Source organism: Onthophagus taurus, chromosome 3 (genome assembly GCF_036711975.1).
Source record: "Onthophagus taurus isolate NC chromosome 3, IU_Otau_3.0, whole genome shotgun sequence".
Taxonomy (NCBI): Eukaryota; Metazoa; Arthropoda; class Insecta; order Coleoptera; family Scarabaeidae; genus Onthophagus; species Onthophagus taurus.
Genome location: NC_091968.1, coordinates 5,632,295 through 5,916,169, shown reverse-complemented (window position 1 = coordinate 5,916,169; position 283,875 = coordinate 5,632,295). Strand labels below are relative to the sequence as shown.

At 33.9% G+C, this 283,875-nt stretch overlaps 19 protein-coding genes, 2 long non-coding RNA genes and 2 other non-coding genes across 30 annotated transcripts; 11 read left to right on the top strand and 12 right to left on the bottom strand.

Moving 5' to 3' along the window:
• Positions 1–4,086: 4,086 nt before the first annotated feature.
• On the top strand, positions 4,087–10,986 carry LOC111416792 (polycystin-2-like). Its single transcript, XM_023048892.2, has 11 exons — positions 4,087–4,345; positions 4,418–4,534; positions 4,593–5,001; positions 5,058–5,282; positions 9,363–9,591; positions 9,652–9,882; positions 9,937–10,179; positions 10,230–10,441; positions 10,500–10,633; positions 10,683–10,770; positions 10,831–10,986. The coding sequence occupies exons 1-11, from the start codon at positions 4,288–4,290 to the stop codon at positions 10,937–10,939; spliced, it is 2,055 nt and encodes a 684-aa protein (XP_022904660.1). The 5' UTR covers positions 4,087–4,287; the 3' UTR covers positions 10,940–10,986.
• Positions 10,987–18,861: 7,875 nt separating this feature from the next.
• On the bottom strand, positions 18,862–25,863 carry LOC111416812 (polycystin-2-like protein 2). Its single transcript, XM_023048915.2, has 9 exons — positions 25,642–25,863; positions 25,151–25,586; positions 20,486–20,863; positions 20,211–20,436; positions 19,928–20,158; positions 19,633–19,875; positions 19,370–19,581; positions 19,122–19,319; positions 18,862–19,064 (listed from the first exon to the last, which is right to left on the bottom strand). The coding sequence occupies exons 1-9, from the start codon at positions 25,853–25,855 to the stop codon at positions 18,935–18,937; spliced, it is 2,268 nt and encodes a 755-aa protein (XP_022904683.2). The 5' UTR covers positions 25,856–25,863; the 3' UTR covers positions 18,862–18,934.
• Positions 25,864–26,330: 467 nt separating this feature from the next.
• On the top strand, positions 26,331–28,301 carry LOC111416804 (keratin, type I cytoskeletal 10-like). The gene is made up of 4 exons (XM_023048906.2): positions 26,331–26,434; positions 26,500–26,560; positions 26,687–26,890; positions 27,903–28,301. The coding sequence occupies exons 1-4, from the start codon at positions 26,426–26,428 to the stop codon at positions 28,112–28,114; spliced, it is 486 nt and encodes a 161-aa protein (XP_022904674.1). The 5' UTR covers positions 26,331–26,425; the 3' UTR covers positions 28,115–28,301.
• A 4,896-nt stretch (positions 28,302–33,197) lies between these two features.
• LOC111416802 (mpv17-like protein) lies at positions 33,198–34,475 on the top strand. Its single transcript, XM_023048905.2, has 5 exons — positions 33,198–33,332; positions 33,413–33,676; positions 33,736–33,824; positions 33,891–34,003; positions 34,065–34,475. Exons 2-5 carry the CDS (start codon positions 33,548–33,550, stop codon positions 34,301–34,303), a joined length of 570 nt encoding a protein of 189 aa, XP_022904673.1. The 5' UTR covers positions 33,198–33,332; positions 33,413–33,547; the 3' UTR covers positions 34,304–34,475.
• Positions 34,476–34,696: 221 nt separating this feature from the next.
• Positions 34,697–42,892, top strand: LOC111416800 (uncharacterized). Its single transcript, XM_023048903.2, has 6 exons — positions 34,697–34,845; positions 34,931–34,983; positions 40,881–41,873; positions 42,181–42,399; positions 42,452–42,635; positions 42,701–42,892. Exons 1-6 carry the CDS (start codon positions 34,839–34,841, stop codon positions 42,871–42,873), a joined length of 1,629 nt encoding a protein of 542 aa, XP_022904671.2. The 5' UTR covers positions 34,697–34,838; the 3' UTR covers positions 42,874–42,892.
• Positions 42,893–51,805: 8,913 nt separating this feature from the next.
• Positions 51,806–58,920, top strand: LOC111416801 (uncharacterized). Its single transcript, XM_023048904.2, has 5 exons — positions 51,806–51,972; positions 52,073–52,141; positions 52,203–52,269; positions 57,259–58,479; positions 58,544–58,920. The coding sequence occupies exons 3-5, from the start codon at positions 52,213–52,215 to the stop codon at positions 58,883–58,885; spliced, it is 1,620 nt and encodes a 539-aa protein (XP_022904672.2). The 5' UTR covers positions 51,806–51,972; positions 52,073–52,141; positions 52,203–52,212; the 3' UTR covers positions 58,886–58,920.
• A 10,650-nt stretch (positions 58,921–69,570) lies between these two features.
• Positions 69,571–69,653, top strand: TRNAL-CAG (transfer RNA leucine (anticodon CAG)). Its single transcript has one exon. It is a non-coding gene; the product is annotated as a tRNA-Leu (tRNA).
• A 168-nt stretch (positions 69,654–69,821) lies between these two features.
• Positions 69,822–71,805, top strand: LOC111416793 (fatty-acid amide hydrolase 2-B-like). Its single transcript, XM_071195198.1, has 5 exons — positions 69,822–70,135; positions 70,179–70,616; positions 70,665–71,084; positions 71,132–71,569; positions 71,624–71,805. The coding sequence occupies exons 1-5, from the start codon at positions 69,959–69,961 to the stop codon at positions 71,735–71,737; spliced, it is 1,587 nt and encodes a 528-aa protein (XP_071051299.1). The 5' UTR covers positions 69,822–69,958; the 3' UTR covers positions 71,738–71,805.
• Positions 71,806–81,511: 9,706 nt separating this feature from the next.
• LOC111416811 (uncharacterized) lies at positions 81,512–104,980 on the top strand. 3 transcript variants are annotated; one of them, XM_071195347.1, is made up of 8 exons: positions 81,512–81,665; positions 81,726–81,768; positions 81,829–82,180; positions 82,241–82,384; positions 82,549–83,240; positions 91,631–93,102; positions 93,235–93,330; positions 104,855–104,980. In XM_071195347.1, exons 1-7 carry the CDS (start codon positions 81,649–81,651, stop codon positions 93,242–93,244), a joined length of 2,730 nt encoding a protein of 909 aa, XP_071051448.1. In that variant the 5' UTR covers positions 81,512–81,648; the 3' UTR covers positions 93,245–93,330; positions 104,855–104,980. The 3 variants fall into 3 exon arrangements, with proteins under 3 accessions (XP_071051448.1, XP_071051450.1, XP_071051449.1); XM_071195349.1 differs by lacking the exon at positions 82,241–82,384 and having other exon boundaries at positions 82,630–83,240; XM_071195348.1 differs by lacking the exon at positions 82,241–82,384.
• Positions 104,971–106,852, bottom strand: LOC111420218 (cathepsin L-like peptidase). Its single transcript, XM_023053162.2, has 3 exons — positions 106,766–106,852; positions 106,550–106,652; positions 104,971–106,139 (listed from the first exon to the last, which is right to left on the bottom strand). Exons 2-3 carry the CDS (start codon positions 106,640–106,642, stop codon positions 105,210–105,212), a joined length of 1,023 nt encoding a protein of 340 aa, XP_022908930.1. The 5' UTR covers positions 106,643–106,652; positions 106,766–106,852; the 3' UTR covers positions 104,971–105,209.
• A 315-nt stretch (positions 106,853–107,167) lies between these two features.
• Positions 107,168–120,415, top strand: LOC111420221 (NADH dehydrogenase (ubiquinone) B15 subunit). The gene is made up of 2 exons (XM_023053168.2): positions 107,168–107,396; positions 120,088–120,415. The coding sequence occupies exons 1-2, from the start codon at positions 107,253–107,255 to the stop codon at positions 120,298–120,300; spliced, it is 357 nt and encodes a 118-aa protein (XP_022908936.1). The 5' UTR covers positions 107,168–107,252; the 3' UTR covers positions 120,301–120,415.
• LOC111420217 (cathepsin L-like peptidase) lies at positions 107,980–114,085 on the bottom strand. The gene is made up of 4 exons (XM_023053161.2): positions 113,994–114,085; positions 113,259–113,796; positions 108,418–108,658; positions 107,980–108,368 (listed from the first exon to the last, which is right to left on the bottom strand). Coding segments are annotated over exons 1-4 (1,113 nt in total). The 5' UTR covers positions 113,996–114,085; the 3' UTR covers positions 107,980–108,036.
• Positions 120,416–120,593: 178 nt separating the features above from the next.
• LOC111420219 (trafficking protein particle complex subunit 31) lies at positions 120,594–127,973 on the bottom strand. 2 transcript variants are annotated; one of them, XM_023053165.2, is made up of 5 exons: positions 127,888–127,973; positions 127,545–127,807; positions 127,365–127,491; positions 127,130–127,312; positions 120,594–120,787 (listed from the first exon to the last, which is right to left on the bottom strand). In XM_023053165.2, exons 2-5 carry the CDS (start codon positions 127,697–127,699, stop codon positions 120,689–120,691), a joined length of 564 nt encoding a protein of 187 aa, XP_022908933.1. In that variant the 5' UTR covers positions 127,700–127,807; positions 127,888–127,973; the 3' UTR covers positions 120,594–120,688. The 2 variants fall into 2 exon arrangements, with proteins under 2 accessions (XP_022908933.1, XP_022908934.1); XM_023053166.2 differs by having other exon boundaries at positions 127,883–127,948.
• A 607-nt stretch (positions 127,974–128,580) lies between these two features.
• On the bottom strand, positions 128,581–129,333 carry LOC139429316 (uncharacterized). The gene has a single exon (XM_071194987.1). It carries the CDS (start codon positions 129,331–129,333, stop codon positions 128,581–128,583), a length of 753 nt encoding a protein of 250 aa, XP_071051088.1.
• Positions 129,334–130,378: 1,045 nt separating this feature from the next.
• LOC139429546 (uncharacterized) lies at positions 130,379–133,544 on the top strand. Its single transcript, XR_011640100.1, has 4 exons — positions 130,379–132,258; positions 132,317–132,501; positions 132,565–132,937; positions 132,996–133,544. It is a non-coding gene; the product is annotated as an uncharacterized lncRNA (long non-coding RNA).
• A 1,712-nt stretch (positions 133,545–135,256) lies between these two features.
• On the bottom strand, positions 135,257–226,404 carry LOC111417243 (javelin-like). Of its 3 annotated transcripts, none has more exons than XM_071195151.1 (5): positions 225,922–226,404; positions 153,907–154,956; positions 148,193–148,291; positions 147,361–148,134; positions 135,257–136,402 (listed from the first exon to the last, which is right to left on the bottom strand). In XM_071195151.1, the coding sequence occupies exons 1-5, from the start codon at positions 225,973–225,975 to the stop codon at positions 136,040–136,042; spliced, it is 2,340 nt and encodes a 779-aa protein (XP_071051252.1). In that variant the 5' UTR covers positions 225,976–226,404; the 3' UTR covers positions 135,257–136,039. The 3 variants fall into 3 exon arrangements, 2 of the variants coding, with proteins under 2 accessions (XP_071051252.1, XP_071051253.1); XM_071195152.1 differs by lacking the exon at positions 225,922–226,404 and adding an exon at positions 155,839–156,171; XR_011640061.1 differs by having other exon boundaries at positions 136,311–136,402; positions 147,116–148,134.
• LOC139429402 (uncharacterized) lies at positions 166,900–168,607 on the bottom strand. 2 transcript variants are annotated; one of them, XR_011640044.1, is made up of 3 exons: positions 168,330–168,607; positions 167,801–168,284; positions 166,900–167,747 (listed from the first exon to the last, which is right to left on the bottom strand). It is a non-coding gene; the product is annotated as an uncharacterized lncRNA (long non-coding RNA). The 2 variants fall into 2 exon arrangements; XR_011640043.1 differs by having other exon boundaries at positions 167,801–168,273.
• A 4,975-nt stretch (positions 226,405–231,379) lies between the features above and the next one.
• On the bottom strand, positions 231,380–237,619 carry LOC111417245 (nucleoside diphosphate kinase homolog 5-like). The gene is made up of 3 exons (XM_023049468.2): positions 237,410–237,619; positions 237,035–237,358; positions 231,380–232,039 (listed from the first exon to the last, which is right to left on the bottom strand). The coding sequence occupies exons 1-3, from the start codon at positions 237,533–237,535 to the stop codon at positions 231,527–231,529; spliced, it is 963 nt and encodes a 320-aa protein (XP_022905236.1). The 5' UTR covers positions 237,536–237,619; the 3' UTR covers positions 231,380–231,526.
• On the bottom strand, positions 232,094–232,165 carry TRNAE-UUC (transfer RNA glutamic acid (anticodon UUC)). The gene has a single exon. It is a non-coding gene; the product is annotated as a tRNA-Glu (tRNA).
• A 26-nt stretch (positions 237,620–237,645) lies between the features above and the next one.
• Positions 237,646–247,512, bottom strand: LOC111418414 (putative leucine-rich repeat-containing protein DDB_G0290503). 2 transcript variants are annotated; one of them, XM_023050958.2, is made up of 3 exons: positions 247,393–247,512; positions 239,187–239,523; positions 237,646–239,140 (listed from the first exon to the last, which is right to left on the bottom strand). In XM_023050958.2, the coding sequence occupies exons 2-3, from the start codon at positions 239,511–239,513 to the stop codon at positions 237,710–237,712; spliced, it is 1,758 nt and encodes a 585-aa protein (XP_022906726.2). In that variant the 5' UTR covers positions 239,514–239,523; positions 247,393–247,512; the 3' UTR covers positions 237,646–237,709. The 2 variants fall into 2 exon arrangements, with proteins under 2 accessions (XP_022906726.2, XP_022906725.2); XM_023050957.2 differs by lacking the exons at positions 237,646–239,140; positions 239,187–239,523 and adding exons at positions 244,475–246,939; positions 246,996–247,324 and having other exon boundaries at positions 247,393–247,504.
• A 6,496-nt stretch (positions 247,513–254,008) lies between these two features.
• On the top strand, positions 254,009–266,782 carry LOC111418419 (uncharacterized). Its single transcript, XM_023050962.2, has 3 exons — positions 254,009–254,838; positions 254,897–255,708; positions 263,338–266,782. The coding sequence occupies exons 1-3, from the start codon at positions 254,010–254,012 to the stop codon at positions 266,689–266,691; spliced, it is 4,995 nt and encodes a 1,664-aa protein (XP_022906730.2). The 5' UTR covers position 254,009; the 3' UTR covers positions 266,692–266,782.
• A 5,669-nt stretch (positions 266,783–272,451) lies between these two features.
• LOC111418417 (exocyst complex component Sec3) lies at positions 272,452–283,018 on the bottom strand. Its single transcript, XM_023050961.2, has 7 exons — positions 282,131–283,018; positions 281,712–282,068; positions 281,368–281,661; positions 273,512–273,705; positions 273,105–273,460; positions 272,906–273,051; positions 272,452–272,855 (listed from the first exon to the last, which is right to left on the bottom strand). The coding sequence occupies exons 1-7, from the start codon at positions 282,959–282,961 to the stop codon at positions 272,508–272,510; spliced, it is 2,526 nt and encodes an 841-aa protein (XP_022906729.2). The 5' UTR covers positions 282,962–283,018; the 3' UTR covers positions 272,452–272,507.
• Positions 273,713–281,361, bottom strand: LOC139429261 (uncharacterized). The gene is made up of 2 exons (XM_071194828.1): positions 281,132–281,361; positions 273,713–280,263 (listed from the first exon to the last, which is right to left on the bottom strand). Exon 2 carries the CDS (start codon positions 276,356–276,358, stop codon positions 275,489–275,491), a length of 870 nt encoding a protein of 289 aa, XP_071050929.1. The 5' UTR covers positions 276,359–280,263; positions 281,132–281,361; the 3' UTR covers positions 273,713–275,488.
• Positions 283,019–283,875: the final 857 nt, after the last annotated feature.

Genomic DNA, 283,875 nt, shown 5'->3' with positions numbered 1-283,875 from the left:
GTTATATCCTAGACGTCTTCATCATAGATTAAATAAATATATATACTTATATAGATGGCGTGTTCTCCACCTTTAGATTTAACGCTGTTTTTAGTTGTGACCCGCGATACCAATGGCGCTAGTGAACATGCGCGGGAATTTTTAAAAATCTTTCAAATTTGATTTCCTTGATTTTTGAAAACTTCATGATAAAATTAAACAGAAACAATTTTCGCTTATAGCGAATTTGTTTCTGCAAAATTTCAACATACACAGTTATCAAAAAACAATTATATAGTGTAACAGGTATTATAATGTTAATAATAAAACAAAATTTGATAAAATAAATTACATACAAGTAAAACAACAAAATAAAAAAACATATAAAATGAAGTAAAAAAAGTATGTAATAAAAAACTATAATTAAATTACAAAATTATTTTATAAATAAGCACAATTCACTTGGTTGTTTGGAAAAAGACACATATCAACCCCTGATTTTATTTCTTTTAGTTACTCACTTCATTAATCAATCTTAACATTAACAATACTTTCCTTTTCAATCTTCTTGTCACTCACTTGTCACTATTCGTTATAAATAAACTACAAGCCTGCTATAAACAGTTTTTAGATTATTTCTTAGACAACTAAAAATCAAAAATGTGATCATTAATTCAATCGGTAAAGAAGCTGTTCTTGTGTTGTATGCTATCAGCGCCAAAGGTATCACGGGTCACAACTAAATTTATTATTGATGCATGCTTATACGGAATTAACACAGCATGGTCTTCATATTATTTTTGAAGTTTTATGTTTTTAGACATATTAATGTCTATCATATAACCTCTAAAAACATAGACAGTTACTGGACAGTTACCAGGCGTGGCAAATAGTGTGACGTGGAGTGCGGGCAACCAACTATGCAACCAACCCGTAGTGGACTACAAAAATATAATGAATGTAGCAGTCCTATTAGATTCTACTGTCCTTGACAAAAACCTATATAATTTATGCCGTCGTGTTGACGTCTGTTGTGATTTGCTTCTTAAATATGAAGTAAATGATCCATTTTTGAAGTAAATTGTTACTGGAGACGAGACATGGGTTGTCTATAACAATGTTTAATGCAAAAGATAGTGGAGTAAAAAAGAATTCGTGGTGTATTTACAAAGGAATCGTTTTTTTAGCTCCTAACTGACACAACAAACAATTCTAATATGATGAGCAAAAAATCTCTTTAGCAATCATTTTTTAGGTTAATTTAGAACATTTTTTATCCGAAACATTTCTTCCCGCCATTTTTTCATTTTAATTTATAATCAATTTTAATTTTAGAAATGTCAATTTTGAGTTTTTTTCTTTTAGGTTGGCAATTTTAATCGATGGACAAATAATCTTTCTAGCAATCAATTTTTAGGTTAATTTAGAACATTTTTTTATCCGAAACATTTTTTCCATCACTTTTCGTTTTTGATTTATAACCAATTTTAATCCTAGAAACGTCAATTTTGAGTTTCTCTCTTTTAGGCTGGCAATTTTACTCGATAGGCAAAAAAATTTTCAGTAATCATTTTTTAGATTAATTTAAAACATTTTTTATCCGAAACATTTCTTCTCATCATTTTTAATTTATGATTTATAACCTATTTCAATGCTAAAATTGTCAATTTTAAGTTGTTCTATCTTTTATGTTGGCAATTTTAACCGATGGGCAAAAAATCTTTTTAGCAATCATCTTTGAGATTAATTTAAATCATTTTTTGTCCGAAATATTTCTTCCCATCATTTTTCAATTTTGATTTATAACCAATTTTAATCTTAGAAATGTCAATTTTGAGTTTTTCTCTTTTAGGTTGGCAATTTTAATCGATGGGCAAATAATCTTTCTAGCAATAAATTTTTAGGTTAATTTAAAACATTTTTTATCCGAAACATTTCTTTCCATCACTTTTTCTTTTTGATTTACAACCAATTTTAATCCTAGAAACGTCAATTTTGAGTTTTTCTCTTTTAGGTTGGCAATTTTAATCGATGAACAAAACAACTTTTTAGCGAACATTTTTTAGGTTAATTTAGAACATTTTTTATCCGAAACATTTCTTCCCATCATTTTTACTTTTTCATTTATAACCTATTTTAATGCTAAAAGTGTCAATTTTCAGTTTATTATCTTTAAGGTTGGCAATTTTAATCGATGGGGAAAAAATCTTTTTAGCAATCATCTTTTAGATTCATTTAGATCATTTTTTGTCCGAAACATTTCTACCTATCATTTTTCCTTTTTGATTTATAACCAGTTTTAATCCTAGAAACGTCAATTTTGAGTTTTTCTCTTTTAGGTTGGCAATTTTAATCGATGGGCAAAAAATCTTTTCAGCAATCTTTTTTTAGATTAATTTAAAACATTTTTTATCCAAAATATTTCTTCCCATCATTTTTATTTTTCCATTTATAACCTATTTTAATGCTAAAAGTGTCAATTTTGAGTTTATTATCTTTTAGGTTGGCAATGTTAATCGATGGGCAAAAAATCTTTTTAGCAATCGTCTTTTAGATTAATTTAGATCATTTTTTATCCAAAACATTTATTTCCATCACTTTTCCTTTTTGATTTATAACCAATTTTAATCTTAGAAATGTCAATTTTGCGTTTTTTTCTTTTAGGCTGGCAATATTAATCGATGGGCAAAATATCTTTTCAACAATCACTTTTTAGGTTAATTTAGAACATTTTTTTATCCGAAACATTTGTTCCCATCATTTTTACTTTTTGATTTATAACCTATTTCAATGCTATAAGTGTCAATTTTGAGTTTTTCTATCTTTTAGGTTCGCAATTTTAATCGATGGGCAAAAAATCTTTTTAGCAATCATTTTTTAGGTTAATTTAGAACATTTTTTATCCGAAACATTTCTTCCCATCATTTTTACTTTTTCATTTATAACCTATTTTAATGGTAAAAGTGTCAATTTTGAGGTTATTATCTTTTAGGTTGGCAATTTTAATCGATGGAGAAAAAATCTTTTTAGCAATCATCTTTTAGATTCATTTAGGTCATTTTTTATCCGAAACATTTCTACCCATCATTTTTCCTTTTTGATTTATAACCAATTTTAATCCTAGAAACGTCAATTTTGAGTTTTTCTCTTTTAGGTTGGCAATTTTAATCAATGGGCAAAAATCTTTTTAGCAATCATCTTTTAGATTAATTTAAATCATTTTTTGTCCGAAACATTTCTTTCTACCATTTTTCCATTTTGATTTATAACCAATTTTAATCTTAGAAATGTCACTTTTGAGCTTGTTCTTTTAGGTTGGCAATTTTAACCGATGGGCAAAAAATCTTTTTAGCGATCATCTTTTAGATTCATTTAGATCAGTTTTTGCCCGAAACATTTCTTCCCACCAATTTTCCATTTTGATTTATAACCCATTTTAATTTTAGAAATGTCAATTTTGAGTTTTTTTCTTTTACGTTGGCAATTTTAACGATGGGCAAAAAAACTTTTCAGCAGTCGTTTTTCAGATTAATTTAAAACATTTTTTATCCGAAACATTTCTTTCCATCACTTTTCCTTTTTGATTTATAACCAATTTCAATAGACTACAAAGTAATTAAATAGAACAAAACACCTTTTCTAGGTAAATAAATGGCAAATAAACACCCCACAACATTTATGATGCACCTTTTCTTTTTGAATAACGAAAGCTCAAATGTCAGTGTGACATGTTTATTTCAAAACATGATAAGACAAAACTCCCTGTTAATTTTGCCAACATTACAACAATTTGGCAGGTATTATAGAAAAAAAATGAACTATATATTTTTCGTTGAAGTAAAACTAGAACTACTAGACCTAGAACTAGAAACATTCGGGTTTAGCCGAACGTCTCTTAAGACGGCTAAATCCGAATGTTTTTAGTTCTAGTGTGAGTTCTAGTTTTATTTCAATGAAAAATGTACAAGAATCTAACACTGAATAATAACTAAAACAAGAACTAACACTAGCATTAGAACTAACACTCAACCTAGATCTAGAAACATTCGAGTTTAGCCGAACGTCTCTTAAGACGGCTAAATCTGAATATTTCAAGTTCTAGGTTTAGTGTAACTCAACCCAACCAAAGTGATAGTGTTAGATCACTAGCACCAACACTAGAACAAAATAAGTTATAATGCGATAATAAAAACGTTGCCATGATCTTAAAAATAACATATGATTACCGTTTTAAAAGTAAATAAATAATAAACGTCAAACTATATTTAAATTGAAAAAGAAGATACTTATTAAAACGTTTTTTTCAAAATGTATCGTTCGAAAATACCACCCACTGATGATGGCGGAAATAAAGGAGAGAAAAAAGGTAACGATTTTATTAATCTTAAGAAACCCAACATTAACAAATTGTAATTATTAATTTTCTTAATGTTTTTAGTGGCATGGACAACCCATGTTATGGCTCAAACGGCTCATTTATCACGCGAAACTTATTTAGTATCAATAACTAGAGATACAATTATTTATTTAATATTTTGGATTAACTTAACATTTAGTATGTATTTGCTTTTACTTTTATTTATTTGATTCTATTTAATTCTTTTTCAATGCAGTTTGTTTAGCAATGATAAGTCCTTACATGTACCACATGACAGATGCAATTCGAAGCCAATTAGCGGATCAAAAATTTAAATCCGAATTTGATACGATGACGTTCAACGAGATCCGCACCGTCAGCGATTTTTGGTATTACATGGAACGTTTATACCCGAAAGTTATTTTTTCCAACAACCTCTTCGACGAGGAGGATGATACAAAAAGTAAATTCGACGTGGGTATTTTATACGTTAACAAACTAATTGGGGTACCAACGATTCGTCAAGTAACCGTCCGAAATAATTCTTGTACGACTCATCCAAGATTTCGAAGAGCTTTTCTCGTTTGCTATGATAGTTATCATTCGGGATCAATTTCAACGCATGATTTACCTACTCTTGGAGTTGTTGGACCAGAAATTGAAGCGTAAAATATTATAAAAATCCTAATTATGTTATAATTAATAAATTTTACATTTCTAGTTTTAAATGGCAATCTGAAGATGATTTGGAAGGTACTAGTTATATAGGAAGGGTAGCTACTTATGATGGAAGTGGATTTTTTACGAAATTGGGGCGTAGCCAACATACAACGACTCGAACTATATCGCGGTTAAAATATGGAATGTGGGTTCGAAGGGAAACTAGAGCAATTTTTGTTGATACAACGGTTTATAATCCAAATATGAATTTGTTTACTAATATTTTGTGAGTATTGTAAAATCTCGATATAACGAATTAATACGGAGAAGGAAGTGTTCATCATAACCGTTTTAAGAGATGTACAGCTAAACCGAAATGATTTCTAGTTCTTGGTCTAGTATTGGTTCTAGTGATAGTGTTAGTATTAGATCACTAGAATCAACAGTAGACCAGAACTAGAATCATTCGGGTTTAGCCGCACGTCTCTCAAGACGGCTAAACCAGAATGATTCTAGTTCTAGGTCTTGTGTTGGTTCTAGTGATAGTGCTAGTGTAAAACTAGAATTAATACTAGACCTAGAACTAGAAACATTCGGATTTAGCCGCACGTCTTTCAAGGCGGGTAAACTCGAATGATTTTAATTCTAACAATAAGTCTAGACTTGGTTCTATTTATCCATCGACCTAGGCTTGTAATTATCCTTTTAGTCCACTTAGCCTTTCCAGTATCAGCTCGCCATCTGCGCTCCCACTCCATCAGTGTTTCCTACTTCGTTATTTTTGGGTCTTTATCTTGTTCCCTGGTTGCCGCTCTATATTTGATTATGAGATCCATAGATAATTTTCCACCTCTTGCAATGTCTCGGTGGAGTTAGTTCTATATGCGCTTATTGCTCTTTGTATTTTCGTTAGTCTGATTATGTTCATTTTGACCTCGCACGCTTGCTTCCAAGCTCCACATACATACCATATGACGACAACATTTTTTGACCTTAACTTTACAATAAAATATACAGGGTGCCATTCAAAAAATTGGTCGTGACCTTCATATAACCGTGAAAATAAGGTCAAGGTCAAAAATGTTATCGTCATATTGGTTCATTTTTATGTAAAATAAACCGTTTTCATCACCCTGTATAGTAGTTGAGCGTATATGGTTGCTCCGATTAATTTTCTTTTTGCTGGGCTCGGGTCGTGAGTGAAACCCATTATTCCATGCAAAGCATACAGTTTCCTCTGCTTTCTTTGCGGCATCACCTACATGTTGTATCAATTGCAAGTCTTTCGCCGGAGTAACTCCCAGGTACTTCAGAGTGCTTTTAGTTTTTATCACTGTGTCTTTGACTCTAAGACTAATCTCCCTTGTACTGTGTCGACTTCTTAACACTAAGATTTCTATTTTTTCCGGAGCAATTTGTAGTTATTATCTGCATAAGCAATAAATCGAGTACCCTCATCTGCGTATTATCTTACTAGTAGCTCATCAAAAAAGACGTTCCAAAGCCCCCAGAACCGCGTTCCAGAACCTGCACTCCTCTCGTTAGTTTATGACGAAAACCTTCGTATTCTACAAATCTTTCGCTCAGATAAGATTTAATAGCAGTGTGCTGTCTCGGACTTTCTGATCTTGTAAAGGTTGGTACCAACAATATGCTTCTATGTTTTCTATGAAGACCTTAGCCCATCCATCATAAACTTCCCACCTGTCCTGCCATTTGCGCCACAGCGTCCACCTTGCCTCTTCCTTCCCTTCTCTTCCCTCCTCATATATGGTCATTCGCTATTCCACCAATAGATCGACTGGGGGCATGCCCGCTATTACCTCCACACTAGCGGCCGACATTACTCCGATTGCCAATTTCCTGCTTACTGATTGCAGTAAATTCCTGTAATACTTATACTTCATTGTCCGACCCCATGTTGGTGCGGCATACAGCATTGCTGATAGAACCGTATATGCTAGAAGTTTCCTTTTACTACCTCTTGGACCGCCGATATTCGGCATTATTCTGCGCATTCATGTTGGCTATTTTAGTGGCTTTTCCGCCACTTTCCTGACGTGAGAAGTCATCCTCATGTCTATGTCGAGGAAAACCCCCAGATACTTGACCATTTGCACGCTCTCCATAATCTGGGCCCCTAACCCTTACATTCATTTTTCGGGCTTTTCTTCTCCACTGCAGGACTACAATTTCAGTCTTATGGGCAGCGATACTGACACCCATGGAGTTTAACCTCTCCACCACTCTCTCTACAGCATAGCTGGCTTTTTCCTCTACAATCGTTTTTGTCCTTCCTGTAATAACCACCGCCAAATCGTCGGCGTAGGCCACTAAATTCACACCTTCTTCCATCTCCGTTCTTAAGACTTTATCGTAAAAGACATTCCATAATGTTGGGCCAAGTATCGAGCCCTGAGGTACCCCGTATGTTATTTCAAATCTGTCACCGTTTACAGCCACTACTTCTCTCTCGGATAGGTAGGATTTTATTATTCGTATGAGATACTCGCTTACGTTACCGTCTTCTAGGGCTCTAATAATTCCCCGCCATGTGGCAGAGTTAAACGCATTTTCTATGTCGAGTGTTACCATCACGCACAGCTCTTGATGTTGGAAGGCCTTTCTCTTGATACAGTCGACGATTCCTTGTATCCTGCTGATTGCGTCTATAGTTGATCTGCGTTGCCTGAAACCGTACTGCTCTTTATGCAGCATGTCCTTCTCGTCGATTTCAGTTTTCAATCGTGCCCTTATTAGCAATTCCAGCAGCTTCCCCATCGCATCCTCCAGACAAATCGGTCTGTATGAAACGCTCCCGGTCGTACCTTTACTTGGTTTTTCTACCAGAACTAGATTTGTAATTTTCCATTGTTTTGGAAAATAACCATGAGTTAGGCAGGTATTACATATTTTGACAAACGTATCTATGTTTCCTTCAACTGTTGCTACTAGGATTGCTGGCGTGAACCATCCGGTCCTGGTGCCCTTCCTTGCATCTTTTTACGTGTCTTTGTTACGGCCACTTCTGAGATCATCAAGAACCAAGAATCACCAAGAACTTCGAGTTCTTGCTTAGTGAAAGGTGTTACTTCCGTTCTATTATCCTTCCTGGACCACTCAATTTTTTCATGTCTCGGGAAAAGTTTTTCTATCTGTTTCCTTGTTTCCTCTGTTCTGTGTTGGAAGTGGCCGTGGAAGTGGCTGTGTTCCAACAGCTCCTTCCACTTTTCCTCCTTGCTTTTAAAGATTAGTGCTTTTAGTTCCTTTTTAGCTGCTTGTGTAACCTCATTGCTTCATCAACATCATTCGTCTGCACTGCTTGTTTAGCCCTCATCCTCGCGACGTTTCTTCGTAATCTAAGACTTAAGACTTAAGTCTTAAGACTTCTTTTTTTGAAATGATCGTCGCATACTTCATTTATATTCGAAATTATTTATTCGGGGCTTCTGTTTACATTCGCAGGGAATAGGTTGACGCAATTTTCTTTATACCTTTTACGATCTTTTTTCGTAACTATCCAACCCTTTCGTTCTTCCGTTGGAGGCGCCGATGAAATCAATTTACCAACTTCGAATCTAATTGTTCGGTGATCGCTAAAATTTTCTAAATCTTCTTCCATAGCAGCCGTAAAATCTATTATAGACATACCTGCATGTCCTACGAAGGTGGATGTCTTCCCCTTGTTTAATATCACTAGATTGGTTGCCATTATCCAGTCTTCTAGAACCTTTCCCCTCTGGTTAATTGTCCCAGAGCCTATCAGATGGGTTTTGGGATTTAGGTCGCCCCCCAGTATTATCCTTTCCTTCTTTTGTTGGATATGAATTCCAATGTTATATAGGAGCCTTTTGAAGTCTTCGATGCATCCATTTGGAGAAAAATAGCACGAGAACACCGTGCACAAAACCGTCTCAACATACACACGCGTCTTTAGACGCACGGCTAAATCCGAATGTTTCTAGAATTAGAAACTAAAAAAATTAGAACTAGTAAAATTAGAACTAACACTAGACCTAGGTCTAGTTCTAGGTCTAGTGTTAGTTCTAATCTTAAGAACTAACACTAAAAGTCGCCAGACCTAGTTACTTTTTCAATACCAACCTAAATCAGTTACTTTTTGGCCCCCCAGATTTAAGTTGGTCACTTTTCCTATACTTATAACATTGGACGGTGACGTCACATGGAGCTGCTCCAGCTCCAGAACCGGTATTTCTTATCTACTTCTAGGTCTAGTGTTCTAGTTCCACCTTTATTTCAATAAATTATATTTGAATTCAGTTCTAACTAGGTCCGTTATATCGAGATTTTACCATATTTTCATTATTTATAGATATACACATATTTGATTTACATTTTCTTACAGAATTGTTTTTGAATTACCACCAACAGGTGGCGTTTTACCCAACATATATTTTCGTACAATGAAACTAATAAGATACTTCACAATCCTAGATCATATCGTTCTCGGTTGTGAAATAGTTTTTTTTTGTTTCGTGTTGTTTTATTTAGCAGAGGAAATTCGCGAAGTAATCTTTTTAAAGTTTTATTATTTCAATCAAATTACGAATTACATCGATGTTTTAATCGTCGTGGTAAAGTGATGTTTTTTTTATTTTTATTCAGTTAAATTTTTTTCCTTTTTTGTGTTTTAGACATCGCTCGCATATTTTATATGTATATTGTATCAACATATCGTTGTAACCGCGCTTATGGAAAAAGTGGGAAAATCAATAACGCAATATAATTCGTTTGCGAAAGTTTCCCGAAACGAAATGGTGATAAAAAACGTTCAAGCCGTTTGCCTTTTTGTTGCTACATTGAAATTGTTTCAATTTATTAATATTGATAAGACAATGCGGCATTTAACAAGAACAATTAAACGCGTAATTATTATATATTTATTTTTTGTTAAAGAATTATTGATTTTATTTTTTTAGTCCGCCAAAGACGTACTCGGTTTTTCTATAATGTTTTTATTAATTTTCGTTTCTTTCGCTGAATTGGGTTATTTAATTTTTGGAACTCAAGTTCCAGCCTTTTCCGGATTTGGGGTTTCGATGTTTACTTTACTTAGAACAATTTTGGGCGATTTTGATTATGCGGAAATCGAGAAAGCACACAGAATTTTAGCCCCAATTTATTTCATCTTATTTATATTTTTGGTTTTCTTCGTTTTAATCGTAAATAAATCTACGAGTACTTAAAACATGATCAAAAAAGATTTTTTTAGAATATGTTTTTGGCGATTATAAGTGATACTTATAGCGATGTTAAAACTGAAATGGACGTGGCTCCCACACAAATAGAAAGAATTAGTTTTTGGCGTCGCGGTTTGTACAACTTTTTCACCGATTGTGGATGTGGAGCTTGTACTCCTAGAGCTATGGTGAAAATGAACGATGATAACGCAACAGTTGAAAATATTGTTTTAATTTTAAGAGGGTCTCAACAATTTCTTTTTAAAATTTTTATTTTAATGATATTAATGATAAATTTGTAGATGTGGTTATTCAAAATTAGACATCGACACTTTTTTAGCACGTTATAAAATTGAGAAAAACGCAGATGCTCGCGTTAGAGATGTAGCCTTGTTAATAGATGCGTTAAAAGGATCATTTGGTGAAACGGAATCTGGTAATCTTATTCAAAAATAAGTTTATTTAATTTAACAATTTTTTTGAAGCAACCAAAAAGGAATCTGCCGAACCCAGAAAATCCTCCGTAACAGGTCAAAACATCGCCCCAATTATTCCAATGGACGAATTTGTTGGGTAAAAAGACAACTTTGAATTCATTTTTTAATCTTGATTGCTTTTCTTGCTCATTTTTAGGCAGCAACAACGTTTGGATAAAATCGAAGCAGTTATGGCTGTTATTTCTGATAAACTGGAGGCTTTATTGAAACGATTAAATTCTTTAGAAAGTGTTAGGAAATACTGAGTATATGATTTAAATTGTTTTCAATAAATGTTAACTTAAACGTTCAACATTTTTCTTAATTAGCACACCCAAAGCTATATACATCTCCAATAGCTTGTTGACTTGTCCCAAGTAGTTATATTATCAAAACAGCACATGTTCTATCTCAAACACGCACATTATCAGCAGAATGAAGCGATTGAGCATCCTTGGTGTATCTACGGCCCAGCCAGAAGATTATTTCAGACATTCCATATACATTTGTCCATGTGTGATTTTTATCTGTGAGGATACCTCATTGGAAAAGTTATTCAACGGAAAATGCCTTCCTTTATACATTTTGGATTTTGCACCATCAGAAGATATAAAAAGAATCCATCAAATAATAACAAACATATTTGGAATGCGTGTCAAAATCGAAGAGTACAGAAAGCTAAAACAAATGCCTCAGTGCAAAAGGTGGCAAAGTTGGAGCCACACCAAAGCTTACTGCCACAAAAATCCGAGATGTGTTAAATGCGCTGGTGAACACTGGACCAGCGAATGCACTAAAGCCAAAGAAATCTCGGCTAAATGTTTCAAAATGTCTAAATAACAGCAATCCAATGGTTTTCGTCAGCATCAATATACACTACCAATAATACTTAAAGAAAACAATATTGATATATGTCTTATCTCTGAAACTCAATATTTATTACACAATTCACGTTAATTTTGCGGCTCAAGGTGGAAGTGCAATTGGACCGCATTATACATCACTTAACTAAGCGACATTTTATCGTTTTTAGAGATTTTCAAGCTGTCTGGTAGATAAAGGTGTAACTTATCTTAGAAAAAATGCAGAATACCAAAAGACCTAAAATACCATTTGTTTTAAAGGATAAAGCTAACCGCCAATCACGTTTTTCAAGTCCGATTTGCATCATACGTCTAAGAACCGACTTACAATTAGATACCACACTTAGATACACCAAGAAATTCTACAATAGAAAAATAGATGAACCTACAATTTCGGGCCAGTGTCGTTTTATTTTGTCTTTTATTTTATATAGAATTTAAGTCTAACTAGTTTCGGTCCTTGGCCATCTTCAGAGACTCTACAAATAGATTAAATGCGCTAGTTAGCATGAGATATCACTATGTTGGATATTTTTATTGCACTAAAACTAGAACTAACACTAGACCTAGAACTAGAATCATTGCCCTGATCATTGCCCTGATCTAATATTTTTTAATTAATTTACAGAAATACTTCGATGATATTTAATTAAATTTTAAGCAATTATTTCTACAAAAATTAACTCTCCCTTCAGGTATAAATTTTGAGTTGGGATTATATTTTGCAGCCCTTTTCGAATTGTTTCAACTTGTAACATGCCTAAAATAATAAGCATGAACCCTCATCATTAACCTTCAACGGTAAATATATTTTTTGAATTTTTTAAAAGAATTTTTTAAGAATGTGAAGGGATTTTCAAGGGTTTTCTGAATCTTAATTTCAATAATAATCTTATATAACTTCTTTGTATCGTATTTTAATCTTTAGTCGTGCCAGAAGAAGGACAACTGTACACAAAAATAAAAATAAAACATTTTTCATCGTTATTTCATTGATTTAATTTTTTATAATAGAAAATCATTCGGGTTTAGCCGTCTTGAGAGACATGGGACTAAATCCGAATGTTTCTAGTTCTCGGTCTAATCGTGAATAAAACTTTCAGTTGTCAATGTCAACTTTAATTTTATTATTATATTCGTAATCTTCATAAAATAACCTTTAAAGTGAGTTCAAACTTGACGCATTTATCTCAAAAAACCTCGAACTTTCAACCTTTAATTTTGACATATTCGTCAACTTCATAAAAAATCCTGTTAAATAAGTCGAAACTCGACATATTTAACTTTAATATTAATGGAAATACAATCACTTCCGGTTTGAAACATCAACGTCAATTTTGACATATTTGTCATCTTCATTAAAAAACCATTAAAATGAGTCCAAACTTGACGAATTTATCTCAAAAAACAAAAAAGTTAGAATAAAAAACGTTAAACCCTAAGTTAGCAACAATGAAGATAGCAATTTAATTTTTAAATATTAATACCAACCTTAATTTTTTATTATATTTTTGTTTTTGTAACATTCACATTTCAAACCGGAAGTTGCTTATATCTCGAGTAATATAGGAATTAAACGTATCTTGTTTGGACTCATTTTAAAGGATTTTTAACGAAGATTACAAATATGTCAAAATTGAGGTTGACATTTTAAACCTGAAGTTAGTTATCAATTATCATATAATAGAAGTTTTATAACTGAAGTTAATCTAGCGTTAGTCACTTTTCCGCACTTTCTTTTTATTTTTAACGTGCTTTTTGGGTCATTTTACATTGATTAAAAAAAATCGTCGATTTTTAAGCCACATGATGATGCTTGAATTTTTTCCAAGTTTCTTAATATTCCTTTTGTTAAAAAAGAGCATTCTTAAATTTTAACCTGTAAACTTATAACACTTCATCCTTAATTCCATTTTACAACTTTAATTTTGTAAATTAGTAACTAATAATCTGATTTCGACGTTTTTAACAAAACAAAAAGAAATATTAAGAAACTTGTTTGTAAAATGGATAAGATGAGAGATGTTAATCTATTTGTAGAGTCTCTGAAGATGGCCAAGGGCCGAAACTGGTTAGACTTAAATTCTATATAAAATAAAAACCAGTTTAAAAGTACAAATCAAACTCTAGATTATTTTCTTCAAAAATGTTTACTCGAATCGTCATCATTTTGTCTCTACTACTAAAATTATTTTATTATATGGTAACAAATTGCGCATCACTTCAGTTGAAAGTTTTTAATTTTGTTCATTATTTTTATTGTTTAACGTTAATCAATCTAACTAGATTTGAATGTTAATTTTCACAACACAACCTGACACACGTCTCTGATGAGGATATTATATCGAAACATGTTAGACTAAGAATTTAAAATAATAAAAAAAAGCAGTAAAAGTACAGATTACAACTTTTCATTTATTTATTCAAAAACTGGTTAAAAAATGGATCTAATTGAACCTTACCGTCAAAGTAAACTTAATTGACTGAGTAAAACGGCAATATACGTTAGGAATACCGAAAAATATAGAAACAGGAAAAACCTGGGCATCTTCCTATTGTAAAAGTATAAACCCTATGTAGAAAATAAGACGGAATTTTTACGGCTCTCCAAGGCGTTTGAGTGAATTTTGTATTGTGATTCAAATATCCAATAAAAATTGCAGCATTCCGCTTAAAATAACGAAGTTGTAGGCTACTTCCGGTACACTGGATGTGGCAGCCATCGTGAAATTATTTTAAATCGAAAGATTGGGAATGAATAGCTCCTATACGTAAAATCTCAGAAACGTTCGAAACATGAAATCTAAAAATTTCTAATAGTCTAGTTGCGCGGAATTTCATGTACAAGGTGGGCAAATTTGGGTGTTATTATAGGCTATCTCAGAAACTATAAGAGATACGAAAAAAGTATGTGCCATGTCCCGGTCTCTTTTTCCGAGACTAATCCAATCCCGTAAAGATCAAATCTCTATCTTCTTTTGTTTTTAAGTTATAGCCAAAAAATCAAACTTTAGCGATTTCAAAAAATGCTCATATTTTGTTTATTTTTGAAATTATAGAAATGAGGTTAATACATACTTAAGACACTTTTTTGAATAGAATATACTGCCATTGAAAAATTTTAAACATAGCTAATAATTTTTGAGATATAACAAAGTTGTATTTTTTTAAATATAAACTATAGTTGATTATGATGTTACTGGAAAGAGCATATTTTTAGCTTTCCAATGATGTATCGCACGCATGATGTATCTGCAGAAAATAATTTTCAATTCTAAAATATTAAAGTATAATATTCAAATTTTTAATTATAGTAGGCGAGGAAAACGCAAAGTTACTACAACTTAGTTACTTACAATCCTACTTAGTTACTATAGCAACGTGAGTTTACTTGTCATTTCATTCATGAATTTTGCGAAACGAGTTTCCTGTTTAAGAAGTTCCGCATTATCTTTAAATAAAACGATAAAATTAAATATAGAATAATTGGAGTCCTTTGAAGATGATAGATACATAAGTCTTCATGTCTTCTTCTGAAAGTCCGTTCCCAGTAATGATCCGTAATTTTCCTCTATCTCACCCAATTTCAAAAGAAAAGATTACTAATATCAAAAAACTTCTAAATCTTATGTTTGGGGAAAACTGGGAAAATACTACCAAAGATTTCGTTCATTGATGGGTCATTCTCAGAAAGGGTGGAAAAAAGGTTTATAAGAAAAAAATTCGTGTAATTAGTTTTCTAGGTTATATATTTATCGAAGAAAACATATTAGTATAACAAAAGTTTTGTACTTTGAGAATATAATTAAATAATGAAAATAATGTTAAGTTTAGAGGTAACGGAGTTGAGAAGTGGTAACGGAGTTGACAAATAATAATTTAATTCCAAGTTTCGTTCCTAACATCTCAACTTATTGCGTACTAAACTCAATGGCATATCATCATCCAATGATGATGAATCTGTATATACAACGCTATAACGTAGAGCTGTTCTATACTCCATAGATCCAAGTTATAGTGTGAGCAAAGCTGGCGGGGTTCACAACACAGACATGTCAGTTCTCTGAAAGTAAGTCTATTCCTTAGTATATTGATCCAAGCTACTTTCATCGTACCGTTAAACGTAGGAATATTTTCTGGGATCAGTTCGTCGATAATAGGGATTAGTTTTTCATCGATACGAAAGATCTTGATCCCTTTTATTGACTTTTGTAAGACTTTTACTAAAGTATCGTAATCTGGTGTGGATACTTTTAATATACAACTAAGGTACGAAAAGTGTGGAAAGGTTGCTTGACAGACTTAACCACGCCGCAATTATATCTAAGATATCTGATGCTTTAAAGAACCAAAGTGTGCAGATTGTACTTTTTCAGTATATTTACAGAAGTAATTTTTAGAAAAATCCATATGGATCAAAATTTCATCAACAGACAGATTCTTTTTCACTACATTTATAGATCGATACTGATGGAATATATTCCTGAGGTGCAACAAATATGTATCTCGGAATAGATTGTATCAATTCTGTAACTACTTGGTGTTTTTCTAGCTGCCTTTTTGCTTGGTAAGTTTTTTACTATGTTCCCTCCATTCTTCCCGTTTACGTCTTTTATCTGGATCTGTTAACATTGATATCTTTTTTATTTTATCGTAATTAACTCTGCGGTGATACCGCTCTCTTTCCTTCAATTTAGCAATTTCATAAGCCTCAGGATCATTTTTTCGTTGCGCTCTCAGTCTTCTCAAAGCATCCCTCTTCTTTTGATTGCATATTTTATTTTACTTTGATGTTGTAACCGCAGCCTCACTTAGGACCTTACCTCTAGTTTTCACATTTTGGAACAAAAGAATAATAAAACGTAAAATCGAAATTATACTCAAAATTAGATCTCGTCTAAAGCAAGAGAAACATGGTGCATATAAATTTGGAAATTATCACATTTGAGCACTGTTTTATTTTTCTTTAACTTAACTAAATGTTAGATACATTGAAAATAAAATATTTACAGTACATAATGCGTTGTAACTGTTAAATGTGGCTGTAAATGCTACTGCCTAACATTAGTAACGGAGTTGAGAAAACGCGCTTTCAAAAATATTCAAAATTAAACTAAATTAGATTTTATGCTGATAGTTGCATACCGTGTTCGTATATTTTTTAGTAATTTACTTAATGTAATTACAGTAAGAAATCACTTAAACTTTACCTTTCACGACAGGTAACGGAGTTGAGAATCCGAATAGCCAGAAAAATATTTGTAGAAATCAATCAAAATCTTGAATATATTCAGCGTGTCAATTTTATATTTTTTAACAGTTATAGTGTCATACTAATATTAACTTCCCTATGCAGTGTTAACAATGAGCCGGGTACCCATGGCGACACGAATATTTATATTAGAAGGTGTGGTAACGCAGTTGAGATTAAAACGAGGGACACAACATTTTCGAGATTAATTTAAAACCAAAATGTATAAGAAATTGCAAACCATCTTCAAATCGATTTGTTAATTACCCCATATAAAAAAGACAGTAATAAAATGATATAATACTATTTTATTTCCGATTTAGAAATAGTTTTAGTTGCAATTTTACCAGAGGGACACCTGAATATTTAATGAAGTGCGAAACAACTTTGAAAAATTTTTGAATTTTGTGTACATAAAATATTTGTTACTTTAATGTAACTTAATGAAGTAATACTAATGAGTCTCACCATATAACTTTTTGCTCGAATAAATGTACTTATCTCAGTATATAAGATTTGATATTAGAGGGACACTTTTTTAGCCCTTCTGAAAACGACCCTGATACCGAACTGTTCTAACCTTACAACCAGTAAGTTTAATAGAAGAAGGTGACAGTCTGTGACTGTTTAGTTCCTGAAGTTGTTATTTATATTTAATTATTCATTAATACATTTCTTGTATTTTTAATAAACAAACTTTACTTCCTAACCATTTTTTATTGGTAAAAATATGCTCTTTTCAGTAACATCATAATAAACTATAGTTTGTATTTAAAAAAATACAACTTTGTGCTGTATCTCTAAAATCATCAAGTATGTTTAAAATTTTTCAACGGCAGTATATCCTACTTAAAAAAGTGTCTTAAGAACGTATCAACCCCATTTCTCTAATTTCAAAAATAAACGAAATATGAGCATTTTTTGAAATCATGAAAATTTGACATTTTGGCTATAACATGAAAACAAAAGAAGATAGAGGTTTGGTGTTTGCGGGATTGGATTAGTCTCGGAAAAAGAGACCGAGACATGACACCTACTTTTTTCGTATCTCTTATAGTTTCTGAGATAGCCTATAATAACACCCAAATTTGCCCACCCTGTACAAGAAAAAGCTGTGCTCTTACATATAGAAGATCATAACTTTTTGTAATTTCGCCATAGATTCTCATCCTGCGTACCTTGTTGTCTTCTAAAAAGAGCAAACTTTACATAGAAGGTAAAAAAGAATTTTTCTGCAACCCTCCACGGATATTGAATAAATTTTTGGTTTACATTTTGTCTAAAAAAAATCCCTTTTTTACATATTATGGACCATTGTTTTAAAACTACCATTAAATATACAGTGGCGTCAAATGTAGTATATTTTATGAATTTTTTTTGTAGACTAGTGTTATTAAAATATATCTATGTAAATATATTTTAAACGACTTTGCAATATTAATCTGTGATATTGGTTGCATACTTTGTCGGGTACGATAATCAATTAACATACTGTAAGTATGATACTGCGGATTCCAAATGGTAGTACAAAAATTAAGTACACTAAATACATAAGCAAAATATAAAACTTTTACTGCTTCAACGCTTTTGCTTTTCCAACTAAGTTTAAACTTAGCATTATCAAATGTGACCCAAGGTCTTTAATTTGAGATACTCTGGGTAAAACTTAATCATCTAAGCTGTAACCGTATCTGATAGCATTCGAACTTCTTGAAATTCGTGCAAACAATTTCAGATCATCTGTATATATTAAGCACTGGTAGTGTTTTATGACTTTGTTTTAAATATCATTGATGTAAATATTAAAAAGAATGGGGCCAAGTTGCCTTCCTTGAGGTACGCCTGAAGGGACGGACATTATATCAGAATAATATCCATTAATAGACACCACCTGAGTTCTACCACGCATATAAGAACCAATTAATCGCAACAAATAGTTATCAATCATATCCATTATATCCCATTATCTGAAGCTTTGACAACAAGAGATTGTGATCAACACGATCGAAAGCCTTTCTGAACTCTATGTATATGGCATCCACTTGAGTTGCTTGATCAAGAGAAAAATAATAAATAAAATTGTAATAAATTTAATTAAAGAGTTAAATTCAAGACTACTAATCAAAAAACTAATCAAAACAACGACTCTACATAGTTGATTCACTTGAGGTTGCCTTATCTGGATCCTTAATCGTTCCCAATCTTTCTAAAAGCGCATCTAATTTATCACCCAACTTCAGCATCATATTCTCAATTAAAACCAAGCGACTTTGTTGCCTACGAAAAGAATGATTTACCAACAACTTTAATTAATCGATTTTCAGCGCTTTTTACTCGGAGAAATCATCCAAAGCCACAATCGCCGGTGGATTTACGTCTTTAGAAGGGTGAATTTTCGGCAAATACCTATTAGGAACGTTAGCTTTTAAATGAGCAAGCAGTTTTGAAACATCTTTAACGCGAACTTGAGAATCAGGGTCGATATTGTAACGACCCAAAAATAAATCAATGTCCAATTCTGAATAACCAATTCTAAAATGAAATTTTATTAATTTAATTATAACTTTTGTAAAGAAAGTAACCGTTTTAAAGCTGCGCGAACTTCTTTAGCCGAAGGATTTACGCGACCCCCCGCGACTAAAGCTTTTGGAGCAATTCTTTTACAACCTATTCCAACCATTATATTATATAAACCAGTTTTCCAATAATCAGCAACTCTTCTTTCAGGGGCTGATGTTGTTAATTCAGTTTTAGCATCGCTGTAGGTGTCGTTAATAATAGCCAAAAACAAATTCTAATAACAAGAAAATTAATTTAAATGTTAATTTCTTTTGAGTTAACTCACTAATAAAATAAGAAAAACTGAAAATATATAAAGAAGGTAATAAAGTTGTGCAACATATCTATCGGCGTCTTCAAATTCGTTGTAATCAAAATCGCCCAACATCGTTCGTAACAAAGTAAACATCGCCAAAGGTATCGTAGAAAAATGAACAATTTGATTTCCAAAACATAAAGAGCCAAATAACGCGAAAGCCATAAACATTACGAAGAACATTAAGGCAAATGCAAAAACATCCTCTAAACACTGCAAAAATAAATCATTAAAAAACGTCTTATAAATAAAACAAATTGAAAACCTTTTCAATCGTTTTGTTCAAAATAGTCATGGTAAAATTAAAACTGAGATATTTAAAAATCTTGAAATAAACCAAAAAGATCACCACCGCCAAATAATTACGCATAGAAATCTCATATCTGGTAATCGTTTGAAAGCTAATATATTCACTCCTATCTTTTTTCATCGCTTGAATCACTTCGTGCATCGCCACCATTTGAGTAAAAAAATAATAAAAATATTTAATACAAGCCTAAAAAAAGTTAATTATCAGTTTTAATCAAACCAATTATAAAGTGATGTACAATAAATATAGCGATGTTTATTATATTCCAAAACGAACGGAAATACTCCAATTTGACAAAACACATGCTTCGAAAAGCTTCAAGGATAAAAAATAAAATGAAGATCAGAAATACAATTTGAAAGCCGGCGTTGATGTAATCTCGCATGCTCACTCGAGTTAATTTCAATGTGTAAAAGTAGGCTGAAGGTACAACACCCCCACCGGCGGGTAATTCAAAAAGAAATCTAAAATGTATATATTAAGAATTTTTTTTTAAACGTTTTTCCGTCTTACTTGACAGAGCAAAATAAATTAATACTAGGGTTGTAATAAGCAGCGTCGATAAACACCGCTCGAGTTCCTTTTAAGATATATCTCTGATTTTTAAGTCGCCTTGTAATATTTCTACTCTCCTCATAAGTAGTGCCTAATTTTTCTTGATAACCACCACCATCGTATACAGAAACTCTGCCGGTAAACGGTTCGGCTAATGTTTGTTCCGGATGATGAAAAGTGTAACTTTCTGAAGTGTCCTCTTTCCTATACGCAGAACTGTAAGGTGGGTAACATCTTATAAACACTGACGCAAACGGTTTAGTACACTCATAATCGGTAACCATTACAGCACGAATTACAGCTGGGCCCACTAAAATATTTTCATGACCTAAACCTCTACAATAAAATGTAAAAATTACTATAAAAATACAATAAAATCTTGATATAATAGATAGAAGCTTATAGATAGAATCCAAGCCGGGTTATTCCCCAGATTGCTCTATGAACATGGAATAATAGATAAACTCGGGGTATTCCATGAGTTGTCTATATGATGTATAAATGTAGGACGATAGCTCTAGTTTTAATTGTTATTCAGGAACTAACACAAGAGCTAGAACTAGAAACATTTGGGTTTAGCCCTTTTAAGAGATGTACGGCTAAACCCGAATGTTTCTAATTCTAGGTCTAGTTTCAGTTCAATGAAAAAATACAACAATCTAAGCTGAATAGTGGCTTATAGTGAAATGTGTGACCTGTTTCATGAAGAAAACCATATTTCAATATCTCTATTCGTTCATGAAATAATAATTTTTGAACTCAACCTCAATTTATAACGTAACCAATTTTTGTCATTATTTTGAAAAAATCATGAAAAATCGAATTCTTAAGATTTCTTTATAAAATTTTCGGGCCTTATAGCGAAACGTATGATCTTTTTCATGAAAAAACCGCATTTGAAAATTTCTATTTGTTTATTAGATAATAATTTATAAACTCAACCTCAATTTATAATGTAAACAATTTTTACCATAATTTTGAAAAAATCATAAAAAATAGAATTTTTAAGATTCTTCTTAATGAAATTTCCTGGCTTATAGCGAAACATATTATCGTTTTCATGAAGAAACCCGTATTTGAAAATCTCTATTTGTTCATGAGATAATAATTTATAAACTTAACCTCAGTTTATAGCGTAAACAATTTTTACCATAATTTTGAAAAAATCATAAAAAAATCGAATTTTTAAGATTCTCTAATGAAATTTTCGGGGTTTATAGCAAAACGTATGATCTTTTTCATGAAGAAAACCGTATTTGAAAATCTCTAATCATTCATGAGATAATAATTTTTGAACTTAACCTCAACTTATGATATTACAAATTTCTGTCATTATTTTGAAAAAATCATAAAAAATCGAATTTTTAAGATTCCCTAATGAAATTTTCGGGGCTTATAGCAAAACGTATGATCTTTTTCATGAAGAAAACCGTATTTGAAAATCTCTAATCGTTCATGAGATAATAATATTTATATTTAATATTTTATATATTAAAAACTCTCCGCTCTACTCTTGCGCCAAAATATTTAACAACTTACCAAATGATGTTAAATCTTTACCTTTGGACAAATTTAAAATTACTCTTAAAAAAGGATCATGGAAGCATGCTACTATTCTCTGGATGAATACTATAACGATTAGTTTATTATTTTCTCGGCTTGTTGTGTATTTATTGTGTATTTATACTATATTGTGTACTTATTTTTGACATACCTTATACTACTAACTATAGTCTCAAAAAGTGAATAAAGGTGATTTGATTTGAACTCAACCTCAATTTATGACGTTAAAAATTTTTGTCATTATTTTGAAAAAATCACGAAAAATTCAATTCTTACGATTTCTTAATGAAGTTTTCGAGGTTTGCAGCAAAACTTATGATCTTTTTCATGAAGAAAACCGTATTTGAAAATAAAACTTGACGTAATTGGCGAACAGTTTTCGCAAAACTTTCACCATTTTTGTAATGTGTTTTTACAATAGTTAGACATTGTTCGTTTGAATGGTTCACCATATTGATAAATCGCGCGGTATATACGTGACAACTGTCAAACAAAAAACGCCATACAACTCGTATTAATAAAATAGTGGCAAATTTAAATCCGGCGCTCTTGTTGGGACACTCTTTGGATAGAATCCAAGCCGGGTTATTCACCAGGTGTTCTATGAACAAGGAATATATAAACTCGGGGTATTCCATGAGTTGTCTATATGATGTATAAATGTAGGACGGTAACTCTAGTTGTAATTGTTATTCAGGAACTAACACAAGAGCTAGAACTAGAAACATTCGGGTTTAGCCCTTTTAAGAGATGTACGGCTAAACCCGAATGTTTCTAATTCTAGTTTCAGTTCAATGAAAAATATACAACAATCTAAGCTGAATAGTAGCTTATAGTGAAATGTGTGACCTGTTTCATGAAGAAAACTATATTTCAATATCTCTATTCGTTCATGAGATAATAATTTTTGAACTTAATTTCAATTTATAGCGTAAACAATTTTTACCATAATTTTGAAAAAATCAAAAAAACTCGAATTTTTAAGATTCCCTAATGAAAATTTCGGGGCTTATAGCAAAACGGATGATCTTTTTCATGAAGAAAACCGTATTTGAAAATCTCTAATCGTTCATGAGATAATAACATTTGAACTCAACCTCAATTTATGACGTTAAAAATTTTTGTCATTATTTTGAAAAAATCATAATAAATCGAATTATTAAGATTTCTTAATAAAATTTTCGGGGCTTATAGTGAAAAGTATGACCTTTTACATGAAGAGAACCGTATTGGAAAATCTCTATCCGTTCATGAGATAATAATTTTTGAACTTAACCTCAACTTATGATATTACAAAATTCTGTCATTATTTTGAAAAAATCATAAAAAATCGAGTTTTTAAGATTCCCTAATGAAATTTTCGGGGCTTATAGCAAAACGTATGATCTTTTTCATGAAGAAAACCGTATTTGAAAATCTCTAATCGTTCATGAGATAATAATATTCGAACTCAACCTCAATTTATGACGTTAAAAATTTTTGTCATTATTTTGAAAAAATCGTGAAAAATTTAATTCTTACGATGTCTTAATGAAGTTGTCGAGGTTTATAGCAAAACGTATGATCTTTTTCATGAAGAAAACCGTATTTGAAAATCTCTAATCATTCATCAGATAATGATATTTGAACTCAACCCCAATTTATAACGTTACCAATTTTGTTATTATTTTGAAAAAATCATAAAAAACCGAATTCTTAAGATTCCCTAATGAAATTTTCGGGGCTTATAGCGATACGTATGATCTTTTTCATGAAGAAAACTGCACATGAAAATCTCTATCCGTTTATGAGATAATAATTTTTGAACTCAACCTCAATTGATAACGTTACCAATTATGTCATTATTTTGAAAAAATCATAAAAAATCGAATTCTTAAGATTTCTTCATGAAATTTACCTGGCTTATAGCAAAACATATTATCGTTTTCATGAAGCAACCCGAATTTGAACATCTCTATTCGTTCATGAAATAATAATTTTTGAACTCAACCTCAATTCATGACGTTAGAAATTTTTGTCATTATTTTCAAAAAATCATAAAAAATCGAATTCTTAAGATTTCTTAATGAAATTTTCGGGGCTTATAGCGAAACATATGATCTTTTTAATGAACAAAACCGCACTTGAAAATCCCTATCCGTTTAAAAGATAATACTTTTTGAACTTATCTTTGATTTATAACGTTACCAATGTTTGTCATTATCTTTAAAAAATCATACAAAATCGAATTCTTAAGATTTCTTAATGAAATTTTCAGGGCTTATAGTGAAACGTATTATCATATTCATGAAGAAAAGCGTACTTGAAAATCTCTATTCGTTCCTGAGATAATAATTAATTTTTATACTCAACCTCAATTTATGACGTGACAAATTTTGGTCATTATAACCGTTATAGTGTGAAGACGCACAGCTAAACCCGAAACTTTATAGTTCTAGGTCTAGTGTTATAGTTTTACACTTGCACTATCACTAGAACTAGAAACATTCGGGTTTAGCCGTCTTTAGAGACGTGCGGCTAAACCCAAATGATTCTAGTTGTTGGTCTAGTGTTAGTTCTACTTTTAGCTCAATAGAAATACACAACAATATAGAAGTGCATAAAAATTAAAACTAGAACTAACACTACTAACTACTACTTCGAATTCGACTAACACAGCGTTAGTTCTAGTTTTACACTTGCACTGTTACTAGAACTAGCATTAGACCTAGAACTAGAAGCATTCGGGTTTAACCGTCTTTAGAGACGTGCGGCTAAACCCAAATGCTTTTAGTTGTTGGTCTAGTGTTAGTTCTAGTTTTAGTTCAACAAATATATACCACAATTTAGCACTGAATAACAATTTAGACTTTCTAGTTCTAGGTGTCTTAAGACGGCTAAATCCGAATGTTTCTAGCTCTAGATCTAATATTAGTTCTAGTATTAATTGTTATTCGGCGTTGACGTCACGAACGGACCTTCAACTACACACTTATTTTGAGATGTAGTAGTCCTCTTAGATTCTACTTTTCCTTATTAATCCGTTATATCGAGGATTTACTGTATATTGAATTAAATAACCTATCAAATAAAAATTCTTCATCGACGTAGTCTTCATCTAACGTGTCATTCTCATTTCCTGTCGAATTCCCAGATGTAGCAGTGTCATCAGCTTGTCTTTTCCGTTTTGGTGGTTCATCTGAAGATCCAGATTCCAATGTAGATAACTCTATTTCTTCGACTTCATCAATAATTGCATCTTCCGTGTCGTTATCGGTTATATTATCATCTTCTGGTTCTAAAGGTCGCAAAGTTCCCGGAAATTGTTGAGCGTGTAAATACTTTATCAAATGATTTCGAATGAAATCCCACATCTTTTCGATGGTCGTAATATCTTCAAATTTGACTGTGGAAGTTTCTTCTAAAGTCGGACTTTCATGGCCGGCTTGTTCTTTGAGGTGATCGCGAAGCGATTGACTCATAAAAAACATTTTGTCGTCAACCATGCCCAGGGCAGCTTTTTAAAGATTTAATTTAATAAAAATTAAAATATTAATTTAATTAATTTTTACCAACGGTCAAACAAACGACGAAAGCTACGTAAAGAATTGTCGCTCGAGCGTGAACAAGCAAAAATAAATCCCTTTTGAAATAAGGCCCCATTTCGCCGGTGACCCATTTGGTTTTTTGAAATTTATCGAAATCGTACTTTCTATCTTTTTTGAAAACCTCTTTGTCTTTTTCGCGGTCTTTATCGGAGTGTTCTGATGATGAGCTGTACTCCATTTCAATTAATTTTTGACTTTTATTTTTAACGAATTAATCATTTAAAATATATTGATCTTTTTTCCATGGAAACCAAATTCCAAATTGACTTCTTTCATTAAGTTATTAATGATTGAAAGTAAAATCGTCATTATGAGGTTAACGAACTATTCGTTTTCGTTTCTCTTACTTTTGTTGAATTAAGATTGATGGAAAAGGATGGATGCAATGAAAATACGAGTTAATAAATAAGAAAATAAGGGAAAAAAGTGCAGAGGTGAGAAAGAGGGACAGAAAGTAAGTTTATCAATTTTATGTATTGGGAAAGAACGGTTTGTTCTCGTTGCGGATGAAATGGAGCAAAGCAAAAGCGGTCCCAAAGAGAGAGACTTTCGCCTAATGTCAAGGCTAGTGTGGAATCCAATCTTTCTTTTTACCACCACCACAATCACCAGTCTTCTTACAACTGGTTACTTCCGAAAGAACCGTTCATTTTAGAAGGGATCTTAGATATAAAAAGATCCAACCAGCGGAAGTTATAATCAGTCTTTCAAGTTAACAGCTCACTAAAACATTACCCACTAAATAAAAATGGTTAAGGTAGTTATTCTTATTAACTTTTAAATTTGTTTGAATAAATTAAAAAATTGCATTTTTATTTCTAGTTCATTATCCTTTTGGTTGTTGTCGTTTTCGATGGAGTTTTCTGTGGAACACTTCTCGGAGGTATGTTTTAAGTTATTAAACTTTCCCAACACTTTTTTAATCTATCACAATTGGAAAGTGAAAAGAAAGTTATGCACCTAATAAGCAAACGGATTTAATTAAATATAATTAATTGAAATTTGTTAGGTCATGAAACTTTGAGTTTCGGAGGTGGTGGTGGAGATGATTATGGTGGCAGCAGTTTTGGAGCTGGCAGTTACTCTGGATTAGAATCTGCTGGAGGTGATAGCCTTCAACAAGCCGGAGGCGATGGAGATTATCATCATGGAACTAGTGTTGTTGGTGGTGGACAAGCACCTCAAGGACAAACTTTAGACTTAACTGATGGAGGTAATAAAAAAATTTAAATATAAATTATTGTTTTCTATTCTGCTATAACTATAACAACTAAGTAAGAAATATTTTACCTTTAGGAGTTTCTGAAAATCGTTGGAAACTTTCTCTAATAATGTTTTATTCGTAATGGAAATCTATTAAAGCTTCCAAAATTTGTTTGGAAATTTCTGCAACTTCGTGGATCTCATTGGTAACTCACAAGACGTCTTTAGTAGTTTCTGGATATCATTGGAAAGTTTTTGTAATCTCTAGACATTTTTAATTTTCCTCCAAAAATATTTTATTGTCTTTACAAATCTATTAAAGACCTAACAAATGTTCTGGTAATCTCAAGACAACTTTGGAAGTTTCAGGATATCATTGAAAACTTTTTGGAATCTTTAAATATCTGCGATTATCCTTTGAAAACCTCTAAAAGTGTACTAAAGACTTTCCAAACCCATCACAATACAACTTTAGAGATTTCTGGATATTATTGGAGACTTTTAGAATCTCAAGATATCTTTGAATTTCTTTAAAAACCACCCAAAAAAATATTTTGACGTTTATGCAAATCGTTTGAAGATCTTGAACAATTCTTGGAACTCCCAAAACATTTTTAGGACTTTCTAGATGTCGTTGAAAACTATTAGGTATTCCTAGATATCGTTGAAAATCTTTAGGAAACACTCCAAACAAAACTCTCAACATCAAAGCTAATTCTACACTGTCACAGAATATAGTAAAGCATGCAATCTTTTTGATTTTGACAGCCTCAAAGTTAATTGCAAAAGTGATTGCGCACAAATTCTGCAGACTGGAGTTTTTGCTTTCTTTTAGCAAAAAATGTTAAGCACACCTCTTTAGAAATAACATTCAATTCTCCAAAAGGTACACAGGTTAGCCATGATGTTGGCAACACCTTAATGTAACAGTATATAATATAATCCTTATAAAACTCATGATACAAAGATGAAGTTGCGACATATTTTAATAATTAATTAATTTTATTTACCTTTTTTTTCAGGTGGTCACCAAGGTATCTTCGGTGGCAGCTTCATCTCAGCTGGAGTAGGTGGAAAATCTGGTCAACACGCTGAAGAAGGTGGTCACGAAGGGCTCGGAGCTTACGCTGGTGCGTCCAGTTACGATGTCGGCGAACACGGCAGCGAAATTGCTGGAGTTTTATCCTCGAGTGTCCACGACATTCCCATCGAAGCCCTCCATTATCACCATTAAATCGGTGTTTGAAGACTGAAGAAGAAAAAGTAGGATATTGTAAATAAACGTTGTTGTTCTTTCTGTGTTAAAAAACTGTTTTTTTTGTAGATCATTTTGTTGTTATTATTTTTTTGTTGTTACATTTTTAATATTAATCTTATTTGTTGATTCTTTTTTTAAATAATAAAAGTTTTCTATTAATTAATTTTCTTTTATTTATTTATATACACTGTGTTAATTAATTGCAAGTATGCAACCAATATTACAATATAATATAATACAAGATTTGCGTATTGCAATACCAATACTGTGATATTGGTTGCATACGTCGGATACGATAATTAATTAACACTCTGTACTATACCGGGAATATCATACAGGGTGCCCATTATGTATGGAATATAGTATATATCTCGGTAAATGTTGACTTTATAAAGAAACATTTTATACAAAAGTTGTTTCATATTTTATTTGCCATAATAAGACTGCATTCAATTGTTTTTAATTCAGGAAACAAATGAATAACGAATAATACTTGAATTTTTTTAAATGGCAATGTACCCTTTTGTTAGGGTCATTTGATAGAGATTACTTTTCTCTTTACGATGACGTAAAATTTTTGTACCCTTACATCAGAAAATTCGTTATCAAAAGTATTGAAAAAAATAGTTCACAGACAACTGACTGAGATTCTGAAGGCTGAGCACATTATTCCAGTGAAACTGCTCTGAACAATATAGTGGATGATATTGTTATTGCAACTGACTCTTATGGGGCTGTTGGATTTCTCCAGAGCATTCGATACTCTAAACCAAGACTTGTTAATATCAATTCTTGACCATATCGGGCTAGATTCTATCTCATTAGCTTTTTTCAAAAATTACCTTAATAGCAGGATTCAATCAGTCAGCATTGATCAAGTAAAGTCGAGTGCTTTGGAGATAAGGTCTGGGGTCCGCTTCTTGGCCCTACACTATTTAAAATTTACACGATAAATTTCAATAGCTTTGTTGATTTCTGTAGGGTCCACTATAATACTCAGATTTATTTGTCCTTTTCTGAGGGCTACTTTGATAAAAGCTTCAAAAAGTTTAAACGTGACTTGTATGATATTATCGATGGAGCACGGGAATATTGCTTAAAAATAAACGCTAATAACACCTAGATCATTCTGTTTGGGCCCCCGAAGATAAAACAGAAATTTATTGATGGTTTTTATCGCCTGTCGATAGGAAATACTCTTATTCCTTTGAGTAAGTCTGTCAAAAACCTGGGACTGGTCATGGATGAGGCGTTAAGCTTTAGAGAGCACACTAAACAGTTGATTGGTCGTTAAAATTGATTTACTCTAATCGTTATAATCTTGACTGGCACACAAAAAAGCTTTTATGCAACTCTCTCGAATCGTTTAATTTTTTTTAACATGAAATCTTGCAGATACATCCACAAAGCCTGCTTGTATATAGGGTCATCACTGAAGTTACCTCTCCATACCTGGCAGATATTACCTGCACGACAGGATTAAATTCAGAACGGCCGTACTGATAAACGTAATGATAATATTTGTGTTTTGATTCCCTTTTATCATCGTGTGTGTTAATGAATGTGTAAATAATAGTTGTACTTCAACGATGAAAAATTTGATTTATGTTTTTCTGTTGGTACCGGTTTCGGCGTGTTAATGCCATCCTCAGGAAACCACGTTACACAATTTTATGTTTTCTTTTTATCAATTTGTTTGTTTAATATATTTTATCAAAATAGAAAATAAAATACGGTGTTTTTCTTATCAGAACAGATTTGTTATCGCCATATACAATAATTTACCTCGGCACCTGATTGGACTACACCTGAACCGATTTAAAAGAGCATTGAAGTGTTGGGTGATGGTTGAGTAACGGCGGGCTTCAGTGAGTAGCTAGCTGTATATGTACATGATCCGATTCCCAAGTGTTATGTTTAATTATTAATTACTTAAGAAAGCAATAATTTCATCAATTTTTCATATTTTCGTATCTATCTCGATATTGACGTATCTAAGAGCAAAAGTGCAAGAGAGCAATATTGTTAACAATAAAATTTGCTACAATTTTTGTTATAAAAGATTTCCTATAGCATGCTCCGATTCTCAAGTGTTACCTTTAATAATTTGAAAGAGCAACAAATTCATCAAATTTTCATATTTTCGTATCTATCTCGATATTGACGTATCTAAGAGCAAAAGTACAAAAGAGCAATATTGTTAACAATAAAATTTGCAACAATTTTTGTTATAAAACTTTTCTTATAGCAAGCTCCGATTCTCAAGTGTTACCTTTAATAACTTGAAAGAGCAACAAATTCATAAAATTTTCATATTTTCGTATCTATCTCGATATTGACGTATCTAAGAGCAAAAGTGCAAGAGAGCAATATTGTTAACAATAAAATTTGCAATAATTTTTGTTATAAAAGATTTCTTATAGCATGCTTCGGTTCCCAAATGTTACCTTTAATTACTTGAGAAAGCAATAAATTCATCAAATTTTCATATTTTCGTATCTATCTCGATATTGACGTATCTAAGAGCAAAGGTGCAAGAGAGCAATATTGTTAACAATAAAATTTCCAACAATTTTTGTTATAAAAGTTTTCTTACAGCATGATCCGATTCCCAAGTGTTACTTTTAATTACTTGAGAAAGCAATAAATTCATCAAATTTTCATATTTTCGTATCTATCTCGATATTAACGTATCTAAGAGCAGAGGTGCAAGAGAACAATGTTGTTAACAATAAAATTTGCAACAATTTTTGTTATAAAAGTTTTCTTATAGCATGATCCGATTCCCAAGTATTACTTTTAATTACTTGAGAAAGCAATAAATTCATCAAATTTTCATATTTTCGTATCTATCTCGATATTGACGTATCTAAGAGCAAAAGTGTAAGAGAGCAATATTGTTAACAATAAAATTTGCAATAATTTTTGTTATAAAAGATTTCCTATAGCATGCTCCGATTCTCAAGTGTTACCTATAATAACTTGAAAGAGCAATAAATTCATTAAATTTTCATATTTTCGTATCTATCAGGATATTGACGTATATAAGAACAAAAGTGTAAGAGAGCAATATTGTTAACAATACAATTTGCAATAATTTTTGTTATAAAAGATTTCTTATAGCAAGCTCCGATTCTCAAGTGTTACCTTTAATAACTTGAAAGAGCAACAAATTCATCAAATTTTAATATTTTCGTATCTATCTCGATATTGACGTATCTAAGAGCAAAAGTGCAAGAGAGCAATATTGTTAACAATAAAATTTGCAACAATTTTTGTTATAAAAAATTTCCTATAGCATGCTCCGATTCTCAAGTGTTACCTTTAATAACTTGAAAGAGCAACAAACTCATAAAATTTTCATATTTTCGTATCTATCTCGATATTGACGTATCTCAGAGCAAAAGTGTAACAGAGCAATATTGTTAACAATAAAATTTGCAACAATTTTTGTTATAAAAGTTTTCTTATATCATGATCCGATTCCCAAGTGTTACCTTTAATAATTTGAAAGAGCAACAAATTCATCAAATTTTCATATTTTCGTATCTATCTCGATATTGACGTATCTAAGAGCAAAAGTGCAAGAGAGCAATATTGTTAACAATAAAATTTGCATTAATTTTTGTTATAAAAGATTTCTTATAGCATGCTCCGATTCCCAAGTGTTACCTTTAATAACTTGAAAGAGCAACAAATTCATAAAATTTTCATATTTTCGTATCTATCTCGATATTGACGTATCTAAGAGCAAAAGTGCAAGAGAGCAATATTGTTAACAATAAAATTTGCAATAATTTTTGTTATAAAAGATTTCTTATAGCATGCTTCGGTTCCCAAATGTTACCTTTAATTACTTGAGAAAGCAATAAATTCATCAAATTTTCATATTTTCGTATCTATCTCGATATTGACGTATCTAACAGCAGAGGTGCAAGAGAGCAATGTTGTTAACAATAAAATTTGCAACAATTTTTGTTATAAAAGTTTTCTTATAGCAAGCTCCGATTCTCAAGTGTTACCTTTAATAACTTGAAAGAGCAACAAATTCATCAAATTTTATATTTTCGTATCTATCTCGATGTTGACGTATCTAAGAGCAAAACTGTAAGAGAGCAATATTGTTAACAATAAAATTTGCAACAATTTTTGTTATAAGAAATTTCCTATAGCATGCTTCGATTCCGAAATGTTACCTTTAATTACTTGAGAAAGCAATAAATTCATCAAATTTTCATATTTTCGTATATATCTGGATATTGACGTATCTAAGAGCAAAAGCAACAATATCTAATTGTTTTATCTCTAATTCTTCTATGAGTTTTCATTATTTCCTTGCAATTGGTATTGATATACTTTTTTCTTTTGTTGTTTTTTTTCTTTACGGCATTTCTTTCTGTTAGGTTGAGTCCGCCTATATGTTCGGGCTTTTTTCTTGTATCGAATGTGGTATATTATTTATATATTATATTACTTCACAAGATTGTAATTATAAAATTGTCCGAACAAAGTGACTATTATTATTAGTTCTAGTGATAGTGCTAGTATAAAACTTGAACTAACACTAGACCGAGAACTAGAAACATTCGGATTTAGCCGCAAGTCTCTCAAGACGGCTAAACCCGAATGATTCTAGTTCTAGGTCTAGTGTTAGTTCTGGTTTTAGACTAGCACTATCACTCGAACTAACACAATAGTACAAGTGTAAAACTAGAACTAACACTAGACCTAGAACTAGAAAGTATCGAGTTTGAAGACGCACGGCTAAACACGAATATTTATAGTTCTAGGTGTAGTGTTGCTTCTAGTTTTAGTTCAATAAAAATATACAACATGATATCTTATGTTAACTAGCACTACCTACCACTGTCACTAGAACTACCTTAGACCTAGAACTAGAAACATTCAGACATGTTGCATTTTATGTGAAACAAAGTAAGTAGGTACGTCCTGGTTTCTATGGAAATATATTTTTGTATATTGCATTTTAAGTGAAATTCACTGTATGTGTACATATATAAAAAAAATTTTATTGTATTGAGGTTATTATTATTTCTTAACGAGGTTAGGATGGAGATCGTTAACTGTCAATTGAAGTCAATTTAAATTTTAAATAGCTGAATGTTTAATGCGTTTAAAACAAATTTGTGAGTTGCATTTCGAGAAGAGGCACGGCGAGATCTTAAAAAAAATAGTAAGTGTAAAATAGAAAAATTTCCACAAACAAGGTTATCTTATCTTGACTCTCAAAATTTATTTTTATTTTCGGTAAAGGCGGAATGGGAGAAGGTGCTTAAACTGCATCTATGACCCAAATTTACAAGTTGCTTTCACTTAATACGATTTAACGTTTGAATCTCATTCCGTTCGTGTTCTTTGTTGGTTTTGGATTAAATAATTTTGGGGGAAATGTCCGGTTTGATTCGCCTTTTAAAGTCTGGATTAACAAATTATCCAATTATAACGAATGCGGGAATTTTTGGGACGATGTTCGTCGGAGCTGAGTGCATCAATCAAACGTTATCCAAAAAAATCTTGGTGAGATTAAATAAATAAAATTAATTAATTATTTTTTTTTTAATATTTGTTTTTAGTAGACTGAAAAACCAAAGAGTTACGATTTCGATTGTATACAAAGATGCGGGATTTACGGCACTTTAATTCAAGGGCCATTAATGACTGTTTGGTAAGTACTTCGTTAAATAAAGTGTTAATTGATTCAATTCGCACTTTTTTTATCAAATAAAAACAGGTATCGTTGGCTGGATAAAACGTACGCTTCAACTGCGCCAAAAATTGTCCTTAGAAAAATGTTAATGGATCAATTCTTGTTTACACCACTTTTATACGCAATTTTTTACACGTGTAAGTTTATTTAATTCAATTTTAATTTCTTTTAATAAATAATTAACACTTTTACTTGCAGCGATGTCTATTTTGGAATGTCAAGAAAATCTTTTCGAAGAATTAATCCATAAATTCCCGAAAACGTTCACAGTAAGCTGCCTCTTTTGGCTACCAGTTCAAGCATTAAACTTTTCTTTAGTCCCTCCACTTTATCGAGTCATTTATATGGGAATAGCATCATTCGCTTGGGTCACAATTCTATGCTACATTAAAAGTGAAACCGTCGAAAAAGCACCAATAAAATCATCTAATAATTAAGTAAAAAAAATAATAATAAAAATAAAGATTTTTTGTAATAATTCAATCTTTTTGCTTCGCTATTAACTGTGATAAGTATTAACTATGATAAACCGTGTAATTTATATATTATTTGTTTGTTCGTGATACAAAATGCGTATTAAGCAAAAAAAATTATACATTCTTAAAACAATTACGCTCTTTTTTTTCTTTAATTCAAGGTCGTAACGTTTTCTGAAAATGCAAATATGCTAAAGAAGAAAATGTTTATCATTAAGTTGATTAAATCATAATCTTCTTTTGTTCGTTTAAAAATAATTTGTAAACAATAAAATCTAATTGAGACAAAGAAAAACTAATTATCTAAATCCTTTCCTATTAGAAAATAGAAATAGAAGGTTAAACGTACCTTTCAAAGTAGTTAAGTTATAAGCAAGACAGGTTGTGTTGTAACACTGGGTATATTTATTAAAACTGGAACGTATGCATTTTATTTTGAATCGGTGCGAAATCGAATCACGAACTGAAGAACTAAGTTAAATCGACCGATTTTATAATGTTTAGTAAGTTTCTTAATTTGGTTTAATTTTTTAAATTCGTTGCAAGTTTTAAAAAAGAAGTGTAACAAAAGTTTTTTTTATTAATTAGGTTTCTTAAGGATATGTTTGGAGTTTATATTAAGTGTCCATGGACTTTTCCAGGTAAGAATAATTATAAATTATTACTAAAAGATTAATTTATTAATAGAATTAAAGGAAAGGTTTGATTTTTTTATTAAGAAGTATGTAAAGTAGTTGAGCAATTCTTGATTATGCGAGAGTAAGTTTTTTATGTAACATGTTGTGGGAAATTTGTTTTTAGACAAATTCTAACTTAAAGAAAATTAAAATGAAAAATATTCTCTTAATTTAAATCTGAACGTTATAATATAAGTTTTTGGGATTCCTAGATATCTTTGAATATCCTTAGAAAACATCTAAAAGTGTTTTGGCAACATTTTGGAGTTATTGAAAACTTTCCGGATATTCAGACATCTTTAAGAGTTTCTGGACATCGGTGAAAACTTTTTGTAATCTCTAAGTATCTTGGAATACCTTTAGAAATGTTCTAAAAGTGTTTTGGAGATTTTGCAAAACCTTAGGAAGTATTCTGGATATCCCCAGACAACTTTAGGGATTTCTGGATATCGTTGGGGACTTTTTTGAATCACAAGATATCTTTGAATTTCTTCAGAAATCATCTAAACAAAAAGTTTTGAACTTTGTGCAAATCGTTTGGAGATTTTGAACATTTTCTCAAGTTTCCAAAACATTTTTATATAACATGTTGTGGGATATTTGTTTTTAGACAAATTCTAACTTAAAGAAAATTAAGATCAAAAAAGTTTTCTTAATTGAAATCAGAACGTTAATATTATAAGTTACTTACTAAGTTACAACACCTATAACGCTCATTACAGTCGAATTTCTACGACAAAATATTAAAAAGCGTATAGACGTTATCGTTTATCTATGACAAACTTTTAGGAATTCACAGATATCTTTGAATATCATTAGAAAACTTTTAAAGTGTTTTAGAGATTTTGCAACATTTTTGGAGTTTTTGAAAACTTTCCGGATATTCCAAGACGTCTTTACGAGTTTCTGGGCATCGCACAGTGTTAGGAAGTTATGAATATCTGGCCAAAAATCTAATTGCAACTAAATGAAGTTGAAAATGTTTAATACCATTATAATATCTCCTTAATGCTTAGCTAGGATTTATTTCTACAATAAACAGTGCTTAAAACAAAATTTAGCGTTTTGAAACGAATATTTGAAAATAAAAGCGAAACAAAGGTTTTGTTGTGGGTTGGGTTGGATATTTAAGCTAATGTAACTCCGAAAACATGGTACATTTATTTCATGTACCCTAACAATAAGTAATATATACTTATATACTGTAATATATACAGAGTGTCTCACGTAACTAGTTCGTTAAAACTTTTTAAGGTTCCACTATTCATAATACTATTATGTAAATATTCAATTGTACATAAGAAAATATGTTGACTATTAAAAAACAATTAAAGACAATTAAAAGGTGTAATAAAAACTGTAGTATTCCATTTAAAATAACGAGGTTATGGTCTACTTCCGGTAGATCGGAAGTAGCAGCCATCTTGAAAATATTTTAGATCGAAAGTTCCGAATGAACAACTCATGCTACCAAAATTACAAAACTGTACAAATAGTGGACTCTAAACAAGTTCTAACGAACCAGTTACGTGAGACACCCTGTATACACTGTGTACAGGTGTCCAAATTTCGATGGGTTTGCAGGGTATCTCAGTTATTATGAAAGATAGAAAGTTGCGGCTTTCGCGAACCTGAGCTACTTTTTTGTGAAACTTACAATGGCGCAAACCAAATTTTCATAGCCCTTTTCGTTTTTGATATACAGGGAGTGTTTGAAATTTTCGATTTTCAGACACCTAAAAAAGTAAAAACGGGTTCTAATAGATTTTTTCACGTGGAATCCAATGGTGCACGTAGAATTTTTCTAGTCATCACGGTTTTTGAGTTATAAACACAACTCAAATACTAACTACTCAACTTCTAAAATACTTAACTCTTTATAACTCAAAAACCGTAATAACTAGAAAAATTCTACGTGCAGCATTGGATTCTACGTGAAAAAATCTATTAGAACCCGTTTTTACATTTCCGGATAGCCGAGATTCAGGAGGTGTCTGAAAATCGTAAATTTTGAAACACACCCTGTATATCAAAAACGAAGAGGGCTATGAAAATTTGGTTTGCGCCATTGTAAGTTTCACATAAAAGTAGCTCAGGTTCGCGAAAGCCGCAACTTTCTATCTTTCATAACAACTGAGATACCCTGCAAACCCATCGAAATTTGGACACCCTGTACATAAAGTATGAAATCAATTCGATAAAAATTTGAGGGATATTCTTCCCGAAAAAATTCTTGAATATCTATGTTATATTTTTTAACGCGCATAAGATCAGATACAATTGAAATACAGGTGTCCCAAAATTGAAATACCAAATGTTGACATTTTAAAATAAGAAACCCTATTTTTTGTTGCATTTATGGATTCTACCTAACTTCTGAGTATTTTTTATGTAGCTGTCTTCGAAAAAATAGCAGTTAAAAAATACTGTTATTATTTTATTTGCAATAATAAAGTAAACTACGCTATTCTCTGTTTCTGCATTAATTTGTGACAAATGTGTAATAATATAATGATAACCATAAATTATGTTTTAACCCATAAGCAAATTTAGTATTTTAACATACTGTTTTAAATTTTTTCTATACCTATATTTATCTTTCTTCGTCCTCACTGTGTTTTACAATTTCAATATTAGTTGCTATTGACGATAAAAAATTATTTCTTTCATCATCATTTTCAAAGCAGAGAAGCTTATAAGTTCTTCAAAAAAATCTGTATTATTCCTTGATTTCTTGCTATGAAATGATGTTATAATTGGGTCTGAAGATATTAATAGTCTATTTAAAATGTCTATTATTGTGTATTCTTGACATTTTTCTGGAAAAGTTCTCTCTATACCTTCTAAGGTCTTTATTCCGTGTTTCTTGCGCATCTTCTGAAAGCAGGCCAATCTGGATACTTAATGATTTTATTATTAAGTGGCCATGCACAAGAATTTTATGCACTGCCACTGGCATATAATACCAATTATATAATTGATTGTATAATAGAATTGTTACGCACGGTTAAACCCGAAAGTTTCTAGTTTTAGATCTAATAATAGAGTTAGTACTAATATTAATTCATAAAAAATAGTTATTCAGAAAAATTGCAAACGATTGATAGTTTCAAAACTAATTTTCAGTATTCACTGTCGAATATCCGTAGTCACCACCCTGTATATTAGCCATTTTATTGAAAATGCGAAATTTATTTGTTTAGGAACGGAAAGTATAGGCTTGAAACTACATAAAAAAACAAATTTCAACCTGGGATCTTGTGGGACTTTTTTTGTAGATTAAATTAAAGTTTAACATTGCAAATAAAATCTAAGCTATTACAGCGTTACATAAACAACACATACAGTATAAAATTATAGTGAAATTTCATAAGGGTACAACTTTTAATATGTTTACAATTGTTTTTCAATATTTATCAAATGTTTTTGAAAATTGATATGCAAAATAAGTGTTAACTTTACATGTAATTTTTATCCAGTGTTGAAGTTAATAAAAAGTGGTTATTGCGGAATAGCGAGTATTACGATATAACCTAACGATCCCTATTTGCCAAAATATTGAAAAAGAAAATAAGTTTGAAGATCTTGAAAAATGTTGTGAGAAATTTGTTTTTAGACAAATTCTAACTTAAAGAAAATTAAGATGAAAAAATTCTTTTAATTTAAATCAGAACGTTAATGTTATAAGTTACTTTATGCAAATCGATTAGAGATATTGAACATTTTCTGAAGTTTGCAAAAAGCTTTTATAGATATCGCTGAAAACCTCTAACACTCCAAAAAAAACTCTCAACATCAGAATTCTTCAAAGCAAATTCTACACTGTTAGAGTATAGGTATAACAAACATACCTGCTTTTTTTATTTTGGAAGACTCCATGTTGATTGCAAGATATAAATTATCTAGATTTTGCAAAATCTTTGGAGTTATTGAAAACTTTCCGGATATTCCAAGATATTTTTAGGAGTTTCTGGACATTGGCGAAAACTTTTTGTACTCCCTAAATATCTTTGAAAATCTTTAGAAATCCTCTAAAAGTGTTTTGGAATTATTAAAAGTATTCTGGATAACCTAAGACAATTTTAGGGATTTCTAGATATCCTTGGAGACTTTTTGGAATCTCTAGAGATCGTTGAATTTCTTTAGTAACCACCTAAACAAATCTTGAACATTTTCTGACGTTTCCAAAACATTTTTTGGGCTTTCTAGAGATCACTGAAAACCTTTAGGAAACCTCTAACACCCCAGACAAAACTCTCAACATTAGAATTCGTCAAAACTAATTCTACACTGTTAAGGTATACCTATATAATAAGCATTTATTATAATTGCTGCCAGGCTGAAGGGAGTGGCCCCTCTCGTCACCGTGACCTATAAGAAGTATTGTAACTTTAGCCCTCCAAAAGCTTAGGGTAAATGTAGGTCCTTAATGAACCTTAGTCTTGTTCCTTTATGTCGGTAGGTGTCAAAAGAGCTTTAACGAAAATTTTGTGCCTTAAGCGGCCTCTGGCAACGTAAGTACATAGTATATGTTCAGCCGTTTCTGACTCGTCGTTGCAAAATCAACAAATTGCAAAATTTTATTGGCGCATGGCCTGTCAGGAAAAGTGAGAGCGTCTTAAATCCCCTTTAGTGAGACATAAAACCTGTTTGGTTTTGTTTTGCAATGGAGTAATCATACTCTTCGCTTGTCTATGACCTGGATGTTCTTTCCAGCGTAAGGCTACCTTCGAGGCCTCCCAATTGTTGATTACTTGTTTTATTTCCACAAACGGGTTGGCGCCCAATGAAGGGCATTTTCACTGCCTCTTTGGCCAGCTTGTCCGCTTTCTCATTACCCTCAATGTCCCTGTGATCTAGAACCCACCATAGAGTAACATCATTTCCCCTAGCGAATTTTTCTCTCAGGTAGCGGAGTCACACGTGTAGGCCTGAATTGCTTTTAGGGCGACCCGACTGTCTGTGGAAATGTTTATGGGTACACCTTTCTGTTCCTTTTGAAGGTTCAAAGCTGTGCAGAAGTTAATAGCAAGAACTTCTGCTTGAAAAATGGTTATGTCCGAGCTGAAGGGCAATTTAATGAGGCTAATACCCATGGCTACTCCGGATCCAATTGTCTTTGAAGCATCCGTGTAGCAAGCAAGGACTCCTCTTTTCAGTTGAGGCTCACCCTTAGTCCCATCATACCTGCTTCTAAATATGACCTTATACTGCTGGTCAAAATTGTATTCTATCGGTAATAATCAAGTGATTTAGACATGGGTCCTTGAGGATTTCAACATGTCCTCTGAAGTTATCCTGCATCTGCTTAGCTGAAAAGCATGTTTTCAGTAATAAGGCACTTAAAGCTGCCTCCTTTTGTATACATAAATGAATTGTTGTGCTGTCTTATGATTTGTGTTTTGCCACCAAATCAGTGAGGCATGGGCGACCATGGGTCTGATTATTGCTACGTAGGTCCAATGAGCCATTAGTGGTTTGATAAAAACCACGAATGGTCGATTCTGCTTTTTTTTTATTATGGCAGATTCCATGTTGATTGCAAGATCTAAATATTTTAACATTATTTTGGAGATTTTGAAAATCCTTTGAAGATCTTGAAAGTTTTCTGGAATTCCCAAAACATTTTTAGCATTTTGCAAAACCTTTTTAGTTATTTTTATTCATTACAATATTAATGAGAGCTCAACTTAGACTGCCTCCCCAGCAAATTCCTGTCAATATAGGTGCTTTTGCTGAGTTCAATGTTTGTTCTAACTCATATTGTTGTTCTGTTTTCAATTGTTCTAGACTTCTAATATAGTTAAGGATAATGACGTGTTCTTGTGGAATCGTATAATTGATATATCATTTTTTTGTAGAAAGTAGCCCGAAGAAAACCCTACATTTCAATCATCACCCGTTCAATACCCGGCGAAATCTTCTTAGCATTCTCAACTTTAACAATTTCAATAATACTATGCACAATTTCCGGAATAATCTTATTTTTTCTGACCATATATCGTTACGTAATCGACAAATACCTGCGATTAAAACACAAAAATGATTACGTCGGCCTAATACACGGAACAGACGCCGTTTGGGCTATCGAAGATAACTCCAGAGGAATCATAAATGGTCTGATGATAATCGAAACCGATTATGAACCGGAAGAGTTTTTCGTCCGAATGAAAAAACGCGTTTGTAATTCTTTGTTGAAATCGAAAAAGTTTCGATATGTCCGAGGAAAATTCGGCGGTTATTTGTATTATCTAAGGAATCGAATGCGCGATGATGATGTTGTTGGGAAAATTGAAATAATTAAAAATGGGGAAGAATTAGATAAAGATGAGTTGATGATTTTGTTATCGAATTATTGTAATAAAAAATTACCTTACGATGATTGTGGAACGAATGAGGTTCTAATCGGTTTACAATCGGTGAAATGGCGGGGAAATAAGAAATGTAAGTATCAATATCCGGTTTTATACCGATTACATCATTGTATCGGTGATGGGATTTCAATGCAACAATTGGTGATGAAAACTTTAACGGATGGAAATGTTACAACGGTAATTAGCGAAATTTTAAAGAAAGACGATGGTGGAAAGAAAAAGAAAGGTGATGGTTTATGGAAATTTTTTATGAAAATAGTTCGATTATCCGCACATCGATTAGCTTATTTAGAAGAAAAAGAAGTAAATTTTATTCATGGAAAAGAACTTTCCGGCGAAAAACATTTAGTTTGTTGCGTTGAAGATGAACCAGAACACTTAGAAATGATCAAAAACATTAAAAAGAATTTAGGAGAAGGTGGATTTTCGGAGGTTTGCGTTTCTGCCGTTGCAGCAAGTTTCTCTGATTATTTTCATCAGGTAAAAAATTATATTTTATCTAATTCCATTATGAAAATTAAATTTTACATGTCTTTCTAACGACACTTTTTTTATAACTAGTGATGTAATGAAATCATTACATCACTAGTGATGTAATGAATTCCATTACATAACTAGAAATTGATAAATTGACATCTGTCACTAATAGAATAAGTCAAGTTTTGAACAAAAATTGCTATTGCAATGGAAATAGATAAAATTTGCAAAAAAAAATTAGTCTTTTCATAACTGCTTACGTAAATATCTATTATTTTTTCAAAAACACAAAAGAATTATTTCGTTTCAGAATCAAAAGAAAGAAAATATACCCAAAATTATTTCCGCTGCGGTTACAGTGATACCACCAAACGAAAAAATCGATATAAATGATCCAAAAATTCCTACGCATAACCGGTTTTCTTTGACTTTAGTCGGATTACAACTTGAAAAGAAACAATCGATTTTAGATGTTTTAAAATATACAAGAAATGAATTTAATTGTATCAAAAATGCGATTGATGTTGTTGTAAGTAATTTTGTGCTGTATAAAAATTATGTTGAGAAAAATAATTTTTTAGTGGAATTATTGGCAAATGAAACACATTTTTGGTTTATTACCAACATCAACAGTAAAATCCCTAATGGATCGCGCTGATAGTAGCATTGGGTTTAGTATTTTACCCGGGACGAATTTAGTGACGATTTGTGATGGATTAAAAGTGTTGGATTTTATATTTTGGATACCGAACAAAGCTATAGTTGGTAAGATATTTAAAAAACACTTCTTTTTTGTTGAAATTTAATTTATGATGATCTTTATCTTTTAGGATTAGGAATATCTCTTTATACTTATGACGATCGAATTCAGCTGGGTTTATTGGCGGATAAAACCGTCTTACCGAAATATGAAGACGCAAAAATGATTTTAAAAGGAATTTTTAGTAATATTGAGAATATGTATATCGCAAGTCTTGAGGAAAAAAAGAATCAAATGAAATAAAATTAGATTAGTTTATTAAGATAGTGTTTTAATGCAGACGTGGTTGCCAAAGTTATCCTAGTAAGAAAATGATCACTTAAAAGAGGATATTTTAGTAAAATCCATAATTCTGTCAACTGCATTCTACCATATTGTGCTCTAAAACTGGTATCATAATAGACTCTATAAGATTTACTTCTTTTGCAGAAGTAAAAAATTTTAAATTTAGACAAAGTTATCGAAACTAGATGTTTCCCAAACCAAGCACATAATTAGTTGTGAAAATATAGTAGTTTTATTCAATCAGCTAAATTTTCTGCATCTTTGTATACATTTTCTTTAAAATTAGGATTTCTTGCCATAATTCAAAGTTACGCGTACGTGATGAAACATTAGCCGGTCACACACAGACGTTCTTTCGTTTCAAAATCGTTGCGTGTTCAGATGGCATCATGTTCCATACACTTGGCAAAGCTTGAGCTTTATCTCACTAAACAAGATTTCATTGCTTATACCTGTTTCCTTCACAACAAAGACCAGTGTTTGACTCGCACATTCTAACGCTATCATAAAATGTACATGCTCTAACACCTGATTCAGTGTGAACTCAGGTGCTTTGATGCAAGAGCTTCTCTATGAATAATGCAATGGGTTCATAGATACCACCTAAATTTGTTGTGCGCATAGGCTATTTCCGAAACTAAAAGAATTATTATTTAATGTGCATAATTAAGGTTCAAAAGAAAACCGACATTCCTTCATGCTATAATTAGGGTTTCAAAACAAAACTGACCTATCCCAACATTCTTTCAAGCTATAATCTACAGGAATCCCAGCAGAACAACAGAAGAGCTTATTTGCACAGTTCCCAGAACCTCCAAGGATATATGGATTACCCAAAATCCATAAACCAGATGTTCCACTATGCCCTATTGTCAGTGTCATAAATTCTCCCACCTATCAACTAGCAAAACACCTTGCCAAATCTCTTTTAAAATCTCTTTTTTTTCATCTACCCCCAAACAGCATCACCACTGATTTGCCAGCATTTGCAACCTACAGAGATCGTTTTCATAGTTTCATGGTTCAAACGATATATACAGTTGTAAATCATCTGCATACATATGATAATCTGCATGCCTCAACTGACATGAAAGTTGGGAAGTATATAAATAGTAGAGAAAATAGTAGTGGGCCCAAGATACTACCCTGTGGGAACCCTCTATTAATTGGTCCAGGTTCCGATACGCAACTATCAATCTTCACAACTTGTGATCTATCAGTAAAATAACTTCGAAGTAGCTGTCGCAGCTCACTCCCAATCCCCATGTACTGCAATGCCGAACACAACACATCACGATCAACAGTCTCGAACGCTCTACTAAAATTTAACCATACTACAACTGAATTTAATCCTAAATCCTGGGCCTTTAGAAGATCACCGGTCACTGACTGTCACGGACTGACATTCTGGCAGTATGTGATTTACTTGGACGTATTCATATAGTTGCTTAAAGATAATTTTTTTAAAAACTTTAGACAAAATGGGCAATAAGTGAATTGGTCTAAAGTCCTTCGCCTCTACAGGGTTTGATATGTTAGGGAGAGCCTTGATTAAAGACGTCTTCCAGCTCTTAGGGAAAACAGAATGTTCAATATAAACATTAACTAAATGAACAATGTACGGCAATATGTGAGGCAAACACAACCCCATCATGGACAGATCAATGCCATCACAACCAGCTACTTTGGATGATATATAGTGTACTGCATTTAGCACATCAATGTCACTAATTAATTTTAAGTTAACATTACTATTGGAGAATAATCCGCGTGGTAAAGCATCATATGAGAAAGGCGGACTAGAGTAAAGAACAGGGATCGAGTTCAAATGATCGTCTAATGTATTGGGATCCCTTAAGTGTTCAGATATAATTAAGTGTGATGCAAAGTGGATGCGACCAAAAATTTTTATTTATGATTAAATGGTGTTAGTTTTTAATATTGTTACATCATCATGTTATGTTATATCACAATCGATGAATAAACATTATTTGTCCTAGATATAAAAGTGCGTTAAACATTAATACATTAATCAATTTGAAACCCCGATCACCTCGAAATCAGTTTTTCAATATACAGGGTGTCCCGTTAAGAGTACGGAGCGGCTGTATTTCAACAACGGTAAGAATTAGAAAAATAGCTGGAAATTATTTTGAAGTTCCTAATTCGACCGCTAGGGGGCGTAACTGCCATAGAGAAACATAAAATTCCCGCTATCTCAGAAAGTTAGACGATGAGCTATAACTTTGACAACATCATTTAGTACCTTGGATAATACCACATCGCTTTTGTTTAGCAATATTTCTCATATCCGTCATAATAAGGGAGGGGGAGGCCAATGCGTTTTCAAATGTTTACATTTTAATATCTCCTGGACCATTCAACCGATTTGAATATTTTTCGTCTTGTTTGAAAGAGCATTTTATGCTCTTTTTAAAGATATTTTCAGTAAGACCGCTTGGTTTAAAACAAATAAGCTAGAGGGCGTTATCTGCAGCGGTTACATATTTTTGTGATTTTTGAAAGAAAGTTAAATGGAACGGTACTATTTACTTCACAGACCCTTAATCACCATAAAATTTGCTAAATATTAGTGCAAACCGCATCTCCATATCTCCATCCATTCTCGAATTATAGAAGAAAATGTTAAAAATTCGTATATCTTAAACGGATCAAGTTACCTTACGAAACAAATAAGAGAGCACAAAAATGTTATTACCTAGACCCTTCCTTCACACTTTATCCAAGCTTAGAAGTGCTTCAAATCTACTTTTGAGGCGTGTTTAAAAGCCAACGGATCAATGAAACATCAACAATGATAATAAAACAAAATAAACCAAAACACTTAGAATAACTTAAATTTTTGGCAAAAATAGCTCACTAATGTTCGAAATGCCTTCTATAAACCTTGATGCATTTATTTAATCTAGTTTCGACGAAAAAAAACACCGTTTAGGTCTCGGCCCTGGACACGTTTTTACTGGCATTTAGTGTTTTGTCCTATTTTCCCTGGTTATTGGTTTTTCTTCAAAAGTCAGGTTGTTTAGTATACCCAATAATAAAATAATTTAGATAAAGGGGTGAAAGTGATGTGGGTTTTGCTCGAACCAAGAATGCATATTATGCAAGTTTACACCAGCTTGTGGAGAGATGCTTCATGCATCCATAGCATTTGTGATAAAAGGTTTGGATTTGCCCAAATCATATTTAAGAGTCAACGATAATAGTTCAGTCTGTTATCATAATCGATATATGTTAAGGCCTGATGTAAAACAATGTGGTGGAAATATTATTCTCTTGAGGAATCTTGTGGACAATTGTTTGAGTTCCCAGATTATGTGGGATCGCATTGCGCACCAATGTGATTTACGAATTCATAGAGATGTCTGAATGGGCTACATGTTGCCAGTTTTCCGCAATCGCTAAGTCAATCTTAAAAACACTTCTAGAGAAAGATGTCTTTCTTTGTCGTAATTGCATTGCACATTTTTGCCATGCAGTTGGATCGTATTCGAAACATTGAAAATAAATCATCATACGCTCTATCATACGCTTCTGCGTTAGTAAATGACATGTTTACAGTTACCATGGTTATGTGATTTGTTTTTCTCGATGAGGTAACTGGATCGTATTGATGGCACTCGAGTTTTTAACATTTTCTTCTATAATTTGAGAACGGGTGGCGCACAGTGGTCTAAATTCGAAAAAACCCGAACAAAAATATTTTAACGCAGTTTGGGTTGAGATAATTTTTTTAAACTTGGTATGTGGCTATAGGACTATGCTAACTATGACTATGCTAAAGACTTTGTGAACTTTTGGATCAAATATGGCAACCGGAAGTACTAATTTACTTGAGGTCACATTCTATTTTTATCATATAATTTAGGTCCTTAGAATTGGATAAATACAAAATTTTATACAACGCTATTAAATCGTGAAGGATAGCTAAATACAAAATTGTTTAAACTAAATTGGTTATATAGTTTACTTCTATGTAAGATTTCTATAAATAAATCTTGAACTACAGAGTGTCTCACGTAACTGGTTCGTTAGAACTTTTTCAGGTTCCACTATTCGTACAATTTTGAAATTTTATTTATAAGTTATTGGTACCTAGCGTTTTTCGTTTTCCAGATATTTTGGTTCTAAACTTTTTTTGGTAAATTTCACCATGCTCTTTAAAACCCCATATCTCAGCCAACGTTCATTCAAAAAAGGTCTAAATTGGTACGATTATTCTTCAGATGCTGTCAAATAGATTGTCATTTGTTGTATAGGAGTATCTTATACAGGCTGTTCAAAAATTGAATTATTGTTTCTCCATTTTCAATGGCGAGAAAGTAGAAAATTTTAAATGGAACGCACCATGCTTTTTTAGCCTATCAGAAAGGTAATTTAATTCTCTATAAATTGTCTACGTTGCTTAACTTGTGTGTTTCTTCTTGTTCTGTTTCAGACCATTCTTCGTCATCTTCATCTTCGTTGCATCCTGCCACATATAGCTCTTGTTCTGATTCTTGTTCTTCGTCATATTCATGTTCTTCTTCTTCCTGGTCTTCTACATTGTCTATTATAAGTAATCTTTTAGTCTCCATACTCATCTTTTTATGTTTTCTAGAAATGTGTTGTTGAAAATTACTTATAAATGGATCTGAGCTGAGTAGCAGTCTTTTAAATAGATCTTCATTCGTATCCAGTCTACTACATTTCCTTGTGTGGCCTCTCTAAATTTTCAGATTTTTTTGTTATTAGCTTCTTGCGCTTCTTCCGACAACTCTCCAATAGGTAGTAGAGGTTCATTAATGACTGCAGATCCATGTATCAAAATTTTATGACCGCTGGTTGGCATATAGTACCAACCATAAAATGGACGTACTTTTCGGCAGTTTTGAAACAGTATTTATCAAATTCATTGCAATTAATATTGTACCCACTGTTTAATGAAATCTCTGATGATAATTTAGTAAAAGTACGTATGAACCAGTCACCTTCCAAGTTCTAATTTTTAATCTATATGAAATGTGAAGCTGACACACAAAAAACCCAATGTATGCGTGGAGAACAGACAAATTAAACTTAAAACCTTCTAGCTCTACCGTTCATCAACTAACACTAGAAACTTTCGGGTTTTGCCGTGCGTCTTTTAAGAAAAGGTTTGACGTTTCGGATGCCATGTTACAACCTTCTTCAGAAACACCTCGAACCAGTTTAGTTAGTTCTAGTTTTAGTTCTAATTTTAGTTCAATTAACTCCGGCCGTGAAAACTTTCGTACTTATAAAAAAAGTAGATATTTCAAGTGTTCCAGTTTTTTGCCGCACTGTATCTAACAACCACTTCCGGTTGTTAAACATGCCTGAAACTTTAAGTCTGGTATTCTATTATTGTTATGCGGGTTTACACCAAATATACGAGATTTATCTTTTAAGAAAAAGAATATAAGCATTTTATATGAAAACAGTCAAATAACACACTCAGGCACTGATCATCTTTGATCGCTAATATCTTGGTAAGGAGCAAGTTAAAGCAAGATGTGGTTATCATGTTATATAGAGCACATCTCAAAGAATAAGAATATTCTAGCGACAAAAGTTCTTCTTGCGTCTTCTGCGAGATATATATGTTAAAACATTTGATTGTAACTTCAAGTAGGTGTTAATTAGCTTTAAAAGAAGTGCTTATTACGTATTTCTACAAAAATATTTTAAAAATTAGAAAAGTGCCAAATGAAGACCTTTCTATATTGTTCAAGATAGCAACAACGCATTGTCTTGAAAAAGTGGAACACAATATATTTTCTTCATCTAAAGTTGTAGCATTTTATGATATTTAATACACAAGAATTGTAGTACTGTTTTATTGCGTACAGTTGGCACTAGAAAGTACATAAGACTTTATTCCTTCCACTTTTCAGTCTGTTAGGACCTAAAGTACATGTAACATGTAAAAAAAAACGAAAAAAAAATTTCGAAAATTTGATTTTCGTTCACATTTTACCGCTTTCACTAAAATTTAGCAAATTTTAAGGTGACTACGGGTCTGTGAAGTAAATAGTACCGTTCCAATTAACTTTCTTTCAAAAATCACAAAAACTTGTAACCGCTGCAGATAACGCCCTCTAGCTTATTTGTTTTAAACCAAACGGTCTTACTGAAAATATCTTTTAAAAGAGCATAAAACATTCATTAAACAAGACCAAAAATATTCAAATCGGTTGAATGGTCTAGGAGATATTAAAATGTAAACATCTGAAAACGCATTAGCCTCCCCCTCCCTTATTATGACAGATATGAGAAATATCATAAAACAAAAGCGATGCGATATTATCCAAGCTATTAAATGATGTTGTCAAAATTATAACTCATCTTCTAAGTTTCTGAGATAGCGAGAATTTTATGTTTCTCAATGGCAGTTACGCCCCTAACGGTCGAATTACGAACTTCAAAATAATTTATTATAGGCCACTCTCTAGGCTTTACCGTTGTCGAGATACAGCCGGTCCGTACCCTTAACGGGACACCCTGTATTAATCACACATAATGGTTAAAAATAAAACTATTAAAATTTCAATGAAAAACATAAATAAGCTATTTTCGGTGTTTTGAAGTTTTTCATTGTTAATTATTTGTATAACATTTCTTTCTTTTTATAAATAAAAATTTTTCAACCTAATTCAACAAATATTATTTTTCCAAACGTAATTGAAATAAAATCTAATAAAAAACATTTTTAATTTCATAAACGATACTTAATGAGTAATAACCGACTTCGCTTAGCAAATTCTTTTGTATAATTTGCAAATTTAAATTTTTTCCTTGCCTAAGCTAAATTTTACTTACAATAAGTTTTAGTAGAGTAACCAAAAAGACAATGATTAGCACCATAATCCAAGACATTTTAATCGAATTCAGTGAGTACCAAGTAAACATTAATTAATTCTAGTTAGTTCGAGTTACAATTACAATTAAAAATCATTTTTTAGAGTTTTTTCTACGATTACCACATTTTTTTTGGATTTTATACGTTATTGTTGAAGTAAGTATAATTTTAATCGTTAAATTAAAAATAAATTATTACTTGTTTATAGCATGGTTTTAAAAAAAGCAATTTCCTCCAAAAAAACAATTCATTAATACCAAAAAATATCTTAATATCCCTTTTAACATTAATTTTATTTATTTTATCAACAACATGTTTAACCCCACTATTTTTTTTCAAAATTTTCGTGGTGATTTTTTTGCGAATTTGGCACCGAAACAATTTTGGGGGTTGTTTTCGCTCGGCGGATAATTTATGGGTTGTCGAAGACCAAGAAGCATTAAACATAATCAATTTATTATTTATAATCAAATTTAAAAGCGCCACCAAAGATTTAAAAACGTTCGTTAATGATTTAGTCGAAAAACGATTCTTTAAAACAAAAAAGTTAACCAGCACCCGAGAATATTTCCTCGGATATGGTTATTTTTTATTAAACCAACTCAAAATAGACGACGTAACAACATATTTATCGTTTAAGAGCGATTGTTTGAATGAAAACGATTTGAGGAAGTTTGTTATGAAATTTTCGAATCGAAATTTACCCAAAAATGGAGCTTTTGAGATAATCGCTTGTGAAGATCGGGTTGTTTTGAATCAAAATGATCAGAATGAAAATTTTGCTTTGTTATTGAGGGTACATCATTCTGTTGCTGATGGAATGACGTTGATGAGTTTTATAAATAAAGAAATTGCTGATAAAAAGTTTGATGAGATTGAGGAAAATAGAGGGAGAAATTTATTTTCGTTAAAACAACATTTTAATTCTAAAGCTTATTTGCATACGTTAATCGCAAAAAGGGATCAAAATGATTTGAAAAAAGCGAAACTTTCGGGTCGTAAACGAATCGCGTTTAAAATTGAAAAAAGCGATGATTTATTGCTCAAAAAAGTCAAAATTATTAAAAATTCGATTCCAAATTGCACATTTACCGCCGTTTTATTGACTTCAATTTCAATTAGTTTGTACGATTTTTTCGTAAGAAGTAAAAAAAATATTCCCGATAATTTAATTTTAACTTTTATGAACATCGCCGATAAAAATCAGTTACATTTTAACCACAAACAATTAAGAAACATCTTTTCCATGGGAAGCATTCATTTACCAATTAATCTCAAAAATTATAATAATCAAATTAAAGAAGACGTCCTTTTGATTCGATTAAGAGAAGTTATCGAGGAATGTAAAAGATCTGAAGAATCCTCTGATATTTGGGTAAGAAAAAAACATTAATTTTAATTCTATTTCGATAAAGATTAATTTTTAGATACATTATTGGCAATTAAAATCGTTTAGTAATTTATTACCTAAACCTTTAGTTAAATTCATTTTAAATCTAAACGATGTGACTTCGGTGAGTTTCTCCAATTTACCAGGAATAAAAAAGATCGAAATCTTTGGGAACGAATTGAGTCATATGATGTTTTGGGTCCCGAATTATGTAACAATAGGTGAGCAACAAAAAACAATCTATTTTAAGAAATCTATTAAAAATAGATCGATAAGATAATTTAATTAAGATAACCAAAAAAATTTAAAATTTTTTGTTTTCAGGTGCAGGATTTTCGTTGTCCACCTACGACGATCGATTTCAAATGGGTTTTTTAGTCGATGAGTGTCTAATTTCAAACGATGAGGATGTCCAAGACGTTTTAAATGGAGTTTTTGAAAATTTGGAACGATTATATGAAGTTGCCAGGAAATTTTAAGTGTTTATTATTATTAATAAGTTTTTCTGTTCTTATCTTTGATTGATGTTAAAATAATAATCCTACAAAAAAAATAGAAGAAACAAATATTACTTATAGATAATCCATTATATTCAACGTTTGTGTGATAACCTCACTCACTTTTATTATTGTTGCATATCAAACATTACACATTTAGCTTTGGCACATATTTACTTATCACACAATAAACGTTACAACTCGATCTTTGCACTCTTGCACGTCCTTGCCAAATTAATTTTTCGGCAATCGCTTATTCCGCATTCTCAAATCGCATTAACAACATCAAGGTAATCAAATAATTCATATAATTATAATCCAACAAAAAATTAAGGGCAGGTTTCTCTTTTTTGCTATTTTAACTTTATTATTTATGTTTGAATCATTCAGGAAAAAAGTTTCAAATACGTGATCAACTACACACACAAGTTCGATAAGACCGTATATTTATACCTAAAGGTAAATATCAAGTTCGATATAAATAAATTTAAGTTTAGTTAATGAGTTAATGTTGGATTAGTCAGAGCAAAATGGATTGTTTTTCAAGTTTCCTGCAAATTTACGGAAGTGTTTCATCAACGATTAAGGTAAGTTAAGTTTTATTGTTTAGTAAGCACTTAAAAATTATCGTGATTAATTGGGTTAGTTGGTTAGATTGAATAAAAATGATAAGAATATTTGTGATTGAAGAGATGTGAAGGTCAAGTTCAATGTTGTGTTTAAAAAGTATTAAAAATGTTCATCCCACCAATATAATTATTAACATTTATGGCTTAAATTCTGTCATGATAAGTTACAGCACACGATTTCTGATGACAATGCAGTATTGATATCTAGTGATTATTATGAATTATTATAAAAACGTCACAATTAATTTATTGATGATTCACTAAAAATTTGATAAATACCAAGATGTACTTCTTTGGCATACGTCATCCTTCAAAAAATTAGAAAATTACTAATTCCAAATCTAAATGTTATCTTTGCAATGCATCACTTTTCCAAGATTTACGACATTCTCTTGATCAATATGTCTAAACACGGTTTAACTTGAGATAGAAAATGTGTTTAACAAATACATTTATTATATAACATATATTGCAGCACCTCAATCATAAGTAAGCCCAGTTTAACTTAAGATGGAGCTTAAAATAAGATTTGAGAGTAGGGCTCAGATTAGATCTTATAGTCTTATCATAACAGAAGTTGCTATGTTACTAGTATATAGCAGATACAGGATAGGATTTTCTTTCGTTCCAAATCCCATTCAATGATATCAGTTATTATCAGTCACATATTAGAGATTACTGATCTCCTACTCTTCATGGTTGCCTTCCAAAAGCTAAAAAAAAATACTCCAAAAATACTGTTGTTACAAGAGTAGCTCTCGCTACCCTTTTTATTATCCTTTTTATACTCACGAAGAGTAGGGCAATATTTATTGTTTCCTACAGTATGCCTACTCAAAACAGATATTCAGAAAAGCTCTTGAAAAAGTCAATTAAGGAACATCTATAAATGAGATAAGACTGAATAACATCCGAGACATAAGGGATGAATAACGTAAAAGAAAGCGAGAGCCATATTTGCCAAATTGTTGATTCGTCTCAAAAGTCTTTGCGGATCACGTCTTTTTGACAATCATATGATATTCAGCGTTGTTATCATCCATAATCTCTGAACAACTAATTTATGATATGATAGGTAACCAATTTTACAGAAAAATTGCATATATTGTTTTCAGACGTAAAAATTGATATCATATCAAATAAAACCGAGGTCGCTTGCGATCGAGGCACTACATTGATACCATGCCGTATACAGAACTAACCACTTTACAACAGTGTCAACAGTAATAAAGCCGAGGTCGATTGCGGCCGAGGCATAACATTCATACCACATCGCACAGAGAAGCCAACCGTTTGTTAACGATATTAGGAGTAATAAAGCCGAGGTCGCTTGCAGCCGAGGCGCTGCATTGATATCATATTGACTACAAAGCTAGCCAGTTTTCAACGATATTAAGAGTAATAATGTCGAGGTCGCTCACGACCGAGGTACCACATTGATCGTTGAAAACCGATTAGTTTTTGATATGGTATGAATTTAGTGCCTCTGCCGCAAATGACCTCAGCTTACTCACTCTTGATATCGTTACAAATCGATGAATTGTTGCATCGATAAGCTATATAGATATTACCTTTAATATCGTTGCAAATAGAGCCTCGGCCGCAAGCGACCTCGGCTTAATTACTTTTAATATCGTTATTACTAACCCCTTTGTTAGTTGTTGTGTCGATATGGTATTGATGTAGCGCCTCGCCCACAAGCGTCCAGAACTTACTCACTCTTGATATCGTTATAAACCGGTGAGTTTTTGTATCAATATGGTATAGATAATATATAGAGCCTCGACCGCAAGCGACCTCGGCTTAATTACTTTTAATATTGTTATTACTAACCCCTTTGTTAGTTGTTATGTCGATATGGTATTGATGTAGCGCCTCGCCTGCAAGCGTCCTCAGCTTACTCACTCTTGATATCGTTATAAACCGGTGAGTTTTTGTATCAATATGGTATAGATAATATATAGAGCCTCGGCAGCAAGCGACCTCGGCTTAATTACTTTTAATATCGTTGTAAAGAGGTTAGTTGTTGTGTTGATATGTTGATACATTGATGCAGAGCCTCGGCCGCAAGCGACCTCGGCTTACTCACTCTTGATATCGTTATAAACCGGTGAAATTTTGTATCGATATGGTATAGATATAAAGCCTCTTCCGCAAGCAACCTCGGCTTAATTAGGGGAGACCGAGACACATTCGGGCACTTTTGGTCTACTACCTTTTAGTAATACAACAAAGTATGCTCTATTACACATGTTACAAAACGTTAAGAGTTTAAAAATAGGCCATATTTTTCCACTCAGTAATATTTATAAAAAAAATGCACTTTCGGATGCACGAGGCACATTCGGACAGTGACCAAAATTATAATACAAAAAGAATCGGGCTACAACTACAATGAATTCAAACTTTTTATTCAATGACGTAATACATATCTAAGTTCATTGGAAACTTAATTATTGCATTTAGTCTTGTAGTACTTGACTTGATAGGTTGTGGCAGTTTCAAAATGACATCAGACCTAGGGACCACTGACACGTCTAAGATATTCGGGAAAACAAAACCTGTATTGCCCTTTTTTTTCTCAAAAAGCTGACCTCGTATTCATCAGATCGATCATCAACAGCTAGGACTTTGCCAATGTAATATTTGATGCTTTTTTTTATAAGAAACTTAATTAAAATGTAATTATCGATCTCAATTATTGTTTCAAACTCTAGTAAGCCTGGCGCATCAGTTTCTTCATCTTCTAGGTGCATGTTGCCTAGATGTGATGAATCAGACGACTATTTGCCTTTTTTTGTTTTTGGAACCTCGATATCTGAATCAGATGAAGATGTCTCATCTTGAATTTTCTTTTACCCGTTTCTTTTCTTTACTTACTTTCTTTTCAGTGTTTAATTTTGGCACCACCTTTTTTCGTGATTTCTTACTTTTTATTGGGAAGACTTGTCTTGTAGCATTTTTCTCACCTTGTTTCATCATTTTCTCCCTTTTAATGTCTTCAATTCGTTCCTTTTCCGGTGTGTCGGTGTAAATTTTGGAGCTTCCTTGCCTGGATTTACGTAGAATCTTTCGTGGGGTGCTCTTGGAAAATGGTGAATATCAGCAACCGTGTAATTCTTTTTTCTCTCTTTGAATACGTTTACAAACAACTCTTCAACAATACTTGTCACCATACTAATAATGTCAGTAGTAGCTTGGGTTCCAGAAAGACCTGGCAAGTCACTCATTGCATCTTGTTTTGCAACGGAAATATCTAAATCCTGAATTGCCACCGGTGCCCTGAAAGGCCTGTCAGTGACCGTTGCTGGAAGATAATCATTTTCATAGAAAACTTGAGAATTTAGCGGCCAAATTTCTGTTTTAGCAAACGCTTTCACGATGTTTATAGAGGTAAATGATAACAAGTATGGTTCATGTGAGAGTTGAGGAATGTGATTTATTTTAACCGTTGTCCCAGGATTGAAGCTCAAAAAGTCGTTGAATGATGCTTTACACCTTGATTTAAATGACCCATAGATCCCGACATCTAGGGGCTCCATTTGGTGGGTGCAGTGCGGCGGAAATGAAAGTAGTTTAATACTGTTTTCTCTACAATATAAAATAGCTGCAAGGCTAATGTGCGTCTCGTGGTTATCAACTATGAGTAATATGGGATCCCCTGCAGTTCTTATGCTTCTTGATATGTTCAAACACCTTTACAAAAATTTCAGCAGTCATCCACCTAGTCTTTGATCTAAAACACACGGAGCCTGGTACTGAACCATACAGATATTCATCTTTTATTCTTATCCTGGGAAAGATGTAAATAGGAGGCAAGGAAACTCCAGAAGCCGCTACAATTCTGCAGAATGTTACTAATGTACCACGCTCTCCAGAAACCACTTGCCCAACCTGCTTCTTCCCGCTTTGTGCAATTACTTTAGGGGCCTGTAGAACAGTTGTTATTCCTGTTTTGTCACAGTTCAGAATCCGGCCTGGTGTGAAGTTGTATTTCTCCATTAGTTTTCGGTGGGATGAATCTTGGTTTCTTTTCATAAAAGCAGCTATCCAGTCTTCGCCTACCATTTTGTAGAAGCTTAAGCAGTAAAGTGGAAAATATTTACCTCTTGGCACAAAAGACTATAATTTTAATTTGTAGAAAGATTTGTTGAAATACCGGCACCATCATTTCACAGCAGCCATTAACACAACTGAGACGATGTTTGTCCGACCGTGCACACTATTGCAACTATTTTAGGCGGTGAATTTGCCCTGCCCGAATATGTCCTGTGTCGAATGTGCAAAGATCTCCCCTACTCTAATATCGTTGCAAAGGGATTAGTTGTTGTATTGATAAAGGTATAGAAATAGAGCCTCGTCCGCAGGCAACCTCGGCTTAATTACTTTTAATATCGTTTTAAAGAAATTAGTTGTTGTGCCGATATGGTATTGATGAAGCGCCTCGACCGCAAGCGACCTCGGCTTACTCACTCTTGATATCATTATAAACCGGTGAATTTTTGTATCAATATGTTATAGATATAGCCCCTCGGCCGCAAGAACCTCGGCTTAATTACTCTAATATCGTTGTAAAGGGATTAGTTGTTGAATCGATAAGGTATAGAAATAGAACCTCGGTCGCAAGCGACCTCGGCTTAATTACTTTTAATATCGTTTTAAAGGGGTTAGTTATTGTGTCGATATGATATTGATGTAGCGCCTCGGCCGCAAGCGACCTCAGCTTACTCAAAACAACGCGGTTTTTGCCGAGGTTTGTTAAAGGAACCTAACCTTACCTCTCATTACTATTACATTTATTAAATTTGATCTTACTTAACATCAATACTCACAACTCTAAATTCGTTCTGTGAATTCACACAACAATAATCCGTATTATGGACGGATATTAAAGACGTTTTATGTTATTTTTATTTATTTATTTTAGTTTAGTTTATTTATTTTCAGCATGGTTTAAGAAAAATCCCTCCAATAAATTTCATTTGTAAAAACCCAATTTTAAACCTTTTTATAACAACATTATGTTGGTTAATATCAATAATACCCTTAATAATCCTAACAATAATCCTAACACTTTTATTTTTCTATAAATCCTTCGTTAAATTAATCCTAAAACTTCGTCACGGCGAAAATTTCGGTGGAATTCTCCTTTCAGCGGATACTTTATGGATAACGGAAGACGAAACAGCCCGAAATATAATAAACGTCGTTATGGTAGTCCAACTGGATACCTCCAAAAAAGATTTAATCGAATTTATGCAAGATATATGCAGAAATCATCTACTCAAAACAAAACGGTTATCTAGTATACGAAAATTTTTTATGGGTTACGGTTACTTTTTAGCCAATCAAGTTTTAGTTGAAGATATTCTTTCAGTTTGTGTCGATTTCGGTGACGCAAAAACGATTAATGAAGAAAATTTAAAAGAATTCGTTTCAAAATATTCAAACATGGCGCTTCCGAAAGATGATAAAGCTGCTTTTGAAATAATAATTTGCGAGAAAAGAGTCGTTTTTACTAATACTAATGAATTAGATAAAGAGCAATACGCAGTCTTATTAAGATTTCATCATTCCGTAGCTGATGGTGTATCATTAATGAGTTTGCTAAGCGGAATCGTCGATGATAAAGAACATTATCGGATAACTTCCGAAAACTTAAATAAACTCGATAACAATGAAATAAAAAGGATAAAAAATCTTCTTTTTAAACGCGATTTAAAGCGATTTTATAACTGCGAGTCGTATGTAAATACTTTATTCGCATTTAAAGATAAAAATCCTTTAAGGATAAATAAATTAACAAAGGAAAAACACGTCTCTTTCAAAATCGGGGATAATTCAATGATTGAAAAAGTAAAAACGATACGAAGAGCGTTTAATTGTTCGTTTAGTTGCGTTTTATACGCAGCTGTTTCACAAAGTTTATGTGATTTCTTTAAAAGAAATAATTTAAATAATGAATCAAATAAGAATATTAACGATTTAACACTGACTTTTATGGTGATTCCTGATCGAGTTCAATTACATTATAATCATAGTGAATTAAAGAATTTAACTTCAATAGGCAATATAAAATTATCATCAAAAAATAATTTAACTTTAAGGGGTCGTCTAGAAGAAATCATTAAAGAAAATGAAAAATATTTAGAATCTTGTGATCCTTGGGTAAGTTTTAAAACTAAAATAATTTTTCCAATTAAACTTTTTTCCAATTAAAATTCTTTTCCAGATTTATTTATGGCAATTAAAAACGTTTTGTAACTTATTACCAAGCCCTTTAGTAAGAAGTTTAGCTAAATTTAGTGCGGTTACATCAATTGGGTTTACAAATATGCCAGGAACTAAACAAGTACAATTAAATGGGCAAGATGTTAGTTATTTACTATTTTGGGTACCCAATTTTATTACAACCGGAGCAAGTTTTTCATTTTTCACTTATAATGATGTGTTCCAAGTGGGCTTTTTGGTAGATAAAACATTAATTCCTAAAGGAAATGATGTAGAAATGATTTTAGAGGATATCTTTAGTTATATAGATAAGATGTATCACTCTTTTTGTAATCAGAAATAAATTTTATGTTTCTATTTAATCTTCGTTCTTTTAAATTGATGTAAGTTACGTTTTTAATTAATTTTAAAAAGCTTACCTAGAAGAATATGAACCTAAAACCGAAAAAAATAAGTTATAAATCAATTTTTATTAACATACAGAAAATTTTCTAACCTGAAATTCCTTTTTCCGTTTTGTATAAACTATCTGACCTGTAACAATAAAAAAATATTTAATATTATTTCGTAACGTTTATTAATACATGTTTTAAACAAGTTTTTTATAAAATTACAAATAAATTTATTATTATAACTAAACTTAACCTCAACCGACGAGATCACGAAAAAAAATGGTGGCAGTTGCAAGTTTAACTAAAATTAGTTAGTTTTCTTCTAATCACTCAAAAAAGTTGTGAAAACACAAATCTGTAGGATTTTTTCTTATATTTGCTTTTCCGGGAGTGAAATAGGAAAATTTTCAATAATCACACGATTAAATCGAAATTATAAACAATGATGAGTTAAGGTTGGTACTAATTAATACCAACCTATGACTATTAACAACAAAATAAAAACATCCTTATTTTAATGAATTATTTTTTTTATTATTTGTTTTATTCAAATTCTTTTCCAAAAATTTATTGATAAGTCCATATACAGTAGATGTAAACAATAATAGGTAAAATTAATGAAATTAAGAATAAATAGTAAATTGTGTATATTGGGTTGCATAGATTAATCATAATTAAAAACCAATTGTATATCTTTTTTGATTAAGAATAATAGAACGTAAATGGCAAGAAGACTGATTATCGATGGGTTGCTTTGGAGATGGATTAACTAGCTACTTCGAATTCTGCTACTTTATGGTTAATTATTTAATTACTCTGTGCTTTGGTTGCTTTTCTTCTTGGAAAGCCCACGCATCAAGTTACATTAACAATAGATTGACTTGTGGAATCATTTTGTTTTGATTTGGATTAAATTGATGTGGACTTTGGTTTCTTTATAGCTGTATTGGTTTAAAGTTAAAACAATCCATGTGCCCACAGTAAAAAGTATAATACTGTACTTAGATGTAAGTTTTAAGGCAATCTTGTAGAAGAGGGGAAAACAATACAAGAGAGACAAGCAAAAGATAGAAGTAAAGCCAGATGAGAGAAATATATGATGGGCAAATACGTTCACACCAAATTTGGAAGCATAGTGAAAGAAATCAGTTGGCTATCAAGACTTGAAATTGACTATGTGAAGAAGCTTGAAGAGGAGAAGTAAACTTACATTGGAAAATTTTTCACCTGTAAGGTTTTAGTTCATAAATGTGATGAAGAAATGTGTTCTTGTAAAAATTTCACCATAATATATGCAATTAAACAAAAACTAGACACAAGCCAAACTCTGACAACAACCAATTAAGACAGCCATAAGTAAAAATTACAAATAATTTCATATAGAAGGTTTGACAGTTGACAAGGGGAATTCCCTAATTCACTTTTTTGTATTATTCGAAATGTCTAGACAAAGAGGCCAAACAACTGAGTTTCTAAATTAGTGCTTAAACATTCCCAGGAAGGAAAATCAGTACAAGAAATTACAAAAATTGTAGACAGAAGCCATTCTAAGGCTTCTATTCAATATAGAGCCCACCTCCAAGAGGAAAGGTGCGGAAATGGCATTTGACAATTTAACCGATTGTGATTAGCTAACTAGGAATTTATAAATTTTACAAATGAAGTGTCACAACCAATGTGATGTAAAATACATAGATATGAGCCAAGGTCCGTTCAGTAAACATACTGTAAGGTTATCCAACTCCATATGAACGCTGTTGTTATGAACGTATCCCTCCGCAAAGGCCTTGCTATGACGTCATTGGAAGAATTGACATTTCTATGTTTTTATTTATACAGTGTATTTCACTTAAGAAGCAATATACAAAAATATTAAAAAAAGTAAATAAAATAAAAAAAAATTAAAATATAAAGCGAAATGTTACCGGTTATAATTTTATTATTGTTAGGTTATCCAACTTGACTCGGTTACCATGGTGATTAAGATCCAAACATTGCAGGAACTTGTCAATATTGAAATTGAATTTAAGTTTTTTAAAGGGAAAAGTCTTATTTAATTGGTTTAAAAGGCTGTATTTAACTCAAAATTGGTTTATCTAGGGTATTATAAACAAGGTAAGTGGATTAAATCAAAAAGAGGTATTTTTAATTTATTTTTTTTAATTAGAATCAACTTAAATTAACTACAATTAACGAATTTGTTATGAATGCGAGATAATCGTAAAGAATTCGAATAGTTTTATAATTAATAAAAATTAAGTTAAAATTGATAAAAAAATCGGAATAAAATTTTATTATTTTAAGGTTATCCAACTTGACTTGGTTACCATGGTGATTAAGATCCAAATATTGCAGTTGCTTGTCAAAATTGACGTTGAATTTAAGTTTTGTTAGTGAAAACACGTAATTAATTGGATTTAAAGGTTGTATTTAATTCAAAATGGGTAAATGGATGAAATTATAAGCAAGGTAAGTGGATTAAATCAAAAAAAAATATTTTTAGATCAATTAAAAAGTACAAGAATAACAACTAAAACTAGACCTACAACTAGAAAGTTTTAGGTTTAGCCGGGCGTCTTAGACAAGAACTTAGAAAAGTCTGAAGACGCACGGCTAAACCCGAATATTTCTAGTTCTAGGTCTAGTGTTAGTTCTAGTTTTACACTAGCACTATCACTACAATTAACACAAGACCTAGAACTAGAAACAGTCGGGTTTAGTCGTGAAAAAAACATTCAGTTGTCAATGTCAACTTTAATTTTATTATTATACAGGGTTATCCAGTGAAACGAGAAGATTTAAATAAGTAACTAATTCTTTAAGAAAATTTATTTTTTTAATTTAATGGTTATAAACATAAAGTACAAAGATGGCCATTTACTGTACTATAAAAGAAAATTTTATTTTTTGAATCTGCCATATGTCTTCCATTGGAATCTATGCACTTCTGCAGCCGGGCCTGGAAGTTTCCCATGACATTTTGCAGCATATTGACTGGTATTCCTTCAATTTCGTCCCGAATTCGTTGTTTTAGGGCTGGGATAGTTCTGGGTGGATCGTTCTGAAAAACTCTTGTTTTTAAGAAACCCTATAAAAAAAAGTCGCAGGTTGACAAATCTGGAGAGTGAGGGGGCCAAGGGGAATGACGCCGCCTGGAAATAAAGCATTCACAGCATTCATAGCAACTCTAGCGGTGTGGCTTGTTGCCCTATCTTGTTGGAATATTCTGTGTTCATTCGCATTAAAACGGGCGAGTTCTGACGTAAGAAAGTTCTGGATCATTTCAACGTAACGCACAGAGTTAACAGTCACAGCACTTCCATTGACATCCTCGAAAAAAAATGGGCCTAGTATTTCTCTTGCCGACATGGCGCACCAAACGTCACCTTTGAAACATGAAGAGGCGTTTCATGAAGTACGCCAGGGTTTTCCTCTGACCAGTATCTGAAGTTTTGTTTATTAACAAAACCAGATAGGTGGAAATGCGCCTCATCGCTCATCCACAAATGGTTTATTTGGTCGTCATTTTCTTCAAGTCTTCTGGCTATTTCCTCACAAAATTGTAATCGTTTCTGATAGTCACTTGGTTTGAGAGATTGCACAATCTGTATTTTGTATGGGTGGAAATGTAAATCTTGACGAAGAATCCTTCTCACCGAAGTGTTACTTATTCCAAGACGGAGAGCATGTTGTTTGGCAGATCGGCGTGGACTTCTGAGCATTGCCTGTTGAACAGCAGCGATGTTTTCAGGGGTTCGAACGGTTTTTGCACTCCCACCTCGTTTTTTAGACGTTGATCCTGTTTGTTCAAGGTTGTTTATCCACGAACGAATGGCGTTATCCGAAGGAACCGGCCTATTACGCGGTATATTGAAACGACGTCGAAAAGCACGTCGCGTTTTCACCAAACTCTCGCCAATACCACCACCACTCACATTCCAGCTGTCAAGGCCATCTCCAATCTTCCCGTTTCACTGGCTAACCCTGTATTTGTAATCTTCATAAAATAACCTTTAAAGTGAGTCCAAACTTGACGCATTTATCTCAAAAAACCAAAAAGTTCAAACTTACAACTTTTAATTTTGACATATTTATCAACTTCATAACAATTTTTTCGAATTTTACAATTTTCGCCGATTAGTTTTAAAAATTTGTATAAGATTCAGTTCTTTTAATATGACTATGAAAATTTCCCAAATTGTTAATAAAAGTGTCTTTTTTTCCAATGAACCAACCCGTTTTGAGAAATAGCTTTTAGTTTTTGAGAAAACAATATTTGAAGTTTTGATAAAATTTTCGATGTTGCAATTTTCATCGATAACTTTCAAAACTACCTATAAAATTAATTTCTTGAAGGATCCTTGTGGAAATATCACCAATTATTAATTAAAGTATCCCCTTTTTAATGCAACAAGCCGTTTTGAAAAATCGCTTCTAGTTTTTGAGAAATAAATTTTTGAAGTGATCGACAAGAAGAAGAAAACAATATTTATTTGGACTTATATAAAAATTATAACAATAAGAAATACGAAAAGAAATACATATATAAAATAAATATAAAAAGAGTCCAAAAGAGCTATACACCTTAGTCTTCCTGCCAGTGACTTTGAATTCGGTTTGGTTGTACTTGGGTCTTCTCATTTTTTTAGCAGGTTAAGAAGATAAGATGGGATTTTCAACATAGCTAGCTTGTACAGTAGACCTCTGTGCCATACGGAGTCGAATGCCTTCCGAACATCCAGGAAGACTGCGGCGGATTGTTGTTTTTGGTAACGTGCATTTTTCTTATGTAGGCGTGGATATCAAGATCCAGCTTCCTTAAGATTTCCCTTGAGATATTGTCGTATCCAGGGGCTGTGTTGGTTCCTCTGTTAAGTAGTGTGAAGTATTCTTCTTCCTGCATGAGAGCATCTTGAGGTGTTTCGGACGAATTGAGAAAGGCGTGTTGGTACCAATTGTCTACAGTGTTTTTGTTGTGAGGGCAGAACAGGGCCTCATTGCTGAAGGAAAACACCCTCTCAAGGTATTCAGCGTGGATGTTTACTATCTTTTCCGGGCTAGAGTGTGAGCAGCCATCCGTAGGGTCAATAAGCTCCTGGGTTTCTGGCGACTTTTGGTACTTCGAAAGTTTGCGGACTTCTTGCCAGTAGTTTTTACCCTTGCTTCTGTTGATTTTGTCACAGTGATCGACAATTTTTTCGAATTTTGCAATTTTCACCGATTAAGTTTTAAGAATTCGTATAAAATCCGGTTCTTGGAATATGAGTATAAAAATTTCCCAAAGTGTTAATAAAAGTTTTCTCTTTCCAATGAACCAAAACGTTTTGATAAATTACTTTTAGTTTTTGAGAAAACAATATTTGAAGTCTTGATAAAATTTTCGATAATGCAATTTTCATCGATAACTTGCAAAGTTCGCTATACATTTATTTCTTGAAGGATCCTTGTGGAAATATCGCCCTTTATTAATTAAAGTATCCTCTTTTTAGAGTTGCTTCGTTAGTTAAATCAACATCAAAAAAGTTGATTTTGTATCTTGGATCCAAATAAGTTGATATATCTTATCAGCTTTCTTATTAATTTCGTTTTTATTCAAATATCGCAACAATGTGGCAATATAGGGTATCACTTCGGCAATGCACCAGAAATTATAACCATAATTGCTGGATAGATATGCCGTATAACCGGATATCCGGTCGAAGGGGATGCCGAATATCCGATGCAAAATCACTATCCGTTCTATCACTAATGCAAATGCATAGTAGTTTCGTAACTATGGTTACTGCATTCATATATTGCGAGTTATATGAAATTCCTGGTAATTAAGATAAAGTAATGTTTCCAGTAGATCATAGCTTTGTTCGTTGGGACTGCACTACTCTGCACGACATGGCACTCGTATGACGTCATAGTGCAATGAAGTGTAAGTCAGTGCAATGTCATGTCAACTTAGAGCAGGTCAGAAAAGTGTATAAAGCGTGGTCCCAACGAACAGATTTTTATAAAAAAAGTGTATAATATTTGAAATAGACGAACTAGGAGATTAGCTTTGTTCGTTGGGACTGCACTACTTGCATTCACTTGCACTAAGCAGTTTAGTGCAGATGTTGTGTGTTCGTTGGGGATAGTGCAGTTTAGTGCAGCTGCACTCATACTGTTAGTTGGGCCATGCGTAGTGCAACTTCGTGCAGCCGGTGCAAGTTAGTGCAGTTTAGTGCAGCTGTACTTATACTGTTAGTTGGGCCATGCGTAGTGCAACTTCGTGCAGCCGGTGCAAGTTAGTGCAGATTTTGTTGCACTTGCTTTCGATTAAGTTCAATAAGTGCGTGTAATTCAGTGTAATGAAAATGGCGGAATATTTGAAAACGCGTTTTGTAATAATTAATATTCATATTAAATATTAAGAAATAAAACCTTATAATAATTAATATTTGTTGTATTAGAGAACACAGTACATTAAACCCCAGTAGAAGCAGTAGAAAAAAACAAAATAGGACAAAATAGTAGATAAATGGACAACAGACTATAAATAAGATATTAATTTGTTTCTTTTTTTAGGGTTATTATAAATGATTAGGCAAAGGAAAAATTCCAAATCAGCCCGTCATTGTTAAGGCCAAATTCTTCTCGAACTCTGCAGAAGATAAAATTAAAGCTGTTGGTGAAGTTGTAATAAAATTATTATAAAAAGAGAAAATCATTATTATAAAGTTATATTTTTTTGACATTAACATAACCTCAACATATTATACACTATTTTTGATAAAAATCTGTTCGTTGCGACCACGGTTTATACACTTTTCTGACCTGCACTAAGTTGACATGGCATTGCACTTACACTTCATTGCACTATGACGTCATACGAGTGCCATGTCGTGCAGAGTAGTGCAGTCCCAACGAACAAAGCTATTGTCAGCGAAATACTCGTGGAAAATGAAATTATCGCAGAATGTTTTTGTTCACATGCTAAATTGCACCAAAATCGATAAGCAATACTTGCAACAAAAAAAAAATTTGGGGTGGTGAGGGTAGTTAATCCCAGCCACCCCTAAATGAGAAAAAACACATAATTAATATTTTTAAATGTACTATAAGTGTATTTAATGAAGCCAAAATCGCAGGGTAGTTTTTAAATTATTCCAAAAAAGTAGGGGTAGTTTTCTATTGCCTCTGCTTGGGTTGAATATACTGTGTTCTCTAGTACAACAAATATTAATTATTATAAGGTTTTATTTCTTAATATTTAATATTAATTATTATAACCTTTATTGTTTTCCGTATAATTCACACAAAAAAAAATAAAAAGAAATTCACTAAATCAAAATAGTTTAAATCAAATAAGTATAACTAAATAATTAAGGGAACATTATTAAAGGTAATATCCCAGCATTCACTGAGAATACACCACTAATTCTGTCGAACAGAATTGTGAGTGGTTTTTCGAAAAATTTACAATAATTAGTGACCTATAGGCTTTACAATTTACTTAGCTCAGGTATTGTAGTACAGTCATATTTATCTATAAGTAGCAATTAAAAGAAATTGAAGAAAACGCTTACAAATGGAAAATAAGACAAAATAATTACAGGGAATGCTATTGTAGAATATCACTTAATTTGCCAATATTCGTTAAGGTTTTTAACCATTCTCTCACAACAAAGTTGGTGTTTCTTGAGCTCATAGACTGGTAATGTACAAGGTGTCCCAATTTCGATGTCCACATAGGCTATCTCCGAACCTACAAGAGATAGAAAAAAAGTAGCTTACATGTCATGATCTCGTTTTTCGGGAAAATGCTAATGCCGAAAACTCCGAACAGCTATCGTCTTTTGTTTTCGCCGTATCGGCAAAAACCGAAAATTTTGCGAAAACGACATTTGCGAATATCTCACTTATTATCAAAGATGAAGTATTATAAATAAAACATTATATGGGCAACTTTTTACGAAGAATTCAGTGGCGTAGGTAGAATTTTTTTCCCATCTTTTATTTTCGAGATTTTAGACGTAACTTTATTTTTTTAAATGGAAACCATAGTTGGTTATGACTTAAAATAATTTGTTATTTTCTTCTGATAACAAATATATATAGTTTGTGGGGTATATTTCTTATAGTTATTGAATAATTAACAAAAATTCATTTTGTTGTATCTAAAACTAATGTATGTATTTAAAAGTTAATGTTGCTATGGAGATAAACACACATACTATGATGCAACATAATCTATTAAATAATTGCCAAAGTTTGTATTTAAAAATTCGATAACAACTCTGGCATTATGTGCTGGTACGATGCACCAGCATGTTAAGTGTCAAAATATAACAAAACTGAATAAAACTTTACAATGAATTTCGAACGTTATGAAAAATGTAACATGATGGAATGCAATATGTTATCAGATAAGAATGCGACGTTAGCCGCGGAATTATATTTTACAAGGTATGTGGAAAGAAGACAACCGCACGTACAAACCTTCAGCCGGTTAGCAGAAAATTTAATAGATTTTTGGTCCTTCCCCAAACCACGTGCAAAGACATACCAAAATGACCTGCAAGACGATGAAGTCAATTGTTGGCTTTACTTGCGATAAATCCATCAACATCTTGCAGAGAAATTGAACAGGACGTCTGACCTAAAAGCCGCTGCTCCCGAATATGAAAGAAAAATAAGTATAAACCATACAAAGCGGGGCTAACTCATTATTTACGTGGCGGAGATGTCAATCTAAGATTAGAATTTTGTAGATGATATTTAGAAAAATTAAATAATCTGCTGTTTGTTCAAAATGTCATCTGGACCGATGAAGTCTCTGAGTGTTCAAAGAAGATTGGGGTTCAATGTATGGTGTGCGCTTTTAGATAACAGATATTTGGCATATAGTATCTACCATAAAAACTTAAACTCAGGTAAATACCTCAATATATTAAGGCAGCACATTGAGCCCTTGGTCGACAATTTGCCACTAAATATGTCTCAAATGATATATTTTCAATATGACGGAGCACCAGCACATAATGCCAGAGTTGTTATCGAATTTTTAAATACAAACTTTGGCAATAATTGGAGACAATGTTTTCCATCATGGTATTGTTATTACCATAACAACATTAACTTTTAAATACATACAATAGTTTTAGATAGAATAAAATGAATTTTTGTTAATTATTCAATAACTATAAGAAATATACCCCACAAACTATATATATTGGTTATCAGAAGAAAATAACAAATTATTTTAAGTCATAGCCAACTATGGTTTCCATTTAAAAAAATAAACACGTCTAAAATCTCGAAAATAAAAGATGAGAAAAAAATTCTACCTACGCCACTGAATTCTTCGTAAAAAGTTGCCCATATAATGTTTTATTTATAATACTCCATCTTTGATAATAAGTGAGATATTCGCGATTGTCGTTTTCGCAGAATTTTCAGTTTTTGCCGATAGGGGGAATACAAAAGACGATAGCTGTTCGGAGTTTTCGGCATTAGCATTTTCTCGAAAAACGTGATCATGACATGTAAGCTACTTTTTTTCTATCTCTTTTAGTTTCGGAGATAGCCTATGCAGACATCGAAATTGGGACACCCTGTACTGATATAAAACTCTTGTACAAGTTATATATTTTTGGTGCATAGAAGATGAAGCACTTTTGACCGATCGCTTTAGAAACCCTTGCCGGTTGAATGTCCATATTAATATTAATTATTACAAAACACGCTTTCAAATATTCCGCCATTTTAGTTATACTGCATTAAACTGCACTTATTGAACTTAATCGAAAGCAGGTGGAACAAAATCTGCACTAACTTGCACCGGCTGCACTAAATTGCACTGCACATGGCCCAACGAACAGTATAAGTGCAACTGTACTAAACTGCACTATCCCCAACGAACACACAACATCTGCACTAAACTGCTTAGTGCAAGTGAGTGCAAGTAGTGCAGTCCCAACGAACAAAGCTATTGACGATGAGTTAAAAATTTGGAAACTGTAATAGTATATTAAAAAACAAGTTTCGTAAGACACGCTTGAAATGCACGAATTCAAGTTGAAAAACGAGTGGCGAAGCCACGAGTTTTTTAATGAATGAGTGCTTTAAGTCTTATGAAACGTGTTTTTTATGCTATTTTTTGTAATTCGCGTTTTTATCCTTTTTTTTTAACAAAAATAAAATAAATTTTGACAATGTAGGGAAATAGGTATGTAGCAGTTGGTAACACCGTAACACTTGAAAATAGAAATTTAAATTGACAATTAGAAACTGTCAAAACACAAAATGTATTCACCTGAAAAACATGTTTCATGTACACCTCCCAAAATAGGAGAAATTGCTCAGTGTTCAATGTCCTCATCATTGTGGACCTTGTATTCGATGCTAAGAACATGTTTAAACATCCATAGACAAAAATTGTCACATTGACAACTAGAAAAATTAATGACCCAATGTCACCAACCTATGTACTGGTTCCATAAAATGTTACTAAAATCTCATTACAGCATCGGATGCTGTAGGGGATCTCATTACAGCACCCGTTTGAGTACTGTTAGAGCTTTCGTTACCGTCGCGAATTACAAAAAATTTTTTAAAAATATTTAAAAATTTCATATTGTATAATCGCGGGGTTTTTAACGTCGTCAGGATGGCCGAGCGGTCTAAGGCGCTGCGTTCAGGTCGCAGTCCTCTCTGAGGGCGTGGGTTCGAATCCCACTTCTGACATGTTTTATTATCGATTTTATTTTTTTTAAAATTTATTATTTATTAATTAATTAAAAAGTTAAATGCAACAAACTTTTAATTTCCCATAAATAAGTTATATTCCCCATCAATTTTATTATTACCACGCCATTTAGTTTACTTTCTCATTTTCTTTTCATCTCTTCTTTGATGTCACTCAAAATGCACTACCCCATTGTTTAAAACCACGTCAACCTATTATTTTCAAGGCGGGATTTCTTTTCTAGGTACACGTAAGAATCATTTTAATAAAATAACACTTGATTTTTTTGGGTCAAATCAAAAAGATGATGCGCTTCTTCGTGCACGGTTTCTTGTGGATTTCTTCGGTCCTATTCGGGTTGATTTTATACCCAATTAAATGGATGGCGTATTTTAAGAAATCAAAAAAATGTCCACCGATTAAAGACGATTTATTACTTATACCAGCGATTAAATTAGCCGAATTACTACGAAAAAGACAAGTAAGATTGATTTATATTAATTTTTAATCAAAATTTTCTTTAGATTTCTAGCAAAATCATCATTGAAACTTACATCAATCGTGTAAAAGAAGTTAACCCAATCTTAAATGCAATAGTTCAAGACCGTTTTAGTGACGCTTTATTAGAAGCAACAAACGTTGATATCTTTTTGGATGAAACCGACTTAACCGAAGACGAATTAAAAACGAATTATCCACTTTTGGGGGTTCCCATCACAATAAAAGAAACGATCGCCTTAAAAGGGTTGAGTTTTAATGGGGGTGTTAAGACAAAAACGCCATATATCGCCGATTTCGATAATGACGCAGTTAAATTAATTAAAAACGCAGGGGGTATTCCTTTATTAGTTTCAAACACCCCGGAATTATGCTTAAATTGGGAAACTTGCAATAAATTAACTGGAAGGACGTTAAATCCCTATGATACTAGAAGAACTTGTGGTGGATCATCCGGGGGAGAAGTAAATAAAAATTCTTACATTATTAATTAATTAATTTTTTTTATTTAGGCCGTTTTATTATCATCGGGAGCTTCTGTACTAGGTTTAGGGTCGGATTTATGCGGTTCAATTCGATTGCCATCAAATTTTTGCGGGATTTATGGCCACAAACCGACCGGAAATTCAATTTCCATCAACGGAACCATCCCTTATCTCAAAGAAAAAAATGATATTTGGGAATATGCGTTAACAGTCGGCCCATTAACGCGTTATGCATGCGATTTAAATCTGCTTTTCGACGTCGTTTTAAAACCGGAAGTTGAAGATACATTTAAAACGTTTGATTTAATCGATATAAAAAGCATAAAAATTTTTTACATGGAATTTGATGGCGATGCTTTTATGACTCACGTTATTGATAGGGAAATCGTTTGTAAAATTCAAAAAGTTATCAATCAATTTAAAATTAACGGATTTGAAACTAAAAAGGTAAAAATTAATAATGTTGATTTGTTGGTGGTGAAAATTTTTTTTAGGTTAAATTAAAACGGATGTCTGATTCCGTTGATCTCGCTTTTCTCCCTTTATTAACAATTTCCGGTCTCCAAACTGTGTTTAACAACGATCGAAATTTATTTGGGGAAATTTTAAGAACGTTTATTGGCTGCTCAAATGTCGAACCGACATCGATTTTATTTCAAGTTCTTTACACGATTTCTCGACGCTTAATCGACAACAAAAGGCAGAAAAACATAATGAAAGAAATCGAAGCTTTTCGAAACGATATTAACGACTTGCTTGGGTCGGATGGTGTTCTTTTATATCCGGTTTTTCCAACGGTCGCGCATTTCCACGGCGAGATTTATTCGAAAACTTTGGATACTTCGTATATGACGATTTTTAATATTTTGGGGATACCAGCGACGAGTTGTCCGATTGGGGTTGATTCAAATGGGTTACCGATTGGATTACAAGTGAAGATTTTCTTTGAAAATAATAAATGTTTGTGTTTAATTTTTTTATTTTAGGTTGTTGCTAATTTTAGAATGGATAGATTATGTTTTAAAATCGCTGAAGAAATCGAACGGGAATTCGGAGGATGGAAACAACCACCTTTTAGCGATAATGATGAAAAAGTTTAGGTTTAAAGTGATATTAGTCGTTTATGCACTAATTAGTCAAAAAATTATAATATAACCGGCGTTTCCACCTTTTTTTTATAATTTACGACATGACATAGTAACTTATTTTACAGAAAAATTGCATTTTCTTTTTAGACGTAAAAATGTATACCATATCACATACAAAGCTAACCATATTTAAATAGTATCAAGAGTTATAAAGCCGAGGTCGCTTGCGGCCGAGGCTTTATATTGATACCACATCGCACACAGAAACCGATCGCTTATCAACGGTATTAAGAGTAATAAAACCGAGGTCGCTTGCGGCCGAGGAGCTACATTGTTACCATGTTGCATAAAAAACTAACCACTAGTTTACAACAATATTAACAGTAATAAAGCCGAGGTCGCTTGCGGTCGAGATATAACATTAGTGGTGCGTACCAGAGACTTGCAACTAGGGCTTGCAATATCGAACCAAAAAATGGAAAGATATTAGGAATCTGTACAAAGTACCAATAATCTTAAAGGTCTGGTAATACCATTACCATTAAGGTAATACCATTATTGTTTTGTTGTTTTTCACTTGGTTCAAAGTTTCAACTTCATCATCTGACGGTCTGTGGAATTCTTTCGAATTCCTGCTTTGGAATTTTCTGGAAAGCTGCAGATTTATTTATTTATGTACATAGGACACAGCACAAGACGAACCCAATAAAAGCTGTGTCACTGAAAAGAATAAGAACAAAACAAAATAATAAAGACACAAAATAACATCAGTAGTGAACAGTAGTAAAAACAATAAAATAAGATAAGTAAAATAAACGATCAAAAATTCTGATTGAAATTAAGGAAACATTCTATAAACAAGTAAAAAATAACAACAATAAGGAATTGCTGATTGTAATGTTAACAATGATACGGCATGCTCCCAACAGCAGCTAATGGATTCATAAGCAAATATATCGATGGACAGACGGTCGGCTGATTGTTGCGTGCCGCTCGATCATAAGGAATGTTGATAAGTACGGGTTGTAGGAGTGAAAAAGAGAAAAACATAACTCAACGTTCTGGACGGAACATACAAATTCACTAGAGACGTAAGGGAAGTCAAATTATAGATATTATGAATTAATTTATAGAATAGCAATACGTCACTAGCAAAACGTCGCCGAGTCAGTCGTAGAAACCGAAAGGATTGGCACGCCGAGTCGTAGTCAACATAGTTGATATGAGACTTCCGACATAAAAATCGAAGAAATCTCTTTTGGACTAGTTCTAATCTTTTCACGTACATGTCATATAGAAAAATATCATTAATGTAAATATTGAAGAGCAAGGGGCCAAGGATACTTCCCTGGGGAACACCGGACGAGACGGCCACTGACTGTGAGGAGAAACCTCTAACCATGACTCACTGCGTTCTATCAACCACATAGAAAGCGAGCCACTGTTGTATGTTGCTGGGTAAACCAACTTGTTCTATTTTATTTAATAATAGCAAATGATCAACCTTATCAAATGCTTTGCTAAAATCAATGTATACGGAGTCAACTTGGCAGTTATCGTCAGAAGAATGTAAAATATAATTAGTGTATTCAAGAAGATTAGTCTCTACTGAGCGACCAGCAAAAAAACCATGCTGTCGTTGGTCTAAAACATTCTTAACAATGTAAAAAATTGGTTTATAAATTAAGCTCTCGAGAACTTTACCGAATATAGGCAGTAGATTCAAGAAAGAAACTTTAAGATAATGGCTCTTGGTAGTTTGTCAGATTCATCTTGAAAATATAAACTTAGAACGGACAGAAGATAGATAACAAACAAGAATTCTCTACGTAATTTTCCAGCACAACTTCAAACTTGCACGGTCGTTTTCGAAGACCTCGGCCTCCCCCGGCCATCGAGGGCACTAAATAAAAACAATACCGAAATACGGGTATTTTGAAATCCCGGGATCCCGGTATTGCAAGCTCTACTTGCAGCGAATGGCTCACATAGTGAATCATATTCGCTGATTCGTTGCTTGAGTGTTGCCTTCATTCGTCAATAGTTACTGCGAATAATGTTGTGTGGTGTTCTTTCTTAAGTTACTGTATTGTCGACTCCGAGACCTGCACCGAATGGCTCTCATGTCAATTCATTCGTCAACAGAAGTGCGAATCATGTAGTGCCGTGCTCATTCAAAAGCAGCGAATGGTTTAGAACCATTCGCGAATAAGTTTAGAGATTGTAGATTCCGGATTCATCGTAAGATATTGAAGAAAATAAACTCGAAAAAACTATGAAAAATTAAATTTATTAATGTAAATTCGGTGCTATTGACAATTTCGAACGCCTAGCATTCATAATCATATCATAATCTTATCAGGCACGACTACAAGAAACAACAAAATAGAAATGAAATCAAGAATTTAAATTAATTGATCAAAGAATCCTTATAAATCTTAAAATATTTTATACTTTGTATACAAATAAAGAAACATTTACCGTCAAACGAAGAGCATCAAGTTGAGGCCGAATGTAATCGTGTGTTACATTGCAAAGCGCTCTTGATGTCTTAGTGTTGATTCACCATTCGTTTTTTTGTGAATGTTTCATTCGGGCGAATTAAACCATTCATGCAAGTTTCTGATGCAGATACACTACACGATTTCTTTATTAATATTGGAACCGCACAATTAAACTCCACTAACTTTGACGAAATCATAATACCACTCAATACCACTTCAAGAATGGGGAATTTTATACAATAAAGGAGTCAGAAATCGTAAACGTTATACGAGCTCTGAACGCTAAAAATACGAAAGATATACAGGCTGTATCTGAATGATGTGCCCAAACTTCAGGGGTGATTCTTTAGACAATTTTAAGGGTACTTTAATATATGAAGCATGGGCGACTTCGACTCCCCTAAGGAGCTACACCCCTCCTAAAATGGCGGAAAATTTTGGTTTAATTTTTTTTTCTCAAAAACCATAAACGCTAGGAAAATGAAATTTGGGGAATATGTTTAACTCATAATAGGGCACGTTTTGACCCTATTTGTACTTTCAACCCACCCTTCTAAACTACTAAACGTAACCACCTCCGTTCAATTTATGCCTAGATTTTTATGATCAGGATGATAAATACATTGGAAAAATTTCAGTTAGATAGATAAAACTATTCTAAAACTTTTTTGTCTCTCTGATCTTCTTCTAAAATTTAATAATTTCTGAGAAAAAAAATAATTAAGCAAACACTAACTGTTAACCTGTAGGGTTGTTAATCGAAACAAATCATAGATACAATGATTTCCAAACAATTATGTAAAGTTCTGAACAAGTGTATAGAAGGAGTTTTTCCGACAGAATTGAAAGTTGCTAAGGTAATACTGATTTACAAGCAAGGTGATATTAATGATTGTAAAAAACTACAGACCTATTGATATAGGTTACCAAGTTTGTCAAAGATCTTTGAAATTGTACTAGAAGACATGATTGTGCATTATATGCAAGCAAATAATATTATAACAAAATTCCAGCACGGGTATCAGAAAGATAAATCTACCACTACAGCACTCCTAACTTTGGTACTAGAAATTATACAAGGTTTTGATCTTCAACAATTTACGCAGATAGCTTTATGTGATCTGAGTAAGGCTTTTGATAGCGTTGATCATGAGATACTTTTGTATAAGTTGGGGAAATATGGATTTCACTATACAGCATTGAAACTAATCAGATCTTATCTGTTTGGAAGAAAACAGTACGTGTACTGGAAAGATCGTCAATCTAAACTAAAAGATATAACAACAGGCGTTCCGCAGTGGTCGGTATTGGGACCCCTTCTTTTTCTTTTGTATATAAATGATTTACCAGAAAATATTCCAACAAGCTCTATGTGCTTATATGCCGACGATACTTCACTTATAAATAGACATACAAATATTGAAATTTTGAAACAGAAAACAAAGCATACAATACGGCGGGCTGAAGACTGGTTTAACACTAATAAATTAAATCTGAATACAGATAAAACCAAGATACTCACCTTTTACACTAAACAAGGAGGTGAGGTAACAAATCAAACAATAAAATTTCTGAGTGTTAGACTGAATGAAACTCTCACTTGTTCGGATCATGTAACAAAACTAAAACAACGATTGGCTGGTTCTTTGTACTGTTTGAAAGTTATAGTTAAAAGCTTACCTTTGGAAGAAGCAACAAATGTTTACTTTGCGTATTTCCACAGCATTGCAACATACGGGGTATAATGGTATGGGGTGTTTCCACCGAATCGGAGAAAAATTTCAAACTGCAAAAGAAGGCGACACGAATCCTATTGAAAATGGCCCAACCAGACAGTTGCAGAACGCGATTCAAGGAATTAACGATTATAATGTTACCATCGTGTTTCATACTTGCTTGTGTTAAACACGTTCATATATATATATTCAATATCGAGAAGAATTTTCCATAAACTCAGATAAGCATGATTATAGTACGCGTCAAAGAGGAAATTTGGCGATTCCGTACCATCGGACAACAAGAACACAAAAATCTTTCAATTTTACAGTGGTTAAATTATATAATGCATTACCATTGGAGATAAGGGAAATGAATTCCAGAATGTTCAAAGCCTCGGTGAAAGAAATTTTACAGGATGGAGAATTTTATTCTATTCATGATTTTTTTATAAATTTTAAATTGTAATTTATTTTCTTTGTTTTGTGACGATGTATTGTGCGCTATATGTACCTTATTGAATAAAGAATAATAATAATAATTTAAAACATTTTCCCTTGACAGCGAACATACTTCTGTGTAGAACACAAGTGCATCAAATTTCGCAATAATTTCATTACGAATAAGTTCGAAGTTCGCGATTCAATACACGTTTGTTCTCGTGCTCCGTCTTTTTTGGATGACTTATAGCGTTTGACGGCGTAGTTTTGATTCGCGAGTATACAAATACGTTAATGAGTTGGTATACATTTGCGGTGATTTAGTGGTTATCTTCTCTGATTTGAGAGTTTTCGTTAAAACGGGTGTAAAGTTTTTAAGGTTTTCGCCTTCATTTTCGGTAAATCTTGTTTCTCGATAAAACCGGTCGTTATGCCAGTGAAGAAGAAATTTTGTGGGAGGTGTAGTCAACTGGTGGGGAGAGACACCCCTGGAGTTCAGTGTGACGCTTGTCGGGCGTGGTTTCATGCCAAATGCGTGGATATCGCCAGAGAGTCTGCGGTTGCCTTATCGGTCGCTGGCGCATCATGGAGGTGTTCCACTTGCAGATCGCCGCCGCCGGTGGCGTCGCGACACCTTTCTCATTCCTTTGGTGCCCCTCCTGGTACTCCTGCCGATCATGTTTCTTCTGTCACCCTTGAGACTGTTTGCGAGATGATTGGAGAAATGCGAACAGAAATGCAGAGAATGACTTCACGATATGATGAATTGGTTGAGTCGGTACAATTTTGTAGTCAGCGGGTAACAGATTTTGAGGCGACTGTGAAACGCTTTCAGGATCAATTGAAGATTATAGATAAGCTGAATGCCGAAAATATGTCGCTGCGCAAACAAGTAGATGATTTGTCTGGTCGTGTTGGTGACCTGGAACAATACTACCGAAGAAATAACTTAGAACTACAAGGCGTCCCGGAAAAAGATAATGAAGACCTTTTGATGGTGTTGAAAACCATGGGTGATTTTATTGGTGTTCCTGTGTCTTCAACGGATGTGGACGCAGCTCATCGTGTCCCGCACGGTCCTGGAAATCAAAATCAAAATCGTGGAACGAATCCTAAGGGTATTGTGGTCAGGTTTTGTAGTCGTCTCACCAGAGATAACTTTCTGGCTGCTGCAAAGCTAAAGAAGCGTTCTGGTCCTCCGGGTTCGCCACCTGGCCTGTCTATTGATGGTGTCTCTGTACGCTGTTTCATCAACGAACATCTGACGCCTGCGAATAAGTTTTTGTTAAGTAACGTAAGGAAGGCTGCTAGAGAGAAGGGCTACAAGTTTGTCTGGACGCGTGATTGTAGAGTTTACGTCCGTAAGAATGAAACTGCGCGCCCTATACTAATTAGGAAAGTCACCGATGTTGATAAACTTTAATTTTTCTGCTTTTTACTGTATATTTTTTTCTCGATGATATTATTAGTACAATGGCTTTATCTTTTTATTATCAGAACGTTCGGGGTCTTCGCACCAAACTGCAATCTTTGCATAATAACCTCTTGAATGCGGATTTTGACGTCGTGTGCCTCACTGAAACGTGGCTACATCCCGGTATTTATTCGTCTGAAGGGTTTCCTTCCTCCTTTAATGTTTTTAGATGCGATCGCCCGAACGTCGCCGACAACAGTTTGCGCGGTGGGGGAGTTCTTATTGGAGTTGCAGCGTATCTTCCTGCAATTCTTCAGTCCGCCTGGTTCACTGGTGTTGACGCTGTCGGTGTAACGTTGCGCTCGGGATGCACGACGATTCATATTTGTTGCGTTTATATTCCCCCTCACGATATTACTTCCCTAAATAATTTTTTAAATCAATTAACATTAATTATCGAAAGTAAACCTAATGATCGTTTTATAATTTGTGGAGACTTTAATTTGCCTGAATTAAACTGGTCACTTGACCTGGATTCCGGTTTCGCCACTGCTTCCGGATCCGTCAGCGCCCGCTCCAGTGAATTTCTGGATGTTCTTTCCCTTTGCGGACTTAACCAACTAAATTATCATAAAAATTCTTATGTAAACACACTTGATCTTGTTATTACGAATTCTGCCGATGTACATCAATTATCTCTTTGTAGTGATCCATTGCTTCCTGAGGACAGTGCACACTCCACTCTAAAGTTTTCCTGCTCAATTTCATTTACTCGTTCATTATCTATACATCATGGTGATGCTTTTTGTTTTAGAAAAGCCCGGTTTCCTGAATTGAATGAGTACTTTAATGGAATTGACTGGGAATCAGAGCTCGCTGGTCGTGATATCAATGACGCTGTTCAAATTTTTTATAACTATGTTAATACTGCTATTCGCGAATTTGTCACTTTAAAACGCAAAGCTATGAAGGGTTTTCCCAGTTGGTTTTCATACAGTACCATTAAAGTAATTCGAGAGAAAAGGAGGGCGCACTGTAGATGGAAGCGTTTTAGAAACCGACTTGACTACCTCACTTTTTCAATTCTAAGGAGTCGTGCAAAGTATCTAATCCATCACAATTACATGGAGTATATTAGAAGAGCTGAAAGAAATATGCAATCTGATCCAAAGGTGTTTTGGGCTTTTACTAAGTCTAAGAAGCGTGCGGATGTCATTCCTTCTACGATGTCATGGAATGGAACTGTTGTCGGCGATGGTGTCGGAGTATGCTCATTGTTTGCTGATTTCTTTTCTTCGGTTTTTGTGGATCCTGCTCCAATCCAGCAGAATGTAGATTGTATAGAAATGGATACCCTTCCTTTGAGTCAGATGCAGTTTGACAGAATTGAGGTTGAGGAGGCCCTGATGGGCATCAGGGTTACAGACAGTATAGGTACTGATGGTATTCCATCAATTTTAATCAAGGAATGTTCACACTCTCTGTCCCTTCCTATAACCATTTTATTTAATGCTTCATTGATAATGGGTGTCTTTCCTTTATTGTGGAAGCGGGCTTTTGTTCTTCCCATTTTTAAATCTGGGGACCGTGGTGCTATATCCGATTACCGCCCCATATCTATTTTGCCAGCATTTGGTAAAGTGTTTGAGAAAGTAGTTCATGCACGTCTATTCTTTGCCCTTAAGTCTAAAATCAATTCTAGACAACATGGTTTTTTTGCTGGTCGCTCTGTGGAGAGTAACTTGCTTGAATATACCCAGTATATCTTATCTACTCTGGATGATTCTTGTCAGGTTGATTCAGTTTATACGGATTTTAGTAAAGCTTTCGACCGGGTGGATCCCAACTTACTTCTGTTCAAGCTAAAGAAGTTTGGTGTTCAGGGAAATCTTTTGCAATGGCTTGCTTCCTATCTGAAGGAGAGATGCCAGATTGTTTCGGTTAATGGTTTTTTCTCTAATCCTGTGTCGGTTTCTTCTGGTGTTCCGCAGGGTAGCCATCTGGGTCCTTTACTGTTTAATATTTATGTTAACGACATATTTGACGTCGTTAATTATGCCCAATGTTTAATGTATGCTGATGATTTAAAACTCTTTCTCCGTATCTCCTCACCTCTTGATTGTTCTAAGCTGCAATCTGACTTAAACAATCTACATGCTTTTTGCTTAAATAATCGCCTTTTATTAAACTTATGAAAGTGTAATATTATTTCCTTCTCTAGGAAGGTGAACACAATCCACTACAATTATAGCGTCGCTGGTGAGAGGTTGCAACGTGTCTCATTTATTAGAGATTTGGGTGTTACATTTGATTATAAATTATTATTTGATAAACATATCGATACTGTTGTCTCCAAAGCCTGGCGTATGTTAGGATTTATTATGAGATCAACGGTAGCTTTTTCAAACATTGCTGCAATTAGAAATCTCTATTTTGCCTATGTTTACAGCACACTTAACTTCTGCAGCGTCGTTTGGAATCCTCAGTATCTCTCGTATAAATCTAGAATTGAGCGTATTCAATCTAAATTCCTCAAACACCTTTGTTTTAAATTTTCCATTCAATACATTGATTACGAATCAACTTGCACTTCTTTTCGTATGTTAACCCTCAACCAGCGTCGCTTTTGTGGGGATATATTATATTTTTACAAACTTTTGAACAACAAGTGTGATTCTCCAATGCTTGTTGGTTCTATATGTGTTCACGTTCCTCCGAGATTACTTCGCTTTGATTTTCTATTTATGACACCTACTCCTAGAACCAATGCCTGTCAAAACTCTCCTTTATTGAGAATGGCAAGATCGGCGAATCGTGTTAACATAGATCTGTTTCAGCATTCGTTCTATGCATTTAAAAAACTGCTCTTTGCTGCAGTTGGTGTGTTGCCTCGAGCGTTCATTTAATATTTGATATATGATATATTTATATCACCTAAACTTAGTTTTATTTTTTTTCCTTTTGAATCACTTTTGTACCATTAATGTTAATTCATTATTATTAGTATTGTGAACTGTAATTCTATTTTATTTGTATACAATTGGTTGTTTGTGGTACAGTATTATTGGGTTCGACCTGTTTCTGTACCCACATGAAATAAATAAATAAATAAATTAAATAAATAAATAAATAAATAAATAAATTACTTAACATTTTGAAAATTCTCAAATTTGTTGCACTGATCCGAATATGATTGCAAATTTTTACTATGTCATTAAACACCCTCGGGGAAATTTGAGAGTAGCGTGTTAACAGCCAAGGCATATCGATGTATCATGCAATGATAAGTTAAGCATTGTGGGGTAACTTGTTTCACAAATATTTAAAAATCAAAACGAACACCCATCATGAAAGGGTCAAAATTCATGTTATATTTTGATAAAAGAAGACTTTAATTAAAAAATTAGTTTATTTCTGTACTAATTTTAGATAAAAATCACCTCCAATTAATCATTTTTTATATTTTCCACTTAATTTACCCAACAAATTTCCTTTACCGCATAATATGCAAAGTTATTTTAATTTTTCTGGCGTGATATACACTGAAAACGCGTTCGAATATGGAAATGAAGTACGGTAAGCTTTTCTCCACGTGTATTCCTATGACTGGTTTGAGTTGAGTTGCAACGCAAACGACCTTAAACGTTTTAAGTTAAAAAAGATAATCAAAAATTGGATTAAGTGTCAAAAACATGTTTTGAGTTATTGATTTTGATGGAAAGTTGTCAAATTAGAGTTGTTTGTCGGCAGTTGCGTGTCATTTTGCGATTTTCGAATCGATCCCGGTACTAGGATGAGCCAAGAGCTCCGATGGATCCAGTCGGTACCACTTTCGTTTAAAACCGCAACATGGAAAGTCACGAATTGTAAGTTTTTGATTTTTAAATTAATTGAGAAGAAAATGATTTTTTTAATGGGGCTTTTAGAGACCATGGTACGATTGCTGGAATTTTAAAAACTATTTTTTTGGTGAGTTTAAGAATTTTGTTAAGTACTAAGGTAAAATTAAGTTTAATTTTATTTTTTTAGTTCTTAGAAGGTCAAAATTTAAATAAAACCTGCGAAACTTTTCTTTTGGAAACTGAACAGTTGGGATATCCACCAATTCGTACCGCAATTGCTCAAATTTTAATACTAAAACCAGCAGTAACAGAAACAGTGACGGTAACAAGAGCACCGGCAGATGTAGATTTAATTTGTCATTGTGATGAAGAAACCGAAAGTGATCAAAAAGACACACAAATTAATTTTATAAACGAAACAAACGATCAAAATGAAGAACAAAATCACGACAAAAATGAAGAACAAAATCACGACAAAAATGAAGAACAAAACCACGACAAAAATGAAGAACAAAACTACAACGAAAATGACAAAAAAGGTAATAAACAAAAAGATAAATACGAAGATAGACTAAAACAAAATTCTATAAACGGCTCAGTCGATAAATTTGCGGATATGCTTGCCAATATGATGATGATAAGGTTATCGCGCTCCCAATTTGATGCCATTTCAAGTGTGGCGATACGCACGAGTGAAGATAGTAGTAATGATAGTAGTAGCTCTTCCAAAAGTGGCGAAAATTGTAAGTGAGATTGAATTTAAATTCAATTTAAAATAATTATTTAAACTCAAATAATTATTTTATTACGACAATGTCACTTACAAAATGATTTGACACATTACCTCAGAAATACAAAATTTCAAAAACAAAACTAAATTCTAAACTATTTTTATTCCTTGTTAAAGCAATGGATGCAATGAAAGAAAGTTGTTTTCCTTGCGAAGATTGCAACGAACTAACCCCAGTTTCTAATACTTCAATTCCAGAATCCGAAAATAAATTGGCAATGGCAAAACCTTCAGTAACTTTTTCATCGGAGAAAAATCCTTATCAGAATCCACCAAAAGAGGATGAAAGAAATCAAAAGAACGAGCATCAACAAAAAGATAATAAACAAGACCCAAAGTCAAATCAAAATATGTTGTTGAAAGATAGAGTTATTAATGCCGTCGATTCCAAGGAAACCGAAATGAAATCGATATCCGATATAATATTTATTGAGAACAGTATCGATTGTGATATCGACGAAGAAATCGAATTTATACCAGAGCTTAAAGGCAAGACTCCAAAATCGGAAAATGTTGATTCGGATACTTTTAACTTTAGAAAGTTTCAAAAAGAAATTAATCAGGTGGCGTCGGACAAATATGATAACGCAAGTCAAAAAGACGAATCATTACAAATTAATTCCATTGATTTTGGTGAAATTAGCGAAAAAAGTAAAATAAATGGAGTTCAAATCGACGCTTCTGTTGGTACTAATAACCCAGAGGAATTTCCACTTCAACATATACATTTTGATTATAAACGGATTAAATATGATTTAAAAACGCACAATGATGAGTTTAAGTTGATGGTGTTACAAGCAGTTCGATGGGTAAGTAATAAATTTGCTTAACTAATTGAATCCTACTTGAACTGATTATGTTCCGATTCAAAGGAGGAGCCTGAATAACTAAGCAACTAAAAGACGTGTGGACTTTGATGCTTTCTACAAGTCATCATTTTAAAAGCTGTTGTCGGAGACTCTTTTGTACTTGTCTCCCGATAAAATGGCTGACGTGATAATTCGCCTCCCGATGTTGTGGGCTATTTTAGACATTAAGTTATATAAATTAAATTAAAACTAGAACTAATAGCACTATGACTGGAACTAACACTAGACTACCCTAGAATCTCTATCGCCTCATTCTTTGGAAGTAATGTCCGGTTCTTGCTAGCATTTTAGTTTTGTCGAACTCCATGCTGTGTCCTCCTTTGTGGCAATACTCCGCGACTACAAATTGTTGGATTTTATTCAGTTGGACGTTCCTTTCGTGTTCATTGATGCTTTCAACCCAACTTCTTTAAACATTTTTACTCCACTAAAAAACTTCCTTATTTACAGAATTTAAGTAACCTGGACCCGATCTGGCATTACTGCAGGACCGCTGTAGCGAAATATGTTCTTACTATTCTGCTTTTACCACTCTTTCTCTTTCCTCAGCCTCTTTGATGTTCATCACTTGCCTTAGGAAGTCCATCGCAATCGTACCTTGTGGTCCAACCAGCATACGGGCGCTACTCTCTACGGTGACTGCTTCTCCCAACTTAATCTCAGCTGAATTTCTTAACAACCCAACCCAATCTTTCTTCCATCTCAAAAATTCGTTTTTGGAATTTCCTATTTGGTAATCGTTTTTCTAGATGTATGTATGTATGTGACTTGATGTACACTTAGGCCCCATTGGGCCCCTTGTGCATCCTCCCATTACACACTCTGGTCACATCAACCAGCCTAAGGTTTACCAAAGGCTAGGACAGCTCCTAGAGGTGCATTCCTGATGTCATCTGGGGTTGGCCATTCCTCCCCGAACGTCCTCATTCTGAGATCGGTTAGAGAGGGGCAATCATACAAGATGTAGACAGAGACAGAGAGGAGAGTCAGCAAGCTTCATGTTTTTAAGGTGCTTATTTACCTTACAGTGTCCCGTGAGGAGACCTGTGATAGTTCGAAGGGCACTTTTGCCAAGTCCTACGAGGAACTGAGCTGTTGCGGCTGAAGGATATTTTAACAATTCCTCGAGGAGATGACAGCCTGGGGATTGGTCCCACCCGTTTAAGATTTTTTTGTGGGTAATGCGCTTAATCGACTCGATATGAGCAGCTAAAGAGGGGGTAATTATCGGCTCGGGTGCACAGGGCGCTCTACCGGCAGCACGTTTGGCTAGCCTGTCCGCGTGGTTGTTAACCTTGGAGCCAGAATGCCCCTTAACCCACTGGATTCTGACATGATTATATTTCGCGGCCTCCTCCAGTGCTTTGTGACAATTCATTACTAATGCAGACGTTATAATAAGTCTGCTTAAAGCTAAAAGAGATTGTTTACTGTTTGTAAAAATAGTAAAACACTCACCCCGCTTGTTGGAGTCAACAATGCAGTCGGCAGCAAGTTTAATAGCAATCAGTTCTGCTTGTATAACGGTGGTGCTAGACCCTAGAGGTTCCGAGAGGCGAATCCTGGGATCGTGAGAGAAGACCCCGCGCCTGCACCATTTCGTCCTTTTGAACCATCAGTGTGGATCTTAAAAGTTCTGTGTCCATCTACTACCGTGGACTGACCTGGGTGAGGTACTTCCTTTAGAAAACATATTTTGCTGATCTATGATCAGTCTTACATTCGAGTAAGGGTGTGTCTAGCACTGCTCCCCTCCAGAGTGTTGAACTGCAGCCAGCGTCGCCAGTAGTCTTTTAATGGTTACCCAGGCCACTTCCTGAATATGTAGGTTGAGTGCGAGTTGAGACACGCGAGTCTCTGTATTCTATTGAGTGCAGGTTGTCATCTCTGATGATCATCTCTGTCTTTTTGGGATTGACTGAAAGGGATAGTCTATTACACCAATTCTCAATCAGATTGACTGCTTCCTGCATCCTGTCGAAGAGTACGTTAACATACTTGCCTCTTATAAAGATTGTCGGGTCATCTGCGTAGCCAACTGTTTTAAATCCGGCTAGATTTAGGCGTTTCATGAGGCTATCGAGGGTGAGATTCTGGAAAAAGTACTCCCCCTTGCGGACAACCTCTAGTAACAGCCTCTTGAAGAATGGTCTGGCCAGCCCTTTATTTGACTACCCTTGATGACTTCATCCACACTGCTTTAAAAATTTTTAAGTTATTCATGTGGGTGCTAACAGAAAGCAAAGTGAAGGAAGTTCACCGCGTTTTTCCAACTATTAAAAAGCAACTAATTTAATATACCTCATCTAAAAAATTTTTCAAATAGCAACATTTCGATATTATTAGATTAACCCGAGGTCACTCGCGGCCGTGGTTGTACAATTAATACCCAACAGTACTTAACAGATTGTAGCGCCTCGGCCGCCAGTGACCTCGGCTAAAATTAGACTGGAGAATGATATTCTCTGTTTATTGTGAGAATGTATGATTTTGTTACACACAGCCGAGGTCGCTTGCGGCTGAAACTCCATAGGTAATGACAGATTAATGCAAACTGCTTAATGGACTGTAAAATTTCTATGACATTGTTTCATTATGGTGGAAATGTATGATTTCGCCTGATTAAGCTAAAGTCGCCTGTGGCCGAAGCTTTACAATAAATATCATATAATCCTAAAAATGTTCAAGAAATTGCAGCACCTTAATCTCAACTGACGCCGGGTAATGTTAGGGCGCTTGTGGCCGAAGTTGTACAAATAATACCATGTGAACCTAAGAGTACTCACATATTGTAAAGCCTCTGCCGACAGCAATTTCGGCTAAACTTAGAGCGAATCTATGACTACGTCGGTTTTTGGTGAAAATGTATGATGTTGTTATAATAATAATATTTCTTTATTCATGCAAAAAAGTGCATGCACTCTTACACCTGTCAAAACACATATTACATATTATATATAGTAACTAAAACTACAGAAATACTCAAAATTTACATATCGACAACATTACAATTTAAAAATTCTTGTGTGGAATAAAACGTATTTTTTAACGGAATACTTTTAACCGTGCCTCAACTCCAGTTAATATCATATGTGGATACAATCAACCTAAGAAAAAGCTACTAGAAACTGACATAAGTTCTATGTTGAGTAGCTCTATACCTACCCTACTTATAGGAGATCTTAACAGCAAGAATAAACTCTGGGGATGCAGAGCAGATAATCCATCGGGACTGAATCTGGAATTATTAGCAACCAAATACGGTTCTCAAGTGCACTGCTCAATCGATTTTATCAACTTTCCATATAAAAGCGACTATCAACCGGATATTTTAGATACAGTAATAACCAAAAATTTTACCATCCCGTTAAATCTGTGTAATTAGCGAGTTAAACTCGGATCATTTGCTAGTAATCATCACCTTTGCAAAGCAACCTGAATACAGACCTAAAATTCCTAAGCTGATCAACTGGGCAGAGTTTGGAGACTCACTGAATAATCAAGAATTTAACTTATCAGCTACTCCGAACGAGTTAGACGCAAAAATCTGACTTCAAAGATTAAGGAAGCAGTCTCTTGAACGAAACCCTTCAAAAGGAACCCTACAAGCAATTACAAATTACAACCTTCCCCTTAAAAACATCTTAGACCTAATCAAGGAAAAACGGAGGGTTCGCCGTGAATGGCAACAGACGCGTAACCCAGAAATAAAAACTACACTGAATAGACTAACTCATACAATTTCTCAGGAACTAGATGCCTATAGAATCAACAATTATAGAAAATTCATCGAAAGTTTTGAAGTAATTGACCAACAAGGAAAATAACACGGACATATGAAGAAATACCTACCCTATTAGTCAATGAAACACCAGTATTCTCGGACGAAGACAAAGATCCAACACTTTTGCGGAATAACTGGAAGAATGTTTTCGACCGAATATCAATAATGAGAATATTCGTCGCATTACCACAATCCAACAATATAATGAATCTCATCTAGGTACTACCGAGACCGACAGTATCTCAGTAGAAGAACTAAAGACAGAAATAGCAAACCCGCCATTAAAAAAGCTCCAGGCCTAGATCAGATACCTAATATAGTAATAAAACACTTTCCGGCGAAACTACTGAGTCACATCACAGGATTTTTAATTGCTGTCTGGAAATTGGCTACTTTTCGGTAGTATGGAAAAAAGCGCAAATCCTAATGTTCAGAAAGCCGGGCAAAATCAATACGGACCCAGTCAATTATCGTCCAATTAGTTTCCTCTCATCTTTATCTCGACTATAAGAAGAGTTAAGCCTCCTCAAAATAATCCTAAACGTCTAGTACGGATTTAAAGAGAAACACTCCACTAACTGGCAAGAGTAACGGAATATATCGAGGAAGGGTTCGAGACTAAAAAGTTTACAGCTGTTGTTTCGCTGGATGTAGCAAAGGCCTTTGATACTGTTGAGAATCCGTATTTATTTATTGATTTAGTCGTCAATTGGGTTGCCTACCGAGTAGGGGCGTCAGCGCTTTATTGTTAGGTGGGGACCTGCGAAGAATCGTACGTTATTTTTAGTACCTTTTAGAACTCTGTTGTGTAAGCATCGCGTTCGCTCGGCTCATGTATTTCTCATGTATTGAGTTCGAGTGGTTATAATAACACGTGCTTTGTTGAAATAAACGTTGATCAATGACTTTGTAAGCGTTTTGTTTCCGAACCATCGTGGAATGTAAGACCGGTGGTCTTATGATTCGCGACAATACTGTCTGCATTAAAGGATTAAAATACAAACTCAATCAAACGGGGTTAAGCAACTATTTACTTGCCATTCTCTTCTCCTTCCTGGAGGAGAGAACTTTCTCCGTCACCATCAATGGATAGTCCTCCAGCACTCGAAGAATACTTCTAGGTGTCCCACAAGGTAGTAGTTTATCCCCTGCTCTGTTCAACATCTTTATGCATGATATCCCGATCGACGTAAAGTTCAAAATGGCCATGTTTGCGGGTGACATGTTAATAATGGGACAAAACGACATCCTTATTGATGCTATTGAGACACTTCAAAGGTCAGTGGACAAAATCCAGAAATGGTTATCAAAATGGGCCATTCTGCGCAATGCCAGACCAAGATTTTTTTGCTAAGACCTTATCGAAATGCTCCTTATATTATTATAAACGATCAAGAAATACAATGGAAAGCAAAAGATGAAGCTGTTAAATAATACCTCGGAGTTCTCCTTGATCACCGCCTCACTTGAAAACTCCACATAAACTCAAAGGTCAACCAAGGATATGCCAGGCTTCGCCAACTGTAACTGTATCCGCTGATCAACAGAAAATCACCAATGCGAACTGAGTGCACTCTACTTCTTTACAAAGCCCTCATCAGGCCACTAGTAACTTACGCCTGACCAGTTAGGTGTAATAATACCTCTACTTCTAATATTGATATTATGAACATCTGTCCTGAATGAGATTTTGTTGTATTGATACGGGGGCTTCTTCAACAAGAGAAGCTAGAATGATAACAAATGCAACTTTCTTCTGTTGGACATATTCAACCAACCAGCATCTATCAATTTATGAGACACATGATCATACCGTTTTAAACCGTATACAAGCCTGAGCCAAGCATTCTGTACCCGCTGTACACGACTTACTGAAGCGCTATCCAGACAGGTGCCAAACACCTTATCACAAAAGGTGAAATGATTAAGTACAAGGGTATCGCACTGTTTTAAAAATGAAGTTTTAGATATTGTGTGCCTAATGCCATAAATTAATTTCAACGTTGCATATGATTTATTGGTTTTCTGTGTAATATGTGTTTTAAATCTAATATCTGAATCCTGATACAATCCCAAATTACGAAAACAGCATCCTACATTAATTCGCAGACCATCAACTTCCATACTGAATTGAGGAGAATGTTCCTCCCGCAAACCCCGCCTACCAAAAAGCATCAATGCCGTCTTGGCACCATTCACCTTCAAATTATGTGCAGACGAAACTTCCACTAAATTCCTAATTTCCCGCGTTAAAATAGTTTCAGCCAGAGACACATCTGCGCAAAAACGACAGCTACAGTATTTCAAACTATTTGAAAAATTGGATGTATATAACGACAACAAAAGTGGTCCCAATATAGAACCCTGCGGCACACCCGCCGACGCTCTCCAAGACTCAGATATAGAGTTGTTTATTTTAACTTTTTGGTATCTATTGCACAAATAATTGCTAATGATATAGCATTAGCGCTAAACCCAACAAAATTTAAGACAGAACTTAACAAGGAATGGTTTACAGTATCGAAAGCTTTTGAGTAATCCAACAAAACTAACGCGGTCATATCGTTTTCATCAATCGCTAGGAGAATGTCGTCGGTAATATGCATTAACGCTGTTTCACAACCATAATGTTTACGAAATCCAGACTGATTTAGAGGTAGGATATTATAGCCGTCAATAAAAGTTCTAATCTGCCAGTCCATAACTTTCTCCACAACCTTTGCAAGAACCGGGAGAATGCTAATAGGTCATAAATGCTTGTACTCTTGGGGATTAGAAATGTTTGGTAATGGAGTTACCAGAGCGGTCTTCCAACAGGAAGGGAAAATGCATTTCTCCAAACAGTAATTAACTATATGCGTCAAATCTGGGAGTATAAAAGGACAGCAGTACAAGAACATTGACAACGAAATACTATCATCTCCGACAGCATTAGATTTTATTTTAAGTAAATAACTTGCAACAACGTTTTCATGTACAGTTTCGAAATCAAAATACTTCTGAAATTCACATTTATTGTTACTGTTATAAAAGTGCATAACATCACTTGAAGGTGCTCCCAATGAACAACCTGTCTGGAGAAAGTGGTTATTAATGTCGTTCGCATTTCTTAAATGCATGGGCAAAGTGTTTACTCTATCCCTGATTACTCCGAAATCACGAACAACACGCCACATCGCAGATGTCACAGTTCGACTCGTTGTCCTCTCAAAGTACACCTTTTTTCAGTTTTTATGGCATTTGTTACGTGTCTTCTCAACGTTTTATACTGCTCTAGGTCTAATACATTTTTTGTACGCTTATATTTAGCATAAGCTTTATTTCTAACCGCGATCATTTCCTTGATTTGAGGTGTAAGCCACGGAGCAGGTTTTTTTGTAAATCTTTTCGTTTGTAGTGGCGCATGTAAATCAAATAGATCTAGTATTAAAGAATTAAAATAATTCACTTTTTCATCAATGCCATTAATTTTAAAAATTAATTGTAAAGGTAATGATTCAAGATCTCTACTAAACAGATCGAGATTGAACCTCTTAAAGTCTCTATAGGTTCGAAATGTAGGAACAGCGTTTGTACTAGCAATTTTTAAGTGAGAGTGTACCAGTTCGTGATCTGACAGGTCAGGTAGTGAATGTAAACCAAGCAGGGTGAAGTCTTCACATGAACATGCAGCAATATTTATTAAAGTTTCGGAATTAAGTGTAATACGGGTTGGTTGATTAACAAGTTAAACCAGACCAAACGACTCCAGCAAATCACGGAAAATGCGTGAATATGTACTTGCAGGGTGCAACAAATCAATATTTATATCACCGGCAATAAATCGTTCATTACATTGTGGTATAGCTAAACTTAAAGATTCCTCGAGAGACTCAAAGAATAATGGCAGATTTCCGGTCGGGGGCCTGTACATTACACCAAAAATATATTTAACTTTGTTAATAGTTACAGCGATCCATAACTGTTCTAAATGATCATATGTTATTGTATTAACCTCCGCCTCCAAAATTACAACCTTTTCTTCGAGAATATTAACCTTTTCCTTGTATTCCCTGAGTTCATCTCTTAGCATGGACGATATTGATTTGGCGATATTGGCAATGAACGACTCTTTCTTAAATAACTCAATCAATACCTCCTCATAATCACTCAATTGTTTCTTGGTGATCATCATTCTCTTTAACTAATTAACACACTTAAGTTAAACAAAAAAACTAAACTTTAAAAAGTTGAAAGTCAAGTTAAATTAATCGGCAACTCAAACCACCTCGATAATTTTGATCGACATCACCTGCAGAGGCACGCGCACGTCTAGCTTGGTTGCAGGTTTATCACAAACTCAAGAAAAATTCAAAAAAAGGAGTCACAATCTTGACAAGGTGTTTTGCTAGTTGATAGGTAGGAGAATTTATGACACTGACAATAGGACGTAGTGGTTTCTGAAGAAAGTTGCAACATGGCAACCAGAAAGTTTTTAGTTCTAGGTTTAGTGTTAGTTCTAGTTACAAATAAATTTTGGTTGGGTTGAATCTAATTTTTTTTTTAGCAAATTACAAAAACATCACCGGAAGATCGAAATAAAACAATAGTGAACCTAGCAAAATCCGATTTATTAGGTTTACATGGAAATTTAAACATAAACGAAGGCAAGGACAACGAATTATCCTTAGTCAAATTATATTTATTATCGGAAAATTCCCCCAATCTTTTACAAGAGGGTATAGCTAGATTGTTAAACGCAATATCTTCATGTACTCTAGGTAGAGATTATCTATGTCAAGATGACCGAACAATAAGATTTTCCATAATACCATTAGTTTGCGGTAGAAATTCTCAAACAAATTCAATTGGAATAAGCGAGACAACTAAAGAACATTTATTAGTAACATTGCAAAAATTAAGTTTAAGAAGTAAAATGCGACTCGTTATGATTGAAAGTGGTCTTCCAGAGTATTTAGTTGAATTTTTGAGTAATAAACACGATGCATTAAGTGATTACTGTTTAGAATATTGTTGCGCGTTATTTATGAATCTATGCTTACATAAAGAAACACATTTTGGAATGAAAAATATTTCAAATTACCTTTTAGATATGTTAATAAAAATATTAACTAATCATGAACATTGTATTCCCTACCTTAATGGGGCAATGTACAGTTTATTTAACGACGAAGCTTTAAAAGAACAAGCAAAAAAAAGTCACCTTCATGCTGTCCTCTTGGATCAAATCAAACACTTTAGTAACAACTGCGACATTCAACAACAATTAGAGTTAATTGTTAAAGAAATAGAAGGTAAATTAGTAGTGATGGCTGGTGCCTGTGACATTGATTGCCAAATTCATGAAGATGTTGAAATTGATTATATCGAACCGGAAATTGATATTGATGATCCGTTGAGTGAGAACGTAAATGGAACGGATTTGCGAGCTTATGAGAAACAACGAGGGCAACCGGAAGCTTCTTCCTTTGCTTGTTTGTGTCAACCGGTGATGCCGTTCAAAAAAATTACAATTAAATCATTTTGTACTGCACAAGAAGACGACGATTTATCAGGTTATATTGGAGAGAGTTTAGATGCTATTTTATCAACGGTTGCAGAAATTGATAAAGAAATTGCTGCAAACTCAACTAAAAATGTGATCCTTAAAGATTCTCATGAGCAAACGGACCAAAAAGAATTAAAAAATCAAAATGTTTCCGCTCGAGTTGAATCGGCAAATAAATCAACTCAAAATAAAAAAGATAAGTATCGTGATAGATACGATCCTTCTCCGCCCATTATTTATGATCCAATTCATTGTGCTTGTGTTAATAAACGCGACTGCCTAAAGCAAAAGCGAAGAGGAAGCAGTCTAAAGACGGAAAAACTTCCTGGTAATAAAACGTATAATTGCAATTGTATTTCACAGATGCAAAAATTTGTTGAAAATCATTGTGGAAATTGTGATTGTCCCGCGAATTGTAAAACTGTAAAACGAAATTCACAACAAAGCCATCCAAAAACCATTTATCAAAGGTAGGTTAATCTAATGTATTACTATTTTTGAAGTAAATGAAATCTTGTTGAAAATTTGACTATTTAACTTGGAATGCGATTATTTAATTATTATTTAAATTTTTATTTATACATTTCTTTTTTCTTTCCTAGTGACTATTAATCGTGTTTTTAGTTCACGAAAAAACCGAGATGAAGATTTATTTCGGTCCGCTGTTGAATTGATCGCCATGAATTGTTGTAAATCAGGTAAATATAACACTTTTTAATGAAGTACAGTATAACCTGAATATAACGAACAGAATATATTATTGCTTGTTTTTCTGCAAAAAAACACGTTATTTGAAAAATTCATACTTTCGTATGCTACTTGTATTTATTCTTTATTTCCTCTTAACTTTGTTAGAAGATGTGCCAGTCAATATCTACGAACTACAAAATGTGGTTTCAACAAGATGGTTGCCCTTATGTCTTGCAAAAGGACTGTTTCAAATAAGGTTAACCTAAAAACAAAATTAAACAAACAAAAGCATTATTATAGCATTATTTTCTTAAAACTAAAGCAAATGGTCAAATTGTTTGTCGTCGGCACTTTTTACTAAATCTCTTTGCATTTATTTCTTCTGCTGCTGCATAAATATTGTGGCACAGTTTGGCAAGAATTTCAATCGGTTTTTTCACTGTTTCTTTTATGCAATCCTAATAAAAAAATCAAGGGGAGTTATGTCCAGAGAATGAGGAGACCACATAATTGATCCAAGACGCCTAATCCATCTTTCTGGCTATTCTGTATGCAATACCGTACAGGACAAGCATAATTAGCTGGGCAACCATCTTGTTGAAACCACATTTCTCTGTAGATATTGAGTGGTACATCTTCTGACAAACTTGTTAAATTATTTTGAAGGAAATACAAATAACATACGAAAGTATGAATTTTTGAAATAACTGGGTTTTGCAGAAAAACAAGCAATAATATTTCTTAGGAAAAGAAAAATGGCAAGTGTTACACCATTTTGGAATCTTGACTAAACAGGCCATCTTTTAAAATAACTTGCCAAGGGTGTTGTACTAGTCCTTTGTTTAGAAATCGTGTGTCAAACTAAATAGACATAAATTCTTTCAACCTTAACTCAATCAAACTAATACATTTTTTTGTAAAGCTAACGACTTTTGTTGTATGATTTGTGACTGATATAGTAGCATGGTTCAAGGTTTATAACGTTTATATATAAGAGGTTGTCTAGGTTCGTACGCAACTATACTGCGCACTACGTCATATGTGGAAAATAAAACCGCCAAGGAATTCATATTTTTAAAATGAAGTAATTAAACTGATTTAATATGATGATAATATTGATTTAATATATTTCGGTCCACATTTTTTAAATTAGAACAGTAGAAAACAGAAGTTGAATTATTAACTTCATTTTTGATATATATTCACGATTAATTTATGTTAATACCAGTGAAGGTCATTAGTCATTACATAACAATAAGGACTGATGTTACTATATGTTGATGGAAAACATAATATACAGGAAATCATTAAAAAAAAATATAATGAAAATAAAAACATACAATAAACTGCAAACTGCAAAAACATTGAACATTTATAGATTAAAAATGTGTAGAGGTAGAGTATCATATTTATGAAATTATTTTTTTCATTTTTTTTTGCTGCTATGGATGATCGAATTGCTGCAACTCTTCTTTTTAATGCCCTACTTCATTTTAAAGAATTGTATTTATAATTTAAATAATTTATCCGAATTACACTGTTGGAAATAATTCACGAGCACACCTGTATAATCTGAACGCGTGTGTCTAGCGCAATAAAATTTGGTATGGAAATAGTACTAAAGTAGTGTAACTTACTCTCACAAGGAGAGCGGCACAACTCTGCTGGGAGGAGAAACATCAATAGCGAGAGTATCCCCCGTGAGCTTCGCGTACCATCGCCACACGACGTGGCATGGAGTCTATAAGTCGCTGTATTGTAGCAAGAGGGATGGCCAACCATACCACCTCAACTCGCCTCCATAGCTCCTCAACGTTAACCGAGGAAGCCGGATAACGTAGAAGTCTCCGACCAGCCATGTCCCAAACATGTTCAATTGGATTCAGATCCGGAAAACGAGCTGGCCTAGGAAGCATTCCTATACAGTGCTCTTCCACAAAGGTCTGTACAATACACCCGATATTCGTTCGGACGTTGTCGTGCATGTATAACAGACCTGGGCGCCGCCGAACGTAGGGAAGCACAACGGACTGTAGCACCTCATCTACGTATCGTTGACCCGTCATGGTCTGCTATACACGCAGCAGACGTGTACGTCCACCATGTGTAATAGCACCCCATACCATAATGCTCGGTTGTCGGTGGATAGGGCATTCTTGCACGCACTGTTCGAGTAGACGATCACCACGTCTCCGACGAACTAAAATTCGCGCATCACCGGTGCTCAATTCGAATCTTGATTCGTCGGAAAGCAAAATGTCCCTCTACTCGGCAACCTACTAATGCCTAGCGTCGACCCACTCGTGACGTACGTTGCGGTGCTCGGGTGTTACTGGAATCCGCTGTATCGCACGACGCGTGCGCAGTCCACTATCTACCAAACGCCGCCATACAGTTCGCGTAGTGAGTGCGCCTTCCCCTGCCGGTGGCCAAACAGCTCCAAGTTGCCTTGAGGAGGACGCACACGACGCTAAAGCGCTGAGCAGAAGAGTGCGATCCTCGTGTGCTGAGGTCGCGCAGGGCCGTCCCGGCCGCGGCTGTAGGTACCTATGTCCTACCTCAGACCATTCTCGCCATGCCCGTTGCACTGCCGATAACGACCGCTTGAGACGACGCGCAATTTCACAGAACGATACACCCTCAATGTGCATACCCTCAAACATTCCTCGCTCAAACTCGCTTAAGTAACGCGATCGCCCATCCATTGCGCACAGAGTACGATAACAGTGTGGTTCCTCACACCACACTAAAAACGACCGAATGTTCCACTTGAATGGCTCAGTCAACAATGCTGCGACGGAACAACTCGAATCTCGATTAATAAACTCGTCTACAGTAAACCTTTGTGCTCCGCAAATATCATGGATTTATCTTCACGCGTTCAGATTATATAAGGTGTGCTCGTGAATTATTTCCAACAGTGTATTTAACTAAGCTATTGTCATTTAAAGTATGCGGCCTTAATGAGAAAATTAGGGACTATGTTTTGTGTTCATTCACACTAAGACGATTCTCAGAAAACCAGTTAAAAATATTTTTTTGGGTTACCAGATTACGGGTTACCACGGGTTACCAGATTTCTGCAATACACTAGTGTCATCGGCAAAAAGAAGATTTCGTTGTTATTATTACTAAGGGTTAACAGATCGTTTATGAATATTATGAATAATATAGGGCCAAGAACCGATCTCTGTGGGACTCCGTATTTGATAGGCAAACTACCAGATGAGTGATTATTATATGTAACATATCGAACGCGATCTTCCAGATAGGATTTTATTAAACTCACACTATTATTATCAAGATGAAGTAGACAGAGCTTACGCAGAAGAAGCTCGTGAGAGACGCAGTCAAATGCCTTTGTCAGGTCGTAAAAGGATACCTGGGCATATAACCTATCATCAAAGCAACGCAACACAAATTCCATAAGTTTACTGACAGCAGCCGACGTCGATTTACCTCTCCTAAACCCAAATTAGGCACAGTGCAATAAACTGTTTTCTTCTAGGAAACACACAATTTGATTTTTCAGGACAGTCTCAAAAATTTTACCGAAAATCCGAAAAAAGTTCGCAACATCGTCAGTAGGCCCCTTTTTGTGCACAGACCCAATTCTCGCGACCTTGAAACAGAAAGGAAATGTTTCGGAAACGATGCACTGATTAATTAACTTACATAGAGAAACATTTATAAGATCAACAACAGGCCTCACCAATGCAGCGTTCAATGAATAGGCATCTTTACTCGATGAATTTTTTAATGGACAGAGAACTTCACGTAGCTGGATAAAACTCACTTCCGTAAACCTAAATTTAACCCTGGCGGCACCCTCAGGTTGATTATGATAGCTGCGTGTTTTAGCATCTCTCACAGTCGAGATGGGTGAAAAAACTTGACAAATACAATCGATTATACTTTTAAATACATTTGGAAATTTTTGTATAAACTTTTGCTTTAATTTTTTTTAATATTCTTATTGTGTAATCCTTTCCCCAGTTTTAAATTGAAATAATCGTTTAAGGTCATAACTAAATTTTTGAATGTACTACTGGTGTTTATTAAACCACCGAATGATAAATGTTTTACCCATGAAGGATATGCATAATCGTGATTACTTTATTCTCGATATGTGTAATCCCCCAATTCTGGATGCACATCTTTTAATTTTTTCGCCATCCATTCAGCGAGATACTCCAACCCATCTTCTTCTTTCACATTGAGATTTTCTTCACATACTGGTAGATCCACATACACATGTGTAAGAAGCTTCTACGCAATTTATTTGCAGTAGAACTTTTCCAACTAAATACTCATCATCTGCTGTATCTGTAGTATTTGTACCACGTTTGCGACAATTTACCCAAAATAATCATCCTAAGCCTATAAAGGGCATTTAATGGCGTTGGATGATCATTAAGCCCTCCTCTCGTTCTAATTTGGCTAAATAAGTTTTCTAAAGCATCTTGGTTCAATCTATTGGTTAAAATATATTTAATGTCATGGCATTCGACCATATCTTTGTACAATAACTTTATAGACACTATTGACATTAACACTCCTTTCTGAAACGTTTGCATTGCGTTCTTTTCAATACACTTCATATTTTTTATTGTGTAATACATTTTGTCCAATATTTTATTTTGTTCTGCTAATGTAAGCCCATATGCAGATTTAGTTGGCACCTTGTTATATGGTGTACGGGAATTCATAATATCAAACCAACCATTTACTATTTCAACAAAATCTGCTTCATTTGTGTTTGAACAATACCTTCTTAACGCCACCGCAATGGTATGTGATAGCAGTTGAGCTGCTAATGTAACATTTTGCCTTTCGTACCTTTGATACTGCACGTGTTTTTCAGTTAATTTGAAGCAACTACTTATTGCTAAGTCATTTGTTTGAATCAGTTGTTCAAATGGTTGTCTATTGATAATGTTCCCGTTTACTTCAAGACCATGATCCAAAAGCCAATTTCTAATTAATTTTAGAAGATGTGGGGCATCAGGAAAAAAATATATATTAGTCCCAATAATTTGGTGTTTTACATAGGTATGTTCACATGTCACACCAAGGTCTCTCCATAATCCTACATTACTCCCACCACAATCACTAACACAAGCTTTCACCGTAGCCAACTTCATATAACTTGTTAATAATTGTATGTAGTAATGTTGGCGTTATTTTTACATCAAATCCTACATAAACATAACATAAATAACATTGACAACTTGCATTTGCGAATGAGGTCCTATGACGCGATCGTGCTTCATGTCGTATTCGTGCCTTTCGTTTACTTTTACTTCATCGTTCAGTAAAACAGCAATTTTGTCTGTTGGGCTCATTGTGTCAGCAGCAACCTCCAAAAATTTAAATACTGATGTCAGAAGTCCGGGTTTAAGGTCCAGCTTTGATGCCCAATTTTGAAGAGTTGAAAGTAATGCAAGTAATGAATTTAAGATATACAAATTAAAAAAAAAATAACTTTAACATGCATGTATCAAATACAAAAAATTTATTTCCCTGGTAGGGGATGATGCAATTTGTCTCTCAAATAGCTGTAGCAATGTTTGCTAAAATATCTTATTGTGAAAGCTAATGTGTTCTTCTTGCCAGTGAACAACCTTTTTATTTTTTAATATTATTTCCTGTGGTTTTGGGGTAAAAATGTTTTTAAATTGCTTCCATGTCTTCTTCTCATCCTGCTCGCTTTTCAATAAGGAAATGGATTGTTTTAGTTGACGATATTTGTCAATTGTCAGCTGTTGTTCCATAAGTGTTTTCTTCGGTCTAAGATTTTCTACATTCAACAATAGAATTCGCGCATCTTTGTCTTCTACATTGGTAACAACTGTATTACTTCTTCATGTAAATCTGGTAGAGTTAATTTAATTATACTTTTCCGCACATTTTTTTTAGTGAACATCTTTGTTAGGTCTTTTCTTATTGATAAAAAAAATTGATGATTTTAAGCGACATTTCGATTGTTAAAAAATACTAAATAGTATATTATATTAAAAAATTTAAAGATTATTTTTTATTGAACGCCTGTATCTCATAAACCAGCAATATTAATTATTAATAATAATTACCTTGAAATCCGTTATTAATTCTCACAGTTACAGAAAAAATAACAAAGAAACGCAGATTTAAAATTGAAATTTCCAATATTGAATACACTTCAACTCTTACCAACTTTTACTAAACAAATGCACGAAGCATTGGCCATGAGGTTGCGTGCGCAATCCATGATCGCTTACGTCACGAAACACTCCTGCTCTTGCCCCTCGCCCACAAACTAAAATCAAAGTATTGCAGCATAGGAACTTAGACAACCTTTAATATATAAACCTTGAGCATGGTTCACAAGGAATACATTATTAAAAAAATCACTATTAAATTGCGAACATTTCTGACCGAACTACCTAAAGATATGATGTACGGAAACAATTTTTAACATTTTCAAAAATATGTCTATTACTACTTAAGAGACATAGAATTTTTTTCTTATTTTTACCAGAACATGTATGAGTTGGCCTCTCACCCTGTGCCCGCTTGACGTTGAGTTTCGGGACACCTGTATATAGAATTCAAGTCGGGTTATTCCTCAAGATGCTTTATTCCATGTTCATAGATAAACTCAGAGTATTCCCAGAGTTGTGTTAATTACACAGGTCGACAAATTTTTAAACCAAAGACCAGACTATACCTTCCAAATAATTTTCGATACCCTGAATCCGAATCTGACGTCAGAATTGCTTCATCACCTAAGATTTTCAAGATATCTTAGCCAAAATATGCGAAAAACACGATTTTCAGCACATTCAAGGCTGAATATACATCAAAAGATAATTTTTCTCCACAGAAATCATTATCCCATTTACAACTATTTCTCTGCCCCCTTAAAATCTTATGTTATTCATTTCAATATTTTTCTTGATCTCTGAGAAATTGTCTCCTAAAACTAAGAAATTGATCCTATTTGAAATAACATCTTTTTATTTTCTAGTTTTATTTACAAGTTTTAAAATGTTTTATTAACACTTCAAAGCAATACAAAATATTAATAAATAACAAATAACAACAAACGTATGGTCTAAAACGAAATTAATGATAAAGAACCTGAAGTGGCCTGCCCTTACCCTATCAATGTCGTTTACAGAGATTGTTAAAAAAAGTTTCTGCAATTAATGTAGTTGATAAATAGATGGCTTGAATTTAAAATTGGCGTACGCAGTGAATTCAAAACATTGTTCCATATATTATGGTATTTTTTTCTCATTTTACAGACGTATACAAAAGTGTATGTGTTCAGGTAAAGTGACTGTGTAATTTGTTGTCATTTATTAGATGTATACGAAAGTATAAATATGTTAGGCTATACATATCAAAAATGTAAGTTTTCAAATAAACGTTTGAAAATGTCTTCAGGTAAAGTGCCATTTCCGGTTGGTGGATTTGGTCTAAAAGTTGTTTACGAGCTTTCGATTTTGGTTTAATAGCTATATACCAAATGTCATTACGGTAACTGATTGCGTTTTTAAGTTATCGTGTTTACACACATACATTTTCTGGAAATGGTCAATATGGACTCAGGGGACCTCAAAACGTGTCCATCAAAATGTCGAGGTCGAATTTTTGCACGATTACAATACTTTGTCTCATATATATACGTACTTCGTATATAGTTCGAGAAAGTAAAAATCAATTTACAATATTTTTGTTTGATATACTTTATTACAATAAAACTTCATAACTTTCACTTATTCTCGAATATTTTTATATTAATTTGTATTATATTGTATTTAATTTTGTATTTTTAAACTTCTTTCCTATTTATAGCAGTTTAGATGTTATTTTAGTTTCTTATAATAACGAACGCGCATCAATTCAAACGATGGCTTAACACACTTACGCTTGTATTGAGCAGCGTTATCGTTTCTTTTCAAAGACCAGCAGTAGTCACCCATCATTCTTTCATACCATCTACCTTGATAGTGTCGCTCTTTTTCTTTGTAATCCTGATGGAATCGTTCACCCATCTCTTCGCTGAAGGCTCCTACATTTTCCGGAAAGTAATCCAAATGGGAAAATAGGAAATGTAGCGTCAAACTCATTAAACAGCCTATTTTTTTAAAGTTTAATAACAATGTCGATACAATGTTTTTATATTGTGGATCCCGATGATTGCCCAAGAAATTTTGTAGAACTTCTTTGTAACTTAACCAAGCATTTTTTTCGTTAACTGTCATTGTTCTTATAAAAGCGTCATCTTTCATTAAGTTTCTTATATCCCCACGAAGATACCTTCCTTACCTTTAGCATGACTTAAATTTGGAAATGCAAACTTAAGATATTTAAAACAGTTTTCATCAGTATTTAAGGCTTTTACGAATTGTTTCATCAAGCCTAATTTGATATGGAGTGGTGGCAACAAAATACGCTTAGTGTCAACAAGACTCTTGTAAACAACATTGTTGGAACCAACCTTCCAATCAAATCTTTCAGGCCACTTTTTTTTAATCCAATGTTGTTCTCGGGCGCGACTGTCCCAAATGCAGAGAAAGCAAGGATTTTTTTGTATTTCCTGATTGTAAACCAACCAAAATATTGGTCATTTTAAAGTCACCACATCTAAACCAGTTATGGATGTTGTAGTTGATTTTTTCAAGTGCAAATTGAAGGTCTTCGTATGATTCTTCAAGGGTATGCTTCAAGGGTATGCTGATGACCTGGTAATCACAATCCGAGGTAAATATGATTCAATCATAACTCAGCTAATGCAGAAAGCCCTACTACTCACCAGTACTTGATGCAGAAGCAATGGGCTCAGCATCAATCCCAATAAAATCGAAATAGTCCCTTTCACTCGGAGAAGGAAGCTACAAATAAAAGCACCCTCCATTGAAAGCAGAACTATTAACCTCAAAACAGAAACTAAATACCTAGGGGTAATACTTGACAGTAAACTAAACTGGAACTCACACTTAGATAAGGTGAGGAAAAAGGCCATCATGGCAAACCAGATCTGCCGCAGGCTCCTAGGAAGGAACTGGGGTCTCAAACCACGAATGGCTCATTGGGCCTACGTAGCAATAATCAGACCCATGGTCGCCTACGCCTCATTTGTTTGGTGGCCAAAAACAAAACATAAGACAGCTCAACAACAGCTGGCACAAATCCAGCGGTTAGCATGTCTTAACATAACGGGTGCAATAAGATCCTGTCCGACGGCTGCTTTGGAAGCCCTACTCGGTCTCACACCGCTCCACATATATATACAAAAGGAGGCAGCCTTAAGTGCCTTATCACTGAAAACAGTTTCTTCACTCAAGTTGATGCAGGGTAACCTCAGAGGACACCTCGAGATCCTCAAAGACCCATGTCTAAATCACCTGATTGAAATTAAAACGGACCTTATACCGACGGAATACAATTTCAACCAACCGTATAAGGTCATATTTAGTAGCAGGGATGATTGGGCGAAAGGAGAGCCTCAACTAAAAAGAGGAGCCCTAGCCTGGTACACCGATGCTTCAAAGACAGTAAGATCTGGAGTAGGCATGGGCATCAGTGGACCAAATAGCCACATCAAATTGCCCCTCAGCTCGGACTTAACAATTTTCCAAGCAGAAGTTCTTGCTATAAACTTCTGCACCGCTTTGAACCTACAGAAGGGACAAAAGGTGCATCCATAAACATTTTCACAGACAGTCGGGCCGCCTTAAAGGCAATTCAGGCCTACACGTGTGGCTCCGCACTGATCAGAGAGTGCACCAACAACCTGAGAGAACTCGCTAGGGGCAATGATGTTACCCTATGGTGGGTTCCAGGTCACAGCAACATTGAGAGCAATGAGAAGGCCGACAAGCTGGCCAAAGAGGCAGCAAACACGCCCTTCATTGGACCCCAACCTGGATGTGGACTACAAAAAAGCCACCTAAAACAAATAATCAACAACTGGGAGGCTTCAAAGATAGCCTTACGCTGGAAAGAACTTCCAGGTCACAGACAAGCGAAGAGTATGATAACTCCGTCGCAAAACAAAACCAAAGAGGTTTTATGCCTCAGCAAAGGGGATCTAAGAACGCTCTCAGGCTACCTAACCGGCCATGTGCCCCTAAAATACCACCTCTTCCACATTGGACAAGCTGAGGATCAAACTTGTCGACTATGCAACGACGAGTCAGAAACTGCTGAACATATACTGTGCAATTGCGTCGGCAGAGGCCGTCTAAGGCACAACGTCTTCGGTAAAACTCCCCTGTTACCTACCGACATAAAGGTTCAAGACCTCAGGACAATACTAAGGTTCATTAAGGACCTACATTTGTCCTAAACCTTTGGAGGGCTAAAGTTACAATAGATCTTATAGGTCGCGGTAACGAGAGGGGCCGCCCTCCTCAGCCCGGCAGCAATAATAATAATAATAATAATGATTCTTTTCGCCTAGTGGAATGACCAATAGGGATTGCTGCGTATTTATTGCCGTTATAGAGCAACACTGCTTTAAGGCTTTCTTTAGAGGAATCTATAAAGAGTCGCCAGTCATCGGACTTATACACACGTATTGATAAGTCCTTCTATATCATTACAATAAACTAAGGAATTTTCACTAGAAAAATATTTCAGAAATTCCTCTTTTTCTGTACGCTGTAATTTTTGTTCCGGGTAACATGTTCCTCTCTTTAAGTCTTGAAGCCAATATTTCAGCTGAATCTTTAGAAAGACTAAGATCGCAAATAAGATCATCTAATGAATCTTGATCAAAAAGTTCAGGGTCTTTCAATCGTTTTATTTTTGTAAATACTGCTATAGTTTTCCCATTAAAACTATAACTTTGCTAACAACCCAAAAAAATTCATAAAAATTAACTGGATTTTGAATGTCCAGTTTCGTAATTGAATACCTCCTGGTTAAAAGATAAATGTATGGTTAAATATTTCAACTTTAAAGTTTCATTTTTAGATATTTGATCACATTTTCGCATATTAGTTTTACTTGTGCGTCAGCATCGCTAACTTGATGTAACTCAACAGCAGTTTATCGAGGACAGAACAAACCGATGTACTTATTAATTTCAACAGATGATATCTCGAAAAAGAAAAAAGATATTTAAATAATTGAAAAAGAGTTTTAAAGGGAAAGGGTAGTAATTTCTTACGTGATGAAGCCTTTTTGAGGTTAAATTTGGATTTAGAATGTGAAAAACCTTCGGGATAGTATAGTCTACTTGTTGGTTTAGAAAACATTTAATTTTTTGTCGGCCGGTGTTATCGTACCCGACGTCATCACAGTATTGGTATTGTAATAGTAATACTGTGATATTGGTTGCATACTTGCAATGATGACGTCGGTTACGATAATTGCAATACCAATACTGTAATATTGGTTGCATACTTGCAATGATGACATCGGGTACTATAATTAATTGTGTATATGATGTACAAATCAAGGACGGTAGTTCTAGTTTTAATTGTAATTTAACTGTTTTTAATAAATTTTAAAAATTCTTTCATTTATCTTTTTAAGATATCACTTTACCAGATCATATCGATTGTGAATGTTACACGACTGTATTTCAATCAAGACCAAGAATTCATCGAACCCCTTAAAAATAATATATGATGTGTGTAAGTAAATAAAGATTTGTGTTTATTAATGAGTTTTTAATGAAATCACAATTTTTTTTTGTTATTTAATGAAATTTACATGTTTTTTTTTATTCTTAAAAACTTAGAAGGAAAATCTTAAAACAGAAATTAATAGGTTGTTTTGACACAGCCGTGTTCACAAAAAATAGGTCAATAAGTCACTATAATACATTTTTTTAAAGAAGATCAAACAACTTAATAGAAAATACTTATAATCCTAAATTAATTAATAATTAAACAAGAGGATAACTGGATTGGGTAGCAATTCCACAATGATTGTTCCTATTTCTAGCCATTTTAACATAACCTTTATCACCCCAAGTTGTACCCCATGAATTTTTAACAATATAATATTCTTCTCCTTCATCTGTTTTTCCATATCCAACTGCTAATACCCCATGATCCAACTCTTGAGAGCTACATTGTGGTTCATAATAAACACCTTCAGAATAAAATTGGAATGATTCATGTCCTGCATCAATAGCAACGGAAATTGGTCCAACTGTAGCAATAGCAGCAACTAAATCTTCTTCATTACCAGAAGAAATATCTGAAAATCCTTTATCGGTAGCTCCAGAATTTCTAGGGTTATATCTACATTTATCATCTTCAGCTTCATAAGGATAAGTATTTTCAGTATCAATTCCATGATTATCTCGAACATAACGGAAAGCATTATCCATCAAACCTCCATTACAACCATTATTTCCATACTTTCCTGAACAATCAACCAAGTTTTGTTCACTTAAAGATACCAATTTTCCTGTTTTTCGGAAATGTTGTCCTTCTAAAGCTCCTGTTGAACTGAAAGCCCAACATGAACCACAATGACCTTGATCTTTCACTTCCGTTACAGCTCCCAAAGTTCTCCAATCAACACTTTCTGGAACCACAACATTGGCAGGTTTAATAAAAGTTGATCCATCATCTAAATCTTCTTGATATGCAGCACTTTTGTAGCCGGTGGTACGATTAAAACCATTCAAAGTATGGATGAATTCGTGATGGAGGAGATCAGCATACTTATTTATCTTCATTTTGAAGGTTACATGTCCTTGCTCATAAAGTTGATTGTGTTTTGCTACTTTGTGAGAATTTTCCATAAATATTTTCATTCTGTATTTTTCTTCAGTAGGATCTTCGTATGATTTTGAATGATGTAACTAAAAAAAATTTTAATTTCATTTATAACCTCAAAATTTAAATCTAATGTCACTTTGACATTTTAACAAGAATTAGTGTAAATAAAATAAAATGTGATTAAAACCTGATTTCAACTTCCAAGAATTAATTATTTAATGATTCAGAGAATGATGTAATCTTAAATTTAATAATCATCATCAACTACATCAAAAGATTAAATTTAATAACAAAGAAAATAATCAATATTAATCATAATAAATAAAAATGAGTGGTTATTGTGCTTATCTTGGCTTAGTCATCATAAATTATGCAAAATTAACAAAGAAAAACACGATAACAAAATGAACCAAAAAAGAATCCTCCATTTTAGGTTCTTTTGTGCGATTTTTTTTTAGACGACCAAATTATAGAGTATTTTTGTTAGATTTACCTTAAATGCTTTCCATTGTTCTTGGACGAGGTCGAAAAATGACACAGCTTGTGTCGTAACTAAAACGGCAGCGAAAATTAGTAAAAACTTCATTTTTCTTAACCTATAAAAAAAAATAAACGTCAAAGAAAATCAAACGTCATTTTGACATTAAATAAAACGCATATTCTATTGTTTACCCCAACTGATTAAATTAGAAATAGTACATAGACTTACTTATTTTAGACGATACTTTTTACTTCGAAACGTTTACAACAACACTGAATAATGTGGGAAGTAGGAAGTGGTATTTATTACATCAGGAGGCCAAACATCACATGACTTTTAGGTTTGTGGTGGGGGCCACAACAATACCGAGAATCGACCCGAATGAAAAGAACTTCTCTCGTCTTATTCGGATTAAAGTTCAGTTTAAAGTTTTATTTGACTGCGAAACCAGATAAATTTTATCACTTTTTGTTTACCTACGATTTTTCTTTAAAAATTTAAATATAGATTTCTTTTTTATCGGCGCTGTCAAAAAAATTAAGTTCTAATCAAACATTATTTATTAATTTTCTTATCAAAATTATTCATTAATCTAATTTACATTAATTAATTTGATAAATATCGTTAATAATTTCATTAATTTCGCTTTTCTGAATTGATTTATTTAAAATGTGACATTCGTTTCGGAACCACATTCACATCAGTCGCGAAAAAAATGGCTGAACAACATTATAACGTTACGGCGGAACAGCGAAAAATTTTAGAAGAAAAAGCTAAAAGAAGATTAGTCCTTCGTAATGAGTTTCTTAAACAATCCGCCAACCCGTATAGGCATGCATTGAACGAAGGGGGCACCGTCGTGAGTACATTTTTACGTTTTTTTTGGGATGACATAACCTGGTTTTTAACATACCTGTCAATGACACTGATAGATGGCGGTGTAATTTATTTATTTTTTTTGGTATAATTTATATTTTTTTATTATTAAAACCGTTAAATCTGATGCAATAACGAACTTGAAACGTTTATAATTAATACATACGCACACTGACACGCGTTCTTATTAAAACCACGTTAGATATCGAGAATAACAACAACAACTTCTTGTCAAAGTTGCGTAATTGGAGTCGCACGCGACCCAGTTTAATTATTTCTGTTTATTTTGCAATTTTAAATCGTACTTTACACTCTCCTGATCGTTTAGAATTGTTAAAGTTTGTAAAAAATTTTGACATTTAATTTGACATTAATTTTGAAGTTTTTTATTTTGACAGATAACATAACCTCTAAAAAAAATTTTTAAATTTAGGTTATGTTGGAAATTATACTTTTAATGTTTTTAAATCACCTACATTCTTTTGAAATCAAAACAAATTTACACCAGAAGCAGTATCTCTTCAAATAATGATAACAAATTTGGATTAGGTTGAATTTAGTACGTATTTAGTTCCTTGTTTACTTTATTTTAATCTTAAAAACACAATTTTTTGCTTTTAATTTTAAACTAATGGATAATACGCAGCTGTAGCTATTCCACAATGATTATCGTTGTCTCGAGCCATTTTAATGTAACCACCTAGGCCCCATTCGGTGCCATAAGAATTTTTAACCAGCCAATATTTTGTTCCATCTGGCTCCGAACCGTAACCAACCACTAAAACGGCGTGATTTAAACTATCAGCATCATTTTTACACTCTTCATCGTAATAAATTCCGTTTGAATAAAATTGAAACGTTGATTGACTGGCATCGATTGCTACTGAAACGGGTCCTTGCGTTGCAACAGCTGTTGCTAACGCGCTTTCATCGCCTGGTGGAATCTCAACATATCCTAGAATCAAAAATTATAGTCATAAAAATTTATTTAATATATTTCTGACCTGTTACGTTTGCCCCGATGAAATTTGGATCAAATCTGCACGATCCTTCCACTCCTTCGTAGGGATAAGCGCTTAATACGTCAATTCCAGGATTATCTTTGATGTAATTAAAGCTTTCGTCGACATAGCCACCGGAACAACCCAAATTTGAATATTCTCGGGTGCAATCTATCAAATTTTGGGGGCTCAACTCCTCCAAATAACCAGATTTTCGGAAGTGATGGCCTTCCAAGGCTCCTGTCTAAATAATAACTTTGTAGTTGTTGTAATTCAGAAATAAATTATTAAGCTAAAAGAAACAAATCAATTCCTTAAATCGCTGAAATGTTGGTATTGTTACATCACAATAAATTGATGAACCATATAATATGCGTTCGAAGAATCTATAGAATTAAAAGACTATGTAATAATGATGAGTAAAACGACATTTAAGTAGGTTTTTGTAATAACTCCGTGTGAGACATGTGATTGTTTGTGACATGTTTCTCACAGCAAATAAGTGATTTAACGTGTTGATATTATTGCAGCTTTGTTACTATTTTTGTTATTATTTAAGGCGAAGATGAAAGTGGATGCTTTCGTAGTGATAGTTCCTTGCGTTTCAATTGTAAAAGTATAATGGCAAATTACAAAATAAGTAATTTATACAAAACATTATGTAACATCTCATTCGTAATTTTATTCTTAGTATCCTCTGAATTTCAAATTTGAAAATAAATAAATAATACCTTTTAACTTCATGTTGTAAAGAGAAGATCTCTTAGATCTTGTAATTTTTAATTACATATTGGTAAACTTGAAACTATTGTGACAGAATGCATAATTCGCCTTTCTGCACTGAGAGAATGTGTTTGATTAGACGCTTAGATAGAGAATGTGGGAATGTGCGAAAGGGATTGAAGATAAAATGATAAAACGAAATGCACAATCGAAAAATTTCATGCAAGTAGAGATGGATCAACTCGATTTATTCCATTTAGTCCATTCGAGTTAGACTGTTACTAACTCAAGTTGGGTTACAAACTCGCTTAACCGTACCGCCAAACATTTTTCAGAAATCTGGAGGTGATTCAAATGATAGTTTAGGATTATCAACCTTTACAAATTGTCGAAAATAAAGGTTTCCGCCAATACACCAAAATATTAAATACCGGTTATGAACTGCCTTCGAGAAAAAAGTTGACTCAGATGTTGGAAGAAAAGTATAACATGGAGTCTACAACCCATAAGGAAGAATTGCAGGTCGTTGAACATATTGCTTTGATATCAGATATTTGGACGTCAGACAGTAATAAAAGTTTAATTAGTGTGACCGAACATTTTATAGAAGAAACAAAATTGCAATCATACAGCTGAAAACATAGCAAATGTTATTCAATAAATATTGGAAGAGTGGCAGATAAGTTCTTATATAGTGACTATAGGTACAAACAATGCAGCTTCAATGAAAAAAGCAGTTAGCGAAATTGAAAATAAGCAATACCATCTTAATCTTGCCGTGAAAGACTGTACAGAAAAAGTTAAAATTAATTTAGGAGATACCACCGCTAATAATAATCAGTTATTGCAAGTAATAAATAAATGCCGAGCGATTGTATCATATTTTAAACATAGGCACAAAATGTTCATATGCCTTGGTCGCCATGCAGAAGCAAATGAATTTGGATGTAATCAAGTTAAAGCAAGATGTTCCCACTCGCTGGAACAGTACTTTTCATATGCTCGAACGCCTACTAAAGCTCAAGGTTCCGCTTTCTGCTTGTGGCTATGAGATATTAGCCAACATAATAATAAAATTAACTTTTGGCAGACTTTAGAGTGCGAGGGACGTCGGGGCGTATGTTCGCTGGACCCCAATCGGTTGAATAGATTCTGCTTGGGTTCTTCTTAATTCTTGAATTGGTGATTCTTGAATTTTTCAGTTGAATCTCCTTTGCCGGGCTGGTTTAGTCGGGTTGAAGGGATAATTTTCAGGTTGTGAGTTGGTTTAATCGGACTGGGGGAAGAATCTACCAGGTTGCGAGTTGCTTTGATCGGGGTCACCAAATGTGGCTATGAAGTATTAGCCAACATAATAATAAAATTAACTTTTGGCAGACTTTTTATTTTGTGTCTGTTATGTTTTTCTTCAAAAACAATTGTGTGCAAATATAAAAATAATAACAAATGAAATACAATTTTATGTTTTTAAATGGAGCTGCTGCCACAGCACGCTACACTGCTACTTTGATTGATATTACCTCCACCGAATCTGGATTCTGAAGGGTGGTTATTTGCTAAAGACGTAGTGGCGTTCTTACATCCGTTTGAAAAGGTAACTGTAATTTTATCCGGGGAAAAGAAATCCATCACTATCATCTGTTATACCTCTCGTATTTGGTCTATTGACAAACCATAAATAGCAAACCTTCAATGACACAGACAGGCAAGCACTTTCAAAGAACTCTTGCTGTTATAATAGAGACGCGACATGGGGTTTATGAGATTAATATAACAGCAACAAAAGCTACTTTTCTTGATCCGCGATATAAAAAATCAGCATTTAGTTCAGAAAACAATGCGCAAATGTGGATAATAAATGAACTAAACGACTACTTATCAACGGAAACCTTGAACTCAACTGACCAAACTTCTACATCTACTGTTTTTGCCGCTGTTTCTACTTCTACTATTGTAGATGATATTTGGGAGTGTTATAGACCGAAAAATATCAGAAACCGTCGAGAAGTCCAATTCCACTACAACTTGTTCAGCAGCCACGATGATAAAACTATATATTGAATTACCATACATAGACAGAAAAAAAGATCCTCTCCAATTCTGGAGTGAAAAAGAAAATGTCTATTTCTGAAGCTAGCTAAAATAGCGCATAAATACCTCTGCATACCAGCGACTTCGGTGCTCTTGACTGTTTCGTAAAGCGGGTATTTTATATAATAATCGAGGAAACTACTAGCACCCAAAAAACTTAATCAAATACTGTTTCTCAACACGCTGTATTAAAAATTATTCTTGTAATTCAACTTTGAATTAGTGTAGATTCGTTAAAATATATTCTTTTCTGAATTATAGTAAGTATTTTATTTATTACCTACGGTACACTTTTAATAATAATGTCCGACCTTACCTAAAAAAATACCATAATGTGAGTCAAAGAACACAATATTGACTAGACATCCATCAATTCTAACCAGTGCGAGATTTGCGAATTTACAGATTTCAGATTTTTGCTACCAACTCGGTTTACGCAAAAACCCGAGTTGGCCCATCGCTAATTTTTATTTATTTATTTATTTGTTCTCTTTTGGGATGCAAACAGGACAGGCCCAGTAAACGTGTACATAAAGTGTAGAACCGCGGCATTTGAAAAGGCAAAAACTGTGCATCGGTGGGCATAATTACAATACGGTAAGCAAAATTTATACGACAAATGGACTTGTTCCAGGCGGTCGATGTAGGTATGATATTGACGGTTCCAAACGACAGATGCGTAATTAAGGACAGAGGAAACAAAGGCATAATATAGTGAACGAATACAGGACAGATCAGAAAAAGGACGGGATATGCGACATATAAATCCCAGCATGCGAGAAGCCTTGTTAACGATATAGTCAATATGAGCCGAAAAAGAGAGTTTAGAGTTAAAAATAACTCTAAGGTCTCTCACGCATTCGGATTGTTTGAGGATAATTGAGCCAAGGGAGTAATCAAAGACGACAGGATAGCGTTTGCGAGTAAATGTAATTTTACTGCATTTATCAAGGTTTAAGAACAAGTTACTTCTTAAACAATATTCATGTAACCTGTTTAAATCGTCTTGCAGTTTTACACAGTTGTCGGTAGAACAGATGCGGCTAAATATCTTGCTATCATCGGCGTAAAGTGGAAAATTTGAATGGTGAAAGCATGCATGGATATCGTTAATGTAGAGTAGAAAGAAAAGCGGTCCCAGATGACTACCCTGAGCGACGCCAGAAGAAATATCTCTAAATGCAGAGCGGTAATTACCTATGCTAACAGCCTGCGATCTGCCTTAGATGTAAGATGAAATCCAGGAAATTAAACCAATTGGAATGTCAAAATTAGCAAGTTTAGTTAAAAGGATCCCATGATCAATTCTATCAAACGCCTTGCTATAATCGGTGTATATGGCGTCTACCTGGCAATTGTCATCAAGAGAGCTTAGTAAAAAGTTGGAATAAGAGATTAGATTAGATTCCACTGACCTGCCTCGGTAGAAGCCATGCTGTTCAAGGATTACAGATGATTTAACACTATACATAATAAGATCGTAAACAAGACGCTCAAAGACTTTAGAGGGGATTGAGAGCTATTTGAGGGCTAATGGCAAGTAAAACAAGTTTGGGAACCACGGAAAAGGACGACTAAGGAGATCTGGGAGGATGTGAAATACTTAAAAAGAGGGGCAAATTCCGAGTTTCAAAAATTGATGCCAGAAACAAAGTATCCGCAACTTGTGAATTATTTTTAGTTTTTGGTACAACATTTTTTTGAGTGTTTCTATGCAAATATGACGTTAATAATTGGTCTCGATAGACAAAGCATGTAACAAGATAGTGAACAGATGATAAGTTGCTCTATTCGATCTTCATAGGTAAACTTGGTCGGTTCTAATGCTAGTGTTAGTTCTAGTTTACGTTGTTATTCAGCTTTAGATTGTTGAACTTTTTTATTGATCTAAAATTAGACTAACATTAGAACTAGAAACATTCGGGTTTAGCCGTCTTAAGAGACGCAAGGCTAAACCTGAATGTTTTTAGTTCTACGTCTAGTGTTAGTTTTAGTGTTAGCTCTAAGCTGTTAGTTTTTTTATTACTTACCGCACTAAAAGCAAAACATCCACCACATTTTCCTTGATTTTTAACCGATGTAACACCCCCCAAATCTTTCCAATCGAAATTTTCCGGTAAAAGCACGTTTAAACTTGGAATATAAGTGGTTGGGTTATCTTTGTGTCCTCCGTTTCTTTTCGCCGGTCTTCCATAACCGTTATAAACGTCGTTGTATTCGTGAGTTAACAAATCGGCTGTTGGATTTATTTGTAGTACGAATTTCGAATGTCCGAATGAGTAATCTTGATTGAATTTGGTGATTTTTTTTCGATTCTCAAAGAAGACTTCTTTTCGGAAATTTTCATCTTCAAGAGTTGGATAGGTTTTGTTAAATGACGTCTTGAAGAAAATCCATTCTTTTAATAGGAGGGTATCTTCGATTTTTCTGTCGTGGGTTTCCAAATTTGGATGAGTTCCATGGGTGAGAATTAATTTATGGTTTGTTGTTTCAATGTTGAAGTGTCTTTGTATGGATATTATTGGAGTTGGAGTTAAAAGAAGGGTTAATATGGGAAATAGATGAACCCTAAATTTTTTTTTTTGATTACTACATAGATTTCTTGAACTAAAATTAGAACTAACACTAGAAACTTTCGGGTTTTCAGACCTTCTTCAGACACTAGTTCGAAGTGTTTCTAGTATTAGTTCTAATTTTAGTTCAATTCACTCGTAATTGGTAATTCACTCGTATAAGGCCGTGAAAGCCTTCGTAATTATACTTACATTTCTTGTTATTATTTATGATTTAATTGATTAAATTGAGAAATTATCTTCAAGTGAAGAGAAAATCGTTACTAAAGACTCTCTTGGGTTGTGATGAAACTTATATAAGTAAATTTCTGATGGCATGGAAAAAAATGAGAAGAAGCGAATGAGTTACGTAATTTTTCGAAGCAGTGGGGTTTTCAATCCCATTGACATTCAAATAATAGTCGCAAAACTGGCCGATTTTTTTAATTTATAAACAAGTCTTTAAAAGGTAAACCTATCGATGACTCTTCATTATTTAAAACTATTTCAAAGAGGGAAAAAAATCCCCTTTTTTTTTTCAATATCATTATTATTAAAAGTTCATTCGCATTTACATAAAACAGAAAAAAAGAAAAAATAATAAAAAGATTTTGGTGTTAAAGTTCAATGTCGAAATATTTCTTTATAACTTTTAAGCTTATTATAAATTATATGTAGGTGTCAAGAGTCTCTTGAAAAAGAAGGCTGTTTGAACGATAAATAAAAATCCTCTTGTGTCTATTCAATGCCTTTTCTCGAGTATTTAAATAATTCATTAATTATTCATGAAAAAATCCAAAAATAATGTTGATAAAGGAAGATTTTCTTGGCTGGTTGTTAAATTACGTCGTTTGACGTTATTTAAATGATGTCGTTAAGAGTTGTGCAAATCGAGTATATAAAGACTTTATCATTTGTGTTGCGATATGTTTAGTGGCTACAAACAGTAATTTCTTGTTAAATCTTTATTTAGTTTAGTTTCTTATCATCATGATTAATAAATAAAACGCAAATATTTCTGCACTTATCGATGATTATGTTCGATGGTATTTGTTGAGTTTGGTTTTGACCGATTTCGACGAATCCACACGTCATTTCAAGAATTGCAACTTAAAATGAATCATGGAATGCATGCACCACATGTTAACTAAAAATTTTATAAGGTATTCAGTGGTAAAGAGAAAAGTAATTTGCCCAGTCTCTAAGGAGTTGTTTAGCAGTAAATGAGAGCTGGACTGGGCGGAATTGTCTTATTGTACAAATCATGTCCGTCATTTCCTGAAGTTGTAACATTTTACGTTGAAACCGGTAGAATCGTTTAAATAGTAAAAACTTTCGAAGAAGAAAGGTAAAAAAAAATAATTTTATCTTGTTAAAATAAACTTGTGTCTAGAAACTAAATACGTAAAGGTTAAAGATATTTACATTTCAAAATAAATTGCACATATCTTAATACTAAGAAAATGTTGATTAAAAGTTGTTTTAACTCTTACTGGTGCAGTGGTACAAAAAATAAATCACCTAAATTTTCACCCAACTAACGCAATGATCTATAATGTAGACCACCAGTTCAAAATTATTTTCCTACTTTCGCAGCCGCGAAAATTGAAATAGATGAAGATATTTATTCCAGTGAAAATGATTCAGATGACAAGAAACCTTTATCTATACTTCAAGCAAGAATTAAAAAAAATAACTACAGTTATCAATAAAATAACCAGCTCAAATCCGATTTTTCAGGCAAACTTGAAGAACAAATGCATACTAGAAAACATTACAGGAGTACGACGTGCGGATAAATAAATACCTTTTTAGGAATCAATTTACTTATGAGGATCAAACATTGGCCAAGTTATAAAGATTATTGGTCCAGTGCACCAGATCTAGGTGATTCTTACATTAGCTCTCTTATGACGCAAAACAGATTTGGTTGGCTATTAGGACACTTGCATATCAATCATTACTCTGCTATGCCTAATAGTGATTCGGAATATTTTGATCGTCTTTATAAAGTATGGCCGTTGTTAGATCATTTAGAAAAAGCTTTTAAGTATTGTCTTTTATCAAGTGAAGTATTAGCCTTGGACGAGTCGATGATTAAATTTAAAAGTAGAAGTGTGCTAAAACAGTATATGCCTAAGAAACTTCTGCGATAAGTCGGGATGCTGTTTGAAATTCGATATTTATATTGGAAAATCCCAGGATTAACTTATGGGACAGAGCCTAGGTTCTAGGCTTGTGTACAAGTTTACTGAGGGTCTTGAACAAAAAAATCATACAATAGTTTTTGATAATTTTTTTAACAATGTGGAACTAAGTGAATGTGTCTCGAAAGTATTTACCTAATTTTAAAATGGACAAGCAGTTCCCAAAGGGGTGAATTCGACTGGTACACAAACGATACAAAACAATTTGCAGAAAAATGGAAAGGTAGAATACACCTTTTATCAAATTACCACAATGCTGAAGTTTGCACGAAAGGTAGTAGAAGAGGAAAAAAGGGAAATACATTGAGCCAACATGAACAGTGTCGATAAATTCGATCAACTTTTAGCTAACTACTAAATAGATCGTCAAAGCAACAAATGGTGGTATCATATATTTTTCCAATTCGTATATACTACCACCAATTCGTTCCAATCCGTATAACCAGGAGGTCAGAGATAATAATACAATGTTTCTAGGAGTTACACTATCAAAAACTCTATCATGGAGGGACCACGTAAAAAAATTTAAAGGAAAATTGGCAACGGCACTGTATTGTTTAAGAATGTTAGCTAAAAGTTTACCGAAGGAAGAAAGAACGAATGTATATTTTGCGTACTTTCATAGTATGGCGCATACTTACCTGGGGCGCATCTAGTGAAGCGGGTGAGATTTTTAAAATGCAAAAAAAAGCAATTAGCATACTTAAAAAATTGGGTTATAGAGAAAGTTGCAGAGGCTATTTTAGGGAGTTGAAATATACAGACAATACCATCCTGTTTTGTGTTTTCTTGTTTACAATATGTTCATGCGCAAAGAGAGACATTAGAAAGAGATATAGACTCTCACACCTACAGTTCACGATATGGAAACAATTTACTGGTACCCTTATACAGAGTATAAGTATTACACACAGTAACAAAATACTTTCAAATATATTTCAATAAAACTATATAATGCTCTACCATCAAGAACAAAACAATTAGACGAGAAGAAATTTAAAGCGGAAGTGAAGAAACATCTAATAGAAAGTGAAATTTATTCAATTCAAGAATACTATGGAAGTAAGATGCCGGGTATTACCTAGCAGAGGAAGAGGAACTTGAAGACAATTTCATGTATTTCTTTTTTTTTTTTATTTATTGACGAATTGAATGTACCATGTTTTGTATATTTGAGAAATAAACTATTATTATTATTATGCTATATAAAATAATGAATCTGCCTGATAGATTGTAGCCCCAGTTTTAGTATCTAATTCCAAAAGGACTAAGAAATCAGGATAAAAAATACAAATAAAAAAATCAAAGCCGTTTGTACTACAGAGTGTGCCATTAAATTCTGTTGCGCATCAGCCTAAGCGTGGAACAAGTAGATGGTGATTCTAGGTCTAGTGTTAGTTCTTGTTTCGTATCATTAGAATTAACACTAGACTTAGACCTAGAAACATTCGGGTTTTGCACTGCTTCTCTTAAATCTGCTAAACCCGAATGATTCTAGTTCTAGGTCTGTTTGTTGGGTGACATAAATGACTTGTCGGTGGAGATGGATTGTGAATTGGGGACATTGTGTTGCGAGGATCTGGGAATTTTGCAACTTTTAAGGACATTATGGAGCGTGTTCTGGGCACTCTTGCAAACCACAAGCATGTTGTGATCTTGAGTGACTTCAATGTCAGATTTGGTAGCGGAGAGTCAGATGCTTTTGAACTGTCTAATATTTTTTCTTCTTTCGGGTTTTCACCGTCTATCTCAGGACCCACCAGGGGCAAAAACTATCTTGATAATATATTTGTTAATTTTGCTGAGGACAGGTTCAAGGCTGGGGTTGTCGTGAATAATATCTCTGATCACCATGGTCAATTTGTCTCTGCTGCAGTATCACCTCCAATTGGAATTCACTACAGTTCTGGGATGTGCAAGAGGGCCCCATTGTGCCTATTTTTAAGCATGGGGATAAAAACGATTGTTCGAATTATCGGCTTATTAGCATTCTCCCGATACTGTCCAAAATATTTGAGCGCGTAATCTACAAACAAATAATGGCACACGTGGAATTGTACGATGTGCTTTTCGAGAATCAGTTCGGCTGTCGACCTGGTAGAAGTACCGGGGATGCGATTGTTAATTTTATGAATGTCTGTCACAGCACGTACGAGGATCAGGAGTACTGTGCTGCTCTATTTCTTGATTTGTCTCATGCTTTTGATAGTGTGTCGCACCGCATTCTTCTCCTGAAGCAGAAGTCTGCTTTCGCTTTGGTTTAAATAGTGTTGCTCTTATCGAATCATACCTGTCCGATAGGTTTCAAGTGGTTAAATGTGGAGACAAAGTATCCGGAAAACTTCCAACCTCGAGGGATGTCCCCCAGGGATCTATTTTGGGGCCCCTTCTGTTCCTCCTTTGCTTTAATGATTTTCCTGGTTACCTGGGAGAGGGTGTAAAGTGTTTGTTGTACGCTGATGATGCCACATTGCTTGTCTCCGGGTTAAACTACGAGGAGGTAATGTCTTCCTCAAACAAACTGTTGACTTCTGCGAATGTTTGAACAAAGACAAAACGGTTCAGACACTTTTCACCGTTAAACGGGACTGTGTGGGTGATTTTCTCCCTGCTAGATTGCTGGGCATAACGGTGAGCTCCAGAGATCTGAAATTTGATGTGCATGTGGCTGAAATTGGTAAAAAGATCTCAAGAAACATTTTTCTACTACGTAGACTGGTGAGCTCGGTATCTGTCGAGGTGGCCAAAACTGCCTATTATGCGTTGATGCACTTAATGATTGACTATGGTATTATTGCCTGGAGTGGGAGTCCAGCAAGTAATTATGTGTTTGGTTTACAACGCAGAGCTGTAAGAGTGTTGGCTAAACTTAGCTATAGGGAAGATTGTCGCCTTGCATTTGAATCCTTAAATATTCTGACGCTTCCATCATTGTTTATTCTGAAATGTTTGCTGTATATTCATAGTAATGATGAACAGTATAAGACGCACGCCGCCGTGCACAGTTGCTGTACCAGAAACTGTATACTTGTATACTGGTCAGATTTTGTATAATAAGTTACCGCAATCTATTAGGGCACGACAACACAAGCAATTAAAAACTGGTATAAAACATTTCCTGATGACAGGTGCGTTCTACTCAGTCGAGGAGTTTTTAAGGAGTGATATTGTCATTGTATGAATGTATTTTTATTGTATTTTCACCCCGACTTATGCGTCTGTTTTTTATTTTGTTGTATATTTTGTTTAAAATGACGTGTGTAAGCCTTTGGCATAGAGCACTAATAAAGTTATTATTATTATAATTATTATTAATGTTAGTTCTAGTTTTATATCATCAGAACTATCACTAGACCTAGAAACGTTCGAGTTTAACCTCTTCTTTTCTTTCTCAAGACGGCTAAACCGGTATGTTGCTGGTTCTAATGTTAGTCTAGTTTTAGATCAATGAAAAAAGTTCAACAATCTAAAGCTGAATAACAACGTAAACTAGAACTAACACTAGCATTAGAACCGACCAAGTTCTTCAGACACTTCTTCAGACGCACGGCTAAACCTGAATGTTTCTAGTTCTAGGTCTAGTGTACTTCCAGTTTTAATTGTTATTCAGCGCTAAATTATTGTTAATTCTCATTGAACTAAAACTAAACCAAGAACTAGATCGATTCGGGTTTAGACGTTAGTCTTTTAAGATGGCTAAACTTGAATGTTATAGCACCTAGGCAAAGCCACTGTGCACTTAAAGAATATATTTTTGTTTTTGTCAAGATTATTGTTTTTTGTAGAATTTACATACTCGTATGTCCAAAATAAACCAAAACAGAATAGGATGTTTTATTTTTATGCAAATGGAGCGGTGGTACAAAAAGTGGATCTCCAATTTTTTTTTAAACTGTATATGCTTTAATGAAATATCATATGATTTCAACCTATATATAACCTTTTAAAATTGTTTACTTAAAGAATCTAAAAAAAACAAACTTTGCTCCAAATTTTGAGCGAAATTTTATGTTAAACACTCGCTCTAGTCAGTAAGAGTTAAACAAAAACATTATTACAAATAAATTATTTATGTTATAGCAATTTTTTTTCTTTTCCAGTTCGATCCAGCAGTTCAACGATTCGTTTCTATGAAAGTAACCACTTACGAACACTTCAAACCGAATTTCAAGAATTCAATAATGTTCCTCGCCCTCGCCGGAATTCCATTTTCGATTTATTCTTATTTCATGTATAAATCGAGAACGGAAAATGAAGCTCGATATCGAAGGGGCGAAATCGCCTACAAAGACCGTCTATTTAAATTTATTTAGAAAAAAAAAGACATTAAAAAAATTGGGAAATCAAGGAAGAACTAGAAGATTCATGATGTTGTTAGTTGGTTTTAAAAGTTATTTTTTTTTCGTGTAAATAAAAGAATTAATCTTATTGATGATTTATTTCTTTTTTACAGGTTGACATTTTGATTTGTTTTTTTAAATCATTAATCAAAATCCCACCTATTCCTGTCCTTTTTATTTTCGGCGATGTTGCGCAAGAAAAAATTATTGAAAGAAAACTAGGATGAAAAGGTATGTTGGTGTAATTATCTTTAATTAAATTCTAATTAACTTTCTCCTTATTTGAGAATTTGAATGCGATAAGATTTATTTCCTTTCAAAATCTAATTATATATTATCTTGATTACATTTAAATCTTTTATTAACGCTCTTCTAACTGTTTATCCCTGGTTATAACTGATTCTTCAAATTTCACCATGTAAGTTGTTCCTTTGTGCCAATGAGCCGATACTTTCGCTGGCTTAAAAAAAAAAAAGATTGATAAGTATCTTAAAATACAAATATTTGACTTTTTAAATCAAACACTCAATTGCGTGTTAAATTCCAGGATTATCGCAACTACACGATTAATAATAATCTCATTTGTAAAGGCGCGTAGTAAGATGCTTTCTTATTTTACCGAGAATTGATCAAAGAACTCGGAAACCTATGGACTTCCCATGTAGATAAGAAAGCGGCTCAGACTATAGTGAGTTATCCTATAAAGTTATACAAAAGAGACTTTGTTCATGTCTTTAAAGGTCGAATTTATTTATTTTCTGATATCGCAGGAAATAAGAATGAATACGATTTAAATACGACGTAATAACGTTGTTTTTAAGGTCAAGATATTTTTAAAATTACTTTTTCTTGAATCGCATTATATTAAAAAGATATTAGGTACAGTAAAACCTCGATAAAACGAACTAATACGGGAAACCATTACAGCCACAAGTCGGTTTTATGGTATCTAAGAGGACTGCTACATTCCAGGAACAGGTGGACAGCACCAAGGCCCGTTCGTGACGTCAGCGCTGAATAATAATTAAAATTAGAAACAACTTGGGGACTAGCCCTATTTATACCGGGAATTTCATATAACTCGCTAATATTAAAAACGTGCAATTATTTACAAAAAAAATTTTAAGGAATAATAAATATTACTTTTAGTAATAGTAGTTAGGATGTACACTGTGTTTATTAATTATCCTACCCGACGTCATCATTGCAAGTATGCAACATAATACGCGATATGCGTATTGCAATACCAATACTGTGATATTGGTTGCATACTTGCAATGATGACGTCGGGTACGATAATTAATTAACACACTGTAGACCAATATCACACTTTATACATATATGAAATTTGACTTTTGTACAATGTTTACATCGTCGATCTGTCTCAGAGAAGCGAATCAAATAACCATTATCATAACGGATTGCCAGCAATGGCTATATGATATGATGTCATAACATCCCAACACTATATGATGTCAATAACCTGAGTGCTATGTATCGCCGAAATGTCAGTAATGAAGAATAGTTTATATTATTAGGTTTCAATTTCTTCACAAGGAGCCACCTATTAACAACTGAAGCATCTAACAGAAGTGAAAAGATTGGCCAGTACTACTTTGTAAGCCTCATTCGCGTTCTGCATACTGCAACAAGTCCATCTAATTTATCCACCCCACCCATTCCTTTATTATAGCTTGGTGCCATTTCAGGCTGCTCTATGGCCATAAGACCTACTTTCTTTGCACCACCATGTACTGGATACAGCTTTTCCTTGAAAGTTTGTAGCCATGGTAACCACTCTATCTTTTCATTGAACAAGTAATACTTCATCACTTCCCATAAACCGGTACATCTGCATGATTTACTCCAAAACCTCGTATAGGGGAAAGGACATTTTTCTCTTCGATTTAGGCGTTTTGCACATATTTTCTTCTCCTTCAGATAACAAAGTAAACCAACACTGGTAAAATAATTATCAAAATAGATATTATACCTTTCATTTTCTCCAATTTCATCTTTATTTATTAGGTCTAAAACGACATTTCCTCCAAATCCAAAGTTATTTTCATCTCTTTTAGTACCTTTTCTTGTATATACATCAAAGCATACCGGATGTAATTAGGTAGTAAAAAATCGGGTGAAAAAAGTTAGGTTATGTTGAACTTTCGATGATCTTTTTTCGAAATTGACGCGCTTTTTAGTTCGTTTTTTTTACACGTAACGAATATGACGTGGCAATCAGTAGCCATGTAGTTTTGAGTTGGTTTAAAATTAATTCGAAATAATTTTCTGTCTTTAACTGATGAACTATTGAATAACTTCCAATTTTGAATAATCGTTCCGAAACTAATTGGTGAATAGCTTGAGCAAGTTCAATTTATTCTTCTAGTATAATGAGTGGTGAAAATTACAACTAAACAATGGGTGGCAAAAAAAATAAGCAGAAAAAACGTGCAGCAGCGAATCAAGCGATGAATCCGCCGCGAAATGTTCGGCCCGGAACATCTAGTCGTCCTACGCAATCACGTTCAGAAGCTAGATTACAAGTTCCATTTTTCCCCATACGGCCAGCACGACCAGTTCAATTTCCATTGCGCAATCAACGATTTATGCAAAGTGTTCCGCGGCTAGTCTTTCCGCAACGTGCCCAACAGCCGCTTATACAATTACAACGTCCGTATCAACAAACTGTGATGGTACAACGACCACAATTCGTTTTACAACCAAGACCACAACCGCCATTTGGTAGTCATCCAAGCCATAATTTTACCTTTGTAAGTCATTTTTCGATCCAATTCATTCAATGAATTTTACTCACTTTCTATATTTTTTATAGCTGCCGAATCCTTATAAGTAATTAAGTATAAGTTAGTCTCGTTATTCCCGAATTATAATTTTTTTTAGTCCTATATCATCAGTATTATCCGGAATGCGTACGATCAGATACTCAGGTAACGGGCCCGGCATTACGTCAAGAACAAGCTCAACGTCTACTTCGCGAATTTGAATGGCAACCAGCTTTGCAAAGTACCTCAATGGCTGTTAGGACGGTATAAGACAAATTATCTAAATGTAATATTCGTGAAATAACGAATGAGGGGGAAGAGCTGCAAGTACAACCGTTCGAAGAGCGACTGCCAGCTTATTTAAGACATTTGTTAGATGTTCTTATATATCCTTCACTTGTAGACAAAGACCAATTTTCAAATCTTAATCTCACAGGTTTACCTTTCATGTATTGCTTCGCGTAATGTTTGCCGTAATGTCTTTTATCTATGGATACGTTTTCTTCCAATCTACCATGTTTTTATAAGTTTTCATTAAGTTTTTCAATAAATGGTCTTAGTTGTGTACAAACTACCTTCATAATTATTGTGAATGTTTATCGTTGAAGTGCATGTTTCGTAGAATTGTTTCAAATCTATTTAGTCGCATACTATCTTGTAAAATTTTTGGCACATCACCTTGGCTTTTCCACACCATTCGTTTGTTCGGGTAATTGACATATCCAGCTACTAACATACCGCTTAACACTACATACAATTCATCAATGGTTATATGGACATTATTGTTTTGGACATTATTGCAAGAACATAATGGAGTAGTATCTTCACTCCAATTGCTCTTCATTTGTCGCTTTTAATAAAACCTTATCGTCAAATAACTTTATAACCTATTTGTCAAGTTTGACTACTGAATTTTCGCTTATTTTAAATAACTACGAAATACGTCTCTTTAGTTATTTAAGTTTTTTATGAAAACGACAAAGTTTTTTAAAAAATAATAAGAGTAAGAAAAGTTTTAGAATTAAATTCCACATGAAATGAAATAGTAATGTACTAAATCCGCCAAAAGGTTAAAAAAATGCCAAAATTTAGGGTACCATCACCCTTAATCAACCCTTTAAAATGCCTCAATTGAGTTCAATTTGCTACCAATTAATACCCTTGGTACACTCATAACATATACCAAATTTGGTTTTTCTAGCTTAATGTATTACGAAGATATTGAATTTTTTAAAAATTTAAGAGCCAATTTTGAAGGCCTATAACTTCTCAGGGGTACAACTTAGTATAGACATAAATTGCGTTAAATCATCTTAATTTATTGTCCTCTACATGTCCCTGCTCTGTGTCGATTCTTATGTGAATCACCCTGTATACCGGGTGATTCAGACCACCCCACAGAAGCGAATTAGTTAAAAATCTTGGCCAAAAAGATATTTTTGTCAATTTTTTTACTTCAAAATTGGTGGAAATTAAAAAATATCTATACAATTAACAAGGATGAAGTATTTTATGATATACTGCGATTTTACTTAATTGTATCTACCTATATTTTATATACAGGTGGTCCGTTACTAAGGGACACAGAAGAACAGTGAATTCCTTACATTAAATTGTTACGATTTAACCCAATTTATGTTTATTTATGACCCCAATTTTTAATAATAACGACATACAGATGATTAAAGTTAATACTTTATTTTCGCTTTTCTTTAATAATTTCGTTTTCTCTTGCATTATGACCATGAAAATTGGTACATTACCATTTTTTAAGACGATAAATAATAATTTGGTATTAGTTTTGATTTATCTTTCAGATGGCGCTGCCTGCCTTAAAAACTCCTTTAAAGTAGACATCTTTTTCATCGTTAAAATTTTTACAACTCGCACAACTTAAAACAGTTTCTCAGACATTTTTACATAAATTTGGTATATCTACCAATCTTCTCTAAAGTTCTCCGTTTCCAGGATAATCACTGTTTAAGGGTACTTTGCAAAATTTAATTATGCTCAGTAAACATTAGTTGGCGTTAAAAATGACTTTATTTGGTCATCACCGTCAATTGGCATTAATATTAGAGTATTGGCATTAATACTAGAGTATTGGCATTATACTAGAGTGTTGGCATTAATACGAGAGTATTAATGCTAATTGGCAGTGAAAATTACTAAAGAAAAATGAAAATAGAGTATAAACATTACCCATCTGTATCTTCGTTATTATTAACAAATGGATTAAGATAAATTGGGTTAAATCGTCATAATTTAATGTAAGGAATTCACTGTTGCTCTGTGTCCCATTTGTAACGGACCATCCCCTGTATAAGACTTATGGTTAATAATTTTCAAGGAAAAAATCTTGCAAATAATAAATTGAGTTGACGCAATAATATCTTTTAATATTTTACCGAAAACTCAGTGTGTCAATTCAATTTTTAATTTCTTTTTAGAAAATTATTAACTTTAGAACGCTAACATCTCATACTAAAATTAGTGTTTCAGAAAATAAATTGTAATTTTGGTTAGAAACCTTTTTGTGGACATCCTATATTATCAATTTAATGGTGAAAGAGTTCCCCTTTATGTTTATTTTCTAACTGCAAATGCCCTCCCCAAACCAACAGCACATAGCAGAATTTGATTTCTTTTCGAACTTTATACACACTAATAAAAATTTATTTTAAGGTAAAACCGCAAAATACCGTAAGAATTTCTAGCAAAATCTATAATTGTAGGCCTTATACTACAACATGTATACAATATTACTTTTGAACAATGTTAAACAATTTATTTTTTGCCCATCTAAATATCGTAAAATAAATTATTTATTTACAATATTACAAAAAAACTAATAACCGAATTGTTACTTTCTGTATATTATACAATTCTACTTATCACCAGCAATAGGTTCTATGATAAATTTTCGAAATATATAAAAGAAGTGTAAAGGAAAAAATCAATTAAAAATCACACTTTTTACCGACGTTTTATCTAGGTGAAAACTGTTTACTAAACAATCAATTGACAACTAAAATATTTTGGTGGCGATTGTTACAATAATTATAAAGAAGGTGTTTCAAGGCACCTTGGGATTTACTTAATCAAATAGCAATAATTGCATTTTCAATCTTATTCCTTAAATTTTTGCAATTTTGGCCAAGATTTTTAAAAAATTCGCCTGTGTGCACCCGTACTAGGGATTTTTCTCAAAAACGTGATTACCTAAGAAGTTGCAATAAAAAATATGATAATAAAATCGTACATGAAGAATCCAATGCACCAGTTTTTATCACGCTGGTAACACCGGAAGTTGGTGGTAATGACATCAACTTAAAAGTTTTCCAAGTTGTCATATGAATTAAGTTTTATCGTAGAATAGATATTTTAAAAATAAACAACTTTTGCTTTAGCTCTTTTTTGATTTAATGCAACGTTTAAGTGCTATTGATGATTACAGTAAAGATAACTAAACATGTATTATAAAAAATGCTGAAGTAATTAATTAAATAACAATCTGAACAAACAATAACAATGATTTTTTAAACACCTATTTAAAATTTTAAGAACAAAAACGAACGTAAAAAAACTTTAACGTTCAAAAACGTTGCCATCAACAGCCACACACCTTCTAGCTCGCCCCCCTACAGCATTAACCACGACGAATTTATTATTATCATATTTTTTATTGCAACTTCTTAGGTAATCGCGTTTTTGAGAAAAATCTCTGGTACGGGTGGTCTGAATCACCCGGTATAAACCCAATTCAACATGTATTCTAGTGGTTCGGTTCTTAGCTGAATAATTTCAAAATATCCCCAAGAGATGGCGCCACATGCGTTCAATTTTTAATAAGAGATTTTTTTTAGAGAGTTGCATTTCTACTAAGCTATTTTCTATGGGAACACTGCGTTCCCCGTAGTGATCCATTATATCGAGGTTTTACTTGAATTGGATTATATAAAAATATTCTTTGACATGACATTTTAATACCAACCTATAAAAAAAAATTAACTTACAAATCCTGTTCCTGTTAAAACAGCCTCAATTATTCCTGCGATAAAAACCGCACAATTTAAACTTCCTTTATCCCTTGGAACTGAAATAAATCTATTTACTAAAGGTTCTTTTTCCATTAAATAATAAGTGCTTTCATCGTCGTTGGAATGTTCGAGTTTATCAGCTTCTCTACCAAATAAAGCCTAAAAATGAATTAAATTTTGATTCATTACCTTTAAATTAATGTGTGTTTACCTTCCAAAATGTCGATTTAATAAATAATAATATATTTAGCAATTTTATTTCTCGTTTACTATTTCGTTCACGGACGAAATATAAATCGATTAATTTTGATCCTACGGTTTTTCCTAAATCGTGTAATCTAAAACGTCGTTAATTTAGGATCATTTACTGTGTTATTAATATATTAATTACCTCGTTTGTAGTTCCGGAACTGTATGTGATTTATTTTGACAATATTGAACTACTTCTGAGAATAAAAGGGCGAAACAACTAAGTGAAATTTCACCTTTCCCTCTACTTAGGGGTTTATCCAAAATACTCGAACGATTTCTGTTTGTTAAACTCATCTTTCCTTCTTTCTTTTTCTAGTTAAGAAGGTGACGTTATTGACGATTTTAATTTCTAGGTTATGTTGTAATTTCACCTGAATCGAAGGATTCTCATTTTAATTTATCCTAAAAATTTTAATAATAATGATCGTTTCATTAACATAGTTTTATATGTAAAAAGAATTTTTTTATTGAAATTACCTTACCATAGGATACAATTTAATAATGATTCAAGATATGTTTTTAGTCGAGAATTCAACCAAAATTACAGATTTCTATCGGTAGCACAAGTATCAAAAATTCATGATTTTTGAGGTTATTTAAACTTCAAACAGTAGTTTGAAGTTTGAGTTTTTGGTATTATTTGTTGTTTAAGTGTTTTTTTTTCGTGTACCATTCATAGTTTCTTTGATTTCGACGTTCAGGTTTGTGTTATTTACATGTTAATTTATAGTATATGACGTTTTTGACAAATTTTTGTAAAGAAAGACCTAGTCCAGTTTACTGGACGTTGGAGCTGGACTTTGAATTTCTAAGTTCTTTTTCTAAATACAACGTAATGTGCTATACAAACCAAAATAAATACTACGGCTACCCCAAAATATTGCAAAACATAATTAATGTACGCTTATTCCGAAGCATGAATCTATGCATAAACCAGGGTTTTCTGAACATATCTAGCATAACAATTAAAACTAGAACTAACACTAGACCTAGAACTACAAACTTTCGGGATTAGCCGTGCGTCTGAAGACTAGTTCTAGGTCTAGTGTTAGTTCTAGCAGCGCCCTCCTTAGCGTTTACGTTACCCCGGACAAAAAGACAAACTACTGCCCTTTAAACATATAATGCCTTCTAAAAAGTCTGCATCAAATAGTCAAACATATAAAGCTATGCTATCAAAAATATATAGCTAATTTATTGATACAAACTTTTTGGCTGACACTGTACTGATATTTTTCTTTGGGATCTTCAATAGGTTCATCTCGAGATTCGTATGAGAAAATATTTTTTTTTCTTTGTATGCGGTGTCGTGAAATTGTTGATTCAAAAGTAGCTTCAATGTCAATTTCGGCAGCCAGTTTTCTTGCATGAATTATACTTTCATTGAAAGACTTGTCCGATCGAAGATCCTTAAAGAATTTTTTGCAATTTTGTAAGAGGTCAAGTGCAGATGCTAGATCGAAATCTTTTGTTTGCATTAGTTTGCTTATAGGATTAATGCAGTTTAAGATTTTGTACCAAGTTTTTGTTGCGTCGTATTCTTCTCCTATTTGAAATCGTAAAGTCTTTAAGGCCTCTATCCTACTCTCCCATCTAGTGGCACTCAATGGTTTCAAAGTTAATCCTTTAATATGTTTCAAAAGTATTGCCCACCGAAATGTAGATGATGAAAAAAATAAATATAGTTTCTGGATTATATTGAAGAAATTAGCGGCTACCGAAGAAGCTTTTGCCATATCATTAACCACTAGATTCAGAGAATGACTGCTACACCGAACGTAAAACGCTTGTGAATTTAAATTCTTAATTCTAGATTGCATTCCAGCTTTATCACCTTTCATATTAGATCCATTATCATATCCCTGTCCTCTAACATCTTGCAAGTTTAAACCCATATTAGTAAGTTCTTCAATTATAATTTCAGTCATTTGTTATTTCAGCGTCGTTGAAATCAGATTTATTGACTGTAACATATCGGAATATAAGAGTCATTTGCTCCACCTTACTTACGTCAGGAGTGCAATCTAAAATTATAGAATAGTATTTGGCCTTTTTTATTTCATTATAATATGAGACTTCACATTTTGATGCAACAAGTCTATTATCTCGTTTTGTACATTTTTACCGAGATAGTGGGCTTTCGTCTCTTCTTTTTTCAGCACCCTTCGCACGTGTTCTTCCATAATGGGACCAAATTCAGACAGTAGTTCAACTATTTTTAGGAAGTTACTATTATTATGCTCAAATAGTTTATCGCTTGTACCTTGAAAAGCCAGACAACTTTTACCAAGCATTTTAATGATTCCTACGATTCTTAGAAGCACTTCATACCAATGGTTTGTGTCAGCGTTAATAATTTTTTGAGTATTTGCATCTATAGTTTTACAACACTTTAGTCTTTGACTCAGTTCTAGCCATGATTTGTGAGCTTCAATATAATTTTTTGAAACTTCGTGTTCTTTTAACGTTTCAACGATATACTTCCAACTTTTAAATCCGTCTTTTGAAAGAGAACTGATCACACAGCCAAAAATTTTACAGCAAAAGCAATAAATACAGTTTTTTGAAATAGAGTATACTAGCCAGTCTCTTACAACATGCTCTCCATTGGTAGAAAATCGACAAAGAAAAATTTCGATTAAATTTGATTATCAAAATTTTATCACATTCTGAGTCAAAATGCCGCCCTTTAGAGCTGCCGCCCCGGACAAATGTCCCGATGGTGCGCCCCTAGAGCGAGCCCTGGTTCTAGTTTTACACTAGCACTGTTACTATGTAGAACTAACTCTATACCTAGCAATAAAATCATTTGGGTTTAGCTGCACTTCTTTAAAGACGGCTAAATCCGAATGATTCTACGTATAGTGTTAATTCTAGTTTTACATTTGCATTGTCACTAGAACTAACATTAGACCTAGAACTAGAATCATTTGGGTTTAGAACCGAATGATTCTAGTTCTAGGTATAGTGTAAGTTCTAGTTTTACACTTACATTGTTACTAGACCTAGAACTAGAAAGTTTGAGGTATCTCTTAACATGTGCATCTTATTTTTTCTAAAGTCGTAAATTATATGGCAGAACAATTGCATATTTCATTACTAACAACTTTTTAAATCTCATAAAGCAGCAAGTCGCATTAAAATCTGGTATAGTTCATTTTTTTTTATAATACCTGCCAAATTGTTCTAATGTTGGCAAAATTAACAGGGTGTTTTGTTTTATCATGTTTTGAAATAAATATGTCACACTGACGTTTGAGCTTTCGTTATTCAAAAAGAAAAGGTGCATAAAAAATGTTGTGGGGTGTTTATTTGCCATTTATTTACCTAGAAAAGTTATTTTGTTCTATTTAATTACTTTGTAGCACGTTTTTACAACAAATATGTACTTCGTTAAAATCGTATTTATCTAAAAATTTATTCGTATTTTAACCTCAACTATTTACTTACTGAAAATGTTACTAAAAATCAGGAAAACAACATAAATTTTATAAGGGTCCTAGATAATACCAACAGAAACCCTAAAAAATTTACATTGACAAGTATTATAGAAAAAAAGCGAACTATATTGTTAGTAAAATTTTTTTTGTAATTCGCGACGGTAATGAAAGTTCTAACAGTACTCAAACGGGTGCTGTAATGAGACTCCTTACAGCATCCGATGCTGTAATGAGATTTTAGTAACATTTTATGTAACCAGTTCAAGTTGGTGACAGTGGGGCATTAATTTTTCTAGTTGTCAATGTGACAATTTTTGTGTATGGATGTTTAAACACGTTCTTAGCATCGAATACAATTTCTCTTATTTTGGGAGGTGTACAGGGTGGTTTAAATTCGATGTTCGAATAGGCTAACTCGGAAACTATAAGAGTTAGAAAAAAAGTAGCTACATGTCATGATCTCGTTTTTCGAGAAACTGCTAATGCCGAAAACCTCATAGCGCTATCGTCTTTTATTTTTTCCCTAGAGGCCAAAATTGAAAATATCGTAAAACCAATAAGTGCAATTATCTTGGTTATTATTATAGGTGGAGTATTATAACTACGACATTATATGGACACTTTTTTGCAGAGAATTTCATGACATAGTCAAAAAAAAATTTTCGGTTTTAGATTTTGAGATATCATGAGAATTTTCGTTTTTTTAAATGGAAACAACCACTGATTATTCACTTATTAAATTAGTTATTTTTTTCTGATTACAAAAATATAGGGTTCGACAGGTCTATTTCTTATTGTTTTAGAATAAAGCTAAAAATAAACTTTTTTTATAAAATTTCCATCTAGTGTCGTCGAGGAAATTAAATTTACAGTTTCCTGTAAGTTACGGGGCGGTAGGTAAAATCTAAAAAGTTAACAAATAAATACGAAGATAACTTCTGGTATTTAAAAACAAATCATTTTTTAATATGTAACATTCTAACATGTCAAAGTTTCAAAATTTTCGAAATTGATCTTAAAAACAGGATTTTTAAAGTGACACTTCAGAAAATTTTTGAATACAAACCATGGGGGGGGATCTCAAATGAATGAAAATTGTAACCGTCGTCAACGCCATCCGATGTCACCGTCGATAACTAATTCTACACAAATTCAAATTTAAAGAACCTTTAAGGTGGCTTATATTTCATTTCTTTTTTTTGTATTCATCTTTGATTAATTAAGTCAAATTAAGTGATGTCAAATATAAATGATATTGATACATCAGTTAATTTTTTTAATAAGTGTAATTTATGAGTGTAATTTTGTAATTAAGTGTAAAAAAGTGTAAAAAACATTTAAAATTTAAAAATGATAAAAATGTCGGTTATTAATCCTTGCTGTGTACCATCTTGTGATGATAGACATTAAAAGGTAAATTATAAAAATTATTAATTAATACAGCATAATTACGTTCATTCTGTATTTCTAGATATTATTTTCCGACCGACCCTATTATTCGAATGGCTTGGCTCTCTGGAATACACAATTCAAAATTATTTGAATTAATTAATGATAAGCGTCTAAGTAACTATTGTGTTTGCCCCAACCATTTTGCAACAATGTGCAAATATGTTGAGAAAAAATTGAATAAGCTAGCTACATTATACTTACTAGGTAAATGAAATTTTGGATAAAAAGTTTGTTTTTTAATCTATATATGTTTTTTAAATCATTTAGATTTATAAGAAGAAACTATAAATAATTGCTTTTTGTCTCCACAAGATCAACCAACAGAAAATACTTCAGGTATGCTGCATGGTATGAAATTAATTATTTAGTTTCATAATTCATAATTATATAATTCATTATATACTATATTATATATGTTTATACCCCGACATGCCATATATATATATTTATACCCCCACATATGTATGCCCCGACAAACTTCCTGGTGTAGCTAGTTCAACTGTTATGCAAGTCTATCCTGGATGTAGTAAACAACAAGGTTGCGAAATTGCTTCAACCTCATTTTGTGAGGAAAATTCTGTCATTTCATTAGAAATGAATTGGAAACGGTTCCACCTAAGTGATGAAAAAGAAATAATTGGTAAATACCATAAAAACTGAATAATCATTCTTATTTAAAATTATCTTTATTTTTGTAGATAAGAAACGGAGGAAATTACCTTTTACAAAGAACTGCAGCAATTGCAACCTAACTGGAGTAAAAAAAGCGTTGTGTCGCACTAAGAAAAATGCCACAATAATAAGGCAAAAGCTAATACAATTGAGGAAAAATCCTCAGGTATTGGTGAACCTCAAATATTTGAATAAAGAAACTAGAAATTTCTTTAGCAGCCAGTCTCGAAATCAGAAAAAAGAAGTGCTGGCTCTTTCCATTTACAAACAAAGTGGTAAAGGATACCGGTTCTTATCAAATTTCTTTTCATTACCATCCAGGAAGACGCTACAAAAATTGTTAGGGTAAACAAAATGTAACATTATTCTATTTATTGAACTAAAACTAGAACTAATAGTAGCACTATCACTAGAACTAACACTAGCTAGATATGTATTCTATGTAATGTAATGTAATGTAACACTAGCTAGAAATTTTCGAAGTGAATTCGAGTCGTCTTCGATAGTGCTACTATTAGTTCTAGTTTAATTACACCGGCCGTGAAAGCCTTCGTACTTATATTCTATTTATGTTACCAAATGTTATTAGTTTTGTGAATAATAAATTATTATGTTGAAATTAGATCTTTCATTTAAAATATATTTCTTTCCTTTTTTCAAAGCAATATTAATTGTGTTATTTTTAAATTTGGCGGTTAAAGTTAGCCCCAACGATCTGGCAACGTCGCTCGCTTCGCTTCGATGCGCAGCGAACAGTGTTGCCCGATCGTTGGTTAGTCCAGTTTTACACCATTATCCTAGTGGAAGTTGGTTTTAATCTATGATTAGTACTCTGCGGTGACATCGGATGGCGCTGTACGCAAGGTACAATTTAATAAGGTAGAGTTGGCCATCTCTATCCTTCCTTGTCTCTGATACAAACAAATGTTGCTATGTTTATTTGAATTAAAAAAAAAAAAACATGAGCGCCATCTATCGATAATTTATTAAGTCATTTAAAATAATATTAAATCGTAATAAACAATGTGAAATAATGCAATCTATTCCAACTTTTGTGTAAAATATATATAAATTAAACAGTTCAACAAATATATTTGTTTCAAATATAAGAAATATGTTTTTTAATTTTTAATTATAGAACCGTAATTTACAGGAAACTGTAAATTTAATTTCTTCGACGACACTAAAAGAAAAGTTTATTTTTAGTTTTATTCTAAAACAATAAGAAATAGACCTGCCAAACCCTATATTTTTGTAATCAGAAAAAAATAACGAATTTATTAAGCGAATAATCAGTGGTTGTTTCCATTTAAAAAAACGAAAATTGTGATATCTCAAAATCTAAAACTGACAACAATTTTTTGACTACGTCATCAAATTCTCTGTAAAAAAGTGTCCATATAATATCTTAGTTATAATACTCCACCTATAATAATAACCAAGATAATTACATTTGCGGGTTTTACGATATTTTCAATTTTGGCCTCTAAGGGAAAAATAAAAGACGATAGCGCTATGAGGTTTTCGGCATTAGCAGTTTCTCGAGAAACGAGATCATGACATGTCAGCTACTTTTCTTCTAACTCTTATAGTTTTCGAGTTAGCCTATTCGGACATCGAATTTGAACCATCCTGTACATGAAACATTTTTTTCAGGTGAATACATTTTGTGTTTTGACAATTTCTAATTGTCACTTCAAATTTCTATTTTCAAGTGTTACGGTGTTACCAACTGCTGCATACCTATTTCCCTACATTGTTAAAATTTATTTTATTTTTGTTAAAAAAAAAGGATAAAAACGCGAATTACAAAAAATAGCATAAAAAAACACGATTTTTCAACTTGAATTTGTGCATTTCAAATGTGTCTTAAGAAACTTGTTTTTTATTATGTTATTACGTAATAGGAAGTGGTGAATCAAACAATGTTTGTAGAAAACAGTTTTTTTCTTTCTCAAACGGTTTTGAAACTATTGTCTGCCTTGGTACTAATAACTGACTCTCTCTATATATTTTTAGCCGAGAATTGAACCAAAATTGTAGATTACTATCAGTAGCAAACAGTAGCACAAGTAGCAAAAATCCATGATTTTTGAGGTTGAAGTGACCTTATTTATAAGATTTACGCGATATTTAAACTTTAAAATGTTTGTTATTATTTTTGCTTTATAAAATCGGTTTGGCTCCGAGCTATACTAGACTTAGTTCGTTAAAATTAGTAGAGATGGCACCACAAAAAAAAACATTTTTTTAAAACTTTTGTGTTTATTGGAATAATGTAGAAATATTTTATAATAATAACTGTTTATTTCGTTTGTTTTAAAGTATATTTATAGAAGTACTTATTTGTTTATAATAGGGAGATGAAATTTGTTTATAATACAATGCGATATACATAGATATTGTAATAGATACAAAAAGAATTGTGATGAGCATTTTTACGTATCACAAATAATAATAAACATAATAACACAATAAAATAAAAACGATTACCTTAAACAAAAATAAAAGTTTATATAAAAATTTGATAATTACAAAAAAAGATGAATTAAAAATCTTTTCAGTGCAGTCTTAAAAAAATTCTTTGACTTATACAAAGAAAATCTAAGATAATAAAAGGAACTAAACGAATTAAATCTAGGTAATTTTACAAATACAATTAAATAGACAAATACAAGATTATTACATTTTAATAATTACACATTTTAATTCAATCTTTTCATTTTTTGCGTTTACTTCTTTCATGTTAAACCTATCACAGTCCTACACAGCAATATTAGACTTAGATAAGTATTTAAATACGTTATTATTATTATTTTAAATACATCGTTTTATTTTAATACAGTTTTTTTCCTGTTTAAATTAATACAATTAGAAAAATTCAGACACAATCATAACAAAGAACATAAAAAGGAAACAAAAAAATTCTAAATACTGGACGGTTTTTTTTAAATAATTTAAAAAATTACTTCAATTCTCGTTTTCACAACCTGATAAAATTTCCAAAAAATCGAAAAACTAAAACGGCAATCGTCAAACAAACCCCAAAAAAGTATAAAATTGAAAACGATCACTTTTTATCAAAACCAGCACTATTTTTATTAATAAAATTATTACTATTATTAAGGGCACTGTCCGAATGAAAATAACGAAACTTTTCACACTGATCATTACCATCCTCTTTTTCCTTCTCTTGTTGATGGTAAAAATAACTAGAATTTGAATCGATACTATCGTAAAAACGTCCATCGACGAGATCCAAAGAAGTCGACCGGAATTCAATCGGAATCGAAATTTGATGGTGTTGAATATTATTTTCGCCCATTGAAATCGTAAAATCGTTTAGGGAATCGGGAAATTCACCGACGATACCATTATTAAATGATGAGAGTATCCATTGATAACGAAATTTTTCTTTTGGATAGTTTAAAACCTGCAACAACAAATTAGATATTAAAGAAATTATTTTTTTTTTTTTGATTCGATTTAATTTACAAAAACAATATTTTTACACAAAAAGCGGGTACTACTAAGTGCTTCAAAATTGATTCAAATAAGTGGAGCACCTTTTTGAAGAACGACTTAATACGTTTTAAATTTGATTTAGAAACAAAAATAGAAATGCAATGAAAAAAGTGAAACTGCATTATTTCTACAACAAATTTTCTAACTAACCACGTTTTTTTTTAACGGAGTATGATTTTAGAATTGTGTATTGTGAAATTCAGAAAGTTTCTATCTAATAAACCACAAACAACACTTTAAGCTTTTTTAAGCACAATTTTATATAAATTTGCAAAAAATTATTAATTAGAGTTTAATCATTTATTATTAGTCATCATATTTATCTTAATGATTCTTTAAAAAAATTATTGCAAGAACAAAGAGATAATTAAGTTTCAAAGAAACTTAACCACAAGGACGCTAAAAAGACGGTTTTGAAATAATAAAGCAAGGTGAGAATAGAAATTTACTTTGTAAACTTTGTAAACTTAAGAGAAAAAGTAAAAAAATAATATAACAAACGGATTGTTGCTTAATAAAGTTACTCATTCGAGGAGATATTAAAAAAAATTAGTAACAATCACAATCGTTTCATTTCAACGTTGAATGGAAATATACTACAATTTAACCACAAAATATAGGTAATCTAAGAAACTTGACGGATTTAAAAAAAAATAGTTTTGGAGAGTTTTTGAAAAAGTAGTTTTGTGTCTATTTTATAATTTAATTGATTGCTGTAAATCTTTAATGTAGAAGCGAAAAAAGTGATAAATATAACAAAGAATTGTATTTCATTTCGTTCGATATCTGGCATACATAGAACATAATGTTCTGTCTCATAAATGAAAATTGGAAAACAAAAAACATCATAACCCGAAAATTTTGCTCTTATGACATATCGAATTATCTTCAAGATATGTAATATACAGGGTGTGATGTCAGATAAAAAATGCCCCAAACTATAACTCTGTCATTTACATTCCGATTTCCATGAGCGAGGTATTAAATGAAATGGTTGATTCATGTTACAAATAAATTTTTTCCACTGCCATCTTCAATTTGAAGCGATTATTAGCTTTTGTTTTTCAAATTGCTCCATATATTTTTCGTCATGTCATTTGATAGAGATTGTTTTTCTGATTCCATTTTGAATGTAATTTTAGCAGAGAAAAACAATTAAAACATTTTCCGAACATTGTATTTCGAACACTTCTACTGTAGTGTGTCGTGGAAAAAAATGATACTTCAATGCCTGAAGCAGTTGTAAATGATTATTTTTTCTCATGGCACACTACAGTATAACACAAGTGACTTTAAGAGAATGTTTGGAAACTGTTTTAATGTTTTTCTCTACTACAATTACAATTAATGTTGATGTATTTGTACATTAATGGATTCAGAAAAGAAATTTCTATCTAATAACGTGATGAAAAATATACCGAGAAATTTGAAAATCAAAAGTTGATAATCGCTTGAAATTGAAGATGACGTTGGAAAAAGTTTATTTGTAGCATGAATCATAGTATTCATCAAACCTTTTCATTTGATACCTTGCCCATGAAAATCGGATTGTAAATGACAGAGTTACAGCTTGCGGCATTCTTGTATGACAACCTGTATATACAGGTGTCTTTTCTCTGCTAATATTACATTTAAAATGGATGTATTGTACAGGGTGTCCAAATTTCGATGGGTTTGAAGGGTATCTCAGTTATTATGAAAGATAGAAAGTTGCGGCTTTCGCGAACCTGAGCTACTTTTTTGTGAAACTTACAATGGCGCAAACCAAATTTTTATAGCCCTCTTCTTTTTTTATATACAGGGAGTATTTGAAATTTACAATTTTCAGACACCTCCTGTATCTCGGCTATCCGGAAACGTCAGAATGGGTTCTAATAGATTTTTTCACGTGGAATCCAATGGTGCACGCAGAATTTTTCTAGACATCACGGTTTTTGAGGTATAAACACAACTCAAATACTGAATACTCAACTTCTAAAATACTTAATCTTTATAACTCAAAACCCGTGATGACTAGAAAAATTCTACGTGTACCATTGGATTATACGTGAAAAAATCTATTAGAACCCCTTCTTACGTTTCCGAATAGCCGAGATACAGGAGGTGTCTGAAAATCGTAAATTTTGAAACACTCCCTGTATATTAAAAACGAAGAGGGCTATGAAAATATGGTTTGCGCCATTGTAAGTTTCACACAAAAGTAGCCCAGGTTTGCGAAAGCCGCAACTTTCTATCTTTCATAATAACTGAGATACCCTGCAAACCCATCGATATTTGGACACCCTGTACATCAATGGATTCAGAAAAACAATCTCTATCCAATGACGTGAAGAAAAATATACAGACCAATTTGAAAAACAAAAGTTAATAATCACCTGGAATTGAAGATGGCCTTAGAAAAAATTCAAACCATTTCATTTGATACCTCACTCATGAAAATCGGAATGTAAATGACAGAGTTACAGCTTGAGGCGTTTTTTATCTGACACCCTGTACAAGCTGTTTCTGTAAGTCGTTGCATAATTTTAATCACAAATACTAGGGTCAAAATAATGCCGATTCGTGCAAACATTTTTGGTCTAAATCCATAAACGGCTAAGATATAGAAAGTTAAGAAATTTTTAGACATTTTCTTAAATATTCTCAATATGATTTCTCTTAGAAAAATAAAATTTGGCAAACAGTGCAATCTTATCATGAGAAATCGTTTAAGATCACTTTTGAACTTATGCAAACAATTTAGCAACTGATTCTAAAATCCTATCTCATTTTAAGATTATTTTTACTCTTACAAAGTTTTGATTAGACGCATCGTTTTCGAGTTATTCACAAAAAGATTCAAATTCGTTTAAAAGAAATCTGTAAAATTATTTTTGTAATTCGCTACGGTAATGGAAGCTATAACAGTACTCAAACGGGTGCTGTAATGAGACTCTTTACAGCATCCGATGCTGTAATGAGATTTTAGTAACATTTTATGGAACCAGTTCAAGTTGGTGACATTGGGTCATTAATTTTTCTAGTTGTCAATGTGATAATTTTTGTCTATGGATGTTTAAACACGTTCTTAGCATCGAATACAAGGTCCACAATGATGAGGACATTGAACACTGAGCAATTTCTCTTATTTTGGGAGGTGTGCTTGAAACATTTTTTTCAGGTGAATACATTTTGTGTTTTGACAGTTTGTAATTGTCAATTCAAATTTCTATTTTCAAGTGTTACGGTGTTACCAACTGCTGCATACCTATTTCCCTACATTGTCAAAATTTATTTTATTTTTGTTAAAAAAAAAGGATAAAAACGCGAATTACAAAAAATAGCATAAAAAACACGTTTCATAAGACTTAAAGCACTCATTCATTAAAAAACTCGTGGCTTCGCCACTCGTTTTTCAATTTGAATTCGTGCACTTCAAACGTGTCTTACGAAACTTGTTTTTTAATATACTATTACTCAATGCAGCATAAAATTTGGATTTTCTTCAGTACAATTAGACCGCGTTATACACCACTTGACAAACACACTTGAAAAACACTTTCAGTTGTCAATGTCAACTTTAATTTTATTATTATATTCGTAATCTTCATAAAATAACCTTTAAAATGAGTCCAAACTTGACATATTTAACTTTAATATTAATGGAAATACAATCACTTGCGGTTTGAAACGTCACGTCAATTTTGACATAAATATTTGTCATCTTCATTAAAAAACCTTTAAAATGAGTCCAAAGATGACGCACTTATCTCAAATAACAAAAAAGTTAGAATAAAAATCATTAAACCCGAAGTTAGCAACAATGAAGATAGCAATTTAATTTTTAAATGTTAATACCAACCTTAATTTTTTATTTTTTTTGTTTATTATATTTTTGTTTTTGTGACAAATATTAAGATATTTCATAAAAATTAAGAATATGTCAAAATGACATTGACATTTCAAACCGGAAGTTGCTTATATCTCGAATAATATTGGAATTAAATTACAAATATGTCAAAATTGACGTTAACATTCTTAACCGGAAGTTGACCATCTTATTATTGAAGATAAATATGTCGTGTTTGTACTCATTTTAAAGGATTTTTAATGGAGATTACAAATACGTCAAAATTGAGGTTGACATTTTAATCCTGAACTTAGTGATCATGTAATAGAAGTTTTATAACTGAAGTTAATCTAGTGTGTCATTTTTTTGCACTTTCTTTTTATTTTTAACGTGTTTTTTGGGTCATTGCACATTGATCAAAAAAAAAATCGTCGATTTTTAAGCAACATAATAATTCTTGAATTTTTCCCAAGTTTCTGAATATTTGTTTTGTTAAAAAAAAGAGTTCTTAAATTTTAACCTGTAAACTTGTAACACTTCGTCCTTAATTTCATTTTACAACTTTTTAAACTTTAATTTTGTAAATTAGTAACTAATAATCTGATTTCAACTTGGATATGTGATCTTTTTTAACAAAACAAAAAGAGATATTAAGAAATATGTTTGTAAAATGGATAAGATGAGAGATATTAATCTATTTGTAGAGTTTCTGAAGATGGCCAAGGGCCGAAACTGGTTAGACTTAAATTCTATATAAAATAAAAACCAGTTTAAAAGTACAAAATCAAATTCTATATTATTTTCTTCAAAAATTTTTACACGAATCGTCATCATTTTGTCTCTAGTTTTAGTGATTGAATTTATGCCACGACTTACAGAAACACCCTGTATAATCGTAAAACGTAATGAGTGACCAAGCGGCTTCTGTGCTTGTAATAGCTGTCATCAAGTAGACAGGCACCAAACAATTTTCAATAGTTTGAGCCTGTCTATTCTGAGAAGTCTTATATTTTTAGAGAGATGAAAACGAAAATCCCGTTTTTGTCAACATTATTCATTTGTTGCTTAGTCAAGTAAGTCCAATTAATCTTCAGCATTTTTCGAATTAATGGTTATCTGTAAAAACTACTTTGGTCTAAAAATGCAGCATCAATAGTACATTTTTCCATCATAGTATGGCCACACTGTACAGGTGTCCCAAAAATTCGTTGTCCGCATAAGCTATCTCCGAAACTAAAAGAAATAGACAAAAAGTAGCTTGCACGTAATGATCTCGTTTTTTGAGAAATTGCTAATGCCTAATACTCCGAACAGCTATCGTCTTTAGTTTTCGCCCAAAAATATCGGCAAAAACTGAAAAACTTGTGAAAACGACAAACATTTTGGCTGATGATGACTTAAAAGTCGAAACCGGTACCAATAAACATTTAAATACAAGCAAGTAAGAAATTTTATATAAAATAATTTCCTTCATATATTTTTAATAAACTTGCAACATGGATTCTTACAATAGTTGGCTACATATGTATTTAAAAATTCTCTAACAACTCTAGCAGTATGTGCTGGTGCTCAGTCATGTTGAGTGGCAAAGTATGACAAAACTGAATAAAACTTTACAATGAATTTCGAAAATTATGAAAAATGTAACATGATGGTTATCAGATAAAAATGCGACGTTAGCCGCGGAATTATATTTCACAAGGTATCCGGAAAGAAGACAACCGCACAGAAGAACCTCCAGTCGGTTAGCAGAAAATGTAATAGATTTTTGATCCTTCACGAAACCACGTGCAAAAACATACCAAAATGACCGACCTGCAGGAGGATGAAGTCAATGCTTAAAGGCTTAAATCCGATAAATCCATCATCGTGTAGGGAAATTGAACAAGACGTCTGACGCTTGCCCATACAATATTTTAATTATATTATAATGATGATAATAGAGATGGAGTATTACTCCATTTCAGTTTTTGTCAATAGGACGAAAACAAAAGATGATAGCTGTTTGGAGTTTTCGGCATTAACAGTTTCTCGAAAAACGAGATCATGACATGTAAGTTACTTTTTCTCTATCTCTCTTAGTTTCGCAGATAGCCTATGCGGACAACGAATTTGAGACACCTGTACTTGCAACGGATTTTTTATTCTTGTACTCTCGACAAATGGTATGGATACAATTGCTGTTCATGTAAGACATGACCTTTGGATATTCTCATATGTCTAAACTGTTGCTACCAACAGTTTTAGCAGGACTACGATCAGCCAAAAAAACTAAAATGTTTTCTTCTAGTTGGGGTGTACGAACTGACCTCTGATTCCCGTTATTTACATATTTCTATCTAATATTTCCTGTCTCATCTAAATGTCTTTCGATATTTTGAAATGTTTTTCTACCAGGTTGTCTTTACTACAATTTGTTTCCATAGGCATCTACGATTAATGAAAACATTGCAAAATCGATTTATCTTTTTGCAAATATCTCGAAAACGATGCGTCTAATCAAAAATTTGGGAGCATTGATCCCATGGTACGATATTTTTAGTAGTAATCTTAAACGATTTCTTATGATAACATTGCGCTGTTTGCCAAATTTAGTTTTTCTAAGAAAAACCATATTGAAAATATTTAAGAAAATGTATGAAAATTTCTTAAGTCTGAAGGCCCATATCTTAGCCACTTATGGGCTTAGACGAAACATTTTTAAGGTATGACCACACATTGCGCAGCAGCAACGCGCGGCGTTCGTCGGACACAATTCTGCCACGCGCCAATTTGGACATATCAAAGAACGTGTGCCCGGTATATGTGAGACACGCCACGCACTTTAGTTTATGTCAAAATAGAGGTTACATATAAATGATACGCCATCTAGTAAAAAACGAGTCGAACCTATTCCACAGATAAATTTTTATACCGAACCTCAAACCGGTAAACCAACAAGATAAATATGATGGTAAAACACGATTTTTGCGCTATTTGTTAGCTGAAGATATCAACCACTTTAATTACAGGTGGTAAAAGTGGGCCTAAACTAACCTGATCCAGTTACATTGCTATTCTTTTTTCTACGCTGACCGGCAAAAAAAAACCGGCCACTAAAATGTAGCCACAATTTCAAAGCTGGCTTGCTTGCGAACCACTTATTCGATTTTGATGATTCTTTTTTTGATCGAAAGGTTGATTCTTTTGTAATAATCCTGCGATAGAAATTTTTATTCGGATATTAATTTGAGCATATACGGGGTGCAAGAATGAGAAAACCTTTTTTTCTCGAAATTTGTGATACCCTGTGGGGTGCAACTGCTACAGCAGAGGGTGTTAACTGGAATCAAATGGTCCAGTCCAATCTTTTCTGAGCATTTTGTTTTTTTTATTCACTCTATTATCTCTGTTACTAACGAAGATGTAGTATTTTAAAGCGATCGCCTGTGAAAACAAGACGAGTGACAATAGTAGCTAATGACAGTTTTATTGTTCTAAGCAATCGTAGAACGACAGCTGCAGAAGCTCGGTGTCGTCTTCAAATGGTGCATGTTGTTGATGTCAGTGAGCAATTGCGGCAAACTCTTCTTCAAAAGCAATTCGTAACTCTTGAAGGTTGTCCGGTAGGACAGGACGACGACGAATGCGTCTCTCAAGTTGGTCCCAAAGATCCGGGCTGCACGCTAGCCACTCTATCCGTTCAATACCCTACTTCATCAAGATTTTCGTTAACCACACGTGCTACGTGCGGTCGCGCATTGTCATGCATTAGCATGAATACATCACCAATAAAATGGGAATAGAACCTCCAAGGAAAAGTACTCTTTCCGAAATTGTGCAGGTCGCAAACCTTTCATTACGACGTCTCCACACTCATTTTCAACCATCAGGTGACCGGAGACAAAAACGGGAGGCGTCAGTGAAGAGCACCTTACCCCATTGTTCCATTCCCTAATTCATATGTACGCGCCCAAATTGCAGACGTGTTCGCCGATGTCTCTGGAGCAACCGAGGTCTTTTGGCAGGTCTTCTTGCAGTCAGATCACTTTTATCAAGTCTTCGATGAATAGTTCTTTCACTTACGTCAACCCCATGCACCATTTGAAGACGATGCCGAGTTTCTACAGCTGTCGTGCTACGATTCCTCAGAGTGTTTAGAACAATAAATCGGTCATCAACTGCTGTTGTCACTCGTCTTCTACCGAAACCTTGCCGCCTAGTGAAATTTCCTGTTTCCACATATTGATTCCAGGCATCTTGAACTGTTGTTGGGGGTATACCCAACGTATGGGCAACGTATTGCTGACTTTTGCCATTCTCAATTAAAGTAACAATACGCGCAACATCAGTTACTGACAACGGGATTGCTATTATGTTAAAAGACTGTAAAAATCTTTAACAACTGTCAATTTACTATTCGAAACAAATGACATACGCTACCTAGCGCGCCACCTTAGATTATTTTATGCTTGCTTGTCTTGTTTTTACAGGCGTTCGCTTTAAAACACTGCATCTTTGTTAGTAATAGAGATAATAGAGTGAATAAAAAAATAAGATGTTCAGAAAAGATTGGGCTTCCGTTTGATTCCAGTTAACACCATCTGCTGTAGCAGTTGCAACCCACAGGGTATTAGAAATTTCGAGAAAAAAAAGTTTTTCTCATTCTTGCAGCCCGTATATGCTCAAATTAATATCCGAATAAAAATTTCTATCGCAGGATTATTACAAAAGAATCAACCTTTCGATCAAAAAAAGAATCACCAAAATCGAATGCGCGGTTCGCGAGAAAGCCAGCTTTGAAGTTTTGGCTAATTGAAAGTGGCCGGTTTTTTTTGCCGGTCAGTTTATTTCTTTCTTGCCTATACGCACTTAAAAGTCTTTTCATTTTAACTTTTAATTCTTTCTTAAGTAGATTAAAATTTTTAAACGTTTAATTTTATCGTAGTAATCTTTTTCTTGTGGATCCCACATTTTCAACGATTCATATGCCTCATATAAACGAATCAATGTTTCGTTATCCATTTTTTTGTATACAGCAATACGCCCACGAACGTTTACTGCAAATGTTCATTAGCAACAGCTGGAACACGATACGCCGCGCTCGAATGCCGCGCAATGTCTGGACACACTTTTACACATCATTTTGACTGTAGTATTTGTGATTGTAGTATCTGTGCCACGATTTACAGAAACACCCTGTATACGTTTGCGACGGCTACCCTGATCATAAAATTTTCATTTTTGGACACTTTAACCTTCCCCATACTTTATGGTATCCGTATCAATTGCAGTCTTTATCTGCAACTCTCCTTCAGGCGCAATATACATGATTTAATTTTTCTTCATAAAATAAGAAATGACGTTGTTGACTGCTCCACGATACTATCTGAAGTAAAATTTAAAGTTTCTGTTTGACTTATGTTCACTTTAAATCGCTATTGTTCTTGTTTGAACATGTTCACTGCCACCTTGGTTTTTCTAAATAAGCTACCTTGGCAGTACATTTTTTTTAAATTAAGTTTCTCTTTTTTGTTAATTATTATCATTTTCATACTAATATATCATTTCATATTCATTTTTGTTATTGCTTGATGATTTTTTTGTTAATTATTTATTTTTGTTAAGAATTTCTTTTTTATTGTGTTTTATTAGTGGATGCTTCGCTGGGCTTGTCCCGTTTGCATCCAACATAATAAAAAAAAATAATGAGTGTAGTCGGCTGCAAGCGATCTTGGTTTTTATGATATATCGAAATATTACAGTTTTATCTTTGACCATCGTGATTTTAATAGCCGAGCGTATCCAATACTTAGTATCTTCAAGATATAATAAGTCTCGGCCGCAAGCGAACTCGGCTTTGCCTTTTCATAATATGTACTTCATTTTCTGCACATAGACGACTCTAGTCGTGGCTTCTCAGCATCTTCCTTCCAATCTTCTATCTCTTTTATCAATACATATTTCCTCTGACTTTCAAATTACTTACTCCTTACCTTTTTTAGTACTCATCTGCTTTCTCCCATTCTATCTTCCTCCACCGTGTCCTCTGCTTCATGTTAGACTAACTTTGTATATTTTGCACAATAAATATTACTTTCTTTAAATACTTTGGCTGAGTGTGGCAGAACTTCCTCACTATGTAAACTCTTCATGACACAAGTTCTGTTATATCAATGATGTTTTCTTCTGTTCTAGGTTCAGTTCTACACAATCCAGTTCAAAATTTCAAGAATTACCCATTCCAGTTCAATAGATTCTAGAAGTCTGCAGCAACATTGATAAACAAGGTAAGTGTTAATACAATAATCGTTACTTATCTCCTTCATACACATATAGATCAATATGTGCATCTAGAGCTATTGCTACCATCTTCATATAGATTAGTAACAAGACTATAAAAAACGAGATGTTTTAAAGTACATCATTTACGCAAAAAAGCTATTTTTTGTGGTACATTTGAGTACAAAATAGACACAAAACCAATAAATTCATTAAAACTTTATAATGATGAAATTGATGAATTAAGGTGTTTGTTAAGTGAAGAAAAAGTATTAGAGGACCATTTCAAAATAATTAATGATTTCGTTTCATTAATTGGCGCTCCTGAACACGGGTAATTTACCGAAATCGGTTATTATTATTAATAATTAAAATACTATTACACTTAAAAAAAATTAAAGCAAAGCGGATGAGATAAAACTAAAAAAACATAATAACAAGATGAGATAACGTAAAAATTGATACAATGACTAATCAAAAAACCAAATAAAAAAAAATTAATAAATAAAAATAAAATAAGCGATGACTTACTGCGTAATAAAAACACACACACAGAGATACGAGATTTAGAGATATTTAGAGGTTGGTGGTAGTGGCAGTAGTGGTTGTTGTGACCCCCTAAACGACCAACGATTTCAGATTTCATCGCCAGACGCCCCCGGAGACGACTTCGACTCTGAAGCCGTCGTATTTTTATTTTATTGATTTTGAAGTCACGCCGGATCGTTGTCGAGTATTTTCAAAAAGTTGCTCCAGAACGACAGTTTGTTTCGTACCTTTGATGGATCCGACGAAGACGACGGCGAGTCCCTAACACTTCCGCTCCTTCTCACCGACGACGAAGAAGACGATGTTATCGAACCGGAAGTTGCCGAAGAGGATGCTTTTCTTAACGTTCCTCTTGAATTCGTTGATAAACCGCCGTTTCCGGAATTAAAACTCGCCCCCATCGAATCTTTTAAATCTCCTCCTCCATGATTATTTTTGTAATTATTTCGCCAACTTTGTGCACTGTGCGATCTATTTAATGAATCCCCACTACGACTACGCGGTGCATTATTGTGATGGTGATGATGACTATTATGGTGGTGATGGTTACCACTTTTATTATGATAATTATTACTAAAATTCCCACCGCTTTTATAACTGTTATTGCTATGATTACTCTTATAACTCGATGGATTACCCGAATTGTTGTTTATCGGTGGTTTTGGTGCCGCGTATGATTTTAAGGGAATTTTACTCGGTTGTTTTGATTTATTACTATTATTGGTTGATTTCCGAGTTGCGGCCTCGTTGGTCGCTTGATCGTGAGCCGACTCCGTGCTTGAGGAGTGATCCAATTGGAGCGTTAACGGAAACGGACTCATCGCTTTCATACTGGCCGTTGTTATTTCCGATCTGGACATCCGTTCGAGGTGATTCGGGGGTGATTCCGATGCGGGTATAACATCCGGCGATGGCGCGGATGATTGTGGAGGTTTTTGGAGTTGTTCTAAAACTCGAACGCGCGCTTTTGTTCCTTCGAGTTCAATGTTTTTATCTTCAAGCTAAAACAACGAAAAAATAATTAGATATAATTTAAGGGGATTCATATTTTTAGCTTACCTGGAATTTTAAATCTTCGTTTTCTTCGCGCGTTCGATCTAATTCGCCAACTAAACCGATTTCTTTTTTGGTGGCCGTTTCTAGTTTGCATTGAAGAACCTAAAATAATAAAACAAACAAATTAAAACTTTTTTCTTTAAGATTAATCGTACAATATCATTAATATTATCCTAATTGTTTTAATTGCTTTAATATTGGCCTTGTATTAAATGATTATTTTTTGTAAATTTAATACAAATATTGGAATGTTGTGTGTTTTTAAAATGACATGGAATGACATGATCAAAATATAAAGTATTGCTGGTTAATATTACAGAAAATAAAGCTGTCTGGGAAAAGTTTATGTGGAGCGTTGCTATCGTTACGTCGCAGCGATGATGCTGGTATTCTGACAGACATGCGGGTATTAAACATTCAAATATTAGTTAAAAAAACTACTGAAATCACGCACTTCTTATGATTCATTTTCAATCATTGCGTATTTTACATTGCACAAGTTTGTAGATTCAACTTTTTCAATTTTGTACATCAGAATTTTATCTAGGATTAAAGCCACCAGAGGTTTGATTTCGTTAACCAATCAGATGAGCGCTGTTCATCTTTTATCAATACAGTGGAACCTTGCTTAACGAGTACCTCTCATAACGAGCATTTCGCATAACGAGTGACACACGCTTAGGCGAAGTCCCTTATTCTCGTCACTCGGTTGTGCTTTGTTTGTGTGTTTACCACTCACTACGTTAATGTGTTAGTGACGATTTTGTTTAGATATTCGGTTTAATAACTATTCATAATATCCCCGACAAATAAGCCATAAGAAACCAACTACAGTGTGTTAATTAATTATCGTACCCGACATCATTATTGCAAGTATGCAACCAATCTCACAGTAATGGTATTGCAATACGCGATTTGCGTATTTGGTTGCATACTTGCAATGATGACGTCGGGTACGATAATTAATTAACACAGTGTATGTACAAAAGAAGAAAAATAACCCTAGAAACGAAGCAGGAAATCATTAAAAAGCGTGAACAAGGTGTGAGTGTGTCTGATCTAGCTCGCACGTACAATCGCTGCACATCAACGATTTCCACTCCTCAAGAACAAGGATAAGATTACAGAGGTGGATGCATCAAAGGGAGTGTTAAGAAATTTTATCCAACGGTTACGAATTCTCAATGATGCTGAAAGGCTGCTTCTCATTTGGATAAATGAAAATCAATTACAACGTGAAACATTTAACGAAAGCACCATTTGTGAAAAGGCAAAAGCTATTTTTGCCGACCTCGTTAGGAAGACGCCAGGATCATCAACGGCTGAAGAAATAGTATTTAAAGCTAGTCGTGGATGGTTCGAAAAAAAGAACCGGCATCCACGGCGTTGTGAGGTGAAGCTGCAAGTTCTGACACAAAGGCTGCCGAAATTTTCATCGATGACTTCAAAAGGCTTGTAGATGCTAAAGGCTATCTCCCACAACAAGTATTTAATTGCGATGACACGGGTCTCTTCATTGCATTGTATTGCTTCGTAGAAGAAAATGCATTGCCGGGCCACAAGCCAATGAAAGACCGGCTCACGCTGCTATTTTGTGCTAATGCAAGTGGCGATTTAAAAATTAAACCACGCAGAAACTCCATAAGCCTTCAAAAAATTTAAAATCCAAAAGAGGTGACACGCGATATTTTCACTGACTATGAAGTGTTTGGTTCTTCTTTGAAAAAATATTTGTTAGAGATGAATTTGCCACTCCAAGCCTTACTTGTAATGGACAACGCACCTGCTCATCCTCCAAGCCTACAAAACGAGCTCCTTGTAGAATTTAATTTCATCAAAATCCTTTTTCTGCCTCCCAATACCACTCCGTTACTTCAGCCTATGGACCAGCAGGTTATTTCCAATTTCAAAAAACTTTACATTAAAACACTCTTCGAACGTTGTTTTGAGGTCACTGAAGCGACAAACCTCACTCTCAGAGAGTTCTGGAAATATCACTTCCATATCGTTGCCTGCCTCAAAATAATTGGTAAGGCGTGGGAAGGGGTCACTAAAAGGAACCTCATTTCAGCCTGGAAAAAACTTTGGCCGGAGAGCGTTATTGAATGTCATTCTGAGAAGGTTGACACACTAGATGTAGAGCCTCTAGTCAACGAGATTGTATCTTTAACCAATACAATTGGACTGGAGGTAAATAGCAATGATATTGATGAACTTGTGGGAGAGCATAATCAAGAGTTCTTTTTGAACAAATTTTGAAGCGCCGACGAAAGCAAACATCACTGGATGTTCTTTCTAGTAAAAAGGGATTAGGTATGTGTCATAAATTTATAAATAATAAACTACATGATTGAATCACATTCCAGGTTTTTTCAGTACGGTACAGAAGAAAAGATAAAGATGATTTCGTTTGTTAACAATGTACGTATAAGTAGATAGATATTTCTTTAAATAAACGTTTATCAGGTTTTACATTAATTTATATGTATAGGAAACATTGTTTCGCTTAACGAGTATTTCGCATTACGAGTAAGATTCTGAAACGAATTATGCTTGTTATCCGAGGTTCCACTGTAAATATGCCGGTATTAAGACATGCTAACTGCTGGATTTGTGCCAACTGTTGTTGTGATTTGTGTTTGGCCCCTAAACCAATGAGGCATAGGCGACTATTAGATCACCTTTAAATAAGAAGAAATGGAAACTGAAACCCGATTTAGGCTATACCGCCAAAAGAAGTTCTTCCTCCTCTTCAAATTTGGCCTTCTAATTTATCCAAATAGTTCCAAAGTGCATATTATTATTATTATTGCTGCCTAGCTGAGATCTATTGTAGCTATGAACCTTGGTATTGCTCCAAAGTCATGTTCCTTTATGTCGGTATGTGTCAACAGAGCTTTACCGAAAATTTTGTGTCTTAGACAGCCTCTGGTAACGCAATTACACAGTATGTTCTGTTGTATTCCTTCTCATTGCCCTCAATGTCTCTGTGACCTGGAAGCCACAGAGTGATCCCTACGAAACCTTCGACAATCCTTGTAGCGCGCTTCTTCAGAAAACTGCAAATAGGAAGAAAACCAGATTTAACAATGTTCGTTCCATGAATTAACAGCTTATGAACACTTGCCGGCATGTAATACCAACTATATAATTGAACATACACCTTAGCAATGTCTGTAGCATATTATTCAAATATTTCTAAATTTATTTCGAATCATCCACTCGCAATTGCCTTTAATAAAACTGAAAACCGTTTAATTAGTTCCTCATTTACTCCTGTGATCGTACTTTATAGCGTTGGATTAGAACAAAATTTTCGAGCAGTGTTGCCCTCATTGCTTGTTCCTTAACCTGGTTTGGCAATATCCACAAGTAGGCCCATTTCCTTGCGAAAGTGATCTTGAATTAATCTTTTTCGCTTGTCAGGTTTGAACTTCAAGTCTGTAGACAATGTGCAGCAGACATTCGAAGCATCTTAAGCGGCCTATACACGACGAATTTTGTGGCGTCGCATGTAGTGACGCCAAGAGTTGAGCCGCATGAAGCATCGTGTGTAGGGAAGCTTCAGGACTCATGCGACGGCGACGGATTCAAGACCGTGGCAGGCTCCGGCACCTTGCAAGAGTCAACGTGTTTGGGATTGCGACAGAAACATAAAAACTACCGCCATAAATGACCTTGTAGAATTGTCTAGCAGTATTTAGCTTTCTGCCAGCAATATTTAATCTTCTACAAGCAGTATTAGTACTCTGGAACTAATTTGTAGTCTATTGGTAGCAGTACCTAGCCTTGTATAAACAATATCTATCCTTTTAAGCAGTTTCTAGTATTGTATAGGTAGTATTTGTCTTCCGCAAGGAATTTTTGGTCCTCTATAGGAAGTATTTAGTCTTCTGCAAGCAGTATTGGTATTCTGGAACCAATTCCTTGGCTATTGGTAGTAGTACCTAGCCTTCCATAGACAATATCTATCTTCTGCAAACAGTTTCTAGTATTGTATAGGTAGTATTTGTCTTCCGCAAGAAGTTTTTAGTCTTCTGCCGACAGTATTTAGTCTTCTACAAGTAGTATTGGTATTCTGCAACCAATTTGTAGTCTATTGGTAGTAATACTTAGGTTTCTATAGACAATATCTAGCTTTTTAAGCAGTTTCTAGTGTTGTATAGGTAGTATTTGTCTTCCGCAAGGAATTCTCGGTCCTTTATAGGAAGTATTTAGTCTTCTGCGAGTAGTATTAGTACGTCCGTCGATAGCGGTTAAGGAAGTGCGACACGACGCTACAAGAGTCATCGTATATGGGCCGCTTTATTCACGCATGAAGACTTGTTAACCCAGAAACGAATGTCCCTTCATCAACTATTTCTTTAGATATTGCACCACAGATATAACACTTTTGAAATGACTCTTGTGCAATAACTACAGACCTTTCCGTCAATCATTGTCATCACCATTTTGTGATCCACAAACATGTCTTCATAGGTAATATGTGTCTGAGAGAACTTTTATTTCTGTTTCCACTTTACTAACTTCTTTCTGAAACAATAACTTTATTGGGCGAGAATAGCGTGTTGACGAAGGGCGTTGATTTTCTCATTTTATTGCTCCATTACGTTTTAATTGCAGCGGAACTAATGAAATTACGAACAAGAAGGCATCATTATGTTGTCCATTTCCCATGTCCGTCCTATGTATTTGCTTGTATGCAGTACTTTAGATAGCAAACTACTGTTTGATCAACACGTTGACTCAGTGGTGGCCAGAGCTAACAGGATGCTGGGATTTGTAATGCGCTCTTCTGAATCGTTTTGCTGCCCTATTTTATCGTTCGTCAGTACAGCTTGGAATCCTCAGTACGACGCATACATTAACAGAATAAAGAGGATTCAGATAAGGTTTCTGAAGTATCTTTCGTATAAATTCCGGCATCCTCATACAGATTACCAATCTGCCTGTCAAATGTTCAGCAGCGGAGGTTGGTCAGAGGTTACTGTGATTCTTTCTATCTTCTTTAACGCATTGATCTGCATGTCGTCGACTACGCTATGAGTTTTTGTTCTATGCGCCGACTGCCTGGACAAATTCGTATACAAATTCCCCAATACTTCGCATGGAGAGGATAGTGGACCGTCTTGGGTTGGACATATTCGTCGTCACGCCGCACAACTTCAAACAAATTATTCGTAATGCCGTGCTCGCCCTACCAGTTGTGTGATTTTAAAGTACATTATCTTGTTGCAGCGGCTGAGTTCTGCCTTGAATTGATTTGATCACATATGCTTAAGGCCATTAATTAATTAATTTGATCGATTTTCAATTTTGTGTTCATACATTTTATTGTATATAAAATGTATTATAGTGGAGTAGCTTTTATATGGGACTGTGTTCTGTTGCTACCCCCGTGTGTGTAAATAAATAAATAAATCTCTTACTATAACACTTCCTAATTGGTTCAAATCGCTAGAAATAGCTTTCAATATCATCTGTTACCAATGTTAAAATCTTATCGTTTTTACAAACTTGATAAGCAGTGTAAACCTTTTGAAATTTGTATGTGTAATATAATAACACGTTTTATAACACGTGTTTTGATTCATTGTGTCATTTCCAAAGAATTTATCAAAATTACATAAATCAATAAACACCGCCTTAATTGTATATATTAATTAATCCGGAACAACTGAAGCTAAAGAAACAATATTATTCCAAACCTGTCTTACCTGATTTTCCACTGTACTTGTCAATAAACACTTTTGTAAAACCAACGGATCATGTTCCATTAAAATGGCTTCAAATTTCCGTCGATCAGGCACCAAAACTTTTGGTAAATCACTCAAATCCTCCTTTTTATCACTATCATTGTCATTAAAATCACCATTATTAAACCCAATCACATTCGTAGTAGTCCTTTGATGACTAGTAACGTCTCTGCGAGACATTCTGTTTTGTTTTTCCGGCGACGGTTTCCCCACAAATTCTAAATGCATATCGCGTATTCGCGAATTAATTTCGCCCCTTTGAGAACACACCGCTTTTAACTGTTTCTCTAAATCGTGTTTAGTAGCTAGCAAATTTTCGAAATCTTCTTGTAACCGAGATGCGGCGATCACTTCCGCTTCCATTTCGGCTACCCTATCCAATAACAAATCCCTTTCGCGTTTTAATTGACGAATATCGTCGGCGGAAGAAGCGTGAAATAATGTCCTTTGAAAGTTTGGTTCTTCCTGTTGTTGTTGTTGAGCCGGTAAATTGTTTTGTAACGCTCCTTGTAAAGCTTCAACTTCGTTTTTTAATCTCGTCCCTTTCCGATGAATCACATCCAATAAGTTCCATAATTCATCTTCACTTTCAACGTTCATCGCTGTGGTCGTCATAGCGGAAGAGCTATGCGTTTCTTTACTTGACGTTTCGGTACTAAAACCCGAATCTTGAATGGTGGATTCGGTTTTTTTCGAACGCTCCTCTTTACTGGTGTTTAATTTTCTGCGGACGCGAACTCCGGGTTCCCAATCTCTTCGTACGGCTACCGGGATGTTTGATGACGAGGATGAGTGAGTTGTTGTCATGGTGGTTGGTGTTGATGATCCCATTTTGCTGCGTAAATTTGGAAATGTTTCGATAACCAAATCGCGGAACTCCAATAAAGCCCCAACTTCATGTTGAAGCTCTTGTAAAGCAACTAAGGATTTTGCTTGTTCGCTGATTAAGTAATGAAACGGAGCTGATTGGCGTAATTGGAGACAATCCATTACTTGGGAAGATTCAACGCCCTAGAAATAAAATGAAAAATGTGTTAAAACGATTAAAATTATTTAAGTTAAAAAAGTTAGGTTAAGTAATGTTTTGTTTACATTGTCGATTAAAGATAATGACATAAATTAGTTACTACCAACTTAATTTTTTTTTAAATCAATATTCCCCTAAATTTATTTTAATTTATTCTTTTTAATAATTAATTAAATAAAAACTAACGACTACATAAAGAAGTCGTCCTTGATGGGAATGTAGCAATGCACTCGAAGCTTCACCTCACTTCACTTACTTAGCATATGAACACGTTCGAGCTATTTTTAGAATCTGAGACCATATACGACGGAAAAACGTGGGTTTGTTAACTTATTTCGAATTAAAAATAGATTAGAAAACCGAACATCGATTTAAACTTGATAATTTAATATTTGAGGTTATATCAAAACGTCAAAAAATAATGTTACGTCAAAACGTCAAAAAATGAGGTTATATCAAAACGTCAAAGAACAAGGTTATGTTAGTAATTTGATTTCAATTTCTTTCGGTTCGAAAACGTGATTTAAAATCGTTTTTTATTAATTTCTAATTTTAATTAAAACTTCAATTTAGTTATTTGCAAAAAAGCGAGTCGTAACGAATCGGATAACCTTCAAAAGAATAATTTTTTTATTTCACTAAAAATAAACTTCAGGTTGAATGTACGTCATTTAACCTTCCCAATGTTTAACAATGAATCGACGATTTATTTTCGTTGAAAAAAAAATAGACCAAAATTTGTGCCGATTTCCAACAAATTTTCCATCGGGTGATTCATAAATTTTCTCTTTAAAATTAAATCTTATCATTAAATAAAAGTATTTATTTTTATCTTATCTAAATTATGATTACAAAGTTTTAATTACCATCATCAACATTGTATTGTTTTTTGGTTATTTGAAACCCCTTTCAAAATAACATTTTGTTCTCCGTTTCTCGTTATCGTTTTCTTTCTTATCGCGTTTAAAATCATCTCAGATTACATTTCAAAACTTTGCACTTGTTTAAAGAGTAAAAAATGTGATTCTTTAGAAAACGTTACACAACACCAACAACACAAACACAATGGACCGATAAATTTAAACCGTAATTTGCACGCATGTTCCGTTTTTTTGTTGTTAGTGTCTCTCTCTTCTATTGAAAAAGAATTAAGTACGGTTTGAACGCGACGTTTACCGTTCGAGCATCGCGACGTGACTAAATCTGAGCGGTCAACAACAAAATCGAGGCAGCTTTGAAAACGGTGGGGATAAGAAATGTTGTTTGTTTAACGGTGGGGGAGGAAAATAAACAATAAGAAGATTGAAGGGAATTATTGGAGCCTATTCTATGGGAATTGTGAGTTTAACTTAGAAGGATTATTTATGATAAGATTATCTTTTTAGATATACTTTTTAAATAAATAAGATTATTGCGATTTATTTATTGTGTTTGATGATAAATATTATTTGAGTTGAATAAAACATAATCTTATTCTAAAAATATACGGAAACGTCAATGTCAAATTTTATTCAAAAAGATATCTAGGCATTTATATCCAGGCATAACTATTTAGCAAAAAAATCCAGAAGATCCAGATATTCTATGTTTTTTTAAGAATTTCTAGAAATATTCAAAAATTTCTAAAGATGTCTTAAGATTTGGAAAAGATTTCCAAAGATGTTTTGAGACTTGTAGAGATGTCAAAAAATATTGAGAATATTCCAAAATGATTTTAAGAATATCCACCGCTAATTGACGAGTTCCTAAGGATACGTAAAGATTTCCAAAGATCTTTGCTGTCTTTCCAAGACAGCAAAGGTGTCTCAAGATCTTAAAGAGACTCTAAAAATTTCCCTGAGATTTCCAAGCATTTCTAACGATTCTAAGATTTTTTAACAATTCCTAGAGATATTAAAAAATTTCGAAAGATGTCTTGAGATTCGCAAAAGATTTCCAAAGACGTTTTGAGACCTGTAGAGGATTTGTGAAGATGTCAAAAAATGTTCAGAATATTCCAAAATGGTTTTAAGAATATCCAGCGCTAATTGAAGAGTTTTTAAGGATATGTAAAGATTTTTTCAAGACTTCTAAAACTTTGGAACTATTTAGCAAACCCACCTAGAAATGTTGAAAGATGCTCTGAGACATTCTAAGGATTTTCCAAAATTGCGATGAGTTCCAAAAATTTTCAAAGATTCTATACATTTCTAATTATTTAGTAAAGTAATTTAAAAATATTTAAGGATGCTTTGAGTTATTCCAAGGATTTTCCAAGACTGCAAAGGTGTCTCAAGATTTTAAAGAGACTAAAAATTTCCCTGGGATTTCCAAGCATTTCTAACGATTCTAACATTTTTTAACAATTCCTAGAGATATTAAAAAATTTCGAAAGATGTCTTGAGATTCGAAAAAAAATTTCCAAAGACGTTTTGAGACCTGTAGAGGATTTGTGAAGATGTCAAAAAATGTTCAGAATATTCCAACATGGTTTTAAGAATATCCAGCGCTAATTGAAGAGTTTACATATCCTTCAAGGATATGTAAAGATTTTTTCAAGACTTCTAAAACTTTGGAACTACTTAGCAAACCCACCTAGAAATGTTGAAAGATGCTCTGAGACGTTCCAGGGATTTTCCAAAATTGCGATGAGTTCCAAAGATTTTCAAAGATTTTATGCATTTCTAACTATTTAGTAAAGTAATTTAAAAATATTTAAGGATGCTTTGAGTTATTCCAAGGATTTTCCAAGACTGCAAAGGTGTCTCAAGATTTTAAAGAGACTCTAAAAATTTCCCTGAGATTTCCAAGCATTTCTAACGATTTTACGATTTTTTAACAATTCCTAGAGATAGTAAAAAATTTCGAAAGATGTCTTGCGATTCGCAAAATATTTCCAAAGACTTTTTGAGACCTGTAGAGGATTTGTGAAGATGTCAAAAAATGTTCAGAACGTTCGAAAATGGTTTTAAGAATATCCAGCGCTAATTGAAAAGTTTACATATCCTTAAAGGATATGTAAAGATTTTTTCAAGACTTCTAAAACTTTGGAACTACTTAGCAAACCCACCTAGAAATGTTGAAAGATGCTCTGAGAGGTTCCAGGGATTTTCCAAAATTGCGATGAGTTCCAAAGATTTTCAAAGATTTTATGCATTTCTAACTATTTAGTAAAGTAATTTAAAAATATTTAAGGATGCTTTGAGTTATTCCAAGGATTTTCCAAGACTGCAAAGGTGTCTCAAGATTTTAAAGAGACTCTAAAAATTTCCCTGAGATTTCCAAGCATTTCTAACGATTTTACGATTTTTTAACAATTCCTAGAGATAGTAAAAAATTTCGAAAGATGTCTTGCGATTCGCAAAATATTTCCAAAGACTTTTTGAGACCTGTAGAGGATTTGTGAAGATGTCAAAAAATGTTCAGAACGTTCCAAAATGGTTTTAAGAATATCTAGCGCTAATTGAAAAGTTTACATATCCTTAAAGGATATGTAAAGATTTTTTCAAGACCTCTAAAACTTTGGAACTACTTAGCAAACCCACCTAGAAATGTTGAAAGATGCTCTGAGACGTTCCAGGGATTTTCCAAAATTGCGATGAGTTCCAAAGATTTTCAAAGATTTTATGCATTTCTAACTATTTAGTAAACTAATTTAAAAATATTTAAGGATGCTTTGAGTTATTCCAAGGATTTTCCAAGACTGCAAAGGTGTCTCAAGATTTTAAAAAGACTCTAAAAATTTCCCTGGGATTTCCAATCGTTTTTAACGATTCTAAGATTTTTTAACAATTTTTAGAGATATTTAAGCATTTATAAAGATGTCTTGAGATTTGCGGAGGATTTCTAAAGATGTTTTGAGACTTGTAGAGGATTTTTAAAGATGTCAAATAATGTTGAGAAGATTTCAAAATGGTTTTAAGTATATAATTGGCTAATTGGGGAATTCCTAATGATATGTAAAGATTTCCAAGGATTCTAAAACTTTGGAACTATTTAACAAACTCACCTAGAAATGTTTAAAGATGTTCTGAGATATTCTAAGGATTTTCAAAAATTGCGAAGGGTTTCCAAAGATGTTTTAAGTTTTTAAAGGTAATTATCAAACTAATTCAGAAATACTTAAAGACGCTTTGAGTTACTCCAAGGATTTTCCAAGACTGCAAAGGTGTTTCCAGATTTTAAAGAGATTCTAAAAACTTCTCTAGAATTTTTAAGCATTTCTAACGATTCTAAGATTTTTATAACAATTTTTAGAGATATTCAAAAATTTCTAAAGATGTCTTGAGATTTGTAGAAGATTTTCAAAGATGTTTTAAGACTTGTAGAGGATTTTTGAAGATGTCAAGAAATGTTGAAATGATTACTGCAAAGATGTCTCAAGATTTTGAAGAGATTCTAAAAATTTCCTTAGGATTTCCAAGCATTTCTAACGATTCTAAGATTTTTTTAACAATTTCTAGAGATACTCAAAATTTCTAAAGAAGTCTTGAGATTTGCAGAAGATCTTCAAAGATGTTTTGAGACTTGTAGAGGATTTGTAAAGATTTCAAAAAATGATGAGAGATTCCAAAATGGTTTTAAGAATATCCAGCGCTAATTGAGGAGTTCTTAAGGATACGTAAAGATTTTCAAGGATTCTAAAACTTTGGAACTATTTAGCGAAGTCATCCAGAAATGTTTAAAAATACTCTGGGATATTTTAAGGATTTTCCAAAATTGCGATGGGTTTCCAAAGATTTTCAAAGTATTTAAAAGTATTTATCAAACTAATTCAGAAATATTTAAAGACGCTTTGAGTTACTCCAAAGATTTTCCAAGACTGCAAATGTGTGTCAAGATTTTAAAGAGATTCTAAAAATTTTGCTGGGACTTTCAAGACGATTTTAAGATGTTTTTACAATTTCTAGAGATACTCAAAAAATTTCTAAAGATGTCTTGAGATTTGCAGAAGATTTCCAAAGATGTTTTGAAACTGGTAGAGGATTTGTAAAGATGTCAAAAAATGTTGAGAAGATTCCAAAATAGGTTTAAGAAAAATTTAAAAATGCTCTGAGGTATTTTAAGGATTTTCCAAAATTGCGAAGGGTTTCCAAAGATTTTAAAACATTTTAATAGTATTTATCAAACTAATTCAGAAATATTTAAAGACGCTTTGAGTTACTCCAAAGATTTTCCAAGACTGCAAATGTGTGTCAAGATTTTAAAGAGATTCTAAAAATTTTGCTGGGACTTTCAAGACGATTTTAAGATGTTTTTACAATTTCTAGAGATACTCAAAAAATTTCTAAAGATGTCTTGAGATTTGCAGAAGATTTCCAAAGATGTTTTGAAACTGGTAGAGGATTTGTAAAGATGTCAAAAAATGTTGAGAAGATTCCAAAATAGTTTTAAGAAATATTTAAAAATGCTCTGAGGTATTTTAAGGATTTTCCAAAATTGCGAAGGGTTTCCAAAGATTTTCAAACATTTTAATAGTATTTATCAAACTAATTCAGAAATATTTAAAGACGCTTTGAGTTATTCCAAAGATTTTCCAAGACTGCAAAGAGTATCTCAAGATTTTAAAGAGATTTTAAAAATTTTCCTGGGATTTCCAGGGATTCTAAGATTTTTTAACAATTTCTAGAGATATTCAAACTTTTCTAAAGATTTTGTTGCTGATGACGGGGTAACCCGAAACTAGTACGACTTTATATAAATAAATGCAAGTTAGAAGTTTTTACATGGTTTTTATTTGATTATTAATCTTGCAACATGGATAACTCTTTCAATTTTCTTAAGATGTCTTAAGATTTGCAGAAGATTTCCAAAGATGTTTGGAGACTTGTAGAAGATAACAAAAAATGATGAGAGATATGTAAAGATTTTCAAGGCTTCTAAAACTTTAGAACTATTTAGCAAACCCACACAGAAATGTTGAAAGATGCTCTGAGACATTCTAGGGATTTTCCAAAATTGTAATGAGTTCCAAAGATTTTCAAAGATTCTACACATTTTTAACTCTTTGGTAAACTAATTCAGAAATATTTAAGGATGCTTTGAGTTATTCCAAGGATTTTCCAAGACTGCAAACGGTGTCTCAAGATATTAAAGAGATTCTAAAAATTTCGTTGGGATTTCCAAGCATTTCTAACGATTCTAAGATTTTTGAACAATTTCTAGAGATATTCAAAAATTTCCAAAGATGTTTGGAGACTTGTAGAAGATTTGTAAAGATGTCAAAAAATGTTGAGGTAATTCCTAAATGGTTTTAAGAATGTCCAGCGCTAATTGAGGAGTTCTTAAGGATACGTAAAGATTTTCAAGGATTCTAAAACTTTGGAACTATACATCCAAAAATGTTTAAAGATGCTCTGAGATGTTCTAGGGATTTTCCAAAATTGCGAAGAGTTTCCAAAGATTCAAAAAGTATTTATCAAACTAATTTAGAAATATTTAAAGACGTTTTGAGCTATTCCAAGGATTAATTTATTATTCCAAGATTGCAAAGGTGTCTCAAGATTTTAAAGAGACTCTAAAAGTTTCCCTGGGATTTCAAGCATTTCCAAGCATTTCTAATGATTCCAAGATTTTTTAACAATTCGTAGAGATATCTAAAAATTTCGAAAGATTCTTTGAGATTCGCAAACGATTTCCAAAGATGTTTTGAGACCTGTAGAAGATTTGTGAAGATGTCAAAAAAATGTTCAGAATATTCCTCCAATGATTTTCCAAGATTACAAAGGTGTCTCAAGGTTTTAAAGAGGTTCTAAAAATTTTCCTGGGACTTCCAAGACAATTCTAAGATGTATTAACAATTTCTAGAGATACCCAAGAAAATTTTAAAGATGTATTGAGATTTGCAGAAGATTTCCAAAGATATTTTGAGACTTGTAGAGGATTTGTAAAGATGACAAAAAATGATGAGAGATTCCAAAATGGTTTTAAAAACATCCAGCGCTAATTGAAGAGTTCTTAAGGATACGCAAAAATTTTTAAGGATTCTAAAACTCTGGAACTATTTAGCAAACTCATCCAGAAATGTTTAAAAATGCTCTCAGATATTTTAAGGATTTTCCAAAATTGCGAAGGGTTTCCAAAGATTTTCAAACATTTTAAAAGCATTTATCAAACTAATTCAGAAATATTTAAAGACGCTTTAAGTTATTTCAAGGACTTTCCAAGACTGCAAAGGTGGCTCAAGATTTTAAAGAGACTCTAAACATTTCTCTGGGATTTCTAAGCATTTCTAAGATATTTTTAGAATTTCTAGAGATATTCAAGAATTTATAAAGATATCTTGAGATTTGCAGAAAATTTCTAAAGATGTTTTGAGACCTGTAGAGGATTTGTGAAGATGTCAAAAAATGTTGAGAAGATTCCAAAATGGTTTTAAGAATATCCAGCGCCAATTAAGGAGTTCCTAAGGATACGTAAAGATTTTCAAGGATTCTAAAACTTTGGAACTATTTAGCAAACCTATCCAAAAATGTTTAAAGATGCTCGACATATTTTAAGGATTTTCTAAAATTGCGAAAAGTTTCCAAAGATTCTAAACATTTCTAACTATTTAACTAATTCAGAAATATCTCAAGATAACTTGAGTTATTCCAAGGATTTTCAAGACTGTGAAGGGCGGTCTCAAAATTGTAAAAGATTTTAAAAACTTCCCTAGGATTTCGAAGCATTTCTAACGATTCTAAGATTTTTTAACAATTTCTAGAGATATTCAAAAATTTCTAAAGACAAGATGTCAAAAAATGTTCAGAAGATTCCAAAATGGTTTTAAGAATATTCAGCGCTAATTGAAGAGTTCTTAAGGATACGTAAAGATTCTAAATCTTTGGAACTATTTAGCAAACTCATCCAGAAATGTTTAAAGATTTTTAAATATATTCAAGAATTAAATTATTGAAATATTGCTTATATTCATTACGGAATGTTGTAAAATAATTTTTACAATTAATTCTAACAAACTAGAATGTAAAACCGTTAACGACATCTTCTTCTTGTGTATGTGTAATGTAGGAAATACATCGATAGGAGAAATGTTAAAGAAACTTACATAAGCCTCGCTTTATGTATCTACGTAATGTAAGTGTAAGTGTAACTACGCGAAGTTGAGAAAATATTTATTGCCATACGAAGCCGTCGTCGACGTCGTCGTTTCGAGTTCGTGTCTCCTCACTTTTGCAACATTGCCCAATAATTCTTATGGGTCGCACTGTACACCACCACTTTCGTACCACTTTTCCGCGTTATCCCAACCAGAACGTTAAAATGTTAAAAGATAAAGATCAAACCGAGAACGTTTTAAAGAAAGTGTTAAGCATCTATAAAATTTTATAAAGAAAAGTTTCTCTCAAAAAAGATTTATTAATTCAATCTAATTTAAGTTTAAAAATATATACAGTAAAATATAAAAAAGGAGAGTATTGAGAATCCATTATCACTTTAAATATCTAATATAATTTAATAATTAAATTTAATATTCTTAGTATTGTACTTTTGAAACTGGTTTTGTGAAAAATGTGACATTTTTTTTTTTAGATTCAGAACGTTCTTTTTAACGTGTCGATCTGTTGTTTGTCGTAACCTCATAAAATATTTACAATTACACTTAATACTTTGCAATATGACATCTTAGTTAACTCTTATGACATTAGTCTCTGAAGATGGTCATGGGCCGAAACTAGTAAGACTTAATTAAATAAATAATAAAACCAGTTTCAAAAGTACAATACTAAGAATATTAAATTCAATTACCTTCTCACGCAGGATATTTGTATATTATATATTTAAAGTGATAATAGATACTGATATCACTGAGTGATAAGTTTTTATTTTTGACAGTGCTAGTGCAAAACTAGAACTAGAAACATTCAGGTTTAGCCGCACGTCTCTCAAGACGGCTAAACCCGAATGATTCTTGTTCTAGGTCTTGTGTTAGTTCTAGTGACAGTGCTAGTAAAAAACTAGAGCTAACACTAGACCTAGAACTAGAAACATTCAGGTTTAGCCGCACGTCTCTCAAGACGGCTAAACCCGAATGATTCTAGTTCTAGGTCTTGTGTTAGTTCTAGTGATAGTTGCACCGTGTTATACATCACATAACTAAGCAACATTTTATTGTTTTTAGAGATTTTCAAGCTGTCTGCTAGATAAAGGTGTAACTTATCTTAGAAAAAATGCAGAATATCGAAAGACCTAAAATACTATTTGTTTTGAAGGATAAAGCTAAGCGCCAATGACGTTATACGATTTCAAGTCCGATTTGCATCATACGTCTAAGAACTGACTTAGATACGACACTTAGATACACCAAGAAATTCTACAATACAAAAAATAGATGAACCTACAATTTCGGGCCATTTTCTAGATGTTAGTATAAAATTAAAAGTTTATTTCTTCTATTTTATATAGAGTTTAAGTCTAACAAGTTTCGGCCCTTGGTCATCTTCAGAGACTCTACAAATAGATTAACATCTCTCATCTTATCCATATTACAAACGATATCGGTAGGTAGCGCTAGTTAGTATAAGATATTACTATGTTGTATATTTTTATTGAACTAAAACTAGAACGAGAACTAGAAACATTCGGATTTAGTCGTGAAAAAACTTTCAGTTGTCAATGTTAACTTTAATTTTATTATTATATTCGTAATCTTCATAAAATAACCTTTAAAGTGAGTCCAAATTTGACGCATTTATCTCAAAAAACCAAAAAGTTCGAACTTTCAACTTTTAATTTTGACATATTTGTCAACTTCATAAAAAATCACTTAAAATGATTTTTAGATAAAATGAATTCCAAGTTCATCGTGTATTTTATTAAATATAACCAAAATAAACGATGAATGATCTTTATTTATATTGCAGTGCTACAAAATGTTTCAGGCGATCACCCTTCTTCAGGCACGACTAGAGAAAATAAAAATGAAAAGAAAATTAATTACAGAGACAAAGTTCCAGCATGACAAATTACCGTCAAAAAATTTAATGATGAAAAAGACTGTGTTGGTGTCACATTAGAGAACTTAACATTACCAATAATACGTACTTAACGTACTTTAATCTAAATTCTGTAAAAACAACAAGTTATTAAAATCAGAAAACGGTTATTGAACACAAAATGGCGACTTACTTTTTCGTTAAACAATCTGACGAAACGTATGTATAAGATTTTTCAATTATTTTTCGATTGACGGAAAACTTTTTTGACGGTAATTTGTCTCTGTAATTAATTTTCTTTTCATTTTTATTTTCTCTAGTCGTGCCTGAAGAAGGGTGAGGTTATCGCGTGAAACATTTTATAGCACTGAAATATAAATAAAGATCATTCATCGTTCATTTTGGTTATATTTAACATTTAAAATGAGTCCAAACTCGAAATATTTAATTTTAATATTAATGGAAATACAATCACTTCCGGTTTGAAACGTCAACGTCAATTTTGACATATTTGTCATCTTCGTTAAAAAACCTTTAAAATGAGTCCAAAGATGACGCACTTATCTCAAAAAACAAAAAAGTTAGAATAGAAAGTATTAAACCCGAAGTTAGCAACAATGAAGATAGCAATTTAATTTTTAAATATTAATACCAACCTTAATTTTTTATTTTTTTTTATTATATTTTTATTTTTGTGACAAATATTAAGACATTTTATAAAAATTAAGAATATGTCAAAATGACATTGACATTTCAAACCGGAAGTTGTTTATATCTCGAATAATATTGGAATTAAACGTATCATGTTTGGACTCATTTTAAAGGATTTTTCACGACGATTACAAATATGTCAAAATTGACGTTGACATTCTTAACCGGAACTTGACCATAACTTCATTAATATTGAAGATAAATATGTCGTGTTTGTACTCATTTTAAAGGATTTTTAATGAACATTACAAATATGTCAAAATTAAGGTGGACATTTTAAACCTGAAGTTAGTTATCATGTAATAGAAGTTTTATAACCGAAGTTAATCTAGTGTTAGTCACTTTTCCGCACTTTCCTAACGTATTTTTTGGGTCATTTCACATTGATTAAAAAAAATCGTCGATTTTTAAGCCATATGATGATTCTTCAATTTTTCCCAAGTTTCTTAATATTTCTTTTGTTAAAAAAGAGCGTACTTAAATTTTAACCTGTAAACTTGTAACACTTCGTCCTTAATTTCATTTTACAACTTGTCAAACTTTAATTTTGTAAATTAGTAACTAATAATCTGACTTCGACTTTGATATGTGATCTTTTTTAACAAAACAAAAAGAAATATTAAGTAACTTATTTGTAAAATGGGTAAGATGAGAGATGTTAATCAATTTGTAGAGTCTCTGAAGATGGCCAAGGGCCGAAACTGGTTAGACTTACATTCTATATAAAATAAAAACCAGTTTAAAAATACAAAATCAAACTCTAGATTATTTTCTTCAAACATTTTTACACGAATCGTCATTATTTTGTATTTAATGATTAAATTTATGCCACGACTTACAGAAACACTCTTATATAATCGTAAAACGTAACCGAGTGACCAAGAGGTTTCTGTGTTTGTGATAGCAGTCATGAGAGAAATGGAAAGACACCAAACAATTTTCAATAGTTTGAGCCTGTGTATTCTGAGAAGTCTTATATTTTTAGACAGATCAAAACGAAAATCCCGTTTTTCTCAACATTATTCATTTGTCGCTTAGTCCAGTTCTAGTACAAAATTCGAACTAACACTAAACCGAGAGTAGAAACATTCGGATTTAGCCACACGTCTCTCAAGACGGCTAAACCCGAATGATTGTAGTTCTAGTGATGGTGCTATTGTAAAACTAGAACTAACACTAGACCTAGAACTAGAAACATTCGGGTTTAGCCGCACGTCTCTAAAGACGGCTTGTTACGTTCCGAAATTTTTATGTTATGTGTGGGTGACTTGTTTATCTGTTATAGGTTGTGAGTTGCATACATTCGGAAATTTATTATTTTTATTTGTATTTACTTTGTTTACATTTTGTTTATTATTAACATTTGTTATTTTTTTTTATCTTTTTCAGCAACAGATTCTGAGTATCCCTGTTGTTAATCCCTTTCAATTCCTATCATACTACAAATTCTTCCTTTGCTTTTGAGAGGGTGTCGTAAGTACATGATCTTGCGCAGACGTAATTTTTTTTTTTTGATATTTCCGAATTTTTGGGTATAAAAGACGGTTCCAGTTTCTTCTCGGTCTCTCTCTGTTCTTGCTATATTACCAGAATATACGTGTTTTCGAGTGTTTAAGAAAGTGATTGGTTCGCCATTTTTGGTTTTGGGGTGAAAAATTTTTCTAATCCATTTTTGTGGGATTCATCACTCGAAATAAAATTTTGGAAAAGTGTCTTTCTTTTACCAAATTGTACGGAGATTCCGGATTTCAACGTATTTCTTTAAAGTTTCTTCTGTCTTCTGGTTAAACCTCGAACATCAGAGGTAAGCATGTTCGTAAGGTCTTTATTAAATACTTTTGGCTTTTTCTTCCACCCTTTTATATTTTTTTTTTTCCTCTTTCATTTTTTTTAACAAACAATCTACTCACTACTTTTCAAAAAAAAAAAAAAAAAAGAAACTAACTACTTTAAAAAAAAAATCGTTCTAACTACTTAAACAGAAAAACTATGCTACTAACAGAAAAATTCTTAAATCTAATATTTCCACGTTTCATTTGTTTTATTTCTATATCCAGGTTTTATTGAGGGGAGCAACCTTTGGCATCTCTTTCGGAACATTTTTTTTTAATAATCTGGAACCAGTGTCCTTGGATAATTTTCTTTACGTCCTAAGGATTATAACTATCTTTTTTTTTGGAGAGAAACAAAGAATAAACCTTACCTTTCCTGAATCACCAGAATTTGTTGCTGAAGATATTTTTTTTTTGTTTGGACCGGTGATCAAGACTTGGAGTAAAGGTCAGATAGAACAACATACTATTATTTTGGTTACTGAAGAATTTATCTATAACATATTTTTTTTTGTATTTGATTTTCCTTAAGAAAATCCTTGATTTTTTTTCTGAAAGAAGATTTCATCTGAACTTCAATTTTTTTTATATATATCATTTGAATTGATTATTGTGAATTCTTGTTTGGCGAGTGATTTTTTTTTATTCTATTTTTGGCGTTAATTTTTTTTATTTTTAATTCTCGATTTCACGTTGAGCTCAACCATACGGAGTCAGACGCGTGTTAATTTTTAATTTCCATCTTTCTTGATATATTTTTTTTTTATTTTATTTGAGTAATTCCTTTTAGTTTTGAAAAACTCGCAAACATCAATATAATTTTCGTTTTCTTTGTTGATTTAACCTAGAAGTTCACTGATTTATAATTTTGTTATTGATTTTTTTCTTTATTTTACTTACCTATATATTTTTTTTTTTTCTTCGGAATTTTTTTTTTAATAAATATTGTGTGTAACTCAAAATCTATTTTGTTGAGCGTTTATGTTTTGTTGTGTTATATGTTTATATCACCATATTCCATCATACCACGTCACAGTTCGTGTTGTACGCGGGATTAACTGTGTGGCGCCATATAAATACCCCTCCCTTCTTCACTGAGCCGGTCGAGGACTCGCGTACATCAGGGTGGTAAAACTAGTTTTGTCCTTGTCGAAAAATTTGTTATCGTTCTTTATTTTGTTAAAAAAAAAAAAAAAAAAAATCGGTTTAGTAAAGTTTGGCGTCACAGGCTAAACCCGAATGATTCTTGTTGTAGGTATTGTGTTAGTTCTAGTGATAGTGCAATACTAAAATTAACACTAGACCGAGAACTAGAAACATTCGGATTTAGCCGCACGTCTCTCAAGACGGCTAAACCCGAATGATTCTAGTTCTGGATCTTGTGTTAGTTATAATGATAGTGCTAGTGTAAAACTAGAACTAACACTAGACCTAGAACTAGAAACATTCAAGTTTAGCGGTCTTGAGAGACGTGCGGCTAAACTCGAATGATTCTAGTTCTAGGTCTTGTGTTACTTCTAGCGATAGTGCTAGTGTAACTCTAGAATTAACACTAGAGCTAGAAACATTTGGGTTTAGCTGCACGTCTCTAAAGACGGCTAAACCCGAATGATTCTTGTTCTAGATCTTGTGTTAGTTCTAGTGACAGTGCTAGTAAAAAACTAGAACTAACATTAAACCTAGAACTATAAATATGCGAGTTTAGACGTCTTGAAAGACGTGTGGCTAAAGTCGAATGATTCCAGTTGTAGGTCTTGTGTTACTTCTAGCGATAGTGCTAGTGCAGCTCTAGAATTAACACTAGACCTAGAACTAGAAACATTCGGGGTTAGCCGCATATCTCTAAAGACGGCTAAACCCGAATGATTCTTGTTCTAGGTCTTGTGTCAGTTCTAATAACAGTTCTAGTTTTAATTGTTATGCAACGCTAGACCAACAACTAGAATCATTCGGTTTAGCAGACGGTCTTGACAGACGTATGGCTAAATCCAAATGTTTCTAGTTCTAGCTCTAATGTTAGTTCTAGTGACAATGCAATTGTAAAAGTATAACTAACACAAGAGCTAGAACTAGAATCATTCGGGTTTAGCCGTCTTTAAAGACGTGCGGCTAAACCCGAATATTTCTAGTTCTAGCTCTTGTGTTAGTTCTAGTTTTAGTTATTATTCAGTGCTGGATGAACTACTAAACTTAGAACTAGAAACTTTCGGATTTAGCTGCCTTAAGAGACAGACTGCTAAATCCGAATGTTTCTAGTTCTACGTGTGGTGTTCTAGCGCTGAAAAACAATTAAAACTAGAACTATCGTCTTTGATTTATGCATCATTAAATACAGTGTGTTAATTAATTATCGTACCCGACGTCATCATTGCAAGTATGCAACCAATATCACAGTATTGATATTGCAATACGCAAATCGTATATTGCAATACCAATACTGTGATATTGGTTGCAATATACGATTTGCGTATTGCAATATCAATACTGTGATATTGGTTGCATACTTGCAATGATAACATTAATGAATGTTAATAGTATGACTTAATAGTTATTTACGATACAAATGCGGAAAGGCTTGCTTTTCACATGAGCACGCTAGTTTGCAGAACGAACGACCGAAGGGAGTGAGTTCTGCATTTGTGTGCGAATGCTGGAAAGATCCTTTCCGCATGAGTATTGTACAATATTTTTTGTAACGAATAAAATGTCCCTGTGTGACGATATGAGTTGCATATTGATTGTCAATATTGATTTTATTGATTGCAAATTGATTTTTATAGATTTTTTTAAATCTTTTAAAACTGTGTTATCTGCACACGAATGTATAAAACATTCTTATTAACCTTTTCTTATAAACATGCACATTTGGTCATTAAATATTCCTGTTAGTTGCGGTAACAAAAAGCATTTGTGCGGGAAAACGCGTTTCCCGCACGTCCTCTCTGTGCGGAAAATAGGTATCTAGATGCTATGAGTACAAAAAAATACTTTGTCCATTATATTGAGGTTTTAGTGTAATTATTTTTCACCTTTATTTAAAAAATTCCTTTTACCCCGACTAATTACTTATAACCGGCATCTTAATTACATAGTATTCGTCGGTAGGTAATTTCGTAATTGATCAATGTAACAACATAAAAATTTAATAACAACCTTTCTGTTTTCTTTTTTATTAAAACCGATTTCTGAATAAATAATTATTAGCAGTTAGAAACTAATTACACGCGCTTTAGATTTTAGCTACCGTTAGATTTACAAACTTGTAATTTTCAAATAACATGCAAATTAGTGGCTAACGTCATCAATTAGCTGAATACTTTAGATTTAAAGTTTTAAATCGAATTAGAAGAGTTTTCACTTTTAATGCTCCCAAAAAAAAATTGGAAAAAATAACATGATCAACGGTTATCAATCCGTGACGAGAGTACGAGTCTCTTACGTCGTTTCACCACCCAACCGTTAATGGAAAAACCTTTTCCAAGATAGAAACTTTCACGTTGTCCATTTTTGATTCAACCAACAACAACAACGATAAAAACCGGATGTTAATAGTTTTTTTTTTGTAAGAATTATTAAGAAATCTCTGCGTTAATCGTAAAGAACAAAAGACTATTTACCCTGTAAGTTATTTAGGACGGAACGGAAGTCGCGAAATTCGTTCTACATTGTCGGAGGACATTTTACGACGGCGATAATAAATCAATTTATTTCACATAAAATAACTACCATTTATAAAAATAATTGTCAATTTTATAAATATGATTTTCCGCGTTTTCAAGACCGAGAAAGTTTCACCCGTGAGAAAATTCATTTTTAACATTCTCTATATAACATTCCAAGAGATAAAAGAACGCAAGTTTTCCTCGTTTAAAATTTTCTCTTTTCTCATTTTCTTTCTATTTATACTTTTCGATTTTCATTGAAAATTATACCCTCTTAAAGCCCACCTTTTTATAAATTCCCATCTAAACGACTAGAAATAACCGAGACCCAACTGGCGAATACCGTTGCATCATCATTAAGCGAGCCTCCTCTTCCGACGTCCACCTCAAAACCCATTCATTCGAATGTATTAAATTAACATCGTGGGGCGATTTAAACGTCGATCCGTGTGTTAAAGCCGATCTTAAAGACTTGTTTTGAATCATGAATCCCACAACGAAATTAGTTATGTGCAAGAAGTAAGAATAATCGTTAAAAAAAAAATTTGTACCTACACAGCTCACTCCTCTTCGTTTTCTCTTTTAAATTCTTTTGTAATGTCTCCTTGAATTAAAATTAATGTGACAAAAAAGAAATCACTATTTGTTTCTATTTTGTAATAGATAATAATGTTATCAGTTACGCAAAGTTATGTCCCTCAATTTTTTTATAGAGAAACGAATTATAAATTAATAAGTATATGTGTGTTCCAGACTGGACGTCGCGCTTTTTTATTTTTTATGTAGGTAAAATAAAGGCGCGACGTCCAGTCTGGAACATACACCAGCCTAAAAAAATTAAGCATCAATAATTTGGAAAAATTGATTGTTTTTTAACGTATTTTGGTTAAAACCGCGTTGAAACTCGGTAAGTCGTTTTTGACAACACCGGATTTTTCTCATTTGGTTGATAAAGTCTGTTTTTAAAAATTATCCTTTTAAAAACGGTCCTTATTAGGTCTTTTTTAAAGATTTGTGCGTGTGATGAAAGTGTGAACCGTTCTACGGGATATCCAGCGCAATTCTAACAAATAATAATGATAATGGATCATGGGTGTTGCTCTATCAATCTGTTTATTTATCACGATGCAAAGCAAAACCTACAGAAATCAAGTAGAATTTGTAAACCCTCAAAGAAGAGTTCAAACTGTTCTCTCACAGTTATCAATTCTGTTATCAATTATGTAAAGTTATGTCTCTCAATTTTTTAGAGCAATTTAAACGAATTCTAAATTAAAAGGTAGCAGAAATAAGCCAGTTGGAAGAGATGGAGCTTATGTGTGGTCCAGACTGGACGTCGCGCCTTTATTTCTTTATGTAGGTAAAATAAAGGCGCGACGTTCAGTCTGGAACACACACCAGCCGGATTGGACGGAACTCCCCTATCCCCGCATGGCTTATTTCTGTTTCTTTTTAATTTCCAATTCGAATAATTCGCTTTAAAAAAATTAAATACCCATAATTTGGAAAAATTGATAACGGCATTCGAAATACATTATTATTTAACACATTTTGGTTAAAACCGCGTTGAAACTTGGTAAGCCGTTTTCGACAACAACGTATTTTACACATTTTGTTGATAATAATTTGTAGTATAATAATATATAATGTAGTACAATAATTTGTAATAGTTCTAGAATTTACAAACCCTCACAGAAAAGTTTAAAACTGTTTTTTCGCAGAAGAGTTGAGCAGAGAAACTTTCGGATTTGTCGAATTCTGTCAACAGTTATGCAAAGTTATGTCTCTTATTTTTTTAGAACGATTTAAAGCAATCATAAAGTAAAAAGTAGCAGAAATAAGCCAGTCGGGAAAGATGGAGCTTATGTGTGTTCCAGACTGGACGTCGCGCCTTTATTTCTTTAATTAGGTAAAATAAAGGCGCGACGTTCAGTCTGGATCACACACCAGTCGAATTGGACGGAACTCCCCTCTCCCCGCATGGCTTATTTCTGTTTCTTTTTAATTTACAATTCGGATAATTCGCTATAAAGAAATTAAATATCAATAATTTGGAAAAATTAATAACAGGATTCGAAATACATTATTATTTAACGCATTTTGAGTAAACCCGCGTTAAAACTCGGTAAGCCGTATTCGACAACACCACATTTTACACATTTTGTTGATTTGATCTCTTTTTAAAAATTTTCATTTTAAAAACGGTTTTTATTATTCTTTTTTTAAAGATTTGTGCGTGTGAATAAAGTGTGAACCGTTCTACTGGATATCCAGCACAATTCTAACAAATAACAATGATAATAATGGATCATGGGTGTTGCTTTATAAATCCGTTTATTTATCATGATGCAAAGCAAAACCCACAGAAATCAGGTAGAATTTGTAAACCCTCACAGAAGAATTTTCTTCTCATTAGCAAGCTTTGTTTAAGTCAATTTAAATAAAAACAAATTTTTTCTCTTTCTTCTTTTTTATCATTTTATTGTATTTCTATATCGATTTCGAGGAAACCATTCTCATCTTCAGTAGAATTGTCAATTAAGTTGAAAAAATATTAAACATTAAATCCAACACATCATCCAAAGTAAAACTTCAACAATTTTAATCTAAACTTGAAGCATTTTCTTTTTATATAATTGAATAAATACAATAGAACATCAAAAAATCAAAAACCAAAAATCAAAACACATTTAAACAACATTCAAAATAATACAAAACAAATCACGCGTTTACAGTTGACAAGATAAACGAAAAGACCTTTCGTTCATCTTCAAAAATTTGTTTTTATTAAAATTGACCTGACAGAAGAGTTAAACTGTTCTCGCAGAGAAAAGTTGAGTAGACAAACTTTCGGAATTGTCGGATTCTGTTATCAGTTATGCAAAGTTGTGTCTCTCAATTTGCTTAGAGTGATTTAAAGGAATTATAAAAAGAAGCAGAAATAAGCCAGTTGGAAAATGTATGTGTGTTCCAGACTGGATGTCGCGCCTTCATTTCTTTAAGTAGGTAAAATAAAGGCGCGACCGTTCGACTCTTAAATTAGTCTGTACAGCGTCTTGAAGTTGTACGATACAAAGATACGACAGACAAAGATAAGTTGAAAAGTGCATCCAACGTTCATAATCAATTTTTCAATCATTTGTTGTAAATCGATCAATTAGTACCATCTAGTAGCTCCGGATCTCGCTCAAAGTTTTTTTCCGAAGTTAGTGAATCTTCTAAACGAAGGAAAGTAACACCATTACTAGAAAGAGCACAATCCCAAGAGTTGGGGTACGCAGCTGGAATGAGCCTAAACCGTGAAGGCAAATACTATTGTTAAGCATGTGTTAAATTTATCACACAAGAGTGCTTCCAAAATAAAACGACGTATTAAATGTACGTAAAGTTACTCCATGTCGACAATAAGTTTACTAAATAACAATATAATTCTATACGTCAGCTGTATGAACCCAACCCAACCCAACCGCGAACCCAACCCAACTCAGTTTAGTTTACATGTGATTTCGGGTTGAGTAGTGGCAAGCAATTTATGCAAATCATCGAATAGACATAAAAAGTGGGAAAATTACAAAATTATTGAACGAAAAAGTTGACAAAAGGTGAAGAAAATTCAGGAGAAATTTCATTTTTGCGAGAAATGGATCTGCTCATTAATATTCCGAAACCTGGTTTTGAATGACGGGAATACAGCCAGAAGATTTTTTTAAGATCCAAAGCACTCAGCTAACATTACCGGACTGCATGAAGACTTAATTTCCCGGTTTGCGGTCATTTTAGTAACAATTTTTTCTAAATTTGCAATTGATTCTGCCAAATTCCATGAATATTGCGTAGAAACAGCAAAAATATTACATGCCGCAAAGCGCGCATAAATTATTAATTCATGGAGGCCAAATAATTAAAAATTATATAGTACCTATTGATCAACTTTCCGAAAAGGCCCAGGAGGCCCATAACAAAGATGTTAAAAATTTGTGGGAACATAATATAAGAAAATTTTCTAGAAAAGAAACGATGCAGGATTTGTTTCACCACTTATTAATTTCCAGCGATCCGCTGATTGCATATTTTAGACGCAAGAACTACAAGAAGTCTTCATCGTTGCTTATTGATGTAATGGCATTGTTAACACCACCAGATGACGATGACACCGACGAAAACTGATCAAGAAAGCTCAAAAAGCTTCATTTGACAACAATATACTGTGTATATTTACAGAAAATATATTATGGAAGAAAATATATAAATACAATTGTATTATGTTATTGTAATTTTTTAAATTATTTGCTTGTAACTAAAAATTCAGTTATAAATCGTTATGCGCGCCTTTAAGAGCAAAATTGACCACTGTGCGTCGCGCCTTTATTTTTTTATGAAGGTAAAATAAAGTCGCGACGCCCAGTCTAGAACATACACCAGCCTAAAAAATTATTTGGAAAAATTGATAACGGGATTTGAAATACATTATTATTTAACACATTTTGATTGAAACTCGGTTTTCGACAACACCGTATTTTACATTGATTTAGTCTCTTTTTAAAAACGATTTTTATTATTTTTTTAAAGATTAGTGCGTGTGAAGAAAGTGTGAACCGTTCTACCGGATACCCAGCGCAATTCTAACAAATAATAATGATAATAATAGTCTTATTCTAGCTTCGAGATTACGTAATTTCGCCATTTTTTTAAAACTTCAAACAATGAGAGATTACTTTGTGATGATTACGTCATTTTGATATGTTACAAATTTTCTAAGAAATTGAACTTTTTGTATACTTTAAGTTCGAAAAGTTTACAAACGATTGAGTTAAAAACAAGGTTAAGGATGGAAATGAACATTTTCCGGTCGATTTGAACCGAAACACTTTTACTTTATTATTAATCTCGTCCGTACCAAAGCTTTCCCACAATTTACAATGCAGAAGAACGATCATTACGGACCTTGTGTGTCATTTTCTTCTACTTTTACAAATCTTCTTTTAAAATTACAACCTTTCGATTTAATCGATTTAATTTCACTATCGTTCAATTCATCCTTTTTGTAATAATCGGTTTAAATTTAAACGTTTAAAACAAGTTTCTTTTAAGTAAAACGAATGTCGTTTTGAAAATCTGGGTCAATGACGTTTAATTGATTTTGTTGACACAGATTTTTTCCATCCAAAAATTCTCTTCAGTTTACTTTTCTTCGAGGTAAAAAAAAAAAGGAATTGATCGAAAGTTGTTTTTAAAGAGAAGAGAATTTAATATGAATCGATTACAACCAATTAGAACTTGTAATAACGATAATTGGACGTTTCATGTTCAATGAAACGCATCAAAATGGATCGAATCTGATCGAAAGAAGCTTTCGTTTTCTTTTTTAACAATTTTCTTTTTGATTTAGTATTTATTTATTTTTTAGTTTTTAATGTTTGAGGTAAAAGCGGTAATTTAACTGAAGATTTTACGATTTCCGATTAATCTTCGTTTCTTGTGAGTTTATTTCGTTTCCGTCTGACACGGTTTTCGAGATTCGGATTTGTGTCGGATTTCTCTTTCACCTTCAATTTCCATCATATATTTTTAAAATCATTTTAATTATATAATTACCTTTTTGATTAAGATTAAGAAATTACCAATAAATTTAATTAAATAATTTTTTTTGTCAACTCTCTATTAAGTAGTTGCGGGTGAATAGAATCTTTATTTTATTTATTTATAAATATTACCTTATAAATATTCAACAACCACCTCGGGTTACTTTCGATTCATCATAAACGCGTGACTTTCACGCGTTGAACGCATCTCAACTTATTCTCTTCTACGTTAAGAACGAGAAACGCCGCGGAGAGAATTAAATTTATTTATTGAAACACGGCCATCGAGTTAAGACGTGAGGTCTTTAAGTTTTCCTTTTAATTGACGGTGTGTTGTCTAAAAACAAAACGGACTTTCTATCGACTCTTTTCAAGATGAAAAGAAAAGAGATCTTTATCTTTAACGTTCCTGGTTAATTTTATCTCCTTAAGCTATCGAAACCTATCTTTAAACCAATCTTTAAAACGAGATAACCGATAATCATCGATATCCTTTAATATACTTGTAAAAGAGAGAGTTACCGTGTTCGACGTTTAATCGAATCAATAAATTATTATTGAATTTGTTATAAAGACGTCATAATCGTAATTTACAATTTTTTTATGTTTATTTTTAAAAATAACTGACCTACACCGTGACAGCTAACGTGAAAATAGACACACTATAAATTTTCTAAAGAACACAGATGCCTGGGGGTTCATCCCAGTAACAGAAGAGCATCTGGCTTCGACGTATTCTGCTGCGGAGTTATTTCTGGGAGCAAATTCTGCTTCATTTCCTCCTTGTAAGTTCCTCAACCAGCGCTATTTATACAATCGTTTACAACTTTAAGCCTTTAAATTGTCTTAAAGGTTACTTTAAACTGTTTGAATGATGGAATTAAAAAAACTTTGACGTTGAGTTTATTTTTAGTGCTAGAACTCAATTAGATAATTTGATTATTTTAATTGGAGTTTAAAGTCTAGAACTGAGTACGAGTCGAGGAGGAGTTCGATGACTTTAAAATTTATTTAAACTGTTACGTGTGTTAATTAGGGTGAAAAAGCACTATATTGCCTGAAGCTCTTAGCTTATAAGCCAGAGATTCTCAAACTAATTTCTTCTACCGCCCACTTTAACAAATTAAAACAAATATTCTTAGTTCTATCGTATTCTAATAAATTACTTCCGTGCATGACCGAACCTTAACAAATTTAACCGCAAGATTTAACAACATTTACCATAACAAAAAAAAAATTGTCATATTGAGTGTTTTTGCAGAATGAAATCAACAAGCAGGGATACTGGCATAACATGTTATCGATGTGGACATATTGCAAAAAATTGCATACAAACAAGTAGTAAAGAAAGAGGAGTGTAAAATTTGTAAAAACAATAACTATTCCGAAAAAGAGCGCTATTTCAGAAATAAACAAAACAAAAATATGAAAACTGCATTTCTTACACATGAAGCAAAGGAAGTATACAACCAAAAGGTGTTTATTGTGGATTCTGGAGTGTATAGCCACATGGCGAATGATGGCAGTTTGTTGCAAAACTTGGAAAAGAACTCAACGATGGTTGGTATCGCAAAGAGAGACCAGGTGATTAAATCAGAAGGATTGAGGTCAATAGAAGGAGAAACTTGTATTTTGGAAATAAGATTATTTGTACCAGAGCTGAGTAAAAACCTGTTATAGGTAAGTGCGATAACAGAAAAAGGAGGTGAGGTCACATTTAAGAACAAAGTGTACATAACCAAAGATAATAAATAAGTAGTATTAGAAGGAAACAAAGAAGAAAATGTAGACATCATCAACACGAAGAAAAAAGAAGAAGCTTATTATGTAAGTATTATTAACTAAAAACTACAGGAAATAAATAAGGGACTTAACCTCAAACAAAAAGATTATGGCAACTTTAAAAACAATGTTTGTGAGTGTGTTTAAAGGCAAGACATGCAAGGAATCCATTTAACGAAACAAGATATAAAGCAAAAACAGGTAAAATTATACAAACAGATATTTGTAGACCTATAGATCCTGCCACCTTTGCCGGAATGAAGTATTTCACAGTACTCATTTCACAACAGTTTACTTGTTGAAAGGCAAATAAGGGTGTAGATACGATCAAGAACTACATAAATGAAGTTGAAAACAGGTGGAGTCTAAAAACTCATAAAATAAGATATAATAATAGAAAAGAATATGTGAACAATGAATTAAAAATGTGGACAAAGAAAAAAGATATAATTTTGGACTATACAGGTAATTCAAATTCGACCCCCACCATTGGGATCTCAGAAACCATAAGAGATACAGAGATGGTTAAATGGGGGCAAAGTTGGGTATCTTAGAGCTCATCATTTTTCAACAAAGTTTTTGGATCTAGCCGTTTTAGTTTTTAAAATATGGCCGAAAAACAAAAAAATGACTTTTTCGTTTTTTGCCTATAACTTTTTTATTTTTCGTTGTTTCGTGAATCTGAAAAAACATTCTTGAGGCAACTTTTTATGAAAAATGTCATGACACAACTAGAAATTTGCTCCGACGTTTTGTTTTCGTGAAACTATCATCAGGTTTATTTTTTCTTATGAACACTATATTTGATTTTCACATCAAAACATAGGATAATTAATTCTGATTTCAATGATATGTCACACAATGTATTTCATTTAAAAAAAACATTGAATTATTCAAAAAGAAGAATGTATAACTAAAATACAAAAGCAACTAAAAATAACAATCTTACAACAAAAGTTAATTACTTACAAATTATGTTTCTTAACTCTTACTGGTGCAGTGGTACAAAAAATAAACCACCTAAATTTTCACCCAACTGATGCAATGGTCTATAATGTAGACCACCAATTCAAAATTATTTTCCTACTTTCACAGCCGCGAAAATTGAAATAGATGAAGATATAAATACCAATATTGATATTTATTCCAGTGAAAATGATTCAGCTGACAAGAAATCTTTATCTGTACTTCAAGCAAGAATTAAAAAAAATTAACTACAGTTATCAATAAAATAACCAGCTCAAATCCGACACCATATTCTCTGTTTCAACTATTTTTAGGTTTTTCAGGCAAACTTGAAGAACAAATGCGTACTAGAAAACATTACAGGAGAACGACGTGCGGAGAAATAAATGCCTTTTTAGGAATCAATTTACTTATGGGGATCAAGCATTGGCCAAGTTACAAAGATTATTGGTCCAGTGCACCAGATCTACGTGATTCTTACATTAGCTCTCTTATGACGCAAAAAAGATTTGGTTGGCTATTAGGACACTTGCATATCAATCATTACTCTGCTATGCCTAATAGTGATTCGGAATATTTTGATCGTCTTTATAAAGTATGGCCGTTGTTAGATCATTTAGAAAAAGCTTTTAAGTATTGTCTTTTATCAAGTAAAGTATTAGCCTTGGACGAGTCGATGATCAAATTTAAAGGTAGAAGTGTGCTAAAACAGTATGTACCTAAGAAACTTCTGCGATAAGTCGAGATACTGTTTGAAAATCGATATTTATGTTGGAAAATCCCAGGATTAACTTAAGGGACAGAGCCTAGGTTCTAGGGTTGTATACAAGTTTACTGAGGGTCTTGAACAAAAAAAACCATACAATATGATAATTTTTTTAACAATGTGGAACTAAGTAAATACGTCTCGAAAGTATTTACCAAATTCTAAAATGGACAAGCAGCTCCAAAGAGATGAATTCGACTGGTACACAAATGATACAAAACAATTTGTAGTAAAATGGAAAGATAAAATGTACGTACCTTTTATCAAATTAGCACAATCCTGAAGATTGCAGGAAAGGTAAGAGAAGAGGAAAAAATCGAAAGAATAGAAAAGTGTCGATAAATTCGACCAACTTTTAGCTAACTACTAAATAGATCGTCAAAGCAACAAATGGTGGCATCGTATATTTTTCCAATTCGTATATGCTATATAAAATAATGAATCTGCCTGATAGATTGTAGCCCCAGTTTTAGTATCTAATTCCAAAAGGACTAAGAAATCAGGATCAAAAATACAAATAAAAAAATCAAAGTCGTTTGTACCATAGAGTGTGCGATTAAATTCTGTTGCGCATCAGCCTAAGCGTGGAACAAGAAGAAGGTGCGGTGTATGTAAGACGGCTAAACCCGAATGAAGATTAACACTAGACTTAGACCTAGAAACATTCGAGTTTAGCCCTTCGTCTCTCAATACGCCATACGGCTAAATCCGTATGTTGCTGGTTCTAGGTGTGGTATTAGTTTTAATGATATAAAACAAGAACGTCTGAAGACGCACGGCTAAACCCGAAACTTTCTAGTTCTAGGTCCAGTGTTAGTTCTTGTTTTAATTGTTATTCAGCGCTAAATTGTTAAGTCTTATTGAACTAAAACTAGACCAAGAACTAGATAGATCCGGGTTTAGCCGTTAGTCTCTTAAGATGGCTAAACTTGAATGTTGTAGCCCCAAGGCAAAGCCACTGCAGACTTAGAGAATATATTTTTGTTTTTGTCAAGATTATTGTTTTTTGTAGAATTTACATACTCGTATGTCCAAAATAAACGAAAACAGATATAGGGTATTTTATTTTTATGCAAATGGAGCGGTGGTACAAAAAGTGGATCTCCAATTTTTTAAAAACTGTATATGCTTTAATGAAATATCATATGATTTAAACCTATACAGGGTGTTTCAGGTTTTTGTAGCAGGATTTTAACAGTAGACAGATCTTTTAAAATTGACACAAAAACTTCATATAAACATAAGTCAACAAACGCTTTATTTTGGAGATACAGGTGTTCAAATTAAATTTTTAAAATGATTTTCATTTAATATTACACGTGTATTTCAACAGATTCTATTCAAATTTGGTATACGGAGGTTTTTTGGAATGAGAAAGACGATTATGGAGTCCGTTTTACTATAGCCGGTAGAGGGCGCTTTGTAATGTATTCTTTACGGATTAAAATAACAATAACTTTTCTGGCAGTATACTTTTTGGCTTTTTGAATAAAAGTTCTTATTCTCGGTACTTTTTTAAGCAAAAATGGACTCTTATCAAAATGCGCTAAAGTTGATCGTTTTCAAGATAATCCGCTTTTTATTATTCGATATACACCAATTTTTTTAGAGGATTGTTAAAGATAGGTATAATAATGTTTGCCATTGAAACAAAGTAGGTAAGTTTACTAATGTTTTAGTTTATTGCATCAAGTGTCAAATCACCAGTAATTGTTGATCAGTGTTAAATTTTTCCTAACCAAGAATTAGCGGATATTCATTTTGTTTATGGGTTTACAAACGGAAATTCAGCAGAAGTAGCCCTAGAGTATAGGAGAAGATATCCACATAGCAGACGTCCGCATCCTTCTGTGTTTGTGAAAGTGCATAGACAATTAGTTGAACAAGGGCTAAATAATGACGGGTAGATCGTAATAATGACAATGTTAAACTGCAAAGAACTTTAGAAGAAGAATTTTGAGTGAGTTCGATAGAGACCCCATTTCGAGTGTTAGAAAAGTTTCGAATGCCTTACGAACTTTTAGGGCGCGTGTTTACCGCCTTTTAAAACATGATCATAGACATGCTTATCATTTACAACCCTTGCAAGGATTGCAACCAGGCGATGAAGAACGGCGTGTAATGTTTTGTCGGTGGATTACTAAAGCATCAGCCAATAATCGAGATTTTTTAAATAATGTAATGTGGAACGATGAATCGTGTTTCACAAGACATGGGATTGTAAACATTCACAATTTACATGTTTTGGTATCCCTACGCAATTCGGCCATGAAACTTTCAACATGAATTTAGTGTCAAATTTGCCTCCCACGGTTATCGGTCGAAGATACTTCTTGCCGAATATTTAGTGTCAAAGTCTGGGTAGGTATTTATAATAATCATCTTTTCGGGCCATACTTTTGCCACCACAACTAACCGCTGTGGCGTTCTTGTAATTTATGGTAGCTGAACGTGCCAATATGTGGGATGACATTGATTTAGCTTTAAGAAGAAAGGCCTGGTTTCAACTTGATGATTGTGCAGCTTATCATGGTAGGGTAGTAAGAAATTGGCTAGACAACCATTTTCCTGCAAGATGGATTGGTCGTGATGGACCAGTCGCATAGCAGATCTTAATGCTTTAGACTTTGTTGTGTAGAGATATTTAAAAGGAAAATTGTATGAGACACCTGGTCCCACAAGGAATGAACTTTCAATAGGATTAGGAATGCTTGTAATGACATAAGGCCGTTGTTAAATATCATTACTCGATAGGTCGAGTTGGTCTGTATCGAATAATAAAAAGCGGATTATCTCGAAAACGAAAAACTTTAGCGCATTTTGATAAGAGTGGCCTTTTTGCTTAAAAAGTACACTGAATAAGAATTTTTATTCAAAAAGCCAAAAAGTATACTGTTAGAAAAGTTATTGTTATTTTAATCCATAAAGAATACGTTACCGAGCGCCCTCTATCGGCTATACTAAAACGGACTCCATAATCGTATTTCTCATGCCAAAAAATGTTAAAGGGTTAAAGGAATCTTTTTAATAAAATCTGCTGCTGGTTTATAAAGCACAGTAGTTATAACTTCTTTTACTGCTGGTAAAATTAGCTCCTCCTCAATTGTGTGTGGTTTTTCTGTTGGAGCAATTAAAATGAGATTTTGTACAAAGCTCTAAGACAGAGATGCACAGACCGCGGCCCGCCGGTCGAATACTGGTGGCCCGCCGACAGCAAAAATAATATTCTTGTACATTCGAAAAATAATAAATTTTAAAGTCCTTTGTTTCTTTTGATATTGTGAGCGACGTCCATAAAACTTATGAAAATCATTCAAATACCGCGCCAAGGATGGGTAATTTAAGTAGGTACTGTAATTGTTTTTAGGTGGCCTAGCCAGGATTAGAACACAACATGGACAAGCCAGGACCTAGTAAAAAACGTAAGGTTAAAGATGAAAATCGGACTGAGAAATACTTTTTCGTATGGTCGCATAACAAAGTCGTTTGTTTAATTTGTAAGAATTCTGTTGCGATTGCAAAGGAATATAATGTAAAAAGGCACTATGAAACGCAACATCCTACTTTTACCAAGTTTACAGGCGAATTAAGAAAGCAAAAAATGTTGTCTTTAAAATGGGAGCTTATTGGTCAGCAAGCTATGTTTATAAAACCCATTCAAGATTCAGAAACAGCTACAGAAGTTAGTTATGAAATTTCTCGAATGATAGCAAAGCGAAGTCGCCCCTTCAATGATGGGGATTTTGTAAAAGAATGCATAGAAACTGCCGCTAAGAAAATGTGTCCAGAAGCAGCAAAAAAGTTTGAGAAAATTCAACTGAATCATATGACTATCCAAAGACGAATTATGTCTTTGTCAGGTAATATTGCGGAACAATTAACTGAAAAAACTATTCACTGATATTAGTTCCATAGCTCAACTTCTCATATTCATACGAGGTGTTACTCAAGATTTTGAAGTCTTAGAAGAGTTATTAGGAATGTGTTCATTGAAAGGTCAAACCAAAGGAGTTGATATACTCAATGTACTTTTGGATGAGTGTTCAAAAACTGATTTGGACTTATCAAAATTATCGGAAGTTGCGACTGACGGTGCTCCTTCGATGATTGGTGTCAATTCCGGGCTAGTTACTTTGCTGAAAAAGCATCTGCAAGAAAAAAACATAAACGCCAAGAAGCCCTCTGTTCTAAAAAAATTGAATTTCAAAATGTCATGAAAGTGGTAGTTTCGACTGTAAATTTCATAAAATCACGAGGACTCAATCACAGGCAATTCAAACAATTCCTTGATGACATCGAAAGCGAATATGGAGATTTACTGTATTATACAGAAGTAAGGTGGCTAAGTCGTGGATTGACACTGGAACGATTTCTAAATTTAATAGAAGAAATTGGAATATTTCTGGCGGAAAAGTAAAAGGATGTCCCGGAACTTAACAATCCTGATTGGTTGTGTGATTTGGCTTTTTTAGTTGACATTACAAATCATTTGAATGTCTTGAACACACGGCTTCAAGGCAAAAATGCCAGCTCTACGCTCATGTATCATCCTTTCAAAGCAAGCTGACACTTTTCAGATCGCAATTGAATTCTGGAAATTACAATCATTTTCCGAATTATAAGAAAATGGCTAAAAAATTCAACAAAACTGCGATTAATTTCAGTTATGTAGAAAAGCTAGATATTTTGATTCAATCTTTTTAAGACAGATTTTCGGAGTTTAAAAAAGTGAAACCTCTGTTGGACATATTCAGCAATCCTTTCACGATTTCAGTTGAAAATGCGCCAGAGTCAACGCAATGTTAGAAATTATCGACATTCAAAACGACCAATATTTACGCAACAAATTCAACGAAGGAGACTTGCAGAACTTTTACCGGTGCATTGATAAAAATATGTACAAAGAGTTGCGCATAAACGCTCTGAAATGTGCCAGCTTATTTGGTTCTACCTATATATGTGAACAAACTTTTTCAATACTAAATAATAATAAAACAAAAAATCGAAACCGCCTTGCAAATGATAGTTTGGAAGCAGTTTTACGTGTTGCTACAAGTAAATTTGAGCCAAATATAATAAAGATTGTAAGCACTATACAGTGCCACGCTTCAAATTAATAAATTCTTTTTCAATTTTAATACATTATTATCAATTCTTTATTGTCTTTAATTACCTATACTTCTGGCGGCCCGCCATCAGTTCATGATTTGCCCGAGTGGCCCCTAGTCGTAATAAGTCTGTGCATCGCTGCTCTAAAGGTGCATTTAAACCAAACGAACAAAGAGCTAGAGCTAGAACAAGAGCATTCTTTCTTGATCTTTTAGTGTAAACGAAAGCGCGTTTTTAGCGTTTACACCAAAATATCAACGAGCAAAAATGAAAATCAAGAATTAGAATTCTTGCACATAGATGTTTAGATCAGCCGAACGAATGGTCATTCGGCTAGAACACAAGAACGCTTTGAAGAGACCGCTCCGATGAGCGAGCACGTCCGAACACGCAAAAAGGCTCTAAGCAATTGTTCTCGCGCTCTAGTGCCGTTTACATCAAGCGATCGAACATTCCTAGAATATTCCCTAGAATCTTTGACAACACAGACAGAACAACGAAAGAATGCTCTACATCTTTTTACACTAAAAGAATATGATAGAGTGGGGATAGAATGAGCATTCGCTCGTCTGGTGTAAATCGGCCCTAAGACAATGGCTGATCTGCGTACTTCTTTTTCAACTCTTGAAAATAAGCCACATTTTTGTCTTTTTTGTCAGAATGCATTTTGTTCAAATGATCTTGTAACCTAGATGGCTTCATCGTCATTTGAAAATGTTTTTTGGCAAACAAGGTGCATAGGCAAAGAAGGATTTGTGGGATTTTCCATAAATCCGTATTTAATATATTCCGGATTGTATTGTCGTCTCTTCCTTTTTGCTTCCGACATAGTAATTTTGTCGTCACAAATATCTTGACTTAAACTTAATTGAAGAATTATTGTGGCTATAAAAAACCACCACCCTGTAAGCCTCTAATGCTCATAAGGGGGCGTTATCACCCACTTTGAGAAAGACTGTTATAAGCCTTATCTTTTTTATATAATACATGGGCTTAAGATAACTTGTGTTATACACAAACAAAGTCACAATTTATTAAGTTAAGTTCTAATATTAGTACAATTACAAAACGAATACTTTCTTTTACAACTAGTTATTTTTATTATAACATATTTCAAAACCTTATCTAACCTCGAATTGATTGCGGTTTTAATACAATTATAAATAACATCAATAATGTTATGGCTTAAAAATATCGAGGGAAATCATGTCGGTTTTTGCGGTTAACTTTATTATAACTTTTGAAGGATATCTGAAAATTGAATCGAATAGATTCAGCTTGCAGCTACCGGTTATTAAATTATTTACTTTATCTGATTAAAGAGAATAGCCGTATTTAAACGGTTTAAAACGTATAATAAATTCCTAATCGGTCTATCTAGAAGATAAATAATTTCGAAGCGGGATGAATTTCATGTTTTTAATGAGATAAAAATGAAATAAGAAATAATAAACCCCGCGAGGTCAATAGTGAACGTATGGATGCGAAATTCGAACCGATTTTGAAACCGAACGCTACCGTATTAAATTCCAAAAGAAAAATAATAATAATCGAGGTTTTAAATCAAATTTTTTTTAATCAAAATCACTTTCATTTCGTTGATATTTTTATTCCATTTGAAATAGATAAATTAAACAATGCAGTGAAAGTTGTCGTCGTGGTTAAAAAGAGTATCGTCACCAACCTCCATTTCTATTTAAAAAAAAGACAGAGAAAAAAAAGCAGTTTAGCTACGTTACAGTTGCACGGTTTTGTAAAAGAGGTGCAATTTCTATTAAAGCCGGACAAAACACGTTTTAAACCGAATGGATAACGTAGAAAACCGTTTAGGAAAGTGGGACGCAATATGGTGTGTGGTTGTTGTTGTTATTGGTCTTGTTGTTGTATTCTTTAACTTTGCAGTCGGTTCTCTTCATCATCAACTATAGGAGGAGGAGGAAAAGCGATTTTTTGTTGCTAACTTAGGAAGGAGAGAAAATAGGTCGGCTTATTCAGTTTATTGTTAGAGTATAGAAATAAGGAGATGAGGAAGAAGAGGCTTTTAGAAAATCATAAATTGGTTTCGGTCCATACAAAGTGAGATGAGTGTTAATTGGATCGCATTTTAATCGGATCGAAAGAGTGCAAAAATAAACCGAGTTAGTGTGTTAAAAGAAGAAATCGAGTTTAACCATATTTTTTTTCTCAGCGCGTTAGAATCGTTTGGTTATCTCTTCTCTTCGTTAACGTTCGTTGTTTTAAGATATCTTGGTCAATGGCTACCGTTGACCTCGAACAAGGAAAAACTGTTAAAGTAGACCCGTTTGAAATAAAAAAGGATTTTGCTATTAATTAACGATGACCTACTAATAAACAACAATTATTTTAATATTAAATTTAGTCTGAAGATGCATGGCTAAAACCGAAACTTTCTAATTCTAGGTCTAGTGTTAGTTCTAGTTTTTTACTAGTTCTGTCACTAGAACTAACACAAGACCTAGAACTACAATCATTCGAGTTTAGCCCCACGTCTCTCAAAACGGCTAAACTCAAATGTTTCTAGTTCTAGTGTTAGTTCTACTTTTATTTCAGTAAAATAGACAACAATTTAGCGTTGAATAAGAAATAAAACTAGAACTAACACTGTTACTATGACCAACATTACTATACCTAGAACTAGAATCATTTGGGTTTAGCCACACGTCTCTAAAGACGGCTAAACCCGAATGATTCTAGTTTTAAGAAGACTGTAGGTTCAGACTGTCTAGTAATAATAATAATGTTTATTGCCTCAAAACAAATAGTTACATAATATGTACATTCATAACAAATATAGACATCAAGACAAACGGATCAATTTATCGCAATAAGCGTTATCTTCCAAGAGATCCAACTGGTAATAAAGTACAGTAGAGCCCCGATTATCCGCGAGTGCCGTGAAATATTCTTTTCTTTTAAATTTAATTTGATTTTCGTTATATATTGAAATGTGTTCGTGTGTGCTCGTGTGTTTATGCGAATTGCGCTCGATATTGATCAGACGAACGTGTGTTTCGACTCATTTTAAAGCGTGTTTCGACTTGTCACACCGTCTACAGTCGTGTTTCTTTGTCGGTGGTTATTAGCAGATTATTAGTTTGTTCCTGAAATAAATAATGGCTGAAAAACGAAAGAAGGTTGTGTTAACGATTCCACAAAAAATAGAAATGATTTCTAAAATAGAAAATGGCGCATCAAGAAAGCAGATGTGTTTACAATACAGGATTGGGGAAACAACAGTGCGAGATGTTTTAAAGCAAAAAGAAAAGTTATTGGCTTTTGCGACAGTTTCAAACAGTGTTTCTGGAATGAAAAAACGAAAAACAATGAAGAAATCCACGTACAGTGAACTTGACTCGGCATTAGCGGAGTGGCTAGCTCAAGAGCGAAGTGAAGGCACTCCTGTATCCGGTCCTAACATTGCAGCTAAAGCAAAAGTCTTCTTTGATTTGTTAGGACTGGAAGGAAATTTTGATGCGTCGTCCGGTTGGTTACATCGTTTTAAAAAACGTTATGGAATTAGGGAGATAGGTCTTCATGGGGAAAAGCTGAGCGGTCATCAACAAGCAGCTGACGATTTTCAACGTGATTTTGAAAAGTTTGTAATGTCGGAAGATTTGTCACCAGAACAAATTTATAATGCTGATGAATCAGGGCTTCTTTGGAAGTGTCTTCCCACTCGCACTTTAGCATTTAAAAGTGAACATAAAGTGACAGGACACAAAAGTAGCAAGGAAAGAATCACAATCTTGCCATGCAGCAATGCTGCTGGTACCCACAAACTGAAACTTCTTGTAATCGGTAAATCTAAGAAACCAAGGTCTTTTAAGGGGACAAGAGCAGACAATTTACCAGTCGATTATTTCAATCAAAAAAAAGGTTGGATGAACCAGCAGGTTTTTCAAGAATGGTTTGAAAAGATTTTTGTGCCTCAAGTTCGTAAACACCTTGATTTAAAGAATTTACCAAGAAAGGCCGTTTTATTAATTGACAACGCGCCTTCACACCCTGCCGCAAGTGTGCTTAAATCTTCTGATGAACAAATTTTTGCCCCCAAATGTTACTGCGCTTATACAGCCTATGGACCAGGGGGTCATTGCAACTGTGAACAGGATATGCAGAACAAAGTTGGTAAAAACAAAAATTGAAGAAGGTTACGATTTTAAGCAGCTTTGGAAGATGTATACAATTTTGGATAGCATTTACGATATTGCGTTTGCATGGGATTGTATTAAACCGTCAACCCTCGTCAAATCGTGGAGAAAACTCTTTCCAAATATTGAAGTAAATGACAACCAAAACATTGGTGAAGAACATAATGAAGACATGCCTATCGCTGCACTTATTGACTTAGTGACATCCGTTCCGGGAGGTGAGAATGTAAATCAAGAAAACAGAAGAGTGGCTGGAATGTGACAAAAATGAGCCAGGGTTTGAACGACTATCTGACGTAGAAATAACAAACAAAGCAATGGGAGTGAACGAAGAAAACGAAGAAATTGAAAGTGAAGAAGGCGAGGTGCTTGCGCGGATGACACATGAAACTGCTTTGCAGCATGTAGACGGATTGCTTCAATATTTAGAGGAGCAAGACGACGCACATCTGGCAGAAAAACTTATGCTAAGGAACGTACAATCCAGAATAAAGAAAAGGTGCTTCCAAAGCAAGAAGCAAAAGCTAATGACCGATTTTTTTAAAAAGATGTAACTGACAGTTTTTGTCTACAGTACAGTTTTGTTTACAGTACAGTGATACAATACATATGTACATATTATTTTTTGTTTATTACTAGTCTTTACTTTAGTCTTTAATGATTTACATGTAGAAGAAAGGTTTAAGTAAAATAGTCTTTATGGTGAATTATGTTTTGTGTTTCCACCTTATTTTTAGTCTTTTTCGGGTTATCCGCGATTTTTATTATCCGCGGCGCCTTGCCACCCAATTCCGCGGATAATCGGGGCTCTACTGTATATGTAATTTTAAATAAATAACTATGGCTACCAAAAAAAGTAACACTAAATGATGTGCTAATAAAACTGAGCGAATGAGCATATTTGAATTATCTAACGGATCGACAGTCAGTTACCACAAGGAAGGAAATAGACACAAAAGAGTGCGGCAAAAGATAGATGAAAGGCAGACTAGCGAAAAAAAAACAAACACGTATAGGTCAAGAAGAAGATAGTTGAAGAGATAGCAGATGGAGCCTAAAGGCATTTTTAAAACTTATTAAACCAGCTGCATTGCGAATAACGGCAGGCAAATCGTTTCACAACGCAATCGACTGCACTGTAAAAGACCTGTTGTAGATTTCTGTACTATGGACTGGAAACATGTGTAGAGTCCGACATTGATCGAGTGGGCAAGTCATGTGATGCTAAAAAGTGAAAGGCATCGGACAAATAAGCAGGAGTGATACACGTCATACAAAATACATATGTATACATTCCTTTTTTAGATCTTTGTTGGTTATCGTCAGTATTTGTCCGTAGTGGTCACCGATGTGAAGCTGAAGCGTGGTGTTCTTTAGACAATTGTTATTTAGGTTGCAAAATACATTATCAATACAGCTACTAGTTTTTTCATTCACTCTAGAGGGTGAGTCAAACTTTTGTTGCAGTCCAAATTACCTTATCAATTCTAATAGGTCGGCTTTATTGACACTTTTGTACAGAAAATTGATATTGAACTCTCCTGATACTACAAGTTTATAATTTGGATGATTTTCATCAATGTGAGTTAGGATCCCGTTTAAGGCGCTTAGATAGATATTTATGTCGCCATCTGAAGACCTATAGATGGATAGGATTATCATCTTCCTGCCTGTTAATTCAACTGCTGCCGCCTCAATATGCTGTTCAATACTTTTATCTTTAACATTGTGTGTTCTACAGTACAGTGTAGCCCATTTATGAGTATTTGTGGCGATTAGCTTTTCTGCGTATAACCAGTGCTCGGTGACACACGCTACATCTATTTTGTACTCATTTAGCACTGTTTCAAACGCATCAATTTTATTATTTAATGATTGGATATAACATTGTTGTATAAGAATATCATCTGCAGGTTGTTACGACATAGAGTAATGTGCTGAAAATGTCCTAAATCAAAAATGTACCGTATACAATTGTTCTGAAATCTTTCGTATTTACCCCAAAGTACTGCGGACAAATCGGCATACGCAGCATCGGCATAATCAATGTGTGGGAAAATGAGGGAATAATAAAGATTACGACGTACAACAGGAGTGCCAAATGCAATGGCGTTTTACCTGGATTCAGGTTAAGTCCATGACGTCTAGACCAGTCAAGTACACTAGAGAGATCGTTGTTAAGATGCAACAAAGCATCTGGGAGGTTGTTAACACTTGACGAAATATAAAGTTGAAGGTCTTCTGCATACAAATAATAGTTACACGAGATATCATCACTAATACTATTTATGAACATTGAGAAGAGCAAAGGACCCAGCACACTGCTCTGGGGAACTCCACATTTGATGTCAACAGGAGAAGAGAGTACAGATTCCACGCGGACACGTAAAGATCGATAGGAAAGGTAGGACTGGAACCAAGATACACAAGAAGAGGTAAAACCAATAGCAGAAAGCATAGTTAACAGGAGGGCATGGTCCACAGTGATTTTCCAGATTGGCGGAAATATAGATTGTTCAAAACAACAGTTGAAAATATGAGGTAGGAGAGTAATAACTATATCCAGAATGGGTAGGACGAATCTGAGTCCAATACCATCATGACACTAGTGGACTTGGAGTAAGTTAAAGCATCCCGGACTTCAGCATCTGTAACCAAGCTGAATGAAAAGGAAAACACGTTGGTAGATGCAAGGGTTTCATAAATAGTATTATGCCTAGTTATGTTACCAACCACCACAGGAGGATCCACAAAATACTCCGCTAGAGCAGCAACATCAAGAGTGGATTGATCTGTGGGAAACTCTATAACACCAAGTGATCGCACTATTTTCCAAAATATTTTATGAGTGGCTCCAGACAAGTTCTGACAGTAGTGCAATCTTTTAGCGTTTTTGCATCGATGATTACAACGGTTGCGCAGCAAACGATAATGTTCCCGATTGGCAGCAGAAGGGCTACGTTTGAACAATAACTTAGCACGATTGTGCTCCCGCATGAGAGACCTAATCTCATCATTTAGCCAAGGTGCCGGCATGTGTCTAACTCTCCGCCGCCTCTCCGGAGCATGCTTGTCGTAGAGGTCAAGAACCTTGGAATTAAAGTACTCCACCTTAGCATCTATGTAAGGCAATCTGTAAAGTGGCTGCCAATCAATTTCGCTCGCATCAGACATCAATAACCTGCAGTCAATACTTTGAAGACGTGACGTCGTAACTGTAACGCACAGTAAATCAAGTCATTTGAGTTGGCAGAAAGGGTAACATCGGTAGATTAAGTGACGAAGTTATAAATTGTGGTTTTTCACAACGTGCATAATTTTTCAATAAGCAGGTGTTGAAATCACCCATTAAAAGGATTGTATCAAAATGAAGAGAGTGTCTCTCAAGGATTTCCTCCACCTGATCAAAGTAATTGGAGAGAGGAGGACAATAGAAGGCGCCATATAAAACGGCATTGCCTGCACATTTTATCTCCAAAAGTAGGAACTCAGCACCCTGCGTTGACCCGTCCGAGGTCTCAAAAATGGTGGTATGTAAATTGTCTTTAATGTACATAGCTACTCCCCCACCGCGCGAGAACGTACGATCATTTCTCATAAGCAGATAATTTAACCCATATTTCGCTCACCATTATAACATTGAAGATACTAGATTCGAATGTTATGGTAGAAACCACGAGAGCTGGCAGACTTAGATTATTTCACCACATACATTTAAATGAAGGTTACGTTAGTAATGGAGGTTATATGTCAAACATTGTCAAAGATGTTATTTAATGATTTTCTTTTCAAAGAAAACATTTGCTGCTTGTGTAAACACTAACAGATTCATGACAACACTCACAAGACGTTTCGATTTGAGGTTATAATTATAGAGTTACATCCCTTAGAAGAACGGACGTACTTTTTCGACGTGGCCATTTGAATTGTACAGCAGACATATTAAACTAATGCTATCTCTTTCTAACACACATTACTCTCTAGCGCTTTGTGAACTACGTATGGCATTTGTAAGAGCGAAAAACGATAATTTACTGCCACCTCTCCTGGCGTCTACTATACAGGGATCAATGTGTGCGTTTAAACTTTACGAGTTTATATGACAAGCAGAGACAAAGTTGGTTAATCCGTGGAAAAGGTCACCCGGAGGAATCGTGGAACGTATCAAAGGTCACCGAAAGAGAAGAATTCAGAGTCTAGTCTTCAGACGCACGGCTAAACCCGAATGTTTCTAGTTCTAGATCTAGTGTTAGTTCTAGTTTTACACTAGCACTGTTACTACGTAGAACTAACAGTATACCTAGAACTAGAATCATTTGGGTTTAGCAGCACGTCTCTAAAGACGGCTAAACCCGAATGATTCTAGTTCTAGGTATAGTGTTAGTTGTAGTTTTGCACTAGCTCATTCGTTAGAACTAATACAAGACCTAGAACTAGAATCATTCGAGTTTAGCCGCACGTCTCTCAAGACGGCTAAACTCGAATGTTTCTAGTTCTAGGTCTAGTGTTAGTTCTAGTAGTTTTTTATTAGTACTGTCACTAGAACTAACACAAGACCTAGAACAAGAATAATTCGGGTTTAGCCGTCTTTAGAGACGTACAGCTAAAGTCGAATGTTTCTAGTTCTAGTGTTACTTCTAGTTTTGCACTAGTATTGTAGCTAGAACTAACACAAGACCTAGAACTAGAATCATTCGGGTTTAGCCATCTTTAAAGATGTGCGGCTAAACCCGAATGTTTCTAGTTCTAGGTCTAATGTTAGTTCTAGTGACAGTGGTAGATACCGCTAGTTAGCCTAAGATATCACTATGTTGAATATTTTTATTGTACTAAAACTACAACTAACACTAGACCTAGAACTAGAAAGTATCGAATGTTTCTAGTTCTAGGTCTATTGTTAGTTCTAGTTTTACACTATCACTATATCATTCGGGTTTAGCCGTCTTTAGAGACATACGGCTAAACCCGAATGTTTCTAGTTCTAGGTCTAATCTTAGATTAAGATTATCTTAATAATAAGATATCACTATCTTGCATATTTTTATTGCACTAAAACTATAGTTCAATGATTCTAGTTCTAGGTCTAATGTTAGTTCTACTTTTACTGCATTAAGTAAGATCAATGTTATTGTCCCATTTTTTTCTAAATTAATTAATTAATTAATTTTTCTATCTCTATTTAGCAACTACTTTCTAAATTAAAAAATTAACGTTCATTAAAACCAAAATAACAGAGAAGCACGCAACGCACCAACAGCGAATGTATAAATTCGTTCGTTCCACTTGCCATATTACGTATAATTAAAACTCGTCTACTACTTATTTAGTAGAATTCTTTCATTCTTTTGTACAGTTACGTTCCGTTCGTGATTAGAAACGAAACGTAACTGTGAACGAAAAGAGATGACAGAATGAAACAATTATAAATTTTTATTACAAAAAAAAAAAAAAAAAAATTAAATTGTTTTATATTAGAGTAAAATCACTAAGAATTATGGTGGAAGTGTAAATCGCGGAACTAATCGAGAAAACTAACAATAGATCCCTTAATCGCACGTTTTGAAACGTCGGATCTAGCAGATCTGATAATCGTGGAAAGTGCTACGCGTTCAAAGCTATTACGCAAGAAAGTATTAAATCTCGATCAAAGCGTAAAAGATTCGTTGATCGGTTGGTTTTCATAATAGCACTTCCGACTCTCGCATTTCTCCTTAAATTAAATGCGACTCTATAAAAAATACCACTGAATCATTTTTTTTAACACAAGATAAAATTAACAATATAAGTTTTTTATTGAAGAAAAAGTTTTTCTTTAGAAGTTCATTGTTGGATAACAATGTAATTATTGTAACAAAAGTCACAACCCCAAGGCACAACAGACAACGTACTTAAAGTGAAAGTAACGTGAGCACAGAGAATAATATCTCTCCTTGTCCGTTGTGTATCTGTGTAATGTGTGCAGTGTGTCAACCGGGTTTTGAGTTTTGACCTTTGCCACCTTATGCCGGTTACGGTTTGTTCGCTAATTGTATTAGAAAGTTAATTAAGCCAATTTATGCAATCTCAGGCAGCTTGAGCTCGGAGCACCACGACCGCAATGGAACTTTTGCCAGACATCTGCACTATTCGTAACAGCATCCAGAAAGATTTCTATTTTATTAGTCTTCATTTTATTAGTTAAATAAAAGAAAAATCCTTATCGACTCCCGATGATGAGGGAATGTCGAAATCGGTTTATTAGCCAAAGAATGAAGTTTTCTTCGGTGATATCATTTTTTAATATTTTGTTCGACTTTTTTTCTCAGGGTTCCCCTACAAAAGAGGAACCAACCCAACTCAATGCAAAAAAACCTCACTAATCTCCAAAAGAGAATAAGCACCTTATAAGTGAAAGGGCAAGGAGTAGTGGTGAAATTTAATGGTTTATTTATATCAGGTTTGTCATCAGCAACCTCATTGTAACAATCCCAATACGACATATAAAATCTTTTGTTGCAGTTTCGTCTAGTTTTCTTAAAGAATTCAAGAAATGTGTCAGTTTACGTTTCATGGTAAGAAACGGAAGACTTCTGACATTCAACGGTAACTTATTAAATAGCTTTTGACACATGTATGTTGGACCCCGTTGCGTTATACTCAATCTACACATATCAACATACACATTACAACGATTACGAGTTGCGTACCTGTGAACATCAGCATGATTTAAAAGCTCATCGAAATTGTTCAGAGCATACAATATACAATTTAGTATATAAATAGATGGCAGGGTTAGAACGCCTAAACGCACGAACATGTGTCGACAGTCCTCACTGTATCCCAGGTCTCCCACAACTCTTAGAGCCCTACGCTTTAAGTTAAAAACCCGTTTGCTAGCGGGAGTGTTTTCCCACGCTAAAATGGCATAAGATATATGACTTTGTATAAGCGCGAAATAAGCGGTTTTTACTACTTCTAGTTCCACCTTGACAATAAGGTTTCATAGCAAAAAGATGTTTTTTGAAATTTTCTTACTTATAGCGTCAACATGATGATCGAACTTCAATATTGGAGTTATTAGTTTTGGCGGGTTACCAAAACTAATAAAATTAAAATTTCTCTGACTTAAAATCATTCTGAATGTTTTCCCATCATTCAAACACAACTCATTCGCCATGCACCATTTACGTGCTCTATCTAGAACCAATTCTGATCCTTGAATGACCTCTTCAGCTTCATTGCTTCGGATAATCAAAGTGGCATCGTCAGCATATAATAAACAGTCAATGTCCCTAAAATAATACGGAGTCATTGAAAAAAAAACATCAAAAATAGAAGAGGACCAAGGATAGAACCCTGTGGAACACCCCTAGTCAAAGTGACTCTCTCCTATGTCACTTGACCACAAGTCATCTATTGCGTTCTGCCGGACAAAGAAGATTGGATTAGAGCAACACTTTTGTCGTCAAAATTATAAACATTGCGAAGTTTATCAACAAGAATTGAATGAGAAACTGTATCGAATGCACGAGACAAGTCCAAAAACAATGACATACAGTATTCACGCTTTTCAACAGTCAAGACAGATATTCATATATTTAACTACCGCGTCAGAGGTGCACCCACCCCTTCGAAAGCCAAACTGATGAGGGTGTAATAAATTATTTTGGTCCAAGTATGCGATGATTCTATTGAAAAGGGCCCTTTCAAATATTTTGGAAAAGGTGGGCAGAATACCTATAGGACGAAAATTAGCATCGTTGTTCTTATCTCCGCCTTTAAAAATTGGAATTACATTAGCTATTTTTAATAAGTCAGGAAATACGCCAGATGAAAAGGAAAGGTTCACTTCAATCGGCGTAACTTCAGAACACGAAAAGTAGTTGAATCTGGAAAACCTCGAACCACCTCGTCAAAATGCAAAAAAAAAAAATTATTTAATTCATTTAAATGAGAAGTGTCATCATTCATACCACTACGCCTAGTATTATTAATAAGATTCCACATTGTTGTTGGTTTATTCTTGCACTGCTTGATAACTTCACTTGAAGCGTTCTTTTTTGCGTCAGAAATCGCCTTTCTATATTGAATCCGTTCTACATTTTCTATAAAGCTCACAAGAAGAGTTATACATTTCTCTTATCTGTTTAAAATCATTGTTAAACCAATTGAGGCCGTCTTTACAAGACCTGAGATTTGTTTTACATAGAGGAAAAACGCATGAAAAGCCCCCATAATGACATTATGAAACATTCCATATGCATCATTCACGCTATCAGCAACCTCACTCAAAATTTTCCAATCGAATTGATTCAACATGTTAAAAAGTTCATTCTACCGCTTAGTGTCAGAGGCCTGTGCAGTTTTGTATTATAGGTTTTCATTTCTTTAACATAATATGTCGGTATACTAACACATTGCGCCCAGTGATCTAATAAATTTGATTCAAGCACTGATCGCGCAACATAGTCAATGTCGCAAAATGACTGAATATCACCAGAAGGGGATCTATAGACACAAATTATCACTACGTCAAATTTTTTACATAGTATACCCGTCATCTCACAATGTTTTTCCACAGATAATTTATTAATGTTATAAAGAGTGATGAAGGAAAATTCACGTTTAATTAGTATTAACACATTTATGATCAGAACGACTAAAAAAAGATGCAATGGTTTTGTCAGCAATGTTCATACCATATTCCAATTCATCCTCTTTGAGCCAATGTTCACAAACACACAAAACATCAAAATTTATAGGAAAGTCAAAAAGGAAAGCATTAAGTTCACTAATTTTGTTCCTAACGCCCTGGATATTTAGGAGAAATACATTTATTATATCATTCCTCAAGTCTACGCCACTTTCCGCGGTCTCCGGTAATTCTAAAAAATTTCGTTACTATTTAATAATATTTGTTCCTTAGAGCTAGTCTGCATGGGTAAACATTCAATATTTATCACAGCATTAGTTTTTTTATGGTACTCATTATAATCATTGTTAATAAGATTTGCAATGTGTGAAAAGATTTTACGTTTCCCAGAAGCTTGTGTTGAGTCCGTGTTTCGTTCTATCACGCCATGAGAGAACAGTGTTTACGTCTATAAAATAATTTTTATCGCCAACCGGCAGCAAAACCATACTTTATGCTATCCATTTGCGGCAGTAAAGTGACACTTTGTGCTACTATCTAGTAAACTGTGCATTTAGCGGCAGACAAAGTACTTTACCTGCCGCATATGCGGCAGACAATAGTATATTAAAAAACAAGTTTCGTAAGACACGCTTGAAATGCACGAATTCAAGTTGAAAAACGAGTGGCGAAGCCACGAGTTTTTTAATGAATGAGTGCTTTAAGTCTTATGAAACGTGTTTGTTATGCTATTTTTTGTAATTCGCGTTTTTATATTTTTTTTTAACAAAATTAATGTAAATTTTGGCAATGTAGGGAAATAGGTATGTAGCAGTTGGTAACACCGGAACACTTGAAAATAGAAACTTTGAATTGACAATTAGAAACTGTCAAAACACAAAATATATTCACCTGAAAAAAATGTTTGATGTACACCTCCCAAAACAAGAGAAATTGCTCAGAGTCAATGTCCTCATCATTGTGAACCTTGTATTCGATGCTAAGAACGTGTTTAAACATCCATAGACAAAAATTGTCACATTGACAACTAGAAAAATTAATGACCCAATGTCACCAACTTGAACTGCTTCCATAAAATGTTACTAAAATCTCATTACAGCATCGGATGCTGTAAAGAGTGTCATTACAGCACCCGTTTGAGTACTGTAATAGCTTTCATTACCGTCGCGAATTACAAAAAGTACTTTACCTGCCGCTAATTGCTGTCAATTTGAAAAAAATGCCGTTGAACAGCTGGATTTGAACCCGGTACCTTCTGTATGAAAGCGCACTTCCCTCTCCACTATACTACCGACCTTTGATACATAGTGTAACATTACCGAGGTATATTAACAAAACAAATCGTTTGACACATCGTTAACATCTTCATATCGTTAAATTTTGCGGTTGGCGATAAAATGTTGTATGCAACACGTCAGCAAAGTGTCTTTATCGAACTCGCCTGTTACTCGCCTCGCTCGCTTGACTCTTGGTACATAAATAACTATTATCTACGACTGCTTGGATAAGTCATCATTACCGCACTCATTTGAGGTGATTTGAGTTACGTAATGAAGTTCATTACCGCACTGGTTTCATTTCGTAACGCATTTTTAACCTAATCAGAACAAGGTGCTATCTACTTACAGAAAAACAATACTATTTATTATAAACATTAATTGTTATGTTTTTACATTTCAAAACACTTATTTCAAATGAGTAAACATGTTGTTGAAACTTACAATTCAAAATTGTCAACAATCATTTGAAAATATTTTTATAAATGTCAAATAGACTTTTCTAAAGAATAGTTATTTGTATTATAAATAAAGAAAGTATACTTTTTATGTACGCGTTGAGTAAAGAAGAAGTTACCTTTCCTTAAGAATAATACATGAAGACACTCAATTTAAATGAATTACCTACATTTTATAAGAAATTATTTAAAAAGTACACGACGAGCTCGAGAATCAAATTGTCGTTTCTGCCGTTTCCCTCACTACAGCAACCAAACAAAAAAATGTAAACAAAAATTTTGCAAATGCGACCACGTAAAATTTAGGTAGAAATGGATAGAAATAATAACAATTCTTCAGAAATATCTGCCTTACCGGTTGAAGCTGTTGCCAGTTTATTACCACACAAATCAAGAGATAAATATGAAAAGATCTACGATATTTTCTGTTCCTGGAAGACTTCAAAGAACGTAACAGATGGTAATGAAGAAGTTATGCTTGCTTTTTTTCATGAAAAGGTGATTTGACTGACAGTTACAACAGTGTACAGGGTGTCCAAATTTCGATGGGTTTGCAGGGTATCTCAGTTATTATGAAAGATAGAAAGTTGCGGCTTTCGCGAACCTGAGCTACTTTTTTGTGAAACTTACAATGGGGCAAACCAAATTTTTGTGTTTCAAAATTTACGATTTTCAGACACCTCCTGTATCTCGGCTATCTGGAAACGTAAAAACGGGTTCTAATAGATTTTTTCACGTAGAATCCAATGGTGCACGTAGAATTTTTCTAGTCATCACGGTTTTTGAGTTATAAAGAGTTAAGTATTTTAGAAGTTGAGTATTCAGTATTTGAGTTATGTTTATAACTCAAAAACCGTGATGACTAGAAAAATTCTACGTGCACCATTGGATTCCACGTGAAAAAATCTATTAGAATCCATTTTTACTTGTTTACTAAGTTTCCGGATAGCCGAGCTACAGGAGGTGTATGAAAATCGTAAATTTCAAATACTCCCTGTATATCAAAAATGAAAAGGGCTATGAAAATTTAGTTTGCGCCATTGTAAGTTTCACAAAAAAGTAGCTCAGGTTCGCGAAAGCCGCAACTTTCATAATCTTTCATAATAACTGGGATACCCTGCAAACCCATCGAAATTTGGACACCCTGTACATCAAGTATAAGCTTTTCTAACCTTAATAATTGTACGTTTAATATTTATTCTAATAAATAATTCATTGTTTATTTGGTTGCTATAAAGAAATGAGGTACTTTTCTTTACGATTTCTAGTAAGGAAATATAGGCCATTTCCAGTGAGTGTCCGAAAAATTGATTTTTTAGTAATTTTTAGCAGTCGTAGATAAAATGCTGTATACCACACGTGGGCTAGAGCATAATTACAGTACTCGTGTGACCGCATAATTCCACACTCGTACTTACAGTACGAGTGTGGAATTCATGTTTCTAGCCCACTTATAATATAAATAACTATTATTTCTGGGACTAATCTTATTAAAGAAATCAAAAATTTTGCAGTTGAAATTATAAATGCTAAAATTAAGTTCCTTCTTATCACACCAATACGGAACGGACAGATACAAGACAATACACTGACGAGTTACAGCCTTTAATTTACGGTAGCAATCCAAAAAGTCACTAGAACCTCGTGCATGATTGTCCTCCAGGATTAAAACTTTCGATTTATCCATTAGTTGAGAAATGTGGTTTATCCCAGTAGATTTCGAAGCGGATTGACATGGTATGGATAGTTGGGTTGGTTTTTCTCCAGTACATTGGGTATCTCTGTAAGGGCACTATAGTTGCATTAAGACGTTTTCAATAGTTTCGGGAGTGGTTTCTTCTTATTGACATTACCCACAACCAGATTGTCTGACGATGCCATAACTTCTTGTTTTTGTTTTGAGTCTTTATATATTTTGTAAGCTATACAGACAGCAACTTGACCGTGTCTTCTAGAGACTTTATTTTATTTAAAAGATTAAAAAAGAGTCTATTACGGATGAAGGATCCTTGTGGAAATATCACCAATTATTAATTAAAATATCCTCTTTTTAGAGTTGCTTCGTTAGTTAAATCAGCATCAAAAAAGTTTTTTTTGTATCTTAGATCCAAATAAGTTGACATATCTTATCAGTTTTCTTATTAATTTCATTTTTATTCAAATATCGCAATAATGTGTGCAATGTTAATTCGTGATGCAGAATATATTTGTTGAATACATATTTGAAATTCTTCTTAAATTATGAAGCATGACTCTTTTTCATTATCTTTTTTTTATAAATTGAACGGTTTTAAGTAGAATTCTAAACATGGTACCGTTCGGAATCATCTTTAAAACGTATTTCTCTCTTCAACCGAGCGAGAAGTTACCGGAAAATCGTCACGGATTATAACTGTACGAAGCACAAGAAGGTTGAGTAGCGTGGGTTAAAATGTGGGTTTACTCGTTACTTCTTGTACTCAAAATCATCTTCACCTTCAATTACCACGACTTACCTCTTTGTGTATTACAAATAAAAATCAACGTTAAATTTCTTAACAGCAAAGGAAAAAAAGAAAACGAACCTTTTTGTAAACATCTTAAACAATAAAAAATAAATCAAAAATTTCCTTAAGTGGCTATTTTAACATTAACAATTTGACGTTGAGAGACGGGATATAAACGGTTAAGATTTGTGCAAAAACAACATTGTAATCTTTATAGTTGGAACGATAACAACGGTTTCTTTTTATTTTAAAAAGCAAAAAGAAAATTAAGTGAAGTAACCGTTGGAATGAAGATGAAGACAATTATTTTTTGGACTTGTTTAATCCTGTTTTATGGATGTTCTTGTAAGAAATTGTTGACGAGTTGCCAACCGGTTAGTAAATTATCAGCTTGTGTTGGCGTTTGCTCCAACGGAGAATGCTTAAATAGATGTTGCGAGAAAAACTGTGAGAGTTCATCACCATTTACCGGATGTAATCGAATTGGAAATCGAAATATTAGGTAAAAAAAACATACAAAGCCAAAAATAAACAAAAATAATTTTGTTTAAAGATTTATAGGTGAAAATATTAACAAGAAAAAGAAAAAAATATTAAAACGCATCTAAATTATTTTAACACGATCATTTTCTTAATTTTCTTACAACAAACGGAAATGATCGCGAAGGAGAATGGAAAATTCAGACAGGAAGCGGTTTAAACACGTTTTACAGTTAGAATTGGCGAATTGCCGATTGTTCTCCGAACGATTTAAATAACGTAAAACAACATCAATTGGTATAAGGATAATGGGGGCGAGCGATTCTATTAGAACGAAAAAGGAAAAAATCGCTTGAAACAATAGGAATCCCACAAATCGATTTATAATAACACGCCGAGGAAACGTTTTGTTCTTCCCACAAAATGAAATAACAATGGGAGAAGAAAAGAGAATCCTTTTGTCAATTTTCGAAAAATTATTACTAACAACAAAATTTAAAAAAAAATACCAAATGCGATCTTAAAAGCAGTTTAAATTGTAAATATTGAAGAAAAGACGTGTTAACAGTGTTTTTATTCCTGTTAAGGTCGTTATACAGTCATCAAACCCGGAAAAAATAGCACCCGCAACTTCCTTAAACATGTCCGGAGAGAATTTTAAACATTTACTCAGCAGTAAAGTATAAATAAACCGCATTTAATATAAATAAACCGTTAACGTGGAATATAGAAAGTTTTATAAATTTTAAAATAAATATTTATTTTACTTTTGTTACTTCTCTTGAAAGTATTTCCAGGTTTTCACAAAAAATTTAAAATAGAATCAGATCATTTTTTCAGAAGCTGAATCAAAAGAATCTTCTTGAACAGTTACCTGTATTATAATTCCCTGTATAAAATATGGAAAAAGGAGAAATTTGTATAAATTAAGGTTATGTTATGTTTTAACAGTTTAAATCAACGATCTGGCAACGTTAACAATATTGCCAAATCGTTGGTTTAAATTACACTGATTGACAAAAATTAAGTTTTAATTTGTCACATGAACTTTTTTGGCATTTTTTACTTCATTTTGACTACGTAAGGTGGAAAACTATATTTTTTTTTTGTGGCAGGAACTTGACAGAAACTTCATTTACAATTAAACTAAAAAATATGTTGCTTAATATTAAACGGGTTTAGCCGTCTTAAGAGACGTGGGAATGAACCTAAATGAATGTTTTAGGTATAGTGTTAGTTCTACATAGTAACAGTGCTAGTGCAAAACTAGAACTAACACTAGACCTACAACTAGAAACATTCGGGTTTAGCCGTCTATAGAGATGTGCGGCTAAACCCAAATGATTCTAGTTCTAAGTATAGTGTTAGTTCTACATAGTAACAGTGTCACGGTTTTATCGACCGCTTGACAGCAAAGATCAACAAATGAAAGGAGCTTACTAAGATTTTTAGTGATAGTTTAATGCACATGTTTGTATGCAGTATTTTACTTAGTATTATTTATCTTGAAAACGAGTGGTCGTAGACCATTTTATAAGCAGAACATTTTTTATGTATTTTTTCCGTAGATTCTAATTTTGAGGTTAAAATAGTGAAAAGATCAAAGCAAAAAGAAATATGGGAAATAAATTGCGCCCCCTATCCCTTATTTCCGCAACTGCACATTCCTTCTAATTTTTTATTCGATTATCGTATTCGCCCCGTAAAAATAGCTAGATATGCAAAATTTCGTGTTTCTAACCCTAGTAGTTTTTGAAATAATGAGAAATAACCACATATTGAACGTCTTCTTCAAAGACACACTGTTCTACATAGTAACACTGCTAGTACAAAACTAGAACTAACACCAGACTTAGAACTACAATCATTAGGCCTTAGCCGTCTTATGAGATGTACGGCTAAACCCAAATGGTTCTAGTTCTACTTTTAGTTCCAGTTTTAATTGTTGTTAATTTTATTATAGTAGAACTAGAATTTAAGTTAAGATTTTCTGGAGTATTTGACTTGAGGCTGGTTTCTTGCACAAAATCTGCCAACATACGAGGATTGCATTTGCCCTGGTATCGTTTTTCATTCTATATTCTTTCTCCGTTGCTAACGTTCCAAAGTTCGCGGGAACGAAGTCGGGAAGGGAGTAATGCTTGATACGTTCAAATTAGTTCTTCTATCAGATCTTTATAGTTACTTGCTTTGTGGTAAAAATTTTTAACTCAACTTTTCTGCAAATATGTTATCTCTGAATAATTCCCTGATCTGAGGTTCGACAAAAATTCCTGCCATTATTTTTGCGTCATTAACTTTAGGAAACTTTTCTTTCAAGTATTGGAAGATTGGGTAAAACAGGATACTTAGCGTTTGATCTTCGAAAATTTTTTTACCAAAGAAGTTTTTTTATGTTTACGCTAAACGAATCTTTTTATCAAAAAACTAAGTAAACTAAGGAAGAAACCACTGCTCTATTTGCAAAAATCGCATGAATACTCTTCATCGTCGTCGCACTTTTGACATTTTGACACACTTTTGACATTTTACCCAGTCATCATCCGATTTGGAGTTTGAGTGAAGTTCCATACGAACTTAAAATTTTTCTGAACAGCAGGTCTATTAAAACCTATGGCTTTTGTAAGCGATGTTGCCTCAGCGCACTACGTAGCTTGATGTTTGGACTTTTTTTTAACTTACTTTTTTTTCTTGTTCTAATTGAATCAATGGTCCATGTGATTTCGCTCTGCCAATTCAAACGCCAATGTTCTGGAGTTATTTAGTGTGAAACCAAATGATTGTGCCTCCATAAAAAAATACAATGCGCTAGTTCTTCTTGTTCTGGATAGAATAGGAAGAGAGTTGTACGAGGAACTTCAAACTCCTTGGAAGTCTATAGACACCTCCACAGCTTGATATATATTTTGAGTTATATCAGTATACAAGGAGTTGGATAATACATTTTACCCAACTGTGCATGTCAAAATAAATGGTTATTTTTTTGGTTTATACAATGATGACTTTTAATTAAGGATTAATTATATCAATTTTAATTAAGGATTAAAAAATAGAAGTAGATGTAACACCAGAACTAGAATATTTGGCATGAAACTAATACCAAACAAAATAGTACAACCTCACTTTTTTTCATTGCACATGTTTTCTCTCAAAGACTTCCAATAACATCACAGATTGTATGATTGTAATTTGATGATCAGTAGATGAATAGCTCAACTCGTTGTTGAGAAAACGGTGATAAAAAAAACATCATACAAAAAACTTGAGACGCTTTGGCCAGTCCTTTTTGCTGCACCAACTTCATATTTTCGTAAGTAAGGAAGCATGTGCTACCGGAACAGAGGAAAATCTATTTCAATTATGCAACAGTACAGCTTTTAAATTGGTTTTTGTCGAATCTATAAACAAACGCCAATCTTCTGGTTTAAATCGAAAAACGACACACCCTAGTATCTGGATGAAGCAAATTCCATTCTTTCAACCTAGATCATAATAGTTTAGACTGCTTTTTTGACAATCAGATCATTAAGATTAGCTTAAGTTAGTAAATAAGATGTCTTACAATGAAGTACATAGGTTGGATCATAAATTTTATCTGCAATTACACTACATAAAGGCAAATCGGTGGCATCATTTGCAGAGTCATTTATCTGATTTGGCACTGCAGGTATAAGTAAATCAGCAGTTTGGGCTCCATATCAGGTGCCCAATCCTTATCTTGATGAGTCATAGAGAAGCAAAAAATTTCGTCGCTGACTTTTGCAAGTTCGGTAAGATCATATGCGTCTTCAGATGCACGGCTAAACTCGAAACTTTCTAGTTCTAAGTCTAGTGTTAGTTCTAGTTTTAATTGATATGCAGCGCTAGACCAAAATCTAGAATCATTCGGGTTTAGCCGTTTTAAGAGACGTACGGCTAAACCCAAATGTTTCTAGTTCTAGGTCTAATGTTAGTTCTAGTGATAGTGTAAAACTAGAACTAACACTATACCTAGAACTAGAATCATTCGGGTTTAGCCGTCTATAGAAACGTACGGCTAAATGATTCTAGTTCTAATTATAGTGTTAGTTCTACATAGTAACAGTGTCAGTGTAAAACTAGAACTAACACTAGACCTTGAATTAGAAACATCGGGTTTAGCAGTGCGTCTCAAGACTAGTGTTAGTTCTAGTTTTCATTGTTATTCAGCGCTAGATTGTTGTATATTTTATTATAGTAGAACTAGAATTATTTGGCTTTAACCGTCTTATGACGCGTACAGCAAAACCCGAATGTTTCTAATTCTAGGTTTAATGTTAGTTCTAGTGACAGTGTTAGTGTAAAACTAGAACTAACACTATACCTAGAACTAGAATCATTCGGGTTTAGCCGTCTTTAGAGACGTGCGGCTAAACCCAAATGATTCTAGTTCTAAGTATAGTGTTAGTTCTATATAGTAACAGCGTCCGTGTAAAACTAGAACTAATACTAGACCTAGAACTAGAACTAGAATCATTCGGGTTTAGCCGTCTTTAGAGAAGTGCAGCTAAACCCAAATGATTCTAATTCTAAGTATAGTGTTAGTTCTACATAGTAACAGTGTCAGTGTAAAACTAGAACTAACACTAGACCTAAAACTAGAAAGTTTCGTCTTCAGACGCACGGCTAAACCCGAATGTTTCTAATTCTAGGTCTAGTGTTAGTTCTAGTTTTAACTGTTATTCAGCGCTAGGTTGTTGTATATTTTATTATAGTAGAACTAGAATGATTTGGGTTTAGCCGTCTTAAGAGACGTGGGGCTAAACCCAAATGATTCTAGTTCTAGGTATAGTGTTAATTCTAGTGTTGCACTAGCACTGTCACTAGAACTAACACAAGACCTAGAACTGGAATTATTTGTGTTCAAAAACTTAAATTTTTGTGCCTTTGATTAGGTATATTAGATTTTTAATTTATGTAATTTATAATTTAATTAAAATCGATTAGATAAATCGATTTTTAACAAGTTAACCACAATTAAATCGTAAAACTTGATTGAAATAAATTATTTAATAAATCGATTTTATAATTTGTGGTGTTTTGAGGTCAGAACGGGTAACATATGGCTTATGGGTAAGTTGAGGAACCGACGAAAAGAAGAATACGAAGAACATAATAAAAGCGTTGGTTTCGTTGAAGCACCAAGCAGATGCAAATATGTTACGCATCACCTGGTCCATTCGACCAGAACGGTTTTTCGTTTCCGTTACCCGCAAAAAGATACAATACATTATTAAACCTCCAACTTAAAATTTATTCGTCTTCAGATATTTTCAATTAGAGAAAATTGCGGGAAAATTATTTCTAGCTCTACTTTATGTAAAAAAATATGGGGTAAAAGTAAAAAAATAGTTTAATTTCACTTTGTCTCTTCAAAAGAAAGTTGTTGTCGCATTGCGTTCGGAATAATTCATTCTCGTTTCTCGGTATTACCATTATTTGTAAAACAAGGTCGTTTCGATTTTAAATGGTTAAATTTAAAGCACAAAAAGTTTTCCTAACCTCAAAAACTTCCAAACAATTATTTATCGCAACTGAATAACTTCTTTTACGTTATTTATGATTTCACCATCCTTTTAGTTTTATTGCCGGGATGATTCAACAATAAAACATTTCCATTACAATCTTATTCCCATGATGACGTTCTTATACGTTTTAATTTAATTCGTAGAGAGAAGAGAAATCAAATTATATTATTATAGAGCGTTATTACTCAACTTTTAAAACCGACAAAAGCGCGGAAAAGTAAGATTTTAAGTTACGTAAGAAATTGATCATTAGAAATTGTGTGTGTGTTAGTTTATTTCGCCATATTATTCATTATTACATTTTAACTACTTACTTTATTCTAATTCTTTCTTTTATACAGAAAAATCTATAACAGAAAAATATTAATTGATTATTTCTTATATCAACAGAAATAATTTCGACCGACTTTGAAGACGTCGATCGTCCAAAGTATCACGAACGAAACTGTATGACTTAATTAAGCCGAGGTCGCTTGCGGCCGAGGCAGTACAATATTGTATTAATTGTTCTCGCAAGCGACCTTGACATAATCAAGCGTAATTGCATATTTTCCTTTTTAGTAAAACCGAGGTCGTTTGCGGCCGAGGCTCTATATTGATGCTATCTCGATAGAAAACTGCAGATTTTAAAAATGTATGATTTAATTAAGCCGAGGTCGCTTACGACCGAGTCAGTAAAATATTGTGTATGCTACAAAGTTGCATGTACTATTCTATTTCAACGATTGTTTCGCTTTTAGCTAATCTTATGAAAGGCCAGCTTCGTTAATCTTGCTACGATGCTACAGTATTAAACATGGCGGAAGTAACTCAAAAAGTTGTACAGCGGATTTGTTTAGGCCTAGGTATTCAAGATCGCCAGTTGATAAATAGTAAAATTCTTAGCTATCACTACAAAATTTCAAAAAGGTTTGAGAAGGGATTTGGAATTGCTATCACCACCATGAAAACCCAATCGTATCGAAGACAGCTGATATTTCTCGACAAAACGGCTTCACAATGATGAAAAAATCAAGAATATTATTGAGATCTTAATTCAATAATAATGAGATAACTAAAGCTGTCGTTCTCACAACAAAAGTATGGTATATCTAACAGTACTCGAAAGTTATGATTGATAGAGCACCATGACACCTGATACCTCGTGACTCTTCACCTATACAAAACAAATGAGTGAACGTTGGTGAGACGTGAACCAATGTGAACTAACACGTTGTTGCACTTTTGGGGTGCGTACTACTCTTTAAAAGAATTTACTTCCTACTAGTAGTAGTTACTATAAATCGCATAGTTCGTACTACATATGTGAGTAAATTCTACCGGAACTAAAGGCGTGTACATCCGCAAGTATTTGCTATGCAGTAAATTCTTTTTCCTCAAACATTAGCATGTACTACTTTTTTATTCAACCTACCCATTGATGCCATCTCGATAGAAAATAGCAGATTTTTGATTTAATGAAGCCGAGGTCGCTTGGGACCGAGGCAGTACAATATTATTTCAATTGTACGGTCCCGTCCGCTATCAACATCATAATTAAGCGTAATTGTACAATTTCCCTTTTAAATAAGCCGAGGTCATTGTATTATATTCATTATATTTATTGTACTGAATACAATCTCGTCTCTCTGTCACTATTCGTAGTAAATGTATTATACCTTATAGTATATTTTTAGTGCATAGTACAATCCATTTCTCTCAGTGTATGAATTATATTGTCCCATCTGCTAACAGCCTCGGCATAATCAAACAAAATTGTATATTTTCCCTTTTAGTTAAGCCGAGGTCGCTTGTGACCGAGGCTCTACATTGATGCTATCTCGATAGAAATCTGCAGATTTTAAAACTGTATGGTTTAATTAATCCGAGGTCGCTTGCGACCGAGGGCGGTACAATATTGTCTTCATTGTATGGTCTCGACCGCTAGGAACCTCGGCATAATTAATCGTAATTGTATATTTTCCCTTTTAGTTACGTCGAGGTGGCTTGCAGCTGAGTCTCTACATTGATGCTATTTCGACAGAAAACTGGAGATTTCAAAACCGTATGATTTAATTAAGCCGAGGTTGCTTGTGACCGAGGCAGTACAATATTATCTCAATTGTACGGTCTCGTCCGCTAGCAACCTCGCACAATAAAATTGTAAAGCTAGGTGTCCACAAGGAGACTAAAATCTCATGAGATGTTTGTTTTATGACAAATTTATCTAACAAGTAACACTAGGGAAATGCCATACGGCGATTTTCTTCGATATGTAAGTATATCGTCATATCTGCCCGATCGTCGTTTTAAGGGTAGAAAACACTCTTTCCGATTTTGGTTTGATTATTTTACCTTTCTTATGGTTAGCGCTACCCAGGATGAACGACGTAGACGTGAGCTAGGGTTCTCATCCCATTGGAGTGCTTTTTGACCTATACATTAAAATTAGTACAGTAATGTACATTGATGTCAAACACCAAGCACATTTAATTATTGCCATATCATTGCAAAGTTAACACAAATTTTTACAGTTTTTGAAACAGACGTCCGCAGGAGTTTCGCATTTGTCGGGCTTTTCTGCAATATACTCACATTTCCACCAAGCGTATTGAAATATATTCTTAAATCTCGGAGAGGAAAACTGGTTGTGTAATAAAGACTGTATTTTGAGGATGTTGTTCCTTAAATGTAATTTTATATCATAATTATACAGCATAACAATATTAAACAATTGTCTTAAAAAATTCTTCCAAGGTTTCAAAGTATAAACATCCAGTGGCCGAATGAATTGAAATTTGGATGAAAAATTTAGATGTTTTTATAACTTTTATCAATATTCAACAAAAATATCAACAAAAGAACAGAGTTTTCCCGGGTGTTTGATAAAAAAAGGTGTTTGAACCAACTAATGGCAAGATCGGATGTTAATTTGCCTGATTTTGTTGCTAATATTTATTTATTTATCTCATGTGGGTATAGAAACAGGTCGAACCCAATAACAATGTAACACAAACAACCAATAGTATACAAATAAAATTACAGTTCACAATAACAATAATGAATTAATATTAATGGTACAAAAGTGAATCAAAAAGAAAAAACTAAAGAGCCAACACACCAACTGCAGCAAAGAGCAGTTTTTTAAACGCATAGAAAAGAATGCTGAAACAGATCTATGTTAACACGATTTGCTGATCTTGCCATTCTCAATAAAGGACAGTTTTGACAGGCATTGGTTCTAGGAGTAGATGTCGTAAATAGAAAGTCAAAGTGAAGTAATCTCGGAGGAACATGAACACATATAGAACCAAGAAGCATTGGAGAATCACACTTGTTCAAAAGTTTGTAAAAATATAACATATCCCAACATATATTGTATGCTTTGTACAAAGTTTTTACATGCATTACAACTTGTAGTGATAAGTTTGCATGATTCGTTACTGTTAGGGGTAGTTTTTGATATTAATCATTTTTCTAGAAATCCGCCTTAAAATTATCCTCATTTTCTAGTGACATGATTTCCCAACAATCGTAAAAATAAGAGAAATTATCTTCAAAATCAGAAAGGGCGATTTTTACCCTTAACACGTTGACTGCCGTGTGTATCCAAACTGGTACACACTTCTGTAGTGTAGTAATGCGCGTGATATACCCGCGGCAGTCAACGTGTTAAAACAGTGATCAGGTAGATATGACGATATAAGTGTCGAATGTTTTTCCACACACTACTTGTATATCAAGTTTCAAGCAAATCGTCGTGGCACTTCCCTAGTGTTACTTGTAAGATGGGTTTCCACAGAACATAGATATTTCTGTGAAACACCCGAGTACAGAAATTTTTCTCTCATGATATAAGGTGTTTCTGAATATGCTGTTTCCACAGTTGTTAATATACATATTGTAACTGGAAGGCAAACACGTTGTCATTAAATCACCTAAACATAGTAGAAGCTTGTACTACAATTACAATTGCATGCTGGAACTTTGGACTAATTTCTGATGGATTTAATGGATGCTTCCTTTCTTTTTGAAAAATTTCCACAACCTAGACCACTACCAGGACAAACTAAGCCAGTTGCCTTTATAATCGTAGCTGATGACGCTTTTGCCATGAAACCATATACAACTATCACGGGCACGCAGATCAATTCAGAATGCTTGTGGTTTAGCGTCAATTAGATTTCGTGTACTTAGGTCTATTACTACCATCTTTTAGATAAATTTATCTAATAGATAAACCCATCTACTAGCCAATCAGAGCGCGTAAAATAGCCGTAACCATGGTAATAATCCCTTAGATAGCTTAACCAGAAGATGGTAGTAACGAGCTTTAGGTCTATTACTACCATCTTTTAGTTAAATTTATCTAATAGATAAACCCATCTACTAGCCAATGAGAGCGCGTAAAACAGCCGTAACCTTGGTAATAATCCCTTAGATAGCTTAACCAGAAGATGGTAGTAACGAGCCTTAGGTCCATTACTACCATCTTTTAGTTAAATTTATCTTATAGATAAACCCATCTACTAGCCAATCAGAACGCCAGAACTAAAAGATGGTAGTAATGGATGACAAATGACGCTCCTTATGGTAGCTTCGATGTGGAATATCACGAAAATGGTACAATACAACCAGGACAATGGAGACCAGACGTTCAGGATTAATTTACAAGTTAATCCTAAGCTTCGCGGAAATTTGGAAGCCAAAGATGTACAACTGGCATTTATACAATATTTCCACCATGAAGATGTTCGATGGCAATACACACTGAGAGAAATGGATTGTACTATGCACTAAAAATATACTATAAGGTATAATATTTTACTACGAAAAGTGACAGCGAAGATTGTATTCTGTACAATAAATATAATGAATATAATACAATGAATTGCAGCATGTATACAATGAATTGCTGCATGTATAATATTATTTCTATAATACGACTCGTACAAATCTATTTCTTTCAGTGCAAATATATATAAAAAATGTATGATTAAACTTGCCAATGAATCAATTGTTGTTTTATTACCACCATTGGTACATCTATGAAGTTTAAAATTGTCTATCTAAAAGTTTAAAGGCCGCTTTTAGTGTGTTTTCGTTTCCTGTTAATGCTCTGGAATTGGCAACGAAGTTTATGTATTTTATCCTTCACTTCTTGTGTCGGAACTCAAAACTTATTGGAAATTTTCATGAGACAAAAATTTCATTGTGGATTCCCACCTTGATTGTATAATTTTCCTTCTAGTTAAACGAGCTCGGTTTAACTTGAAAGGAAAATAGATGATTGTGTTTGGTTAAGTAGGGATCATATAATATTGCATCAATTGTAGTATCTCGGCCGCAAAGGACCTTCCCTTAATTCGGTTGACCCATTTTTATATAAATGTTGTAAAATGCTAAAAGATTTAAAGATAATATTAATTTTTTAAAATTTAATCTTAAGTTTTGATATAAAGATTCTGAAAGCCGACCCTTAACCGAGACTATCCGATTACTTCTTGGTCGATCAACTCGCCACCAAGTTGAAGATAATTATATTTCCACAAGAGATGACAAGTCGGCCGTTATATAGTATTCTAAGAGGTTTTATTACGAAATTAAATCGCATAGAAAATGATCGGCTCCTATTTAACAAGGAAGTTGGTAAAGAAAATAAAAAGGGGAAATCCCTCTGTATGCGCAGATTAATTTACAACTTGTTTAAACCGTCTTAGATTTATTACGATTGCGTGAAAATTACCAATTTATATATAAAGAAAATTAATTGGTCTTTTAATTAAGAGGAAGCTTTACCTAACCAGTTTTAACTACTTTTCTTAAGTGCACCAATTAGTTAAAAGAACTAATAAAATTTCCCAATTCCCAATAAAAAGTGCGAAATGTGTAATTAACGATGAGAAACCGTCCGTAACGTTAATTTTATTTATTTCTTTTTTACGAAATGTTTCCTTTTTCCTTTAAAGTTTAAACGAACCAAACTTTATTTTGCAAGGTTTTCGTTTTCTCGTTTACGATGTGGCAACACAATTTTAACGTAACAACTAATAATAAAATTTGTTGATTGAAAAAAAATAACGTGTTTTGAAACATTAAGATTTGTTTAAAGTTTAATTTAACGCTTTTGTAATTTGTATAACATGTGATAATAAAAATCTTGTGAAAGCACTTAGAATAAAATTCTTTTAAATCTATTAAAATTCATGTCGAGAGTTTACTAAGAATTTAATGCACCGTGTTTTTAGTTTTTCTCTTTTTTTTTTGAAACCGGAAACACGGTTTATGCATCGCTGATTCTATAAAAGGGTGGTGCGGACTGTTTTTCATTATATACCCGACAGGAAATGCTGCATCGTAATGACCATTTAAAGCCCCTATATTTTTATATTCATTATTCATTTCCATAATTTTAAAATAACCTGTTTCACATACCAAGTTAGAAAAAATGAGCAAAATAGGCACACTTTTATAACAAAATTGACACACTTTTAAAAGAGAATAAAAGAGAAAGAAGTAGAATTCTTTATTAAACCCGACCACTTTTTTGCACTCATCTAAGTCTCTTTAAATAGGAGATAATTAACGCTCAACTTGACAACAATCAACAACTTTCTCAAAAACAATTTGTCAACATTTTCTTTTTCCCTGACAGCTTTATTTTTTGTCAATGTCTTATTATTATCAAAAAATGAATTCGTCCATTATGTTATTATCCAAATTAAAACCATTTCATTTAATGAAAAGAGGATTTCATATAACCCCGCCAAAATTGGATAAACCAAAAAAATTTTCACCATGCGAAAAAACCTTTTTAATGGTTAAACCGGACGGGGTTCAACGAGGAAAAATTGGCGCAATCATTTCGCGCTTTGAAGAGCGCGGATTCAAATTGGCCGGGATTAAAATATTATCAGCCAGCGAACAAATCATCAGATCTCATTACCACGAGCATGTAGATAAGAAATTTTTTCCGGGATTATTGGAGTATATTAAAAGTGGCCCGGTAGTTCCAATGATTTGGGAGGGAAAAAACGTCGTCGAAGTAAGCCGCGCGATGGTGGGCCAAACGCACCCGATGAAATCAAATCCTGGGACAATCCGGGGCGATTTTTGTTTGGATTTGGACCGAAACATGATTCACGGATCGAGTGATGTTCAAGCGGCCGACTACGAAGTTAAAACTTGGTTCAAACCGGGAGAAATTCTTGATTACGATATGAATCAATACCCTTGGGTTTATTCCGAATCGGAAAACTAGAAAAAATCAATAAAATTGCTTAAGATAGAAAAGTTGTGATTAATTTCTTTTTTCTTTCTTTTTGTTTTAACGGTTTCTTAAAAGGCCTTAAAGAGCGTTTTAAAGCGGCTCGTTTGCTTCCAATTGAAGAGAGCCGTTCTATTTTACTGAAAACTAACATTACACTCAATCGGAAGACAGTTACTTGACTTAGATAATCCTTATTAGGTGCGCTACTGTTAAACCGTCTAGACTAATCATTAAGAAAAAGAATGTTTTAATCGATCCTAAAAGAAATTTTAATGATTCTAAAATATTCTTTAATCTATTATATTTATTGATTTTTAATGATAATTTTGAACGATTCTTTAATTATTTGTTTTATAAAGAAATGGCTGAAGGAGAAATGCAACCAGATACAACAAGCACGAACTAAACACAAAAAACATCGGGGTGTTTTGAGGGACGGAAATAAAATCTCGTCCTCTACCAACCTCTCATAGTCAAGTGTAATTGAATATTTTTTCTTTTAATTATTAAGCGATCGAGGCATATTGTTATTTGTTATTACCCTTTATAATTTTAGTCATCATCAATCTTGTTTCCCAAAAGTATTTATAACATTAATACTACATTTTTAACATGAAAATTCATTCATCGACCATGTAAGCTTTATTAAGCTCTGTTATATCCCTTACAAATGTTCTGCTCATTTTTAGTAGTTCTCAGACGTTGAGAAGAAAACTAAATGTTTCTGAAAGTCTTATATGGCAGTAAATATATTTTAAAGTTAGTCTGCATCCCAGCAATCCTTCGTCCTACTCGTTAATGTGTTGATTTGTAGGGCTATTTTGTTTTCGGTTACCATTTACGTCGTAGCTTTGTATACAGGGTGATTCGGGAGGAAATGGAAGGATTTTAAGGACATGTCTAGGAAGCTAAAATAAGCAAAATAAGCCCATATGTTTAAATCCGATTTTCATTTGTTTCCGAGATAATTGGGTTTTTCTTTTTAAAAAGTTAATCAAGTTATGTTTGACAACGTTATCCTATATGACAATTTGAAACAAAATGTTAATTAAAGTGATAGTTGTAATTGTTACGAAATAATAAAAATGCCTCACATTTTCAGTCATAGAGAATATGCAGATATGGTGTTTGTTTATGGTTTTTGTAATGGTAATACTGTTCGTTCAATAGAAGAGTATCGACGTCGTTTTCCGAATCGAAGAATTCCTAATAGGCAAGTGTTTCAAACTGTTTTTACACGTGCTGGCGAAAGTGGAATGTTTCCAAGTGCAAGCATTGTTTCTGAAAAACAGCAAGGGCTCAGTTTGGAACATGAAGAAAATATTCTGGATGTTGTAGAAAATAATCCAGGAATAAGTACAAGGCGCATGCAATACACAAACAATGGTTTGGAAAACATTAAAGCGGCAAGGCTTAAACGCTTTTCATTTGCAGAAAGTATAAAATCTCCAAGAAGGCGATTATCCATTATGACTACAATTTTGTCAATGGACTCGTGAAAACAGAAGATTACTTAAATGCATATTATTTTCTGATGAAGCTCAATTTACTCGAGATGGAATTAACAATTACCATAATAATCATCGATGGTCGGACGAAAATCCCCATGCCACGCAAGAACACAATTTCCAACATCGGCATCGGTTTAGTATTAATGTATGGTGCGGCATTCTAAATGATCAGTTGTTTGGTCCTTTTGTGTTGGATGGCCGTCTTACTGGGGAAGGTTATTTACATTTTTTGGAAGACCATTTAGAGGAAATATTGGACGATGTACCTTTGAATATTCGACAACGTATGATCATATATATCGTATAGGCATTTCGGCGATCGCTGGATTGGCAGAGGAGGCCCGCACACTTGGCCACCGAGATCACCGGACCTCACTCCCCTAGATTTTGTCTTTGGGGATGGATGAAGTCCTTAGTTTATGCTAGGAAAGTGGACACAAGGGATGCGCTACTAGATCGTATTCTTAATGCTACGGCGTTCATTAGAGCGAATCATCGTTCACTGAAACTGGCTACCAGGTCCATTTATAAACGCGCAAATAAGTGTATCGAAGTGGGTGGTGGAGTTTTCGAAAATTTAATGTGAGTTAATGCTACTTGTTTTTTTGGTTTGTTAGTTTAGTAATAAATTTTGCTTTAATTTTGAAATTATTATTGTTCAAAATATCTCAAACAAATGAAAATCGGATTTGAACATATGGGCTTATTTTGCTTATTTTAGCTTCCTAGACATGTCCTTAAAATCTTTCCATTTCCTCCCGAATCACCCTGTATATTTCCTGATACCCCAAAGCCTGATTTGCTTTCTTTTTTGGATGCTTTGGAACATAGATTATTGAACTTTCCTGTACTTATTATAGGAGACTTTAATTTACCTGATTATGTTAAAGGTCCAGGTACTACTGTTTCTAAACTTGTGTCTAATACTGGGCATCAGTTCGAGCTTCTACGTGATGACCTGCCTCTTGTATCTGAAGATTTGTATCATCCTGCCTTAAATATTACCATAATCTTACTCGCACCAAGTAACAATCAATCAATTTTTCCAGCTTGTGGCAGTCGTTATCATTTTTGCAGAGCCAACTTTTATGGCTTGTATGGTGATTTCCTCGAAACATGAGGCATGTTGATGATGCTGTGCGGTTATTTTACGTATAGATCCATGAACTATTGGATTAGTCTGTTCCAAAAAGAGCGTATCTACTTCTAAATACACTCCTGAAATTAAAAAATCTTTTATTGTTAAAAGACTTCTATAGAAGAAAGTGGAAGAGAACTAAATATAAATTTTATCATGCGGAGTTTGAAAAATTGAGATTTTTGACTAAGCAAAAGATCTCTGATTTGCATATAGCCTTTACAAGTAATGCTGACCAGTCACTGCGCTCTGATCTTCGTAGCTTCTGGATTTATATAAGGCATAAAACTATGACTACAAAACTCCCTGGTGAAATGGTTTTAAACGAGTGGATCTACGATACTCCCTATAATATAGTTAATCCTTTGCCGATTACTTTTCGGGAGTTTGTAGTGGTGACTCTACCTACGAGTTGGTTCTTGATCTTCTTAAGAAGTTGCCGAACAAATTTACGGTTGGTGATGATAACCTTCCAGCGTTTTTTATTCGTGATTGTAGCACAATTTTTGCGTGATCATGAACTTGTGTCTAAAGACGGGTGAGTTTCCTAAAATCTGGAAGCGATCACGGATAATTCCCGTTTTCAAGCGTGGTGATCGTCACCTCCCCATAATATCTAACTTCCCTAAAGTATTTCAGCAAATCATCTATGGAGCTATTTATTCGCAAATTTAATCGTTTGTATCGCCGCACCAGCATGGGTTTATAAAGCGTCGTTCAACGATTACAGTCTTGCGGTGATTACAGAAGTAATATGTGAATCCTTGGATAGGGGTGGTCAAGTGGATGTAGTGTACACTTACTTTTCTAAGGCGTTTGATGTGTTTTCCCCAGGGCTTATGTGTCTTGTTTCATCGTATTTATCAAGGAGGAGAAATTATGTACTTTATAATAGCTTTGCTTCAGTGGAGTTTATCGCACGATCTGGTATCCCACAGGGCTCTAACTTGGGTCCACTACTGTTTGTAATGTTTATTAACGACTTATTAAACAGATTTAAGTCTGGTGTATTGGCTTATGTTGATGATCTTAAGATATTTCGCCCTACGACCTCGGAAGATGACATGGCTTCGATGCAGTCGGTTCTTAATATCTTGGTGGAATGGTGCGATCGGAGTCAGCTCAGAATGAATGTGGAGAAGTTTAATGCTATTACGTAGAACTACTCATATCCCTTCATCCTACTGTATAGGTCCAATCTCCCTGTTTAAGTTGACTTCTGTCAGAGATGTGGAAGTAACTTTTGATAGCAGACGCGAGGATCCACGCGAGGATGCGTGGCTTTGAGCTCTGTACTTCACGAATTCTGCAGTATACATATTGCTTTTTCGGGCGTTTGTTCTGCTGAGAATGGAGTATGGTTCTGTTATATGGTCACCGCATTATATCTCGCATGGTCTTTTATTGGAGAGAATTCAAAAAAGGTTTTTAAACTCCTGTTCGAGGCACTGACTATCAATCTTTGTTGCAACGTCACAATTTTTCTTCGCTTGTCACTCCAAGGGATGATCTCGACGTTAGATTTATTGTAAAGCTGATGATTTGTGAGACGGATTGTAACTGGTTACTCTTTTGCATCATCTTCAGTGTACCCAGACACGCTACCCGATACAGCTGTGTCTTCTATTTGAAGAATAGTAGAACCAACATGCAGTCTTGTGCTCCGCTACAGAGAATGTGCAGACTTATAAACCTGAGAGACGATTACAATGTTTTTACTTAGTGTTTAATTGATTCTTGTGGTAATGTAAGTTTGTATTTCTGTATAGTATAATATTGTCCTGTAATTGGTACTTTGTTGGCCAATAAAGATATTTATTATTATTTATCTCCACGTTTTGCATTTACTTCTAGCACTTCCATTTTGTACTCGAGCTGTACACATTTAGGCAGAACATGAATCTTGCAGATGTAATATGAAATATTAACGGTCCCCCTCCTTCCCAACAATCTTATGTTAACATCTTATTTTCATTTTCAAGGCTTAGTTTTATTGTTTTTATTATTATTCTAGAGTATCACACAATCAAGCAAAACATGAATTATGCAGATGCAGCATGAAATGTCAAACTATCCATATATTGTACGCCATATCATCTAGAATGTAGAGTATTGTAAAAAGAGTTCTTCCTTTGGCATTGAGAACGAAACTGAACATGGCATTACCAAGACAAAAATAAATGTATATTTTATCAAAATATTAAAGTTATATAACAACGGTGGGCAAATACGGCCCTTTCTTTATTTAAATGCGGCTACAAGCGACAATATGTATGTAGTTTCACGTGGAGGTGAATTTCTTCACAGCACTTAGGCCCCAGCGGGCCTTTTCTCCGTCCCCACAATTACTGGTTCATTCAAGGGTCAGAAAACCAGCCCAATCTTTTCATGAACGTTAATATAGAACAGAAAGGTATGTTCCTTATATCCGACATTTAAGTACGCGAGGTTGGGACCGTCACAAACAATATGACTTACCGTATCGTCTTCCATTTCACACCCTCTACAGAGGGGTGTATTCGCCAGCTTGATGCAAAACATGTGCTTACGTAACCTGCAGTGCCCGGTCAGGAAGTGGGTGAGAAGCCTCAAGTCACTTTTTGATTTTTCCAGAAACTGAGTAGATCTCTTCCGGTCAGGGTAGAGCAGAGTTTTCTTAGCAAAGACACCTGCTGCTGTCCCATCCCATCTGTTGCAAAAAACTGATGAAAAATCATCTGTCCGCCAGCCTGTCCGCATGATCATGCCCTTTAATTCCGATGTGTCCTTTTCGCCACTTTATCGTGACGTTGTATACGTTTGCCTCCTCGAGTGATTGTCGACAGGACTTCACCAACGATGATGCAGTGTGGTGCTTACCAACCGCCAGCATAGCCTGTCTGCTATCAGTGCAGATTACAACGTTTCTGCCGACTTTTTTGGAGTCGATAATCGCATCGGCTGCTATGTTTATAGCAGTTAATTCGGCTTGAGCAGTCATGCAATACGATCCTAACGAAGTGGAATGGTGCAACTGGAGATCGTGCGAGAGAATTCCCGCTCCGGAACCTCCAGCCTTCTTTGATCCATCAGCGTAGATGATCAGCGTTTTGCCCGAGCTTGAGTTGCTCTGGGGTATCGTTTCAATGCCAAAGTGTGGCTTCCCTAAGAAGGCTTGCCCATTTTAACAACCTGCTTTTCATTTATTGATCGCAGTCGAAGCAATGCCATCGCGGCCAGCTCTCCCTGATAAAAATATCTAGGGGCAGTACGTTCAGCATAGTCTCCATCGCAATCGTAGGTGTATATCTCATAGCGCCTGTGATTAGCAGGCAGGCCAGTCGTTGCAGTTGATGCAGCAATTTTGCTTTATATGCATGTTTTAGTGCTGAGCATCAAACTATGGCTCCGTGAGCCACCATGAGTCTTATCACAGAAGTATAGAACCACATTATAACTTTCGGATTTAGTCCCCAAGTATTCGCAATAGCCCTTCGGCACTGGTTCAGTACAATCGTTGCTTTTTTGGTTTTGCAACTAATGTGTGATGTCCAAGTTAATCCTTTGTCCAAGATAACACCCAGATATTTCACCTCTGGAGCAAAGGTTAATATGGATTATTACAGAAATTGGGTGGCGTTAAGTGTCCCAGTTTCTTCTGTTTAGTGAAGAGAACAGTCTCAGTCTTTTTAGGATTGACAAAGAGGGACAGTATATTGTAATATACAATTTATACAAAAATTACTATTTTACGATATTTAGCTTGGTTTTTATGATATTCATGATTCAATACCATTAGTAACCGCTCACAACCGGTACGTGTTTGGACGTGTTGATGTTATAATTGCAGCCTCTTTACTGTTTTTAAAAGTAAGTTATTATTCAATTATTTATTATAATAAATACTTTTAAGCAACATGACAACCGAAAATAAAAAACGAAAATATGAAGAAGAAAATATATGTTTTCGTAGCGAATGGTAAACAATTGTGTCTTATTTGTAAAAGTACTATCGCAAACTATAAAATAAGTAATTTAGGCCCACTTTTACCATCCTCCTGATAAACTATCTAGAGGATAGTTGCCATGGTTACAGCGGTTTTAAGCGCTCTCATTGGCTAAGAGCTGGATTTATCTATCGGATAAATTTATCAAGAGGTGGTAAAAGTGGACCTTAGACAGACATTAAGAAGCAACTCATTCCGCAATTTTCCATTCAGTATCTAAGTTCGAAATTGCGAAAAGAAAAATTAATGTCGTTAAAAAAGTAATTACTTAATCATAAGTAAATATTTAAAATTTGCAAATATGTGAAATATTGTAAAGAGTTTTTTAGAAGAACTGAAAGAGGAAGGAGATGAATCACAAAATGATATATCATTTTTACTGTATTGTAAGATATTATGGATAATATTCTGTAAGATATTCTTTAATATTACTGAAGATAAAATTAACGAACATTAACGAAGAGTTGAAAACGAATTTTAAAACCAGATTTGAAGATCTGAGAAGTTTTAAACAATTTAATCTTTTGTCAATCCATTTGCAATTGATGTAATTCAAGATGGTTTTTCTATTTCTGATATAATACTATCCGATATAGCATCGGGAGAATTAGAAGTACTAAAAATGAAGGAGGGTCAGGCATTTTGGATAGTGGTGCCAGAAACAATATATCATAATTTAAAGAAAGCAGCTTGTCGACTATTTTCAATTTTTGGTACAACATATTCTTATGAGACTTTATACTCATACAAGAAATTAGTTAAGACAAAATATCGCTCACAATTAACTACTCAACATCTCAAAAAATTACTACGAACTACTTTGACAAATGAGTTGTCTGGTTTCAATATCCCCTAAATCCATTTTTGGGCAAAAATGAGATATATACGCCATCTGTTAGAAAAAGTTGTTTTCTATAAAATACTCAATGATTTGTATTAAAAAACGCGCGAATCCCTTAAAAATTCAAATCAAATAGACAGCCTTTAGATATTAAAGAGAGCTACTTTCGATTTACTTTTAATACTTCCTTCAACATCGGCTTTGGATCTCCTAGCACCGATGTTTGCTCTAAGTGTCTTGAACTCCGGGAAAAAATTAAAAATGAAAAGGTTGCATCTATTAAAACAGTGCTAACTACAGAATACCGAATACATAAGCTCAGGGCCAAAGCATTTTTTGAACAGCTAAAAGAGAAACGGGACGGCCTTCTGACAATTTCTTTTGATTGTCAGAAAAACTTGGTATTGCCCAAAATACCAGATCAAAGTACCTATTATAGTAGACAACTGTACATTTACAACTTCACTACTGTAGTGGGGCACTCACATGCTCCGTTAACAAAAGATAATGTTAAAATTTTCACGTGGACTGAAGATGAACATGCCAAGGGCGCCAACGAAATCGCAAGCTGCGTCTTTTACACTTTAAAGAATAGTAACTTAGAGGGAATAGATACACTTCGATTGGTCGCCGATGGATGCGGCGGCCAAAATAAAAATACCATTATGATATGTATGTTGTTCAAATGACTAAGCAGTATAAGCAGTTCTATTAGAACAATCGAGCTGGTATTCCCAGTGGTTGGGCACTCCTACATTCCACCTGACAGGATTTTTGCTACTATCGAAAAAGGAATAAGAAAGAAAGGAGAAATTGTAATGCCAGAAGAATACATAAATATTTTTCAAGAACATGCTACTGTTTTTAAACTTGGAAAAGATGTTCCCGATAGTGATTGGAAAGGTGCTGGTCAAAAAATCCTTAAGCCAGTGTCTCAGTGGCATTTTAAATTTAACCAATGTAAGAGATATATTATACGACGTGGCAACAAAAACGCCATCACCATTCGAGCTGAGTTATCTTACCGTTCAGACACATTCAAAGGAGTTTTTAGGAAAAACCAAACCGCCATGAATATCCAGCCAAAAGAAATTCCTACCGGAGTGAAACCAAAAGATCTGAAAATGAGAGATGTAAATAACTTGTTAAGCAAACATTATGGAAAGAACTGGAGAGCGGTAGAAAATTTGGCTTATTATAGAGATGTGTTGGGAAAATTTCAGAACAATAATATTCCTGGCGATTCCCGAGAAGACAGTGGGGACGAAGAGCCTAGTTTATGTGAATCAACCGAAAATATACCTGATGTTAGCGTTTAAGAGTTTTTTAAGTACAGTTTTTAAATAACATATCTTTCAAAAAATAAAGTTTCCTGTTATTAGCTACAAAGAGATTTGATTCACTTTCAATTCATGCCTAATCCATTTTGTTCAGATTCAAATGAGCCTTAATCCACAGTTTGGTAGCAAACGCAACCAAACACCATTTTTAAATCCACTTTGTGATTTTTATATCTATTCCAAAAACGTGGTTATAGAATTTTTGAAACTTCAGTAAGTCTTCTAATAACAAATAAATTATGTTTGAATTAATAACGCCAAAATCATCCCAAAATACTTTTTTGCCGTTTTCTCAAAATCGAAAAATTTGGACTTAAGGGTATTTGAAACCAAACAACTCAAATTACACGCCGGATTTTAAAACATTATCAAACGAAAATCGGCAGAACTTATGATTATTAAATATTTTTTTTGCCAGCTGTTTTTCAATTATCTTTTACTTTTCAATAAATATGAAAATAGATATGATATCTCTTTTTGGCTCGCAAAAGAAATATTGAACGTGTATAAAGCTCCTGTTGAGATCAGCTCTGCCTAGCTCTGTTATATAACGTAAATTGATTAAAATTATAACATTAAAAAAACTTTCACAACTAGTTCATTTTTTCTTTGTTTTTTTTGATCTTATTTTTCGATCGGTTACACAAAAGTTCCTCTCTTCCGCGTGTTGTGTTTATTTTAAAATCGCCGGTTCGCTGTTCTATCCGGGATTCTAGGTCACATATACTTTAAAACTTGCACACACACATCAATACACCGCCAGAGAGGCTAACGGCAGACCACTCACCATTTAGAAACATTTTTTTTTTTTGATTTAACGGAAAATTTTCTGAAACCGAATTAAGTTATTTTTAAAAGAATCTTATGAATAAAATTAAAGATATTTTAAGTTGAATAAGCGGAAAATTTTCATTTATTGTTGGTCGATTTGCGTGTCTCCCCGAAAGTTTTACTCTGCATTTTCGTACCTGGCACGATGATGAAAATGGGCAACTAAAAATGGAGACGCCACAACTTTAAAGATTTTCGATAAACCAGCAAGTTATGAAATCAAATAAATTTCTTAGGTAATTTTATGAGAAATAAGAAAAAAATTTAGCAAAAAGGAGCACGTGCTATAACCAATTTTTTTATTTCCTTTTAACTCTTTTTATCTTAATTCTCCAAGCGGAGATGACGATGATGATGATGGCGATTTTTGTTGGCAACTTTCAAGGTTAACTGGTATAATAATTTGAGGAGGTAATTACCTCCTAGATTATATCCTATGTAATTAACATAAATGTTAAAATAATCTCAAAATTTTCATTATTTTGAAGACTTGGTCCTCATCTAATTGGGTGGTTAAGTTAACCGAGGGATTTTTGAAATAAAAATTCTCATAGCGTGTAAACGAAGATGGAAAGAAAAATATTTAGAAAGTTTCCTACTTTTAAATCAAACTATTTAGTAACAGTGTCGAGGCTAAAAATATAATTAAATACAAAAAAAAAATTAAAAATCACTCACCGTTAACAAAAATCCGTCCCTATTCTCGCTTTTATCGTAATAACTTCTACTCATTCCAAATCCAACACGAATCCCCCAATTTCCTTTAATTTAATCGTTTTTTCCACAAGTTTACCTAACCAAAAAAAAATCGCGAACTGTCAGTGTAAGTAAATAATTTTCTCCGGAAAGATTATAAAACTAAAGAATCCTTAATTTTATTAATTCCAGTCCGTTTCCTTTACTTAACTTCCCATAACCAACAAAAACATTAAAACTTCAACCGTCAAAAACCCGTCAAATGAAAAAGTGAGGTTAGGTTTGGGTAATAACTTTATGACGCGAATCCGCCCGAAAATCGTCACAATCACACGCGTTTAATCACATGTCGATGATTTTCGACGTGATCTAATCGAAAATACACATGATTTTAACACGATTATTCGTTAACGAATGACTCACACAACCAACAAACAGCTTTCGTATTGAATTGTGAAACTGACTGCAGTGAAGTTAACATCTGGTGGAGTGATTGTGTTGGTATTAATTGCGCCATCTATTATTAACTGGTTGAAATTAATAATGCGAATAAAAGAAAATAGATGGCGGGATTAAATTTAAATTTATTTATTTAATTTAATTTAAAAATAATTTTTAATTAAGATGCACAGAGGTGGTCGTATTACATAAATTATATAGAGCTATTCCAATGGTGCTTAAACCGATGAGGTTTAACCCGATTATTATTATGATTGCAAATATTAGAATCTCTCTTATTTCTGGGTTCATATTTCAAATAGTCGATTTGACGTTTAAAAGAGTAATGTCATTTTGTTGTAATTTTAAAATACGAAAAAGACGTAGAAATAAAATAGATTAAAATGATAACAAACCCGGATATGATGGTTGGAAGACGCAGAATGGAATTTCGTTCCATCAAATACCTTTTACCAATAACTATCGGCTTGGTCTTCTTAGCGGCTGCTTTAACCGTAGCAGTGATTTATACAGGATTTCGACATCATAATTGTATTTTATGTAATTGTTCTTGTAAAAATTAAAATTAAAATGATGCTTTAAAATGTTGTGTCAAATTATTTTTTCTTATTTTGGCTCTACAGCATTTTGTGGGTTTTAGCCTCCTCAACAATTCAAGTCATCCTTCATGTCATTCAACCATCTTTTATGAGGTCTTTTCTCTGTTGGTTTCCATTGGTAAGCCATTTAATTCGCTGAGATTTAACAAATCTGCTTATGTCTGCACCATCAACCAAGGCATTGAGTTCAAAATTCATTCGAGTTCTCTATATTCCATCTTGTTATTGTACTAGACCAAATATCCTTCTCAGTATTCTACTTCTGAACTTTTTTTATGTAGATCTTAGTACAAATTATTTTTTAGTGGCGTCAAAGATTTTGACAGAACTTTGAAAACTGACGTTAATTGTTATATTCATTTTATGTAAAAAGAATACGGTAAAAGTGAAGATAAAAACGTTGAATGAAATGATAGAAAACCATGACGTGTTGGTTGGAAGACGAAGAATGGTATTTCCTCCAATCAAATACATTTTACCGATTGTTGTTGGTTTGGTTTTTTTAGCGGCCGCTTTAACCGTAGCTGTAATTTATACTGGATATCGACATAAACATTGTATTTTATGTAATTGCTCTTGTAAAAATTAATAAATAATTATACAGTATGCAAAATCAGTATTCGAACACCCACCGAAAAATTAGAAAATCACGAATCAATTACTCATGAATGGTAAGCAATAAGCAAAAGTGGATGTCTTGGTTACCTATACAGTTCGACAACTGTACACATTTTACTCACAGTTGACAGCAAAAACCGTATTCTTGGATAGATAACTGCTGTTATACAAGATTTTTAATCGTGTTTTGTCCCCATTTTGATTGTTAAGCACTGTTTTTTTTTCAAAAAACTTCAATGTCAATTGAATTATAAAAATTGCGCAAAATTCGAAGTGGGTAGAAAGTCAATAGAACGTTCAAATGAACAAAGAAAAATAACAATAAAATTTCATATAAATCGAAAATCTTTGCTTGAAATTGTAAAAATAATGATGCGCAGCATCTCTACTGCACAATAGGTGGTGCGGAATTATGAAAAGACAGGTGAAGTTAACAAAGCTGAAATGATAATGGATAATGGAATGATAATTTTCACAGATGAGACTAAACTTAATATAAAAATATCGACTGGACAAGTAAAAATTTGGCGAGAGATAAACAAGCCTATATCCACATAATCTGATACCTACATTTAAGCGTGGTGGAAGTTTGGCGATGAAATGGAGATGTTTTTCAGCTGCCGCTGAACTACGGAATTTTCATTTTATAGATGGAATATTGTCTGCAAAACGGGTTTAAGTTTTCTGCTAATAGTAATCTTCTAGAAACAGTGTCTAGTATTCTACCAGCTATGTTTTGTGTTATGCTAATTGTAACTAGTCTTCTGCAAACGCTATCTAGTAATTCATTAGCAATATCTAGTTCGCTGTTAGCAGAATTTTGCTTTTGTCAGCGATATTCAGCTTCTGCAATTCATATTTAGTCTTCTATTAGCAATTCTTAACCTTCTGAGAGCAAAATGTACCTATCTGCAAATAGTAGTCTTCTAGAAACGGTATCTAGTTTTCTACCAGTAATATTTTGTCTTATGCAAACTATAAGTAGTCTTCTGCAAACGCTATACCGGGTGTAATAGGATCATGGTACACCCCCCGTATCTCCTTTAGTTTTGAAGATAATTGATTCAAATTTGGGACATCCTATACACATGATAAGAGACACTTTTTGACATACAAATAATTTTTTTTTCAATTCCGGTTTCGCCGGAAGTGACACTAACATTAGATTTTTAATTGGAACACCCTGTATATTATTGCATTTGAAATCTGAATAATTTTCTGAATCCAATGGTACCACATAAGTGACATTTCAAACGTCAATATTTTTTAGAATTTAATGTTTAATTTTCCATTTAAGTGCCATGAGAGTTCCGTTTTATTCTAATTAACCCGTCTAATGCTAGAAAAATCTAAATTCCGCCAAAAATACCAAATTACGTGATTTATGTGCAAATCAGGTTCATCAAAATGGTTTTTGGGGTATAACCCGAAACCAAGAAGAAGAAATGCCGTTGTAGCTAGAAACCTTTATGCCGAACGATATCCTTATAGACAATGTCCAGCGAGAAATTATTTTAATCGTCTTGAAAATCAATTCCGAAGAGAGCCCAACTATGATCCCGAAGATAATTCAATTATTAACGAAGAAAGGGAAATTAATGTTTTGGCACGAATAGAAGTTGATAAGACTCTTTCTTTAAGACAAATTGGGTTTGAATTGGATATCAGGCACCAAACGGTAAGCCGAATTTTGTACAAATACAAGTATAAATCTTTTAAATACCAATTGCACCAGCACTTGTATGAAAATGATTACGAACGTAGGATGGAATATTGCAATTGGATTTTGCAGAATAACGTGCAGCCAAACAATGATTTTTTGGGAATGATCTTATTTTCGGACGAATCCAGATTTACGAATTTGGGATTATTCAACAGACAAAATACAAAATATTGGTCACAAGAAAATCAAAATTTATTGCGGGAGGGTAACTTTCAAGTGCGGTTCGGTTTCAATGTCTGGCTTGGAATAATGGGTAGTAGAATCATTGGTCCAAAAATATTTGAAGGACCCCTGACTAGAGACAGATACTTAGGATTTCTGCAAAATGAAATTGCGGGTAGTTTAGCCCAATTACCCCACCATTTACAACAGGAAATGTATTTCCAACAAGATGGAGCTCCTCTCCATAATTCAAGAACAGTAACTAATTACCTTCAACAAAGATTCGGAGACAACGTAATTTCGACAAAATGTCCAATAAGGTGGCCTCCAAGGTCACCTGATTTGACTCTCACCAGCTGTGAGAGTTCAGAAGTGCAATGACGTTTATGGACAGCATTTTGAACAACTGATGTAATGTTCCGGCAAAACCGGAATTGAAAAAAAAATTACATGTATGTCAAAAGTGTCTCTTATCATGTGTATAGGATGTACCAAATTTGAATCAATTATCTTCAAAACTGAAGGAGATACGGGGGGTGTACCATGATCCTGTTACACCCGGTATAGTCATTTATTAACAGTATCGAGTTCGCTGCTAGCAGATTTTGCTTTTATCAGCGATGTTCAGCTTCTGCAATTAATATTTAGTCTTCTATTAGCAATTCTTAACCGTCTGAGAGCAAAATGCACTTATCTGCAAACAGTAGTCTTCTAGAAACGGTATCTAGTCTTGTACCAGTAATATTTTGTCTTGTACAAACAATAAGTAGTCTTCTGCAAACGCTATCTAGTCATCTCCCAGCAGTATTAAGTGTTCTGAACCCTATCTAATTCTCTGCTAGCAGATTTTATTCAATTATCTCTTACTTGAGCTATTTCATTATTTAGATGTTTTCCCATATCGAGAATTTACCGTAATAAATTAATATGTTGATGTTGTATTATAATCGATTAGTATTCTCTTTATAAAAATTGAAGACTTACCCTAAGTTATTAACAACAGGAAGCAGATGACACCCTTAAACAATAAAAACAGTAACATTTCGAAAATACATTTCCATTTATTTGGTAGGTTATTCTGGAAAATGATAATTTTCACAGATGAGACTAAACTCAATATAAAAATATCAATGGGACGAGTAAGAATTTGACGAGAGAAAAACAAGAGCCTGTATCCACATAATCTAATACCTACGTTCAAGTGTGGTGGAAGTTTGGTGATGATATGGGGATGTTTTTCAGCGGCAGGAGTCCGGACTTTTCATTTTATAGATGGAATATTATCTGCAAAACGGGTTTAAGCCTTCTGTTAATAGTAGTCTTCTAGAAACAGTGTCTAGTCTTCTACCAGCAGTATTTTGTCATGCAAACTATAAGTAGTTTTCTGCAAACGTTATCTACTCATTTCTTAAGCAGTATCTAGTTCGCTGCTAGCAGAATTTTGCTTTTGTCAGCAATATTCAGTTTCTGCAATTAATATTTAATCTTCTACTAGCAGTTCTTAACCCTTTGAGAGCAAAATGTACTTATCTGCAAACAGTAGTCTTCTAGAAACGGTATCTAGTCTTCTACCAGTAATATTTTGTCTTGTATAAGCAATAAATAGTCTTCTGCAAACGCTATCTAGTCTTCGATTAGTACTATCTAGTCATTTCCCAGCAGTATTAAGTGTTCTGAAAGCAGATTTTATTAATTTTTCTCTTACTTGAGCCATTTCATTCTATAGATGTTTTCCCATATCGAGAATTTACCGTAATAAATTAACGTGCTAATGTTGTATTATAATCGATTAGTATTCTCTTTGCAAAAATTGAAGACTTACCGTAAGTTATTAACAACAGGAAGCAGATGACATCCTTACACAATAAAAACAGTAACATTTCGAAAATACATTCCCATTTATTGTGCTGTCGAATACGGATTTTGCATGGATTTTTTTTTAATTTAGTGTCAAAGTGATTGCATAAGCTATAAATATATTTAAATTTATTATCTTTTTGAATAATTTATAACTAATACAATACTGTCACGTGGGTAATAACCCAATATCTTTATCAAATTTCGGTTGATACGGATTATTTAGCAATAACCAATCGGCTAAAAATAAAATCGGGTCAACCGGTTTATGTTTAACCAACTGTACTAATCCGTCTAATAGGGTTGGGTTAACATACATACTACAAAAATCGGTTACTTTAACTAATTCTTCTAAAATCGGTTCTAATGTGTGCCGGGGATAAACGTAACGGCTTTCCCGATAAGCGTCGGTTAAATTTTCGGAGCCATGCAAAGAGTCGATTAACGCCTCCAATAAACCGAATCGTACTCGCATACTCATCGGATAAAACCATTCCTCTCGGATCATTTTATCCGGACCGATCATGTTTTTCCATTTGGAGATAGCGCAAGCATCTGCTAAGGAAAGTACTAAAACGGGGCCAACAGACATACTAACTACTTGGTGGGGAAAAGCTGGACTTCCGTAGTATTGGCAAAAGAATTCGGATACTTCTTCCGGTGTGAAATGAATTACTCTCCTCTGAAACAAAAAAGTTAAAAAATGTAATAATTTTTTTTTAAGTAAAAAAAAAATTTCCGATACCGGGAATCGAACCCGAGCCTCCTGGGTGAAAGCCAGGTATCCTAGCCACTAGACCATATCGGATTGATACGAAGTTATAACAATTTGTAGGATTAATATGACGTTTTATGTTCTGATATAACGGATACCGTTGGAATGGAGTTCGGATATAACGGACAAAATAAGGCGCATCTAAGTAACCGTACCATTAGAACTAACACTAGATCTAGAACTAGAAACACTCGGGTTTAGCCGACGGTTTAAACATGCTTTCGACTTAAATGTGACTGATATAGATCAAAATTATAAGATTATTGTCAGAACTCTAAGGAATGAATTAACAATTGTCCATAACATATCAAATCCATGTCAAACATAAACATAATATCATACCTATTCCAGATATGAATAAGGAACATATCAGAACGTTCTCAAATATGACTTATACAGATCAGAACTATAAGATTATTGTCAGAATTCTCAAAAATGTTTTAAAGTTGTCCTCAATATATTAAACCATGTCGAACATCTTAGTATAATGATATTGGTATCAATAAAAATATCCATGTCAAATGGTATATCATTAGAATCGTTGAGAAAAGGCCTTTTTTATAAAGTCATGGTCAACTATGGTCCATTAGAAAAATTACAAATTTGTGTCATAACTCAAAAATTATTGCTTAAATAAAAAAAAACAGTTAGACTGCTTTATTAAACATGTATTACTCTACAGATTCTTCCATTACATATTTTTCCTAAAATCAATAATAGCGGAGCCATAGGTATCTAACGATATAACAAAAAAACGGTTTTTTCGAGATATCTAGTTAGCCATGCATTTTATCCAAAAAACAAAAAGCTCATTAAATTGAGTTCATGAAACTGCAATTCTTTCCCTATTTAATAGTTTCTCTATCTCCGCTAGTTTTCAAGATCTCGATACTAAACATGGAAAAAAACTCACCCTGTATAATCAATGTATCAGAACTATGTCACATATGTCAAAACAGAAATACATCAGATTATGTCAAAATTAGCAAAGATGTATCAAAACTATGTATAACATAAAGATAACGTCAGATATTTGCAAGATATGAATTTGGAACATATCAGAACGTTCTCAAATGCGACTGAAATAGATCAGTACTATAAGATTATTGCCAGCATTCTGAGAAATGTATTAAAATTGTCCACAATATGTCAAAACTGTATCAAACATCGCAGTATGCAAAAACCATATTGATTTGTAGTATAGTTATATAATCAGTGTATCAGAATTATGTCATATATGTCAGAAATACATCAGATTATGTCAAAATTATCAAAGATGTATCAAAACTATGTCTAACATAAACATAACGTCAGATATATGCAAGATATGAATTTGGAACACATCAGAACGTTCTTAAATGTGACTGATATAGATCAGAACTATAAAATTTTTACCAGCAGTCTGAGGAATGTATTAAAATTGTCCAGAATATATCAAAACTATGCCAAACATCTCAGTATGCAAGAACTACATTGATTTATAGTATAGATTATAACATAATCAATGTATCAGAACTATGTCATATATGTCAGAAATACATCAGATTATGTCAAAATTATTAAAGATGTATCAAAACTATGTCTAACATAAACATAACGTCAGATATATGCAAAATATGATTTTGGAACACATCAAAACGTTATCAAATGTGACTGATATAGATCAGAATTATAAGATTAATGCCAGCATTGAAATATATTAAAATTGTCCACAATATGTCGAAACTATATCAAACATCTCAGTATGCAAAAACCATATTGATTTGTAGTATAGTTATATAATCAGTGTATCAGAACTATGTCATATATGTCAGAAATACATGAGATATATGTCAAAATTACCAAGAGAATGTCAAAGTTATCAAGGATGTATCAAAACTACGTCTAATATAAACATAACATTAGATCTATACAAGATATGACTTTGGAACACATCAGAACGTTCTCAAATGTGACTGATATAGATCAGAACTATAAGATTAATACCAGCATTGTGAGGAATGTATTAAAATTGTCCACAATATGTCAAAACTATGACAAACATCTCAGTATGCAAAAACCATATTGATTTGTAGTATAGTTATATAATCAGTGTATCAGAACTATGCCATATATGTCAGAAATACATCAAATATATGTCAAAATTTCCAAGAGAATGTCAAAGTTATCAAGGATGTATCAAAATTATGTCCAACATAAACATAACGTTAGATCTATACAAAATATGACTTTGGAACACATCAGAACGTTCTCAAATGTGACTAATATAGATCAGAATTATAAGATTAATGCCAGAATTGTGAAAAATGTATTAAAATTGTCCACAATATTATACGTCGAAACTATGTCACACATCTCAGTATGCAAAAACCATATTGATTTGTGGTAGTTTTATACTCCTAATGCCGTACTCTAAAGACGGCTAAACCAGAATGATTCTTGTTGTAGGTCTAGTGTTAGTTCTAGTTTAAATTATTATTCAGCGCTAGATTGTTGTATATTTTTATTGAAAAGTGGAACTAACACTAGACTTAGAACTAGAAGCAATTGGATTTAGCAAAATCTAGAACACAACTTCCAGTTAACCTAATGATGAAAACATATTACAAAGACGGCTTATGTCATGGAAATGGAAATCATGTACGGCAGTACAAGAAATTACAAGATTTTAGCTAGACATCAGATACTACGGTTAGCAGAGATAATATTGCAATGGATCTATGGACCTAAAATTTTCAGTGTTATTAGTTGTGCATTATCAGTGCAACTGCCAGTTATGAGTGCTACTATGTGCCTTCTAATAACAGATGCAATAAGCCCAATTTGAAATAAACCGCATACTAAGAAACGTTATTTACGAAAGTCTGGATTAACTCGATAAAATTATTCTTCACGGCCAAAATCAAAAACACGCTTGTGGCAGTATGGAATGATGAAAACCAATGTTGTTCGGCAAATACGAAAAATGTCTCAAAGTACTCCAAAATTACCAACACTAACGTGTTCGGCCGATGACGACGATCTTTTAATCGAGTTTGTGCACAAGTACGTAATGATATAGGAGTGAAGAAATTTTGAAAATTGCGTTCATTATGTCGAAGCATATTTAGACGTTCTGATTTTGCTGAGACGGTAGACATCATGTAATATTTCTGCCTTGAAATAGGCTTCACCATATGCCTACATAAACAAAATCAGCTAATAGATGAGGCAGCAAAACATCAGAATACTTTTCACCAACGCACATAGGGGTATTTGATATGTAAAGTTGGCCAAAACTCAAATTTATTAATTACCGCACAAATGAGCGGTAATTGAGCTTGAGCACCACTAGCAATTTAGCTGCTTCCAATATTTTAAAAGGTATTACGAAATCGTCAACGAGGGCAAGCAAATTTCGCAAATGCCTTACTAAAAGTACATCATATACCACAACTATCACCTACAGAAGCGTTATCTATGTTTGTGAGAAACATAATGTGTTATCAATATTGTGAGAAAAGTTGACAAACAGCGTTTTCCGTGTTACTCACTATCCAAAACCTGAGGCATTTCGAGTAACATTTACATGTGCTGAGTTGAAATTGCAAGATATACTGGACCACACTTATATATCGTTTATACTAGGATCTGGACGAAGTCTTTGAACGATGCAGTAAACAAGAATGATCTCTGATGCAAATATCTACCAATGGCCCTCTGTTTCACTTAGATTAAGAACTAAAGAGGGCAAAATATTGTGGCAAAATCCAATGCTATCTTTCCACCGATATTGTAGGCCGATAAGAATGAGGTTTATTCATGAAACGAAGCATGTTGCCAAAGATGAAATCATATATGTAGAACATCAAGTAAATTAACTACAAAAAAGTAAAGTACCTTTGAAAAGAAGGCCTGATCTCGAAATTGGATACAAACTATTATTTACTATGGTCTATGGCAGAAATTCATCTAGAAGATTTTTCCAAGATCCTTAATCGACAAACGAAATTACTGGAGTTGATGAAACCTTAATTTACAGATTGAAGATTATATTGGAAGCAATATCAAGTGGACATGAGATTAATGTCGCTAAATTTGAAATATATGTATACGAAACAGCTCAGTTGTATATTACTTTATACAGCTGGCATCCGATGACACCAACCATGCATAAAATTTTAGTGCATGATGCTAAATTAATGCCAGTATGCCGATTGGGCAACTATAAGAGGAGGCTGCTGGAACCAGAAACAGAAACTTTCGTACAGAGAGGCAAGGATTCGCAAGAAAATTTTCCCGAGAGGCGTGCAATAGAGATGATATACATAGATTACTGTTGAGCTCTGATCCTCTTATTACGTGCGGCTAAACTCGAATGATTCTAGTTCTAGGTCTTGTGTTAGTTCTAACGATAGTGCTAGCGCAAAACTAGAACTAATACTATACCTAGAACTAGAATCATTCTGATTTAGCCGTCTTTAGAGACGTGCGGCTAAACCCAAATGATTCTAGTTTTAGGTATAGTGTTAGTTTTACGTAGTAACACTGCTAGTGTAAAACTAGAAATGCAATACTAAAACTAACACTAGACCGAGAACTAGAAACATTCGGATTTAGCCGCACGTCTCTCAAGACGGCTAAACCCGAATGATTCTAGTTCTAGATCTTGTGTTAGTTCTAATGATAGTGCTAGAGTAAAACTAGAACTAACACTAGACATAGAACTAGAAATATAGAACAGAAACTTTCTAGTACTAGGTCTAGTGTTAGTTCTAGTTTTAGTTCAATAAAAATATGCAACATAATGATATTTTATGCTAACTAGCGCTACCTACCAGCCGTCTTAAGAGAGGTATGGCAAATCAGAATGTTTCTAGTTCTATATTAAGTGTTAATTCTAGTGTTAGTGTTAGTACTTACAGCTATGTACGAAAATCCCGCATTTGTAATCGCTCTAAGTACAACATCTTGATAAACCATAGCTTCCGGTTTAACGATAGCAATCGTTCTTTGTAAATGTGGTTCAACACAACTTATCGTTGATGAACTAATACTTGATATACTAATTGGTAGATATTTTGGTTTTGGTTCGATTAATTTTAAATAATCAACATCACCTTCGTATACGGATCTCGGAGATAACGGAGATACCGGTGATAAATAATGAATGGTATCTAACATGGTTGATCCGGTAATATCGGAGTCTGTTGGACGTTGTTTTGATTCAGTAGTCACATCGGGAACCTAAAAAAGAATTGTTATTTTGGTTAAAATTAATGATTATCATGTTATTACTGTATCTTGATCGGCGTCTAAAACGGAGTCGGATACATTCGCAAAACAATCTGGGGCTATATCGTTTGGGCAAAGAGGTTTTAAATCGCCAACGACATCGCTTGGAATTGAAGCTCTATCAGCCATTTTTTTAAATTAGGATTTATAAATAAACGAAAAAGTGTTGAATTTTGTAAAAAAATTGTCAAATTTGATAAACGACGTTTTTAAATTATTTATGTCAATTAACAAAAATATATGTTTCACTTTTTATTACCAAAGTAGCTACTTAAAAAGTTTACATTAAAAAGAAATAAGTTTTCATTGACACTCTTCAATGATAATTCCACCGCTCGTTGCACTTGGGCAACTTTGATAAACTTTATCTCCATTTACTTCATTATTACCGATATTATCAGTTACATTAAATACTTTACAACTTTTTACGCAATCCCGTCTTCGCGTATTCGTCATTTTCTCTCCTAATCGTTTTGAGCATCTACATCGTTTATTCTTGATCGATTCTTCATCTCTCTTCGATTTCTTCTTTTTCTTTAATTTTAAGCTTTCCGACGTCGAACTTGAGTCTTTTTTCATAGTGGTGTTACGTTTACATTTATATGTACATGGAGATGTTGGTGATTTGGTATCATTAGTATCATTACTTTGTTTGTTTGGCATCATAGGTGGTGGTGGTAAAAATGGCGACATTGGAAATGGTGGTGGTGGATAAGGTGGTAATGGTGGTATTAAACAACTACAAACACAAGGTTTTGACGAAAAGTTTGATGGGAAAGCATTCGATTTTGATTGGGTCTTATCTCCATTTGTTTTCATTTGACGTAAAGTTGATATTTTTGATTTTATGTCGATTAAAGCTGATTTAATTGGTTCCATTTCATCTTGACAGGTCTGTAGGGCTTCCATTATTTGTGCCCCTTTACTTGAATTATTGTTTTGTTTTGGCAATTCTTTTGAAGAAGTCTTTTTTGATTTCTTTTTCTTCTTTCCAGTTTCAAAACATGCGCAAGTATTTACTGGTTGTTGTGTTTTATTGCTTGATGGTGCACGATTTGGACATGGAACCATTTCATTTTTATCAAATTTCACTAAAGCTCTTGAATTGGGATCATTATTATTCAACTCATCGCCATGTTTTAGCGGGCAAGTTTGGGTATCACAACCTTTCGTTTTCTTTCGAATTGATCCCTTAATTTTGATATTTCTTGGAATTATAATTTCATCCCATGGTATTTCAGTATATGGGCCACATTCTGTGTCACAATCATCTGGAAAATGCTTGTACCATCCATCAACGTAAGGTTCATGATTGGCAAAACAGGGATTATCATAAGTCATTCTTAATGCTTTTAAATTTGAACAATCCTCTTCTTGTAAACAAAGACATTTTTTAAATGGAATACATTCATCTTCTTCTTCTACTTTTGGTGGGGCTTCATCTTCTTCTGGGGCTTCCTCTTCTTCTTGGGCTTCACCATCTTCTGCGGCTTCGCCTTCTGCTGGGGGTTCACCTTCTTCTGGGGGTTCACCATCACCTGCTTCTTCACCTTCAACAAATTCTTCTGGCGCATCTTCTTCTTCTCCTGCTTGTTCCGCTTCTTTTCGCATTCGCATAGCTTCTTTTTCGGTGTTTGTGCATTTACAAGCTCCAATGTCATCGGGAACTTGAACTTGTTCAGATACATCTTGTTCGATAACATCTTTTTTGTTTCTCCAACATTGACAAGGACCCTAAAAATAAATCATCAAAACAGGAAATTCAATAATTATTTCTTACCTTTTTACGAAATGGTTTTTCTTTTCTGGAAACGATTTGGAGAGTACCCGGTGGTGGTAAACTAAACTCCAACCAAGGTATTTCAATGCGACCTTCACATCGATCGGTTTCGACTTGAACTTCAGGCAATGAAGGAATAGATTCGCTCGGTTTTAAGTCATCCTCAAAATCGGAGTCTTCGTAAATCAGGGCGAGATAATGTTCTGTGTAATCAGGTTCTTTATCGACGATCATTTCGTGCATGTCCGACATTGATTCATTCGATTTCACCGCTGACGGATCAAAACCCTCTTGACAATCACATTCTCTAAAATCTTCTGTGGCCATTTTTATATTTCTTTATAAAAAATTAAAAGTAAAAAGAATTGATTAAAATAAAGACAGAAAAAAATAAGTTGATCAAGACATCATATTGGAACTTTTTGATACAATTGTGATCAAATTAATGATATAGAATAGCTAAGTGGAAAGAATCCGAAACAATGTTAAATGTTAAACAATGTTAAACAAACCTAAAAATCGCAGAAATAATGCAAGAACTAAGCAGATACATACAAAATAAAGAAAAGGAAAGTAGTCCAAATACAAACAAAATGGAAATGAATTCATAATAAGCCAGAAGAAGCCAAAACACTATCGCTGCCAAATTGAAGCTGTCAAGCAAACATGTAAAAACTCAGAACGATGCCAAAAAATAAAAGAAATGCTTGGAAATAAGTCAAGAAAAGCCATATTATAGAGATTTCTACAAGTATTTGGTACTCTAAGAGTTCTGGGACAAGACAGATACAATAAGATAAAGAGTACAGCTAGATCAAAGAAAAAAATTGTGCAGGATATTCACGTTACACTTTGATCATGGATTTGAATTTAGGAAGCCACAGTCAACCTTCCTCTGTACCGTCAACAAATCGACTGGCGTGGGTTATCATGTTACGAAAACGTGGAGTTTTCCTTTTATTTGGTGAAAATTTTACATTTCTATTTTGATTTGTTGCTTATCTGTGACTGGTCAAAACTGCACCATGACTTTATAAACACACTGCATAATTATACATAGGATAACAACCCTTGTAAAATTAAGATTCCATGGGAGGTATTGAATGGAAATAGGGAGGAAGGAGATGAAGGGAATATACTTATACGGGTGCAAGGGGGGCGTCCGTGACAGATTATGTGATAGTGGACCAAGGAATATGAGAGACGGTAGGAGATAGGGTGGATTCGGATCACCAATCGTTACAGGTGCAGTTGAAGTAAAATTTGTTAAGACAGATTGGTCAGGAGGGGATAAAACGCTACAGAGGAAATTTGACGAGCTGGCGACAAAGAGTGGAAGAAGTCATGGGACTGGAAGATTTGATGGAGGTGGTGAATGACGCGTTACCGAGGAGGGAGTGCTCGCGGCGGGGACGCATTCTGGGAAGGAACAAATGGTGGGATGGAGAATGCAGGGAGGCAAGGAGGAGATTGAAGCAGTGCCGGAGAGGTTCATTTATAAGGAGGCAAGAAGAAGGTACAAAGAAGTATGTGGGACAAAGCACAGGGAGTTGAGGTTCAGGGAGGTAGCAAAAGGCGAAAGGAGGAGGTGAGTAACGATATGCAGATGGCGGAAGGGAGGAGTCAGTTGATGAATTTGTTGGGAGAGGTAAAAGATAGGCTGGCGGTCGAGGAGGAGGAAACGACTGAGGGGGGTGACGCGATTACGGAGGAAGAGTTGTCAACAGTTTTGAGGGAGTTGAGGAGGGGAAAGTCATCGGTGGAGGGTTCGAGGCGACAGGAGAGGTGAGAGGGAAGCTGTTGGAGACGTTGAACAATGTATGGAGGGGGAAAGGTTTCCGAATGGTTGGAGGATGGGTATACTATGTACAGTGCACAAAAAAGTATGTAAGAGAGCAGTGGAGAGCTATAGGGGAATCAGCATACTCAACTCCTCATATCAGATTTATGCGAAGATACTGCTGGGAAGATAGGAGAAAGAGATTAATATGTTGCTGGATAGAGAGGCAGGTTTTAGGAATGGTAGAGGGGCGATCGATAACGTTTACATCTTAAAACATTCGATGGATGTTTTATGGAGATGGAACGACAGCTAGAGTAAAGCTTAGGTCACACGTAACGAGTACAGTGGCGAGACAGTAAAATGACACTAGGCCGAGAGAGTGGCGTGGCGTTCGGTCCAGTAAATAGAACAGGGTCCGAGTGACAGTCTCGCCCTGATATACTTTTCCACATCCAGATTGGTTTTTATGACAGTCATAAATAAAAGCCGGAGTGATTTCTGCCCGCTCGAGTACCTGAAAAGATTTATGACAGTCAATCAAGAATAGGGTCGAACTTAAATTGTTGTAAACTAAAATTTTATAAAAAACCAAAGTTTAGTTATAACAACTAAAATTATATTACTACTTATTATACTACGTCGAGCGTTCGCCCGAGCACTCGGTAAAGCCTAGGTCACACGTAATGAGTACACTGTCTCGCCACTGTACTCGCTACGTGTGATCTAGGCTTTAGAATAGGGAAAGCGATGAGCAAACCGTTTTGGACAGAGGTGTCCATTGAGCCCCAGCCTTTTTGACTTGTATACGACCAATTTGGAAGGAAGGCTGGAGAAGGAGCAAATGGGAGGAGCGGTGGTGGGAGGAAGAAAGGTTCACGTGCTAGCGTACGTGGATGACATGGTGGTTGTGGCGAAGCATGCGGCGGAAATGAGAGGGATAGTAAGACACTTGGAGAGGTATTTCAGGGCGAAGGAGTTGGAGGTGAATATAGCAAAGACAAAGATGATGAAGTTCTGCAAAGGGGAGAACTTCAGAAGAACTTCGGGGCAGAACATCGAAAGGGGAGGAATAGAGATAGGAGGGGAGAGAGATTGAGGAGGTGAGAGAATTCACGTATCTAGGATACAGGTTCAGAGAGCATGTGAGGGAGATGGCTAAATGAGCAAATAAGGTGATGGGGCAGGTTTGGAGATGGAGTGAGAGAGTGTTTGGAAGGGGCATCTGAAAGATAAAGATTATGTTTGATGGGTTGGTGAGCAGGATGGCAAGATATTCTGCAGGACGTACAGAATTGGTACTGGAGGTGCGTTCTGGGTCTGGCAAGGGAAACACCGGGGTATATTGTGAGGGAGGAAGTGAAGGTGGATGAAATGAGAGTGGAGGCAGGCAGAAGAGCAGTTAATTATGAGGAAATGGTAGATAGAAGACCATACTGCGGGATCCTGGAGGAGTGTTGGAAGGAAGTTAGCGAAGGGAAGATTAGATATGGTATTATAGGAGGAATAATTACAAAAGGACGGGTTATTCGGAGGTAGAGATAAATAACAGAAGGAGGGAAGGGGTGATCATATTGAGGAGGTAAGCTACAGGGTTAGCGACGTCCAGATGACGATAGAGGAAGTTGAATTTGGTTTGTCATATACAAGTATTGTAATGAAAAAGATTGCAAACTTTTAGTTGACGATAAACTCTTATATACAGAGTGTCCCGAAACTCAACATCAAGCGGGCACCGGGTGAGAGGCCAACCCATACCTGTTCTGGTAAATATAAGAAAAAAATTCCATGTCTCTTAGTTAAGTGGTAATACACATATTTTTGAAAATGTTAAAAATCGTTCCCATATCATATCTTTAGGTTTATTACAAGGACAGTAGAATCTACTGTCCTTGGGTTTATTAGATTTTTTTAATAATGTATTTCTTGTGAACCATGCTACTATAGAAATCACAAATTAAACAACAAAAGTCATTAGTTTTGCAAAAAGAAACTATTAATTTGATCGAGTTTAGGTTAAAAGAATTTTTGTCTATTAAGTTTGACACACGATTTCTAAAAAAAGGAGTGGTATAACACCCTTGGCAAGTTATTTTAAAAGATGTCCTGTTTAGTCAACTTTCCAAAATGGTACAACACTTACCATTTTTGTTTTCATAAAAAATATTATTGCCTGTTTTTCTGCAAAAAACACGTTATTTAAAAAATTCATACTTTCGTATGCTATTTGTATTTACTCTTTATTTCCTCTTAACTTTGTTAGAAGATGTGCCAGTTAATATCTACGAACTACAAAAATGTGGTTTCAACAAGATAGTTGCCCTTATGTCTTGCAAAAGGACTGTTTCAAACAAGGTTAACCTAAAGACAAAATTAAACAAATACAAATATTATTATAGCATTATTTTCTTAAAACTAAAGCAAATGCTGAAATTGTTTGCCGTCGGCACTAATACAAACTCTGCATAGTCGCAGAAAAGATCTTTTTACTAGTTGTACAAATCTCTTTGCAGTTTAAAAGGAATGTATTTCTCCATAATTCTTCGGGAATTTTAGTTAATGAAAAACACAAAAAATGTGTGAAAAATTAATTAATAAACACTAATTCTTCACTGTGTTTTTCATTAACTCTTTGCAGTTATTTCTTCTGCTGCTGTATAAATATTGTGGCAGAGTTCGGCAAGTTTTTCAATCAGTTTTTAAAACACTGTTTATTTCATGCAATGCTAATAACAAAATTAAGGGGATTTATGCCCAGAGAATGAGGAGGCCACGTAATGGAATCAATCCATCTTTCTGGCTATACTGTATGCAATACCGTATAGGACAAGCATAATTAGCTGGGCAACCATCTTGTTGAAACCACATTTCTCTGTAGATATTGAGTGGCACATCTTCTAACACATCTGTTAAATTATTTTGGAGGAAATACAAATAACATACGAAAGTATGAATTTTTTAAATAACGCGTTTTTTGCAGAAAAACAAGCAATATTTTTTAGGAAAAGAACTATGGCAAGTGTTGTAACATAACGTTTTGGAATCTTGACTAAACAGGCCATTTTTTAAAATAACTTGCCAAGGGTGTTGTACTATTCCTTTCATAAATTCTTTCAACCTTAACTCAATCAAACTAATCCTTTTTTTTGCAAAACTAACGACTTTTGTTGTTTGATTTGTGACTGCTATAGTAGCATGGTTCATAAGGAATACATTATTAAAAAAATCACTATTAAATTGCGAACATTTCTGACCGAAATACCTAAAGATATGATATACGGAAACGACTTTTAACATTTTCAAAAATATGTCTATTACCACTTAACTAAGAGATATAGGTATGAGTTGGCCTCCCACCCGGCGCCCGCTTGACGTTGAGTTTCGGGACACCTGTATATATACAAACAAAAAAAATAATTTCTATTATTTTAAATTTAATATATTATTAAAAATTGGATAGAATCAATACAATTAAACATAATCAAACGAAATAGAATAAACCAAAACAAATGTTTAAATAAAATTTTTTGTTTTTAAGTATTTATACAAATCGTTTTTTAATAACTTTATCCACGGAACTTTTAGCGTAAATCATCAATTTATAATAATACATCACCATTCTTAAATAATATTCAACTTTTTCGAAATTTTTAAACAAAATCTTATCAAGTTTTCCATTTTTCGCATTTTCCAAATTTTTATTCGGATTTTTCGCATATTTTAAGCCGCAGGTATCCTCGTATAGATCGATTTTGTTATCCCCGGCCATTTCATTAATCGATTGAATAAGACCAAAAAATTCCGTTATACTCCTTTTCGTCAAATCAATTCCTTGTTGTATCGCAATATCGTATTGTTGACTTTTATGTTGTATTGGATCGGAAAAACGAATATCTTCGCTTGGAGTTATTGGTTTTGTCGGTTTTAATAATTCTTCGATCGGTAGCTTTTTTGATATAAGATCTAAAGGTACCGGATCGGTTTGAGTGAGTTGATCGAGAAATAAAAGATCTTTTGTTGGTTTTTGTATTTTTTTCTTTTTGTTAGAAGATTTTTCGGTTTCTTTTTGATTTTTATGCAAAATTTCGCGGTTTTTATCTAAAATTTGTTGGTTTTTATTAAAAACTTGTTGCATTTTATTTAAAATTTGCGCTTTATCCATTATTTCGGTGTCTTTATCAGAAAAATCGGCTTTTGAAGCTGTGCTTAGAAGTTTATGGTTATGGTAAACAACGATTTCATTTTTATTCTTTTGATTGGTATTGTTATCCCCCTTAATAATATCCATTTTATTAAATACTCTTTGTTCTTTATCGAATACTTCAACCACTTCGTTGATATTTTCTGATTTTTGATTATTCTCAAGTATTTCTTTATCGAAAGCTTCTTGTAATTTAGTAAATATTTCTGTGTTATCCCCAAATATTTCTTGTTTATCGACAAAAATGTCAATTTTTAATTGATTTTCGGGTTTATTTATAATGCGATCAAATACTGCATGTCCTTGATTGAAAAGTTGTTGTAATTTATTAAAAATTTCTTTTTTATCTAAATTATCTGGTTTGTTTTCAAATATTTCGTTACATTTATCGTAAATTTGTTGTTGTTTATCAAAAACATCTGGGTTTTCATAAAAACTTTCTTGTTTTTTATCCAAATCTTCATTGTTTTTGTTATCATTGTTATTAAAACCCAAATTTAATTGTTTCTCATCAAACACTTCATTTTGTTCACCAAATAACTCCATTTTTAAAGCTTCTTTATCGTTTACATTTTCTTCCTTTTTATCCAAAATTGGTAAACGCTTATCGAAAACTTCAACTATTTTATCAAACATATTCGTTTTATATAATATTTCGCGATCTTTATCAACAATTTCACGAACACTTTCTTCTTTTTCTTCTTCTTCTTTTTTTTCTTTTTCATGAAATTTTAATAAAACATCACCAACTAAATCCGTATTTGTACAGCTACTTTTAACCTTTTTCACGCTAGATTTTAACGTTTTCTTCTTGTTATCTTCATTTAAATCGATTTCAACATCAGTTTTTTTAAATTTAGTATGATTTGATTTTTTTTCTTTAATTTCCTTTTTTTCACTAAAAAATTCCGACAAATAGAGTCTTCTCGATTGAATTAAATGATCCAAAAATTCGTTGTAATTTTCCTCTTTACTTTCAATTTGATGCACAACGTTTGAACCTTTCAAAACTTTTTTTGTATCGCTCGATTCGTTTTTATAAAGAGGAATCAAAGATTTTAATGTGAAACTTCCTTTGCTTTTTAATTTTGTTGTTGATTGTTTAGAAGGTATTGTATTTTTAAGCGAAGCAGATGATTTTTTATTCGCTGATAATGTTTTCGGCGTTTTGGGTAATTTTTTATCATTTTTTTTTGGTAAATTTATTATCGACATATTTGATAATTTTTTATCCGATCTTCTTATGGTATTAATTGATGGGTTTACATCGGAATTTGATGACTCTTCTAAAGTTGAAAGTGATGAATTTCTTCCTAAAATTATCTTCTTTGTTAAAGCAGTGGAGATATCATTTTTAAAGCCGGCGACGATTTTATCTAATTTTTGAATGCTTTTACTCATTTCGTTGATGCGTTTACTTTCAAGATTTGATTTTTTCAGTTTTAATGTTTTTCCTTTATTATAATCATCACTTTTATATTTTACGTCGAATTTAGTATTAAATTTTGGGTCAAAATTATAATTAAATACTGGCTCCATTTGTTCCTTAAATTTTTGTTTAATTTTTGGATTAAATTTAGAATTAATTTTTGGATCAAATTTAGAATTAATTTTTGGATCAAATTTAGAATTAATTTTTGGATCAAATTTAGAATTATTTTTTGGATCAAATTTTTGTTCAAATTTGTGATAATTTTTTTCATTATTATACAACACTTTCGTTTTACTTTTATTTATTGGAGACGACCTAACGTTTTCCTTCTTTTCCAAACCTACCAATCATAACAATTTCATTCAAAAAAATTTAAAACATAAATAATTTTTTAACCTGTTAAATCGTAATCCGACAGAATCTTGCTTTTTTTAACTTGAAAGCTTGAATTTCCCAGTAAGCATCTTGCCAAAACATCTCCTAAATCCGTAGATTTTCCAAAAGTTCTCGAAGAAATATTTTTTGTTATACTTTTCGTTGAACTTTTTGTGTTTATATTATTTTTCGTTATGACATTTTTTTTCTTGATTGATGGCAAGTTTTTGGTGCTTTCTTTTCCCTGAGATTCGCTTAAATTTAAATTCGAAGTTTTCTTTGGCATTTCTTTTTTGGTACATTTGTTGAATTGTTTGGATGATATTTATTTGGTGGTGAGAAGTTGAGGTCTGGTGAAGAAGAAAAACGTAAGGTTTTCTTCATTTTTTTTTAAGTTAAATCATAAAGCTCTAAATACCTTTTTTATAGAAATCCAAAATTTGTTTGTAAAAATCTTCCACTAAAATTTTGATCTTTAAAGAATTTCTTCATGACAATTTAAATGCCAAATTTTACAATAATAATTTATTAACTTTCTAGATTGTCAAAAAGTTTTTCTTTTGTCAGAAAATTTTTTTAATTTGATATTAATTCCTTCCCCTCAACCACATTCGAACTTATAACCACTATTAGAAAAATATTTAAAAAAAAGAGAATTGAGAGAGATCATTACAAATTCAAAAGAATTCTTATTAAGAAAAGAAATACAGGATATAATAACTACGAGTTGGTCTTGGATAAAATTATGGAGTCAATAAGTGATGAAGATGCTAAGGTTATATGCTATGATGATGCAATAGCAATTATGAAATTAAGCTATAAAAGCAGAAATTTGTTGTGAAGAATAGAGAGAAGCAACACAAGAAAGATGAGACAACGAGGTGCTGACGTTCTCATTGATACCAGTGAGGCATAGAAGATACTGCTCATAGATATAGGGAAGTGTTGGAAGTTGGAAAGTGGCGCATAAGACATAATTTCAAGCTCTACTCAACATACAGAGAGCCTGAAGGTGTAGCTTTTATAAAGATCTGTTGCCTGAGCTGGATTGCTCACGTCCAGAGATTGAAAAACGATGACACCTCCAAGAGAATATCAACCCAACCCAACCAAACCCTTTTTTTAATTTTCTTTATACAGGAGGAAAAAGCTGTAGCAGCCCACCTGGCTTAACGCCTAAGTGAGGGGCTCGCACCCTCTAAAAAACCTCCTGTAGATCTCCGTAGGCATGCCGGAAATACTGTCTCTCAAACCTCTTCTTCTCCTTCATCCTATGTCTTGTCTTGTTTATCCTCTCCTCTGCCATTTCTCATCTTCCGCAGTCGTTCAAGTAGAAAAAGAAATTTTTCACTTTTTTTGAAAATATCTATATTTTTTACATATCCGGTCGAGGAAATAATCCCCCCCCACTTTTTGAAACTTATTAATTATTTCTACATGTCCGGACCAGAAGGGCAAACCTCCTCTCGCTCCTCTTCTTTCCAATTCTTGTTATTTCCATCCTCTTCCTTATCATCACTGTTCCGGACGTTTTTCACCACCGTGCTTTCTCTTTACACTCCTTCATATGACTCACCCCTTTCACATATATCTCCACAGTTTCCCATTTCTCCTCGCTTTGGAGCATAGAGTCTATGGTATTTTACGGAGTTAATTCCCCCCCAATTTGGAGTTCATTTCCCTCCATATGTTTATCCATCTTGGACAATGATAAAATGCATGTTCCACATTGTCCCTCTGCCCACAATACACGCAATGATCATTTTCTGCTCTTTTATGTACTACTTACGTACTATATGTTTACTCAATAACTGTGCCATGAACTAGTTCACTTCTCCTCACTTTCTTTCCAACCACGATTTTATTTCGGGCATCAAACTTTTAGTCCAGCTCGCCTTTCCAGTATCGTTCTGTCATCTTTCTCACCACACTGTCTTGATCTGTTCCTCCACCTCTTCCCTGTCGTCTTTACGAGCTATCCTTTTCTTAACCATTAACTCCATGGGCGGTGAGTTCCCCAATACCTGTAGTGCCTCTGTCGAGATCGTTCTGTACCCACTTATTATGCGTATCAGCATTAGTCTCTGTATTCTTGTTAGGTATTTATTAAGTTTCTTTTTCCCAAAGCCCTATACCACTTGGGTCCATATGTCGATCCCATGACCCTATTCATCGCTTGAACAGTTTTTTGAGCTTTTCTACATACAATGTGTTAATTAATTATTGTACGCAACGTCATCATTGCAAGTATGCAACCAATATCACAGTGGTACCAATATCACGCGCGATTTGCGTATTACAATACCAATACTGTGATTTAATTAAACACTGTATGTACACCCAGATACTTCACGCTGTTTTTCGATTTAATTTGGTGACCTTTTATATTTATTTATATTTGTTACATACACTGATCTATTGTGTGTGTATAGGTGTACCTGGAAACACCCGTGTTCACTCATAAGCTGGGTTAGGAAATAATTTATCTTTTCCATCTTCTTGTTATCTATGGCGTTAGTTTTGGTAATAGTCTTTTATCTCGTTTTTATGTTGGGCTTCTTCCATCAACGCATTTTTTTTTGGTCGTCAGGTCTATTGGTAGCGTGTCTCCCAGCACCAATAGGGTTTTTGTTGATATTGTCGGGTAACTCTTATTAGGACTCATCTTTGTATCCGGTGTTAACCCCGCAACCCTCACCAGGGTGCTGTTGGGCCCACGCCATTGTTCACCCTAGCCACCCTTGGGGTTAAAAGAAGGGTAAGGGCAAAAAGAAGACAGTTCCAACCGAACAGCGACATCAGTATCAGTAGAAGATCAGAATACCGCCAGAAGATTCGAAGATCACGGCGCCTACCTGCGGTGCTCTTCGTCCACCATCATCGCCGTACCCTCATGTATTAGTATATAATCCTTGTAAATATCCCTTCTATATAACTTGTAAATAAACATATTCAAAAACTAACCGTCCGCTTTTAACAACAACGCCCACGGTAACACCGGGTAAGCTTTTCCAGAACCGTATAAGACTTGGGAGTGGATCACTGATCCAATCATCTTCCTTCTTTCGACGCTCTGCCCATAAGTGGAGCCCATAATACTATTTAGGCCATAACTGTCCTTTGTGTCTTATTTGTCACATATTCCACGTGATCCTGATATTTTATGGACCTTTTTGATTCTACTTTGATGTTTATCCTAGCTTCACATTCACATCTTCTGCTTTTTAGTATACTATATAATTTTATTGTTTTTGATATTTACAATTTTCCCCTTAATACATTCTAATATATATTATTTTCACCCTCTACCCTCTTCCTCCATTTCCATACCATCGGCCCAATCCTCCCTTCATCCATCCCTTTGTCTCCTCACCCCCACAACCATTCTCATCCATCGTTTCCCCTCTCCCCCCTCTGTCCTTCTTTCCTGTCTCTGCACATCCGACAAAATTCCCCCCAACTCCATCTCCTTCTCCAGTCTTCCCAGCAGTATCTTCGCGTATACCTTGTATGCCGAGTCTAGTAGGTTAATTCCTCTGTAGCTCTCTACCCTTCCCTTATTACCCTTTTTATATACTGGGCAAATTACCCCCACTTTCCATCCCTCCGGAACCCCACCCCCTCTCCATACACTATTCATCCTCTCCAACAACTTCACTCTCACCACCCTTGATGGTTCCAACCATGCCTCGTTCTGGATGCCATCTTCCCCTGGCGCCTTTCCCTTCTTCAATCCCCTAAGCACTGCTTCCATCTCCTCTTTTGCTATCTCCTCTCCCCCATCTCCCTCATAGCCTCCCAAACCCATTAGCCTCGTTTCAACCCCTCCCAATAATCCCATAAAGTAATTCTTCCATTCTGTCATGTGTATTTCGCTGGTTATACTCTCCCTACCCTTCTTTCTCTTTTTCAGATACCTCCAGACCTCCCCTTCCATTGTTATCCCTCTAATCTTTGCCGCCGCCTTCTCCCTCAGTTCTGTTTTCTTTCTCCTGCATAACTCTCTGTATCCTCTCCTGGCCTCCCTATATCTATCCACCCCTATCTTCCTCCGTCTCCACTGCCTCAACCTCCTTCTCGCCTCCCTCTTCGCCTTCTTGCACTCGCCATCATACCAGTCGTTCCTCCCTACTCTGCCCCCCCTACGTACACACTCCCTTTTCAGTGTTGCCTCCCGCGGTACTTGGATAAGTTCTTCCAAACCATTGATCTCTTGTATCTTCTGTTGCCAAGTGTCGAGGTTTCCCCTGTAGAAAGCTACCCCTTCTTCCGACCAGTCTGACCTGATGAAGTTGCTTCCCAGTTCCGCTCGCCTTCTGCCGTCCATCCCCTTTACCTCCACCTCCAACGGTTGGTGATCTGACTCTACCGCTTCTCCCACTTTAAACCTTTCCACCCTCTCCCACATTTCCTGATCCACCAGTACATAAGCAATCACAGATGTCCCTCTCGCCCCGATGTAAGTATACTCCCCTGCTTTTTAGTATTGCGACTTCTAATTTTTTCGGGATGATATCCAAGCCCATCTCTTCCATTTTATGTGTTAGTCTGTTCAATATTGCCTCAGCAATTTATATCAGTTCTTCGATCTCCCATCCGCTCACTATCACCGCAAGGTCGTCCGCGTACGCCACCTACTTAACTCCTTCCTCTTCCTGTTCATGTTCCAGAAGCTGATTGAAAAACAAGTTCCATAGAATCGACCCCAAGATGGACCCATGGAGAAATCCGCTACTGATCTAATATATAAAGCCGTCATATTCTATAAATATTTCGCTAAGATAACTTTTGATGATGTTCAGCAGATTTTTTGACATTTACTTATTTAGTGTCTCGTCTTTTCGTCCACTGTGATTAGAAGGCATTTTCGTTTAACCTCTCCTAACACCACTTCGATTTTGACAGTTTTTCCTGTAGCTCTTCCTCTAGTCTATTCTTTATAATGATTTCATACAGTTTCCCGCAGCAGTTTAGCAGGCACAGGGATCTGTATTTCTTTGTGGCCGCCTGCTTTTCTATTAAGACTAGTCTACCGGTCTTCCAGATGTTCGGAAATATATTATTTTTTATGTGGTCATAGTACATTTTTGTCATTTTTTCAATCCATGAACTAACAGTGTCCTTGACAATGATCTTATCCATTTTTTTGCTTGTTAGTGAGGTTTTTATCTCTTCTTTAGTGACCCCTCGGCCCTCAGGTTCATTTTCTATGTCCTCCTTCCATCTGGGAACAACTTTTCAATTAGTGTCTTGACTTTTTCCTGGTCTAGTGTTACTTTAAAAATATTTTTTGTCTTTAAGTGCTTTTTTTGCTTTCTCGTATCCTCTATGTGCCTTCATTTTTTCTGATTCGTTATTGGTTTTTGCATTAGCTTTGGTTAGGGTGCGTTTGTGTTTGTTTGCTTTCTCATTGGCTTCTTTGACTGTATCATTCCACCAGTATAATTTACCCTGTCTTGATCCTGTTTTTGTCATCTTGCCGTAAGTTTCATTGCAAGTGTTTGTCGTTATTGATGTCAGCAGTTCCGACGCAAGCAAGTCTATTGCTTGTAGCTTTTTTTGGATTTTGCCTTAGTATTTATCTTCGCTTTCTATCCCTCTGTGTTCCTCACAGTTCCTCACACTTTTAATCAGTTTTTCGTTGCACATCGTTATGTCTATGTGAGCTTCTTGTTTTCCTCTTCTCCATGGTAGTCTATTTCCCTTGTTCACAACTATTAATCCTTTTTCTGTCATCCACTCACATAGAACTGTTCCTCGCTTTTCTTCATTGTTGGAACCCCATGCAGCGGACTTGGCATTAAAATCACCTGCTACAATGATATTCTACTTGTCTCTTCCTTTCCCTTGGTAAACCCTTCTTCTCTTGGTAACTGGCACAAAAGTACTCAGGTTCTTCTCATTACTTTCTAGTTTCCTTTGTTCCGTTTGATTTTCATTCATTGCTCGCTTTTTTGTTACTATATGTTATTTTGTATGTTTTCCTGAATTGTCCTTCGCATGCTCTTCCTTTCCTTGTGGCACTACTACTCCAGTTTTGTCATTTCTACTATCTTTCTTTCTTTCCTGTTCTTCCCTTCTCACTATGCTTCTCCTTCTCCTTTTTTTTTCTGTCATCTTACTTCTGTATAACCCAACCCAACCCAACCTAAGAGATGCACCTGTTATAGGCAACCCCAAAAGCATCTAGAGATATGGTCCAGGGTCGTTATATAAATAAATAACTTCAAGGGAATTTTACAGTATGTGATATCAAAAACGCTTATAATTTATTAAAACGTTAAGAAAAAAGTTTAATTTTTTTACTAAAATGACTTTATTTTATATCTGTCATTTTTTTAGAATCAAAATTTGAAAGAACGTTTGTCAAAATGTCACGTAAATATTTCTAAAATATTTTATTTTCTGTTTTTTTTTGGTTCAAAACCGTAAATTTATGTCTTAAAATCGGACCCCACAAAAACTGATGTCTTAAAGGTTTAAAGATTGAGCAAGAGAAACTTTTCACTCCCACGTCATGAGAATTAATTATGAGCAGTACCGAATCAGGGGGTCGCAATGTAACGATACAAACAACATTAAGAGTTGCTGAAGCTGAAGGTCACGAATTAATCGTCGTCAGCGATCGAGGCTGCCAAACTATAGCGACCTTTCATCCTGACGCCGACTTAGCTGCTATCGTTCCTTTACTGGAATACACCCCATTTAGCGAAATTGCAAATAATTCTATTAAGGTTATAGATCTACCAAAGAAGAATCAAATACAATTTGAAGAACTTGGTGAAGGTGAAGGTGAATTATCAGCAAGTCGAAAAGGGTCTAGCGAAGGTGCTTTAAAAGGTGCTTTGAAAAAATCTAATGAAACTTTTGAAGGGTTAGAAGAAGAAGATATTCAAGAAGGTACTCAAGAAGATATTCCAGAAGATATTCCAGAAGATATTCCAGAAGCTAATCCAGAAGATACTCCAGAAGGCGAAGAAATTCCAGAAGGAGAAGAAAATCCGCCTGAATAAAATTGCTAATTAAAATTTCAAAATGAGTAAAACTAAGATTAAAACGGAAACGGATTGCCAAACGGATATTACTGTTAATCCACCAATTCTCGATGAAGATCAAGTTGCTCAAGTTTGTACTCAAGTGGGATGTCAAACTTCGTTAATTTTCCAACCGGATGATTCACTAACAGTTGTTATGCCAGAATTAACAAGATATGTTTCCCATGATAAAGTATTTCAATCATTGGTTGTTGATGGAAAAATTGTTTTTGATCATCCCCATGCAGCTGTAACGACTGATGATGAAGGAGAAGGTGAAGAAGGAGATGGCGAAGATGGAGAAACTGGTTTTGTAGAAGGCCTAGAAGCAGGTGAAGGTACTGTTGATCAACCTCCAGCAGACTCTCAAAAACCAACCGGTGGAGATTTTCTTGCAAATATGTCACCAGAAGAGTTTGAAAAAAATGTTCAAAAAATCTTAGATAACACCGTGAAGAACGTTTATGAATTTATGGCAAAAATCGTAGAAATGTATGAAAAATCAAAAGACCCAGCTGTATTTGCAGAAATGTTAAGAAGACAACAAGAAGGTATATTAAGTGATGCAGATGAAGAAGAGGGTGAAGAAGAAGAATCAGAGGAAGAAATTGAAGATGAAACATCGCGAAGAAAACGTGCTTACGAATACCTTGAGAAATGTCTTAACGGGGAAATTCCCGAAGATCGTTTTGAAGTAACCGATAACGGGGATGGAACCAAGATTTATCGAATCAAAAACGAAGACGACACAGAAGTTGTACTTGAAGAAAAACTCGAAATTCGAAGCATTAAAGGAGACGAAGACGAAGATGCCGAAGCAGCACCAAAAGGTAACAAAGAAAAAAATTACTTTTTCAAACTAATTTTGTTTTGTTCCTGTTTGAAAAGACGACAACTTTGAACTTAGCGAAAAACTCATGAACATCCATAAAGGCGCATTACCCGAAGATCAATACACAGAAGTTGTAAACCCAGATGGAACAAAATCGTTTCGATTAAAAATGATCCGCGAGAAAAAATTCGAAATTGTTGAAACTGTTGATATCATTTCACCGAGAAAACCAGAAAAACGTAGAACACGTGATGATGAAGCTTTGGAGGAAGGTGAAGCTGAAGAAGGTGAAGCTGAAGAAGGTGAAGGTGTGCTAGATGAAGAAGCAATACTAGATGAGGAAGTAATACTCGAAGAAGCACCATCAGATGAAGGTGGGGATCAAATGGGAGATACCCAAAATATAAGACAACCAATCGAAATCGAATGTGAATGTGGAAAAGTCCACGACGCGGGAGCTGCTCCACCAATTTTAACAGTCGGCGATAAAAAATTAAGGTTAGAATTTAAAATGGACGGTCCGAAAAGCATAGAAGAAACATTAGACGGCATGAAAGTAAAAGCAACCATATCAAATACGAATCAAACTGCACCAGCTGATAAAACAATCGTCGTTTCATTTAATCTCGGCGATCCCAAAGATGCTGAGATACCACTTTGTAAATGTAGGGGAGGTTTACCCGATGATATTTGCAGTTGCATTTCATCCGATAATGATAAAATAATTATATGTGATTGTGATCCACCGAAAAAAGATGAATCAACTGATTGTACATGTAGTGAAGAGGATGTAGTGGTGGATACGCCGCAAAATGTGTGTTGTACTTGTGCGGTTCCGACGAGTAATCAACAAACTGCGTCGACGAAGGTTTGTAAAAATTCGTATTCTAATAAACGTCCTTATTGATCCAAATCGAAGACTTAAATCATTACGGGGATGTTATGGGTGTGTCAATATGAATCGATAAATTTCAAATTTAAATCTTAATATTAATACGGAATTTATTAGTTCATTTTGACACACCTTTGAATGTAGATGTATACAGGGTGTTTACTTTCGGGGTGTTTTCGTTAAATACATTTTTTACAACATTTGGAATTCTGGCATACACATTTCGAAGTGTGACGAAGTGTGATGAATCGAAGGAGTGACTCATGGAGTTAATTTAGGAATATTTTGTCATTTGATGATTTTCGGAAGGTAAACGATTTGTCATTTTTCATTCTTTGAAAGTCTTAGCACAAGTACTATTACAGTGGGAGTTATGGGTCCGGAGAACTAAAATGCATGCTGCCGGATGGTAGTTTACCACTCTTCATCCTGTTTAGGTAATAAAACATTATTTTAGTTCAAAAAAACTTCCGAAAATCAAAAATTAATGACAAAAATTTCTGTTTTTTTTTGTAAACATCCTGAATATATCACTTTTCAATTACTATAATTAATTACTATAATTACTGTAAATAACACATTAATATTTCAATTTTGTTTGATGCTCCAACAATAATCTGATATAATACATTACATACATTAATGATAGATGTTGAGGAAGAAATAGAAGAAGAGATAAGTTAGGGAAATTTTTCATACCATAGACGATGATGAGGAAGACCAGGGACGATGTTCAAGGATGTCAAAGACGATGTTTAACAATATTAGGGACGATAAATGTTGGGAATTTGTCTGGGCATAGAGAGATATTACGAATTATGTTGAGATGTGTCAGAAACGATGTTGAGAGATATCAGGGATAATGCATAAAGGTGTCAAGGACTATTGATGATGAGGATGCAGTTGAGAAAGACCAGGACAGTGTTGAGAGATGTTAGGGATATTGAAGGAACAATGTTGAGAAGTATCTGATTGCACATTGGGAGATATCAAATAGGAATAAGGCAAGAATCGTCTGGAGATATTTATTTATTTACTTTCATGGGACACAGCACAGGACAAACTCAATTCAAGCTATGCCACTAAAAAATGATGTAAGCGAAAAAGTGATGTAAGCGAAGATGATTATAAATATTGTGAATTATTTTATATAGAACTATTATATCAACAGCAAGTCGCCGCTGGCCGAGTCGTAAATACTGGAAAGATTGGCACGTCGAGTCGTAGTCAACATAGGCAGCATGAGATTTCCAGCATAAAGTTGTTCCACGAATATATCATATCGTAGATACCATACAAGAGTGCAGTAATTCAAAATGTTAAATACGTAGAGTTCGCCGACCCCGATTTAGTAAGAGGAGGCATCACAAATATAATTATCAACTTCGTTAGAGGTGCTCCCTCCTTCTCCCAAACAGATAAATTTATATTGAATATAAAAAGGGAGACCTCCAGGTTCTTAAAAAATTGTGATCCCTCTGATCCTCTCATTATCACGTCTGCTGACAAAGGTCACTGCACAGTTGCCATTACCAAGTCCATGTACCTCCAAAAAGCCTTGGTGCTCCTCTCTGATGAGGCTACCTATAAGAATTGGCAATTTTAACCTTCACGTTCACCATGGTGTTCTTTTTTATCCTATACCTATAAGAAGCTCCCCAGGGATCCCACAACCTCTACACAAATCAAAAATACAATAAATACATACAAAGGCTGAAAGAGCTGCAGTGTATCGATACTAGAATGGCAAAAACCCTTACTTGCCATAACGGTGTTATCCCCAAGCTTTATGGCCTTCCAAAGGTACACAAAGAAGATTGTCCTCTCAGACCGATCATCTCCTTCGTTGGCTCACCCACGTATGCCTTGTCCAAGTAGTTGCCTTCAACAACTGGACCTCTCTTAATATACAAGATTCTTATACCTTCGTAGAGGAGGTTTCCAAGATCAAGCTCCCGCTGGACCACGTTTTGGTTTCGTTGGATATGGTTTCCCTGTTCACAAATATACCTATGGACTTGGTTACCTATATTATCAGTAGAGAATGTGGATGTGGACTGTGTAGCTCCACACACTCCCATAGCAAAAAATCTCTTTATGGAGATTATCAAATTTCTGTTCACTTCTTCCACATTCTCCTTTCAGGGAGAATTCTATCAACAATTGTTTGATACTCCGATGGGCAGCCCCTTGAGCCCGATATTGTCCCAGATAGTGATGGATGATTTAATCACCAATTCAATCTCCAAATTAAATTTTGCCCTTCCCTTCATCTATAAATATGTGGATGACATTGTTTGTTCCAACCCCTCCGATGCCCTCGATGTGGTAGTTATAATGAAAGGCTTCAATTCACTATAGACAGCGAATCCTCTAAGTCTGTTCCCTTCCTAGACTACCTGGTCATTCGTTGTGATGATGGGTCGATCTGTACGGATTGGTACAGGAAAAAACAACATACGGGTAGATACATTAACTGTTATTCTAATCACCCATTACACCAAAAAACCAACACGGTTGTTGCCATGAGGGATAGAATCAGGAAGATTTGCCACCCCCGTTTTGTGGAAAAAAACCTTCAATTGTTGACCATTATGTTCTCCAACAACGATTTTCCAAGACCACTAGTGAATAGACTATTATATTCAACCCCCAGGAGACTTGACACATCTCTAACAAGTCCCCCCACAACTGAAGAGAGACCCAGTTTCTCACTTGTGCCCTTTATTCCTCAACTTATCTCTAAGTTGACCAAACTGTTGCACACGGACCATGTCAAGATAGCGAAATTTAATTATAGTCTCAGGTGCCACTTCTCTAACTTGAAGGACCCCACCCCCACAGATGTTAAATCTAATGTCATTTATAAAATTCCTTGTGGTGTATGTGCTGCTTCATACGTAGGGAGAACCTCACAATATTTGAAAAAAAGAGTCCAGCAGTACGAAGCTGACTGTTGAAATCTTTGAGTTAACAAATCGGCAGTAGTCAACCATTACATCGATACAGGCCATGGATTTGATTTCGGTGATACCTCTATTTTGTTCAAGAAAACAAATTCAGAAAACGTCTCCATAAACCAAGAGGTTGCGTCCGTTAACTGAAGAACAGACATTCAAAACCTTAGTGTTATTTACAGACATTTACTCTCTATGTGAGATATAGGACGTAGTGGTGATTTCTCTGAAATTTCGTTTTAGGGTTTTTTAGGATTCTTGGACTGCTTGAGTTTGCAGTTTCCTATATTACCTTCCTTCTTGTTTTTAATTGGTTGGCACTCCTGAATTAAGTGGAAAACTCCCACGGTTTTTCGTGATTTCTAGGTTATGCCACTCCGACTTGCACCTTGCACTGTGTATGTCGACTCCGACTTTTAACTCAGTTTGACTTCAATCAACTCCTTGCTTTCGGTGAACCTTCATCTGTGATGGGCTGTTTACACCCAGTTGTGCGCTATTTTTCATAAGTTTTAGAGGTTAACCTCAATTTTGTTGTTTCATTGAATTTTATTGTAGACTGTAATGTTCTGAAGAAAAAGCGTCTTATTCAGCACCTTGCCGATCAATCCCAGTACTAATTTTTCGAAAGCTAACATAGTACGGCAAATACTACCACACTACGTTAAATACGTACGTATAATAGAGAATCATTAATGAATTGGTGTCAGCAAAATCAGCGGCTGATCTCATGACGAATCCAAGCATACGAAAAGCCTTGCCAACCACCAAATCGACGTGCTCACTAAATAATAGGTTACTATCAAACATCACGCCCAAATCCCTTATAGAAGTAACCTCGTTCAATAAATTTCCTCCAATGATGTAGTCAAAGCGTATAGGACCAGGCTTGTATGTGTATGTAGTTTCATGTGAGGTTGGTTAAACCACAGGTGGTATAACCAAAGCACTTGGGCCCCAAGTGTCCCTTTGTACATCCCCACGGTTTACTTTGGCCATGTGTAGGTCTATTTGGAGGAGTGAAAGATGTTCGAAAATGGCATCCGATCAGTCTGATAGCGCTTCTCGCCTTGCCTTCAGCCGGGCTGGTATTCCAACGCCCAGCAATTTGCAGACGACCCCCAAGCCGTGCTGGTACTCCAACGTCCAGAAACTTGGGTGCATGGCTGAGTACCGCTCAAAGAGCGCAGACGCGCTTTCAACCCGTTTTTACGTTCACAACCTCCAACTACACATGTATCTGACGACAACCAGAGATGTTAGACAGGTTGCCGGGACCGACGGCTTAACGTCCCCTCCGAAGGACGGTAGGACCAGGCTTTTTTGTAAAAGTAATTGTAAAGCATTTGCTATAATTTATGGTGATGAAGTTTGGAAAACAATATTGAGCAAGTTCTCGCTGAAGAGCAGAACAGTCTCTGGGATTAGACACGGGTCAGGAGATCTTTAGATGATCATCTGCATACATTAAACAGCGTGTTTAAAACACTTAAATATGTTATTAATACAAATATTGAGAAGCAAAGGTCCAAGAATGCTTCCCTGAGGGACGCCTAACTCTAACCGACTGCGTCCTATCAGCCACATGGGAAGCAAACCACTGTTGAATGCTGTAGTGTAAACATAAACCAACATGTTCAATTTCTTTTAAGCAAGAGCAGATGATTAACTTTATCAAAAGCTGTACTAAAATCAGTGTATACAGAATCCACCTGACAACTATCATCAAAAAATGCAAAATGTAATTAATATATTCGAGAAGAATCCATGATGTCGAGGTTCTAAAATATTTTTTACAGTGGAAAAGTTAGGCTTGTAAATTAAGCTCTCAAGGACCTTGCCGAAAATGAGCAATAAAGAAATTGCTCTATAAGTTTCAACTAAGCTTCTACACCCAGATTTGAAAATAGGCATCATGTGGCCTGTTTGCAGATTAGCGGAAAGACACAGTCTTTCAGAAATCTATTGACCAGGATTGATAATGGTTCGCACAACAGTCTCTATTATTAGACACACGGCAGAAGCTCTTTAGATCATCTGCATACATTAAACAGTTAGCGTGTTTAAAACACTTAAAGATGTTATTAATATTAAATATTGAAAAGCAAAAGTCCGAGAATGCTTCCCCGAGGGACGCCGGACGAGACTAACACCGTCTGCGAGGAAAAATCTCTACCTTTAACCGACTGCGTCCTATCACCCTCATAGGAACCAAGCCACTGTTGAATGCTGTAGGGTAAGCCAACATGTTCAATTTTTTCTAGCAAGAGCAGATGATCAAGTTTATCAAAAGCTTTACTAAATCAGTGTATACAGAGTCCACCTGACAGTTGTCATCAAAAGAATGCAAAATGTAATTAGTATATTCGAGAAGATTGGTCTCTACGGACCGACCAGCCAAAAAATCCATGTTGTCGAGGTTCTAAAATATTTTTTACAATGGAAAAGATAGGCTTGTAATTAAGCTCTCAAGGACTTTGCCGATAATGAGCAATAAAGAAATTGCTCTATAAGTTTTAACTAAGCTTCTACACCCAGATTTGAAAATAGGCACCATAGTTGTCTGCTTCCAGATTAGCGGAAAGACACAGTCTTTCAAAGATCTATTGAACAGGATTGATAACGGTTCGCTAAGAGATTCACAGCACAACAGTCTCTAGGATTAGACACACGGCAGAAGATCTTTAGATCATCTGCATACATTAAACAGTTAGCGGATTTAAAACACTTAAATATGTTATTAATATAAATATTGACAAGCAAAGGTCCAAGAATGCGTCCCTGAGACTCGCCGGATGAGACTGACACCGTCTGCGAGGAAAAATCTCTACCTCTAACCGACTGCGTCCTATCAGCCACATAGGAAGCAAGTCACTGTTGAATGCTGTAGGGTAACCAACATGTTCAACTTTCTCGTTTGTTCCACTTTTGACAGTGGAAAAAAAGGCTTGTAAATTAAGCTTTCAAGGACCTTGCCGAAAATGGGCAACAAAGAAATTGTTCTATAGTTTTCAACTAAGCTTCTACAGCTAGATTTAAAAATAGGCATCACAGTGGCCTGCTTCCAGATTACCAGGAAGACATAGTCTTTCAAAGATCTATTGAACAGGATTGATAACGGTTCACTAAGAAATTCACAGCATTTTGTTATAATAATAGGAGGTATGCCGTCACCACTTGACCCTCCGGAAGGGTTAACGACTCTAACAGCTTTCCAACCGTTGCTACTGCTCGAGATCCGCGAAGTATTAAGTACTGAGCCAAAATAACGAGAAAAAAGGTGTAGCAGTAACACCGTCAAACATAACTTCTGCAGGCAAGTCACTTGTCGCGCGCTTAGCTCTAACAAATGACCAAAACCTTTTGGGATCATGCCGTATACTACTCTCTGCACTGACAATAAAATTGCGGTAATCACGATCGAAAAGGAACTTTGAGTGATTACTCAAAAGGGAAAAAGTTATATAGTCGAGGTGCCTTAAGTGATCCACATACTATTAAGTGATACATAGTGATTTCATCAAAGGATGCCATTTTAAAATTATGGTATATTGGTTCACTATAGTGGGAGGGATAAATTTCTAGGAATTAAGAATTTGCATGTTATATCTAGCATAGTATGAGCATGGTCCTCCGGCACCAAAACATGATCACCCAAATCCACGTCACAATGAAATACAGGAAAAAACAAGATCAAGGATGTGCCGCATTCATTACAATGATGATTTAAATAGGATAAACCAACCAAGGAGACGGAATCCAAGAACTCTGTAGCTCTTGCAGAAGTAGCTCTGAACAAAAGAGGAATCCATCATTGGGATGCAAAATCGCGAGAGTGCAACATTGTCACACAGTGGAATATAAATACAGCATATCTTAAGCATTGAGGAGCCATTAGACAACGCAACACACACTCCGTACTGAAGATCATTTTAGACACAAAGCCAAGAACACACCACCTCCATATTTATAACTTTTTTCTTTAGCCGTGGTCCTAATGGCGTCGAACAGTTTTCTATTCGCTACAGTAAGGTTCATTGATGAACATTGCTGCGATAGGCCATCATTAATCAAAAATCCCGGACGGAAACCTTTAGGAAGCACAACGATGTTTTTTGGCCGACTCCTATTGCCAATGTGAGGTACGCGATGTATGGCATCAATATCATAAGATTCTAACGGAACCTCAAGAAAGCCGCCAATTTTATTCATAACATCGACAATGTTTTCGTTGGCTGCCTCAGGTACGCCCTGTATTTCGAGATTGCTAGGTCTGGTGTACTGTGCTAAGTCCGCAACTCTAACGACTCTAAAGACTATCAATTACTATGCACTTTTCCTTGAGAAGTTTTTCAAAATTTGCACCGCTAACGAAAGAACGAACTGCACGAGACGCATCCGAACACACTTGTTACATATGATACAATCAATTTTGATGGCAAGAACGATTTACGACTTTTTTTGGTAACTTGACATTGGCCCAGTTTCATTTTAGACAATTTTTGAAATTAGGACTCTGTTCAGAAAGAGTCTAAATAATTTTTTTGCCGCCTGCTATTTTGGTATTGCAGTTTATGAAATAAAATAATAATAATTTAAAATTAATTAATTAATTTTAATTTATTAATACATTAATTTTCTGCTACAGGTTCCAGATCAATGTGTTCCAACATGCATCGGGAAAGGCATCTCTTCAAATCTTGCTCAATCATTAAGAGAACAACTGACCGAAAAAACAGAAAATTATTCTTGTCAATGTGGTAAAACTCATTCAGCGAATTGTCTGGGAAAAGCGGGAAATACAGGACAAACTGGTTATAAAACGGGTGGATCTTTATGTTCATGTGAATCAACTGACCAGAAAAGAGTTGGAACTGAATGCTCATGCGATCAGATCCAACCGAAAATATGTGATAACAGCGTAGATAAAGTTGTGAATACATTGAAGCAACAAAGTTTTAAAGACCCACAACAATTGGATCAGCATCTAAAAGGATTACAGCCGCTATTAAGAGGAATTTCAATGCAAAGTTATGTAAATACGTCAAGTCAAAAATGTGTTTGCGTCAGTTCGGTTCAAGTGATTTACAAAAAGTCTGAGAATGTTAACAAAGCTTGCGATTGTGACATGAGAATTGGAATCGGTATTGGAACTAATCCGGATGCACCGCCTTTATACCAACGAGATACCGATTATCAAGAAGGTTATTATGACGAATTCGATGTTGATAATGATAAAACAGCGAAAGGAATTAATTCCCTTCCGGATGTTTACAATGAAAGTACCCGTTGCGGAGATCGAACCGAATTACCTTGGATGAAAATGGCTTTACCACCACCCGGAACTATCCAAATCAAAAAAGTTAAGAAGAAAAAATGTGATTGTCAGCAAAAAGTTGAGGAAAAAGCACGCGATAAATTGGTTGGTTTATGTTGTACATGCGATATAATCCCAAAACCCGATAAAGCAGCTGAAGTCATAAGTGAAAAATCATCAGAAGGACTTGAACCTCAACAATCAACAGAACATCACCCAGATTGCCCATGTTACAACCCAGCACTTAATTGCGCTGACATAAAACCGCAAAAACAAACTTACGATGGCGACAACAATGTTGTAACCGAAGATTACATGAGGGAATTACTCAGTATGTATCCAGACGACGATGGGATATGCGATGATAAACCAGAAATTAATTGGGCCGATTATAGTTTACCGACAAATGTTAAACTAGGAAGCGTTTGTGGCGATAAATTAAAATCAAAACGACGAAAAGATATTTGTATACAAAATTGTGGCGAAATCATGGGCGGAGATGCAGAAAACAGTTGTGATTGTACAGGACAAAAATGTTTTGAAGGATGTTTAGGAAATCAACAAAATGATGTATGTGATTGTTTTGGAATGCCACCACAAGAACCACCACAAATGTATCAGGCACAAATGAATCAACCACAAATGAATCAAGGAGCACCACAAATGTATCAAGGAGGACCACAAATGAATCAAGGAGTACCACAAATGTATCAAGGAGGACCGCAAATGTATCAAGGAGGACCGCAAATGAATCAAGGAGTACCACAAATGTATCAAGGAGCTCAACAACCAAGTGATTTTGATGAAAATCCTTCACAAGATGGAACTGGTATGCTTCGATTAGAACTTAAATTTAGTGAATATACAGAAATTGTTAGTACACTTATGCCAGTTGAAGGTGGTGCTGAGGATCAAGCAACAGTATCACAATTTTCAACAATATCAGATGTAACAAAAACATTAAAAAGAATGGATCAAGAATTTGTGAATACAGAGTTGAAAAGTGGTGATGGATATGCTAAAGTAGGCACAGTAGGATCGGCGCCATTTAACGTACAAATGAATGGAAATTCTCAAGCTGTTTCTATGCCGCAAATATCAGATAGAAATTCGGATATTGTTAATGTAGTTAATTATGGTGGATTTGATTCAAAATCGAAACGTGAAGGTTCTGCAGGATTTTCAGGGGGCGGTTTAGGATCAAATTTACCGTTTGATGTGAATGGAAGAAAAGCGAAAAGTGCTTCGTTTACTTATAATGCCAAAAAAAGAATTGAAGCTGAAGTTACAATTACTGGGCAAATACCTTTACCGTTTGATGATCAAAATAATCAAATTAATCAAAATCAAAATAAAAATCAAGTTAATAATCAAAATAACAATCAAAATGGTTTCAATATGAAAGATAGAACTGGTGTCTGTACATGTTCGGGTCAAAAATGTATTGAAACATGTTTAGGAAAACAACAAGATGTATGTCTAGATACATGTAAAAGAAAAAAAAGTAATAAATTAAAAATAGAAGAATCAGATTCAAATTTAAATCGATTAGGAAGCCCAATATTAGCAGCGATAAAAACAGTACAAAAAGAAATGAAGCCGCTCCATGATACATTAAATGAATTAAAAATGAAAATACAAAGTATGGATATACCAGAATTAGATAATTGGAAAAAAGATGACCAAGAAAGTTGTTCATGCAATAAAAATAATTCAAAATCGAAATCAAAAAAACGAAGAACTTGTACCGATACAGTTAATATACTTTTCCCCGAAGTTTTTGGGCCATTTAATCAAAAGCAATATGTCAAAGATAAAAATAAGCTCAAAGAAAACGAATCTTATTCGTATAAATCAAACGAAAGTTTGATGAGTGAAACCCCAGAAAAAGATTCGAAAAATAACGCGAATTCATCTTATTGCGTTTGCTTAGAAAATGTTGAAGACGACGAGGAAAATAAATTCAAAAAAATCGTTGATGAAACAATGGGTTTCGAAAAAATGGTAATAAAAGATTTCGATTTTATGAAAACCAAAGATAAATCTTTAGACGATTGTATTGAAAAGGCCATGATGTTAGATCATGCATTATCGAAACATGTTGAGGTGAATAATTCACAAGATTCAAGTTTTAAATCGTCGTCGAGTCATAAATCATCAAATCGCCAAATTCAAAACGAAACAAAACCGATCAAATTAATAGAAAATAATACTAAAATGAACACCACGACGAATCAAATAAATCAAAATTTTTATAACTATAATATGTATGTTGAATGGTTTTATTCAAATTACTACAATCTTTATTCAAATTATTACACATATTATCCACAATATCCGGTAACACAATCACAATCAAATCATCAATCAAAAACTATAATTAAATCATCGAGAGATTTTAATGTAACTAAACAAAAAACGTTTAAAAGTTTTACGTCGATTGAAACTGTTTCGAAATCATCAAGAAGTGAATCTGAATCGTATCCGACCAGTAAATCGAGTGAATCAAGCGATTTTATGGATAGTTTGACTTATGATGATGAAGAAAGTAAAGATGAAAAAGTTATTGGAAGTAATGAAATTAATAAGATTGAAGATGTTGGTGTTGAAAATAAAAGCGATGATTTAAAATGTGTTAATGAAGACAGTAATGAAAAAAGTTCTTCGTTTTCGAGTAGTTTTTAAAATGATTAATTTATTTTTAAAAGGACTTAAAAAAGTTTGATGTTTTTTATTTGTGTATAAAAGGTTTATGTAATAAAATTAGAAAAACTAATTATTTTGTTACTAAAAAATAGGAGGGTAGAATGTTACTTATATCACCGATTTCGATTATACAGTCTTTAAACGTAACTAAAAAGAGCATATAGTATTTTTTTAAATACTTACTATGTTAGTCACTCAATATGATAATAGTTATTTACGTAACCAGTTATGAAAAGACTAATTTTGTTTGGCGAACGTAATATTTGTTAATTTACAAATTACGTGAGTACAAAATTTTATCTAATTCCATTGAAAAAGCAATTTTTGGTTTAAAACTTGACTTATTCTATTAGTGACAGATGTTCATTTATCAATTTGTAGTTAGGTAATGGAATTCATTACATCACTAGTTATAAAAAAAGTGACGTTACCAAACGTCAGATAGACATGTAATAGTTATTTATATTACAAGTGGGCTAGAAACATAATTACTGTACGAGTGCGGAGAATTGCACGACGAGGTCGTAGACCGAGTCGTGTAATCACACGAGTACTGTAATTATGCTCTAGCCCACGTGTGATATACAGCATTTTATCTACGACTCCTAAAAATTACTAAAAAATCAATTTTTTTAAAAAAGTCTATTTGCCATTATTTATAAAAATATTTTGAAATGATTGTTAACAATTTTGAATTGTCAGTTTCAACAACATATTTACTCATCTGGAATAAGTGTTTCGAAATGTAAAAACATAACAATTAATGTTTATAATAAATAGTATTGTTTCTCTGTAAGTAGATAGCACTTTTTCTTTTGTATTGTTGCTCGTTTGAATAAATTAAGTCTGTTCTGATTAGGCTAAAAATGCGTTACGTAATGAAACCAGTGCGGTAATGAACTTCATTACGTAACTCAAATCACCTCAAATGAGTGCGGTAATGATGACTTATCCAAGCAGTCGTAGATAAAATTTAATTTTCATACCGGAATTAAATTAATAAATTTTCTTGTCTGCCCTAATTTGCTATGAACACAACCTTAGCTTTTAAATAGATAAACGTTGTTTGTCTCTTCTGAGAGGTCAGGCAAAATTTCTTATTGTTCGAGATTATAAGAATTACACTCTGAACGCTGAGACAAAGATTGACAAAGACCAACAAGTCTTTTTTTTTAATACACCCACTATACTTTAAACTCTATGGATGATTCCTTTCAAGTTGACTCCATTTGTACTGATTTTAGTAAGGCTTTCGATGCTCTGCTTCTTTCAAAACTTCGTATGTTTGATATTAACGAACATTTGTGCACTCTTGATCTCATACTCGCACGACTTGTTACAGTAAATGATTTGCGTAAATCATTGACTCCCTTAATTCCCGAAGGTGTTGCTCATACCACTATTGAATTTTCTTTTGAGCTTAAGGTACCCGGTAATGTTACTGAGCAAACTTCTATTTTCAATTATAGTAAGGCTCCGTTTACGGATATTTCCGCCAAACTTAACTCCATATGATGGGATGTTAACTTGAATTTTGCCAATGTAAATGTTGCTGTTGATTACTTTTACACTCAGCTTGGATCAATAATTTGCAAGTTTGTGCCGCAAAATTATCATAAAACAAATAAATATCCTACTTGGTTCTCTGCATCAACAATTGGTACTATACGAGAAAAGAACCGTATGCACAAGAAATGGAAGCGTTATGGAAATCGGTTGGATTACTTAACATTTTCTCTATTGCAAGGTCGTTCTAATTTTTTAATCGATATGGATTATAAGAACTACTTTGATCGCACACAGGCTTCTATTGTGTCGGATTCTAAATGGTTCTGGGCTTATGTTAGACGTCGCAAAGGGACGCCAGGTATTCCCGCCCGAGTGAATCATAATGACGATTCGGCTACTGACGGGGATAATATTTGCTCAATATTTGCAAATTATTTTGCGTCTGTTTTTACTCAACCCGCAGCCTATATCCCTGTCTCCGATGAGGAGATTGACTCTGCAGCTGACACTGTTGCCGTTGAAACTTTTAGTAGCGCTGATGTTGAACTTGCACTTAGTGAAGTGTCGCCCAACAAGGGTCCTGGTTCTGACGACATTCCATCAATTCTGATTATAAACTGTGCTGCTGCTCTTTCCATACCTCTTCAAATAATTTTTAATATGTCCATAAGGGCTGGAGTTTTTCCTGTGGCATGGAAGCGCGAAAACGTTGTTCCAGTTCACAAATCTGGTGATTATAGTTTGGCCGCTAATTACCGCTCAATTTCCATCTTGCAGTTGTTTGGTAAGGTATTCGAAAAGTTGATATACTCTAGAGCGTTTTTTCAGTTAAAAAATATTCTTCATGTAAACCAACATGGCTTCTTTCAGGGTCGGTCTGTGGAAACGAACATAATTGAGTATAGGGATCTCTTTTTGTCTTCCATGGATAATAATGTTCAGGTGGATGCAATATATACGGATTTTAGCAAGGCATTCGACAGGGTTGATCATAATTTGTTACGTGACAAATTAATGCGTATTGGCGTTGCGGACTCTCTGTTAGATTGGTTTGCTTGCTACGTCTCGGGACGAACTTTCGTTGTTCGAATTGGCGGGTTCTTTTCACGGTCATTTTCAATTACATGTGGTGTACCTCAGGGCAATCACCTTGATCCTCTTTTATTCCTTATTTATATTAACGATATTTTTGCCTCTTTTTCCCATTGTCGCTGTCTCATGTACGCCGATGATCTTAAAATATTCATGCCTATAAGTTGTCTAAACGACTGTGCCAAACTGCAGAGCGACCTTGATGATTTGTACAGGTATTGCTTTGATAACTACCTTACACTTAACGTCTCTAAATGCGCAATAATAACTTTTACAAAGAAACAGAATTACATTATACATAACTATTTGCTCGGTAATGATGTCCTACATCGATCCTCGTCCGTTCGGGACCTTGGTATCACACTTGATCAGAAGTTGACTTTTAATTTGCATATTGACGGAGTGGTGAATAGAGCGTACAGAATGTTAGGATTTGTAATGCGATGTTGTGTCGATTTTACGGATCCTCTTGTGATCATTAACATTTACAATGCTTTTATTAATAGCTTGCTGAACTTTGGCAGCAGTATTTGGAATCCCATATACTCTTCATATACTGAGAAACTAGAGAAAAATCAGAAGAAATTTTTGAAATTTCTATATAAATCCTCTCAAATTTACGTTAATTACAATTCCGCGTGGAGACTGTGTGGCTTGCTTACCCTCGGTCAGCGAAGATTGCTTACGATTCTCCTTATCTATTGTCCCTCTTCGCCAGCTGAGGTATGATTTTCTTTTTTATGCTTCTACGCCGCGCACAGTCGCATACAGAAACTCTCCAATTATTAGAATGGAGAGAATGGTGGACCGCCTCGGATAGATTTATTCGGGTATAGTAGACTGAGGTATAGATCTTTGGCCCGTAACGTTATTGTGACGTCTAACAATTTGATGATTAATTGATAATTAATTTGATAAACTATGATGCTTATTCTAAGTTACTTTTAGTTTCTGAATTCATTTAGTTGTGTGTCCCGTGTTTGCTCCCTTCTTGTACATGTACTTGTACGAAATAAAAAAAAAATTGCGGTTTGAACTTTTACCACTGTATGATGTTGTTCAGTATTAATTGTATTGTTCAAATAGTGGTCAATATTACTTTTACTGATAATTGTTCTTTCATCTCGAGCCGCATTACTAGGATGAATTGTGTGATAAATATTGTAATGGTTGATGTTTGTATACGATTCTCGTGTAAAGTGGGTTTCGGAGATAAGACATGTATCAATATTGTTTTCTTTAAGTATTATTGGCAGCATTATATTTAGTTGTTGCTTTTTAGACATTTTGAATCGTTTGGTTTAAGTTGATTCTTGTTGAAGTATTTTTTTTAGTATTAGATCTAATTTACGATTAGCCTTTCTATCGACTAATGTACTTACAGTTTTCTATGCAGCTTCACCACTCGCTTTTTGGGCATACAAGACACCTGGCTTTCTTTTATTTGAATTTACTGTTTTCTTATTCTTGATGACTTGTGCGTAGTTCCTTAATCACAATGCATCCTCGGTAGTTTGCTGGATAATTTACTCCATACTCGAGTTAAACAAAAACCGCCAAACATTAGTCGGTTTTTGTGGCAGTAAGCTTTGGTGTGGCTTTTGCACTGGGGCATTTGTTTTGGCTTTCTGTACTTTTCGATTTTGACACGCATTCCTAATACACTGTTGGAAACAAGTCACGAGCACACTCTATATAATCTGAACGCGTGAAGATAAATCCATAATATTTGCGGAGCACAAAGGTTTACTGTAGACGAGTTTATTCAGGGAGTTCCAAGTGGAACATTCCGTCGCTATGGAGACCGAAGTGGATGGAAAATACCGGTCGTTTTTAGTGTGGTGTGAGGGACCACATTGTTATCGTACTCTGTGCGCAATCGATGGGCGATCGCGTTACTTAAGCGAGTTTGAGCGAGGAATATTTGTGGGTATGCACATTGTGGGTGTATCGTTCCGTGAAATTGCGCGTCGTCTCGAGCGGTCGTTATCGGCTGTGCAACGGGCATGGCGAGAATGGTCTGAGGTTGGACATAGGTACCTTCAGCCCCAGCACACGAGGATCGCGCTCTTGTGCTCAACGCTTTAGCGCCGTGTGTGTCCTTCTCAAGGCAACTTGGAGCTGTTTGGCCACTGGCAGGGGAAGGCGCACTCACTACGCGAACTGTACGGCGGCGTTTGGTAGATAGTGGACAGGCGCGCGCGTCGTGCAATACAGCAGATTCCAGTAAAACCCGAGCACCGCAGCATACGTCACGAGTGGGTCGACGCTAGGCATTGGTAGGTTGCCGAGTAGAGGGATATTTTGTTTTCCGACGAATCAAGATTCGAATTGAGCATCGGTGATGCGCGAATTTTAGTTCGTCGGAGCCGTGATGATCGTCTACTCGAGCAGTGTCTGCAAGAACGCCCATCCACCGACAACCGAGCATTATGGTATGGGATGCGATTACATATGGCGGACGTACACGTCTGCTGCGTGTATAGCAGACCATGACGGGTCAACGATACGTAGATGAGATGCTACGGTCTGTTGTATACGAATGCTTCCATGGCTAGCTCGGTTTCCGCATCTGAATCCGATCGAACATGTTTGAGACATGACTGGTCGGAGACTTCTATATTAACCGGCTTCCTCGGCTAACGTTGAGGAGCTATGGAGGCGAGTTGAGGTGGCATGGCTGGCCATCCCTCTCGCGACTTATAGACTCCATGCCACGTCGTGTAGCGATGGTACGCGAAGCTCACGGGGGATACTCTCGCTATTGATGTTTCTCTTCCCAGCAGAGTTGTGTCGTTCTCCGTGTGAGAGTAAGTTACACTACTTTAGTACTACTTCCATACCAAATTTTATTGCGCTAGACACACGAGTTCAGATTATACAGGGTGTGCTCGTGAATTATTTCCAACAGTGTATGTTTGTTATTTCACGGATTCTTTTTACATCTTCTGACGGTGCAAAATCCAGAGAACATGTGGGTTAGTTTACAAATGTTATAATTGCGCTCCAATAGTACATCTTTCATATCATAGCTATCACAGCTTTTATGCATCTGGTCTCAAGTGGACCATAAGTGGAGTAGGACTTAAATCTGAACTAAAATGTTTACATACTACAAGAAGTCATAAAGTAATAATCTAATATTTATGAATTTAATATGTATGTAATAATAACAATTTAATAATACAACATTTTTAATGGGATCTTGCAATATCTGAAAAAAAATTTAAAATATCATCTATAGTGAACTCCAAGCTAATCATTGATCCAGGATAACATTGTTGGATAAGATCCTCCAGCATTTTATGTTGTTGAATAAATTCTTCTTGCATCGCCCGCCATACCACGGGTAAAAGATTACTTTCTTCTGATAAATGTTTTTCGACTTTTTTATATAAAGCTTCCAACCCCCTTTTCACCGTCAACCCCGGGTATTGACTAATTACTTTTCGGAGTTCCTGTTTACTAAAAGCTAATTGATAACTTACTTCCGACATTTTAACACCGCTTTGAACTCTAGCTTGAACACCATCAAAGAATGTCTAAAAAAATATATTTTTAAATTAAATTAAATATTTATTATTTACCGCACATTTAATTTCTCTAAAGGCTTTCCAAAATACAATGTAACATAACCTGTCAAAGAATCATTATATTTTTGTTTAGCCTCTTTCCTTTGGACATCCAAAACGGAAATTTTCATTTGAGATAACATCGAATATAAATGATGGTAATTTTCTAAAAAAAATACATAAAATTATCCTAAATTGAAGATATTTTTTTTAGTTTACCCATTTTGATAACTTGAGGTGGGCCTTTCGAATTTTCAACGGAATGTAATGAAATGCACTCAATGATTGTATCGATCAATCGCGTGTACCATTTCTCCAAATCAGCTCTGCGATCGCTTTTTAATAAAACCTCAGCGTTTCGCGAAAACTCCTCCAAATTCAAAACGTAGGGTAAAATCCCACTTTTTGCTTTTCGCGGAATTTTGCACTCTTTAATCGACTCGATTTGTAATTGCATAAATTTATCCAAAGATCTTTTAACTTGGATCAAAACGGAAGCGAAAGTGTTACTTAAATAAGTACTTTTTGCAGACATTACATGTTGATTTAAACAAACCAAAACGTACATTGAATAACTTAAATTAAAAACGTTAAAATAATAAATTTGATTTTCTTAAATATCTTACAAGCTATCTTGTTTTTCAATACAACTAACAAAGTTAACCAATTCTTCTTCTAAACATGAAAATAAACTCGTCATAACTTTTCGTAAATCTTCTTCAATTTTTTTATCCACCTTTTTATCCATTAATGTTTGTTCCATTTCTCTACCATCGAGAGTTGTTTGGGTATTTTTTGAACTTGGGCTTAAAATGTCTAACTATGTAAATATAAGGAAAAATTAAATTAATTAATACAGTCAAACTTCTATACAGGGAATTTCACTTAAGAATTAAGATGCAATATACAAAAATATATTTTCATTGAAAGCAGGGTGTATAGTCTTCCACACGGCGATCGACTTTTATGACTCTGTCACTTTCCTACTGTAGTTATAAAACGAACAAAGACGGTGTTGCAACAGGTAGTTTCCCATTGTAGAATGCTGGGATTCCTCCCTTAAGGCCGCATTAAGGAACACACTTTACTTGCAAATTGTAGAAAAATAATAGGATGATATACGGGGTGTTTCAAGTTTTTGTAGCAGGACTTTAACAGTCGATAGATCTTTTAAAATTAACACAAAAATTTCATATAAACATAGGTCGACAAACGCTTTGTTTTGGAGATACAGGTGTTCAAATTAAATTTTTAAATTGATTTTTATTTAATATTACACGTGTATTTAAACCGATTCTTTTCAAATTTGGTATATGGAGGTTTTTTGGCTTGATAAAAACGATTATGGACTCCGTTTTACTATAGCCGGAATTCAACAGGATTTGTGGCTTAAGCAGGACGGTGTCACTGCTCAGACAAGCATGAGATCTCTTCAAGAACTGAGACAGCTGTTTCCAAAATGCTTGATGTCTTTGCGCGAACATCCACTAGCCAGTACGATCTCCAGACCTTATTCCCTGTGATTTTTTTTGTGTGGGGGTTTCTTAAGACTGAAGTTTACAAACATCATCTGAGGACTCTGCCAGCCCTACGACAAACGATTCAAGAAGACATTGCTCGTATTCCTCAAGAAATGTTGATTAGAGTAATGGCGAACTTCCAAACTCGCATTTGGCAATGCATTGATAACGAAGGAAAACACTTGAGCGATATACTGTTCAAAAAGAGGAACTTATAAAACATAATAACGTAACTTCCCTTAACATGAATGGAATTCTGCAGATTCCATTCATGTTAGTACAGTTTCGTTAATTTGTACCATCTGTTTTTTATTCAACTTTCAAATTAGGGAAGGAGTTTTGCTGCACCCTGTACCTATCTTTAAAAATTCTCAAAAAAATTGGTCTATATCGAATAATAAAAAGCGGATTATCTTGAAAACGATTAACTTTAGCGCATTTTGATAAGAGTACGGGTACTTAAAAAAGTACAGAGAATAAGAATTTTTATTCAAAAAGCCAAAAAGTATATTGTCAAAAAAGTTATTGTTATTTTAATTCGTGTGATTCGTAAAGAATACGTTACAGTTCGCCCTCTACCGGCTATAGTAAAAGTGACTCCATAAACGTCTTTCTCATGCCAGAAAACCTCCGTATACCAAATTTGAAAAGAATCGGTTGAAATACACGTGTAATATTAAATAAAAATCAATTTAGAAATTTAATTTAAACAGCCTGTATCTCCAAAACAAAGCGTTTGTCGGCCGATGTTTATATGAAGTTTTTGTGTTCATTTTAAAAGATCTATCGATTGTTAAAGTCCTGCTACAAAAACCTGAAACGTCCTGTACAAATACTCATTCTCTTATTTGTTGTGTTTCTAATAATAAGTACATATTTTTTTTAAGAAATGTTTTGAGAAGGCGTGCATTGTCTAATTAAAAAAAAAGGGCGGAGGATAATTACATTCTTTAAATTAAACTAAAATTAGAACTAAAACTAGAACTAACACTAGAAACTTTCGGGTTTTGCCGTGCGTCTTTTAATAAAAGGTTTGACGTTTCTTATGCCATGTTGCAACCTTCTGCAGAAACTGGTTCGAAGTTAGCAATACTCCACCAGATCTGGCACGTATTCTGGTAAATCCTCCGGAATGAGTTTTCGGCGAAGACCCTCTACAGCATCTTTAACTGGTACCCTAGTAAAAAGGGATTCCACATCGAAACTTACCAACATATCCCCAGCATCCAGCTTTACACCTTTTACCGATTCCACAAAATGTGTAGAATCCCTGACATACGATTCCGTGTTACCTGTAAAGGGAGACAGAATCTTTGCAAGATGTTTGGCCAGCTGGTATGTTGGGGAGTTGATGGCGCTGACGATAGGGCGGAGGGGGACGTCTGGTTTGTGAATCCTCGGTAGTCCGTAGATTCTTGGTGGTACCGGCGCCTGCACAAACAAACCTTTCTGCTGTTCTGCTGGAATTCCTGTGGATTTTATCAGTTCGTATAGGTTCATCATTTTGTCGTCGTATTCTTTCCTGTCCATAACAACGGTGGCAGTCCCCTTGTCTGCTGGTAACACGACGATTTCTGACTTTTCTTTTATAGATCGGAGTGCCTTCTTTTCACCAACTGTCAAGTTGGATTTTGGTGGTTTTGCTGACTTCAGTACTCTCGCAACTTCTTGTCGGATCTCTTCGGCTTTCAATGCAGGCATCCCTCGGACAGCTGCTTCCACTTCGCAGATGATTTCCTCCTTTGGGACCTTCTTCGGGGCGATTGCGTAGTTCAATCCTTTGGCGAGCACAAAGGTTTCGTCTTTCGTTAGTGGGACATTCGATCTGTTAATGACGATTGTTTCTACTGGTAAACTATTACTTTTCTTCTTTTGTGACCGGCGTTCCAGAGATTCAAACTTCTTGATGTGCGTGTCACGGGTCTTCTGAAATTCGCGATCAGCCTTCTCCATTGTTAGTCTGTCCACTTTGTCCCAGTCTTCTCCGGATATACAATTGGAAAGTGAGAGGTGGAGTCGTAGTAACTTCTCACTTATTTATGTTTGTGCAGGCGCCGGTACCACCAAGAATCTACGGACTACCGAAGATTCACAAACCAGACGTCCCCCTCCGCCCTATCGTCAGCGCCATCAACTCCCCAACATACCAGCTGGCCAAACATCTTGCAAAGATTCTGTCTCCCTTTACAGGTAACACGGAATCGTATGTCAGGGATTCTACACATTTTGTGGAATCGGTAAAAGGTGTAAAGCTGGATGCTGGGGATATGTTGGTAAGTTTCGATGTGGAATCCCTTTTTACTAGGGTACCAGTTAAGGATGCTGTAGAGGGTCTTCGCCGAAAACTCATTCCGGAGGGTTTACCAGAATACGTGCCAGATCTGGTGGAGTATTGCTACAGTTCGAACCAGTTTCTGAAGAAGGTTGCAACATGGCATCCGAAACGTCAAACCTTTTATTAAAAGACGCACGGCAAAACCCGAAAGTTTCTAGTGTTAGTTCTAGTTTTAGTTCTAATTTTAGTTTAATTCACACCGGCCGTGAAAGCCTTTGTACTTATATAGATTCTTTAAAATTTTATTATTCTATTATTTAGACATTCCTAAAAGTAATATTTTTTTCTAAGACTTTTATACTAGTTTTTATAATTAAATTTTAGTTGTTATGACTAAACTTTGGTTTCTTATTAAATTTTAGTTTAAAAAAATTTAAGTTCGACCCTGTCTTTGTCTGACTGTCATAAATCTTTTCAGGTACTCGAGCGGGCAAAAATCACCCGGTTTTTATTTACGACTGTCATAAAAACCGATCTGGATGTAGAAGAGTATACCTACTTACTTTGTCCCACATACAATGCAACATGTCAATATAATTATAGTATATATAGGATATTATAGTAAAACCTCGATATAACGAATCAATACGGGGAACGCAGTGTGTTATAGTATAGCTCAATAAAAATATACAATAATCTACTATCCGTGCAAAAAGTCAAGGCCCCTCAATTTAGAGATCGATATCTTCGTAACCGCTCGATGAAAAAAATTGCGGTAAAGTTTATTGAAATCAGTGAACATTTCTACGTACCATATATTCATTAGATATAATATTTCGGATTCACGGTTTTCTTTTTATCGCGAGTTAAATGAAAAAATTACCCAATTTTTGAGAGTGCCAGCAACTTTGTTTACTTTGCGATTTTTTTTCTCCAAAACTGTTTGACGAAAAAATTTCAAATTTGAACTGGTGGTAAACCGATGTGTTCTTAAAGTGGGGCATATTTTATTTTTTCGATATTCCATATGGTTTCGCGGAAAATCGCGGTTTACTAGGATGCGGTTATTTCAAAAACGACCTGACGGATTTCAACGCGATTTTTACCAAAATATGTCAAATAATGTTGGTTGTCGGATTCCGTTATCAGTTTTTCAAAATTAGGGCTCCCTAATTTTTTAAGAGCGATTTAATGGAATTAAAAATTAAAGAGAAACAGAAATAAGCTCTGCGAGTAGAGGAGGGTTCCGTCCAATCGGAACAGATGGTGTGTCCCAGACACTATGTCGCGCTTTTATGTTACCTACATAAAGAAATAAGGCGCGACGTCCTGTCTGGAACGCACTATCTGTTCCGATTGGACAGAACCCCTGTCACTCCGCAGAGCTTATTTCTGTTTCTCTTTAATTTGCAATTCCATTAAATCCCTCTTACAAAATTAGGGAGCTCTAATTTTGAAAAACTGGTAACGGAATCCGACAATCGACATTATTTGACATATTTTGGTCAAATCCGCGAGGAAATTCACCTACCCGTTTTCGACATAACGGCGTCTTACTAAAGCGCGATTTTCCGCGAAACTGTATGGAATATCGAAAAAATAAAATATGCCACTCATTAAGAACACACCAGGCTACCACCTGTTCAAAATTCAATTTTTTCGCACGATAGTTTTCGAGAAAAAAATCGCAAAGTTGACAAAGTTGCCGGTACCGTAAAAAATCGGGTACTTCGTTATGCATTGTCTGAACATTGTACGTATATTAGATTATATAGTATAACTAGAATCATTTGGGAGTAGCCGTCTTAAGAGACGTACGGCTAAACCCAAATGTTTCTAGTTCTAGGTCTAATGTTAGTGACAGTGCTAGTGTAAAACTAGAACTAGCACTATACCTAGAACTAGAATCAGGTTCTAGATGTAATGTTAGTTCTAGTGACAGTGCAAGTGTAAAACTAGAACTAACACTATATCTAGAACTAGAATCATTCATGTTAGTCAGCGCTAGATTGTTGTATATTTCCATTGAAGTAGTTGAAAGGTTAAATATACGTATTAGAAAAGTACGCATATTAGATTATACAGGATGATTTTTTGATAACGATCCGCCTGAGATATTTCGGAAACCAAAAGAAAATTGAAAATTTCTGAAAACAGGTCCATTTATATTTCAAGGGCGAAACGGTTTCACCTATTCTCGGTCTAGTGTTAGCTCTAGTTTTGCACTAGCACTATCACTAGAACTAACACAAGAACTAGAATTATTCGGGTTTAGCCGTATTGAGAGACGTGCGGCTAAACCCGAATGTTTCTAGTTCTATCTCTAGTGTTAGTTCTAGTTTTAATTATTATTCAGCGTTAGATTGTGGCATTTTTTATTGAACGAAAAGTAGAACTAACACTAGACCTAAAATCAGAAATATTCGGGTTTAGCCGTATTGAGAGACGTGCGGCTAAACCCGAATGTTTCTAGTTCTATCTCTAGTGTTAGTTCTAGTTTTAATTATTATTCAGCGTTAGATTGTGGCATTTTTTATTGAACGAAAAGTAGAACTAACACTAGACCTAAAATCAGAAATATTCGGGTTTAGCTATGCGTCTCTTCAAGACGGCCAAAAACTCGGAGTTATCATAAGGACGTCACCTTTTTTAAAGCAAAACTTTTTCTTTTGTAATACTACCCAATGCCTGTACTATTAACCTACGTTGCATTTTATGTGGGACAGTGCAAGTTGATTCGTTTGCAAAGTAGTTTCGTAACTATGGTTACTGTATTCATATATTGCAAGTTATATGAAATAGACTGCCTAAGTCTGACGTCACAGAGGTGGGCGGAGCTTATACTGACTCCAAACAATTTCGTTGCTAACCACAGTTGCTAAGATAAACCGCCAAAAAATGTCATTTAAAATGTCATCAGTTAGTTTATTTTATTTTAACACTAATGGAAAGTTGCATATGGTGATTTACCGTTAGCAACGAGAATGTTTGGAGTCAGTATAAGCCATAGAAAATAGCTCCGTAGAAATGCAACTCTCTAAACAAAAACTTCGTACTAAAAATTGAACGCATGTGGCGCCATCTGTTGTGGATATTTTGGAATTATTCAGCTACGAACCTAACCACTATAATACAGGTTGGATTGGGTTTATATATAAAAGCTCCAACCACAGAATAACTGTTTGGAACCACTAATGGTGGTTCTAATTAACGTTCCGACTGGTTGGAAATTCCTCAGATCCAATTACTTATGGCAATTACACCTCTCAAATAATGCCGCCACATTTCAATATCACTGCATCATATGACATGTGAGATTGCATCTGACGAGCTTCTAACCAGTTATAACGTTAGTTGTAACAAAGCAATAATGTCAATTATAATCTAATTATTTAATCATATCATTATTACTTTATTATACTCTTACCGAAAAATCACTTTATATGACGTTTTTATGTGTCATTCTGTACAAACTTCAAGTTAGTGGCAAATTTAAAAATATAACACGAATTGGAATCTATACTTTTTAAATTAAAAGAATGATACTGGTAATAATTGTTATTGCTGTCTCTCATCATTCCCACTATTAATAATAAAATTGGTGTAATTATTATTTGTTTCCATCATTCGTATTAAAATAAAATAAAGAGTTGCACTTTTTTTAATGGATAATTGTTATATTTATGTTCTACCGGTTTCTAACGAATCTAACGATTCATAACGATTCGTCGCATCCGCCCATAATTACACATTTATTTAATTTTTAATTTTCTTAAGTTTTTAATCACGAACAAATGTTTAATACTGATACCAGGCCTTTTTTCAAATAGGGCCGTTAACTATTTTTTTTTTATTGGCTCATACGAAAGTTTTTTAAAATTGATTGACCCCATATTTTTTAATTTTTGATTCTGAGGCTTAGTTTTTTCAAAAAAAAAATAATAAAGTTAGAAATTACAGGCCGCGAATTCAGTAGCGCGTCACTCAGATTTGAGCGTACGATTGGAGCGTATAAAAATCAATAAAATTCCTGGAGAGAGACAATGCTACGAATCTTATGCGCTAGAAGAAAACAGAAGAAAACGGGAGAGAAATCACGTCTGTGATTTCTTTCTTCTTACTTAAAACGTCACAATGAATCAGGGGTGGGGAATTTTAAAGTTTTACATTAATTATTGCAAAAATTAAACAATTTTCGAACGTGAAAACGTTACTAATCCGTCTAATTTAATTTACATTATCGATTTTTTGAAAGACGGTCTTTATAATCGATTGACGTTAACGGCCCTATTATGACGCGTTCCTGAAGATGACTCTATGTTGAGTCGAAACCGGTAGAACATAAATATAACAATTATCCATTAAAAAAAGTGCAACTCTTTATTTTATTTTAATAATAAAATTGTTAGTTAAATTCAATTATTTCAGTATAGATGCTAATGCCATCTTACGGTAGGATTTCGACATACAATCAGACCCAAGTTCTCCTATCAAAGATCCCTGGGGCTGGTATAAGCTCCGCCCATCTCTGTGACGTCAAGGCTTAGGTTGTCTATTCCCGGTATAACGAACCTCGTTAGAACGGACAAAATATTTTTAAATAATACTATTAATATTGTCTATTTATTAATATTTAAATATCCGTTATATCGAGGTTTTATTATATTAATAAATTCTTTTTAATTACTTGAAAGAAATTAACGCAAAATAACTGTTCTTGCAAACAAACAGGTTCTAATTGCGTTAAAACTTTATCCAAAACAACTTTGAAATTCGCTCGATCTTTCGTAGAAGCCTCCAATGTCCAATCAATATCAGAACCAAGTAAAGCAACATTCTTAACCGGTAAAGTTAAGTTATTAACAACCCCAATGCTTTCTCGCGCGATTTCAAATAATCTCCTTAAATCCTTTTCGTACAATTTCCCAAAAGATTCCGTATAAGATTTTCTCAAATAATCATAAGCTTTTCTATCCATAACCTTAAAATTAAAAATTTATATTAATCGAAATCATTTATATTAATAATTACTTTTGTCCAATGCATTAAATCAGTGTAAAGCTGTAATTCTTTATGAATAGCGCCATGTTGGGGTAAAGAAAAATTATCCCCCGTTCTTATAGTTTCTCCTTTTCCATGATTTCCATAATGTATAAACAAATTATTTAATTGGCGTGTTAAACTGACTGAAAATTGATCTTTTAGTTTTAAAAATTTCTTTTTTTGTTCTTGAACCGCCGCCATATCCAATAAAGCGGGCTCAATGTCAGCGTTTAAAGCATTTTTTAATGCATTACTTGCACTTATAGCCGCTTTTATCCCTTCGGGGGTTGTAAAATCGGCGTTTTCTAATATTTTTTGATGATGTGATGATAAATCAAGCTGACCCTAAAGAATACATAAATAAAATTATATTTAGAGTTTGTGAGTATAAATTTGATTAAACTTACAACAATTTTTTCCAATTCATTGAATAATAAAATATTATTACGACTTGCAATGGCAATTTTGCTATTTTTTTTCTCCATTTCTTCCATTGTGTTTTTAACATGGCACAAAATTTCATCATAACCATCTAATCTCTGCTCAATTTTCTCAGCCTCCTCAATAGCTACATCTAATTGTTCCATTATTGTTTCAACTTCACTTGCTAATAATCTCTGAACATTTTCGCTCTCCAACAATGATAAATCCCGTGCTAAATACTCAGTAAATGCTTCTGCATTACTTATTGCGTATTCACAATCAGACATTAATTTTGTTAAATCTTCCTGTTCTTTCTCTGTAATTGGTTGGATGTCTTGCAAGTCCATATCAGGATCAAGACAAAGAGGAGATGAAACAAAGTTACTTTCCGGTGTTAAAATATCCTCCATCAGCCAAGTTTTCGGGACGTTTCTAAATTTAGGCTTGTCTTTTAAAACATATTTATTGGCTTGCCTCCATATCGTTACAATAAACGCTTGCCTTTCTTGCCAATTCAATGCAACCCACCTATACATTTTATCTAATTGCAAATCAAATTCCAAAAAGCGTTGATCCTCATTTTTACCATCAACCGATTTTAAATCAACCAACGACCAAGTTCGTTTCTTTTTAAACGTTTTATCCGTTTGTTTCACTTGAACTATCGAAATATTCGCCGGTGGATTTATCGTCGTCGTTACGCATAATATTGAAGATTTTTTCTTTTTTAATAATTTCCCAACGTGACATAGTGCTAAAACACGTTCTTCACTTGATTCAAACACCTCTTTATTTAAGATATTTCTTGTAGACATTTTTTTTAATCAATATAAAATAGGTTATGTTTTTTGTTTTGACATTGACATTTAGTTTTGACAAATAAGTTTTAAGATTATAACATTTTATTTAGATTTATTAATTAATAACAACTTCGTTTCATATTCAATTCACTTAAATCATTTTAGAAACAATTTTTAATTAATTAATTTTGATCCTTTTAAAATTATTCTTATACTTTATTTTATGATTTATTTGGAATTTATGATTGACATCTATTGGTGGCGGTTTGAACTTTATTGTTATAAATGATCATTATATTAATTATTTCGTGTTTATTAACTTAATTTTCAACTTCGTATGTAATTAAATTCACTTAAAAACATTTATTATATTGAAAATAATTTAATTTTTTAATTAATTAATTTTTGTGTTGAATTCTTGTAGCGACATCTACTGGATATAAATTTAAGTTTATTCCTATAATAAAAAAGTTAAATTTTGAAGTTATTTAAAAGTTGATTTTTATGTATTTTTATTTAAATATGTGTTAAATTTTGATTTATAAGTAGATTCGATTGATTTATAATAATTAATAAAGAAATCTCATAATTGAACGGTTTCTACGCAGCGACATCTCTACCATAGTGCTAAAACACGTACTTCATTTTATTCAAACACCTCGTTATTTAAGATATTTCTTGTAGACATTTTTTTTATCAATATGAAATAGGTTATGTTTTTTGTTTTGACATTGACATTTAGTTTTGACATAAATAAGTTTTAAGATTATAACAATTTATTTAGATTTATTAATTAATAAGAACTTCGTTTCATATTCAATTCACTTAAATCATTTTAGAAACAATTTTTAATTAATTAATTTTGATCCTTTTAAAATTATTCTTATACTTTATTTTATGATTTATTTGGAATTTATGGTTGACATCTA

Bases quoted from the DNA above. Each gene is read 5' to 3' on its own strand.
- LOC111416792 (XM_023048892.2), top strand. From the start codon at position 4,288: ATGTATCGTTCGAAAATACCACCCACTGATGATGGCGGAAATAAAGGA. The intron at 5,283-9,362 runs GTGAGTATTGTA...ATTTTCTTACAG, and splicing joins AATTTGTTTACTAATATTTT to AATTGTTTTTGAATTACCAC. The intron at 9,592-9,651 runs GTAAAGTGATGT...TTTGTGTTTTAG, and splicing joins TCGATGTTTTAATCGTCGTG to ACATCGCTCGCATATTTTAT.
- LOC111416812 (XM_023048915.2), bottom strand. From the start codon at position 25,855: ATGGAGTACAGCTCATCATCAGAACACTCCGATAAAGACCGCGAAAAA. The intron at 25,587-25,641 runs GTAAAAATTAAT...ATCTTTAAAAAG, and splicing joins CGTCGTTTGTTTGACCGTTG to CTGCCCTGGGCATGGTTGAC. The intron at 19,582-19,632 runs GTGAGTTAACTC...TCTTGTTATTAG, and splicing joins CAGTTTTTCTTATTTTATTA to AATTTGTTTTTGGCTATTAT.
- LOC111416804 (XM_023048906.2), top strand. The intron at 26,561-26,686 runs GTATGTTTTAAG...GAAATTTGTTAG, and splicing joins CTGTGGAACACTTCTCGGAG to GTCATGAAACTTTGAGTTTC. The intron at 26,891-27,902 runs GTAATAAAAAAA...CTTTTTTTTCAG, and splicing joins TTTAGACTTAACTGATGGAG to GTGGTCACCAAGGTATCTTC.
- LOC111416802 (XM_023048905.2), top strand. From the start codon at position 33,548: ATGTCCGGTTTGATTCGCCTTTTAAAGTCTGGATTAACAAATTATCCA. The intron at 33,677-33,735 runs GTGAGATTAAAT...TGTTTTTAGTAG, and splicing joins CGTTATCCAAAAAAATCTTG to ACTGAAAAACCAAAGAGTTA. The intron at 33,825-33,890 runs GTAAGTACTTCG...AAATAAAAACAG, and splicing joins GGGCCATTAATGACTGTTTG to GTATCGTTGGCTGGATAAAA.
- LOC111416800 (XM_023048903.2), top strand. The intron at 34,984-40,880 runs GTAAGAATAATT...ATTTTTTTGTAG, and splicing joins GTGTCCATGGACTTTTCCAG to AAAGTAGCCCGAAGAAAACC. The intron at 41,874-42,180 runs GTAAAAAATTAT...ATTTCGTTTCAG, and splicing joins TCTCTGATTATTTTCATCAG to AATCAAAAGAAAGAAAATAT.
- LOC111416801 (XM_023048904.2), top strand. From the start codon at position 52,213: ATGGATTGTTTTTCAAGTTTCCTGCAAATTTACGGAAGTGTTTCATCA. The intron at 52,270-57,258 runs GTAAGTTAAGTT...ATTTATTTTCAG, and splicing joins GTGTTTCATCAACGATTAAG to CATGGTTTAAGAAAAATCCC. The intron at 58,480-58,543 runs GTAAGTTTTAAA...ATTCTTTTCCAG, and splicing joins TAGAATCTTGTGATCCTTGG to ATTTATTTATGGCAATTAAA.
- LOC111416793 (XM_071195198.1), top strand. From the start codon at position 69,959: ATGATGCGCTTCTTCGTGCACGGTTTCTTGTGGATTTCTTCGGTCCTA. The intron at 70,617-70,664 runs GTAAATAAAAAT...TTTTTTATTTAG, and splicing joins GTGGATCATCCGGGGGAGAA to GCCGTTTTATTATCATCGGG. The intron at 71,570-71,623 runs GTGAAGATTTTC...TTTTTATTTTAG, and splicing joins GGTTACCGATTGGATTACAA to GTTGTTGCTAATTTTAGAAT.
- LOC111416811 (XM_071195347.1), top strand. The intron at 82,181-82,240 runs GTAATAAACAAA...TAAACGGCTCAG, and splicing joins CAACGAAAATGACAAAAAAG to TCGATAAATTTGCGGATATG. The intron at 83,241-91,630 runs GTAAGTAATAAA...TTTTTTTTTTAG, and splicing joins TGTTACAAGCAGTTCGATGG to CAAATTACAAAAACATCACC.
- LOC111420218 (XM_023053162.2), bottom strand. From the start codon at position 106,642: ATGAAGTTTTTACTAATTTTCGCTGCCGTTTTAGTTACGACACAAGCT. The intron at 106,140-106,549 runs GTAAATCTAACA...AATTTTTTTTAG, and splicing joins AACAATGGAAAGCATTTAAG to TTACATCATTCAAAATCATA.
- LOC111420221 (XM_023053168.2), top strand. From the start codon at position 107,253: ATGGCTGAACAACATTATAACGTTACGGCGGAACAGCGAAAAATTTTA. The intron at 107,397-120,087 runs GTGAGTACATTT...TTTCTTTTCCAG, and splicing joins TGAACGAAGGGGGCACCGTC to TTCGATCCAGCAGTTCAACG.
- LOC111420217 (XM_023053161.2), bottom strand. The intron at 108,659-113,258 runs GTAAGTAATAAA...GTTATTATTTAG, and splicing joins GATGTTTTGCTTTTAGTGCG to ACAGGAGCCTTGGAAGGCCA. The intron at 108,369-108,417 runs GTCAGAAATATA...TTTTGATTCTAG, and splicing joins CATCGGGGCAAACGTAACAG to GATATGTTGAGATTCCACCA.
- LOC111420219 (XM_023053165.2), bottom strand. From the start codon at position 127,699: ATGAGTTTAACAAACAGAAATCGTTCGAGTATTTTGGATAAACCCCTA. The intron at 127,492-127,544 runs GTAATTAATATA...ACGACGTTTTAG, and splicing joins GTTCCGGAACTACAAACGAG to ATTACACGATTTAGGAAAAA. The intron at 120,788-127,129 runs GTAAGTTAATTT...TTTTTTTTTAAG, and splicing joins TTTTAACAGGAACAGGATTT to CCAGCGAAAGTATCGGCTCA.
- LOC139429316 (XM_071194987.1), bottom strand. From the start codon at position 129,333: ATGACTGAAATTATAATTGAAGAACTTACTAATATGGGTTTAAACTTG.
- LOC111417243 (XM_071195151.1), bottom strand. From the start codon at position 225,975: ATGAGTAGAAGTTATTACGATAAAAGCGAGAATAGGGACGGATTTTTG. The intron at 148,135-148,192 runs GTAAGCTAAAAA...TCGTTGTTTTAG, and splicing joins ACGAAGATTTAAAATTCCAG to CTTGAAGATAAAAACATTGA. The intron at 136,403-147,360 runs GTACGAAACAAA...TTGTTGTTGCAG, and splicing joins CTTCGTCGGATCCATCAAAG to GTTTTAAACTATCCAAAAGA.
- LOC111417245 (XM_023049468.2), bottom strand. From the start codon at position 237,535: ATGGCTGATAGAGCTTCAATTCCAAGCGATGTCGTTGGCGATTTAAAA. The intron at 237,359-237,409 runs GTAATAACATGA...ATTCTTTTTTAG, and splicing joins TAGACGCCGATCAAGATACA to GTTCCCGATGTGACTACTGA. The intron at 232,040-237,034 runs GTAAGTACTAAC...TTTTTGTTTCAG, and splicing joins CGGGATTTTCGTACATAGCT to AGGAGAGTAATTCATTTCAC.
- LOC111418414 (XM_023050957.2), bottom strand. From the start codon at position 247,260: ATGCCAAAGAAAACTTCGAATTTAAATTTAAGCGAATCTCAGGGAAAA. The intron at 246,940-246,995 runs GTTAAAAAATTA...TATGATTGGTAG, and splicing joins GTCGGATTACGATTTAACAG to GTTTGGAAAAGAAGGAAAAC.
- LOC111418419 (XM_023050962.2), top strand. From the start codon at position 254,010: ATGAGTAAAACTAAGATTAAAACGGAAACGGATTGCCAAACGGATATT. The intron at 254,839-254,896 runs GTAACAAAGAAA...CTGTTTGAAAAG, and splicing joins TGCCGAAGCAGCACCAAAAG to ACGACAACTTTGAACTTAGC. The intron at 255,709-263,337 runs GTTTGTAAAAAT...TTTCTGCTACAG, and splicing joins AACAAACTGCGTCGACGAAG to GTTCCAGATCAATGTGTTCC.
- LOC139429261 (XM_071194828.1), bottom strand. From the start codon at position 276,358: ATGGAGAAGGCTGATCGCGAATTTCAGAAGACCCGTGACACGCACATC.
- LOC111418417 (XM_023050961.2), bottom strand. From the start codon at position 282,961: ATGTCTACAAGAAATATCTTAAATAAAGAGGTGTTTGAATCAAGTGAA. The intron at 273,052-273,104 runs GTAAACTAAAAA...TATTTTTTTTAG, and splicing joins ACCTCAAGTTATCAAAATGG to AAAATTACCATCATTTATAT. The intron at 272,856-272,905 runs GTGCGGTAAATA...ATATTTTTTTAG, and splicing joins AGCCTTTAGAGAAATTAAAT to ACATTCTTTGATGGTGTTCA.